This window comes from Lygodium microphyllum, chromosome 25 (assembly GCF_053477565.2).
Source record: "Lygodium microphyllum isolate KBCC chromosome 25, Lygodium_microphyllum_v1.1.10, whole genome shotgun sequence".
NCBI classification, from domain to species: Eukaryota; Viridiplantae; Streptophyta; class Polypodiopsida; order Schizaeales; family Lygodiaceae; genus Lygodium; species Lygodium microphyllum.
In genome coordinates, this window is record NC_141159.1 from 124,775,476 (window position 1) to 125,063,833 (window position 288,358).

The window sequence follows — 288,358 nt, forward strand, 5'->3', positions numbered from 1 at the left end:
AGTTAAATAAAAAAGGGAGATATCCCGTCGTCAGCTGACGAGGATCCCGTTCACGTCCTGTACCCGCCACAGAACCTCTTGGGATCTTTGAAGCCACAAATTGCAATGCGCATTTATATATATATATATATATGTTCGACCCAAAGTAAATAGCAACTATCGTGCAAAAAAAAGCTGAAGGGCAACCAAATCCAATGCCAATTTCACTCGACAATTCATTTTTTTAATTTTTCTCTACTCTTTTCCTTTTTTGGTTTTAATTTGTTTCTTCTTTTTCTCTCTCTCCTTACCTTTATAATTATTTTTTTCTCTTTCATGTTTTTCTCTCTAAGTTCTTTTTTAAAAATCTCTATTCTCTCTCCAAAAACCCTTCTGCTTTCTCTCTCTATCCAAAACCCTTTGTTCTCTCTCTCTCTCTCAATCCCGAATTTTTTCATTCTCTCTCTTTTCACACACGCACACGCACACACACACACACACATTCTCTCTCTCTCTTCTCCAAACCTCATTTTTTCAATTAAAACCCCATCTCCTCTCCTCTCTTTCACTTGTAATCTCTCATTTTCTCTTTTTTCTTCTCTTTTTAATTAAAAACCCATTTCCCCCTTTCCCCCCTCATTCTCTCTTCCCCTTCAACTCTCTCTCTCTAAATTTCTTTCTCTCTTTCTCTATCTATACACGAACACACAATCTCTCTCTCTCTCTCTCTCTCTCTCTTTGAGAAAACCCTAAATCTCTCATTGAAAATATATTTGAAATTTATTTATTTATTTCTTCTTCTCCTCTCCCTCTCTCTCCAACTTTTTTCTGCTCTCCCAAAACTCCCCCCTCTCTCTCTCCTCTCTCTTTCTCTCTCAACCCTAAATTTCTTCATTCTCTCTTTCACTCTCTCTTTTTACAGAGACACACACATATGGACAAACACACACACACACACACTCTCTCTCTCTCTATTTCATTCTCTCTTCACTCTTTGTCTCTCTTTCTATTTTCACACACTCTCTCTCCACACAACCACACACAGGCACACTTTCTCTCTCATTTTATTTTCACACACACACACACACACACACAATCTCTCTCTCTCTCTCTCTCTCTATTTCATTTGCCCTTCACACATGCACTCTCTCTTTCTAGTTTCACACTCATTCTCTCTCTCCAAACCCTAAGTTTCTTCATCCTCTCTCTCTCTCTTTCTCTCTCTCTCTCTCTCTCTCTCTCTCTCTCTGAGAAAACCCTAAATCTCTTACATAAAATTTCTCTTTAAATTTCTTTCTTCTTCTCTCCCTCTCTCCCAAAACTCCTCCTCCCTCTCTCTCTCTCTCTCTCTCTCTCTCTGTGCACAACCACACACAGTCTCTCTCCTTCATTGTCTCTTTCTCTCTCTAAGCAACCTGCATTTCTATATATATATATATATATATATATATATATATATATTCACACACACACACACACACACACACTCTCTCTCTCTCTCCACCCAATTTGTCTTCCCTCTCCCCTCTCTTCTTAATGTGGTTGTTGTCATGGCCATTTATCTTACCCGCCCACTAGAAGCACCACCCAACATCACCTATTGTGCCATGCTTGTTTTGCGCACTGACAAAGACCACCTGCTGCTGCTGCCCTATCTATTCTGCACCCACTTGGCCTATTTCATGATAGTGCTACCCGATCTCTTCCTTGCTTGTTGTTAGGGGTAAAGGTGCTTGTGCCTAGCTGCATGTGTATTATTACATTGACAATATTCGCATTTGCACACTGCAACCAATGGGCACCCATCATTGTCACTTCATTCTTTATTCTTTCAGTGACATTTTGAATAAAGGGAAGGCCGGTCACACATTGTGACTATTGGAGTTCCCACATCTTGAGTCTCTCTCTCTCTTGCACTCTTGCTCCATCTGCCATAACTCACATCTCTCTTTCTTTCGATTGCATGTGCTTCCACTTGGGCTTCTCCCTCCAACTAGTATCAAAGCCACATTCTTTGTGAGCTTGAGCTTAATCTAGCATTGCTGTAGCTCTCATTGGAGTTATCTATACTAGGCTTTCACCATTGGTAACCATAGGTCCACCTCTTGAGGTTCATATTGAGCTCTAATTCCTTTAGGACTTCTTAGGACCTATTGAGGCTATCTTAGGGAAATCTTGAGTCTACATTGAGCTTATTTCAAGGAGCATTCAATTCAATATTCAAGGCTAGAAATAGAAATACGTTTTTTTAAATGTGGCCACTTTTAAGCACTTGTGCTTGCTCAACTACTCCCCGGCATTGGACAAAGGATTTGGCACTATTTACCACTCCTCTCAACATTGACCATTAACATTGAGCATTGGTTTTGAGTAATTGAGCTTCAGCTATTAATTGTGCAAATAGGGCATCATGTTGTCATAAAACAGGGATAGCCATATCTTCAATGTTTGGAGCTTGTATATGCTTCTCGGGATGCCTATATACATATGTTTTATTATCGAATACTTGGGGGATCATATGTTATTGGTTTAGATTCTACTGGACCGATTTGAGCAATGGTTTTGGGGCTCTTTGTAGGTATTACAACAACCTGTTTGGTTTGTATTGTGTCTCTTTTTTCTTGGAGTATGACTGGTCATTCAAATGACAGTGCCATCTTCAACATTGAAAAGTTGGATGGCAGTAATTATGGCTATTTGAAGATCCAAATTTGGTAGGTTTTGGTGTAGAAATCTTAGATTAGGCTGATCAAATCTAAAAGCATTAAGCCTAAAGGACATGATCAGGATGTATGGGATGACTTAGATGAGCTTTATAGGCCCACAATTATCTTGACCCTCAACAAGCAAGTTTATTATAATGTTGTCACAGATGGGCAGTCTGCATGGGATCTTTGGGAGAAAATTTGGCACAATAGATATGTGCATATGTTATGGTGGCCAAGATATAGGAGTCATGGGTTACATTGACTTTGATTATGCAGGACATGCAAACAGTAGAAAATCCACCTCTAGCTATGTGTTTACCTTTGTTAGGGGTGCTATGGTTTCTTGGATGTCCAGGGTGTAAAAATGCATGGCACTCTCTACTACAGAGGCTGAGTATGTTGCAACCATTGAGGCTTGCAAAGAGGATCTTTGGTTAGGTCGTCTAGTGGCAGACCTTGCATGGCACTCTCTACTACAGAGGCTGAGTATGTTGCAACCATTGAGGCTTGCAAAGAGGATCTTTGGTTAGGTTGTCTAGTGGCAGACCTTGCTATGATTGACATGGTTCCTACACCACATTCGGATTCTATGAGTGCTATCTAACTAGCTAAGAATTTGGTCTTCCATGTGAAGACAAAGCACATTAAGGTGCAGTATCACTTTATCAGAGAGGTCACCAGGTCAAGTCTATTGACCTTGTCAAGATCTCAACTGATCAAAATCCTATAGATCTGCTTATGAAAAGTCTCTCACTAGAGTGTTTTGCCTTCCTTAGGAAGTTGATAGGTATTGGATGAGATGAACTCTATTCCTCATCCTATTGTACTCTATGTACACATTGTAATTTGTCATTTTTTTTTCTTATTCTCTCTTCACTCCAGGCACATTCGCCTTTAAGTGGGAGGTTGTTGGGGGTAAATGTGCATGTGCCTACCTGCCCGTATATTACTACACTGACAGTATCCACACTTGCACATTGCAGGTGATGGGCACCCATCATTGCCACTTCATTCCTTATTCTTTCAATGACATTTTGAATATGATGCCAGGAGGCATATTTCACGGTGGATTCCATGCCACGGTGGATTTCGTGAGGTTTTACGGTGGATTTCGTAAACTTTGTTGATCGGGGCTCATACACAAAGTGGATTCTTTGTGCGAGAAGTTGATGAAGACGCATATCCTTTTCGGGCATTTCATTAATTTAGTGTGTACATGGGTGATTCCGTAAAATACATATTAAATTAATAAACGTTTATGAGTTTAGAGTGCGCACTCGTGATAAATTAAGGTTAGGATTGATTTCTAACCAGTTGATTTATTTATGTAGCTGAAGACTGCTAAGTATTCACTTTTGTCGGTTTAATTGTATTATTTTACTAACAATTGTGAATGCTTCAGTTGATGTATAGAGATAGCAGCAGTGGCGGAGGAAAGCATTGGAGGATAGCGTGTATTCGAGTTATCACTTATATTTTGATGGGCGCATACCTTAGGCATGGCACCTATATTTTATCACACCTATTTATTAAGGCGTTGGATATTTATTTATTATTTTGTATGCGCATGGGCGCGCGATTATGATATTTGTATTTGGACATTGTATTGGGTATGCCTGACTCTTTGGGCGCCCGCCTATTATCTTTATTTCTATTTTGTGCTAAAGCAAACTCAAAAGCCAAAAGCATGCTATTTTGTAATTTGGGCTATTATTTGAGCTTGAAGATGATTAATACATAAAATACATGCTTTGTGGAGCGCTCACACAAGGCATGGGGGGAGATTGCACCCAATTGGTCTCTTGTTCATGTCGTGCATGCTTTCTACCTTGAGTTTTCTGCAAAAAGTAGAGTTCTTTTGTTCTTGGGGACCTTTCGGTGTTCACTACGCGAGCATACAACATATGATCTGTGCACCAGTGGTATCAGAGCGAAGCTGAGATCGAGAGATTCCAATCACTACCCATCTTGTGCAAAGGCGGAGCTCTTGGAACGATCGAACTCTACAGTCAGTCTCATCGCGAACGGTTGATACAGATGGATTCCTGGCGGTCAAGAACCTCTGTCTACAGCCTCTGATCGCGAAGGACCAGCCTGAGGAAGCAGAGGACCACTCCTATATCTCTCCTTCCAAGTCGTTTTTCAACAGAGAAGAGATAAGCTTCCATATCTCCAAGTCTAACTTCAAAGTTAATTAAGCTTTAGTAAAAAGCTTAGTAAGAAGCTTTAAAAAGCTTCAGGAATAAAATCCGTCAAAAAACGGCAAGAGTATGCACTAAACGGCATCAAAACGACAGCCAGACGTCCAAGTCCACGATAATCACGCAGATCTTATTAAGCTACTAAGATTCTTAATCTCCTAAGTTCTGCAAGTCTTCAAAGCCTGCAAGTTCTACAAGTTCAAATTTACTTTGCAAGTCAATCAAGTTCCTAGAAGTCAAAACTGACTTATTCCAAAAACTCCCATAAGGACTGTTCCTGCGCAGAAGCACCGAACTGCAAAGTTGTTCCCTGGAAGACTCTGTTCGCATACGCAGACTTGCTGAACTAGTTTCAGTACACGCAGAAGATCATACGCAGATTTTACGAAGACTTCAAATCCCGCAACCGCAAAAGTCGAAGACCGTGAAAGCCAAACAAAAATTTATAAGCCTTGTACACCCGACTTTGAGCTACGCTCATCCCGCTAATTGGATTTTGAGAGTGTGAGGTCTTTTGAATTTTTACAGGATGACGGAACAAAATATGGATGATTTAATGGCTGAAGGCGATCTTCCTGAACCTACCATGGAACAAAAGTTGGATTTAATTATGATGCAGTTGGATGAAGAACGAAGAGCCCGGCAAGCATTGCAAGTTCAATTGGCCAATTTACAAAGATCGACTACCGACAAAGATGGACCACAATCCGAAGATCTTATCCGACGAACCATTGATGCGACTCTTGAAGCTCAATCCATCCGCAAAGAAACAAATATAAGTAAAAGAAATTTCAAATTCTGTACTTTCAATGGAACTTGAGATGGAAAGACTGTTCTTGCATTCATCAGTCAGTTTGATGATTACTTTCATGAAGAGACATACGCTGAAAAAGATAAAATCAAGTGTGTCACTAATCATTTAGTGGATAGAGCATCTCTTTGGTAGACCGTGGTTCGTAAGAGAATAGATTGTCCCACTACCTGGGAGAGTTTCAAAAAGAAGTTTATGCAAAATTTCCTTCCTCCACAATTCCATGAAAAAGCCATAAAGCAATGGGACCTTCTTCAGCAAAGAGATCGTGAGCCTATTTCCTAGTACACCGAACGCTTTTGGAATGCCTTACTCCAACTACACATGCTTGAAGACGTACCTGAAGCGACTCACAAGCGCAAGTATATGTCTGGATTACTTGGGCATTACTATGCTGAAGTCAATATGTTCAAGCCTGCAACTCTTGAAGATGCAATTTCTTTAGCTCATGACATTGAAGATAAGATTCGAGGAAGAGACAAGCGTCCACAACAATTTCAAGCAAATGGTAACTATGGTTCTAAGCAATTCAATTCAAATTTTAGAAGATTCAATCAAAGTCGATTTCCTTCATCATCTTTCCGTAAGTCTTGGACAAAACCACCTCCTTTGCCATCCATCAAATACCAATCAAAACCCTAAGCCATCTTCACAACCAAATCCTAATATTCCTAGACTTCCCGCCATTGCAAACAATGTATTTAAAGCCAAACCTATAGTGTGTTACAAATGCCATCAACCTGGACATCTAGCAGCCAATTGCCAATTGAAGAAGCCACATGTCCATATCAACTATCTTGGAGCAATGGAAGATGAAGAACATGAGGAAATACCTGACTTTACGGAAGATGAGGACTACATTACTACTCCTTCGGATACTTTATCAAATATGCCAACTCCACATTCTTTGTTGACAATGAAATGTTTAGTGCATGGAAAAGAAAAGATTATTTTGCATGATGATGGTAGTACACATGATTTTATTTCTGCAAAGTTAGTGAAAGAATTGAAATTACAAACTGTTCCTATGCATTATCACATTAAAGCAGCATTCTTAGGCACAGGGTATAATGGAACACAAGAGGTGCATGATTTAGAAATTCAAATTGGTGAATATATTGAAAGAATGAATTTTCTAGTCGTACCATTACATTCCAGTGATATTATCCTAGGTATGCCTTGGCGTCATCAGCATAATCCTGACATAGATTATTCCACACATTCAATTAAAATTCATTTTCAAGGAAAACACATTACATTGTATGGTATGCACGCATCTAATAATTTTCCACTGCTTACTCATACTCAAGCTAAATGTGCATTACACAAAAGTAATAAAGCTTATCTAATTTGGGTGAATGAACTTCAAGCTAAAGAAAAACATATGCACCCTAGGCATAAAGAATTCCTTGCACAATTTAAAGATTGTTTTGCTGAAGATTTACCACCTGGACTACCTCCTTCACGTCCTGAAGACCACAAAATAGATTTAATTCCTGGTACACAACCACCTTGTAAAGCACCATATAGGCATAACCAGATAGGGCAGAAAGAAATTCAAAATCAAGTTGAGGAATTATTAAATAGAGGATTAATCAGACCTAGTAGTTCTCCATTTGGCGCACCTGTTTTGTTGGTAAAGAAGAATAATAATACCTATCGCATGTGCATTGATTATCGTGCCCTAAATAAGATTACTGTAAAGAATAGATATCCAATTCCTAGGGTAGATGATCTTATGGATAAACTACAAGATTCTACCATATTTAGTAAAATAGATCTTAAATCTGGTTATCATCAGGTGAGATAAGATAAATCTCACATATTCAAGACTGCATTTAGAACACAATTTGGTCATTATGAATTTCTAGTGATGCCTTTTGGATTGACTAACGCACGTGCTACATTTAGTAGAATGATGAATCGTATGTTTTTGAAATATTAGCATTGTGTTATAGTATTCTTTGATGATATCTTGGTATTCAGTAAAAATGAGAAAGAGCATTATGAACATCTGTCTTTGGTTTTCAAGTTGTTGAAAGATAATCAATTGTATGCTAATCCGGAAAAGAGTGAGTTCTTTCAAATAAGAAATTGAATATCTAGGTCATATTGTGTCATTAGAAGGTATTAAGGTTGACCCTAAGAAGATAGAAGCAATATTGAACTGGCCTATACCCAAAAATGTACATGAGTTACGTTCTTTTCTAGGTCTTGCAAGTTTTTATAGGAAATTTGTGCGAAATTTTTCATTACTTGCTTTGCCTTTGACTAAACTTTTGAAGAAAGGTATTGTTTATCATTGGTCTGATAATCAACAGAAATCTTTTGATTTATTGAAACATGCATTAACCATTCTTTTTAGTAGTTATTGATGCTAGCGGCTCTGGAATAGGAGCCGTACTTATGCAATATAATCATCCCATAGCCTACTCTAGCTGTAAATTGAAACCATTCGAACTTAAATATTCCACATATGATAAGGAATTGTTAGCTGTTGTACAAGCTTTAAGACAATGGAAACATTACTTAATGGGTTCTGAGTTTATGATTAAGACTGACCACCAACAAAGCATTAGACATCTACTTAGTCAACCCCAAATATCTGACCGACATATCAAATGGACAGCTTTTATTCAGAGTTTTCATCCCCTTATCCAATATCAACCAGGAAAAGAAAATGTAGTAGCTAATGCTTTAAGTAGAAAACCGACCATTCATAATATCTTTGTCATATAATTTGATTCTCTAACCCCTATGAAAGATACTTATCATCAGGACATTACTTTTCATGTTGATTGGAATAAATTAGTTGGAAATAACTGGATTCCTATTGATTCACTGCCTTATAATGATGGATTCATGTTTTATGAAAAGAGATTATGTGTACAGTTCCATTTAGATCTTTTGTTTTGAATGAGATTCATTGTCCTCCATATCAAGGTCATAGAGGTATCATATCTACTTTACGTACATTGACTGAAGATTTTTATTGGCCACATATGGACACTGATGTATCTAACTTTGTTTCTGAATGTTTGGTTTGTCAAAGAGTTAAGAGACATCATGGTAAATAGTATGGTTTACTTATGCCTTTATCTATTCCATCAAGACCATGGGAACAGGTTTCTATGGACTTTATTACTGGTTTACCTAATACTAAAGCTAACCATGATATGATTTGGACTATTGTAGACAGGTTTAGTAAACAAGCATATTTCATTCCATGCAAGAAAACTTTAACAGCATCTCAGGCATCACAATTATTTTTGAAAACTGTTTTCACTAATCATGGATTACCAAAAGTTGTCATTTCTGACCGTGATTCTAGATTTTGTAATAATTTTTGGATTACTTTGTTTGCTAACCTAGGAACAAAGATTGATTTCTCATCTGCATTTCATCCTGATACTAATGGACAAACAGAAGCCACTAACAATACTATTTTAGATCTTTTACGTGCTTACACTATTTCTAAACCACAGACATGGGATACACATTTGTATTTACTGCAGTTTGAATATAACAATATACCACACACAGCTACAAAGAAAGCATCATTTGAAGTGATTTATGGTTATAGATTGTCTACACCTGTTGCATCTTTATCAAATAGAATTCAGAGTGCTGATGATATTGCCAACATGCACGCTACTATTTTTTATGAGGTTAAAGACATGATTGCCAAAGCCCAGCAGTCATATACAAAACAAGCCAATAAGAAAAAATAGGCCATGAATTTCAAAGTTGATGACTATGTTTGGTTAAGAATAGAAAAACGTAGATTACAAAGTGTAGATAAATACCCAGTTGTGAAATTAGCACCTAGATTCTATGGACCATTCAAGATCATTCATAAAATCAATGACAATGCATTTAAGTTAGAACTACCACCACACTGGAAAATTCACAATACCTTTCACATTAGTTTATTACGACCCTTTAGAGGCCAATTACCTGTACACCCTGTTTATGAAAACCCACATTTGTTAGATGAAGAGATTGAAATACTTGAACCTGAAGCTATCATAGATACTGACTTTATGACCACTAGAACTGGCCGTACATATTCTAGATATTTGGTCAAGTTTAAAAACCATCCTGTTGAAGAGGCCCAATGGATGCACGCTAGAGACTTAAATGCTTTTCCCACTCTGTTAGCTCCACATTGAGCTAATAGCAATTGAGGACAATTGCTATCCCACCCCAGGGGTATGATGCCAGGAGGCATATTTCACGGTGGATTCCGTGCCATGGTGGATTCCGTAAACTTTGTTGACCGGGGTTCATACATAAAGTGGATTCTTTGTGCGAGAAGTTGATGGGGACGCCTATCCTTTTCGGGCATTTCATTAATTTAGTGTGTACATGGGTGATTCCATAGCGGGTGGTTAGCATTATCCCCCTCCTAGATGAGTGTTAGTCCAATGACACTTGATGGTATGGACCGAAAATATTGAGGATTGGTGTGGAATGGTTCTTGGAACCTTTTGGGAGGTTGGTCATGTTGAAGATGCTTTGCGAAGCAAGTTTTAAGATTGGTAATGTTGGAGATAGATCGGTGGTTGGAGAAGATCTTTGTAGTTGTTGGCTTACTGTGATGCCGCACAATGTACTGAAAAGAAGAATGAGTGCACTTCCTTGGGGAGTGTGTTTACCGTACCATGCAGTGCAATGTGCAAGTGATGGTAGAATTGGGAGATGGGTTGAACAAGTGTAAGGTGTTGTTCCACACTTGAGGACCCAGTTGGTGCAAAGGGAGGTGTTGTGTGTGACTAAGGGAGACTAGTCTATCAAAATGTCCTACCCTTGATGTGGCCTAAGATGTGGAGTAGGGGAGGGGCTAGGGTGGCCCCTAGGTGTAGTGGTTGTGATAATAATAAAGTAAAAATGGAGGGATTTCATTTTTATTTCATTTTCTTTTTCACTTATTTTTCATCTTTTTTTTTACTTTCCTACTCTTAAAATAAAATAAAATTACAAGTGGCATCCTATTCATGGGTAGGGGCCAAGTTGAGGGAAGGCTTGAGGGATTTGCTTAGAAAAGCTCCGTTTTACATATAACTCTTCAAGTTTATTCTTACATTGAGAGGCGAGGTGGAGAAAAATGGGTGGTTGCACCTAGTGAACCTACTATCGCTCATATCTTCTAGTGAGCTAATACAAAATGCTGGCAAGAGGGGGGACTCTTATCATGAGCCCGAACCATTGTGCAACTATCTATCCCTGCATTAATGTCAAAAAAGAAGAGTGGTAACCGGTCTTACTCTACAATCGGGTTTTTTAAAAGTTATATTCGCAAGAGGCAGATATAATTACAAGTGGTGATGAAGGCATGATCTAGGCAAGAAGAGAATTTTTTGAGGAAGCTTGCTATTGAAAGGTGAGAAGGATCGAAGCTTGCATAGTGAGAGCTATGGTGGGAGAGAAAGATAGAGAGAGAGAGAGAGAGAGAGAGAGAGAGAGAGAGAGAGAGAGAGAGAGAGAGAGAGAGAGAGAGAGAGAGAGAGAGAGAGAGAGAGAGAGAGAGAGAGAGAGAGAGAGAGAGAGAGTCACAATGTGGGAACTCCAACAATCACAATGTGCGATCGGCCTTCCCTTTATTCATCTTTCACTAAAAGAATAAAGAATAAAGTGACGGTGACAGGTGCCTGTCGTCTATAGTATGTAGGCGTGGGTACTGTTAGTGTAGTAATACATGGGCGGCTAGGCAGATGCACCTTTACCCCCAACAACCTCCCACTTAAAGGAAAATCTGCCCTAGTGAGGAGTGAAAAAGAAAAAGAAAAGACAGTACATGTATACATGTACAACAGGATGAGGGAAGACGTCATCTCATCCCACGCCCATCAAGGAAGGCAAAGCAGTCCATAGAGAGGCTTTTGGTGAGTAGATCTACAGGATTCTGGTCATTCAAGATCTTGACAAGGTCAAGAGACTTGTCCTCCTCAACAACCTCCCATATGAAGTGATACCCCACCTCAATGTGTTTCATCTTTGCATGGAAGATCGGATTCTTGACTAGTTGAATAGCACTCATAGAATTCGAATGCAGTGTAGGGATATCATAAACACCATGGTCATGAACCAAACGGCCTAACCATATGGCCTTCTTGCAAGCCTCAGTGGCTGCAACATACTTGGCCTCAGTGGTGGAAAGAGTCGTATACTTCTGCACTCTAGACATCCAAGAGACATCACCTCCAACATAGGTGAATACATAGCCAGAAGTGGACTTCCTACTATCTGCATGTCCTGCATAATCATAGTTAGTGCAGCCCATGACTCCTATATCTTGGCTACCATAGCATATGCATATATTTGTAGTGCCCTTTAGGTACCTCGTGATACCCTTCACGACATCCCAATGCTTCTTGCCATGTGTAGCTATATAGCGTGCCACAACACCAACTATAAAGGCAATATCTGGACGAGTGGCTATCATGGCATACATAAGACTGCGCACTGCGGATGCATAGGAAATCTTGGCCATCTTAGCCCTCTGCTCATCTGTCTGCGGACAATCAGCCTGTGATACCTCCACATAAGAAGGAAATGGACAATCAATAGGCTTCACGTCCTGCATGCAGAAGCACTCAAGGACCTTATGAATGTACTCCCTCTGTGACAAATAGAGGAATCCCTGATGCTTGTCGCATCTAATGCACATACCAAGTATGTGAGAGGCCTATCCAAGATCCTTCATCTCAAAGCTCTTCTTGAGTTGATCCTTAAGAGCATCTAGCTCATCATGAGATTTTCTTGCTAATAGCATATCATCCACACAGAGTACCAAAATAAGCAAAGAACCATCATGAGATTTCTTTGTGTACAAGCACCAATCCATAGCACTATGGCTGTAGCCCTGTGACTGCATAAAGGCATCAAACTTATGATACCATTCCCTAGGTGCCTGCTTCAAGCCATAAAGAATTTTCTTCAACTTGCACACTAGGTGCTCCCTGCTAGGCTTTGCAAAGCCCTTAGGCTGCTCCATATAAATCTCATTATGCAAGTCCCCATGTAAGAAAGTCGTCTTGACATCCATCTGGTACAAGTCCAAGTCAAGCTCAGTAACTAAAGCCAAGACTAAGTGCAAGGTGGTCATCTTAACCACATGAGAGAAGAGCTCATCAAAGTCAACACCATGCTCTTGCTTAAAACCCTCTGCTACCAATCTAGCCTTTTTAGCTTGTACACCCACTTGCATGGCAGAGCTTTCTTGCTAGCAAGCAAGGAAATTGAGTCATATTCTTATGCAAGGAGTCTATCTTAGACTATATAGCCCTCTCCTAGGAGTGTCTATCACCCCTGTAAAATATTACACGGCGCAGCGAACAGAATCTGAGAAAGAGATAGAGAGTACACAACAGATAAGAGGAGAATCGGTAAAATTCTTTAACTCCAAACAACTGATACAAAGATGGCTCTGTCCACCCGTGCGCTTCCACTGAGTGAAGCTTAGATGGCGATCTAGACAGAAGATAGGCGAAGAGCTTAAGGCTAGCTGGAACAACAACTCTGACTGGGTGAAAGATGAGTGTGAGATGGCTGCGAAGGGGTTTAGCTTTTATAGCCCGCGAAGGTCGTTAGGTCGGCTTGCTGACCGACCTACCATATGAGCCTCCACTAGTCGGCCAGGGAATATTCCAGGGAATATTCCCTTTACCATCGGGCCGGGGGCGCTGCCCCCGGACCCCCGCCAGGGGGGCCGCTGGCCCCCCTGGGACCCCCCAGCCAGGGGCCGCTTCCGCGGCCCCCGGACCCCACAATAGGGGCCCCTTTTAACTCCCTTACTACGCAACTCAATGCAATGTGCCTCGAGTTGCTACCAGCTTAACCACTCTGTCTAACCCAAAGATTAGACCCACAATGGTCACCTTTTTGCCATCCGGTCACATAGACCTCATCTGATATACAAGTCAGGACTCCACCAATGTCCGGGCTCACACTTGGCTTCTCCTCATAATGGGGGCCTTACAACTTTGAGCACCATGGATCATTGGTAGTACCTAATGAGGGTGGGGCATTGATCATATCTAACACCCCCCCTCAATGTCCACCCATAGGTGAACTATCTCCTCGGCCCAATGCCGAGTCTCTGAAGATGAACTTGAAGCAGATCCTTCGTAAGTGCTTTGGTGAAGATATCTGCTCCATTCTCCTCTGTTGGACAGTAGACCAATTCCACTATCCCATCCTCCATCAAATCACGCACATAGTGATACTGGATCTCTATATGTTTGGTGCGTGCATGAAACACTGGATTTTTGGCAATGGCGATGCAACTCTGATTGTCACATCTCAGCACAGTTGGTTCTTCATCCTGCACTCCCATATGCCATAGAATCCTTCTCAACCATACGGCCTCACATGCAGCAAAACAAGCTGCCTTGTACTCTGCTTCGGTAGAAGACAATGCCACTGTTGGTTGCTTCTTACTAATCCAAGAGAAAATTCCTGAACCCAAAGAGAAACAATAACCAGAAACTGACTTCCTGGAATCAATGTCTCCTGCCCAATCTGAGTCACAGTTCCCCACAAGAGAAGTTCCGAAACTGTATGTGATACCATAGTCAAGAGTTTTCTTCAAGTATCTGAGCACCCGCATCCCAGCCTTCCAATGACTCTCATGAGGTTTGTTTGAGAACCTGCTCAAAACACCAACAGCAAAACTGATATCTGGTCTGGTGTTACACAAGTAGATTAGACTGCCGACCAACCTCCTATACCTCCCAATGTCTGCTAGTGTTGATGTATCCTCAACGGATAACTTTACATTCACCTCCATAGGTGTAGCTATCTCCTTGCACTCGGTCATGCCAAATGCCTTCAAGATCTCCCATGCATACTTCTTCTGAGAGATGAAGATCTTTCCTGGCTCTTGCCAGACTTTAATCCCCAAACAATAGTGCAGCAAGCCCAAGTCTGTCATTTCAAACTCAAAACTCAAAGCCTTTCGAGTTTGGTTGATCATATCTTCATAGTCACCTGTAATAAGAAGGTCGTCCACATATAGGACAATCACTACAGACTTTTTACCATCCCTGTAAACATACAAGTTAGCATCTGAGGCACATCTTTTGAAGTTTAGGTTTAAAAAGAACCTATCTATCCGCTGGTACCATGCTCTGGGGGCTTGTTTCAGCCCATACAATGCCTTCTTCAGTTTACACACTTTGTTCTCAAAATGGGGGGCCTCAAACCCTGGTGGCTGAGCCACGTACACCTCCTCCTTGAGGTCACCATTTAAGAACGCTGACTTAACATCCATTTGGTACACTGGCCACTTCTTGTGGGCAGCCACTGCAAGTACCGTGCGAATAGTGGTCATTCTGGCAGTTGGGGCAAATGACTCTTGAAAATCAAACCCTTCAACTTGTGAAAATCCTTGGGCAACCAGTCTAGCTTTGTACTTTTCTAAGGTACCATCAGCCTTGTACTTTACCTTCCAGATCCACTTGGTGCCAATAATCTTCCGCTTTGCTGGCCGATCCACTAGCTCCCAAGTGTCATTCTTCATTATGCTGTCATACTCCGCCTGCATAGCAGCCTTCCATGATGGATCTGCAAGTGCTTCTTCTAAGTCAGTTGGCTCCTTTACTTCTCTCATAATCTCAACCATCAAGGCCATGTTGACTATGTGAGCAGAAGCCCTCCTTTGCTCCTCTATTCTCTGAGACCTCCTTGGTCCGTCTGCCTTCTCCTCAACAGATGCAGGCCTAGGATTATTGTGGTCATAGAGCTGCTTCACCCAGCGCGGCAATGGCTTTTCCGGTGGGGTGATGTCAGGTTGGTGAACTTTTTCCTCATCATCTGAAGATGATGCTTCCTCCTCCTTAAGGATAGGGATAGCTCTCGGGACAGGTTCATAGTGGACTACTTCTTCGCTTGATGATAAAGTGGAAGACCTTGCCTTCTCCTCCTCCACTGTATGCGGCTCCTCCTTGAACACCACATCACGGCTCGCGATGATCTTCTTTGCCTCTTGGTCATATAACTTGTAAGCCTTCTGCTCATCACTATAACCCAAGAAGATACATTTTCTGCTTTTTGGTTGTAACTTGTTTCTCTTCTCATCTGGAACATGTGCATAGCATTCACATCCAAAAATTCTGAAATGTGAAACAGATGGTTTCTTACCAGTGTAAGCCTCATGAGGTGTTTTTCCCTTGAGAGCCTTTGTGTAGCTCCGATTTAGAATGTAGACTGCAGTATTAACAGCTTCAGCCCAAAAATGGTTAGGCAATCCCTTGCCCTTTAGCATGCATCTTGCCATCTCCACAATGGTACGATTCCTGCGTTCCACAACACCATTCTGCTGAGGTGTGTGAGGCGTCGTCAATTGACGCTTGATCCCTTTGCTCTTGCAAAAGCCTTCAAACTCCTTTGAGTTGAACTCACCACCACCATCTGTTCTAAATTTCTTCACACTTTTCCCTGTTTCATTCTCAACAAGTATTAGCCATTCTTTAAACTTACCAAAAGCTTGAGCCTTATCACGAAGGAAGTACACCCACATCTTCCTACTGTAGTCGTCGACAATCAACATAAAATAAGAAGATCCCCCCAAGGCCTGTGTAGGCATCTTACCACACAAGTCAGCATGCACCAACTCTAGAGGAGCATGTGCTCTATTCTTGCTTTCTTGTGGAAATGCCTTTCTCTGTTGCTTGCCCATCATACAAGCTTCACATGGTTCCTTCAATTCAGTTATTGTAGGTAGGTGAGCAACCATACCTTGCTTTTGCATCTCCTTCAATACTACAAATCCGATGTGTCCAAACCTTTCATGCCAAAGCTTACTTGTGCCCACTCCAGCGGTGGCTGTAAGAGCACTTAGCTCATACAGGTTGTTCCTTCTTTCTCCTTTGCCAACAATTGTGCCAGCACTATCAATAATTTCTGCACCTGTCTTCTTGAACCTCACTTCATGACCAAGATCAGTTATGGCAGCAACTGATAAGAGATTTCTCCTGATTTCGGGAACATACAACACATTTGAAAGCTTTTTTACTTCACCATTTGCAGCAACAAAAGAAATAGTACCTGTGCCCGCAGCAGGGCATTTAGCATCATTTCCAACCGTCACAGTGATGGATTCTTGTAGAGGCTGCATAGAACTGTATAGACCTTTCTTGTTGGTCATGTGACGGGAGGCCCCACTATCCAACACCCAAGAGTCAGTGGTAGATTCTTCTTGCGCCGAGGAGCACACTTCCTCAATGGTCGCCATGAATAATTCCAACTCTGCTTCAGCCGTATTGGCTGTCTCTTTCCCTTTAGTTTTAAGGGTACCATTCTTTTCATCTGCCTTCTTGACACGACAATCTGCAATTGCATGTCCTTTCTTCTTACAGTAGAAGCACTCTCCTTGAAACCTCTTCTTGCCGCCCTTTTTCTTTTTGTCACCATCATTTTTGGTGGAGGAAACACCTTTGCCTTTTGCATTGGCAGAGAATGCAGCATCTCCATTGTTGCTTCCTTCTCGGGCTTTCAGCCTCAACTCCTCCTCCATTAATAATGCACAAAACTCCTCAAAAGTCAAAGCTTGAGGTCTCACCTGAGTATTAAGGGCAGTTACTAGTCCATCAAACTTTTGTGGACAAATCCGAAGACACCTCCGAGCTAGCTCTTCGCTAGTCTTTTGTATCCCAGCGCCAGCCATCTGGTCGCGCAGATTCTTAATCCGAGTGATGAATGCTTCAACCGTCTCTCCTTCAGCAAACTTCTCCGCTGCTAGTTGATTCTCCAAGTTTTGAATCCTTGTTTGGTTTCGTGTTTCATACTGACTCCTTAGTACATTCCAAGCCTCTGACGCTTTGGTTGTATGCTGAATCAGAGTCAAAACACTGTCAGAACAGCTTGTAACTAAGGCACACAATGCATCTGCATTCCTTCGTTTCCAAGCTCGTAGAAGATCTGCATTCGGAGGAATCATCACACTAGGATTTGATGGGTCGGGGATAGGCTGTGGTTCTGCGTCAGTCCCCAGCACAGTCTCCAGAAGCTCATAAGAATCAAGGATAGTTGTAATTTTGAACTTCCACAAGGTGTAGTTTGTACCCTCTAACTTGCCTTCGCTGAAGGTTGGTGGACGAATCCTCAGTGTTTGAATAGCCGGTACAGCAGCACCACCTCCTGCACCGCTTCCTGATGCGCCAGAACTACTTCCCGGAGTCGACATCGTTTCTCTTTGCTGTTGAAGCCTTTGCCTCTTGCACGCTCTCCGATCTCTAGAGCCCCCTGGGCTCTGATACCATGTAAAATATTACACGGCGCAGCGAACAGAATCTGAGAAAGAGATAGAGAGTACACAACAGATAAGAGGAGAATCGGTAAAATTCTTTAACTCCAAACAACTGATACAAAGATGGCTCTGTCCACCCGTGCGCTTCCACTGAGTGAAGCTTAGATGGCGATCTAGACAGAAGATAGGCGAAGAGCTTAAGGCTAGCTGGAACAACAACTCTGACTGGGTGAAAGATGAGTGTGAGATGGCTGCGAAGGGGTTTAGCTTTTATAGCCCGCGAAGGTCGTTAGGTCGGCTTGCTGACCGACCTACCATATGAGCCTCCACTAGTCGGCCAGGGAATATTCCAGGGAATATTCCCTTTACCATCGGGCCGGGGGCGCTGCCCCCGGACCCCCGCCAGGGGGGCCGCTGGCCCCCCTGGGACCCCCCAGCCAGGGGCCGCTTCCGCGGCCCCCGGACCCCACAATAGGGGCCCCTTTTAACTCCCTTACTACGCAACTCAATGCAATGTGCCTCGAGTTGCTACCAGCTTAACCACTCTGTCTAACCCAAAGATTAGACCCACAATGGTCACCTTTTTGCCATCCGGTCACATAGACCTCATCTGATATACAAGTCAGGACTCCACCAATGTCCGGGCTCACACTTGGCTTCTCCTCATAATGGGGGCCTTACAACTTTGAGCACCATGGATCATTGGTAGTACCTAATGAGGGTGGGGCATTGATCATATCTAACATCTATCACCCCTGTGTATAGCCTCATCACAGAGGTGAGAGGTCTCTTGCATCTGTAACCAAGACATAGTGCATGGAGGGCTCAAATCTGTTAGGTGGGTGCTTATCTTAGTAGAATGCTGCACTACAGGCTCTATTGCTTGCCCAACATTCTGCCCAACACCCTGGCCATGAGCATCTACTACTGCTACATGCTTGTCCAGTAGGCTGTATGGGACCATGTGGCTCCTCCTAAAATATAACATTGCATATCTCCATGACTCTCTCAGGCTGCCTATGCATCTTGTCTTCATGGAAGACTACATCATGGATGTGGATGACTTTCTATGCTTGCGGATCCCATAGATGGTAACCCATCTCTCATGCATCTCCATAACAAAGGAATATGCATTTAACACTCTTAGGATCTAGCTTGTTACACTTGTCCTTGGGCACATGGTAGAATGCCTCACATCCAAAGGCATGTAAATGTGCCTCTTATCCTCTCCATACCTCCTCTACAACCTGATAATCAATGCCACTACGATAGGGCGATCTATTAATGATATGCACGACAATCGTAACTACCTTAGTCCAAATGTGCTGGGGTAGGCCTGCATGGCTAAGCATACTGTGAACCCTTTCCTCGATGGCCCTATTCATCCGCTTAGCCATACCATTCTGGGGAGGGGTGTAAGGGGTGGTCAATTGATGCTCAATACCCCTCTCATCACATAAGTGCTCAAAAGCACATGATACATATTCACCCCCATTATCTGTCCTAAGCCATTTCAGCCTATGCCTAGACTGGTTTTCTGCAAAGCAAGCCATCTCTGAAAAATTTCCAAGACATCAGACTTTTTCTTTATGGGATAAGCCCATACCTTAAGTGAAGAATCATCTATGAAGGCAACAAAATACTTCATACCACCCACAGACTGATAGGGCATGGGCCCACAAGCATCAGAATGTGCCAAAGCCAAGGGCTCACTCATGTGTGACATACCAAACTTCTTATGCGTAGACTGATAGGGCATGGGCCCACAAGCATCAGAATGTGCCAAAGCCAAGGGCTCACTCATGTGTGACATACCAAACTTCTTATGCATAGACCTAGTCTGCCTGCCATAAAGACAATGATCACAAGAATCAAAATGAGAATAGTCAAGGGGTGGTAAGTACTGCAAACTAGAAAGCATTTTCATTTCTTTAATAGACGTATGTCCCAAATGAGCATGCCAAAGAGATACATGAGGTAAAGACCCCACATACAAAATATGATCAACTATAGACCCAGAAACAACTAAGGGGTAGAGACTGCCAGCCTTAGCACCTCTCGAAGCACAAGCTTGCCACAAGTAATCTTCCTTGCACAGTCTTGAAAAGATACATGATATCCTGCATCATCAAGCTGTCCAATGGACATGAGATTGCATGTCAATGCATGTACATGACATACATCATGCATAACAAAATTGCTACCAGAAGGAAACTACAGCCTAACATCACTAATACTGACAATCTCAAGAGGCATGTCATCACCCAAGCGCACAGAACCTGAAACAGAAAAGTATGAATGGAACCACTCTCGGAAAGATGTTACATGAAAGGATACAAGTGAGTCCAAGAGCCAACACTGTGAATACATAGAGTGTATCTTTGGCTATGCAAAGCACTAGATGAAGCTACAAGGATATAATCCTCATCACTATCCTCGGGCTGCATAACATTGATCCCTTCAATTTTAACACTTGACTTAGCATGTACTATGCTGTGATTAGAAGACTTTTCTTGCACTTTCTCTTTCCCCTTGTCTTTGCACCTTTCATTGCGCAATTCATAACACTGTGGCCTTTATTCCCACAATGATGACAAGTCAGATTTGCATTTCTCCCATGAGACCTACTGTGCGACTTGCCACATGAATTGGACTGAGATTTCTACGAATCTCGTCCACGGCCATTACCACGGTCATTCTTTGCATTTCCATCATATCGGCCTCTAACTGCCAAAGCATGAGACACATGAGAGGCATGCAAATTGTTACGGTTTATCTCTTCTTGCTGCAGAAGAGAGCTCTTAACATCAGATAGCTTCAGAGTAGTGGCAAAAGCACATAAGGCAGTGCGGAATACATCCCAAGACTCATTAAGAGTTCCAAGCAAGAACAACGGAGTTACATCCTCTTTGAAATTAATGCCCTGTGAAACCAAGTTCTTAAGAATAGCATGAAACTGGCTAAGATGAGCTGACATGGTCACATTCTCTTTCATGCGCAGATCCAGCTGTTTTAACCAATATATTTGGCTTGCAGGACTTTGCTTGTCATAGAGGTTCTTGATCTTATCCCAAAGCTACCAAACACTTTGTGCTTCCTCAACCACATTATAATGCACGTGTTCAGTGAGAGATAAGATGAGGGTGGACTTGCATAACTCATCAAGCTCCATCCATTCGTTATTAGTCATAGTTTAGGTTGCTCTCCACTCAACCTTAGTGGCTTTATCTATGATTTATACTCCAATATATGCCAAACTTGGCTCTTTCAATAGGCATAATTCATACCATCAAGCTTAATGATGTTGAAAATAGCACTGTCAATGGAAAAAGATGCCATATTGCAAGCTGAAACAGTGCAGACAGTTCAAAATTGCTTGTTATAAACTATAGAAAATGACAAAAAAACCACAAAAACCAAGGCAAAATGAGAAGAAATGAGTACTTAATGATGCTGCCCACCAAGTACCATCAAAAGTACATCAAGCCAGGATGATTTGGCATGAAAAATAAATGACAGATTGGAGATATAGCTTGCTGTAATTTATGACAGCAATGTACAATGAGGACTGATAGTAGACAAAACCCAATATTCATTGACTGTCAATGCAAAACCAAGATCAAGCGGGCATCAACAAGCATGTAACAGTCAAACGAACATGAGACAACATACAAGCATGTCAGACAAAGTCCATTAGTAAAGTCGGTACACCCCCCAATCAATAGGGCAAAATGTACATACCACTGCCAAGACCTGACACAAGTCGGTGTCTGCTCAATGAATACAAAGCCGAATCAACCCAAGTACATCTACATGGACCAAGATATATCAACTATACACCATCCATGAGGAGATCATGGTCTCAAAGATCCAAAATCTTAATATGCATAAGCCGCATTGCTCAATGTCTGATAAGTGTACAAAGATGCTCCCACTGGCATAAAAGCCGTAAGTGTCAAGAAAGGAAGCTCAAACAAAGCATGTAAGAGCACTAGGATAGAGTATCCAAGATCATACATTAGTAAGACATCTAGAGCATATGAGCCGTTAAGTATTCAATGATAGCATCCAATGTTATGAAGACAATCCCAATCAATCTCTGATGAGACAAAGCAAGACCAAAGTAAGCTCTAGAATATCCAAAGTCAAGCCCAAATGAAGCTCCATTAGCATTCAAGTCCAAACAATTTAACTAGCATGTGTAGGTAACATAAGCATCAAGAATGTACTAACAGGTCATACATAGACCATAGGTATAACCTCTATCACAAAACATGCCAGTGTAGACCAATGTCAAGTAAATGCCAACCAATACGAAGCTCAAACAAGGCTCAAAAAACATTCTGGAACCATCCAAAGCATTTTCCAACCTTCATTTGCATCCCAATAGTCATATGAAACACACGGGAAGAAGCATTTATGACCAATAGGCAAAGCATAAAGTGACTAAATAAGCTTCAGCCCTGGAGTGTACAACAATGATTTACTGTGTAAAATTGAGTATTTTAGGCCACTAAATCAGCTCCAAATGATGGCCAATCAATAGGCATACATTCTGCTAACATTCGGGGACCATTCGGGACCAACCAGGTATCAAATGTTAATGCCAACCAAGCATAAACATAAAGTGCTGGTGTAATACTGTTTGTGGCTGCCTATGGATTGTGGAAAATAGTATTGGATTGAGGTAAATCAGTCCACAAATCAATGCCAATGATAACCACCAATGCTGAGCATCAAGGGGGTGTTCCCAAGTGCCAAATGAAGTGTTTTCAAGCTGCCAATGAGTGCCAAGGGAGGACTAAAGCAAAAAATAAAATTTTTACAGGTCTTCAAGCTATATCCCAAATAGGGCTGATGTTGCTGGTCCACATGGCATTAGTGGGGTGGAAGGGGGGCTCAAGTAGGGCCTAAAGAAGGCCTACGCAAAGCCTTGTCAAGCCTAATCAGGTAGGGGCCAAAAGAATGCTTCAATACCTCTAAAGGAATGCCTTGAGGGTGCCCAAATGGACCGGGTAGGTGCTCGGCAAGCCAAGGAGTGATCAGAGCTCGAAGGAGTCAGATATGGCTACCAAGAGTGAGAACCAATGGTGTAGGGATTCGAATGAATGTTGAAGGAGTCGAATGCTCAAGCAACCTGGCTCTGATACCAGTTGAAAGGTGAGAAGGATAAAAACTTGCATAATGAGAGCTATGGCTAGAGAGAGAGAGAGAGAGAGAGAGAGAGAGAGAGAGAGAGAGAGAGAGAGAGAGAGAGAGAGAGAGAGAGAGAGAGAGAGAGAGAGAGAGAGAGAGAGAGAGAGAGAGAGAGAGAGAGAGAGAGAGAGAGAGAGAGAGAGAGAGAGAGAGAGAGAGAGAGAGAGAGAGAGAGAGAGAGAGAGAGAGAGAGAGACTCACAATGTGGAAACTCCCAACAGTCACAATGTGTGACCGGCCTTCCCTTTATTCATTTGTCTCTAAAAGAATAAAGAATAAAGTGACTGTGATGGGAGCTCACCTCCTGTAGTGTGCAGGCGTGGGTACTGTCAGTGTAGTAATACACGGGTAGCTAGGCGGAGGCGTCTTTACCCCCAACAGCTATGGATGGGTGGAGGTCCCTCTCAGTGAAGGCTGAGCATCCCTCCAGAGATACAACATTCACATTGTAGATCTTAGGGAAGTCATACCTACCATGAACCCCCTCGTTGAAATCAACTCAAATTCTTTGCGGATATGGAAGGTAGGTAGGATCATTTCTCTCATATGATAGTGTGCTATAGAATGCCATCCAAGCATTTAAGTTAGAGTCCTAGATGTTTCTATACCACTTAGGTTGTGCTTTATGCCCCTTTATTTTCATGGGTACCTCCATCACCTTGTCCTCCCAATAATTTGCAGGCTTCTATTGCCACCTTGTGGGGTGTCTAATTCTCTCCTTTGACCATCTCTTCCCCAACCTAGCCGAAACTTTTATCACTTCCTTCATCACCCTTGGAGATAATACTCTGTCTAGTGTTCCAGGGAAGGTGAAGGTGTGGGCAAATTCAAATGGTTGGCTGTGATTCTCCCACTACTCCCATAATGCTAGTTCCTAGGTCTAGTCCATAGGATTGCACTCCTATGCTTGAGTAATGGCCACATGAGGAACTTGTAGCGGCTTGGCTTGGAGTTTTCTCCATGCCAGCTTTACATGCTCTCTCTAGTTTTGCCTCATTTCCACCATTCTCTTTAGGGGTATAGTTTCCTCCCCTTGCTCTTCTGGTCATGCTTGTATTTGTAGAGGGGGGCTTGGTTTTTGCAATTGATCTTCCTCAACATGGTCATGCTCAAAGTCCAGATTCTCTTCATGTATTGGCTCTCTCGCTCTTCAGGGGAGGCTATATCAAGTGTCACCATGCCATTGTTCTTCTGGTTTCCACCATGATCTGCTTGATCCTGCAGACATGTAGGATGTTCTAGGGGTTGGTATGTAATGGTTGTTTCCCCACCTTCCAAATGCTCCTCTTGGCACCAAGGATGATTGTTGTTGTGAAGTGTCCTCAGGTTTGACTTTGAATCTTTGAGATGAGGTCCCTTGGGGGGTTGGATCTCAAGGTCTAAGAGTTGGAAGTGACGTTGGTGTTGAATCTATCTTGACTCCCTTAGGGTGTCCTCCTCGCTTCTAAGTCTACTAATCTTTCCGCCATCCACATGGCTTCTGCCAGACTAGTTGGTTCTTCTCTTTCTACGTCTCTACTGGCCCACTCTTACATGCCAAATAGGAATCCATGTAACTTTGTATCTTCTATGTCAATGTTTGGTAGTTGCATCATCAACTATCTATACTTCCTAACATACTCCTTCATCTTCCCTTGTGCTTGCTTGAGATTTCTCTACTCATCTCTAACTTTGAATGTTTCCATCTTTGAGATGAAGTAATTTTTGAGGTCTTCTTGTAGTTCCTCCCATGAGAAGACAATGACTCCTTACTCCTGCTCTAGTAGGTACCAACTAGTAGTGCCCTCTTGTAGATAGATGGCTACCACTTCTCCCTACCTATCTTTAGTGGTTTTAGAGTACTTCAAGTATCTATCTACTTGTGCAATCCATTTCTTCAAAATCATCCCGTCTCTCTCCCCCTTGTACTTAGTGGGTTGAAGCATCTTGAACTTGCCATAGTCATCTAAACTTTCACTCTCCTCTTCATCCTTGTTGCTTTGCCTCTTGTCTTTCTTCTTGTTTCCTACTTTAGATTCCTTCTTCTTGTCCTTCTTTGTATCTTGAGCTCTCCTAAACGTTTTCTTCCTAACTAACCTATGTGCTAATCTATCCAGCTCTTCTTGTAGTTTGCATCTCTTCTCTTCCTCTTATTGTTGTTTCAACCAATCCATGTACCCTTCTCCTCTTCAAACTTTCTTCACTTTTCCTCCTCTTCTTCCTTCATTTTCCTATTCTTAGAAATTGAGTCTAACAAGCATGACATGCCCTCCAATTGCCTCTCCAATTCAACTACTTTTTCTTCTTGAGATTCTCTCTATTCTTGACCTTAGGTCTTCTTCCTCTCTTCAATCATCGGGATGGGTGCATTCTCTTCACTGTCCTCCATGTTATTGTGGGGTCTCGTGCCTTCACCCTAGTGTTGTCATTGTGAAGAAGCCATCTTTTCACCTTTGGATGGTGGTTGTGTTGTGGGGAAGTTGCATTGCATCTTTAGATGGTGACTTGTGTCGGAGTTTTCATGTCAAGGGTCATTGTACCAAGGGTTGTCACATCGAGGGTTAATGTGGGGCAACATGAAGTGGGATGTTGCGACATGTTGGATCTTCTATGTTGCTTTCATGAGCACTCCTTAACTCCTAGCAAGATTTTCTTTGATACCAAGTGTAATGCACTTTCACTCAATCACTCACTCAACATGACACATTCAATGAAAGAAATGATACAAAATAGGCACATCCCAAGACTACACCCTCGTGATGCCACACATGTGATGATTCACCACTGGATATAGGGAATCACATGTAGATTGGAAACCAAGCATGGATTAGAGTCACTACGACTCCCTATATAGGTGTTTTTAGCAGAAACACCATGGTATAGCTACAAAGCCCTTACACCTCCTTCCCTCCTCAAGGCATCTTGAAGCCCTCATCACCCCTCTGAATGCTACCTTGACCACTCAAAACTTCACCTTACTAAACCACCTTCACCTTCCCTATAGGTAGAGTGCTCCGAGAGAGAGAGAGAGAGAGAGAGAGAGAGAGAGAGAGAGAGAGAGAGAGAGAGAGAGAGAGAGAGAGAGAGAGAGAGAGAGAGAGAGAGAGAGAGAGAGAGAGAGAGAGAGAGATATATATATATATATATATATATATATATATATATATATATATATATGAATAACCTTGTTATAGTGTTGAAAGGAAAAAAATAAATTAAAAGAAAAAAAATATCTATATATAATATGATTCAAGTGAAATATTTACGACCTCAAAAGAGATATATTAGAGCTTCCTAGAAGCCCTAGCAACAATCTTGCCTAAGGCATTGCACACAAAAGACATCCTTGGTACCAGATACAAAAGCCTCAAATGTTTGGAAGGATTATTGAAATTAAATTACATGCATTTACCACTTTTATACATTTTTTGTAAGATCTTTACAATTTAGTTTACACTAAACCTCAATTTTTTGTGCCATTGACTATTTCTCATACTTTTCCTATTATCCTTGACAAATGTAGTATCAAGGCCCAAGAGAATTGGCCCATTTCATTATTTCTTTTTCCTTGCTCATTGTAGTGCAAAATGGCTATTAGGAAGTGTGGATCTATATTGTGGGGAGAAGTGGGTTAATGCCATGTCACAATGGGGGAGAACTTTGCTATTCGTTTTTTGTTATCCCCACCATGCCTAAGATTTGAAGACTTGTTCAGCTTTTCATTTGGAAGGCCTTAGAGAAACTCCCCTATTCTTTTTAAAGACTTTGAAAGGGAATTAGCTTCCTAAATTTATCACCATTTATTTGAATGGTAATATATTTTTGAGTGAGATGTGGGTTTAAAGATAAAAAAATGAGGAAAAGATGTGGGGAAACTCAAAGTTTATGCGAAAGTTGAGTTCACTTGGAAGCGCAAGATGCGAAGTAGACCATTTTTTGAAGAAGTGGAAGACGGGATTTTAAAGTTCCTTAAAGATGAAGCAACGGTTTCGTATTTTTCATATTTTTTCTAGGCATCAAATTTGATTACGAGAAAATGAGAGTGCCTTAAGTGGGGAGGTCCAAGAGGCCCAAAGAAAAAACCAAGTGTAAATGTCCTTGGAGTAAGGGGTGGGGGGTGACCTTTGAGGCCTCTCAACCCAAAAATCAGTACGTGTGGGGGGGGGGGGGGTGTTTTTTCAACCCGCGCAAGCAAAAACAATGACGCCTTCTTGGAGAGAGGCTATGGAGCCTCTATGCACCATGTCAAACTGATAGTACATGCCTATTTCTCTTCTCCTACGATCTCCATCGCACTGATCCGATCTTGAAATGGCTACATGGATTGGAAGATCCTATTTTAGTCTTTCTCTCTCCACTCTCTCTCCCCCCTAAGAGGCAATTCATGTGGAAGAAGCCCGATTGGTGAATGCTTGTCCGACGGCGTATTAGATCGCTTCTGAATCAAGTGGGGCTGAAGACGGATGATTGGAGAAGGAATAAGCATCAATGTTGGACTATTTTGTTGTCCCGAATCAGATTTTAAAAACCTGCAACAAAAAAAAAAACGGTAACTCTCTTTTATGAAGGAAAATGGCTCTTTTTTGAGATTTTATTGGTCAAATGGTGTTCATATTGGATGAAAGTTGGTAGACATGTTGTTTGCTATTTGTTTGAGGCTTGTGTGAAAAAAAAAAGAATACATAATGCTGAAAATAATTTTCTAAAACTCGAAAACTGCATTTTACAAAGGAAAAATGGGATTTTGCGTGTTTTGCATCATGTTTGAGGGTTGCACATGGGAAAATGCAGAACCTGTAATAATTTATGGTCATAACTAATTACTTAAAACCCAAAAAACACGCATTTTACAAAGAAAATGGGGTGTTTTGTCATTTTAGGTTTTGATAAAGATGATGCAAGGGATGAAATGTGGAAAATGAGTGATTCTCAATTGTGATAATAAAAAAAACAGTAAATGCATTGATAAATAAATAGAAAATAATAGCAAAAATTGAAAAAAAAAGTTTTTGTGCTTTGAAAAATAAGGAAAAATATGGATAATGTGTGTACATGTTTGGCAAGGTTGAGGCATGAGGTATAGCCTTAGTTCACCCTTTTTTGTATGTTTTAGTGCATTTTTTATTGCTTTATACATTGAGAATGACAAAAAAATAAAACCCTACACCTATGCAACGATGCAACACATAAGCGATAGGGGAAAAGAAGGGTTGTGGAAGCCTTTAAGTGCTGAAAATGAGGTAAAGTCTAATCTTCTGGTTGTGCATGTCATATAGGACGATAAAAATTTAAGTCTAAAGAGGCTAGTAGCACAAGGTAACTTGGTGCTAGTCTCTAGCAACGTAGCAACAACGAGTAGATTGAAAAACATTGAAGGGTTGATTTTTTCACTCCACTTTGCTGATTTTTAATGATAAATGTTTAAGCACAATAAGCATTCACTTGTGCATCTTGCATGCCACATGGTATAAAATCCTAGATGCATAGCACCTGTATGCCACACATTGACCAACATTGAGAGTGTGAGGAAGTCCTTTGCTGTAGGTGAGACGAGCGGTTCCTTGGGATAAGTTGAGTGAGGAAATATGAACTCCTAGACTGTTCGATAAATCAAAGAGTAAACTATGTATCATGTGTCTTATATGTTGAGGCAGTGCATCAAGGGGCCAATCCTCGAGATGTAGGAGAGCTGCAGTGAAACCGCAGTGTTTCAAAATCGAGAGGTTACCTCTTGTGTATGTGATATGTGGTAAATTATACTGATGTGTTATGGGATCTCCCTCTAAGGAATAGGGAAAGGTAAATGTTGGATTGTGTCCTATTACAAACACAAAATCGATACTAGAGTTTAGTGTAGTGTGAGCCTTAGATACTCCTGGCTGCGAGGCCGTGTGGGGTGTCTTGTGTGTCTTAAAGGTCCAGCTAGTGAGAGCCAATGTCTGGCACATTTTAGGTCCCGATAGGTGGTGCATTTGTCGAGAGCCACCAATAAGTGGTGGTTTCGAAACTAGGGTCTCCAGGAACCAAATAGTCAGTTTATGTCCTCTGACAAGAGCTGTGAAGCCCAAATACAAAAAGAGGAACGTGCTGAGAGGGTTAGATGGCGGACTGAGATTCTAAGGCATTATTCTACTCAAAGGAGTAGCCTAATACACATAAGCAATAGTGGTTTTAATAAACCAAGTGTCACAAGTAGCCCTTTGAGTGAAAGAGGAAGTCCTAATACTTCCCCTCTTCCAGTCAATCAATCCACTTGAAGTGGGGATGTCATTTTAGCTACACAAACTCCTATTTTCAATCAAGTTGTAGCCATGGCACAACCCATTGCAATTCGAGTAGGGACACCGGATTTACCGGCATTAGGAGCACCTTTGCCCATCTTCCATGGGTTAGTAGAAGAAGATGGAGAACTCCATATTAATGAGTTTCAAAAACTCATGTTCAACTATCAAATCCAAGACAAAGGACACTTAATGATGTTCTTCAACATGACAATAAAAGAAAGGACAATAGTATGGTATCATGATCTAGACGATGAAACCATAACTAGCATTGGACCAATTCTTCACAGCCTTCCGTAGAGAGTTTTCCCCTGAGAGGGGTAGATATTATTGGTTGCGTGTCTTGAATGTAACATGATAGGAGTCAAATGAGAATGTCCAGGCCTATGCCAAGAAACTAAAGCAAGTTCTTCGTAAACTTGATACTTATATTCCCATTCCTCTGGCTATAGAGTTGGAATATTTCCTATATGGATTAGATTTCAACATCCAAGTGCAGCTGAGTAGTGTTGCTTTGGCCAACATTGACACTGCTATTACCCAAGCAGAAGAAGTAGAGTCACGCTTGCAAGTGGCTTATGCAGTAAGGATAAATTGGAATGGAAATAATTTGGAATTGACCAACGGGAGTCAAGGGGACCCCATGTCGAATGCGAATGGAAGAGGGAGTATCATGCAAAATTTGCCTATGTTCTAGCTCCTCCTAGTGTGACTCTGCCTATGGCTAGTTTGATGGTCCCACTGACTGGTGGAGGCCAAACAACAAACTTGAATGTTGTCCCAATAAGTCAGCGCGGCTGATTCCCAATCAAGTAATTAGACCGATGGGACGACAGATAGACGATCGTGGCTATGAGACAAGTGTCTCAAATGTCCTTGGTGAAGTTAAGGATATGATGAAGCACTACATTGACGTGATTACAGAATAGTATAGACAAATAGTTGTGGATATCAATTTACTTAAGAAGCAGCAGAATTTGATAGGGAGTCGATGCCTTGAAGAGGGTGCCCCCTCAAGATTCAATTGTAAGTGGTGTGGTAGCCAAAATTTCCCCAGGAATTGTCCAAATGTCAAATGCAATATTTGCGGAAAGTTTGACCACTTAGATGCTACCTGTTGGAGTAAGATGAGTTCTCTCCAACAAGGAAGTAAATAGCCAGATCCAATTAATCATCGCACAGAAGGGCATAATCTCCAACAAGCTGATGGACTAAGACAAATACTGTAAAGAGGAAAGGCTACTGTAGAGGAGTTGCCTCATGGCAGTGGAGTCAGCCTTATTGAGGTTGTACATGTCAATGATGTTGAAACTTCTAATCTAAGAGCCATAACAAGAGGTTAAAAGACTAGAGAGGGTGACAAAGGAAATATAAAACCTGTCGAGGGAAACCCTAAGAAAGATTCTAGGGGAAAGCAAGTCGTGAATCCTGATATGGAAGGTGGACCTCTAAGACATGTTGATAGTAAAGTTGATCTCGAGAAGGATAAAGAATTGTCAAGAAAGAAGGAAAAAGTTAAAAAGAGGCACCAAAGCCCAAAGACCAAAGGAGAGAATGGTTTGGCGAGAGAAGAGAGCTTTGTCTAACTACCACGACTTTGATCTAGCAAGTTCTCTTTGGGAAGTTAAACCAGATGTGAACCTCCTGCAATTGATTAAATTGTCTCCAGGAGTATGCAAGGAATTCATGTATATTGGGTATATTGTAGAACCTTGGGGCATAGCACGAGTAGGAGAAGATTGGTTCGATCATACTGAAAAGCATTGTCCTAGGGTTCCAACATATGTGGATGGAATATTAGTGGAGCATGCTATCGTGGATACTGGATCCTCTGTCAATATCATGAGTTTAGTCTTGATGGAGAGGTAGGTCTAGAAATCCAAAAAACACGGCTCCACACTTCTTAGGATGATTGATGATAAGTCTAAGGCAATCAAAAGGTTGCATCACTAAAGTCCACGTTACCGTTGCAAGTGTGGAATGCTATCTGGACTTTAGGGTGATAAGGTTTGCAGGACGTCCTAGCTATTGAGTTTTGCTAGGTAGGCCATGTATTTTACAAATAGACTACCAAGTCGATATACCCGCTGGTCGAGTGATTCTAGGTAGAGGTGCCAATTGTGTAATAGTGGATGCTTACCTTAAGTCTCCTCAGAGTGAGAGAGCTTCTTCATCCTCTATTGAACTAGAAATAGTAGATGGTCCATCTGGTAGTGAGATGTCATCGAGTGATGGATCTAAAAAAGGGTCCACTGTAGAGGATATTTATCAGATAACTTTGAATGAGCCGATAAAGCCGCAAGATAGAATAAGAGACGCGGATGTAATTGAGTTGGACCTTGGTATGCCAAATGATTCATGGCTAATCAAATTAGATTCCATGCTGAGCTCAAAAGAGAGAGAAGACTATGTATCCTTAATTCAAGAGTTCTATGACATCTTTGCTTGGAGTTATGACGATCGAACTTAGAGGCATTCCTCCTAGCTTGGCTGTGTATACCATTCCTCTAAAGGAAGGAAGTTGGCCCGTACATTAGAAATTAAGGTGTATGCCTTTTGAACTAAGGGACGGGTTGTTTGAGGAGCTACAAAAGTTGCGAAAAGTGGGTTTGATATTCCCTGTTCAGCATACTGAATGGTGTTCACCAGTTGTGATCAGGAAGAAGAAAAATAATCAAATCTGGCTTTGCGTAGACTTTAGAGAGATAAATAAGCAGACTGTTAAAGACTACTACATGTTGTCATTTATTGACTAAAATTTGGATCAACTAGCGGGTAGGGAAATATATTCGTTCATGGATTACTTTGTGGGGTATAACCAAATAGCGATTGTTGCTGAGCAAGACAAGCTGAAAATGACATTTATTACTGTCTTCAGTACCTTTGCGTACCATGTGATGGCATTTGGTTTATGTAATGCTTCTGGTTCGTGGCAAAGAATAGCTGATAAGACCTTTGGTGACATCTCCCTGGAGGAGTTGAAAGTATTCATTGATGACCTGGGGGCAACCACCATAAGAGAAAGACAGTTGATTATTTTGCGGAAGTGTTTTGAGTGTTGCAGACAATTTTGCATTGCTCTTAACCCATGAAAGTCGTCTTTGGGATGCCTTATGGGCTATTGTTAGGCTGTGTGGTTAGTTCAGTAGGGATCGCCGACTGACCCTGAAAAGATCAAGGTCATAGTTGCCATGAGTCCACCACGCACTCCAAAGGAAGTACATAGGTTTCTGTCATTAGTAGGGTATTATCGAAGGTTTATAAATGCCCTGGTAGAATGAGCATTGCCGCTGATGAACCTATTGTCCTTTAACTCTTTGTTTGCATGGAGTGATGGTTGCAAAGTATCTTTTGATGATGTGAAGCAGAAGCTTGCCAAAGTAGCTGTTTTAAAAGCACCTAAAAGGGGTGATATGTTTTATATATTTTCAACAGCAGTAATGCATAGTATTAGCTATCGTTTGGCCCAAATTCGGGAGGAAAAATGGTACTGTTAACCCCAACACGAAGAAAGCAAAAGGAAATAAAAAAGATGCAGGTCAAAGGCGGAAAAAAGGTAGCCCGATTAAAGAAAGAAGAGGAGAAAAGGCCAAAAGTGCAAGGGCAACCTTAAAAGTCCAAGGGAAATGCAAAAAGGAAAAGGCGCATTTTAAAATACAAAGGTGCACCCTGAAATCTTGTAAAAGAGTGCCGGGCGATGGAAAATCCGGAAAGCTAAAACAAAAGATAAAGACAAAGGCCAAGGCAAAGAGAAATGGAAGACAAAGGCGCACGAGGAAAAGCGCAAGCGCATCATGGTTTAATTCAAGGAGCGCCGGGCTCTCACCCGTGCAATTTGTAAAGGTAGACAGGCGGTGGAAAGAAAGCTAGGAAGATAGAAGGACAACGGGAAAAAGGGCCTAGGCTACGGCCGGCCATGTAAAAAAGGGGAAAAGGGGATGACCGGCCAAAAGGGATTTAGGGTTTTGTATATAAAGTTGAAAAGTGAATGAGAAGCTCATTCTTGTATGTGGCCAAAAGTAGCTCTCCTCTTCTTCTTCTTCTTCTTGTTCTTGCTTGCTTGAGCATATGCTTGAGAGAGGGAGTGTGAGAGTGTGAGGGAGTGAGTGTGTGAGGGTGAGGGACCGAGGAGGAGAAGCTCTCCATCTTCTCCTCTCTTCTTCTCTTCTCTTCTCTTCTCTTGTCTTGCTCGCGGCAATGGAGCTTGGAGCGTGGAGCTTGAGGATTGAGCTTGCTTGAAGCTTGCATTTGGATCGTGGAGCTACCGGAGTGCGCGGGAGAGGAGGTAACTCGAACGGCATGGAGGTAAGCTCACTACACCCATAGATATGGATGGCGTGTCAGCTATGTGAGAGGTAGCTATTAGTGCTCGGCTTGGAACGCTTGAAACAATAAGCGGTCAGTGGGTCTTGGCGGTTGAAAGTTGGGCATATCGAAAATTAACTACACCTATATGGAGAAGTTGTGCCTTGCGATGGTATTTGTGACCAAAAAGTTCAGGCACTACATTCTTTATGAGAAGGTGGTTTTTTATACGAAGGCGGAAGGGCTTCAATTGTTGCTGAACAAGTTACATCCGCTTGATTGTTTAGCAAAGTGGTTAATCACTTTGCAAGAGTTTGATTACGAGATTAAGAGCAAGCCATCGAAGCTACAAAGCATTGTAGAATGTCTTGTGGATTTCGGAGAGCCAAAAGAGGTCTTGGCTAAAGTGGCTAGAAGCACGGGTGACGAGGCAGGACAATGCAAAACAGACTGCTAGTTTCCTACTTGAGCAAATCATTTACCATTTCAATCCACCAAAGGAAATAGTATCCGACTGTGGAACCCACTTTTTAAATAAAGTGATTACAAGCCTAAGCTTGGAAAATCAAGCATAACAAGACGACCACCTATAATCCACAAGCAAACGGACAAGTTGAAAGCACCAATAAGAAGCTTGTGGGTATCCTGTCCAAGATAGTCTCTGAAAAGAAATGGGACTGGGATACAAAATTATATGTAGCAGTATGGGCATACAATACAATGTTTAAACGAGTTGCTGGCTACACCCCCATTCAAATTAGTTTATGGGGAGAAGTGTATATTGCCCTTAGAAATTGAGTTGTCAACCATAAGATTCGCAATCAATCATTCTGTGGGTGATAAATATGTCTTATTTGAGTGTTTTACGACTCTAACCCACTTGGATGAGCTTAAATTGCAGAGTTTGTTGCACCAAGAAATGGCTAAGCATCGGATGAAGCGGCTGTATGATCTAAAAGTGAAGAAATATACCTTTAAAAAAGGATAGTTAGTTCTATATTACGATGCGCATAGGGAGCTATTTCCAGGGAACTTAGATGGGATGTCCCTTACAAGATAGTCAGGATAGGTAAAAATAAGTCTACGACTTTAATAGCTGATCTACAGGGAGTGGAATTTAAAAATAAGGTTAATCTTAATAAGTAAATGCATTGCAGGTCTATGCTGGGGTTGATTTGAGACGTGCCAGAGAGCTTAAACTGGTAGATGGGGCGGTTAATTCCTTATTTGGAGCACCCATATCTAGAGCAAAGATATCATCAAGGGAAGCTTATCTGGTGGAGCAAAGGGTACAAAGTGATTAAGCAAGAAGATGGTACCTTTGTGTGGGAAATCAAAGTTTTCTGCTATCATTGTTTACAAATTCTAACAAGCATCCCTGTTGAGCTCAATGAAGAAGGTGGGATGGAGCCGTTAGTTCATCCTATAAGTATGTTGAATTTTGACTATCATAATTACGAATAGGGGAGTTCTTGATGGCTGTGTAAACCCATTGTGGATATACACATTATACTTTGATGGAGTGTCCAGGGGCCCTAATAAAAAAGGAAGTGTTGGAGTAGTTATCAGAGCTCCTTGATGTAGAGTTATAATGAAATTAGCTATTTATCTTAGGGTAGGATTCACCAACAACATGACGGAGTATAAAGCCTTGATTATGGGACTGAATATTGCAAAGAAAGGTGGTATTCAGTGGTTGTTAGTAAAAGGGGATTCCCAGCTGATCTTAAATAAACTAAATGGGACATACAAAGTCTGTGGAATCCTATCCTTTGCATGTATCATCAAATTGCTATGACCCTACTTGATTAATTTGAGAGAGTATCTCTTCAGCTGATTCCACGTTCTTGGAATCACTTTGTGGATTGCTTAGCAAATTTTGCTTATGAAGAGGACCTCTTCTTCAACTGTGGTCCTAGTCCGGATGTTATTATTGATAATGAGATCAGAGCTGGTCACTTGTGGGGAATTTTATCAGACCACGCGTTATATGGTAGGCAATGGTTGGTATAGGTAATGCGAAGAGTGGCCGAGACCCATGTACCACTATTATCTTGGACCCATAGGTTGGCTAGATGACATGCTATGCATACACCTCTTGCTATTTATGCAGGAGGTATGGGTCATAATTTGATGCATTTGGTTTAGGACAAGATCCCTATGTCCTTCTTGGGATGGGGCATTCCCATTGTGTATTAATAAGATTTTCCATGGGGGGATGTATATGAGCTGGTTTGCTTGATTTCTTTAGGCCAAGAGGGCCAGTTAGTTTGCAGTGAAATGTTCTATTTCTTTAGGCCAAGAGGGCCATATATCTGTTTGGTGCGGGTATGTTTAAAGATTTTCTATTTTAGTGATTGCATCATATTGGTCGATGAAGTCATTGGAGGGAGCCTTTTCTACGAAGAAGTTTCTTGTGGCCATTCTAGGTGGTTTCATCCCCTTGATGCCCACTGTATGTGTCTATCAGATATTTGTGGTTGTGACAATAAATGTTTAATACTCTGTTGATAAGTTTTAATCATAAACTCCGAACCCATTAAATAATACTTCCATATGCGCAATGCATGAACTACGTCTAATAATTACTTGTTATATGTACTATATTTAACTTCAGAAGGTTTCAGTTTACAACTAGAGTATGCTATAGGGTGATTGTCTTGCATCAATACTGCATCGATGCTAGAACCACTTGCATCAATAATAACCACAAGAAAGAATGGTCGGTTGGTAACTGCAAAAATGGTGCGTGTGTGAGTGCATGCTTAAGTATTTCAAATGATCGTTGTTGGCTGTCGCCCCAACAATAAATAAGATCTTTCTTTAACAAAAGAGTTAACGGTAAAGCAAGCAATGAAAAGTTTCTAACAAATTTTCAATAAAAGCTAGCTAGTCCTAGAAATGAACGAACTTCATGTACATTTTTAGGTGTTGGCCAAGACTTAATTTCTTCAATTTTACGTGGATCTACGTGTATGCCTTTGACATATATGATATGACCTAAATATTCTATTTCAGATTGAAAGAAAGAACTTTTGTCAGGGTTAGCATATAGATGGTTTTGTTTGAACAAACTAAACACTAAAGATAAATGTTCTTAGTGTTCTTTTTTAGTTTTGCTAAAAACAAGAATGTCATAAAAAAACTATTACACAATACTAAAAATGCAAAAATATTCTATTCATCATTCTACTAAATGTAGCTAGTGCATTGCTAAGCCCAAAGGGCATTACCAAGAATTCATAATGTCCAAATTGTGTACGAAAAGTTGTCTTAAAAATGTCAAGAGTAGACATACGAACTTGGTGATATCCTGATTTTAAATCAATTTTCCTAAACACTATTGCTCCTTGTAATTTATCTAGAAGGTCGTCTACTCTAGGTATTGGATACCTATTTTTAACCATTATTTTATTAAGTGCTCTATAATCTATACACATGCGGCAAGTTTGATTAAAAAAAAAAACTAATAATACAGGAGCTCCAAAAGGTGAACTACTTGGACGAATTAATTTTCTACTTAGAAGTGGTGGCCTTCGGGTCACGATGGAGGAAGTTGTAAAGGTCAATAATTAGAAAAGCAATCAGAAAATTTAGCAATAAAATGCTGTTGCTTTGCAGTTAGTTCAGTTTTTGTAACAGCAACTTCATTAATCCATACGAAGAAAGCTTTAGATTGTTTACGCAAAGCTCGCTTCACCTATGTATGACTAATAATAGGAAATAATTTGGTTTTTATTAACCATTCGAGTAAAATTTGTTTACCTTTGTGTTCAATGTGCATTGAGTGTGTGCTATAATCTATATTGGGGTTGAATTGGTGACGCCATGGCATTCCTAGAATTATGTTAGCAGATTGAAAATGTGCTACTAAAAAATTTCGCTTTTCCTTATAAGATCCAATACTAATTTCTAAATTATGAACTTTAGTACCATTATATCATTGTCCTAGAAATGCAGTCTTAATTTTATAGGCAGATGGAATAGTTTTAAGTTGTAATTTGCTAACTACTTTTTTTGAAACAAAATCATGAGTACTACCATCGTCATGCAAAACAATCATATCATTATTATTGATTTTACATCGCATTTTTAATAAGGCATGCATAGAAATTTCACCAGCAAGGTCTTCAGGTTCGTTAGAATTTTTGCCCATAAGTGTAGCCTCATCGAAGTTGGGCATTGCTTCAAGGTCTTCGTTGGATTCTTCAGCTCCAAGAAAATTCAGATGTGCTGTGGGTTTCTTCCAATCACGGGTGTTGCCCATGGAACAACGACTCGCAATATGACCAGGACGCTTACAATTATAACAAATTACATTTTTGAAAATGGCATTGGAGACACTTGGGTTAACATTTTTAGGTTCACTAGATTTAGGCAAATTTGAAGGTAGATTGGGAGGTTTAAAATTGGAAACTGATTGACCATGATTATTAAGAACATTTCGCATCCATGGCCCTCTGTTAAAACGATTCTTTCCATATTGAGAATTGAAGTTACGGAAAGAATTAAAACGAAATTTTTTACTCATGTTGTTACCGTTGTATGCCGAAAATTGCCTTCGGTTTTTAGATTGCTTCTTTTCAGCGTCGTGAGCTAGGGATATGGCTTCGTCCAAGTTATTGGGCTTGAACATGTTGACTTCGGCTTGGATGGATTAAGCCGGACAAATACTTTCTCTTGAAGGTAGACTCGACCACTAGCTCCACCATTTGGAGCTACAAGAGAGTGCTCCAAAATCTTTCTGTGTATTGAGGGATAGACTCACGTTCCCGTTGCATGAATAGGTCCCATTGTTGTTGTATGCGGAGCTCGAATTGTGCAGGGAGAAAATTTGCAAGAACCTTCCTGTGAAAGTCATTCCATGTGAGAGGACGATCAATGCTTTTACGCATGACATCCCACCATAATGCAGCTTTCTCAATAAAATAATGAGATGCACATTTAATTTTATCACTTTCTGAATATTTCTCATTGTCAAAATAAGCTTCAAACTGACTTAACCATGACAAAATTTTGCAACCATCTTTAAGACCATCAAAAGAATTAAATTTGAATGTACGCTTGCTTATCTTGGACTCCTTTCGACTAGCATGGACATCCAAAGTAGTGTTGATGGCACGAACTAGGTTGTCGTCGTTGGTAGAAATTTCAGTGGCAGGACGTTTGAGGGACTTCAGTTCTTGCTCCAGTTGTATGCGGTGTTGACGCTCTTCTTCAAGTTGCATGGATATTAAATCCATACACTATGCCAGGTTGGCTTAGGAAGCGGTGATGTAGAGTCGAAATTGGCCATGATTGCTTGATGGAGAAATCCGGAGATTTAGGACACCTTGCAAATGAAAAGACGCCTTGCTTGTCGTTGAAGAATTTTGGTGTGTAAGATCAAGTTTTTAAACGGTCTTTGGACAAGAAATTATGAATGAAAGTAGGCAAGAAAGGCGAAGTTTTTAAATGGAAAATTTGTGAAATTTATGAAGCTGGAAAGAACTGCGTGAGAACAGCCTCTATGGAAGAGATAGTCAGCTGTGACTTGTGAAGATTTGCAGAGTCTATGTATGACACGGAGTAAGAGAAGTTGAAGTTGATTATGTAAGTTAGTAATGTAACTTGCTTAATAAGGCTTTAAGCCTTAAAAAAAACTTGACGTTTTAGGACAAGAGGATGTCATGGATGCTGTCGTGGCATAAAAAAAATGCCCCCCCCCCCTGAAATCAAAATAGAGCTTAAGCTCTTGATTAAGATTAAGCAAAGCTTTTAATTAGGCTTTAATTATTCTTGCTAATCACCTTGAAGCTCCAGTTCTTCATGAAACATGGTGCCATGATGTGGGAGTGGGTCTTCTTCAATGTCTAGGAAAATAACAGAATTTCTTGACTGTGATAGAGGGGTTGGGGGTTTTGAAGGCCTAGGAATCCAGCCGTGTAGTCGGTTCTCAATGAAACTGATTGTAGAGCCCGTTTGCAGCAGAGGGCTCGCCTTCACGCCAGAGGGTAGGCGATTGGAAGCCCAAGAGGTAGGCTGGGCTCTGATACCACTGTTGCGAGCAACGGATGCGTGGTTTGTGCGTAGTGAATGGAAGAAGCTCCCTATTTCTCTCTTTTACTCATAAAGTTGCATACGACTCATGAGAAATTAAAAATAGACTAAAAGAGAGGGTAAAGTAAGATGAAATGACACAAGATTGGGTTCAATCTCCCCTCGACATGAAGTGGACAGCTCCCTCCATGCCGTATTCATAATAATATTATGAAATCTTCTTTGCCCAAGATTTAGGCCCTTTACAATCACTCTTTGCATAAAGAGTTTGAGTGTATTGGAAAAGAGATAGAGTAATCTGAATTAATGGATGCTAGTAGTTGTGCATCCCACAACTCTCTAGAACCATTAATATTTTATTGGACATATATTCTAAAAATCTATTTTGATAATAAATATTTACATAGAGGCTATGTGCATGCTTGATAAGAAATAGCGGTGTGTCTAATATAATAATCCAATAATTTCCAAATAAATTCTTGAGAAAATAATATTTAAAATGCTTGCACGTGGTGCACCTTTCCAATTCTCCTTACTCTACACATCATCTGCCAAAAATTTAGAAAATCATGTTAGAATAATAACCAACTGAATAATTGTAGCTAGCCACATAAATCAATTAATTTGGAATTCCATACAATAATTAATTCACGAAGATGCTAATACTCGTGTGAATAAAATGGTATCACCCACGTTCACACTTGCATCGACACCCGAAAAGGATAGGCGTACCCATCGACCTTTTGCCCAAGACAATTCTTAGGAACGGGCCCCGTATTGACGGAGAACCATTTAAGGTGCTCATCCCACCAATGTACACACAAAGGAGAACCATTTAAGGTGCGCATCCCTTTGCGTAGGTGCCACCTCGTAACATGAATAGTTTTTTAATTTTCTTATCTCTATTTTCTTTCATATTCAATTTGTGTTTATTTTGATTTTGACTAATAATTGATCATTATATTGTATGGTGAAGGACTTCAATATTATTGCCATGTAGTAATTGATTATTTACTTCATTTTTCTTGTTATGTAGATATCCTTGGGTAGCAAATATTGTTCGCTAGTCTATCTAACCCAAATGCTAGATCCTTAAAAGTCATCTTTTATCAAAAAAGCCTCATTTGATGTATAAGTTAGGACCTGAGTCTCACACGTGGCTTCTCCTTATCATGGGGGCATTACAGCTTTGAGAGCCATGGATCATTGATGACATCTTACAAGGATGAGGGGCATTGATCATATTGAACAACCCCCCTCAATGTCCATCCACAAGTGAACTATATCATTACCCCAATGTTGAGTCCTTAAAAATGAACTTGAAGTAGATCCTTCCTAAGAGCTTTGGTGAAGATATTTGCTCCATTCTTCTCTATTATATTATAGAACAACTTTAGCATTCCACCCTTGATTGCATCATGCACATATAATGATATTGCACACATATGTCTGGTTGGTGCATGGATCACTAGATTTTTGGAAATGGTAATATAACTTTGATTGCCATATCCTAACATAGTTGGATTTTCATCCTACACTCCCATATAGCATAGGATACACCTTAACTATTGATTTACATGCAACAAAATAAGCTACTTTAGACTCTACCTCAATATAAGACAATGCCATTGCTAGTTGCTTTTTACTGATCCAAGAGAAGATTCTTCAAACCAAAGAGAAATAATAACCAAAAACTGACATCTTGGAATCTCCTATCCAATCTACATTATAGTTCCTAAGCAAAGAGGTTTGGAACTATATGTGATACCATAGTAAGAATTGCCTTTAGTATTTGAGCATACCTTCACATCGTTTGTTTGAGAACCTATTTAAAACACCACAAAAAAAATTGATATCTGATCTTGTATTGAATTAGAGGAGATTGTCTCCCAATGTCTACCATCAGTACTAATATTCTCAAATAATATATTTGCATCAACCTCTATAAATGTTGCTATCCCCTTACAATTGATCATACCAAATGCTTTTAAGATTTTCCATGCATACTTCTTTTGAGACATGAAGGCCTTTCCTAGCACTTGCTAGACTTCAATCTCCAAAAAATAATATAATAAGAGCAACTCTATCATTTTAAACTTAGAACTTAAAGCCTTTTGAGCCTTATGGATCATATCTTCATAATCACATGTAATAAATGGTTGTCCATATATATGAAAATTATGACAATATTTTGCCATCTAGTTCTTTATCATACAACAATAAAATTTTAACTCAAAGCTCATAAAACCCAAATTGGAAGAAGAGAGAAAATAGATATGAAGAGTACATGATACAAGATTGCGTATAATCTTCCCCTATGCATAGGTGAGCACCTTCCCCATGCACGTATAAATAGATTTGTATTATCTTTTTGTGCTTAAATTACATTAAAAAAGTACATTTTTTAGACTTCTTGATTTCTTTGCTTGAATGCCATGCTTTTGGCCTAATAATATCTAATTTCTATAAACCTATTCTAAGGTTCACAAAAATAAATGTCTATCCTTTTTAGGCTTTGCACAAAATTATGATCAAATAAATAAAGCGTGTGTGTGCATACCATAATTCCATGCTAGAGAGAACAAAAAAATATAATAATTAAGTGCTAGTGAACCACCTAAAAATAATTAATTCTTACACATTAAAATCTACTCTACTTAAAAGAAAATCTAATTTAACTTCCTCTAATAACCTACTTACCACAACACAAAACACATAAGTTCATTGTCATTGATCTAACAAGCACAATATGACTAATATTACATGTGTGACCTCACAAGTCACAAATCAAGTACCAAATAGATTTTATTTATTTATTTATTTATATTTATTTTCATTATCTATTCGTTGCACGATTTGTGACTTATTACCTGAGGTATCACATGTAACACTTGTTGCATTATGCTTAATAGATTGATGGTAGGGAACTAATGTGTAGTGTGTTTTGGTGAGTAGTTTATTATATAGATTTGTGCGAAGTAATTATTTTGATTAGAGTGCATTTTAATGAACTAAGATTCATTATTTTTTGCCACTTCATTAGCAAAAAAATATTATATTCTTGGGTGCTCTCTAGCATGGAATTATTTTATACATACATGTGTAATTTATTTCTTTGATTGTAAGTTTATGTTCAGACTAAAAGGCTAGACAATTATTTTTATAAACCTTAGAATATGTTTATTAGATAGGAGTTAGATATTACTATGCCAGAAACATGACTTTCAAGAAAAAATAAAATCGCAAGAAGGTTACTTTGTCAATGTATTTTGAGCACAAAAGATATTTTCAATATAAAAAGATAATACAAATCTATTAATACATGTATGAAGGAGGTGCTTACCAATGGATTGGGGAAGATTGTACCCAATCTTGTGTAGTGTACTCTTTGTATTTGTTTTCACTCTTCTTGTATTTGGTGTTTCATGAATTTTGAGGTTAATAATATATTCTTATATGGTGAAGGGTTACAATATCATCCATCAAAGGTATCATCTTGTTGTCTAGTGAATCTTTGCATTACCTTGTGGAGCATCGTCCAATCTATCATTCGTTTCTTGGAATTGGAGTGCTGATAAACCTTTAAAAGGGGTAAACCATACTCTCTCTAAAAAAAAAGAGAGATCAACATGAGAATCACTCTACTAAGTAAGTTTTGTCTAGAAGGTGGTTTTCAACTGCTACAATAGGGGGGAGATGAATCTAAAAATCCAAAAAAGGATTTTTATAGTAATTTTCATAATACTATATATAGAAGTTAGCATTTGAGTCATATTATAATAATAATAAACATGTATATTAGCATTTGAGACACATCTTTTGAAGTTTGAGCTTTACAAAACTTATTAATTAATACCATACTCTAGGGCTTATTGCAGCCCATACAATGTCTTTTTGAACTTATAAATCTTCTTCTTAGATGGTGGGTATTAAACCTTGATAGCTGAGCCTCATATACCTCCTTTTGGAGGTCAAAATTTAAGAACTTGACTTAACATCCATTCGGTAAATTGGCCACCTCTTGTGAGCATCCATATTTAGTATTGCATGAATATGGTCATTTTTGCTAGTTGGAGCAAACGATTCTTGAAAATAAAACCCTTCAATATATGAAAATACCTATGCAACTAATCAAGTTGTATTTTTTAAAGGTTCCATTGGCCTTGTACATTACCTTCCACATTCACTTGGTACCCATAACCATACTTCTGGCTAGCTCATCCACTAGCTCCCAAATGTCATTCTTCATTATGTTGCCATACTCAACTTGTATAGTTGATCTCCCTGTTGGATTGACAAGTGCTTCTTCCAAATCAACCATCTCCTTTACTTCTTTCATAATCTTAGCCATCAAGGTTGTATTGTCTATGTGAGCAAAATCCTTTCTTTGCTTCTTTATTATCCTAGGCCTCCTTAGTCCATTTGTGCTTGTTTCATAGGATTGTTTTGATCATATAGCTACTTCACCTATTCTGACTTTTCTAGTGGCATGATGGCATGTTTGTGAACTTTCTCTTCATCAACATTAGAAGAAAATGCTTCCTCCTACTTAAGGATATGGATAGTTCTTAGTATATATTCATAGTGTACTACTTCTTGGCTTGAGGATTGTTAGCCATGGCTTGATGCACTATGTTTGCCCTTAGCATGGTCTAGGACCTTAATCTTTACTATTTCATGTATGAAGTAGATTTAAAATGCCTCAATTATATGCCCCATGAAGTGTAGTTATGTAGGTAGTTTTTAGGCGTGATATGAAGATATATTATGGGTATCTCATGTTTTTTGATAATTTTGATGATTATGACATGTTGTATGATGGATTTTCTTGAGATTACATGAGATTTAATAGTTGGCACCATGGTTTTTCTTTATTTCTAATCCATTTCTAGCATACACTTTGATTTCTATATATGATTTGTCATTATTAGTATTGTAGAGTATGGTTCTATGTTTCCAATAAGCTTTAATCAAATCAAGAGGAAAAAAAGTTTGAAGTTATGAACAATGAAGATGATCCAATTGGTGACCAAGAAGACCAGCTATGTATTCAAGAAAATAATGCTATTATGGGTGATAAGTTTGAGGATTATGATTTTTGCAATGAGAATGCCATTGTGGATGATTTTCTTGGTTCTCTTATCGATGCTAATTATCCGCTACTAAGTTGGATTTCAATGAAGGAACTTTGCAAGAACTTGAAGAAATGCACTAGGAGCAGGTCTTTACATTGCTTGATCTCAAGAACAAGTTAGTGTTTCACTTTATTTTATAATACATTTTGGTCGGAGTGCAACTGAAATTGTGGGATTGTAAGATTAGATCTGTAATTTATTTGCTAGAAGAGTAAGATTACAAGATTGGCACTACATTTCCTTTGTAGAAGTTGGTTGAATATGAAGAATTGCATAATGTAGTTAGTTTGTATGGGTTTTCTAAAGTTCTGGATGAGGTACACTCTATGATTCAATCTCCAATTGAGATGATTCATTGGCTTTTTGTTGAACTTGAAAAGGAGAGAAATGCCACCAATGTTGTAGCAATTGAAACTTTGTCTATTATCAATCAGCTTCAAGAAGAGAAAGCATTACTATTGTAGGAGGTTTCTCAACCAAAGAATGCAATGGATTTCTAGGTTTCTCATTTTTTTGAAGTTATTAATGCTCTTGAGAAAGTTGTTCTACAAAAGGATAATGAGATTTTTAATTTACATATACAGTTGGTATTTTCTCATGCTTCAAGTCAAGATGTTATTCTTGAGGATCTCTATGCATTGCATAATCATGTTGTTGATGTTTCAATTTAGAATAATATTTATGAAGTCTTTGAGGACTCTGATTAGTCTATCGTTGAAGTTAGAGTATTTGAAAGTACGCAAATACCTACAGTGGATATTTATGCAATTTATATTGCAGTAGAAATAGTTGATATTATTCATGTTGATTGGTTTTTGAGCATGAAAGTGCTAATTTTATATGAGGTCTATGCTTGTAGCAAGAGTATGTTATAATTTTTTGTGTCAAGAAAGCTTCACAATGATTAGCAAGAACCTAAATCTTAGCAATTTCTATAGTAGAACTTTGAATTCTTGCAGCAGTATCTTGACTTCCTATAGCAGCAACCAAACTTCTTGTAGCAATAGTTTATATTTTTCCTATACCCACAGTAGTAAGCTGAATTTTTCCTATGATTACAACAACAACCAACATTCCTACTATTCTTACAACAACAATCTATATTCTTGCAACTCTTATAGTAGCAAAAAGTGCTACAACAAGCTAAAAAATAAAAGTTATAGAAGAAATTTGGAAATCAATAGTCTCAAGAGTTTGACAATTAGCAAATATATGTTATGTTAGTTTGGATTGATGTCCAAGAAGATTATTTAAATAATCTAATATAGACCAAAGTCATGGGGGATTATGATGTAGATCATAAAGCAATTATTGTGTACCATTAGCGTGGTAATCTACACATTCTATTATAGTTTTGTATCTTCATTCCCTATGATATATTATGGATGTCATTGTATATAATGAGTTCTCAGCCTTGGGTTATTTCATTGAAATGATTGTAGCATAGAACTATGGCTTATTACCTATTAATATTTGCATATACTTTCATTCTAGCTATAATGCAAGGAGACATTATTAAACTTGCAATTAATGGATATAGGCTGCTAATAATAATTCAGGTTGGTTATGATAAGTAACAAAAGGATTCACACGTTCAACAAGTAGTGGGAATCAACTTTATGCAAGTCACTACTGAAGTGCATGAAGCAATAGTAGTGCAAAATTCTATGGACATCATTGAAATTGCAATCTTGATGAAGAAAATTACAACCTTGTTGTGGGAGATCACAACACCACTAAAAGAAATAAGGTTATTGCAATTAAAAAAAAGGTTTCCATTGGAAGTGGTAAGTTCACTACTATAGGTAGTGGGTTCACCATTGCAAGTGATAGTTAACCTGGCACATGAAAGTGGTGAGTTGATGCAGGGAAGTAGTTGTCTCGAGAAAGTAACCATTAACACCATGCAACAAAGTCAAGATATTGATGAAAGGGTTTAGATGCTACTAAATTTGAATGTACATCTTAATAGATCACTGTTTATGCATACTATTATTACCGTGACGAGGAATACATTGGTTAGCATTATGTATGATCAATGGGTTTTCATTGTAGGGAGAATGTGTCAAGTGATATCTTGGCCATATGCAATTGTGCAACAGTCATTTGTTTCTGAAATCTTGAAAGCATTGATTCATGAGAAGGATGTTCTCAACGAGAAGCTTGAAGGAATATAGGTTGAGTATGATAGACTTTTGGGTATGATTACAAAGTTGAAAAGTGTCAAGTAGCATGAAAATACTAAGATTCAATCCTTGGATTATGATGTTGTGAAGGTTGATATTATTGAAGTTTTGCATGATATCAGTAAACATGTTAAGATAAGGGAGCTTACATCAGATAAGATTCATGAAGTTGATGTTCTACCTTTTGTATCACATGAGCAACATGCATAGGAGCAGTCTATCACCGATTCTTGTGATGCTCATGAGCCTCATAGCTCATGACGGTCTCTTGTACTCCTCTTAGAATTTATTTTTAAAAAAGTCATACTTATGATGTGTATGCCTACATTTTGTGATAGTATTTTAAGGGGATTATGCAATCACAGTAGAGGGCTCTAAGTATCCTACTAGAGAGGCTCCACTTATTGTTTCTCTTTGTGGCTTAGTTCATGGTGCAAGGATGTAAATAAATCATAATTTTTCTCATTAGGTATGATAGTTTTGGATAAGGCATTTGACACCATGACACACCATGCAAGGGTTTGAGTCATGGTTGTACCAGCCATCCATCGAGTTGTGCCAATTATTAGCCATGGTTTGATGCATTGTGTTTGCCTTAGCATGGTCTAGAACCTTAATTTTTACTATTTTTGCATGAAGTAGACTTGAAATGCCTCATGAAGTGTAGTTATGTAGGCAGTTTTCAAGTGTGATCTGAAGAGATATTATGTAGGCAGTTTTCAAGTGTGATCTGAAGAGATATTATGGGTGTCTTATGTTTTTTGATCATTATTGATGAGTACAACCTATTGTATGATGGATTTTCTTGATATTGTATGAGATCTAATAGTTGATGCCATGTTTTATCTATATTTCTTATCTATTTCTAGCATATACTCTAATTTGTATCTCCAATTTGTCATTATAAGTATTGTAGAGTGTGGTTCTATGTCTCTATGTCATTGTATCTTAGTTTTTGGTTGATTGCATGATACAACGTTATGTACTTTCTATATTGCCTAAAGTAGTATAGTTCCTATGTGAGGCAATTCAACCCTATTATTTTTTTGCACTCTGCATAGATTTGGGGTTGAAACAAAGGATGAAGTGGAAGAAATTACATTTGTCTCCATTTTACTTGACTATTTCTCAAACATCATTATTGAGCTAGCTCCTCGTTAGTCTTTTGTATCCTAACATCAACAACCATCTAGTTACGTAGATTATTGGTTTAGATGATGAATGCTTCAACAGTCTTTCCTCCAACAAATTGCTACTAGTTAATTCTCCAAGTTTGAGATCCTAGTTTGACTCCTAGGGGAGGACATGATTTTAGGCATAGGGAAACAAAGAAAAACTTTGCTGCTTTAAACATAATAGCTCCTTCATAATCATAGTCCTTGTCCAACAAAATCAAACTCTTAACCTAGGGCCCACACACAAACAACATGAGTTTCATAATCCTTTGCAAGCTTCAAAGGTAGTGAACAGGTAGAAGCTCTTACAGAATCCTTGAGAGATAATTCAATTCCAAAGTTTCATCAACTTGCAAAGATAGCTCATAATCCATGATCCCGGGGGGTCCATTAGGGTTTACCATATGGTACCACGTGAGTGTAAGGGAGGGGGGTTATTTAAGGGAACGAAGGTGCATTTTATAAGGTAAGGTCCCATAAATAGGGGGTAGATAAGGGGTATTTTCATATATTTCTTACATGCAGGTGATGTCTCCTTATTACTATTAGTGAATCCCCTGTGTCCATGATCCACCTCCATACCTCCATGAACATACTCTTGAAGTTTTTGGGCCTTTGATATGCACACACATGCAACCTTATTTACTTTCATCATCATCTTGTCTAGCATGTCCTCTTGCATAACTAGTCCTTAGCTTCATCCTCAATTCTTCCATAGCTATACTTCTATTTTAGCACCTCTCGTTCTCCCAGTCCAATAGAACATTAATATGGATTAGGAAAATAGTCATAATAGATAGTCATACCTCCAATCCAATATAGGATCATTAGGGAAAAAAATCCTAATAGATAGTCAAGGGAAATTTCTTTTTCATGATGTCTCTTAGCACTATCATGATCCTAGATTCATACTTATCTATCTTGTATCCATTTACCCTTAGCTCTTTTGAAAGCTATGATCAAACTTATGGTTATACTTCATACCAAGCTGCCTTCTTCCATACAGATCCTAGATTCATCCTTTCACTTTGATTTTCTTGCATTGTCTTGTAATATTCCAAGGCTAAATTCATATCCAATTGCATTCCTTTTAGTTTCAATAGGTTATCTTGATATATATCTCGAGTCCCATAATACATTATCATTAATACCTTCAAATAAGAAACTTTAACTTCAATAGGGAGGAGAAACTACTTAACAAACACCAATTGGAAAATTGAAAGCTTACATCACTCTTTATTACTATTTTGTAAGCCCATAATGCACTTGGTAACTCTAGATTTCAAGGCTTCTTAATCTCCATGGTCATCTTTCTCATAAGCTTTCCATTGAATCTTTCATTCATACTATTGTATTGAGGATAGTAAGTGTAACATACTTGCCATTGATCTTCATTTTCTCACACAAGAAATCCACCAAGTCTCCTTGGAACCCACACCTTTAGACTAATAGGATCTATAAGGTACCCCAAACTTACAATACATCTCCTCAAAGATAAATCTTTCAACATCCTTCTTCCTAACTCTAGTAGTTGCTCTAGACTAGACCTATTTGGTATGATAATCCACTATAGTGAGTATAAGTACTTTTCTTGGTTGTCATAGGCAATGGGCCAATAACATCAATTCCTCATTTCTTAAAGATATTACCGTGACACAAAATAGAGCTTCTAATTTCATACTTCAATCCTTTTACTTGTCTTATGACACTTGCAAGCATGACTTACACCAATGGTTAACATCCCTTCATATCTAGGCCACTAAAGAGTGTATTTGAAGGAAAAGTGACCTCCACAAGCCCTTTCATGATTCTCTTAAAAGTCTTATAAATCTCCTCTCTCTATGGTACTTGTCTTAGAAATAAATTAGCTCCCTTCATGAACAAGTTGTCATTCACCATTATATACCTCCTTGCTCTTTTGATAAAGGAGTCTTATTTTTCTTCTCCATCTCCTTAGGAATGACTCTTGTTAAGAGAATTTCTTCTTTTAGGGCCAAATACTCTCTTGCTCAACAAAAATGAAAACGTTACTCTAATATCTTCTTGTGCCACTTCATGGGCAATAGCATTCACCTTTGTGCCAACATGAGTTTAGCTCCATGCTTCAAGTATATGGAAGAGTCTCCTTATCCTATTGCACCTCAATTTTCACTTAGAATTTTTCATGTGCCACACCCCTAGAACTTATTTTAACACTACCAAACCATCCTCCTTTGACCCTCAACCACTTAATTCTCAAATCATGGACTACTTGCAATGTCTTATCTAATATTGCCTACTTTCCCTCATTGTTACTTTGCTCTTCCAACTTAAATCCTTGTTTTCTGTCCATTTGGGCTGTCTAACGCAAGACCTCAAAAAGCTTCTTTGTGTGCTCTTCTATATACAAACCATCAAGAAATAGAGTGAAGTCATTCTCTATAACAAGTGATTCTATTGGGGGACTTTTGCACTTCTTTTTTTGCAATCATTTTAGGGTCCTCTCGATACATGAACAAGTCTAAAAGTTTACCTTGATACTTTCATCCACAAGAAAAGAGAATTGAAACTCTTCCAACTCCATTACCCACTTTATTAATCTCTTTATTAGCTTGGAATTGTTCATTAGTTGAGGTAAGAGGGAATAACTCATCAAAAGCACAAAAGGTTAAGGCAATAGATATGCTTGAAATCTATTGTGCATATAAGAAATTCTTTTCTACCTCTCATTATCTTTTGGCATGACAAGCTTGTATCATTCTCCTTTTTAAAGTAAAACTACTCCAACAAGATTTGTTTTTAGAGAAGAATTCAGGTAAAAGTCTTTCTTCTAGTTTGGAGGTTGTAAACTATCCAAACTTCCTAACACCTCTTTTGCCTTGAGAACCACCTATGCGCACTCCTTCATCCATAGCAAAGGTTCCAACCTTACTACTTGGTGAAGAGGGAGTAGAAGTTGGGGTGCTAATGCAGTAAATTGGATTAGGTACTTCACCTTTTGAATGAAAGTCATTACTTGTCTCATTTCCTTAGAAGTAATAAGTAACATCAAATACTTCACCTTAGCTTGCTCTTGCTTCACTTACAGGTTTTGTCATGTAATTTTATATTTATTATTATAAATTATTATAGTAAATACACTACCTAGGTCATTTTTGGGGCTTATGGGTTGATAATAATGCACTTGAAAATGATTTGAATATGAGTACACAAGCTTAACAATTGACCAAAAGCATGTAGCTACATATTTGATGTTCATCTTAGTAACTATATGCCTAGCCTATTTGAGTTATGTAGTTATATTTGCTTTTATTATGATTCCAAACTTTGTTCCTCATGTGTTGTTGTTGCTTCACAACTTTATTTTAGGAAACACTATGAAAGAAGCATGTGATTAAGAGACAAAATGTAGTATTATATGAACGACAATATAGTGTAAGAGTGTTGTATATGATTTGCCTCTCAACATGTGAAGAATTGTGTAAAGGCCATAGTGCCATATGTCATGCATAGTGGAGAGGTGGCTCATTGTTGTATGGGAGTTCATAAACATTGTGAACATACCTTGGATGTTTGGCAAGATGGATGACATGTCTTGGCTTCGAGTCTTCTAGTTGGTGCTTTTTAAAGTTATCCATGCCCTTGTTCTTTAGTTACACTAGATTTTATACAATGTTGTGCATAACTTTAGTAAGCCGTGACCTTATTCTTTATGAGAGTTGCTTTATTCTCCAATCCGTACTCTACCTAATCCCTATTTTGATTATATTAGTTATTTTCTTCCCAAATTATTTGAGAAGTGAGCATGCTCTTATATGTGCATTGCTAGATTTTTTGTGGCCTTTGTGTTGTAACTGTTGAGATATTAGTAATCACACCTAATGTAGCCTCTTTGTATGAAGCAATTTGGGATGAAGACATGCAGGCTGCAGGAATCCCATATGCACAAAAAGGAAAAACTGTACCCATCCAACAACTATAAAGCATTGTACTTGACTACCACTTTTGATAGATGAATGAACACATGATGATGCTTTTCTTTATCAGTTAGTGTTAGTCTTGTACTTGTCAATATAATACACAAGATTGTGTTTATGAGTCCAAGCGTCAATCTTGGAACCTAATTCACTTGTGTAACAGTTGTGATCTTTAGTCAATGTCATCATGAGTTTAGCCTATGCTTACAAGCCGCCATAGCCATGCTCTAGATCCCGCGTATTTTAACATGGTATCAGAGCTCAACTGAGCATGGCCCAACTCTCCTTTCACTCCTCTCAGGTCCTTTCCATCTTTGCTCAGCTCAGTTTGAGTAATGGACCCTATCTTCAACTTCATTTGCATTCCTACCTTCAATGAAGCTTCCATGGCAGCCATAGCCAGCAACACCCTGTCAGCTTGAAGCTTTCATATCTCTCTCCACAGGCCAAACCTCTCTGAACTTCCTTTTGAAGAAGTGTTTCTCTGGAATTTCATCTCTGCTCAGCTCAATTTGAGTAATGGACCCTATCTCCAACTTCATTTGCATTTCTACCTTCAATGAAGCTTCCATGGTAGCCATAGCCAGTAGCACCCTATTAGCTTGAAGCTTTCATATCTCTCTCCACAGGCCAAATCTCTTTGAACTTCCTTCTGGAGAAGTGTTTCTCTACTTCTAGAGATCTTCCTTGGCACTTCAATCATTGAGATTGGGCAACTATAGCTTCAGCATTGCCTCTTTTCAGAGTCACTGCCATAACTGTGTATGTGGACAGCACCTATCTACCTTTGTTGGAGTAGCCATATCTCATCAACCAGGCCATATCTCTTCAAGATTTCTTCTTGAGAGTTGTTATTTAGGTCAAGGCACAACTTCTTTGGCACAAAAATCAAGGAGATTGATGCACACCATTCTTGGCATTTGCATTTTCCCAAATCTAGGTGTAGTTTTGATAGCGACCACTTTGAAGGCTTAGATCTCTCAACTCGGGCAAAACGAGTACAAACCCTCTTAGGGGGAGTTAGGCCCATTAGTGAGGGTCCTCTATCTTAAAGGGTTTGAGCAGATTCGACCTGTGGAGCTTGTGGGAGCTCATTTACCAATCGCTATGGTCCCTGTTTTGACAGGACAACCATAGCCACTTACCTTCAAGCTCATTTTTCCTGCATTTTCTCTCTCCTGCCACTTAAACCAAGCCAAGGCCACTCTAATATGAAGTTTTCAGCAAGTATTCAACCATCAAATTAGCAAGGAGGGGAAGCCATGAAGAGTTTTTGAAGATCATCAAGTCAAACTCAAGCAACAAACATCAAATTTCAAACTAGTATCTTTTGATACTTCACTGCCATTGCTTGTGTCTTTTGACACATACAAAGATCAACTCATTGTTGGTTATTCTCAGTCATTTGAAGTTGATTTCCATCATGGGAATGACCAAAATCAAGTCTTTTAAGAAGATGCTTCTCGTGAAGAGTAACATTACTCTTGTTGCTCAATTCAACTACATAGAAGACTTGTTTATTCCGCTTGCAGGGATGGATGGATTTACTTGTTTTGAAGAGCAATCAATGAATGTATTTGACGATTTTGAAGAAATTTATGCTGCCTCAAAGATAATGATACCTTTGCTTTTGCGGGGGACATGGACATAAAGACTGATGCAACTATTGCAAGCAAAGTCAATCAAGAAGCAGATCAAGAGGACCAAAAGAACAAGAATAAGAAGAAGAAGAAGCATAAAAATCATGAAGACTTTGAAGTGGCAAACAAAGTGAAGTACAAGTACTTGAAGTTAGACAAGAAGAACTACAATGAATCGAAGATCTATGTCAAAAGAAATGCTAAAAACCACAAGGGCCTCACGGTCCTTGATCCTATTTTTTACTGAAATTTTTAGCCTTGTAATGTCTAGCCCAAATGTCTTTATCATAAGCTTGTAAAACTCCTCATGTAGCCTTGTACTACAACCTCTGTAAGGCCCCTGCTATAGCCTCTGGATGTCCATAATGTTTGTGGTACCCACACTTAGCCTTTTCTACGCGACAGCCTCTGGTATTTTGCCATGTTTATGGTGTGCCCACACATTGTAGGTGTTACTTTCACTAAAGCCTCTACACACTTTGTACTTTCTGGTTGTGATTGAGGAGGGGTACTGAGATATTAGCAATCACACCTAATGTAGCCTCTTTGTATGAGGCAATTTAGGATGAAGACATGCATGCTGCAGGAATCCCATATGCATAGAAAGGGAAACTGTACCCATCCAACAACTATAAAGCATTGTACTTGACTACCACTTTTGATAGATGAATGAATACATGATGATGATGCTTTCCTTTATTAGTTAGTGTCACTCTTGTACTTGTCAATCTAATACACAAGATTGTGTTTATGAGTTCAAGCTTCAATCTTGGAACCTAATTCACTTGTGTAACAGTTGTGTTCTTCAGTCAATGTCATCATGAGTTTATTCTATGCTTACAAGCTGCCATAGCCATGCTTTAGATCCCGCATATTTTAACAGTAACATTAGGAAGTGAATCTTTGGTCTATTGTATTTCCTCAAGTATATTATAACAAGTGAATTTTTTGAGCATTTCTAGCAATTTGTTTAGGTATGTTCCTTGGATTCTTTTGGGGTAAGTGGTTCTTGAGAGATCTCCCATATGCCATTCTTTTCATATTCCAATTTGTTTCACATATAGTTTGCAAAAGTAGATTAGTTCTCTTATTTAGTAGTGGCCTTTTGGACCAACTATAGTTTTAAAAGTGTATATAAAGTGGCATCTAGTTTCTAATATTAAATAATAGCTCTAAACAAAATATTTCCTATTTTTAGGAGAAAGTAAACTCTAGTATGATCCATCAAGGGATAGAACATTTTTGAACAAGGTTATGCATTAGTATTTTCATGTATATATCTCTTAATGAAACTTTAGTCATAATATATTTGCATACTATAGAGCACTTCCATATTTGTTTCCATTAAACATTCAACCCTCATTAACTTGAGTTACAACCATCATTGCTCATAAAAAATGAATTCATTAATAAATAAGAATTTCGCACCATGGATCCTCAAGAAGTGGTTACCCTATTGATTTATTCTTTTGTGAATTTCTAACCCTTAGTTTGTACCTTGTTCACTTATCATGTTAAGAAAGGTATATAGGATGTAAGCTAGGTAGTAAAGAAGCTAGTGGGTGAGTACTCAAGTGAGCTCTTGAGCGAGTTAGTTTGTGAACAACCCAACATGCCTATAAAACAACTCCCCTAAAAAAGCCACTCCAACAATGTAATTTAACATCACAATAGTAGGTTGACAAGACTAATCACAAAAGCCTTGAAAACGTGTAGAATTGATCAATTCAAGAAAGCTACATGGAAATTATTATTTGTTTTACAAAAATAAAAATCTAGTATAGGAAAAAGAATAATTATACCTATTTTTTTGAGTTTCTGTTAGCATGGAAAGTATCAACCTCAAAATTAGTTTCAACATGCACCGACCATGTGTGGCACACTATTTGTTAGGGGGATACCAAATGCTGTCATGAATAGAATACATTACTTTTATCCATTATACATCAAGTAGTAGAATTTAGCACTAATCCCCTAGTGGTCTATACTTGTACATGTTGCAATAGCCATGTGTTGAAATGTAAGTTGACTGATGTGGCATATATGTCACTAATGAAAGTATCAAAAAGATTAAGTTTATCACCTCCCATGTAGATTCACAAAATCAAATGATTTGTAAATGTTAACATATAGTATGTTCACCTTTCATAGAATTCAAAGTCCAAAATGTCACAATCAGTAAGGTAGAAATATAAGAACATCATGATAGATTTTTTCTTGTAAGTTTCACACCAAATAGTTTGCAACATATTAAATTTCAACAATCTACACTACTTCAAACTTGATGTAAACTACCTTTGGCTAGCACATCATGAATCACATCCTTTATTGTGCATTGTAACATGTTACTCTACTTTGTAAATGGATGAAAATGAAAAAATGGAAATGCAAATTACTAAATACAAACTTAATGGAATTTACTATTATTATGTATTAGAATGCATAGCCGAATTCCCATCATATTCAAGGTTGTCCCTAATGCATGTTACCATAAATATTTCATCCTTAGATGAACTTTCTATTATTTCACATAGAAGTTAATCTATGGACTTATATATAAGCTTAACACACAATGCTCATTAAACAATGGTAAATTCATCATTGATCGCCATGCAAGAGACTCTTCAAAAGGATTTTGTATTTATAATTTTAAATCTTCTTCTTCTTCACATTGTTAAAGAGATATAATGGTAATATTAATAATCCTATCAATGTTTCCTATCAATGTAAGAAGATAATAAAAAGTTGTAGAAAGGTAGGAACATGGAATGATGCCTACATTGTGTACACAAGAAATCTACACTAAGCTCAACCAAAGAAATTGAGTAACACAATCATAGCTACACTTTCCACCATAGGTAGTGATCAAATAAAGAAACAAAAGGTACTGGTGGCTCGAACTTTTCAAGTTTCAGTTCACATGCAAATGAGAGTGATCACGTGGACACTTTATTTGTGAGGCCAATGTAAAAGTGCATCTTTATATAAAGTTCAATGGAGGAAATTGGTATATGAGTTTCTTTGACATTCATAACCACACGTTCCATGATAATTATTGATTGAATAAAGAGAAAAAAGTATTGATGGCTCAAATTTCAATATTTTTAGGTTCCCCTTAGAAGGTATCAACATCGAAATTAACTCAAAGTATCAACCTTGATATTTAATGCAGGTCACAATGATGGACACCTTATTTGTATGGCTAATATTGAATCACTTCTTTCATAAAGTTATCAACATCAAAATTAATGCAAAGTATCAACCTCAATATTTAATGTGCTTCTATATCATAAATTAAATAGCAAAATTACACAACTAAGAACTAATCAATCCACTTGTGCTTGTTGCAATAATGTTAGGCCATTTTTTAAATTGTCATTTAAATTTTAATGATATTATTAGTAGGTGGTATGTTTAATGGAGTGATTTTATCAAGTATATGTTGCCTTAATTTCATTTAAATTTTAATGATATTATTAGTAGGTGGTATGTTTAATTGGGTGATTTTATCAAGTATATGTTACCTTGATTTCAAATATTTTAGAATTATGATTTGCTAGGGAATACAACATACACATTACATATAGACTTACAAAAAACCTCCACATGTTCCTCTAATAATGCAATGTAATATCCTAATAATTTATTGGTTGTAAGGTCCTGAATGACATGAACAGAATGTACCAAATCCTATCCATCCAAAAATCATGAAACCTAACCCAAATCATCTTTCATAAACAATTGCATTCATCCTCCAATGGTGCATGGCAAAAACTCACCAATGCTTTGTATAAGGAGCAACACATATAAGTCATTTTACGAGGTGAATTGTTCCAACTAGAAAGCTAAGGGCTTATGCAAAAGATAGGTATTTAGTATATTGAAGGTTGTGCCAAATGCATTTTAACATATATAGTTGATTCTTGACACACATGACATTTGCACTTAAATAAGAATTGAGGCAATGAACTTGCATAATAAGCATGGGCATGTGCATTGACTAGTAGGCATCAACATACGCATCACCAATATATAAACTTCTTCCCATATGTGAGTGGGGTTCTTAATGCTTATAGAGGTGCCCTCCTGTGTGGCCTTGCTTTATTCCTTCCTTTGAGGAAGGACAGGTTCATTCTACTAGTAGTCCATAATTTAAAGGGAAAAGTGTCATTCAATGCCTTAAGGTTCCCAAGGCCATCTACCAACCATCATGGGAGGCACACACACAGTTGGAGACTTGGCCCTTTCCATGAAGTTCTACAATGTTATGTTGATTTCAAGTTCAAGGTCCAATTGAGAGCCTTATTGTCGAAACCCATTCTAAGTTCTAGTTTGACTACCTAAAAGTAAACAAGAATAGAGAGATGATTTTTATAGTAGAAATCCACATCAAGATACATGTGACATGCATTCAGGAGCATAAAGCCCATTATCTTATTCAAGCTCTTAGTACAGCATCAAAAGTAGCAGCCACAATAGCATAAATCATAGCCAATGTTAATATAACCAAGCCCAAATCACAACTCAACAGCTCTCAATAAGGATAATCAAGCATGTAGCATCCATGTTAGACATCAATGCATCTAATAGAGTGCACCAAATAACATCCAAGAGAAAGAGGCATATAGATGCATTGATAAAATGATGTGTTGCCTTGTTATTATAGCACCCAAATAATAGTGAAATCTAAGATATTTCAAGGTCAAATCAATCCAAAAATCATTCAAACACATCAACATAATAACCCCCAATGATCCAACATCAATATGCAAGCATACAAGCATCAATAGAGCTCCAGAGAATGAAGTGTATGATGCCCTTGTGTGTATTAAAACATGCTACCCACAATATACATCAATAAAAACTCTGGTAAATCAAAGCTAATGAGAGCTCAAAGTGAAGCCAAGGGCACTCAAGACATCATCCAAGCATACTCCAATGATCCAACATTAGTATATAGGTTGTAGTAGCATTAGTAAGCACCAACAGGTAGAGATATGGCTATCCTTGGTTGATGATAGCATGAAGTATATCACTTCAATGTCATGCTTAAGTCCAAGTTTGCAATGTCGAGAGCCTTTACCCAATGCCCAAGAGTGTTGTCCAAGTACTAGAGGTTACACAAGAGAGTGTATAGCTCCTAGAAGTCCACAACGGGATGCTGAAAAAAAAACGCACACATGTTGCACCTAATGGATTGGAGTGTATGATAGTTAGGTTGGGCTCAAATGGAGCTTGACCAATGCTATGGACATGAATTAAGAAGGTCTTGAATCTTGGCTAATGCTAGAATGTGATCTATAAAAGGTCTTGAAGTAAGGTGAAACCACCCTAGAACAAGTTGAGATCACGACATACCTTGAGAAAGGGAGACCATGGTTGCCTTGAAATAATGAGCTATAGAAAATGATATGGGCTGAAGCAAAATGAAGGAGAAGCACCTTGAACTATGGCTCTAATTCTAGTTGAAGAGAAGGTAGAAGCACCCGAGGTGTGATCTATGGCAGATGGAGTGAGAGAGCAAGAGAGAGAGACACACAGGATGTGGAAACTCCAATAGTCACAATGTGTGACTAGCCTCCCTTATTCTATTATTCACTAAAAGAATAAAGAATGAAGTGATAGTGATGGGTGCCTACCACCACGTGCAGTGTACATGTGTGTAGGTACTATTAATGTAGTGAAAACACGGGCGATGGAGGCACATGTGCCTTTACTACCAATGATAGCAAGAGAAAATGGAAGTGAAGTCAAATTCTTTTTCAAAATAAATTCTTGATTTCAAATCTTAATGTGCTGATTCCTTTGATAGAGTTTCTAGAGGTGGCAATGCTAAAAGAAATAGAGATCATTGCACAAAAAGTAAGGCCAAATCACATTCATGTCCTCACAATCACAATAAAGTGCCATCTAATCCAATCATAGGCCTTGCCTTGTCAAAGCCCATGTTGACTAAGGAAAAATTTCCCCCACTAATAGCTACAAGATCAATGGATAGAATGAGGTCACAATTACATTATGAAATTTCCCTCCTTAGACAAAACCATACTACCTGTCATGCAAAAGTTGGTGTAATAGTGTTTCATTCTATATGCCATAGACTTATAGGCTACGTTGAGCATTGTGAGGGGTCTCCAATGGCTTGAGGACCTCCTCACTATACTCTTATATATCAATCTTAGTCCATCTTTGACATTTGTTTGCAAAACCACATAGGTCCTTACTGCCAACAGAGCCCCCTAGGGCCCAATCATCACAAAATCCATCTCTTCAATTTAGCATCAATAGTCATTCATTAGGCACCTTGAATTCAAATGGCTTGGTTGGATTCTTTTAAATAGATACATAGAGCTTTGGATATTTGGAGTTGAGCTTGAACTTACTTTTGTGAGATTGTGCACTCAGTTGAGTTATGTCTATGCTCTCCAAATGCTCTTTGACTGTAGTTGTTGCTTAATGGACTGATTTGACTCATGCTTTGAGCTAGCACCTATCTCTATGAATGTGGTGTTAGTGAGGTATTCATCTTGCTTGGCTATGAATTGAGATTCTTTACACTTGCTAAGTCAGTTGTGTATCTATAGTTCTCTTCCATCATATTTGAGACCTACTATATGCATGATAGTTATTCCAATTGGATGTATCCCACTTTGACACATTGGGTGTTAACCTTAGCACAAGAAGAAAGTGAAAAAAGTGGAAAAGCACAAGTTAGGACAACCTAAAAGAGGTGGCATAGAAGGAAATCAAACACAATGGAAGAAGTAGGAAGGGAAATGGCTGAAAGAGCAAGGGCGGACTCAAAAGCTAAGTCAAAGGCAAAAGTGCATTTTTGAATGCAAGGTGCCCCTAAAACTCTTTGCAAAAGAGCACCAGACTCCCTCCTGTGTAAACTATAAAGGTAAATGGATGGTAGAAAGAAAGCCAAGAAGATAGGAGGACAATAGGAAAAAGGGCCTATAGGCCATGGTCGGCCATGTAAAAAAGGGGATAAGGGGATGACCACCCAAAAGGGATTTTAGGGTTTTGTATATAAAGTTGAAAAGTGAATGAGGAGCTCATTCTTTGGTGTGTGGCTAAAGTGGTCTTTCTTCTCCTCTTGTCTTCTCTTCTTCTTGCTTGCTTGTGCTTGTGCTTGAGAGAGGGAGTGTGAGGGAATGAGTGAGTGGCAGTGAGGGACAGTGGTGGAGAAGCTCTCCATCTTCTCCTCTCTTCTTCTATTCTTCTCTTCTCTCCTCTCACACACTAGCTATGGAGGATGGAGCAAGGTGGAGAATTGAGGATTCTTGATCTTGCATCTCCAATCATGGAGCTATTGGAGGGCTTGAGGGAGGAGGCTACTCTATCGAGCATTAAGATAAGCTCACTACACTTGTAGGATCAAAAAGGCACATCGACTAGGTGAGAGATAGCCATTTGTGCTCGCTTGAAACAATAAGTGGTCCTCCATGGGTCTTGACGATTGAGCATGAGCTCCCACTACATTTTGGTTCCGTTTCTTGGACCAACGGATTCAAGTTTGAGCGCTTGCGCGCCCCAAATCAAGCAATGAAGTAAGGGATCCCCGAATCAGAGCTTGAGATAGGTAGGAATTTTTTGGGTTTTTAATCTTGGCAACAAGTAAGTATTTTGGTTTTTTGATGATTAAGCAAGTAGGAGGAATCATTTCAGTTTTTTGTTTTTGATTTTTGTTGCATTTGGAGTAGGTTAGGACTAAGAAATTGAAGGAAAAAGTTTTAGGGTTTTTGTTGTCATAATAGGGCAAGAGGTTTGATTTGTTTGTTGATTTGTATTTTGGAGTTTAGTTGCTATTCCAGGTATATAAAATCCTTCATTAGGGTCTACTTTACATTTTGGAAGTTTGTGCAACCCCTCATGACCGAAATAATTAGAATTGAGTTGATTTTTGTCACCTTGGGAAAATCGTCACACGGAATTAGCCTGTCTGATTGCCTTGGGGGAAAATTGGCCCATTCGATTCGAACGACTAAAAATCAGACAAAGAAATCAAACGAGAAAATTGGATCATCTGATTGGCGAAAATTGGACCACCAAAAATTCGATGTTGGCCTAAGAGAATCGGCCCCATCCAATTTGGCCAGTTTGATTATGAGAATAAGACGAACGAAGCCTAGAATGGAATGAACCTAGAATTGATCGAAGTTGATAAGTGGCCCGTCTGATTCTGAGAATTGAAAAATTGAGAATTGACCGAGGCTATATCCAAAAAAAAAGAAAACCACAACTGACTGACCGTGCCAATCAATGCATAGATTGTAGCCCAACTGAGTAGAACGACATAGCACAGACCCTAGAAACTAGAGAAAGTAGTCGGTAACTGAGCATAAAGCCCCATTAGGCTGAGAACTTTGACGAGAGTGTGAGAGCTCCAATCATTATCTTGTATTTGCACCCGCATTGTTTTCCAACACTTGAAGTGCACTTAAGAAAAGCTGAAAGCCTGATTTTGCATGCATCTTTGATGTCATGGATTCCCTTATGTATTAACATTTTCAATAATTCATTTTAATGCTTATCCATGTCAATATTTCCTCTCTTGAAGACAAGAATCTTTGAATTTTAAAAGCAGCTCAAAAGAAGGAGAGGTGATCTCTCTACTATACTATGCTTCCAATCAGCAACAATCAAACTTCTTCTTATTAAGGTCTTCAATTTGTATAACAAGTTTACGTCCATGTTGAGTTCTCTTCATCTTGCTTAGTGTCCCTGTGACGAGTGACATTTACAAGTCCCCCCACACGTATCCCATGCGACACTTGGTGAACCTGATGTGAAAGCATTGCTTCTGATTGTCGAGATGGGAGACTCTTCAAATACTCCACCCACTTCATCATCGAGTGCTTCTTCCTTTTCAATTGATGAGATGAAGAATTTATTGCAGACTCTTTCTTCAACTATTATGATGTAGAATCAGCAGATGCAGTTATCTATGCAGTAGCAACAACAATTACATCAGCAACAATTGGATCAATAATGAATGCTGCATCAAGAACAAGAGCATACGCATGGTGCAACCAAGGCGATTGAGGCTGTGGTAAGCAAATGTAAATTATTTGATGGACACAATGTCTTAGCTTATCTTAAAACTTTTGAAAGTCAGATGCGCTTCTTTGGAGTTCCTACTAATTGGAGTAATTATTTCCTACAACTTGTCACACCTGCTTTGCCGGTTGGAGTGAATGATTTATTTGTGCAAGATCTAAACTAGAATGTCTTCAAGAAGGCGCTCAAAGATGAGTATTGTTTTGGAGGATTATGGTATTGCTACACGGAAGACATTCAGAGAGTGGGTCTATCCGCCCAACGAAGGACTTGTTGCTTTCGAGTTATTGCGCGAGTTTGAAGAGCGATACAACAGTTGGATGCACTTGAGAAAAGAGCCCTAAACTCGGAGAAAGTGGAGTTATTCTTGCAGGTGACTGATCCTGCACTTCAAGATGAGTTGGGAGAGCTTCTTGAAGACTGTATGTAGCCTATGGGATTGAAGACAAATTGGCAAGATGCTGTTGATGCGGTTTCCACATTGATGAAAAGGGAGAGATGGAAAGCTCGCTTACAAAACGGTATGCAAACACCTCTAGTGATGTCTTCTCCTACCTCCACTTCTCCTACTTCTCCTATTGCTTCTTCCACCTCTTCTCCTACTTCTCATCCCATGTCTATGCCTAATTCTATGCCTATGCCTATGCCTATTCCTATTGCAGTTGTCAGACCATCTGCCAAACCGACAGTTGAAGACATGGTGGAAGAAATTTCAAAGAACTTGAAAGATCTTCAAATAAAGATGGTCAGAAGAGAACAACAACCACTCAACCCAGCTCCAATTTTTGTCCCATCCTCTTCTACGGCTATGAATTCTTCCAGAAGTGATCGAGTATGCCGTTGCATCTGGTGCGATAGTCCAGACCATGAGTGCAAGGACTATCAAGACTTTGAAGAGGCGAAAAGACTGAAGTTGGTGTTGTGGAAGGACATAATGATATGTTTTGGAGATAAGAGCAACCGCTTAAAATGAATTTCAGCAAAGGAGGTATGAACAAATTATTGAAGGAATCTCTCTTACGTTCTTCTTATGTGCAGCAAAAAGAAGCAAGAGAAGTTGTTGCCTATGGTCTTCAATTGGAGCAGTTGCCGAAAGATAAGTCTCCTTTATGGTCCTATGAACTGCACACAGAAAAGAAAGGTAAAGCTTCATCATCTGAAATTTCATTCATAGGAGATGCAATTAGAAAAGGGACTAGACGGAATGATCACATAGATGTCTTCTCTATCTATGTATACATTGCAAAATCTCAAGGATTTGAAGCACTTGTTGAAGAAAAGTGCAAAAGAGATAATTATCAACCTAAAGGATCAAAGAGGGAAACTAGGAGGGGTGAACTAGTTCTTTAGCCTTCTTCATTCTGGACGGGAGCAGAGTATGACCGACGTATAGAAGCCAAAAGTACAAGAAGAACAAAAGGCCCCAAAGACAAAGGATTCAAAGCTGAAAAAGCAACTTGGATTCAAGCTGCTACTTGACATCGAGACATCCACAGACTTGAAAAAGGTACTTGAGGATCGAATTCTTAATTTCAAAATTGAATTTACACTTGGAGAAGTCTTGGGGATTCCCGAAAGAGAGTTTCATGATGTTATTATTGACATCATAAAAAGAAAACATCAAATTATTGAAGAGCCAACATAGGATATGATCCATCAAGAGGTTTAGCTGTTGCCAAGGCTATTCTCTATGGATTGTAGATTGAGGACATTGATTCTAAAGAGGAGAATATTGAGGAGTTTATAGATAGAGTTCTATGTATGCAATCTAAGAAGTCTCTTCATCCTTTACTTCAACCCGTACAATATGATGAGAGCAAAGATGCATCTAGATTGGTGCCTCATAGCCATTTTTCTTGAAGTCACTAGGCTCATATGACTATAGAAATTGTTGTCAAGATTGGTGATACTGAGACTCCTTGTGTTGATCTTTTGGATTATGGTTCCGAGATTAATGTTATTGTGCAAGGTTTATATGATATTGGTAGATGGCCATTGATGTGGATCATGGATGGCGCATGTGTGCGGCCAACAACATTGTAGGAGATTTGTATGCTGCTTGTCTAAATTTGAAGATTTCTATTGGGGATGTGGGTGAGACATTTCTTTGTACAAAACTATTGTTCTTATCCTATTATTTTTGTGTAGCCATTTATTACCGAGTTCCGATGAAGACTAAGGTTCTGGATGACGGGTCTGCCTATGCATGGATCCAAAATAAGGATGGGAAGAGAGCTCCTGTCCAGTTCATGACTGTTTGCATCAATCATCAGAGAAATAAGGATTCTTTGAGGGATTCCCCTCTTCCAACAGGAGAGCCAAATTTTTGCTAGGTACCACTGTCTTGTGAGACGATGGTGGTACGATTCAGGAAAGCTCTTACCTCTTAGCAGCAGTAGTTTTTCCTCATGTGTTTATGGTGTATCCATTGGAAGTACTTTGTGTTTTCAATATATTTTTGATATGCCTAGAGCTGCCATGAAATACGTAAAAAGAAAAGAAAAAGAATTGATGGTTGCAGGAGTTTTGTAGGAAGAAGACTAGATAGATGGTCTCTATAATGGCCTTTCATGCTCAGATACCATGGAAGAACTTTCGGTATTGCTAAATGCTAACAATCAAGAGTTGTCATATGTCTTATAGGTCCATTGTCTGGCGATGTATTGTGAGGTTTCTGATTTCATGCTTCAAAATAAATTGGGTGTTGAGGATTCTCGAAAAAAAGTTTATACATAGCAAAATTTTTGTTTACTAGGGTATTTTCATCGAGAACATCATATTGGGGAATATGGGAAGTTCCCATAGGTTTGGGGCACGTGGTGAAATCTTTGGATTTGTCATAACTTGAACACTATAACTCCAAATTGAGCGCTCTATAGCTCAAAAGATTCCATTTTTCAAGTGCTTTCCAATGATTGGTCATATAATATGGTTTTGAGAAACTTATGGGCATGTTATCCAGGTGCCACCTTTTTAGTATTCAAGAAATGGGAATCGGGAGATTCCCAAACTCACTAATATTGTATTCGAGGGGTGAAGGAACTGCACATTCATGAGTTCCAAAAGTTAATGTTCAACTGTCGCATCTAGGACGAAGGACATCTAATGATGTTATTTAATATGACCCTCAAAGAAAGAGCTATGATATGGTATCATGGCCTAGAAGCCAGAACCATAACAACCACTGATTTATTCTTCGAAGCTTTCCGAAGGGAGTTTGCCCCTGAGAGGGGTGGACAATATTGGCTGCGTGTATTAAATATAACACGTCAAGAGCCACATGAGGACATCCGATCATACGCTAAGAAGTTAAAGGAAGTTTTTTACAAATTGCAAGCCTCTATTCCTATTCCAATAGCTGCCCAACTGCAATATTTATTGCATGGGTTAGATTTTAATATCCAGGTGCAATTGAGTAGTGTCACTTTGCCAGATGTGGACACTGCTATTAGACGAGCACAAGAAGTAGAATCCCATTTACAAGCAGCTTATATAGCAAGGATAAATTGGAATGGCAATAATTTGGCCTTAACCAACGGGAGTCAAGGGGACCCCATGTCAAATGCAAATGGAAGAGGGAGTATCATGCCAAATTTGCCTATGTTACCAGCTCCTCCTAGCATGACTATGCCTATGGATAGTTAGATGGCCCCACAAAATAGTGGAGGCCAAACAACAAACTTGAATGTTGTTCCAGTAGGTCAGCGGCCAATCCCTAATCAAGTAGTTAGGCCAATGGGACGACAGAATGATGATCGCAGCTATGAGTCGAGTGGCTCTAATGTCCTTGGTAAAGTTAAGGACATGATGAAGCACTATATTGATATGATCTCTGAACAGTATCAAAAAATAGCTATGGATGCCAACTTCCTTAAGAAGCAGTAAAATTTGGTAGGGAGTCGACGCCCTGAAGAGGGTGCCCCCTCAAGATTCAGCTGTAAGTAGTGTGGTGGCCAACTTTTCACTAGGAATTGCCCGAATGTCAAATGTGATATTTGCGAAAAGTCCGGCCACTTAGCAGCTACTTGTTGGAGCAAAATCAGTTCTCTCCAACAAGGAAGTAGACAACCAGGTCCAGTTAACCATTGCGCACAAGGGAATAATCCCAAGCAAGATGATGGACCAATACAAATACTACAAAGAGGAAAGGCTGTTGTAGAGGAGTTACCTCATGGCAGTGGAGTCAACCTTATTGAGCCTGTACATGTCAATGATGCTGAAAACTCTAACCTACGAGCCATAACAAGAGGCCAAAAGGCTAAAGAGGGTGAAAAAGATAATGCAAAACGTGTTGAGGGAAGCCCTAAGCAAGATGCTAGGGGGAAGCAAGTTCTGAATCTTGACATAGAAGGTGGACCTCTCAGGCCTATTGATAGTAAAGTAGATCTCGAGAAGGATAAAGGATTGCCAAGAAAGAAAGCAAAAGTTAAAAAAGAGGCACCAAATCCGGTCCCAAGACCAAAGCAGAGGATGGTTTGGCGAGAGAAGAGAACTTTGGCAAACTACCACGACTTTGACTTAGCAAGTTCTCTTTGTGAAGTCAAACCAGACGTAAATCTCTTGCAATTGATTAAATTATCCCCAGGAGTACGCAAGGAATTCAAGAAAAAATCCTACGTATTGGATATATTGTAGAGCCTTTGGGCATAGCTAGAGTGGGCGAAGATTGGTTTGATCATGCTAAAAAGATTGGTTTGGGCATAGCTAGAGTGGGCGAAGATTGGTTTGATCATGCTAAAAAGCACTGTACGAGGGTTCCATCATATGTGGATGGAATATTAGTGGAGCATGCTATCATGGACACTGGATCCTCTGTCAATATCATAAGTTCAGACTTGATGGAGCGGCTAGGTCTCAAAATTCAAAAAGACGGCTCCACGCTTCTTAGGATGGCAGATGATAGTCTAAGACAACTCGAAGGTTGCATCACTAAATTCCATGTCATTGTTGCAAGCGTGGAATGCTATCTAGACTTTAGGGTGATAAGGTTTGCAGGATGTCCTAGCTATAGAGTTTTTCTAGGTAGGTCATGGATCTTACGAACAGATTGACAGGTCAATATACCCATTGGTCGAATGATTCTAGGTAGAGGTACCAATCGTGTAATAGTGGATGCTTACCCTGAGTCTCCTCAGGGTGAGAGAGCTCCTTTATCCTCTACTAAACTAGAAATGGTAGATGATCCATCTAGTAGTGAGACATCATCAAATGATGAATCTAAATAAGGGCCCACTATAGAGGACATTTACCAGATAGCTTTGAATGAGCCAATAGATCCGTAGGATAGGATAAGAGACACGGACGTTATTGAGATGGATCTTGGTACGCTAAATGATTCGCAGCCAATTAAATTAGGGTCCATGCTCAGTTCGGAAGAAAGAGAGGATTGTGTGTCCTTAATTTGAGAGTTTCACAACATTTTTGCTTGGAGCTATGATGAGCTTAGAGGCATTCCTCCTAGCCTAGCAGTGCATACTATTCCTGTAAAGGAAGGTACCCGTCCTGTACGTCAGAAAGTAAGGTGCATGACTTTTGAACTGAGGGACGAGCTGTTTGAGGAGCTACAAAAGTTGCGTAAAGCAGGTTTGATATTCCCTGTTCAACATACAGAATGGTGTTTACCAGTAGTGATCAGGAAGAATAAGAATAATCAAATCCGGCTTTATGTAGACTTTAGAGAGCTGAATAAGAAAACTATTAAAGATTACTACCCGTTACTCTTTATTGACCAAATTTTGGATCAACTAGCGGGTAGAGAAATATATTTGTTCATGGACCACTTTGCAAGGTATAACCAAATGGTGATTGCTAGGCAAGATAAGCTAAAAACGACGTTTATTACTGTCTTCGGTACCTTCGCATACCACGTGATGGCATTTGGTTTGTGTAATGCACCAAGTTTGTGGCAGAGAACAGCCGAAAAAACCTTTGGTGACATTTCCCCTGAGGAATTGAAAGTATTTGATTGACGATCTGGGGGCAGCCACTGTAAGGGATAGATGATTAATTATCTTACGGAAGTGTTTTGAGCATTGCAGACAATTTTGCATAGCTCTTAACCCATGGAAGTGCATCTTCGGAGTCCCTTATGGGATCTTGTTAGGCCATGTGGTCAGTTCCATAGGGATTGTGACTGATCCTGAAAAGATCAAGGTCATAGTCGCCATGAGTCTGCCACGTACTCCAAAGGAAGTCCATAGCTTTTTATCATCAGTAGGGTATTATTCAAGGTTTATAAATTCCCTAACAGAAATAACGTTGCCACTGATGAACTTATTATCCTTTAATTGTTAGTTTGCATGGAGTGATGCTTGCAAAGTATCCTTTGATGATGTGAAGTAGGAGCTTGCCAAAGCACCTATTTTAAAAGCTCCAAAAAGGGGCGAAATGTTCTATATGTTTTCAGTAGCTACCATGTATAGTATCAGCTGCTGCTTATCCCAAATCTGGGAGGAAAAGTGGTACCACCCGATAGCCTTTCTTAGTTGAAAGTTGGGTGTATCGAAAATTAACTATACCTATATGGAGAAGTTGTGCCTTGCGATGGTATATGTGATCAAAAAGTTCAGGCACTACATTCTTTATGAGACGGTGGTTTTTTATACGAAGGCGGAAGGCCTTCGATTGTTGTTGAATAATTTACAGCTGCCGGATTGTTTAGCAAAGTAGTTAATCAGTTTGCAGGAGTTTAATTACGAGATTAAGAGCAAGCCGTCGAAGCTTCAGGGCATTGTAGAATGCCTTGTGGATTTTGGAGAGCTAAAAGAGGTCTTGGCTGAAGGGAGTGACATGGAAACTTTGTTCAAGATTGATATGACATCTATTGCCTCCTGGTATGCTGCTATAACACACCATCTTTCTAATAGGGAGAGACTAGAGCTACTTTATCAAAATCGGAGAAGAGGAAAATTAAACAACAGGCATTGAAATTATTCTTAATTGTAGGAACACTATATCGGCAAGGTGTTGATGATATCTATCGCCGATGTGTGATGCCTGACGAGGTTCCCTTTGTTTTGGAAGAGTGCCATGACTCCGCTTGTGGAGGGCACTTTGTTGGGCGGTTAACGGCATAGAAGGCTTTACGAGGTAGTTATGGGTGGCCGTTCATCTTCCATGATTCATTTGAATATGTTAAGAGATGCGATACATGTCAAAGACATGACAGTCAAGAGATCAGGAAGCGACCACTTATGCCTATTATGGCTACTCTTCCATTTGAGAAGTGGGGCATCAACTTTGTGGGTCCTATTACCCCATCATCTACTACTCAGAAGAGATATATTATAGTAGCCATTGACTACTTTACAAAGTGGTTAGAAGCACGGGTGATGAGGCAGGACAATGCAAAAGAGTCCGCCAAAAGAAATAGTATCGAACTGTGGAACTCTTTAAATAAAGTGATCAAAAGTCTGACTGAAGCTTGGAAAATCAAGCATAACAAGATGATTCCCTATAATCCGCAAGCAAATGGACAAGTTGAAAGTACCAATAAGCAGCTTGCAAGTATCTGAGGGATGAAATGATGAACAGGTTGCCTCTTACCCATCCAACCTCCAATCCTCACTAAGAGAACTAAAGAGCGGCAACACCTAGCCAAAGGGAGGATGGGATAGGATATCCTTTTTCTCAAAGAGAATCAAGACACAAATTTACAAGAGAGAATATATGTACTAGACACCATATTAGAATATGAGGGAGAGAGATGAGAGGAGAGGGAGACAATAGGAGAAGAGGTAGAGGAAGCTTGCCATTATGCTACATGGAATGAGAAGATGAGAAGAGAGGGAGATAATAGGAGAAGAGGTAGAGGAAGCTTGCCATCATGCTACATAATAAAAGAACTCACTCATAGCTCACCTCAAAGAGATGAGGGTATTCTAGAGTGCTCTCATGGGCTTGTCATTGCTCTCCTTCCTTTCTTCATTCTCCATGGGCTCTTTATATAGCCTCCATGAGGGATTAGATTAAGTTAATCTTCTTGATTAACATAATCCTAGATAATGTATGGCATCTTTGAAAATATGGAGAATAGTGGATGGGACAAGTCCCCACCTTGGTCATCATGCAAGAAGCCAAGGGTGGTGGTAGACAAAATAGAGAAATGGAGCTAGATTACAAGAGGTGGGTGCCCAAAGCACATTATTATAATATATTTACAAGAAGGATAGAGTGGAAAGTTGGTGTGGTGAAAGAGAGAAGAAAATTGCATATAGCCAGTAGTTTGCGCCTTCGTAACTTCAAATCCGTGAAGAATCTGAAAAAAGTTTCTTCTACAACTTTGTAGACCATGTCGAAAATAATCGGGCTGCGCATGAATTTTCTTGGGGGTTATTAAGATTATAAAAAACCGCTTTCAAAAGCTGCTTTGACTTTAGTTCCCCATATATATATAAATACATATAAGCATGTGACAGAAGGGGTCCATGCTTGTAAGCTTTTATGTAAGATCCAAATGACACCATGATGTGGATATTGACTTATGTGCTAGGGTGAGGTGTCCTCTAATGATGGTGATAGATTCCAAATCTTAGTGATGCAGACGGAGCCCATGCCTAGTTGGAGGCTAGTCCTTTGAAAAATCTATGCATTCACTCAACTCCTAGGTGTAATCCATTTTCATCTTCACTAAGATAACCATTCCTTTTACCCTTTACATTGACATGCCTCCTAAGAACTTGTTCCCCCCATTTGCTAGAGTTATCATAATCGAGAAGCAATGTAGCATACCTAGTGCTTGAAGAGTAAACCCAAAGTGATATGGTAAGCTCTTGATAGGGGCTTTGGCCAAATTTTGTGGTAATAATCCGGGTTGTAAATAACCCGGATCATTAGCCCTCCCCTTAGGCTAGAGGTATTCATGCCTCTAGCTTAATAATGATGGTCCAATAGAGCAAGGAGGACTGTACCCCCTCATTGGTGGCTCTTCATTGAATGACTGCTCCAAAGTGTTTATATTTCTTTGAAAATAAGGCTTCAGTCTTGCCATCCATTTACCTTGACTTGTGAACCTTCCCATCCATGTCACCTAGCTGCCATTTGGATATCTCCTTATGACCATGAATGGCCCTTCCCACTTGAACACAAGTTTAGCATCCTTTCTGTTATCAAAGCGGTTATCATAATGTAGCACAAGTGATCCTTCCCTTATGTGTTTGCTAGCCAGCTTCTTATTAAATGTCTTCCTTCTCTCTTCAACCTGCATGTAATAGTGTTGGACTGCTGCTTCTCTGTCTAACTCCAGCCTCTGTAGATCCAAGATCCTTTCCTCTAACTTCTTATCTTGATTCTTCTCTTGACTGGCTACTAAAACACTCAAACTGGCCAGTTCCACCTCTATAGGAAGCAAAGCCTCTTGGCCATAGACGAGGTGAAATGGAGTATAGCCAAGCAAGGTTCTAAATGAAGTCCTGTAGGCCCAAAGAGCTGCACTCAATTTTTTATCCCAGTGCTTGGGGTGCATGTGTACTTGCTTGGTAATTATCTTACAAATCAGCCCATTCACTTTTTCGACCAAACCATTACACTGTGGGTAGTAGGGAGTAGAATGCCTATGCTTGATTTTTAGCCTTTCCATTAGCTCCCCTACTAGGTTCACCCTAAAACCAGGACCCCGATCAGAGATAATTTCCAAAGGTGTGCCAAACCTGCAACAAATATTTTCAAACACAAATTTTCCCACTTCTTGGGCTGTGATCCTACTAGTTGCTGAAGCCTCTGCCCACCTCGTCATGTAGTCCACACCCATTATGATGTATTCCTTGCCAGACTGGGTTCGTGGGGGTGGTCCTATTGCATCAATCTCCCATTTCTCAAATGGGCCATATGTAGTTATGGGATTTTGTTCCTCATGCACTAGCTTTCTTGGTCCGGCCTTTTGGCAATCGTCACAAGTGCGGCACTAATGTTGCACATCTCGATGTAGACTAGGCCACACAAAACCGGCTTGGAGAATCTTCCTGCTGGTTATTTCTTGAGCAAAATGTCCGCCACAAACCCCCTCATGGCAGCTCTTAATCACATCCATAATCTCCTTTGCTGTTGGCACCCTTCTAAGCACTGCATCCTTTTCTTTGCAATACAACACATCATTTATCAAGCGGTATTTAGTGGCCTTAGTAGCTAGCCACCTTTTCTCACTCTTACTCATATGTGTAGGTGCCTCACCATGCTCAAGAAAGTAAAGCACATCTTGTAGTTGAAACTTACCTTGAAACAAGGGAAGCTTTACTGCAATGATGCCCACCATTACCTCTTTCAATTTTTCAGCTGCTAGAGCATCTGCGTCGCCATTTGTGCGCCTTGGCACAAAATAGATTTGGGCTTTCTGTAGCTTTCTCATGAGAGTTTTAGCTTCTCTCATTTTCACTGCTAAGTTATCATTTTTACAAGCCCAGATTCCTTTCATTTGCTTAACAATTAGCATAGAATCACCAAAAACATTAAGCCGAGTGATACAATGTGAGAGACACCACCTCAAACCTATAAGCAAGTCTTGATATTCTGCCTCATTGTTAGAATGGATATCCTCCAAGCTGATACCTTCTCCATAAAGTTTGTCACCTCGAGACTGAACACCACTATTCCTACTGCCACTTTGTCTTTAATACGCTTGTAGGCCCCATCAAAGTAGAGGGCATGGGTATTATCCACCTATGGTGGCTCCTCAAGAGGAGATGTCTCCTCTTTTACCTTTCCCTTCTCCTTTTCCTTCTTTTGATGGAATTTATAGGTCAACAAATCAGCTAGGCAAGCTCGAGTAGAATCCTCCACCTTGAAGGTGTAGTCAAACTCTTGGAGTTGTATCACCCACTTAGCGATTCTGGCTGAAACATCCATGTGCTGTAAGGCATAGGGAAAATGCTCTTCCATCGTGATCACTGTGAATGGCCTAGGGAGAAGATAAGGATGAAACTTTCTTACAGCAAACATTAGAGACAAAACCATCACCTCGACCATCTTGTACCCTCGTTCTGATGCTGTCATTACTCTACTAGAAAAGTAAACCGGCCTCATTAGGCCAGTTTTACCATCCTTTTGTATTAGTGCTGCCCCTAGAGCATCTTCCCCAAAACTCGGATTGACAAAAAACTCACGATCCCAACAAGGCTGTAAAATTATAGGAAGGGTGCTAAGAGCCTTCTTCACCTCGTGAAAGCACCTTTCGCTTTCGTCACTCCACAGGAGCTCCTCAGAGTGGGTTAACTGTTGCAGTGGAAATATTAATTGGGAGAGGAGATGAATGAACCGCCCCATATATCGCACCTTTTGAATGAAAGAGGTTAGTTTCTTCACAGAAGATGGTGATGGCACTGCCAATAGGGCCTTAACTTTGTTTGGATCTACTTCAATGCCCCTCTCACTTACGACATGCCCTAACAAAGTTACAATGCTTTCGCCAATGCGACACTTCTCATGGTTTAACTGCCCCCATTTGTGCGAGGCGGTTGAAAGCTTCATCCACCTTCCCTAGATGTAGAGCCTTAGAACTATAAATACAAAAATCATCAATAAAGACCCTGATGGATTTCCCAAAATATGGCTAGAAGACATAATTCATGAATCGTTGGAAGGTATCTGGGGCATTTGTTAATCCAAATGGTATTACTTTGTAAGCTAAACAACCCCAAGGTGTAATGAAGGTGGTCTTTTGTTGATCCTCCTCAGCTATTTAGATTTGGAAATAACCTGAATACCCATCACAAACAGTGTATCTCTCATGCCCCTTGTTGAGTATTTCATCCTGAAAGGGAAGAGGAAAGTGATCTCTCTTTGTTGCAGCATTTAGCGGCTTGTAGTCCACACGAATCCTCCATTTTCCATTCTTCTTGGGTATCACCACCATAGGTGAAACCCACTCTGAGTCCCCTATTGGATAGATGAATCCTGCCTTCAAAAGTCGTTGCACCTCAGTGAGTAGAGCATTTTGTTGAACTACTCCCAACCGTCGTAGTCGTTGCACCACCAGTCGTGCTCCCTCTTTTAGATTAATGTGATGTTGTATTGCTGTCACACTTGTGATGTGTTCATAATTAGAAATAAAAAGTGTAGAGTGTTTTATCACAACTTCCATGTAGGCTGCCTTCTCCTCAACTGATAGATCCTTGGCCAACATTTTTTCTAACCCCTCCTTCTCGACCTTTGGAAGCTGCTGTGGAATTTCACTACTAGAAGGCCCTTTTAATGTAATCCCCATCACTTCTAGAGAGCTTTCTTCCTCCTCATTAGAAGACTCTCCCTTTGTCATAGATGACCAACCCTCGCTGGAACTCCATTCATTAGCGGTGGTCTCTAACACAAGATCCTCCTGTCGGTCCTCCTTCATGTTGTAGATAGTGCTCTTCCATTTTTTCTGCAGCCCCTTTTGTGGCCTTAGCTCTAAAGCCCCTGTCTTCCAATCTTGTCTTGGTTTCATTCCCATTAACCATGGTCACCCAAGAATGAGCGGATAGCCGTCCCCCTTCACTGGCATCACATACATGTCAAGCTCCAATTGCACTCCACACACCTTTACCTTGAGTTTCTTTATAACTCCTGAACAATTTACTACTACATTGTTAGCCATTTTGGCCCCAAATTTAGTAGTTTCATTTACCTCTAATCCCAAATGATGCATCAACTTTTCCGTCATGACACAAATCTTGGCACCTCCATCCACATATGTCTTTGACACTCTCTGCCCATTGATTTCGGCTTCCACTAGAGGCACAATATCTTTCATCTTTCTAGCCTGGATTGCATTCACATGTCTATTCTTCATGGGTCTAATGCTTACCATCTTGGACCATTGTCGTCGCACTGTTGGAGATAGATGTAGTAATTGTGGCCATGAAATTTTTGGCCCTTGATTCCTCACATCAGCAAGTAAGTCATAAGCTCTAGTACCTTTACCTAGGGAAAAATCATCTGGCTCAATGTGTCGGCGTGAGCGAGCCCTCCTCTTTTTACTGTTGTGTGTCTTTGCAGCCATTGATGACTCTGCCTCCTCTTCCATATTTTCAACCTCCTTTGGTGGTGTAGGCTCCATTCTCTCAATTTTATGGGCTTTCTTCATCGGCATTGCTTCAACCTCTACTACTTTGGCCTTCCCTTTGACATCACTCTCATCTAAACTAATTATCTTGACATCATGATTCTCTGGCGGCTGGACAGGCAAGGGCGGCACCTCTGCAAGTGGTCGAGGATGCTGGAGAACTTGAACCGGTGGTGGAGGCCCTGGATTCGGTGGAACAAACCTTCCCTAGGTGGTGTCACTTGTTGTCCCCTCCTTGGTTGGAAACCATTTCCTGGAAAATGCCTAGGATGAGGGAAAAAGTACATACCATGGCCAGTCTCCCCACAATTATAGCAAACATATTCTCTTTCTTGTCTCCTTGGACCTCGATTGCCTTCATTTATGAGGGGAGGGGGTCGTACTCCTTGCACCAAATTTAACGAAAGGCTTTCAAGTTGATTAGTAATGCATTGTAGGAGCTCTTGCTGTGGCATCTCTGGTTCAGGTGGGGCCTCTACTATTCCTCTAGGCCTTGGCATGGTTGGTAAAACCTGCATGGGCTCAACTCCCCCCTTCAACTGGGCTTGATACTTCAATTTTCTATCTTTCTCCCTCGCATAAGTGATTGATTCTTCATAGGAAGTGGGAAACTTTCCTTTGACCTTCTCTCTTAGTAGAGGATGGAGTCTCGCTAGGAAACAATCTTTCTTAAGGAATCAGGTATTCTTTCTCCCTCGGCTAAGGAGGCTGTCCATTTATCCCAAAATTTTATAAATATGCCTTCATATTCTTGGTACTTCCCTGGTAAGGTTTGGCGAAGATCTAAGAGTTGTCTCCAAATATCTTCAGGTGGCTCTGTATCTTGGTACTTGTGCATGAATGCGGTCTTGAGATCCTCCCAATTACCCCTTGTAGCCTCCGAGAGAGCTTGATACCACACTTGAGCATCACCCTTTAGAACTAAAGGGAAGGCCCGTACTTTGGTTGCTTCATCATCCTAGCCTGTGACTAGGAAGGCCATTTCTAAGTCATCCAAAAAGTCTAGAGCTTTCTCCCCTTTGTGCCCAAAAAAACTTGGAAATGCCATGTTGCCTTAGTAGAGTACGAAGATGAACACGTCTAGACTTAAGTTGTATTTTATGAGGGGAAGGATGAATGGGTTCACAGATGCATTGATTTCAGCAAGACGTCTAGGCCCCAGTATGCTTCTAATAATGCCTTGGAATCTAAGCTTTGTGTTAGCTACAATATGTACAGTTTGCATAGCAAGTGGATGGATAGGTCCATATAACTCGTGGTGATTCATGATAAACTATTATAATAAGATAAAGACATGTACATGGAAGGATGCATTGTAGTCTAGCATTGGGAAGATTATAGGTTCTGGTGATATAAGAATCTCCCTTAATCTTTCAGCCCCAAAGTATATGACAAGACACTGCTGGAAGAAAATCTTCCTACTTATGCATACATTAACTCGGATGTTTTGTACAGAGTGGAAGGTGTAGAAATTCGGGCCATTATTATTATTCATGAGTGGAGACTACTTAAGGGAGTAGAGGGAATGCACTTTCTTGAATTATGAAGGATTTTCCCTAGAGTGTTTCTTTCTAGAACCCACCAACTTTGCTATACAGAGAATTTGCTCACCAGTGATTGTTCTTGCCTTAGTGTGTCCATCCTCGGTGACATATATTTCATAAGATGTGATGGCCACCTTTTCACCCACACCCAACCTTCGAGCTAACAACAGTTGAAGGTAGTCTTCATACTTTGCACTTCTACAAAACTCCACACCATTCATGCATAGTTGTCCTCCTTTGATGTGGATTAGGCCAGAGAGAGAGATGGATTTGATGATTTGGAGATGAGGACCTCCCGGAAGGGCCTTTACTTTGTTTGCAAAACACTCACCACAATTATGAGAACCTAGCAATTGATGGCAACATGATTTTTTCCATTGTGAGAGAATGGAATTTCTAAGGTGAACACCTTTTACCTGCATATGTGCCGTCATCCGATAGGCATACTTCCTTTCTTGGTCTTCCTTGGGAGACCATTGTGGGAGTCATAGACTTCAACCAGCTTCAAAAACAGTTGGTAAAGGCGTTGAGGAAGAGCCACTTGGGGAACTTGTTGTAGAGGATGTACCACCATGTGTTGTATCGTCCCACATAAGGAGGTAGAGAATTGTGGTTGAGAATGTCCTCAGTGGGGGCACAAAAAATGAGGGATGAAATGATGAACGGGTTGCCTCTTACCCATCCAACCTCCAATCATCACTAAGAGAACTAAAGAGGGGCACCACCTAGTCAAAGGGAGGATGGGCTAGGATATTCTTTTTCTCAAAGAGAATCAAGAGAACCAAGACACAAATTTACAAGAGAGAATATATGTACTAGACACCATATTAGAATAAGAGGGAGAGAGATGAGAGGAGAGGGAGATAATAGGAGGAGAGATAGAGGAAGCTTGCCATTATGCTACATGGAATGAGAAGATGAGAAGAGAGGGAGATAATAGGAGAAGAGGTAGAGGAAGCTTGCCATCATGCTACATAATAAAAGAACTCACTCATAGCTCACCTATAAGAGATGAGGGTATTCTAGAGTGATCTCATGGGCTTGTCATTGCCCTCCTTCCTTTCTTCATTCTCCATGGGCTCTTTATATAGCCTCCATGAGGAATTAGATTAAGTTAATCTTCTTGATTAACATAATCCTAGATGATGTATGGCATCTTCGAAAATATGGAGAATAGTGGATGGGACAAGTCCCCACCTTGGTCATCATGCAAGAAGCCAAGGGTGGTGGTAGACAAAATAGAGAAATGGAGCTAGATTACAAGAGGTGGGTGCCCAAAGCACATTATTATAATATATTTACAAGAAGGATAGAGTGGAAAGTTGGTATGGTGAAAGAGAGAAGCAAATTGCATATAGCCAGCAGTTTGCGCCTTCGTAACTTCAAATCCGTGAAGAATCTGAAAAAAGTTTCTTCTGCAACTTTGTAGACCAGGTCGAAAATAATCGGGCCACGCGTGAATTTTCTTGAAATTCTCTTTTTCTTGGGGGTTATTAAGATTATAAAAAACCGCTTCCAAAAGCTGCTTTGACTATAGTCCCCCATATATATATAAATACATATAAGCATGTGACAGAAGGGGTCCATGCTTGTAAGATTTTATGTAAGATCCAAATGGCACCATGATGTGGATATTGACTTATGTGCTAGGGTGAGGTGTCCTCTAATGATGGTGATAGATTCCAAATCTTAGTGATGCAGACGGAGCCCATGCCTAGTTGGAGGCTAGTCCTTTGAAAAATCTATGCATTCACTCAACTCCTAGGTGTAATCCATTTTCATCTTCACTAAGATAACCATTCCTTTTACCCTTTACATTGACATGCCTCCTAAGAACTTGTTCCCCCCATTTGCTAGAGTTATCATAATCGAGAAGCAATGTAGCATACCTAGTGCTTGAAGAGTAAACCCAAAGTGATATGGTAAGCTCTTGATAGGGGCTTTGGCCAAATTTTGTGGTAATAATCCGGGTTGTAAAAAACCCGAATCAGTATCCTATCCAAGATAGTCTTTGAAAAGAAGGGGGACTGGGATACAAAATTATATGTGGCGGTTTGGGCATATAATACGACGTTTAAACGAGCCACTGGCCACACCCCATTCAAATTAGTTTACGAGGAGGAGTGTGTCTTGCCCCTAGAAATTGAGTTGCCGACCATTAGATTCGCAATCAATCATTCTTTGGGTGATGAAGATGCCCTATTTGAGCGGTTTACGACTATAGTCCACTTGGATGAGCTCAAATTGCAGAGTTTGTTGCACCAGGAGGTAGCTAAACATTGGATGAAGGGGTTGCATGATTTGAAAGCAAAGAAATATACTTTTAAAAAGGGGTAGTTAGTTCTATATTACGATGCACGTAGGGAGCTATTTCCAGGGAAGTTGGGGATGGCCCTTACAAGATAGTTAGGATAGGTAAAAATAAGTCCACGACTTTATTGGATGATGGGCATGGAATTTAAAAATAAGGTTAATCTTAATAAGATTAAAACTTATTATTTTTGAGTATTCTAATGCACTAAATGCATTGTAGGACCATGCTGTGGTTAATTTGAGACCTGCAAGAGAGCTTTAAATTGGTTGATGGGGCGGTTAATCCCTTATTTGGAGCACCCATATCTAGAGCAAAGATATCATTAGGGGAAACTTATCTGGTGGACCAAAGGATACAAAATGATTGAGCAAGAAGACGGTACCTTTGTGTTGGAAAGTAAAGTTTTCTGCCATCACTGCTTACAAATCTTGACAAGCATCCTGTTGAGTTTGATGACGAGGGTGGGATGGAGCCGTCTATTCATCCTCTCAATATGTTGAATTTTGACTATCACACTTATGAATAGAGGAGTTCGTGATGGTTGGCTGTGTAAACCCATTGTGGATGTACACGTTACATTTTGATGGAGCATCCAGGGGCCCTAATAGAAAAGGGAGTGTTGGAGTAGTTATCCGAGATCCCCAACATAGAGTTACAATGAAATTAGCTGCTTATCTTGGGGTAGGATTCACTAACGACATGGTGAAGTATAAAGCCTTGATTATGGGACTAAATATTGCCAAGAAAGGTAGCATTAGGCAGTTAAAAGGGGATTCCCAGCAGCTGATCTTGAATCAACTAAATGGGACATATATAGTCCAGAATCCCATCATTCGTATGTATCATTGAATTGTTATAACCCTACTTGATGAATTTGCGATTGTCTCTCTTCAGTCGATTCCACATTATTGGAATTAGTTTGCAGATTCATTAGCAAATTTTTCTTATGAGGAGGACCTTTTCTTCAACTGTGGTCCTAGTCCGGATGTTCTTATTGATAATGAGACGGGACCTGGTCGCTTGTGGGGAATGTTATCAGACCACGCATTATATGGCAAGTGATGGCTGATATGGGTAATGCGAAGAGTGGCCGAGACCCATCTACCACTATTATCTTGGGCCCATAGTTTGATCAAACGACATGTTATATGTACGCCTCTTGCTATACATGCAGGAGGTATTGGTCATAACTTGATGCATTTAGTTTAGGGCTAAGAGCCCTATTTTTCCCATTGGAATTTGCATATTTTTGTATAGTCGGCTTATTCCAAGGAGGGATGTTTATGTGCTGGTTTGCTTGATTTCTTTAGGCCAAGAGGGCTAGTTGCTTTTAGGTTTTAATGTTTGATTTTCTTAGGCCAAGAGGGCCCGTTAGTTTGTAGTGTAAGTGCTACTTCTTAAGGCCAAGATGGCCCTATGTCCATTTGGTGTAGGTGCATTTAATGGTTTGCTGTTTCAATGATTGCACCATACAGGTTGACGAAGTCGCTAGAGGGAGCCTTTGCTATGAAGAAGCTTCTTGTGGCCATTCCAGGTGGTTTTGTCCCCTCTTCGAGTCTTTCCCTTTATGCAATTAATGATACATGTGTATGTAAGGGTCTCTCACTTTCTTTTTGGGGATCGGCAATCAAGGCATGAAGTCCAAGGTGTAGGTTAGGCATGTTTGAGGGAGGTTTGAGTAGTCATTGCCTCTTGCCAAGGCCTTGTCAGGCATTAAAAGACGTGTGTTAGAAGGGCATTCTAGTAGCCCTGTTCTGCTGACCTACTAGGCGGTTGTTCTAGGAGTTTCTTTTAGTTGTGAGGTAGTTCGAAAAGCCTACTAAAACAAATATGTGCGAAGAAGGAGAAACCCTGAATATCTGAAAGAAAGGAAACTATATGAATATACAGAGGTGTGTAAAAAGGGGTTCTAACCCCTATAACAATAGAAAACAAAGAAAAATCCTTGAGCAGTCGTTCATCACCTTGTGCAGGCCTGGTAGGTTCCTGGGGATGAGTAAGACTCGAGGCCGATGCCTTGTCTTCCTAGGGGTGGCAACAACTAGCTGAAAAGCAAAGAAAATAAAGGAAGGTTGGAGCAAAAATAAAGGTGAGCATTAGAAAAGGATTAAGTGTTGCCTTGCGAGGGCTTGGTAGGTTTTTGGGTACCGATACAGGGCCTGAGGCCGATGCCCTGTTCTCCTTGGGTCACTATGCTCAGCTCCCTCCTTTTTACATGCCCAAGTATGGACAATCAGACGCTAAAATGGAAAAACTGTGCTAAAAAAGATAATACCTTTTGATCAGGCTATAGGAGTCCTTGCCTAGGAGGAGCTCCTGGTTTCATTGTCCTTAGTTAGGTAGGTAGTTCAGACCACCACTTAGGATGACCTCTTTGCTTGTTCTTTTTAGCTTGGCTGTGTTGCAGCATTTGATTAGCGACTAGCTTGGGTTTTGTGCCAGACTATGCTAGACCTACTCCTCGTGGATTTCATGCCTTGGTTTTGACAGGGGGTAGGGTGAGAGTTGTGATGTGTTTTGTTGTGTATCTATTTTTTAACAGCTTGATGCTCTTTGTGGTGGTATTTATGTGCAGATCTCTTCGTGGGATTCGACGAGCTGAGTCACCTATTCCGTGGTTGCCAATGATAGATGAATTTTGATGCCGAGAAGTTCTTAAAAATATCCAAAAATTACGAATTTCACAAAAAAAATAGACTTCGTCGAAGGTGGCGGTGGCAACCAGTACGATTTTAAGCGGCAATGCCCGGAAAGTGCTCAAAAGAGCCACTGGATGGAGGTCAGGGAATTTTCATAATTTTTTGGCATGACAAACGAGACCTTGGGAGATGCCTAGTAATGGAGGACTTCAAGACAAACGCCCAGGATTTTTGAGACCACAATTCGAGTACCGGACATGGAAGAGGGAGTGCTCGGAAGGCCAAATGCCAAAATGCCAAGTGGGAAAGGACTTTAGGAGAGTCCAAAGGGTGTGACCCTTAGGGGCTCCCTTTGGGGAGCCCCAAAAATCAAAAAAATGTGGGGGGGGGGGGGGGGGGGCGTTATTTTTTTCACATAGAGAAGAAAGAAGGTGCCATGAATCCATATGGAGGAGAGATGGGTTATGGGGGCAAAGAACAACCCCCCCAATTGATCTTGGGCCTATTCTTCTTCCTATCCTCACTCTCCATCGCTCCAATCCGCTCTCCAATGGCTGCCCGGTTGTGGAGATGTAGATCTAGTCTTTCTCTCTCCTCCCTCTCTCTCCCCTTAAGAGGTAGCTCATGCCCATGAAGAAGATTGAAGATCTATTGAAGACCGCTTGTCCGGATTGGTGGAGGGATGGAGTTTTCTATTTAGAGGTGGGCTGAGCATTGAATGAGGGCTGATTTGCAGTCTCGCATCAAATTTTAAAACCCGCAAAGAGGGAAAAAACCGGTAATGCCATTTTACAAAGGAAAACTGCTTGTTTTTGACATTTGATTGAGTCAATGTTGTTCTTACGGAGTGAAAATTAGTAGACATGTTTATTAATATTTTTTAAATTCTTCCATGATGGAAAAATAAGAAAACATAAAGTCAAAATGCTGGAAATAATTTTTAGAAACTCGTAAAACACGGTTTTTATGAGAAAAATGAGGTTTTTTGGTGTTTTCGGGTGGGATAAACCAATACACAAGGGATAAAATGCCAATAAAATCTATATTTCTATTTTTCTAAGAATCAAGAGCCATAGCTCTGAAAATATATCAATTTTTAATTGGAAAAATAGAGAAAATTGAAATAAAATAAGAAAAAAATAGGAACATGCCTTGGAAAAATATATGAGTGGTTGTGGATGTATGGTAGTGGCAAAGCATGAGGTTTGGCCTCAGTTCACCCTATCTTTTTGTCATAGTGCGTGACTTATTACTTTTTATAAATTAAACCATGACAAAACAAGCTCTATACACCTATGCAACAAAGCAAAACTTAAACGGTGAGGGGGAGCAAGATTTTGTGCAACAGTTGGCAGGCTGAAATAATACAAATTCTGATTGTTTTTTCTATGCATAGCATTTAGGAAATAGCTTATTTGGAAATTAGGGATCTAGTAGCACAAGGTTTACCTTGATGCTAGATTCTTGCAACAAAGCATATACGTATTAGTTGGAATTCATGGAAAGACTGTTTCCATACTAGCACATAGCTGATTTTGAAACATAACTGTTTGTGCACGATGACACATCCACTATTGCATTGATCATACACATGGTATCTATTCCTCGCATGCATAGCAATTGTTTGAATTATAGTTGATCTACGCTTGAGAGGGTAAGATTTTCCTTGCCATAGGTTAGCCGTTTATTTCTTGGGAGAAATCATTGGTGAGAAAACATGGTATCTCCTGGATCACGCTGAAAAGAGTGGAGTTTTTGCGTTATGTTTAATATTTTGGAGCAACGCATTGAGGGGCCAATCCCCGAGGTGTAGGAGAGTTGCAGTGGAGCCATGGCAATCAGTCGAGAGGTGCTTCCCTATGTGTGTATTACGAGGCATTATGCCTATATGTTATGGGATCTCCATCTGAGGAGAAGGGAAGGTGAACGTTGGACTACATATTGGATACAAACACAAAATTTTCATAAGGATTTAGTGCAAAGTTAGTTTTAGACTCTCCTGGCCCACGAGGCCATGTGGTGGGGTTATTTGTTGTGTGCATGAGGTCTGGCTAGTGCCATAGCCAATGCCGGCCCATTTTAGATCCCATCAAATCTTCTTGAGCTTAACTTTGTATCTTTGATATCATGGATTCCCTTATGTATTAACATTTTCAATCATCCATTTTAATGCTTATCCATGTCAATATTTCCTCTCTTGAAGACAAGAATCTTTGAACTTTAAAAGCAACTCAAAAGAAGGACAGGTGATCTCTCTACTATATTATGCTTCTAATCAGCAACAATCAAACTTCTTCTTATTAAGGTCTTCAATTTGTATAACAAGTTTACGTCCATCTTGAGTTCTCTTTATCTTGCTTAGCATCCCTGTGAAACATTCACGAATCCCCTAGGCGTATCTCGTACAACACCATGAATATGATAGAGGCAAGCACTAACCATAGACATGGTGAAGAGCTTGACCTAGGTGGTTTCTTTATAGAAATCTAGTGGCTAGTCACCAATTACAACTTACAGAACCGGACAGACCACCATGGTAGGACGTCAGCATCAAGGAGGGATCAACCCCAACACCATATTCAATGTTAAGGGCCTATCCATCCAATACCATCCCCCGCAAGGGCTTGTATACCAACTCAAAAAAACCATTTGGCTACACCCATCCCACCTTTCAACTACTATCCATTCGTGCCATGGGACTGGCACTAGGCTAAGAGGGGGGCAATGTTAACATCAACACAAGAAAGAAAAAGGAAAAAGTGGAAAAGCGCAAGTCGGGACCTAAAACAAGTGACCTAGAAGGAAATTAGACACAATGGAAGAAGCAGGAAGGGAAATAGTTGAAAGTATAAGGGTGGCCTCAAAAGCTAAGTCAAAGGAAAAAGTGCATTTTTGAATGTAAGGTGCCCCTAAAACTCTTTGTAAAAGAGTGCCAGGCTCCTCCTGTGTAATTTGTAAAGGTAGATGGATAGTAGAAAGGAAGCTAAGAAGATAGGAGGACAATAGGAAAAACGACCGAACTTGTAAAAAAGGGGATAAGGGGATGACAGCCCAAAAGGGATTTAGGGTTTTGTATATAAAGTTGAAAATTTAATGAGGAGCTCATTCTTTGGTGTGTGGCTAAAATGGTCTCTTCTTCTCCTCTTGTCTTCTCTTCTTCTTGCTTGCTTGTGCTTGTGCTTGAGAGAGGGAGTGTGAGAGTGTGAGGGAGTGAGTGAGTGAGGGTGAGGGACCATGGTGGAGAAGCTCTCTATCTTCTTCTATCTTCTTTGCTTCTTCTCTTCTCTCATCTCACACGCATGGCTATGGAGGATGCAGCAAGGTGGAGGATTGGGGATGCTTGATCTTGCATCTTCAATCATGGAGCTATCGTAGAGCTTGAGGGAGGAGGCTACTCCATCGAGCATCAAGGTAAGCTCACTACACTCATAGGATTGAAGGCGCATTGGCTAGGTGAGAGATAGCCATTTTTTCTTGCTCGAAATGCTTGAAACAATAAGCAGTCCATGGGTCTTGGCGGTTGAGAGTGAGGTCCCACTACATTGGGTTTGATAGTTTCGTAGTACCAGTTGCATACTTAGTGACTACTAGTTATTCATACATACCCTCCTTCTTGCAGGATATACATGGAAATTGTAGATTGGATTCTATTAGATTGATTTCTCACACATGGCTTTGATTTTTACTACTTTAATAATTTTCAGCAGCTATAATTGCAATTTTATGCATCATCTATGAGGGCAAATGCTTTAACTTGATTGCCATTTACTGACAATTAGTGGATAACCCTAATCTTTGTTGATTTCATCTATTTAGACATTATTTTAGTCTCAATTTTAGCTTATTTGCTATCATTTATATCAATCTATACTGTTATCTTTAACATTGACAAACTAGATGGCACCTCTTACAACTATTTAAGAAGACTTTCCATAGTATGGCTATTATTATTAGAAACGGTGAGAATAAGAAATGATTTGTTTATCTATTATATCAACTTTTATAACTTTCTCTTATTAGGAGGACATATAAATGTTTTGTTATTATAATTTGAAGACACAAGTATGACAAGTCTTGGTGCAACAATTGCAAATTAAGCCATTGAGACATGAGGGTATAAAGCATGGATGCTCTTACTTATGTAAATCTACCAGCATTTTCTCACTCTCTAAATAGGTCTACTATAATGTTGTCTCTCTAAAGGGTAGATTGCCTATTATTGGGTTGCGTATCACACGGGACCTCTCTAAGGGGTCCTTTATTAAAGGAGTACATCTAGAAGTTTCTTGAGTATTTTTATATGCAAGATGTTAAGCCTATTAGTTATACTTTGCCTTCTGATGTGAAGGTTAGTCATCCCGATTGTTCAAGTTTGATGAGAAGAAGGCTGAGATGGCCAAGATCCCTTATGCATCTATAGTGGATAGTTTGATATATGCCATAATAGCCACTCATCTTGCAATAACATTTGTTGTAGGAGTTGTGGCATGCTATATGGCTACCCTTGGTAGGTGCCATTGAAGGGTACCATGAGGTACCTTAAAGGCACTGCAGATATGCCCATATGTTATGGTGGCTAAGATATACGAGTTGTGGGGTATATTGACTCTAATTATGTAAGACATGTAGACAATAGGAGGTCCACCTTTATCTATGTCTTGAACTTTTCTAGAGGTGGTGATTTTTGGATGTCCAAAGGTGTAAAAATACATAGTCCTATCCACTATAGAGGTAGAGTATGCCATTGAGGCTTGCAAAGAGGATCTCTGGTTGCAAACCTTGGTATTATTGATGTGATTCCTACACTACATTTGGATTCTATGAGTGTTATTTAGTTTGGTCTTCCATGTGACAAAAAAGCACATTGAGGTGTGTTACCACTTTATTAGAGAGGTTGTTGAGAACAAGTTAGTTGAGCTTGTCAAGTTCTCAACAATTGACCAAAATCCTGTAGATTTGCTCACTAAAAATATCTCAACAGAGCATTTTTCCTTCCTTAGGAAGCTAATGGGCATTGCATGAGATGATGTCTTTTCTCATTTTGTTGCACTTTATGTATATTTTCACTTTGTTACTTTTTTTTCTCTCTCCTCACTAGACACACATTTGCCTTTAAGTGGAAGGTTCTTGAAGAGTAAAGACACACGTGTCTATGTTGCCTGTGTTTTCACTACATTGACACTACCTGCATGTTGAGATATCGAGCTCCACTCGTGATACGCCAGGGTGACCGTTGTCTATTTATGTCACCGACTTTTCAGTTGCAGACGCGGTTGGTATACCGCCCATGAATAATAGCTACATGATAGCTATCCTTATCTACTCTAGTTTGTGGCTCAGTTAGTATGCCACCTTAGTTAGTTGAGTTTGGTTTGAGACCCATATATAGGGTTCTTGTATTTCTTTGTACTAGAGTTCTTTTGGCTTACACAACTAAGAAGAGGAAAACTGTTTTCAGCCTCCACCCTTGTGTGTCTTCCCCCATTGTGCAAGTAAGAAAGCTTCAAGCGAGACTCCTTCCTTCTCTCCCACAATCTTGACATGGTATCAGAGCCTTGTTCGTGGTAAGGAGCTCAAGAAAGCAAGCCAAGCTCGCGGTGTTCTGGTAAGAGGAGTAGTGTTGCTTTCATTTTCTGTTTTGGGAGCAGATCTCTGCAGGTAGCACAGCCAAAAATTGCAAGAGTGCATTGTCTCAGGTTGAGACGCCCTTCGCGGTGAAGCAGGAGTGCATTGTCTCAGGTTGAGACGCCCTTCCCTGTTTTTTTGATTTGAGGCCATTTTGGGGCCTGTTTTGGAGGCGGAAGGGTTCTGCACGCACTCAGAAAAAGGCTCAGTTTTATGCTGTTCAGCCACTGTTCTACAGGTCGGTGAAAAGTTACTGTAGAAATTGCATCGTATGCATGTGCACAGAGACATTGGGAGTTTCAGAATCATCCTTGGTTCCTGTTTATGCAAAATCGTCACTAGGAAGTGATTGTGTGGTCAAATACCACTTTCGCCAGTTTTGCAGATTTGCCCTTGTGAGGGTGAAGCTGAGTTTTTGCAGTGACAAAATTTTTCGTAGTGTTCTGTAATGGCGTCTGATTCTCTTTCACAGATTGTAACTGAAAAGCTTGACAAGAACAACTTCCAAGCATGGAAGTTTAGAATGACGAATTTCCTTTTGGGAAAAGGATATTGGGAATTTGTTGCAGGAAATGAAGAAGAACCAGTTCTTCCTGATGTTCCCAATCAACAGCAAATGCAAGCATTTAAAGCATGGCATGAGAGAGCCAGGAAAGTTATGTATTGGCTGTCTATCAGCATTTCAGACTCTATGATTGTACATATTCAAGATGCAAGTACGCCAAAGGAGGCATGGGATACTTTGTCAAAAATGTATAGCACAAATACGTAAGCCAGGAAAATGCAGCTCAAGCAAGAGTTGCACAATGTGCAAAGAGAAAATATGAGCATCAACGACTACCACATGAAAGTGAAGAAGATTGCAGATGCACTTGCTTCCATTGGGTCACCAGTGGAAGATGATGATTTAGTTTCTGTGACCTTGAATGGTCTAGGAAAGGATTATGCACAGTTTCGGACATCCATTTCAGTTCGTGAAAGATTTCCTGATTTTGAGGAGTTGATTGCTCTTCTAATTTCTGAGGAACAGAGAAATGGTGGTGCATCTTCTTCAGGAGGAACTTCAAAAGAAGCTGTCTTCTACTCAAATGCTGGAAGAGGTAGAGGCAGAGGTAGAGGAGGCCGATTTGGAGGCCGTGGCAGAAATCAGAATATGCAGCAAACTCAAGAAAACCAATCCTATGGAGGAGGATGTGGTAACTCTAGAGGCAGGGGGAGCCAAAGAGGTCGTGGTGGATGGCAAAGAGGCCAAAATGCAAACAGTAATGTTGAATGCTACTATTGTGGTAAAATGGGTCATATGGCTAAAGACTGCTATAAAAAGCAGAATGACATCATGAATGGAAAACTGCAATAAGGGAATTATGCATCTTCTAGTAGACAGGGTGATGACAGAAATGAGCACTTGTTTATGGTGTAGCACATGAACAATTCTGTGAAAATTGCAGAAGAAAGCAATGATGTATGGTATGTTGACTCAGGTGCATCAAACCACATGACAGGTCATGCAGAATGGATGGAGGATGCAAGAAAAATGGAAAAACCAGGATTTGTGGAGACTGGTGATGATACTGCACATCCTACTGTGCAGATTGGAAAAATTCCTTTGTCTATGCAGGATGGGAAAAAGAAATACTTGTCCGATGTATTTCATGTCCCGAATATCACCAAGAATCTGGTTTCTGTTGGTCAAATGGTTGAACAGGGCTTGTAGGTCAGATTTAATCCTCATGGATGCTTTGTTGAGGATATGAAAAATAAAGGTCGCTTGATAGCAAAAGGAAAGAAGAAGGGCAGAATGTTTACGTTGGATGCAGACATGTCTGAATTGAGTGTAGCAATGTTTGCACATGGGACCGGTGTAGTTGCAGATATTGATATATGGCATAAACGCATTGGTCATGTTAATGTACAGCGACTTAAATCAATGCAGGCCCAAAATATTGTTGCAGGATTGCCAAAATTCAAGGTTGCAGAAATGCATAAGGTATGTGAAGCCTGTCAGTTTGGAAAACAGGCAAGGAAACCATTTCCTAGACACGTTCAAGAGAGTGAAAAGCCATTGGAATTAATCCACTCTGATGTGTGGACTACTAAAGCTGCATCTCTTGGAGGCTGTCATTATTTTGTCACCTTTATTGATGACTATAGCAGAAAAGTTTGGGTGTACTTTATGAAAAAGAAAAGTGAAGTTTTTGGGCATTTCAAAACCCTTAAAGCTATTGCTGAAAAAGAAACAGGTCTGCAAATAAAATGCCTAAGGTCAGATGGAGGGGGAGAGTACCTCTCAAATGAGTTCGCAAAGTTCTTACAGGAGCATGGCATAAAGCAGCAATATTCATGCAGTTATACCCCACAACAAAATGGAATTGCAGAAAGGAAAAACAGGCATATTGGAGAGGTATCTCGTGCCATGCTCAATGAAAAAGACTTACCAGATTTTTATTGGGCTGAAGCAGTTGCTACAGCAGTCTATATAATTAACAGGACTCCCACTGCAGCAATACATGGGATGACTCCAGAGGAGAGGTATACTGGTAGGAAACCAGATATTTCTCATTTGAAAATTTTTGGTTGCATTGCGTATGTACATGTGCCAGATGAGTTGAGATCCAAGTTGGATCCAAAAGCTGAGAAGTGTATCTTTATTGGTTACTCTCTGCAGCAAAAAGGGTATAGATGCTATAACCCTTCTACTCGTAAGCTTACAGTGAGCAGAGATGTTGTTTTTGATGAGATGAGTAGCTGGTATAAACCAGTAAATGTGATTGATGATGTAGATGCACAAAATGGTAATGCTGCACAGAATTCACAGCAGCAGTCACAAAATATTAGTGGACCTGGAGCGTCCTCTAGCAGTGGTTCACATTCTTCGCCGTGGACAGGCAGATTGAGATCAGGAGAATCTTCTCAAAGCAATGCAGATAGTGGTATGCAGGTATCACGAAAAGGAAAAGAGAAGGTTGATCAGCCCATGTTTGATGTGAATGCAGGTCACTCTTATGTGGATGGTGAATCCAGTGGCTCAGAACAGAGCATTGATGATGAGTTGGGTATTCCTTCTATTGTTACACATGGAGTAAGGAAGACCAGGGATGTTTTGAGAGCACCTGGGAGTGAACCTACTTTGCGCAGGTCTACGAGAGCTAGGTATCCTGTGGATAGGCTGAAATATGATGGATTTACAGCCATTCACTATGCATATATGGTCGAAGTGATACAGGAACTAGAACCCACTTCTTTTGAGCAAGCCATGGGAAAAGAAAAATGGGTGAAAGCCATGGATGAAGAAATGGATGCCTTGGAAGCAAATGCTACATGGGAGTTAGTACCTTTGCCTAAAGGTAAGAATGCAATTGGCTGTAAGTGGGTTTATAAGGTGAAGCACAATGCAGATGGTTCTGTGAATAGATACAAGGCAAGATTAGTAGTCAAGGGGTATGCACAAACATATGGCATTGACTATGAAGAAACATTCAGTTCGGTTGCAAGGATGGCAACCGTAAGAGCAATCATTGCTATGGCTGCATCAAAGGGATGGTCTTTACATCAGATGGATGTAAAGAATGCCTTCTTGCATGGTGATTTGCAAGAAGAGGTCTATATGGAGCAGCCACCAGGTTATGTGCATGCTGTTCATCCTGAGTTTGTTTGCAGGTTGAAGAAAGCCTTGTATGGCTTGAAGCAAGCACCTAGAGCATGGTCTGACAAGATAGGACAGTATCTTGTCACTATTGGCTTTCAGATTTCCAAGGCAGATTTCTCACTTTATGTGAGAAAAACAGAGAAAGGTATTATGTTACTTGTCATTTATGTTGATGATTTGATTATGACAGGTGACAGTGATGAAGATATCCTTCATGTGAAAATGCTATTGAAGCAGGAGTTTGAGATGAAGGATTTGGGAGAGCTGCGTTATTTCTTGGGCATTGAGGTGATTAGATCACCAAGTGGGATACAGCTCTTGCAGAGGCAGTATGGATTGGACATGCTGTCCAAATATGGGATAACAGGCTGTAAGCCTATTTCAGTTCCTTTGGAGCAGAATGTGAAGCTGAGCACAGATGCAGGTGAGCTTCTAGAAGACCCTACTATGTACAGACGCATAGTAGGAAGTTTGATTTATATGACTATTACCAGGCCAGATTTGAGCTATGCTGTTGGATTGGTAAGTCAGTTTATGCAGGCTCCAAGGAAACCACATTTGGATGCGGCTAGACGCATACTCAGGTATGTGAAGTCCACATTGCAGTATGGACTATTTTATGAGACTGGGGTTCAGATACAGTTGCATGGATACACTGATGCTGATTGGGCTGGTAGTATTTCTGATAGACGATCTACCAGTGGATATGTGTTCTCTTTTGGGAGTGCTGTAGTCACTTGGAGCAGCAAGAAACAGCCTACAGTTGCCTTGTCGAGCACAGAGGCTGAGTACAGGGGTGCAGCAATGGCTGCATGTGAGGTAGCTTGGTTACATAAGCTACTTTATGATATGCATGAGTCTACAGATGGACCAGTTGTCATTTATTGTGACAACATGAGTAGTATACACTTGGCAAATAACCCAGTCTATCATGCTAGAACAAAGCACATTGAGGTGCATTATCACTATGTGCGAGAGAGGGTTTTACTAGGTTTTATTGATCTAGTTTATGTCAGCACAGAGGATCAGGTAGCTGATATATTCACGAAGGCATTGGGCGTAGAGAAGCTGCGCAAGTTCAGAGACCTGCTTGGTGTGCAGGAATTGGGATTGAGCTCGAGGGGGAGTGTTGAGATATCGAGCTCCACTCGTGATACGCCAGGGTGATCGTTGTCTATTTATGTCACCGACTTGTCAGTTGCAGATGCGGTTGGTACACCGCCCATGAATAATAGCTACATGATAGCTATCCTTATCCACTCTAGTTTGTGGCTCAGTTAGTATGCCACCTTAGTTAGTTGAGTTTGGTTTGAGACCCATATATAGGGTTCTTGTATTTCTTTGTACTAGAGTTCTTTTGGCTTACACAACTAAGAAGAGGAAAACTGTTTTCAGCCTCCACCCTTGTGTGTCTTCCCCCATTGTGCAAGCAAGAAAGCTTCAAGCGAGACTCCTTCCTTCTCTCCCACAATCTTGACACTGCACACCTATACATTGCAAGTGGTGGGCACCCATCGTAGTCACTTTATTATTTATTCTTTCAATAACTAATAAAATAAGGGATTCCGGTCACACATTATGACTATTTGAGTTCCCACATCCTATATCTCTCTCTCTTGCTCTCTTGCTCCATTCACCATGGCTCAAACCTCCGATGCTTTCACCTTCCCTTCAACCATTGATCCCTTATTAAGGGTAGTACATAACAAGGTCCTAGGTGGAAGTATAATAAGTCTTGGTCTTTGAGAGGTTTTTCTTACCTATATCATAGATAATAAGGTCTTAGGTGGAAGCATAAGAAGTCTTGGAAATCTTGGTCTTTGAGAGGGTTTTCTTACTTATATTGTTGAGCTTGCTTACCTATACGATTCTATCATTTATGTTGGAAAGATAGAGCTAGTACTAAATAATTACGAGTCCTTCCTTGAGCTACCATGGCTACAAGGTACCACTTTCAAGCTACTAGATGTTGGAATGATATCTAGTAATCTTGGTTGTCTAGTAGGAAGGAATTGATTGGGTCTTAGAGAAGATATCATGCAAGACATTAAAATTCAGTTTGCTTCCCTTGTCCTTCACAAGGAAGTTGACACATGTATTATTAGCCTTTCTATGGTGATTTAATGGTGGCCAAAGAGCAAAAATTTTCATTCCTTGGTCTTTCATGTGACTACCCCAAGATTGGAGGGGTGGACTATGGGTGGAGGAAATTACACTCCCTAGACATTAATCTATCTCAAATTAAGAGATTCTTTGAGGATTAGCCATAGGTAATTACACTCGTGTCTTGGTTGGCTGTGCATTTATAGGGAAAGAATGCATTGAATTAAGGGATTATAGTGTGCCAAAATCTTAATGAACACTTGTATATTTTGCTAAAGGATTTTGAGTGGAAGGATCATGAAGATGGAAAGGGAGGTTTCTCTCTGAATGTGTGCATATAAATAGAAAAATTGGCTCTCTCTAATGGCTAGCTACCTATCCAAGAGAAAGCCCACACATTTGAGTCACATAGGAAATATCTAATGAGGTGGGAAGCTTGCTAGGATTCCTTATATCTCAACTACACATGACCCAGATTCTACATTAAAGTTAACGATGTTGAGATGACAAGCTCAACACATGCGAACATTGATGATGGACCGCCTGGTTAGATGGGTCCACTAGGGCTATCCCGCAGTTATTTTGGGCATCTGAGGCCGTTTCAGGCCTCGTTTTAGAGCCGCAAGGTTGCGGACAATAGTTCGAGATACCCTACAATTTTAGCTGTGTCTGTCGTATACAGATGCATAGGTTACATATTTCAGATGTGTAAGTTCAAAGGTGTTTACTAGCGAATAAACACAAGGTTTATCTACAAACTAGTTGCAGATTGCATGTATTGTTGAGCAGACAATGAAAAAGGCTATCTAGTATATTGCTATGGACTACAGGTCGAGGGTTGCAGAAGATTTTCTTGCTATTTGGTATTAGTTTTTTGATAATGGCAGAGAACAGTGGAAACCTCATCATTGAGAAGCTCGACAAGAACAACTACCCTTCATGGAAGTTTCGTGTCACGAACTTCCTTATTGGAAAAGGCCTCTACGAGTTTGTTTCAGGTGAAGAAAAGGAGCCAGAGGTGAGTGATCCTCGAACTGCAGAAGAGACAAAGGCACGAAAGGAATGGAATGCAAAAGACAAAAATGTCATGTATTGGTTGTCTGTAGTAATTGACAATAATATATTGGGACATATTAGAAATGCAGAGAATTCATATGTAGCTTGGAACATACTTGAAAGTATGTTTTCCATAAATACAAAGGCACGAAAGATTCAACTCAAGAAAGAGTTGAATACATTAAAGAAAGGGAAGATGCCTATCAATGAGTATGCACTGAAGGTAAGGAGCATTGCAGATGCCTTGGCAGCGATTGATGCAATGCCTGATGATGATGATTTGGTGTCGTCTACCTTGGGTGGACTTAACAATGAAAAGGCTTGGAAGTCTTTTGTTACTTCCGTATCTGTCAGAAAGCCATTTCCATATTTTGATGAGTTGGTCTCCCTTATGATCACTGAAGAGATCAACATGCAGAGTGAGACATCTAAAAAAGTGGTGAACAGGTCCAAGCTTTCTACTCCAGTTTAGGAAGGGGACGTGGCAGGTTCTCTTCAAGAGGCCATGGTACAGGACGTGGTAGTGACAACCAGCAAAATAGATTGAATCAGCAATTTGGCGATATGCAGGTTTCAGGAGGTCATGGTAACTTTAGAGGCAGGGGGAGCTTTAGAGGAAGAGATGGATGGCAGAACATAGGTTCTAACAACTCTTGTATTGTGTGTCACTACTGTGGCAAAACGGGTCATATTGCAGCCCAAATTATGCTAAGAAAGATGATATTTGCAGTGGTAAGTTGTAGCAAGGAAACTATGCATCGTCTTTACGACAGAATGAAGACAAAAATGAATGTTTGTTTGTTATGCAGCATATGCTGAATGCTGTTACAGGAAAGGGAACACATGATGGTGTTTGGTATGTTGATTTAGGTGCATCCAATCATATGACCAGCCATGCAGAATGGCTTGGAGAGATGCAGGATTTGCAAAATGCAGGTTATGTGCAGACGAGTGATGATTCATGCCACCCAATTTCACACATTGGAAAAGTTCCCTTGTCCTTGCATGATGGTAAGACAAAGATTCTTTTAGATGTATTACATGTGCCATCTATTACAAAGAACTTGGTGTCAGTCGATCATATGGTAGAGCAAGGGCTGCAAGTCAGATTTAATGCAAAGGGCTGCTTTGTAGAAGACTTCAATGACAAGTGCAGGTTAGTTGCAAAGGGAAGTAGAGTTGGACGTATGTTTACTCTGGATGCTGGAATTCCTACTATGAATGCTGCTATGTATGCTAAAGGAAAAGGTGTTGTTGCAGATATTGAAATTTGGCACAAACACATTGGACATGCAAATGTACAAAGGCTGAAATTAATGCAATCCAAAGGGTTAGGTTTGCCTACATTTAGAGTTGCAGAATTTCATAAGGTATGCGAACCATGTCAGTTTGGTACGCAGGCAAGTCAACCCTTTTCACATGACAGAGATGTAAGTAGAAATATCCTTGATGTTGTGCATACAGACATTTGGGGGCCTATACAAAATTTATCTCTTGGAGGCAGTTCATACTTTGTCACATTCATTGATGATTGTTCTAGAAAGATGTGGGTATATTTTATGAAGGAAAAGAGTCAAGCATTTGAGCACTTTAGAACTTTCAAGGCTGCAGTTGAAAGAGAAACAGGCTTGAAAGTAAAGTGCTTAAGGTTAGATGGAGGGGGAGAGTACCTTTCGAATGAGTTCAGTGATTTTCTAAGGTCTCATGGGATAAAGAGACAGTTCACATGCAGGTATACCCCACAGCAAAATGGGGTTGCAGAAAGGAAAAACTGGCATATTGCAGAAGTTGCACATGGCTTGATGGCTGAAAAGAATATGCCTAAGTATTTTTGGTCTGAGGCTGTTCATATTGCTGTTTATATTATGAACAGAACTCCCATAGCTGCAGTTTATGGGATGAATCCTAAAGAATGCTTTACTGGCAAGAAGCTTGATGTATCGCACTTGAAGGTATTTGACTATGTTGCATATGTTCATGTGCCAGATGAGCTACGAAAGAAGCTTGATCCAAAGGCAGAAAAATGTGTCTTTATTGGATACTCTTTAGAGCAGAAAGGGTATCGTTGTTATAACCCTGTCACATGTAAGTTCAGAGTGAGCAGGGATGTCATCTTTGATGAAATGAGCAGTTGGTATGCATCTAGTGGTGATGCATTGGATGATGATGATGATCATGACACTTATGTGCAGGCTGAAAAGCAAGAATCATGGACTCTTAGTGGACTAGAGACATCATCTGGTAGTCCTTGGTTTGGGAGACTAAGGAGTAGCTCTACATCTTCAGGTGCATCTAGTAGCACTACAGGTAAAGACAAAGGAAAGAATAAAGTGTCAGATGGCATTGATGCAGTTCTTGATGGAGACTCTAGTGGCTCAGAGAGCTTGGATGATGAGCTTGGCATTCCTTCTGTCAGGACACCAGGTGTACAGAGAGCTCATAGTAATGTAAAGGTTCCATTGAGTGATCTGGTCGTACGCAGATCTAGCAGGGTTAGATACCCTGTTAAAAGATTTGGTTTTGAAGGTTATGCATCTCACCATTATGCTTATATGGTGAAACTAGTTGAGGATGTTGAGCCCACTTGTTTTGAGGATGCTGTTGGTCAAACTCATTGGGATGTAGTAATGGATGAGGAGATGGCTGCATTAGAAACCAATAATACTTGGGATCTAGTATCATTGCTGAAGGGCAAGAAAGATATTGGATGTAAGTGGGTTTATAAGATTAAGCACAATGTAGATGGTTCTATTAGTAGGTACAAAGCTAGGCTGGTTGCAAAAGGCTATGCCTAGACATATGGCATAGATTATCATGAAACCTTCAGTCCAGTTGCTAGGATGGAAACTATTAGATGTGTGATTGCTTTGGTAGCAACGAAAGGTTGGAGATTGCAGCAAATGGATGTGAAGAATGCCTTCTTGCATGGTGATTTTAAGGAAGAAGTGTATATGGATGAGCCAGCAGGTTATGAAGATTTAGAGCATCCCACGTATGTGTGTAGGTTAAAGAAGGCGCTCTATGGGCTCAAGCAAGCACCTAGAGCATGGTTTGACAAGATCAGAGTGTATATTGTCAATATTGGCATTTATGTTTCTGATGCTGATCACTCACTTTATGTGAGAAAGGGAGATGCAAGTTTGGTCATCATAGTCATCTATGTGGATGACATGATTATTACAGGTGATAGTGATAATGGGATTGCTGAAGTCAAGGAATTTTTGAAGAAGAAGTTTGAGATGAAGGATTTACGTGAGCTAAGGTACTTCCTTGGCATTGAGGTGATCAGATGTGATGATGGTATATGGCTGTCCCAAAGACAATATGGCTTGGATATGTTATCGAAGTATGGTATGACAGCATGCAAACCACTTTCAGTCCCATTGGAGCAGAATGTAAAGTTGAGTGCTGATGTTGGGGATGAGATATAAGACCCTACTATATGTTCAGGAGAATAGTGGGGAGTTTGATGTACATGACCATTACAAGGCTAGACTTGAGCTACGCTGTTGGTCTTGTGAGTCAGTTTATGCAAGTACCTAGAAAGCCACATTTGGATGCAGTCAGACGCATATTGAGATATGTGAAGTCCACATTACATTATGGACTTTTCTATGAGGCAGATACAGATTTATAGGTGTTTGGATACACAGATGCAGATTGGGCTAGTAGTATGTCTGATAGAAGATCTACCAGTGGATACATGTTCTCTCTTGGTAGTGCAACAGTTACTTGGAGCAACAAAAAGCAACCTACAATTGCTTTGTCGAGTACAGAGGCTGAGTATAGAGGTGCTGATGTAGCAACATGTGAGGTAGTATGGCTACAAAAGTTATTGGCTGATTTAGATGTATAGGTGGAAGGTCTAGTTGTTATTTATTGTGACAACATGAGTAGTATATAGTTGGCTAGGAACCCTGTGTTCCATGCCAGGACAAAACATATTGAGGTACACTACCACTTTGTGAGAGAGAAGGTACTACATGTGAGATTGACTTGGTGTATGCCAGCACACAGGATCAGATAGCTGACATCTTCACGAAGGCACTGGGTATAGAGAAGCTTCAAAAGTTTCGAAGCTTACTTGGAGTTGCAGAGATGCAGTTGAGCTTGAGGGGGAGTGTTGAGATGACAAGCTCAACACATGCGAACATTGATGATGAACCGCCTGGTTAGATGGGTTCACACGTCTACACTTAGCACATCGGTGGTCATTATGACTCTCACATGGCCACTGACTCATTACTTATTATATTCAGGTTGTTACACCTATTTACATCTGGTATAGTTATAGCGTCAGTCGACTAGTGTAGTCGGTTATGCATTGTTTGACTTAGTAGGCCACTTTCCTTTATGTTGTATCTGATCTATACTTTGTGTACATTGTAAAATGTGTGGAAGAAGAAGAAGAAACTAGCAAGAAAACGTTTTGGCCTCCATCTCTCTTCTTGTCTCTTGAGAGAGCTTCTCCTTGTGCATTCTGTGTGTGTTCGGCGCAGCATCTTGAGCAAGTCCCCCCACCATGTGATTCTTGACAAATGATAAGCCTATCAAGTCTTGAATCTCATATTTAAAAAAATATATCTTATTAAAAAACAAGTAATCTTGGATATATGCAAAATTGATGTTTTTCTACATACTAAAGAAAGCTAGAAGAGTTGCCTTCCTCATAGTATCTAGAGAACATGGAAGCATCACTTCAAATTGGTATAGGTTGTGGCTCGATGACTTAGTGGGCATGGTATTATTGTAGAAGAGGTGATGCATGAGAGGGATAGAGAACATATGGCCACCCATATTGTTGGATGATCTTCATGGTCTTTCGTGTACCAATAGTCAATGTGCACTCCTTGGGATTGTGACTACCTTATTGTGTAATGCAAAGTGCTTGTGTAAGTGCAATTTGGAGCCAGGTTAAATTTTAAGCAAGCAAGGAACATTATTCCACACTTGAGAATCTAGTTGTTGTAATATTTTATAATGCAAGGTAATTACCAAGGTCATAGGTTGTTTGAGAAAGCTTGGAATGCCCTACCCTTAATGTGCTTAGAGTATTGTTGTGGAGGAGGAAAGGGCCAGGTGATTAAGATGGAGTCAGCCAAATAAAAACACTAAATGCATCTAGCTTGAGGTCCCTTAGGTGTAGTGTATGTGTGAGTGTGTCTTGAGCTTGTGCTCCCTTTTATGTTATCCATTCCTTTTCTTTTCCATGTATTTTCTTTTCTTTATTTCCTTTTTCCCTTTTATTATTTTGATTTTTTCAGTCTCATTCTTCAAGGAATGGTTGTAGGGTGTGGGTTAGATACCCCTTACTGAGAGGTTATTCATTCAATAACTAGATGGGTGGTTGGTGGAGACACCTCTTATTGAGAGGATATTCTTTCACTAATTCCTACAATTAGATGGATGACTATGGGTAGAATGAATGTGTACAACAATAAGGAAAGTGGTTGTTCATGATGTCTTCTAGTATGCTATAAAATATAATGGAAGAAGCTTTGCATGTTGCCAAGAGACTTTGCATGTATGGCCAAGAAGACAGGAGGTCTCAACTTGTGAGAGTTCTATGTAGAAAGAGATAGATTTCACGATTTGAAGAAGAGAAGAGAAGAAGGGTTTAATTTTCTATAGTAGAAAAACAAATTGAAATCATATATATGATAGCCTTGCAATTCATAAAAGAGTATAACCCAACAAAAATAAGCATATGTTTTAGTTTTGAAGTCTTATGAATAGTACAATCCAAGTTATTAGCCCTATTTGAATATGAGTAATCTAGCGGGTTCATACACAATCCGATATGCATCTATAGGTCAATAACAACCCCTATTCTTGTCTAAGAAAAGCCTCACTCTTCTTTGCTCAATCCTATTTTATGTTAGTTCAACCCTTTGTATTCACAACATAAATAAGCCATGAAATCAAGATTTAAAGCATCCCTATTATAATGCATCAAATTAGACTTGTACTACCTTTGTTGATTTAGGACATCATTGTATATATCTATTAGAATAGTTTAGGTCTCCACTTAATCATAATAGTTTAACCCTCTTTAAAGACAACTCATGCCTACTCTTCCTCTAAAAGATGATCCCTATTAAGCCTCAAAACAACCCTCTTCTTCATTATTTCATTTACCCCTTATTTCTTCTTGATGTCCGTCCTTTTTTTCCTCTTTCTTCCCCATCACTTGCTTCTAACCTTAAATTCATGCTTTCTTTGATAAATATATTCTCCCTCTTTGTCTCTTAATACTTCTATTTAGTTCTAAAGGTTCAAACCATAGGCTTTGGGAATGGTAATTTCCCACTTTCACACAAACAAAGGGAATCAAATAGATGCAATCAAAATTAAAGTCATGCATAATAGCATCAATACCAAGAACTTGTATTATATAATCAAAATGCCAAGTGCAATGTATATCCAATTTCATAATCAAGAAACACATGTAGCAACATATCAAGCAAGACATCTACATTTTTATCATGTTGAACACTATCCAAAGGAACAATTAATGATTCCCCAAGTTCATCCATCTTGCTCTTCCTCAAGATAGATTTCTTCAGCTTTGAATATAAGGAAGGAGAGGACTTGGGGAAGTTCATTTCCCACATGAAGGGGATAATGGCCCAACTAGCTTTAGTTCAAGTTCAAGTTGTTGAACAAGCTACCATTGTAATCCTTTTAAAAGCTATAAGGAAAGTCTTCCTAACTCTTGTAAATAATCTAACATATGTACCAAATCCTACACTTGAAAGTGTCATTTAGTCTTATTTGGATGAGGAGAAAAGAACCAAGGGTTTCAGTGAAGCATCTACCCCAGCCTCATGTGACCAAATCCTTGTGCATATCACTTCACCTAAGTGTTCATTCTACAACAAAAAGGGCCATCTTGTTAGCAATAGTTGGAAGAAATTTCCCAACAAAATAAAGTGTAACAAATGTAAGAAATTTGAAAATATTACAAGCATGTGCCCTAACTCCACAGAATCGATCAAAGATTTGGAAGCTAACTTTGTCTTTAAAGCTCCAAACATTGATGATTGTATTTTCTAGTATTCTTTGTATCATCTTTCCATAAACATCCTTGTAGCCTACTTTATTAAAGGCATCCCATTGATTGATTGAGGGGGGAGGGACATCTAACATGCTATATAATCCAATGCCACCTTGGCATTAAGGGCAGGGTGTTAGAAGTATAGTATGGGAGTCTGGTGTAAGTAGGGGTGCATGAGGGAAGGTGAGGTGTGAATGGACTAGACGATAGGGGAAACCCTAACCCTTGCTCCAATAAGGCTATACAAACATGGCCAAGGGTTACTCTCAATAGATGAGAGAGAGTGTACCAGCTATACTTTCATGAGCAATTGAATAAGCAAGACCTTCTTCTTGTACTTTGTGAGTTCTCATTCTCCATCTTATGCACATCTTTTTGTACTACAACTATGATATTCCAATAGGGACTTCCAAACCTATGGAATTGACGATTGTGAGATCATTGCCATCATTACTAGTGCTTTGCTTCTATGTTATAAGACTTTGTGTGATTGCACAAGGGAATCACAAATGCATTACAACCGTAGTTCTTATTTCACAATGTTACATGCAAGTATATTTTCCATCAATGTTTTTGGAAACCTTGTTTCAATAGTATGGCCTATTAAATATGAATAGGTAGTAGTGCAAGAATTGAGCTGAGAATCTTGACTCTCTACCATGGATTTAGAGAGGATTCAATCTTGGATTACATCTAGTACATCCTAATATCTTTTAGTCACTTGAGTGGTTAATTGTAGCTTTTCACATTTCCTTAAATCTACTTGGCTCCCTAGGGACTCTTCTATCAACTCCAAAGCGAGCTCTTAATTTCCCTTTCTCTCCTCATATTGTTGTGCATTCCTCAACTTGTAAAGTAGTACACTAGACCTAGTGTTGGGATCATAGTTTCCATAATGAAGTTTATGCATGTCATGAGGTGTGCTACTGCCCCTACAACGTTAGCATAATCTCCTAGTCCACAGCTTGCTACTAACTCTATGGTCGATTGATATGTACTAATGATATTTTAAAGGTTTATTAATAGCTAGAGTGCTAGGTGTCCCACTCCACACATTTTTTCTTCAAGGTTGAACTCCTCTGTCATTACTCAATGAAAACCACAATCTTGTCTTCATGATCAGTTTCTTGATTTGACATAAGACTTATTAACTATGAGGACTGAGGAGATACCATTGCATACAAAACAATAAGACTACTGTGGGATCCTAGGTCAAGTAGGTAGGCCAAGCTGCCACTTAGGATGACTTCTTTGATAGTTATTTTTAGCGGGTCTATGTTGGAATAGTTGATTAGCAACTAGCTCTAGATCTCTATTAGATTATACTTGACCTATCCTTTGTGGATCCTCATGCCTTGATGTTGTTAGGGGTTAGGGTGAGTGTTGTGTTTGTGTTTTGTTGTGTATTCTTCTTTGAAGCAGCTTGATGCTCTTTATGGTTTCTTAATGTGCAAGCTAGCTTGTGGATTCAATGGGATGAGTTGCCCTATCTTGTGGTTGCCAAATGAGAGTAGGTTTTTGAAGTCGATTTAAAGTGCAAAAAGACCTCGAGAGGCATAAAATAGCAAATTTTCATGGAAAATGAAACAATTGTGGATCAAGGAGTTCAAGTTTTCCTAGATGCATTTCAATGCCATAGGACCCCAAAGAAAGTATTTGTTTGTCAATTGGAGGTTGTTTGAACCCCCATTCAATAGTCGCAAGGTTTGGCATTATGAAGTAGCTATCAGATCCGAGAGCCAAAAAGAGCATGAAGAAAGCCAAATTGATAGATTTCAATACCATAAAGTCAATTGTCTAGTTGGATCGCGATTCTGAGCTTGTTTACCCCTCCAACGAGGCCCAAACCACTTAAAGACAAGTGTGAATGTGAGGAAAAGTAAATTGCTTAATTTGATTTAATGTTTAAAGCCTTAACATCTCTTAAAAGAGAAAAAAAACCAGGAGGGGGGGGGGGAGGGGGGGGAGGGACCATCTCAAATCCATCGATTCAGTAATTTGCAGTAGTGTGAGAGATGGGAAATACTCTCGGGCCTGAGATGCACGATTTCTTTGCTCCGCATTGCCACAAACGACGCAAGAAATGATGGAATAAATAGAAAATTCAGAAATCACTCTTTATATCTCCTCTTTCTCTATCCTCTTTGCACCTTCTTCTTATGGCTCAATCTATGTGAGAGGGGGATGGGTTGAAGCGGTAGATCTTGAACATGTGATGATGCTTAAGTGTTATGGAGTATAAATTGAAGGTTGAGGATGCATCAACGGGGCCATGGAAGAGCATTAGTAACTTCTTGACTTTGAAATGCATGTGGATTCGTATTAAATTAAATGTGTAACTGCTTGATTTGGTTGTTTTATGATGAATCTTTTGCACATATTATGAGAAATGGTTTCAAATGATTGAATATGATAGCTTACACTTGAAAAATTAGAATTATCAGTTGGTTCTTTGTTGTTCATATAATTAAAAGTGAAAATTAGGAAAACTCATAACGTGAGAATTGCGAGATTTTGGAAAAATGGAGGGTTTTATGATTTTTCATGGTCCTTTTGGTATTCGTATGGGGTTAAATGTAGAACAATGCTACATCTTGGTTCATGCAAGCTCTATATGTTTAAAAATTGGATAAATCATTAGTAAATAAAAAGATAAATTAGAAAAAAATCAAGAAATTTGAGGAAAAATATATTTTAGACATGGAAAAAGTACAAAAAATTATGAATATGTCCTTGAATGTATGGTGGGGCTAGGTTATGAGGTTTAGCCTCAATTTATCCCCATTCTTTATATTAAAGTGTGTACTTATCACTTTCTATATATAAAAAACACATTTAAAAAATACTATTTATACTTACCAACGAATGTAAAACCATGAACCATAGGGGGAAGGGCTATGAAAAGATGAATATCATGAATATTCTAAATGTGAGACATCAAGAGCCCATGAAAATGCCCAAGCATATGCCAAGAAGATGAAAGAGGTCTTTTGCAAGTTGCAAGCCTCTATCCTTATCCCATCGGTGGCCCAATTGCAATACTTCTTGCACGGATTGGACTTTAATATCTAGTAGTTGACTAGTCTCCCTTTAGCAAATATAAATACTTCTATAACTCGAGTAGAGGAAGTAGAGTCTTTCTTACAAGTGGCCTATATGTCGAGGGCAAATCTAAATTTGAGACTTAGTCCCAAAAAATATTTTGGAATTAGTTGTTGGTGGAGATCAAGGTGCAATTAGTACCCTTGTGATCAATCCAAATGGTAGAGGAAGCATGATGCAAAATGTGCCTTTGTTGTTAGCTCCTCCAAATGTTGTTAAGCCATCAATGAGCCAAAGAGCTCTTTTTGTAAACCAAGTGTCAATCTCGATAGCAACCCCTCTACAAGCTGTGCAACTTAGTGAGAGGGTAGCTCCTAACACCATTGGTTATGAATCCTTTGGGTCAAATATTGTAGAGGAAATAAAGGATATGATGAAACATTACAAGATATAATCACCAAGAAATATTTTTAGATCACCATAGATGTTAATTTCTTAAAGCATTAGCAAAACCTGATGGGTACTAGGAACCCTGATGATGGGGGCCCATCTTGATTTAGCTGTAAGTGGTGTGGTGGGTAGCATTTCCCTCATAAATTTCCTAATGTCAAATGTGATATATATAAGAAGTTTGGTCACTTAGCCATTACCTATTGGAGTAGGGTTAGCTCTCTCCAGCAAGGTAGTCAACAACTTGGTCTTGTGAACCATCGTGTGAATAATGATAATACTAAAGGAGAGGGCCCTGAGAAAATTTTGCAAAGGGGTAAAGCCACACTCAAGGAAATGCCCAGCGGGGTAAGCCTAGTTGAAACATTGCCAATCAATGAGAGTTAATCTCCTAACAATGTTAGGGTGGTAACTAGGGGTCAGAAAGTAAAAGACACTTAGAAAGATGACACTAGTATGAGCAAAGTTAATCTTAAACTTAGTAGCCATAAAAATGAGGTGTTGGATGCCTAGGTAGGGCCTCTTCAAATGAGGGCAACTTAGAGGATCATGTGGTCAAAAGGAAATGAAAATTGAAAGAGAAGGAGCGTACTAAGATTATCAAGAATCCAAAATAATGATTGGTATGGAAAGAAAAGAGAGTAGTGAAAAACTTTTGTGAATTTGACCTAGCAAACATGCTTTGTGAAATTAAACTAGATCTGAGTTTGTGAGACAATTAATCCTATTACCACCGAATGTTTGTAAGGAGTTCAAGAAAATCCTATGAATGGGTTACATCATAGCACCTTTTGATATCCATCGAGCGGGTAGTGAATGGTGGGATCATGTGGAGGAGCACTACCCTAGGGTGCTGATATTTTTCAATGGAATCTTGATAGACAATGTAATGGTGGACCCCCACTCATCCGTAAACATTATGAGTATGGTTTTGTTGGAGATCCTGGGTCTACCAATCCAAAATGATATTATGGCCCTTTTAAACATGGAGGATGATAGCCTAAGACAACCAGAAGGAATGATAATGCAAGTACATGTGATGGTTGCTAATATTGAGTGTGTCCTTGACTTATGTATTATCTGATTTCTTGGAAGGTCAAGTTATTAGTTGTTTCTTGGACATCCTTAGATATTATATTTTGATTATTTGGTGGATATCCCAATTGGTCGACTGATTTTTGGGCATAGGTTAAGTAGAGTAATTTTGGATGCATAAAGGGCATTACCTCTCATGATGGAAGGGGAGGCACTTGAGGGAACTTTAGCTGTTGAAACCTCGAGCTCTAGTGATTCTAAAGAGGGTTCTACCGTTGAGGAGGTTCACCAAGTATGTATAAATAAGCCAATAGAGGCAAAGGATAGGATTCACGATACTGATGTGATAGAGTTGGATATCTTGGGACTCCCAATGATCCCCAACCCATTAAACTCTACACTATGTTATCTGCTGATGAGCGTGCAAATTATACGGAACTCCTACAAGACTTTAGGGATATATCATGGAGTTATGACAAGATGAAAGGGATTCCCCCTTCTATTTCCATCCATATGATCCCATTGAAAGAAGGTAGTAAGGCCATAAGGAAGAAGGTTAGACGTATGCCTTTTGAGTTGAAAAAGCTTGTTTTTGAGAAATTGTTGCATTTAAGGAAGGTTGTTCTAATATTTCATGTTGAACATATAAAATGGTGCTCACTAGTAGTAATAAGGAAAAAAAAAGAAAAATCAAATCCACATGTCTGTTGATTTTAAGAAATTGAACAAGCAAATAGTGAAGAATTATTATCCTATGTCCTTTATCGATTAGATTTTAGATCAATTTCTAGTGCAAGAGATATATTATTTCATGGAGTTTTTCGTGGGTTATAATTAGATGGCCATAGTTAAAGAGGATAAGTTAAAGATGAAATTCATGATTTTTTTGGCACTTTTGCATACCATTTGATGGTTTTTGGCCTATGCAATGCTTTTGGATCTTAATAAAGAATGATGAACAAGACCTTTGATGATATATCCCTTGAAGATCTAAAGGTTTTCATAGATGAATTGGGGGTAGCTATCATGAATCATCAAAGACAATTGATTATTCTATGTGCATGCTTTGAGCGATGTTGTGAGTATTGCATAGTGTCGAAAGCTTGAAAGTGTGTTTGTTATTGTGGCTTTAATCCCACCCACTTGCCTTAGGCAAGGGCAAGTTGTCAAGATTGTGGGAGAGAAGGAAGGAGTCTCACTTGTAGCTTTCTTGCTTACACAATGGGGGAATACACACAAAAGTGGAGGTTGAAAAACAGTTTTCCTCTTCTTAGTTGTGTAAGCCAAAAAGAACTCTCATACAAAGAAATAGAAGAACCCTATATATGGGTCTCAAACCAAACTCAACTAACTAAGGTGGCATACTAATTGAGCCAGAAGTATAGTAGATAAGGATAGCTGTCATGTAGCTATTATTCATGGGCGGTGTACCAACCGCATCTGCAACTGACACGTCGGTGACATAAATGCACAATGGTCACCCTGGCATATCACGAGTGGAGCTCGATATCTCAACACTCCCCCTCGAGCTCAATCCCAATTCCTGCACACCAAGCAGGTCTCTGAACTTGTGCAGCTTCTCTGTGCCCAATGCCTTCGTGAATATGTCAGCTACCTGATCCTCTGTGCTGACATAAACTAGATCAATAAGACCTAGTAAAACCCTTTCCCGCACATAGTGATAATGCACCTCAATGTGCTTTGTTCTAGCATGATAGACTGGGTTATTTTCCAAGTGTATACTACTCATGTTGTCACAATAAATGACAACTGGCCCATCTGTAGGCTGATGCATATCATAAAGTAGCTTATGCAACCAAGTTACCTCACGTGCAGCCATTGCTGCGCCGCCTTTGTGCTCGACAAGGCAACTATAGGCTGTTTCTTGCTGCTCCAAGTGACTGCAGCACTCCCAAAAGAGAACACATATCCACTGGTAGATCGTCTATCAGAAATACTACCAGCCCAATCAGCATCAGTGTATCCATGCAACTGTATCTGAACCCCAGTCTCATAAAATAGTCCATACTGCAATGTGGACTTCACATATCTGAGTATGCGTCTAGCCGCATCCAAATGCGGTTCCTTGGAGCCTGCATAAACTAACTTACCAATCCAACAACATATCTCAAATCTGGCCTGGTAATAGTCATATAAATCAAGCTTCCTACTATGCGTCTGTACATAGTAGGGTCTTCTAGAAGCTCACCTGCATCTGCGCTCAGCTTCACATTCTGCTCCAAAGGAACTGAAATAGGCTTACAGCCTGTCATCCCATATTTGGATAGCATGTCCAATCCATACTACCTCTGCAAGAGCTGTATCCCACTTGGTGATCTAATCACCTCAATGCCCGAGAAATAATGCAGCTCTCCCAAATCCTTCATCTCAAACTTCTGCTTCAATAGCATTTTCACATGAAGGATATCTTCATCACTGTCACCTGTCATAATCAAATCATCAACATAAATGACAAGTAGCATAATACCTTTCTTTGTTTTTCTCACATAAAGTGAGAAATCTGCCTTGGAAATTTGAAAGCCAATAGTAACAAGATACTGTCCTATCTTGTCAGACCATGCTCTAGGTGCTTGCTTCAAGCCATACAAGGCTTTCTTCAACCTGCAAACAAACTCAGGATGAACAACATGCACATAACCTGGTGGCTGCTCCATATAGACCTCTTCTTGAAAATCACCATGCAAGAAGGCATTCTTTACATCCATCTGATGTAAAGACCATCCCTTTGATGCAGCCATAGCAATGACTGCTCTTACGGTTGCCATCCTTGCAACCGGACTGAATGTTTCTTCATAGTCAATGCCATATGTTTGTGCATACCCCTTGACTACTAATCTTGCCTTGTATCTGTTCACAGAACCATCTGCATTGTGCTTCACCTTATAAACCCACTTACAGCCAATTGTATTCTTACCTTTAGGCAAAGGTACCAACTCCCATGTAGCATTTGCTTCTAAGGCATCCATTTCATCATCCATGGCTTTCTCCCATTTTTCTTTTTCCATGGCTTGCTCAAAAGAAGTGGGTTCTAGTTCCTGTATCACTTTGACCATATATGCATAGTGGATGGCTGTAAATCCATCATATTTCAGCCTATCCACAGGATACCTAGCTCTGGTAGACCTACGCAAAGTAGGCTCACTTCCAGGTTCTCTCAAAACATCCCTGGTCTTCCTTACTCCAGGTGTAACAATAGAGGGGATACCCAACTCATCATCAATGCTCTGTTCTGAGCCACTGGATTCACCATCCACATAAGAGTGACCTGCATTCACATCAAACATTGGCTGATCTACCTTCTCTTTTCCTTTTCGTGATACCTGCATACCACTATCTGCATTGCTTTGATAAGATTCTCGTGATCTCAATCTGCCTGTCCATGGCAAAGAATGTGAACCACTGCTAGAGGATGCTCCAGGTCCACTAATATTTTGTGACTGGTGCTGTGAATTCTGTGCAGCATTACCATTTTGTGCATCTACATCATCAATCACATTTACTGGTTTATACCAGTTACTCATCTCATAAAAAACAACATCTCTGCTCATTGTAAACTTACGAGTAGAAGGGTTATAGCATCTATACCCTTTCTGCTACAAAGAGTAACCAATAAAGATGCATTTCTCAGCTTTTGGATCCAGCTTGGATCTCAACTCATCTGGCACATGAACATACGCAATGCAACCAAAAATCTTCAAATGAGAAATATCTGGTTTCCTACCAGTATACCTCTCCTCTGGAGTCATTCCATGTATTGCTGCAGTGGGAGTCCTGTTCATTATGTAGACTGCTGTAGCAACTGCTTCAGCCCAATAAAAATCTGGCAGGTCTTTTTCATTGAGCATGGCACGAGACACCTCTCCAATATGTCTGTTTTTTCTTTCTGCAATTCCATTTTGCTGTGGGGTATGACTGTATGAATATTGCTGCTTTATGCCATGCTCCTGCAAGAACCTTGCAAACTCATTTGAGAGGTACTCTCCCCCTCCATCTGACCTTAGGCATTTTATTTGCAGGCCTGTTTCTTTTTCAACCATAGCTTTAAGAGTTTTGAAATGCCCAAAAACTTCACTTTTCTTTTTCATAAAATACACCCAAACTTTTCTGCTATAGTCATCAATAAAAGTAACAAAATAATGACAGCCTCCTAGAGATGCAGCTTTAGTAGTCCACACATCAGATTGGATCAATTCCAATGGCTTCTTACTCTCTTGAACATGTCTAGGAAATGGTTTCCTTGCCTGTTTTCCAAACTGACAGGCTTCACATACCTTATGCATTTCTGCAACCTTGAATCTAGGCAATCCTGCAACAATATTTTGGGCCTGCATTGATTTAAGTCGCTGTACATTAACATGACCAATGCGTTTATGCCAGATATCAATATCTGCAACTACACCGGTCCCATGTGCAAACATTGCTGCACTCAATTCAGACATGTCTGCATCCAATGTAAACATTCTGCCCTTCTTCTTTCCTTTTGCTATCAAGCGACCTTTATCTTTCATATCCTCAACAAAGCATCCATGAGGATTAAATCTGACCTGCAAGCCCTGCTCAATCATTTGACCAACAGAAACCAGATTCTTGGTGATATTCGGGACATGAAATACATCGGACAGGTATTTCTTTTTCCCATCCTGCATAGACAAGGGAATTTTTCCAATCTGCACAATCGGATGTGCAGTATCATCACCAGTCTCCACAAATCCTGGTTTTTCCATTTTCCTTGCATCCTCCATCCATTCTGCATGACCTGTCATGTGGTTTGATGCACCTGAGTCAACATACCACACATCGTTGCTTTCTTCTACACTTGTCACAGAATTGTTCATGTGCTGCACCATAAACAAATGCTCATTTCTGTCATCACCTTGTCTACTAGAAGATGCATAATTCCCTTGTTGCAATTTCCCATTCATGATGTCATTCTGCTTTTTATAGCAGTCTTTAGCCATATGACCCATTTTACCACAGTAGTAGCATTCAACATTGCTGTTTGCATTTTGGCCTCTTTGCCATCCACCACGACCTCTTTGGCTCCCCTTGCCTCTAGAGTTACCACGTCCTCCTCCATAGGACTGGTTTTCTTGAGTTTGCTGCATATTCTGATTTCTACCACGGCCTCCAAATCGGCCTCCTCTACCTCTGCCTCTACCTCTTCCAGCATTTGAGTAGAAGACAACTTCTTTTGAAGTTTCTCCTGAAGAAGATGCACCACCATTTCTCTGCTCCTCAGAAATTAGAAGAGCAATCAACTCCTCAAAATCAGGAAATCTTTCACGGACGGAAATGGATGTTCGGAATTGTGCATAATCCTTTCCTAGACCATTCAAGGTCACGGAAACTAAATCATCATCTTCCACTGGCGACCCAATGGAAGCAAGTGCATCTGCAATCTTCTTCACCTTCATGTGGTAGTCATTGATGCTCATACTTTCTCTTTGCACATTGTGCAACTCTTGCTTGAGCTGCATTTTCCTGGCTTGCGTATTTGTGCTATACATTTTTGACAAAGTATCCCATGCCTCCTTTGGCGTACTTGCATCCTGAATATGCACAATCATAGAGTCTGAAATGTTGATAGACAGCCAATACATAACTTTCCTGGCTCTCTCATGCCATGCTTTAAATGCCTGCTGTTGATTGGGAACATCAAGAAGAACTGGTTCTTCTTCATTTCCTGTAACAAATTCCCAATATCCTTTTCCCATAAGGAAATTTGTCATTCTAAACTTCCATGCTTGGAAGTTGTTCTTGTCAAGCTTTTCAGTGACAATCTATGAAAGAGAATCAGACGCCATTACAGAACATTGCAAAAAATTCTGTCATTGCAAAAAACACAGCTTCACCCTCACAAGGGCAAATCTGCAAAACTGACGAAAATGGTATTTGACCACACAGTCACTTTCTAGTGACGATTTTGCATCAACAAGCAACAAGGATGATTCTGTAACTTCCAATGTCTCTGTGCACAGGCATACAATGCAATTTCTACAGTAACTTTTCACCGACTTGTAGAACAGTGGTCGCACAGCATAAAACTGGGTCTTTTCCTGAGTGCGTGCAGAAAACTTCCGCCTCCAAAACAGGCCCCGAAATGGCCTCAAATCAAAAAAACAGGGTTGCCAAGGGCTAAAGCCCTTGCCCATAGCATATACTGCCCTCTTGCTTCACCGCGAAGGGCGTCTCAACCTGAGACAATGCACTCTTGCAATTTTCGGCTGTGCTACCTGCAAAGATTTGCTCCCAAAACAGAAAATGAAAGCAACACTACTCCTCTTACCAGAACACGGCAAGCTTGGCTTGCTTTCTTGAGCTCTTTACCACGAACAAGGCTCTCATACCATGTCAAGATTGTGGGAGAGAAGGAAGGAGTCTCACTTGTAGCTTTCTTGCTTGCACAATGGGAGAATATACACAAAAGTGGAGGCTGAAAAAGAGTTTTCCTCTTCTTAGTTGTGTAAGCCAAAAAGAACTCTCATACAAAGAAATAGAAGAACCCTATATATGGGTCTCAAACCAAACTCAACTAACTAAGGTGGCATACTAACTAAGCCACGAAGTAGAGTAGATAAGGATAGCTGTCATGTAGCTATTATTCATGGGCGGTGTACCAACTGCATATGCAATTGACACGTCGGTGACATAAATGCACAACGGTCACCCTGGCATATCACGAGTGGAGCTCGATATCTCAACACAAGTTCATAATTTTGTTTTATTTATGGGATTTTATCATTAATTCATTAATGCATTGTGTGAACGTTCATTACCCTTAACAAATTCTTTATCTCACAACCATGTTTTTGAGTGGATAGAAGCATGCAAAGTGGCATTTGAATATGTTAAAATGAAATTATCCAAAGTATCAATTTTAAAAGCTCCCAAAAGGGGTAAGGTTTTCTATATATTTATGGCTATGACAAGGTGTAGTATTAGTTGTTGTCTATCCCAAATATGGGAGGCACAACTTTATCATCCCAATGCATTCACAAGCCGAAAGTTAGAAATTTCAAAGCTTCGTTACAACTATTTGGAGAAGGTTTGCTTGGCTATGGTATTCACCACCAATAAGTGTAGACATTATATTCTTTATGAGAAGGTGATGTTTTATGAAAATTATGCAAAGGGGTAAAGCCACACTCAAGGAAATGCCCAGTGGGGTAAGCCTAGTTGAAACTTTGCCAATCAATGAGAGTTAATCTCCTAACAATGTTAGGGTGGTAACTAGGGGTCAAAAAGGAAAAGACACTTAGAAAGATGACCCTAGTATGAGCAAAGTTAATCTTAAACTTAGTAGCCATAAAAATGAGGTGCTGGATGCCTAGGTAGGGCCTCTTCAAATGCGGGCATTTTAGAGGAGCATGTGGTCAAAAGGAAATGAAAATTGAAAGAAAACGAAGGGTACTAAGATTATCAAGAATCCAAAATAATGATTGGCATGGAAAGAGAAGTTGGTAGTGGAAAACTTTTGTGAATTTGACCTAGCAAACATGCTTTGTGAAGTTAAACTAGTTTTGAGTTTGTGAGACAATTAATCCAATTGTCACCAAATGTTTGGAAGGAGTTCAAGAAAATCCTACAAATGGGTTACACCATAGCACCTTTTGATATCCATTGAGTGGGTAGTGAATGGTGGGATCATGTGGAGGAGCACTACCCTAGGGTGCGGATATTTTTCAATGGAATCTTGATAGACAATGTAATGGTGGACCTCTACTCATCCGTAAACATTATGAGTATGGTTTTGTTGGAGAGCCTAGGTCTACCAATCCAAAAGGATATTATGACCATTTTAAAAATGGAGGATGATAGCCTAAGACAACCAGAAGGAATGGTAATGCAAGTACATGTGATGGTTGCTAATATTGAGTGTGTCCTTGACTTATGTATTATTTGATTTCTTGGAAGGCCAAGTTATTAGTTGTTTCTTGGATGTCCTTAGATATTATATTTCGATTATTTGGTGGATATCCCAATTGGTCGACTAATTTTTGGGCATAGGTTAAGTAGAGTAATTTTGGATGCATAAAGGACATTACCTCTCATGATGGAAGGGGAGGCACTCGAGGGAACTTTAGCTGTTGAAACCTCGAGCTCTAGTGATTCTGAAGAGGGTTCTACCGTTGAGGAGGTTCACCAAGTATGTATAAATAAGCCAATAGAGGCAAAGGATAGGATTCGCGATACTGATGTGATAGAGTTGGATATCTTGGGACTCCCAATGATCCCCGACCCATTAAACTCTACACTATGTTATCTGCTGATGAGTGTGCAAATTATACGGAACTCCTACAAGACTTTAGGGATATATCATGGAGTTATGACAAGATGAAAGGGATTCCCCCTTTTGTTGCCATGCATATGATCCCATTGAAAAAAGGTAGTAAGGCCAAAAGGCAGAAGGTTAAACGCATTCCTTTTGAGTTGACAAAGCTTGTTTTTGAGAAATTGTTGCATTTAAGGAAGGTTGTTCTAATATTTCATGTTGAACATATAGAATGGTGCTCACTAGTAGTAATGGGAAAAAAAAAGAAAAATCAAATCCACATGTCTGTTGATTTTAAGAAATTGAGCAAGCAAATAGTGAAGAATTATTATTCTATGTCCTTTATGATTAGATTTTAGATCAATTGGTAGGGCACTTCACTTTTCAATAATAGTTGGTGCTTTATACAATAAAGGTGTGGATGAGATTTATCATCATTGTGTGGTACTTGATGAAGTACCCTTTATTTTAGAGGAGTGTCATCATTCAACATGTGGAGGCCATTTTGTTGGATGGCTTACCACTTAGAAAGGTTTCCGTGTTGGTTATTGATGGCTGATGGTTTTGCAAGATGCTTTTGTATATTTTAAGTTCTGTGATATCTGTTAGAGACACATCGCTAGGGAAAATCATAAGCGACTACTTATTTCTATTCTTGTGAGTTTATTCTTTGAGAAGGGGGGAATTGATTGTGTTGGACTTGTGCATCCTTTATGTACTACATGTGGAAGTATTATATAATTGTGGCAATGGGCTACTTTACAAAATGGTCTCAAACTCAAGCTATGATAAAAAACAATGCCAAGGAGATAGCTAGTTTCATTATGGAACAAATAGTTTGCCATTTCAATCCACCTAAGGAATTGGTGTCCAATTGTGGGACAAATTTTTTGAATAAGGTTATAGAAGCCTTGATTGAAGCTCTAATACTTAGACATTAAAAAAAAACCCCATCTAATTCCTAAGAAAATGGATAAGTAGAGAGCACCAACAATCATATTGTGGGGATTTTATCCAAAACTATACCGAAGGGTAAGTGCGGCTAGGACAAGATGTAAAAGATGCAGGATCTAGAGCATGGCAGATGCTATGGTGGATGAAAGATGAAGATTAAGATCATGATGACATAGACAAAGACAAGGACTTGACCTTTTACACAAGTGAATTAGCTTCCAAGATTGAGACTTGGACTCATAAACACATTATTGTGTATAAGACTAACAATGACATTGTATTCATCTCATATGAAAATGACAAGCAAGTAAAATGATTCATAGGAAAGTCTATGTAACGTGCCTACTCCTCAATTCGCTAGACACATCTTAGCAGTCCATCGAGAGATATATCTAGAAGACGCCGCCGGGCACTCCCAAGGAATGACATGGGGTTTGCCAGCTAGGGACTCTCAAGTCTGCCCCACAACAAAACTTATCCGGCCGTTCCCACTAGGATCGACCTGAAATCCGACTTTTCCTAACATTTCTCATTAACATTTCCTTTGAGGAAAGCTCTTGACTAATCGAGACCACCCTTCCGTAGGACAAACCCATTGGTCACATCCACCACGCTTCCCTCGAGGGTTGTTTTAGTTATCTAATTACCTACCACATTATGTTTGACACATAAAAGCAGCTTTCTTAATTATCCTGTTAATCACGGATTCCTTTACATAATTTAGGGCATTGAGACGAAAACAAGATCAAACACTTCCTTAACTTATCTTCAGATTAATGTTTGTCCCCCGCCCATATAAGAGAATTAAGTGTTCCTTTTTGCCTCCGTAGAGAAATCCTTCCGTCTTCTGGCAATAAAAACCCGAAGGTTTATCCTCCCAAGATTCTGCCTTGTAACTAGTATTAAGGCCTTGAGATCCCATCTTGAGTCATGTAGAACACTTGTGTAGGGCCCGGAGGCATTGGGATTTACAGCCAGAGCCCCCACTGGCACCCAAGCATCCTCCTACGCCAAGTAATTTCCATGGAGAGACCTCTCACGACGGGTTCGATCCACATTCCCAGCACGGATTCATAACCCCCTTGGTTAGGGTTTGGCAGTTCGTGGGGGGTAGCTAGCACCATCCTTCCTTAATTATCCCTTTAGGAAATCATCCAGAGCTAAAGCAACCAGCTTAAAAACAATTACTAGGGAAAACATCCCTTTTGTTTCCATGGCAATCAATCATCTCAAACCCGGCCATGCAATCATCAATCACACCCCACTTGGGTTAACATCCAAAACTACATTAACAAATAGTTGAATGCACAACCTCTTGCTTCAAGGCATCGCAATCCCATTGCATGCACAATCAGAATTTAGCTTGGATGTATCAAAACACTTGCTCAAGGGATTTGCAACCTTTTCAAACAACCAAGCATAACTTGGGTCAACAATCCATCTTTAACAAGATTGACCTTCCTTAGAATCCATTTCAACAATTCCAAGCAACATGCTTAGCATAAATCGATTACCCTAAAGATCACTCTCCCCCTTGGGTTAGAGCTTCGCAAGGTAAATTTAACGAATTCCTCCTAGATCTTTTAAATGATCTAAGTAATTTCACCTTGACCTTTATTAATCATGGCCACCTATTTAGGGGTAGAAGATCAACCCAATTCCTAGAGTAGCTATCTAATATCACAAGTCACCAAGTGCTAACCCATATTGCTAGTATGTCACTAAGAGTACATTAACGAGATTCCAACCTGATTAGCCATAGGTTATCCAATCTTCATCTATCGGCTAGAGTTCGGACAAGGATCTCTCAAGTTAACATTATATTGACATGTGCATGATCTAACTGTTACTTTAATGTACTCTATCATCCTTGTGCATGAAGAACTGGTTTGCAATCTTAGGATGCTATTGCATTTTTTTGATAAGGGCATATTTTTATCTCTTTCGATGCGAGGCTCCAATCCTTTTCATGAAAATCATGCAAGATTTTGTATGACAATATTTCATGTACTAGGCTAGTCAGTATTTTATGCAACTCACGAACTTGAGTTTTCATAATCATGCACTTTAAGTATAGAAGAGAAACCATGAACAAAAAACAATAAGTATAGCAGGAGGGTTTGAGGACACCATTTTTGAGGGGGGTGGTTAATGTCGTCTTCTGATGTCCCTTCAAGTTCTCTTATTTCTCACCTTCTTCTTCTTATCCTCTCTCTCCCTTCCTCTTCTTCTTCTCTATTCTCCTTCTCTCTCTTCTTCTTTTTCTCTTCTTCTTCTCCTTCTCCCTTCTCTCTCTCCTTCCCTTCTTCTCTCTCTTCCCTCTTCTTCTCCTTCTCCTTCTCCTTCTCTCTTCTCTCTCTCCTTCCCTTCTTCTCTCTCTTCTCTCTTCTTCTCCTCTTCTTCTTCTCCTTCTCTCTTCTCTCTCTTCTCTCCCTCTTCTCTCTCTTCTTCTTCTTTCCCTTTTCTCCTTATCTCCTTCCTCTTCTCTCCTTCTCCTTCTCTCCCTCTTCTTCTCTTCTTCTTCTCCTTCTCTATTCTCTCTCTTCTCTCTCTTCCCTCTTCTTCTCCTTCTCTCTTCTCTCTCTTCTTACCCCTTCTTCTTCTCCTTCTCTCTTCTCTCTTCTTCTTTCCCTCTTCTCTCTCTTGCCACCTCTTCTCCTTGCCAATGGCGATGGGCCGGTTCTGAAGTCCCTAGATTAGGGCTTGCGTGCCTGTGATGACAGGGGGGGAGAGCTACTGCATACCGTCGAGGGAGGAGGGGAAACCTCTAGCGGATGTCCAGGGGGGGAAGCTCTCAACACGAGGGGGAGGATGACACATCAGTGAGAGGGGGAGGGGCGCTCTGACATTCTGCAGGGAGGGGGGGAGCTTCTCCCCCCTTGACGATGAGCCCCCATGGAGGGGCTTTATAAAGGAGGTGGTATGGGGGGGAGAGACGGCGTCCTCCCGCCACTTGGGGGGGCTGCATGCCCCCCTCTCTTTATTACTTTCACTCTCTCTCTCTCTCCCCGCCATGTAGTCGGTAGGGGGAGAGAGAGGTGGTAAAAAAAATTTTAAATTTGAATTTTTTTTCTTGGGGGGGTTCCTATGGGGAGCACATGAATATTACATCCTCTCCCCCTTAGAGGAATCGAGATATCCTCATCTCGATTGCGCTTAGGGTTCATTGATAAGAACTTATCATTGGGTTCTAAAACCTATGGGTTAGGACCCATCCCGCTGTCATCATGTTAAGGGTTGAAGGTCTACCACCGGGGCTTTAGTGCAGAAGAGGAGTTTAGGATTCAAGGTTCAGGAAGTGGAGATAGATTGGGGTTTAATAAGATCCGGGATTTAGAAATGATTTAGGTATGGAAGAAGAATTCAAGCTTTTTCACTATGTACTTAGCAAACATGATCGGAAGAAATAAGTCTATCTTGATTACATCAAATGCCTCTGGATACATACATCATATCATAAAGGATATTTTTAGATTCTCAATTCAATTATAAATATCAAATGCAAGATCTAATGGCATTTATTTCAAGTACGTAGATGGATTTCAACCCTTTGGAACAAGTATTTTGTTGATAGATTCAAATGCATTCAAGATTTGGGCCAAAGATACATGAAATGAATTGAAGAAGCATAATTTTAGCTTCAGCCCTATTTTAAAACAGAAAATTCCAGCCCATAAACAAGCTCAAAATGAGTGCATAAACTCATGAAGAAGCACTTCCAATCATTAATCATCAAAGTCCTAATGAAAAGAGGTCATTTCCTTCCATTACAACCACATAAATCTCTTGTTTACTCATAAAAATGGAGCATAACAGTGGGCTGCCCTATTTATGACTGGTTATTTCAGCCCATAACAGCCCATATACCTTCAAAATCCTCACCCTTTGCTTGCCCCAAAGTCACTCAAGTACTTGGGTACAAGTCGGGCTTCATTGGACCAAGAATAAGGTAGACAAAATGAGAGAAGTCGTGCATAAGAGCAGGCTGAACCCTTTTCTCTCAGATTTTTCTCTTTTATAGACTGTTTTAGCATGTATTTTTGTCAGACCAAATGGGCAGAGAAGTGGAGATCTCACCATGTTTATTCCTTCAGTTTATGGGCCTGTTGTTCTTCAGTTTGCATGCTCCAAATCATGCACCATAGCTCCAGCTCTCTCTAGTTGTGCATCAGACTGTGCAGCCCACATTTTGCGCCAAAAAATGTGGGCTGCTCCTTGCTCAGCCCCTGGTCACTTTTTGCCCTACCTAGGTCACTTGTGTAAAATATTACACGGCGCAGCGAACAGAATCTGAGAAAGAGATAGAGAGTACACAACAGATAAGAGGAGAATCAGTAAATTCTTTAACTCCAAACAACTGATACAAAGATGGCTCTGTCCACCCGTGCGCTTCCACTGTGTGAAGCTTAGATGGCGATCTAGATAGAAAATAGGTGAAGAGTTTAAGGCTAGCTGGAACAACAACTCTGACTGGGTGAAAGATGAGTGTATGATGGCTGTGAAGGGGTTTAGCTTTTATAGCCCGCGAAGGTCGTTAGGTCGGCCTGCTGACCGACCTACCATATGAGCCTCCACTAGTCAGCCAGGGCCCCTTTTAACTCCCTTACCACGCAACTCAATGCAATGTGCCTCGAGTTGCTACCAGCTTAACCACTCCGTCTAACCCAAAGATTAGACCCACAACAGTCACCTTTTTGCCATCCGGTCACATAGACCTCATCTGATATACAAGTCAGGACTCAACCAATGTCCGGGCTCACATTTGGCTTCTCCTCATAATGGGGGCCTTACAACTTTGAGCACCATGGATCATTGGTAGCACCTAATGAGGGTGGGGCATTGATCATATCTAACACCCCCCCTCAATGTCCACCCATAGGTGAACTATCTCCTCGGCCCAATGCCGAGTCTCTGAAGATGAACTTGAAGCAGATCCTTCGTAAGTGCTTTGGTGAAGATATCTGCTCCATTCTCCTCTGTTGGACAGTAGACCAATTCCACTATCCCATTCTCCATCAAATCATGCACATAGTGATACTGGATCTCTATATGTTTGGTGCGTGCATGAAACACTGGATTTTTGGCAATGGCGATGCAACTCTGATTGTCACATCTTAGCACAGTTGGTTCTTCATCCTGCACTCCCATATGCCATAGAATCCTTCTCAACCATACGGCCTCACATGCAGTAAAACAAGCTGCCTTGTACTCTGCTTCAGTAGAAGACAATGCCACTGTTGGTTGCTTCTTACTAATCCAAGAGAAAATTCTTGAACCCAAAGAGAAACAATAACCAGAAACTGACTTCCTGGAATCAATGTCTCCTGCCCAATCTGAGTCACAGTTCCCCACAAGAGAAGTTCCGAAACTGTATGTGATACCATAGTCAAGAGTTTTCTTCAAGTATCTGAGCACCCGCATCCCAGCCTTCCAATGACTCTCATGACGTTTGTTTGAGAACCTGCTCAAAACACCAACAGCAAAACTGATATCTGGTCTAGTGTTACACAAGTAGATCAGACTGCCGACCAACCTCCTATACCTCCCAATGTCTGCTAGTGCTGATGTATCCTCGACTGATAACTTTGCATTCACCTCCATAGGTGTAGCTATCTCCTTGCACTCGGTCATGCCAAATGCCTTCAAGATCTCCCATGCATACTTCTTCTGAGAGATGAAGATCTTTCCTGGCTCTTGCTAGACTTCAATCCCCAAACAATAGTATAGCAAGCCCAAGTCTGTCATTTCAAACTCAGAACTCAAAGCCTTTCGAGTTTGGTTGATCATATCTTCATAGTCACCTGTAATAAGAAGGTCGTCCACATATAGGACAATCACTACAGACTTTTTACCATCCCTGTAAACATACAAGTTAGCATCTGAGGCACATCTTTTGAAGTTTAGGTTTAAAAAGAACCTATCTATCCGCTGGTACCATGCTCTGGGGGCTTGTTTCAGCCCATACAATGCCTTCTTCAGTTTACACACTTTGTTCTCAGAATGGGGGGCCTCAAACCCTGGTGGCTGAGCCACGTACACCTCCTCCTTGAGGTCACCATTTAAGAACGCTGACTTAACATCCATTTGGTACACTGGCCACTTCTCATGGGCAGCTACTGCAAGTACCGTGCGAATAGTGGTCATTCTGGTAGTTGGGGCAAATGACTCTTGAAAATCAAACCCTTCAACTTGTGAAAATCCTTGGGCAACCAGTCTAGCTTTGTACTTTTCTAAGGTACCATCAGCCTTGTACTTTACCTTCCAGATCCACTTGGTGCCAATAACCTTCCGCTTTGCTGGTCGATCCACTAGCTCCCAAGTGTCATTCTTCAGTATGCTGTCATACTCTGCCTGCATAGCAGCCTTCCATGATGGATCTGCAAGTGCTTCTTCTAAGTCAGTTGGCTCCTTTACTTCTCTCATAATCTCAACCATCAAGGCCATATTGACTATGTGAGCAGAAGCCCTCCTTTGCTCCTCTATTCTCTGAGACCTCATTGGTCTGTCTGCCTTCTCCTCAACAGATGCAGGCATAGGATTATTGTGGTCATAGAGCTGCTTCACCCAGCGCGGCAATGGCTTTTCCGGTGGGGTGATGTTAGGTTGGTGAACTTTTTCCTCATCATCTGAAGATGATTCTTCCTCCTCCTTAAGGATAGGGATAGCTCTCGAGACAGGTTCATAATGGACTACTTCTTCGCTTGATGATAAAGTGGAAGAACTTGCCTTCTCCTCCTCCATTGTATGCGGCTCCTCCTTGAACACCACATCACGACTCGCGATGATCTTCTTTGCCTCTTGGTCATATAACTTGTAAGCCTTCTGCTCATCACTATAACCCAAGAAGATACATTTTCTGCTTTTTGGTTGTAACTTGTTTCTCTTCTCATCTGGAACATGTGCATAACATTCACATCCAAAAATTCTGAAATGTGAAACAGATGGTTTCTTACCAGTGTAAGCCTCATGAGGTGTTTTTCCCTTGAGAGCCTTTGTATAGCTCCGATTTAGAATGTAGACTGTAGTATTAACAGCTTCAGCCCAAAAATGGTTAGGCAATCCCTTGCCCTTTAGCATGCATCTTGCCATCTCCACAATGGTGCGATTCCTGCGTTCCACAACACCGTTCTGCTGAGGTGTGTGAGGCGTCGTCAATTGACGCTTGATCCCTTTGCTCTTGCAAAAGCCTTCAAACTCCTTTGAGTTGAACTCACCACCACCATCTGTTCTAAATTTCTTCACACTTTTCCCTGTTTCATTCTCAACAAGTATTAGCCATTCTTTAAACTTACCAAAAGCTTGAGCCTTATCACGAAGGAAGTACACCCACATCTTCCTACTGTAGTCGTCGACAATCAACATAAAATAAGAAGATCCCCCCAAGGCCTGTGTAGGCATCTTACCACACAAGTCAGCATGCACCAACTCTAGAGGAGCCTGTGCTCTATTCTTGCTTTCTTGTGGAAATGCCTTTCTTTGTTTCTTGCCCATCATACAAGCTTCACATGGTTCCTTCAATTCAGTTATTGTAGGTAGGTGAGCAACCATACCTTGCTTTTGCATCTCCTTCAATACTGCAAATCCGATGTGTCCAAACCTTTCATGCCAAAGCTTACTTGTGCCCACTCCAGCGGTGGCTGTAAGAGCACTTAGCTCATACAGGTTGTTCCTTCTTTCTCCTTTGCCAACAATTGTGCCAGCACTATCAATAATTTCTGCACCTGTCTTCTTGAACCTCACTTCATGACCAAGATCAGTTATGGCAGCAACTGATAAGAGATTTCTCCTGATTTCGGGAACATACAACACATTTGAAAGCTTTTTGACTTCACCATTTGCAGCAACAAAAGAAATAGTACCTGTGCCCGCAGCAGGGCATTTAGCATCATTTCCAACCGTCACAGTGATGGATTCTTGTAGAGGCTGCATAGAACTGTATAGACCTTTCTTGTTGGTCATGTGACGGGAGGCCCCACTATCCAACACCCAAGAGTCAGTGGTCGATTCTTCTTGCGCCGAGGAGCACACTTCCTCAATGGTCGCCATGAATAATTCCAACTCTGCTTCAGCCGTATTGGCTGTCTCTTTCCCTTTACTTTTAAGGGTACCATTCTTTTCATCTGTCTTCTTGACACGACAATCTGCAATTGCATGTCCTTTCTTCTTACAATAGAAGCACTCTCCTTGAAACTTCTTCTTGCCGCCCTTCTTCTTTTTGTCACCATCATTTTTGGTGGAGGAAACACCTTTGCCTTTTGCATTGGCAGAGAATGCAGCATCTCCATTGTTGCTTCCTTCTCGGGCTTTTAGCCTCAACTCCTCCTCCATTAATAATGCACAAAACTCCTCAAAAGTCAAAGCTTGAGGTCTCACCTGAGTATTAAGGGCAGTTACTAGTCCATCAAACTTTTGTGGACAAATTCGAAGACACCTCCGAGCTAGCTCTTCGCTAGTCTTTTGTATCCCAGCGCCAGCCATCTGGTCGCGCAGATTCTTAATCCGAGTGATGAATGCTTCAACCGTCTCTCCTTCAGCAAACTTCTCCGCTGCTAGTTGATTCTCCAAGTTTTGAATCCTTGTTTGGTTTCGCGTTTCGTACTGACTCCTTAGTACATTCCAAGCCTCTGACGCTTTGGTTGTATGCTGAATCAGAGTCAAAACACTGTTAGAATAGCTTGTAACTAAGGCACACAATGCATCTACATTCCTTCGTTTCCAAGCTCGTAGAAGATCTGCATTCGGAGGAATCATCATACTAGGATTTGATGGGTCGGGGGTAGGCTGTGGTTCTGCGTCAGTCCCCAGCACAATCTCCAGAAGCTCATAAGAATCAAGGATAGTTGTAATTTTGAACTTCCACAAGGTGTAGTTTGTACTATCTAACTTGCCTTCGCTGAAGGTTGGTGGACCCCACAATAGGGGCCCCTTTTAACTCCCTTACCACGCAACTCAATGCAATGTGCCTCGAGTTACTACCAACTTAACCATTCCGTCTAACCCAAAGATTAGACCCACAACAGTCACCTTTTTGCCATCCGGTCACATAGACCTCATCTGATATACAAGTCAGGACTCAACCAATGTCCAAGCTCACATTTGGCTTCTCCTCATAATGGGGGCCTTACAACTTTGAGCACCATGGATCATTGGTAGCACCTAATGAGGGTGGGGCATTGATCATATCTAACAACTTGCTAGTCACTTAAGTCTATTACTTCAGGTCCCATGTGAACCTAGTGGACTTTTGGCAAGTTTTGGCAACTTTTGGCAATTTTCTTGAGTTTTGACCATATTTTTGCACCTGAATCAATGTGATTTATCATGCAGATTGTCAATTACTTCCAGTTGACCAAGTTGTAGGTTCCCATAGACTTATTTTTCATAAATATACATGGTATAACTGAAAATTATATGCTAAATACAAAAGATCTTGTGTAACTAAGGTGGTTATTGGATAACAAGGTCTGAATTTTGTATGCAAATTCCTCATATAACTTCCAGTGAAGCTCTTCTGTGTTCATAAGAATCCCATAATTTATATTATGAATGGTAAACTCTTTGACATTCACCCCCTCCTAACCTGCACATCCTCCGGCATGTGCCATTTCATAAGATTACAGGTCAAGGAGGGTCTTCTTCTTCATCTTCATTCTTTAAGTCTTTTTCTTCCTGCATGTCTTCAAGTAGAGGGCTCATATCTAAGTCATCAAGTTCATAAGTTGAAGATTCTCTTCGTTTGAAGAGTTTGATTCGTTTCCCAGCTATTGGAATCTTAATCATGGTCCCATCCATTTCAGCCAAAGAGTAAGTAGCATTATTATGTACTACTTTTACAACATATGGTCCAAACCATCACTTGGCTAACTTCCTATGAGCACTATATTGATTGTCCAGGCTGCTATCATAGACAAGAACCCAATCATTCTCTTGAATAGCTCTAGGATGGAGTCGATGATGCTTGTCAAACCTCTTCTTATTCTTTAATCTTGCTGTTTTCAGCCTTTCAATGGCTGTTTTGACATCTTCTGGCCTTCTTTCAAGTTGCCTTATGCACAAAGACAACAATTCTTCTTTATTCATGCCTTCATCCCAAGGCAGGATACTCCATGTGACAATGGATTCCTCAATAGGCATAACAGGTGGTTGTCCATATATAAGTTCAGCTGGCATATATCCTGTCACTACACTATGGGTAGTTCTATCAGCCCATAATGTGAATGGTAGCATTTTAGGCCATTCCCTCAACTTTTCTTTGCATGATTTTTCTAAAGCTTTAAGAATTGGTTGATGACCTCTTTCACTCTTACCATTGCCTTCAGGGTTGTAGGCTGAAGTAAGAGATAGCTTAATTCCCAATTGAGCAAAGAAATGGCGAGCCTCATCGGCATCCAATTCCCCTCTATCAGTAGTTACTTTAGCAACACATCCATACCTGCAAAATACTTCTTCAAGTAAAAATCTACAAACAGCATGAGTAGACTTTGTTGTCAAGGCCTTTCCTTCCACTTGATTTGTGAGATCTTCTCTAGCAAGTACTAGATATTTCATGGTCCAAATTCCTGTAGGCATGGTTACTAAATCAATAACCCATCTATAGTGAATGGATAAAGGATAGGTAGGCTGAAGCCCATCTCTATGCTTTACCATAGAATACATTTGACAAACATGACAAGACTCAACAAAATGCTCAATGTCTTTATACACGTTTTGCCACCAAAATTTCTCTTTTATTTTGGCAAAAGTGCCCCATAAGCCTCTATGACCAGCCAAGAGGCTTTCATGAAATTCTTGCATGACCTGTCTTTGTATCTTTTTGTCTCCTAAGACACGAACATGCGCCCTTCCTTTCTTTTTCACATGCCTCCAAAGATAACCATCTTTAATAAAAAAAACCATAAGCTTTTCTCTTAATTCTCTTGAACTCTTCATTAGTCCAATCTTCCTTCTTTGTCATAGTGCTAAAAAATTGGCCAATTTTTAGCCAATCATCTGCATAATATTCTTCTTTAAAGTGTGAACAAACCATAACATAACATTGAACATGCTGTTTACTAGCTGTCCATTGTCCTTGTTTGGTTGTTTCATCCTTCCTTGCTGATGTAAAATTTGTTTTAGCAACTGAACCTGTTGTTCTTGCTGTAATTTTTGTTATACCTGCATTAACAGCATCATTTATAAACTCTGATTCTTCTTCATCTATCATTTCTTCTTTATCCATATATCTGGCACGTGAAAGCATGTTAGCAATTGGATTATCTCTACCTGCAATATGTTTCAAATCAGGATTTAATGATTTTTTATAGGCTATCTATCTTAGCATGGCTATGTCGGGAGTGGAACAACTGGCGATCATGCTAAAGAGTGGAAGGCAATCTGTTTCAACTGTAACATGTGCACCCATAAAGTACTCCTTGTCACATTTTAATGCAATTACTACTCCCCAAAGTTCTCTTTTAATTTGAGCATACCTTCTTTGTCGCTCATTAAGAACCTTCGCTCCAAAGCGGATTACATATCTATTGCCTTCAAGGTCGTCTTGACCAACCGCCCATCCTATTCCAATAGGACTTGTGTCCACTGTGAGTATAATGGGCTGTCCATTAGAGTAATTAGCCCTCTTTAAAGTGGGGGCTGAAATCAGCATTTTCTTGAGTTTTCGAATAGCCTGAGTGTGTTCTTTTTCCCATATAAACCTTTGGCCCTTTCTTAGAAGCTGATAAAGACTTTCAGCAACATGGGCAAAATGTGGTATCCAAATAAGGTAGAAGACACATGCACCAAGAAATCTTCTCACTTCTAAAACATTTGTACATTCTTCCTGCATTTTGCTGATAGCATCTATTTTGGATGGGGAAGGCTTTCGGCCATATGGACCACACATATGACCGACCACAAGGACTTCTTCGACTCCAAAAACAGATTTAGCTCCTGAAAGAGTAAGATGGACTTCTTCTAATTTAGACAAGATTTGAGCACAATCATTAATATGATCAGAAACAAGCTTTCAACATCCAAGTTCATTAAGTTCTTCATTTTTCTTATGAACTTCACATCCTTTGATTGGAACATCATCAAGAAAAGGAAGAGTCAATTGAGGAATATAATCCCTCAATACTTTATTCATAGCATTCATCATGTGAGCTACTAAATTCGTAGCCCCTTGAGGTAGAGTACACATGCGCACTAGGCCAAGAGGTGTCTTCATTGTGGTAATGTCACGGCTTTCCAAAGTAAGCTGAAATTGGTCGTAGCCTGAATATAAATCTCCCATGGAATAGATTGCCCTTCTTGCAAAAGCTTCAGCAAACTCATCAACAATTGGCCCTGATCCAACATTTCTAATAGTGACTTTATTGATGGGTTGTAAATCTTGAATGAATCGCAAAGATCCATTCTTCTTAGGTATGGTAAACCATCGATTGGAATATGGAGCTGAAGATGGCTCCAATATTCGCATTTTTATCTTTTCATTTAGAAGTTCTAATAACTTTGACAAATGAGCCCTTGGAACCGGAATTGGTTTAAGATTCCAAGGAACATGTGGGACCGTAAAAATCACCATTGGTGCCACAATGCTTGGATCCACACAGCCAATTTCATGTGGCTGAAATGAAAATGCTTTTCCATGATTCTTTAACATCTGCATGAAGATTTTCTTTTCAGCCGGCAAAAGGAAAGAGTCTTCACCAATTTTCAACTTTTGTAGACTTTCTGCTGTAAATTGGTGACCAATATCTTTAGGATCACGAAGGCTTGGCTGCTTGGATACCCTTTCTGCCAGTCCTTCACTTTCAGGCAGTAGAGGAGTAGCTACTAGCTTGACCTTCTTATCAACTGTTTTATACTTTGTTTCTACTCTTACTTCATCCTTGTTTGGTTGTCCAAAAGCTTCATAATCTGCAAATTCTTGAATTATGTCATACATATCCAATGTACATACCTGTATGGACTGATTTTCAGCTTGATTTTCTGCATGAACAACTGTATAAATTTCAGCCATTGTATCATTATAATTCAGTCCATAAAATAGTCCTGATATTTCTTCATCTTTAGGTAAAACATCAATTTGCTTCAGCTCTTGCTCCATATGACTCAAATACTTTCTTTCAGCCCTGTTCATGGCTAAAAACTATTTATAATAGCCCACACTATTGGCTGTTAAAACCTGCAAATCAGCTTTTGGCCTTGCCTCCTTTATAAGTGGAGGCAATTTTTTGTGACATGATGCACTGCCATAGCCTCCACTTATAGCAGCACTACCCGAAAACCCTTAAATTATCAGGCATTAGGAGGAATAGGATGATCTCTCAATCAATCCCTATTTCGGTGGTGATTAACATAGACAGTTAGGAATTGAACAGCTTTATCATTATCCTTGCTTCTTATCCGAGCATATGATGAACCATCATCAAGAGCCTTTGTCTCTAAATGAGACTCGAAAATAAATGGTTGTCCAAGAATGATAGGATAACTACAAGAATCTTGAACAAAGAAATGAAATTCATCTTTTACATTACCAATAGTAACTTGTGCATAAGGACATGCTGCATAAAGATCACCAGAAGAGTTATTGGCTGCCTTCATGCGCCATCGTGGGTCCACATCAATGGGCCATCCACCATTCTCATAGAGACTTCTTGACATAACATTAATTTCCGAACCATGGTCTATAAGGGCAATGCATGGAGTTTCCTTTTCACCGATTTTAACAATAGTTTCGGTAGTCGCCCTTGCCCAATGGGTACGGGAGTAGTGACTAATAGGAATAAAGTGAGCTTCACTTTCTTCTTGCATGTTGTGAAGAAGAGTCTCATTCTTATACATGGGCTGCACTTTACATTGAGAAGTTCCTACCATAATGGCTTCTTCAGTTTCTGCTTCATAAATGTTTTCATCTTTGGCTTCTATGGCTACAATCAATTCTTTGATTGCCTCCAATCGAATCCCTTGAGTTTTCAGCTTCTCTTCATCCTGCAAATACACTTGAAGTACTCGCAAAAAAGCATGTACAGATTCTTCAGTTTCCTCACCAACATATTGTCTTTTTCATTTAATTACATCAATTATTACATCATGAAATCCGTTTAAGATCCGTTGCGGTCTCTATGTCAGACTACAACTTGTAACTGGGATGTTTTCTTTTCCTTTTTCCTTCTGTCTTCTTTGCTTGAGGGGCATCTTCCATGTCAAATTCTGGTGGCGGCCGATTTTCAGCAGCCTTCTGTTGGTCTGGTTTACTTCTTGTTATGCGTTTAGTCGGTCCTAAAGAAGAAGGACCGGCAACATCTTCTTCTCTTCTTCTCTTTTCTTCTATCATGGCTTCTTGATTATTAATTTCAGCTAACCGAGCAAAAGCTAAAAATGAATCCACAGGCTCGGACCAATCGGTTCTCCCTCGAATACATTGACTGGCAGTGGTTAAATAATCTTTAGCTACCTTGCCTTGCTCCATGCATTCCAAGGCCTGCGACCACACTTTAGATTTTGCATTAGTTTTACATGCTTTAACAATTTCATTAGTTGGCTCAATTTGCAGTCCATAAGTTGCAGCAGCAACAGTTGCATAGGCCGTTCTTGTTGCCAAATCCTCCAATCTTTCTTCATGCCGCCATTGGCGAAGTTTGGCTCAAGAGGAAGCCCGGTTTTGGTTGCATGAATTTTACCATCCTTCCAAAAGACTAATTTTTGTGCTTCAGCTTCACGAAATGCACCGCACTCCCTCTTGTCATGCTAAAGGCTATCACACCAAATGCAGCGTCTTTTGAAGCCTTCTCGTGCAGGCCTTTGGGCAATTGACCGACCCCTTTCTTCTACTTTTACATCAAGCCTTTCTACTTTAGAATTAATTTCCGTTAGATTAAGATGGAGATCCCGCATGCTTTTAATTAGCTTGTCCATGACATCCTTCTTTGGAGAAGGAATAGTAGAATTTCTTGGTTGCTCGGCCATAGAGGCAGGAGGTCGAGAAACCGGAACAAGCTCCTTCATAGATTCAGTTGTTGCAGGGGTTGATCCCCATCTTAGGCGCAATCGCTCTCTTCGAGCAATCATATTAACTGCTTCAGTGACATCACTCCAAGAAGTCTTCAATCCCGACTTAGAGTCAGGGTCTTCAAGTCGATCAGTTAATTTCTCCTGAAGAGAAGAATATGCAATCTTTAGAAATAATTCAATCTTTTGACTTTCCATACCTTGTTGGTCATCAGGATCTAGTTGGGCAAATTTGCTTTCAAATTCTCGATGAAGAGCAGTAGCGGTTAGACCCTTATTGGGCCTTTCGACCCATTCGGTGAAGACTTTCTTTGTCATAAGGCCAGAATCTTCAAGGAAAATTTCTTCTCGAAGAGCCTTCTTGAACACAGTCCATCCTGCATCTTTTTGGAAAAGACCATGAATCCGGTCCTAGAGACCATGCACAGCCAGGCGGGTAAAATAACGGCTCCAAGCATGTTGAGGGACTCCAAAGAAGACCATCTTGTCAGTATAAAGGCGGATAAAAGAGGATACATTTTGCCCATTAAATTGCTTGAGCTCTTGTCCAACCGCTTCTAAGGCTTTAATGGCAGCAGCATCAATCCGCTCTTCTTCTTGTCTCCGTTGTTGTTGTAATTGCAACTGCTGCTGAAATTGCAACTGTTGTTGTTGGCTTTCTTGCATTAGATGAACCAAATAATGCAAGGCATCTCCTCCCGAACTCGATGATTCTCCCATTGGACTTCTTCTTCCGCAGCAGACCTTCACGTCGGGTTCACCACTGTCGTCGTGTTAAGGGTTGAAGGTCTACCACTGGGGCTTTAGTGCAGAAGAGGAGTTTAGGATTCAAGGTTCAGGAAGTGGAGATAGATTGGGGTTTAATAAGATCTAGGATTTAGAAATGATTTAGGTACGAAAGAAGAATTCAAGCTTTTTCACTATGTACTTAGCAAACATGATCGGAAGAAATAAGTCTATCTTGATTACATCAAATGCCTCTGGATACATACATCATATCATAAAGGATATTTTCAGATTCTCAATTCAATTATGAATATCAAATGCAAGATCTAATGGCATTTATTTCAAGTACATAGATGGATTTCAACCCTTTGGAACAAGTATTTTGTTGATAGATTCAAATGCATTCAAGATTTGGGCCAAAGATACATGAAATGAATTGAAGAAGCATAATTTTAGCTTTAGCCGTGTTTTAAAACAGAAAATTCCAGCCCATAATCAAGCTCAAAATGAGTGCATAAACTCATGAAGAAGCACTTCCAATCATTAATCATCAAAGTCCTAATGAAAAGAGGTCATTTCCTTCCATTACAACCACATAAATCTCTTGTTTACTCATAAAAATGGACCATAACAGTGGGCTGCCCTATTTATGACTGGTTATTTCAGCCCATAACAGCCCATATACCTTCAAAATCCTCACCCTTTGCTTGCCCCAAAGTCACTCAAGTACTTGGGTACAAGTTGGGGCTTCATTGGACCAAGAATAAGGTAGACAAAATGAGAGAAGTCGTACATAAGAGCAAGCTGATTCCTTTTCTCTCAGATTTTCCTCTTTTATAGACTGTTTCAGCATGTATTTTTGTTAGACCAAATGGGCAGAGAAGTGGAGATCTCACCATGTTTACTCCTACAGTTTATGGGCCTGTTGTTCTTCAGTTTGCATTCTCCAAATCATGCACCATAGCTCCAGATCTCTCCAGTTGTGCATCAGACTATGCAGCCCGCATTTTGCATCGAAAAATGCGGGCTGCTCCCTGGTCAGCCCCTGATCACTTTTTGACCTACCCAGGTCACTTGCTAGTCACTTAAGTCTATTACTTCAGGTCCCATGTGAACCTAGTGGACTTTTGGCAACTTTTGGCAATTTTCTTGAGTTTTGACCATATTTTTGCACCTGAATCAATGTGATTTATCCTACAGATTGTCAATTACTTCCAGTTGACCAAGTTGTAGGTTCCCATAGACTTATTTTTCATAAATATACATGGTATAACTGAAAATTATATGCTAAATACAAAAGATCTTGTGTAACTAAGGTGGTTATTGGATAACAATGTCTGAATTTTGTATGTAAATTCCTCATATAACTTCCAGTGAAGCTCTTCTGTGTTCATAAGAATCCCATAATTTATATTATAAATGGTAAACTCTTTGACACCGCTTCCGCTGCACAACTCTGATGATGTAGCATAGCCCTTAGCTTGAGCAGTTTTGCTCTGATACCAACTGTAACGTGCCCGCTCCTCAATTCACGGGACACATCTTAGCGGTCCATCAAGAGATCTATCTAGAAAACGCCGCCCAGCATTCCCAAGGAATGACATAGGGTTTGCCAACTAGGGACTCTTGAGTCTGCCCCGCAACGGAACTTATCTGGCCATTCCCACTAGGATCGACCTGAAGTTCAAATTTTCATAACATTTCTCGTTAACATTTCCCTTGAGGAAAGCTCTTAGCTAACCGAGGCCACCCTTTTGTAGGACAGACCCATTGGTCACATCCACCACACTTCTCTCAGGGGTTGTTTTAGTTATCTAATTACCTACCACATTATGTTTGACATATAAAAGCACCTTCCTTAATTAGCCCGTTAATCACGGGCTCCTTTACATAATTTAGGGCATTGACATGAAAACAAGATAAAACAAGATCAAACACTTCCTTAACTTATCTTCAGATTAATGTTTGTCCCCCACCCATACAGGAGAATTAAGTGTTCCTTTCTGCCTTCGTATAAAAATCCTTCTGTCTTCTGGCAATAAAAACCCGAAGGTTTATCCTCCCAAGATTCCGCCTTATAACTAGTATCAAGGCCATAGAACACTTGTGTAGGGCTTGGAGGCATTGGGTGTTAGATATGATCAATGTCCCACCCTCATTAGGTGCTACCAATGATCCATGGTGCTCAAAGTTGTAAGGCCCCCATTATGAGAAGAAGCCAAATGTGAACCCGGGTCCTGACTTTGTATATCAGATGAGGTCTATGTGACCGGATGGCAAAAAGGTGACCGTTGTGGGTCTAGTCTTTAGGTTAGATAGAGTGGTTAAGCTGGCAGCAACTCGAGGCACATTGCATCAAGTTGCGGGGTAAGGGAGTTAAAAGGGGCCCCTATTTTGGGGTCCGGGGACCGTGGAAGCAGCCCCTAGCTAGAGGGTCCTAGGGGGCCAGCGGCCCCCCTGGCGGGGGTCCTGGGGCAACACGCCCGACCGACGGTAAAGGGAATATTCCCTGGCCGACTAGTGGAGGCTTATATGGTAGGTTAGTCAGGCCAACCTCACAGCCTTCGCAGGCTATAAAAGCTAAACCCCTTCACAGCCATCTATCATTCATCTTTCACCCAGTTAGAGGAGTTGTTCCAGCTAGCCTTAAGTTCTTCACCTATCTTCTGTCTAGATCGCCATCTAAGCTTCACACAGTGGAAGCGCACGGGTGGACAGAGCCATCTTTGTATCAGTTGTTTGGAGCTAAAGAATTTACTGATTCTCCTCTTATCTGTTGTGTACTCACTATCTATTTCTCAGATATTGTTCGCTGCGCCGTGTTATATTTTACATTAGGATTTACGGCCAGAGCCCCCCACTAGCACCCAAGCGTCCTCCTATGCCAAGTAATTTTGAGGGAGAGACCTCTCGAGGCTGGTTCAATTCACATTCCTAGTGCGGATTCATAACCCCCTTGGTTAGGGTTTGGCGGTTCGTGGGGGTAGCTAGCGCCATCCTTTCTTAATTATCCCTTTAGGAAATCATCCACAGCTAAAGCAACCAGCTTAAAAACAATTACTAGGGAAAACATCCCTTTTGTTTCCATGGCAATCAGTCATCTCAGACCCGGCCATGCAATCATCAATCACACCCCACTTGGGTTAACATCCAAAACTACATTAACAAATAGTTGAATGCACAACCTCTTGCTTCAAGGCATCGCAATCCCATTGCATGCACAATCAGAATTTAACTTGGATGTATCAAAACACTTGCTCAAGGGATTTACAACCTTTTCAAACAACCAAGCATAACTTGGGTCAACAATCCATCTTTAACAAGATCGACCTTCTTTAGAATCCATTTCAGCAGTTCCAAGCAACATGCTTAGCATAAATCGATTACCCTAAAGATCACTCTCCCCCTTGGGTTAGGGCTTTGCAAGGTCAATTTAACAAATTCCTCCTAGATCTTTTAAATGATCTAAGTGATTTCACCTTGAACTTTATTAATCATGGCCACCTATTTAGGGGTAGAAGATCAACCAAATTCCTAGAGTAGTTATCTAATATCACATGTCACCAAGTGCAACCCATATTGCTAGTACATCACCAAGAGTACATTAACGAGATTCCAACCTGATTAGCCATAGTTATCCAATCTTCATCTATCGGACAAGGATCTCTCAAGTTAACATATATCGACATGTGCATGATCTAACTGTTATTTAATGTACTATATCATCCTTGCGCATGAAGAATTGGTTTGCAATCTTAGGATGCTATTGCATTTTTTTGATAGGGGTGTATTTTTATCTCTTTCGATGCGAGGCTCCAATCATTTTCATGAAAATAATGCAAGATTCCGTATGACAATATTTCATGTACTAGGCTAGTCAATATTTCATGCAACTCACGCACTTGAGTTTTCATAATCATGCACTTTAAGTATAGAAGAGAAACCATGAACAAAAAGCAATAAGTATAGCAGGAGGGTTAGAGGACACCATTTTTTAGGGGGGGTGGTCAATGTCGTCTTCTGATGTCCCTTCAAGTTCTCTTATTTCTCACCTTCTTCTTCTTATCCTCTCTCTCCCTTCCTCTTCTTCTTCTTCCTCTTCTTCTTCTCTCTTCTCCTTCTCTCTTTTCTTCTTTTTCTCTTCTTCTTCTCCTTCTCCCTTCTCTCTCTCCTTCCCTTCTTCTCTCTCTTCCCTCTTCTTCTCCTTTTTCTTCTCCTTCTCTCTTCTCTCTCTCATTCCCTTCTTCTCTCTCTTCTCTCTTCTTCTCCTTCTCTCTTCTCTCTCTTCTTACCCCTTCTTCTCCTTCTCTTCTTCTTGTCCTTCTCTCTTCTCTCTCTTCTCTCCCTCTTTTCTCTCTTCCCTCTTCTCTCTCTTCTTCTTCTTCTTTCCCTTTTCTCCTTCTCTCCTTCTTCTTCTCTCCTTCTCCTTCTCTCCCTCTTCTTCTCTTCTTCTTCTCCTTCTCTCTTCTCTCTCTTCTATCTCTTCCCTCTTCTTCTCATTCTCTCTTCTCTCTCTTCTTACCCCTTCTTCTTCTTCTTCTCTCTTCTCTCTTCTTCTTTCCCTCTTCTCTCTCTCTCTTCCCTCTTCTCTCTCTTCCCACTTATTCTCCTTCTTCTCCTTGATGATGGAGATGGGCCGGCGCTGAAGTCCCTGGATCAAGGCCTGCATGTGTGATCACGGGGGGGGAGGGGGGGGGGGGGAAGAGCCACTACATACCGTCGAGGGAGGAGGGGGGGGGGGAGAGCCGCTGCATACCGTCGAGGGAGAAGGGGGAGCCTTTGGTGGATGTCCAGGGGGGTAGCATCTCGACACGAGGGGGAGGATGATGCAAGAGGGAGAGGGGGGCACTCGGATAGTCCGTAGGGAGGGGGGGGGAGCTTCTCCCCCCTTGACGACGAGCCCCCATGGGGGGGCTTTATAGAGGAGGTGATATGGGGGAGATGATGTCCTCCCGCCACCTGGGGGGGTTGCATGCCCCCCTCTCTTTATTACTTTCACACACACTCTCTCTCCCCACCATGCAGACAGGGGGAGAGAGAGGGGGTAAAAAAAAATAAAATTTAAAAATTTTCTCTTAGGGGGTTCCTATGGGGAGCATGGGAATATTACAGTTTAGGTAGCACATACTCCTTCTGTGCTTATGGGATTCTTGTCTTGAGCCCTCAGTGCTCCATCTAAAGAGACTGAAGTAGGTGTGATTGCAAATATCTCAACACCCCTCCTCAATCACAACTAGAAGTACAAAGCATGTAGAGGCTCTAATGAAAGCAACACCTGCAAAGTGTGGGCACACCATAGACATGGAAAAACACCAGAGGCTATTGTGGAAAAGGTTAATTGTGGGTACCTCAAACATGGGGACATCTAGAGGCTATAATAGGGGCCTCACAAAGTGTATAGAGGTTGTAGTACAAGGCTGTCAAGATTTTGGGAGAGAAGGAAGGAGTCTCACTTGTAGCTTTCTTGCTTGCACAATGGGGGAATACACACAGAGGTGGAGGCTGAAAACAGTTTTCCTCTTCTTAGTTGTGTAAGCCAAAAATAACTCTAGTACAAAGAAATAGAAGAACCATAAATATGGGTCTCAAACCAAACTCAACTAACTAAGGTGGCATACTAACTGAGCCATGAACTAGAGTAGATAAGGATAGCTGTCATGTAGCTATTATTCATGGGCGGTGTACCAACCGCGTCTGCAACTGACAAGTCGGTGACATAAATACACAACGGTCACCCTGGCGTATCACGAGTGGAGCTCGATATCTCAACACTCCCCCTCGAGCTCAATCCCAATTCTTGCACACCAAGCAAGTCTCTGAACTTGCGCAGCTTCTCTGCGCCCAATGCCTTCGTAAATATGTCAGCTACCTGATCCTCTGTGCTGACATAAACTAGATCAATAAGACCTAGTAAAACCCTCTCCCGCACATAGTGATAATGCACCTCAATGTGCTTTGTTCTAGCATGATAGACTGGGTTATTTGCCAAGTGTATACTACTCATGTTGTCACAATAAATGACAATTGGCCCATCTCTAGACTGATGCATATCATAAAGTAGCTTATGCAACCAAGCTACCTCACATGCAGCCATTGCTGCACCCCTGTACTCAGCCTCTGTGCTCGACAAGGCAACTGTAGGCTGTTTCTTGCTGCTCCAAGTGACTGCAGCACTCCCAAAAGAGAACACATATCCACTGGTAGATCGTCTATCAGAAATACTACCAGCCCAATCAGCATCAGTGTATCCATACAGCTGTATCTGAACCCCAGTCTCATAAAATAGTCCATACTGCAATGTGGACTTCACATACCTGAGTATGTGTCTAGCCGCATCCAAATGCGATTTCCTTGGAGCTTGCATAAACTAACTTACCAATCCAACAGCATAGCTCAAATCTGGCCTGGTAATAGTCATATAAATCAAGCTTCCTACTATGCGTCTGTACATAGTAGGGTCTTCCAAAAGCTCAGCTGCATCTGCGCTCAGCTTTACATTCTGCTCCAAAGGAACTGAAATAGGCTTATAGCTTGTCATCCCATATTTGGACAGCATGTCCAATCCATACTGTCTCTGCAAGGGCTGTATCCCACTTGGTGATCTAATCACCTCAATGCCCAAGAAATAACGCAGCTCTCCCAAATCCTTCATCTCAAACTTCTGCTTCAATAGCATTTTCACATGAAGGATATCTTCATCACTGTCACCTGTCATAATCAAATCATCAACATAAATGACAAGTAGCATAATACCTTTCTCTGTTTTTCTCACATAAAGTGAGAAATCTACCTTGGAAATCTGAAAGCCAATAGTGACAAGATACTGTCCTATCTTGTCAGACCATGCTCTAGGTGCTTGCTTCAAGCCATACAAAGCTTTCTTCAACCTGCAAACAAACTTAGGATGAACAACATGCACATAACCTGGTGGCTGCTCCATATAGACCTCTTCTTGAAAATCACCATGCAAGAAGGCATTCTTTACATCCATCTGATGTAAAGACCATCCCTTTGATGCAGCCATAGCAATGACTGCTCTTATGGTTGCCATCCTTGCAACCAGACTGAATGTTTCTTCATAGTCAATGCCATATGTTTGTGCATACCCCTTGACTACTAATCTTGCCTTGTATCTGTTCACAGAACCATCTGCATTGTGCTTCACCTTATAAACCCACTTACAGCCAATTGCATTCTTACCTTTAGGCAAAGGTACCAATTCCCATGTAGCATTTGCTTCCAAGGCATCCATTTCTTCATCCATGGCTTTCTCCCATTTTTCTTTTCCCATGGCTTGCTCAAAAGAAGTGGGTTCTGGTTCCTGTATCACCTTGACCATATATGCATAGTGAATGGCTGTAAATCCATCATATTTCAGCCTATCCACAGGATACCTAACTCTGGTAGACCTGCGCAAAGTGGGTTCACTCCCAGGTGCTCTCAAAACATCCCTGGTCTTCCTTACTCCAGGTGTAACAATAGAAGGAAGGCCCAACTCATCATCAATGCTCTGTTCTGAGCCACTAGATTCACCATCCACATAAGAGTGACCTGCATTCACATCAAACATGGGCTGATCAACCTTCTCTTTTCCTTTTCGTGATACTTGCATACCACTATCTGCATTGCTTTGAGAAGATTCTCCTGATCTCAATCTGCCTGTCCATGGAGAAGAATGTGAACCACTGCTAGAGGACGCTCCAGGTCCACTAATATCTTGTGACTGCTGCTGTGAATTCTGTGCAGCATTACCATTTTGTGCATCTACATCATCAATCACATTTACTGGTTTATACCAGCTACTCATCTCATCAAAAACAACATCTCTGCTCACTGTAAACTTACGAGTAGAAGGGTTATAGCATCTATACCCTTTTTGCTGCAGAGAGTAACCAATAAAGATACACTTCTCAGCTTTTGGATCCAACTTGGATCTCAACTCATCTGGCACATGTACATAGGCAATGCAACCAAAAATTTTCAAATGAGAAATATCTGGTTTCCTACCAGTATACCTCTCCTCTGGAGTCATTCCATGTATTGCTGCAGTGGGAGTCCTGTTCATTATGTAGACTGCTGTAGCAACTGGTTCAGCCCAATAAAAATCTGGCAGGTCTTTTTCATTGAGCATGGCACGAGACACCTCTCCAGTATGTCTGTTTTTTCTTTCTGCAATTCCATTTTGCTGTGGGGTATGACTGTATGAATATTGCTGCTTTATGCCATGCTCCTGCAAGAACCTTGCAAACTCATTTGAGAGGTACTCTCCCCCTCCATCTGACCTTAGGCATTTTATTTGCAGGCCTGTTTCTTTTTCAACCATAGCTTTAAGAGTTTTGAAATGCCCAAAAACTTCACTTTTCTTTTTCATAAAATACACCCAAACTTTTCTGCTATAGTCATCAATAAAAGTAACAAAATAATGACAGCCTCCTAGAGATGCAGCTTTAGTAGTCCACACATCAGATTGGATCAATTCCAATGGCTTCTTACTCTCTTGAACATGTCTAGGAAATGGTTTCCTTGCCTGTTTTCCAAACTGACAGGCTTCACATACCTTATGCATTTCTGCAACCTTGAATCTAGGCAATCCTGCAGCAATATTTTGGGCCTGCATTGATTTAAGTCGCTGTACATTAACATGACCAATGCGTTTATGCCAGATATCAATATCTGCAACTACACCGGTCCCATGTGCAAACATTGCTGCACTCAATTCAGACATGTCTGCATCCAATGTAAACATTCTGCCCTTCTTCTTTCCTTTTGCTATCAAGCGACCTTTATCTTTCATATCCTCAACAAAGCATCCATGAGGATTAAATCTGACCTGCAAGCCCTGCTCAATCATTTGACCAACAGAAACCAGATTCTTGGTGATATTCGGGACATGAAATACATCGGACAGGTATTTCTTTTTCCCATCCTGCATAGACAAGGGAATTTTTCCAATCTGCACAATCGGATGTGCAGTATCATTACTAGTACCAATTTGGATATCTACACAATGGTTTGATGGCTTGAGGGGACCATGGGCTTGGTTGGGCTCATTCTTGGGCTTCCATTGAAGTTGAGTAGATGATGGTGCCTTCTAATCAATTACAAGTTCTTGACTTGAGAATCCAATAGTTGTTTTAGTATATTTCTATTTGACTTACTAGCTGAATACTAAGATGGTAGAATAGGAGTGGTCACCAATATGTATCCTAGAGTTAATTTTCTTGAGCTAAAGGGAAGAGATTGTTGAGAAATAGACAAATGATGTATGCTCCAAGAGGAGCTGTCCTGAATCCCATATGCACAGTGAGGAGAGTGGAACAACTCAAAGTCTATAAAGCATTGTACTTGACTATGAAATGAATACAATATCATGATGCTTTGTACTTTTAGTTAAGTGTCTTGTCATTATCAATTCTACACAAGATTGTGTTTATGAGTCCAAGCTAATCTATCTTGGAACTTAATTCACTTGTGTAATAGTTGGTCTCTACTTGTCCATATCATTATGAACTTGGTCTTCATCTTTGATCCACCATAGCTTGTGTCATGTCCTAGATCTGCATCATTTAACATGGTATCAGAGCCTAGTTGGGCATGGCACAGCTCATACTCTGAATCTCTAGTCTCCCTTCACCTCTGATGATCTCTAACCAGCCCACATTCAGCTCATATCTCCAGTTTCAACTTCAAATCTCAGTTGGACCTTGTGGCAGCCATAGCCAGATTGCACCTACCCACCTTGGAGCTCTTGGATCTCTCTCTACGGGCCATATCTTCAAGTGATTCCTTCTGGAGGTATCTTCCCTTGCTCAAGAGCTTCATCCTAGCACCTCAATTGATGACATTACTGCTTCCCAGCTCCAACATTACACAAATCGAAACATGCTGTCCTATCTATGCGTATCCCCACCATTGTACTGTTGACGCCAATCGTATGGTTCGCAATCGACCCTATGAGCATAGGGATTTTGAAGCTCACTATCCCATGCAATATCTTGGGCAATGGTCAACTCGTTGAGGTGCATGAACTGAAAGAACAGTCGGCTATCTGAAACCCTAGAGGAAGCCATATCCAGAAATTTGAAAAGCTTGGCAACCTTGTTCCTTTTCTCATTACCATCATCAATAGTGATTTTAATCACTGAGGAATACTCTCTGAAGTTCATTACTAGTCTGGAAGTGTCCAAGGAAGCTCAGAAGCCATCCACAAAGTTCCTGAGAGAAAGCAGATCAAGTACCGACTAGTATCCATTAACAATCAACTAGTGTCAATTTGACACTGATTCTCTTGTGTCTCTTGACACATTAAAATACAATATTTTGCTAGTTAACTGAAGTTTGGCAACATGGCAGAGATTGAGCAAATACCTAAATTCAATGGTGAAGGATTTCATGCATGGAAGGAAAATACCATGTATCACCTGATGCGAAAGGACTTATGGGACCTGTTTGAAGATGATGCCGATAACAAGAAGGAAGATGATGAAGACGGGTTCGTTGAAGAAGACCACTTCAAATCCAAAGAATGGAAGAAGATGAATAATAAGGCACTAGGCATCATTTCCTGGGGACTAAGTGATGATGTGCTACATCATATATATGGCATTAGAAATGCTAGAACCGCCTGGGAGGAACTTGATAGAATGTTTGGTACCCAAGCAAAGAATTCAATGGTAAAACTTCTCATGCAGTTTTATAAACTAGATATCAAAGACAGTGCTTCTATGACCATACACATTAATAAGTTTAAGAGTTTAAAAACTCAGCTTGCAACTCTTAAAAAGAATATTGATGAAGATGAAGCAATAGCTATACTGCTTGCAAGTGTAAACAAGGATCCATATGAAAACCTTGAGTCTACTCTAAGTAACGTTCCAAGTCTCTCACTCAAAGATATTGAGCACTCACTGCTTGATGGAGAAAGAAAATTTAAAAGCAAAGATATAAAAGAGACCAGCTCAAGAGAAAACCTCTTATACACTAGAGGAGCTATTGGACCCAAGGGAAGAGGTCGAGGATTCAACACCGACAACAGGAATCGGATGACATGTCATTATTGTGGTAAAATTGCCCATATTGCTAGTGAATGTTTCCACAAGAAAAGAGCCCAACAAGTGAAAAGTGATCATCACCAGAACCAGTTCATGAATGAAGAAAAAGAAGAAGAATATGCTTCCACTACCATCAACAACTCTGATAGATTGTTTTGAAAAAAATTTATTGTATGTTTTTCCCATAGTGGATCTTTCTGGATTTGACTTTGTAAAAACCCTACCAAAAATGTAAATTTTCAAGACTTAACTTGACTAGGGTGCCATAGAGCTAGTCTCCTAGTCCATCTTTGTATGCAGGGGGGACAAAAGCCAGCAAGGGTAGAGATTCATCATTTGAGGGGGGGTGTTGAGAAATAGACAAATGATGTATGCTCCAAGAGGAGCTATCCTGAATCCCATATGCACAGTGAGGAGAGTGGAACAACTCAAAGTCTATAAAGCATTGTACTTGACTATGAAATGAATACAATATCATGATGCTTTGTACTTTCAGTTAAGTGTCTTGTCATTGTCAATTCTACACAAGATTGTGTTTATGAGTCCAAGCTAATCTATATTGGAACCTAATTCACTTGTGTAATAGTTGGTCTCTACTTGTCCATGTCATTATGAACTTGGTCTTCATCTTTGATCCACCATAGCTTGTGTCATGTCCTAGATTCACATCATTTAACAGAGATGACTTGTGATTTTGAGAAAGAACTGGATTCGTTTGTCAATCTAGTTGGCATTATGTAGTTACAAGGTCATCCTAGGAGCAACTCAATCCCTATGGCTTTCTTATTTGGTAAAACATAGAAGGAGAAAGGAATCCCTTTAGTTTCCACCATAAGCATTAGTTTGCACTTCCCTAACAAGGAGTAGGGTTCTCCCTTGTAAAGGTTTAGTTTTTCATTGATGGGAGCTAATTGTGGTTGGCCTAATTATTTTGAATAAAAGTATGGGGGAATATTGAAATCAGATCCCTTATTAATTAGGCCATCAATAGCAATAATATTTAATGTGGTAAGTTAGACGTAGAAGTAGGCTTGTGATATGATGGGCTCATCCTCATAGATTGTCCACCAATAGTTGTTTTAATAGCATTCTATTTGACTTACCAACTAAATGCTAAGATGATGGGATAAGATTGGTAGTTGACATGTATCCTAGAGTTTATTTTCCTAAGATGAAGGCAAAGTTGACTCATAATTATGAGAGATATAAGTGGATTTGTTTGTCAACATAGTTTATATTATAGCTTCTTTGGTATTCAAAGGATCATCCTTATCTCAAACCTATCACGTTTGTGTTTGGTAAGGCATAGAAAAGGAGACGATTTCTTTTAGTTTCTAGCATAAGAATCAGTTTGTACTTTGTTAACCAGGAGTAGGGTTTTCTACAATAGGGGTTTAGTTTGCATTGATGGGAGTTAATTTCAATTGACCCAATTCTTTCTACTAAAACTATGGGGGGATATTGAATTCAGATCCCTTGTCAATCAAGCCATTAGTAACAACATCATTTACTATAGTCAACCAAAATCAAAGGAAGGTTGGTGGTATGATGGGTTCATCCTTGGAGTCTATGATGTTAGTAATGGAAACTACATTGATATTGTTATATGTGGTTTTGGGAGAAGGGTTTGATGAAGATAACTAGTTATGTTTGTTGCTTAGTTGCTCATACTATGTTTGCTCTATCACCATGATGGATTTAATAATAGTGTTATGTTCTTACATGGGAGGCTTATGTAGATAATCCCTTGGTGGGTAGTACTTTTTTATGCAACTTCCATTCTCCTTACATTAAAGATTCCAATTCTTTCTCCATCTAGGATTTCCAATTCCACATTTCTTGTCCAATAATAGCTTGGCTATGATAAGATTTGATCCCATTGAGTTTGAGTTTCTACTTGTGGCCATTGATGGAATATAAAAGCACTAGATCCCATTTATGAAAGGCTATGCCTATTTTACATGCTTATCAAACTAAGCCTTTTGCCTATGCTTCTCAACAAGCAATGCATGCATGGCCAAGAGGCCGATTTCTATTAGGTATTCTAATTCAATCAGGTGGTTAGCCCAAGATTTTCTATCTTCCCATCATTCTTGAACTACAATTCAAAGATTGGGAACCATGAATTCTATTGACATAATGACATTTGTTCCATATGTGAGCTTGAAGGGAGTCTATTTTGTGGCTCTCTTGCAGCAGTCCAATAGGCCCATAAAACTACCATGAGCTTATGATCCAAATATAGTATTGAGTTAGAAACAATCTTAGTTACCACATTGATAAGGAACTTATTTGTTGATTTTAGTTAATAATTTTCTTGAGGATAGTAAAAATGAAATTTCTAATGTAGGACCAAGAATGTGGATAGTAGATTTTCAATTACTATATTCCCTTAGTTATTCAAAATCTTGATGGGGTAGCCAAATTAGGAAATGACTTGTTCCCATTAGGATTTTGACCACCATTTGAGCATCATTCTTTTGAGTGATGCTACTCTCCACCCAACATTGCCACAATTATGTAGTGTACTTGTGAAAACTAAGCAATGAGGACACCCTAACTTTTTGAAGGGTGGATAGGCAAATACAAGAGAGAGATCCATATTTTCCTTTTAGATTGGAAGTTTTGTCATTGAGACCTATCACAATGTTTGACAAAGTGTGCCACATCTTTAAACATAATCAAATTTGAGAATGTAATACCTTCCTTGCCGTAGCATTTGTATCAAAGTGGCCATCTAAAATTCTCAATGCACTTCTCATAGCAGCATGCCAATTTCATCTTTGCATACATATATTTGAAAAAGACCATCCTACACTATTCTATATAAGTGCCTAGAAATGATTTGAGAGTGTTTAGTCTTAATCACAAGGTGGGTGAGTCAATGTTGTCAAGAATCATGTGGTGGGGGGACTTTCTTGAGTTGCTATCCCAAACACACACTGTATACACAAAAGGAAGCTCACTCAAGAACACAAGAAGACAGATGGAGGCCAAAACGTTTTCTTGCTAATTTTTTCTTCTTCTTCCACACACTATACAATGTACACAAAGTACAGATAAGATACAACATGAAGGAAAGTGGCTTACTAAGTCAAACACTGCATAACAGAATACACCAATCGACTGGTGCTATATCTTGCCAGCTCTAAGTAGGTGTAACAAACTAAATGTAATAAGTGATAAGTCAATGGCCATATGAGTATCATAATGACCACCAAAATGCTAAATGTAGACGTGCGGACCCATCTAGCTAGGCGGTCCATCATCAACGTCCGCACGTGTGGAGCTTGCCATCTCAACACTCCCCCTCAAGCTCAACTCTATCTCTGCAACTCCAAGTAAGCTTCGGAACTTTGAAGCTTCTTTGCACCCAATGCCTTTGTGAAAATGTCAGCTATCTAATCCTGTGTGCTGACGTATACCAAGTCAATCCCTCGTGCAAGTACCTTCTCTCTCACAAAGTGGTAGCGCACCTCAATGTGTTTTGTCCTAGCATGGAACACTTGATTCCTAGCTAATTGTATGCTGCTCATGTTATCACAATGAATGAAAATTGGACCATCTCCCTACACATCCAAATCATCTAATAACTTTTGCAGTCATACCACCTCACATACTATCATAGCATCACCTCTATACTCAGTCTCTATACTCGATAAAGAAACTGTAGGTTTCTTTTTGCTGCTCCATGTAACTGCTGCACTACCAAGGGAAAACATGAATCCACTAGTAGATATTTTATTTGACATGCTACCATCCCAATCAACATCTGTATATCCAAAGACTTGTACATCATTACCTGCCTTATAAAAAATTCCATAATGTAAAGTGGACTTCACATATCTCAATATATGTCTGCATCCAAATGAGGCTTTCTAGGCATCTACATAAATTGACTGACAAGGCCAACAACATAGCTCAAGTTTGGCCTTGTGATAGTCATGAAAATCATACTCCCTACTATCCTCCTGAACATAGTAGGGTCTTCTATCTCATCCCCAACGTCAGCACTCAACTTCACATTTTTCTCTAATGGTATTGAAAGAGGCTTACATGCTGTCATACCATACTTGGATAACATATCCAAGCCATAATGCCTTTGGGATAGCCATATATCATCATCACATCTGATCACCTCAATACCAAGAAAGTATCTCAGCTCACCCAAATCCTTCATCTCAAACTTCTTCTTCAAGAAGTCCTTAACTTCAGCAATCCCATTGTCATTGTCACCTGTAATAATTAAGTCATCCACATAAATGACTATGATGAACAAACCTACATCTCCCCTTCTCACATAAAGTGAGTGATCAACATCGGAAATACAAAATCCAATATTAACAAGATACTCTCCAATCTTGTCAAACCATGCTCTAGGTGCTTGCTTGAGCCCATAGAGCACCTTCTTTAACCTGCACACATATGTGGGATGCTCTAAATCCTCATAACCTATTGACTGATCCATATACACTTCTTCTTGCAATTCACCATGCAAGAAGGCATTCTTAACATCCATTTGCTGCAAAATCCAACATTTGGCTGCTGCCAAGGCAATCACACATCTAACATTTGCCATCCTAGCAATTGGACTGAATGTCTCTTCATAATCTATGATATATATTGGAGCATGTTAGAATATCAAGCTTGTACATGTGTGTTTGACCGACATGAGTTGGACACAGCTAGTCTGGCTAGATCAGTTAGGTGTATTAAATAAGTCGGTGTTACTTCTAGTGTGGATGGTCTTTATGACCTTAGGTTGTATATGCACTATGTGTGTGCTAAATGAATAATAAGAAGAATAGAGAGAGGAAGCATGTTGCTTCACTCTGTGTTGCTCTCCTTCCTGCTTCCATGAAATCTAGCATGGTATCAGAGCCATGAATGGGCTCACTGGTGGAATGCACTGAAGAAGAAGACTTGAAGAGTGACCTGAAGAGCTGGAAAAGGAAGAGGACTGACTGTCATTTCCATCAATGGTCACACAGAGGTATGTACTGTGAAGCATTGGATTCCTATTGCTTGAAGGAGGAGTTGTAGCTTGTTGAGGAGTCTTTCAAGGCTTGATTGAGCATTAGTGTGGGCCCTATCATGGTCATTATCAACAAATGGTGCTGTTGTACACTCCTGGCAGACCTGCGTGTTTGCGCTTGTTTTCAGGTTGAACTCCATGGCTGAGGCTCAGTACATGGACTGCTCACCAAGACTCTACTGAGTATTACCAAGAGTGTGGCTTGTCTGGAGACTCACCAAAGCTCCATTGAGCATCAACAAGTTGGAAAATCTAATCTGAATATACTTTGAATAGTCTGTGTGGACTGTGCCTATGAACAGGCTGCTCTCATTGGCTGAGATTCAAGAAGTCTAGCACTTGTCACGTGGCATAGAGCTTGGATGCATACCAAGGAAGGTTCTTGAAGGGTATACCTTGCTATTGCTCTTGTGGGAGCTCATGTGGGAGCTGTAATAGACATGTACAGATCTGAATACACAGGGCTAAATTATCATTGAAGTTACAGTGACATTATACACTTTGGATGTCTGCATTTGTGGATGCTCTTTGGCATGTACATTGAACTTGAATGTAGCACTTGATGCTTGGTAGAAGACATGTCATATTTCTTGGGTATTTTGACATAAACTTGGATCATGGAATGGCTTGATCTGAGAGCTTGTGACAGGCTGAAAATTTGAGAAAATTCCTTGACTTCTTCAGCAAATTAGTGGACCTGGAGTGTCCTCTAGCATTGGTTCACATTCTTCGCCATGGACAGGCATATTGAGATTAGGAGAATCTCTTCAAAGCAATGCAGATAGTGGTATGCAGGTATCACGAAAAGGAAAAGAGAAGGTAGATCAGCCCATGTTTGATGTCAATGTAGGTCACTCTTATGTGGATGGTGAATCTAGTGGCTCTAAACAGAGCATTGATGATGAGTTGGGTATTCCTTCTGTTGTTACACCTAGAGTAAGGAAGACCAGGGATCTTTTGAGAGCACCTGGAAGTGAGCCTACTTTCCGCAGGTCTACCAGAGCTAGGTATCTTGTGGATAGGCTGAAATATGATGGATTTACAGCCATTCACTATGCCTATATAGTGAAAGTGATACAGGAACCAGAACCCACTTCTTTTGAGCAAGCCATGGGAAAAGAAAAATGGGAGAAAGCCATGGATGAAGAAATGGATGCCTTGGAAGCAAATGCTACATGGGAATCGGTACCTTTGCCTAAAGATAAGAATGCAATTGGTTGTAAGTGGGTTTATAAGGTGAAGCACAATGCAGATGGTTTTGTGAACAAATACAAGGCAGGATTAGTAGTCAAGGGATATGCACAAACATATGGCATTGATTATGAAGAAACATTCAGCCTGGTTGCAAGGATGGCAACCGTAAGAGCAATCATTGCTATGGCTACATCAAAGGGATGGTCTTTACATCAGATGGATGTAAAGAATGCCTTCTTGCATGGTGATTTGCAAGAAGAGGTCTATATGGAGCAGCCACCAGGTTATGTGCATGTTGATCATCCTGAGTTTGTTTGCAGGTTGAAGAAAGCCTTGTATGGCTTGAAGCAAGCACCTAGAGCATGGTCTGATAAGATAGGACAGTATCTTGTCACTATTGGCTTTCAAATTTCCAAGGCAGATTTCTCACTTTATGTGAGAAAAACAGAGAAAGGTATTATGCTACTTGTCATTTATGTTGATGATTTGATTATGACAGGTGATAGTGATGAAGATATCCTTTCATGTGAAAATGCTATTGAAGTAGAAGTTTGAGATGAAGGATTTGGGAGAGCTGCGTTATTTCTTGGGCATTGAGATGATTAGATCACCAAGTGGGATACCCCTCTTGCAGAGGTAGTATGGATTGGACATGCTGTCCAAATATGGGATGACAGGCTGTAAGCCTATTTCAGTTCCTTTGGAGCAGAATGTGAAGCTGAGCGCAGATGCAGGTGAGCTTTTGGAAGACCCTACTATGTACAGACGCATAGTAGGAAGTTTGATTTATATGACTATTACCAGGCCAGATTTGAGCTATGCTGTTGGATTGGTAAGTCAGTTTATGTAGGCTCCAAGGAAACCGCATTTGGATGCGGCTAGACGCATACTCAGGTATGTGAAGTCCACATTGCAGTATGGACTATTTTATGAGAATGGGGTTCAGATACAGTTGCATGGATACACTGATGCTGATTGGACTGGTAGTATTTCTGATAGACAATCTACCAGTGGATATGTGTTCTCTTTTGGGAGTGCTGCAGTCACTGGGAGTAGCAAGAAACAACCTACAGTTGCCTTGTCAAGCACAGAGGCTGAGTACAGGGGTGCAGCAATGGCTGCATGTGAGGTAGCTTGGTTGCATAAGCTACTTTATGATATGCATGAGCCTACAGATGGGCCAGTTGTCATTTATTGTGACAACATGAGCAGTATACACTTGGCAAATAACCCAGTCTATCATGCTAGAACAAAGCACATTGAGGTGCATTATCACTATGTGCGGGAGAGGGTTTTACTAGGTCTTATTGATCTAGTTTATGTCAGCACAAAGGATCAGGTAGCTGACATATTCATGAAGGCATTGGGCACAGAGAAGCTGCATAAGTTCAGAGACCTACTTCGTGTGTAGGAATTGGGATTGAGCTCGAGGGGGAGTGTTGAGATATCGAGCTCCACTCGTGATATGCCAGGGTGACCGTTGTGCATTTGTGTCATCGACTTGTTAGTTGCAGATGCGGTTGGTACACCGCCCATGAATAATAGCTAGATGACAACTATCCTTATCTACTCTAGTTCGTGGCTCAGTTAGTATGCCACCTTAGTTAGTTGAGTTTGGTTTGAGACCCATATATAGGGTTCTTCTATTTCTCTGTACTTGAGTTCTTTTTGCTTACACACAACTAAGAAGAGGAAAACTGTTTTTAGCCTCCACGTGTGTGTGTATTCCCCCATTGTGCAAGCAAGAAAGCTACAAGTGAGACTCCTTCCTTCTCTCCCACAATCTTGACAGAAAAAAGGGTAAACAAGCAACCCATCTTGCTAAACCTTTGGGATCTTGCCAAGTCGCGAATGATCCAGGATCGAATGCTGGGAGTATTCGGGGAAAAGAATCACACCTTAGCAGTTGGCCATACGAACGACCACTGGAATGCTCGTGATTGTACACTTAGGTGCACTGTTTGTACTTCTTTGCTCAAGGAACTAATTTAAGAAAAACAACTAATGCTTCAGGTTCAAAGCCTAGAGGGAGAGGCAGGTTCAGTTACCTCCGATTGTCTGCCTGACCCTATTCAAGGGGGTTGTTAGCTGTGCCGGGTATGTGGACCGAACCTGTCGCAAGAGGTCTCTCCGTGGGTACTGCTTGGAGCAGGAGGACGCTTGGGTGCCAGGGGAGGCTCTGGCCGTAAATTCCTTGCCTCCGGATCCTTCACAAGAGGCCAATGTGACTCGAGATGGGATCTCAAGGCCCGTATACTAGTCAACGCGGGTAAAAATTGCAGTAGCGATCCTGAGGATTGCTGGGATAGCCCTTGGTCAAGATATTTGATGTATTCCAAAGAATATGGTAAATAAAGATATTTGATGTATTCCAAAGACTATGGTAAATAAAGATCAAATGTTGAAAAAGGAACTTGCTTGACATTGTTTTTCTATGTCAGTGCTTAAGTTACGTGAAGGAACCTTGGTTAATTAAGGAAGTTGTTTTTGCATGTCAAACATAATGTGGTAGGTAATTAGATAACTAAGCAACCTAAGGAAAGTGCGGTGGATGTGACTCTGCCCCCTCTGCCATAAGTCCCTTCACATTCATTCTACACTTTGGCCTTTGCCTCGGGCACCACCATCTCTGCGTTTGGCGTCCGTTTAATACTCCGAAAATTTTTGCCTGGCCAACTCAAAGTCCCCCACTGCCAGCCACTTCCTGAAGTTTGATCGGACACTCAAAAAAATTTTGAAAATTCCCCAATTGTCGCTTGATGGATCTTTAAAGCACTTTTGAAACCAATCTTTTGCTTGCCGCTTAAAATCGACGCAATTACCTCTGCCGCCTTCGATGAGGTTCAATTTTCCTTTGAGTTTCAAATTTTTTGACAAAATTTGAGCACTTTTCTGGGGCAAAAATCCACCGCTCATTGGCGACCACGGGTAGGGCAACTCAACCCGTCGAATCCCACAAACATATTTGCACAAACGTAACCACAAAGAGCATCAAGTTGATATAGAAAATACACAACAAAACACATCACAGCTTTCACCTTATCTCCTGACAAAACCAAGGCATGAAATCCACGAGGAGTAGGCCTAGCATAATCTGACACAAAGTCCAAAGCTAGTCAATAACCAACTGCTCCGACACGGCCAAGCTAAAAAGAACTATCAAGGAGGTCATCCTAAGTGGTTGTTTGAACTACTTACCTAACTAAGGACAACTCAACCATGAGCTCCTCCTAGGTGGGGACTCCTAAAGCTTGATCAAGCAATATTGGCATTTAGCACATTTGTCCTTTTAGGCTTTTATTTTCCATACTCGGGCATGTAAAAAGAAGGGAGCTGAGAGTAGTGACCTAAGGAGAACAAGGCATTGGCCTCAGGTCCTATCTCGGTACCCAAGAACATACCAAGCCCTCGCAAGGTGATACTTAATCATTTTCTAACACTCACTTTTATTTTTGCTCCAACCTTCTCTTATTCTTATTTTTTCAGCTAGATGCCACCCCAAGGAAGACAAGGCATGACTCATCCCCAAGAACCTACCAGGCCTTTGCAAGGCGACGAACAAATGCTCGAGGATTTTTCTTTCTTTCCTTGTCTATTCTTATAAGGGTTAGAACCCCTTTTTACACACCTCTGTATATTTATATTCTTCAGCTATTTAGGGCTTTACTTCTTTGCATATATTTATTCTAGCAGGATTTTTGAACTGCCTCACAACTAAGAATGGCCGCCTAGTAGGTCAGCAGAACAGCGTCACTAGGATTGTCATCGAAAATAGGTCTTTTAGAGCCTGACAATGCCTTTGCAGGGGGCAACAATTGCTCAGACCTCCCATAGACATACATAACCTAAACCTAGGACTTCATGCCTTGATTTCTGGTCCCCAACAAACAAAAAAAGAGTAACCCTAACATACACATATATCATTATCTACGTAAGAGAAAACTCAGAAAGGGGAAAAAACCACATGGAATGGTCACGAGAAGCTTCTCCATAGCAAAGGCTCCCTCCAATGACTTCATCAACCTGTATGATGCAATCACTAAAATAGTAAACCATTAAACATACCTGCACCAAATGGACATATGACCCTCTTGGCCTAAAGAAATAGCACATTTCACTACAAATGAATTGGCCCTTCTTATCCTAAAGAAAGAAAACATTAAAACGTGACTAAACCGGTTCTTTTGGCCTAAGGAAATCAAGCAAACTAGCTCATATATATCCCCCCTTGGAAAATCGTATTATAGACAACCAAATGCTCTATCCCAAGGAGAAAATAGGACTCCCGTCCTAAACTAAATGCATCAAATTGTGAATCATACCTCCTGCATAAATAGCAAGAGGTGTACGCATAACATGTCATATAACCAACCTATGGGTCCAAGTTAACAAAGGTAAGTGGTTCTCGGTCACCCTTTGCATTACTCATACTAACCATCACTTGCCATATAGAGCATGTTCTAATAAAAGCCCCCATAATCAACCACGTCCTATCTCATCATCCATAGAGATATCAAAACTAGGAGCACAGTTAAAGAAAAGGTCTTCTTCATAAGCAAAGTTTGCTAAGGAGTCCGCAAACTGATTCCAATAACGTGGAACCAACTGAAGAGACACTCTCTCAAACTCGTCCAGCAGGGTCATAGCAGTGCGATAATACATAGAGAAAATAGGATTTCGAAGTGTGTATGTCCCATTTAGTTGGTTCAATACCAACTGGAAATCCCCCTCTACTAACAACTAATTGATACCACCTTTCTTAGCAGTATTTAATCCCATGATTAAAGCTTTGTATTCCACCATGTTATTGGTAAATCCAACCCCAAGATAAACCGCTAACTTCATTACGACTCTACGTCGAGGGTCTTTAATAACTACCCTTATACTCCCTTTCTTGTTGGGACCCCTGGACGCTCCATCAAAGTACATTGTGTACGTCCACAATGGGTTCACACAGCCAGCCATGGTCAGCTCTACTCATAATTATGATAATCAAAATTGAGCATGTTCAAAGGATGTACTGAAGGCTTCATCCCACCCTCTTCATTGAATGCAACAGGGATGCTTGTCAAGATTCGTAAGCAGTGATGAGAGAAGACTTTGATTTCCCAAACGAATGATCCATCCTCTTGCTCAATCACCTTATATCCTTTACTCCACCTAAGCTTCCCCTGATGATATCTCCGCTCCAAGTATGGGTGTTCCAAATAAGGAAATTCCCCCCCCATCAACCTCTTTCATCTCTTGCAGGTTCTTGATCAGCCCAGTATTGATTTGCAAGGCATTTATTTCGTTAGTTCATTTAGAAATAATAAGATTTAATCTTATTAAGATTAACCTTATTTTTTAATTCCACTCCCTCAAGATCAGCCAGTAATGCCGTGGATTTATTCTTCCCTATTCTTACAATCTTGTAGGGACCATCCCAAACAGTTCTCTCCGTACATCATAATAAAGAACTAATCACCCCTTCTTAAAGGTATATTTCTTTGCTTTTAAATTGTGCAACCACTTCATCCGATGCTTAGCAACGCAACAGACTCTGCAATTTGAGCTCATCCAAGTGGGCCAGAGTCATAAAACGCTCAAATAGGGCATCCTCATCACCAAAGAATGATTGATTGCAAATCTTATGGTCGATAACTCAATCTCTAAGGTCAAGACACACTCCTACCCATAAACTAATTTGAATGGGGTGTGACCAATGACTCGTTTAAACGCTGTGTTATATGCAGACACTGCCACATGCAATTTTTAATCCCAGTCACACTTCTTTTCACACACTATTTTTTATAGAATATCCACAAGCTGCTTGTTAGTGCTTTCAAATTGCCCATTTACTTACGGGTTATAAGAAGTCGTCTTGTTATGCTTAATTTTCCATGCTTAAGTCAAGCTTTTAATCACCTTGTTTAGGAAATGGGTTCCACGGTCCGATACTAATTCTCTTGGTAGACCAAATTGGCATATAATTTGCTTCAATAGAAAACTGGCAGTCTCTTTTGCATCGTCCTTCCTTGTTGCTCATGCTTTTGACCACTTTGTAAAGTAGTCAATCACAACGATAATATATCACTTTTGCATGGTGGACGATGGAGTAATAGGACCCACAAAGTCGATGCCCCACTTTTCAAATGGAAGTATAGCCATAATCGGGGTAAGTGGTCACTTCCTATTCTCCCTACTATCATGTCGTTAACAAGTATCGCATCTCTTAATATACTCAAATGAATCTTGGAAGATGGACGGCCATCAATATCCAGCTCTTAAGGCCTTCTATGCCACCAACCACCCAGCAAAGTGCCCTTCACAACCGGAGTCATGGCACTACTCCAAGATGAATGGAACCTCATCAGGCATCACACATCAGTGATAGATATTATCAACACCCTGCCGATATAGTGTTCCTACGATTAACACAAATATTAAAGCTTGCTGCTTAATTTTTCTCTTCTCGGATTTTGATAGAGTAGCTCTAGTCTCTCTTGTAGATAGATAGTACATTATAGCAACATATCAGGAGGAAATAGAAGCTGTATCAATCTTAAACAATGTTTCCATGTCGCTTCCTTCAGCTAAGACCTCTTTTGGCTCTCCGAAATCCACAAGACATTCTACAATTCCTTGTAGCTTCAGTGGCTTGCTCTTAATCTCATAATCAAATTCTTGCAAAGTGATTAATCACTTTGCTAAACGATCAGGCGGCTGTAACTTATTTAGTAACATTCTAAGTCCTTCCAACTTCGTATAAAAAACCACATTCTCATAAAGAATGTAGTGCCTAAATTTTTTAGTCACAAATACCATCGCAAGGCACAACTTCTCCATAAGGTGTAGTTAATTTATGATATGCCTAACTTTTGACTTAGCAAACACTATCAAATATGGTATCATTTTTCCTCCCAAAATTGGGCCAAATAGTAGCTAATACTATGCACTGTTGCTGCTGAAATTATATTAAACATTTTGCCCCTTTTAGGTGCTATTAAAATAGATGCTTTGGCAAGCTCTTGCTTCACATTATCAAAAGATACTTTGTAAGCATCACTCCATGCAAACAGACAATCAAAGGACAATAGGTTTATTAGTGGCAATGTTCTTTCTACCAATAATACCCTAATGATGAGACAGAAAGCTATGTACCTCCTTTGGAGTATGTGGTGGACTCATAGCAACTATGACCTTTATCTTTTCAGGGTCAGTTGTGTGATTCCTATTGAACTAACCACATGGCCTAGAAACAGCCCATAGGGTACTCCAAAGACGCCCTTCCATGGGTTAAGAGCTATAAAACATTGTTTGCAATGCTCAAAACACTTCCTTAGAATGATCAACTATCTATCCCTTACGGTGGCTGCCCCCAAATCATCAATAAATACTTTCAACTCCTCTGGGAAAATATCACCAAAGGTCTTATCAGCTCTTCTTTTCCATGAACCAGGTGCATTGCATAAACCAAAGGCCATCACATGGTATGCAAAGGTATCGAAAGCAATAATAAATGTCATTTTTAACTTGTCTTGCTCAGCAATCACCATTCGGTTATACCCCGCAAAGTAATCCATGAAAGAATATATTTCCCTACCCACTAATTGATCCGAAAGTTGGTCAATAAATGGCAATAGGTAGTAATCCTTTTAACTGTCTACTTATTCAGCTCTCTAAAGTCTACGAAAAGCCAAATTTGATTATTTTTCTTCTTCTGAATCACAACTAGTGATTACCATTCAATATGCTGAACATGGAAGATCAAACCCGCTTTCTTCAACTTTTGTAGCTCCTCAAAGAGTCCACCCCTTAGTTCAAAAGGCATGCGCCTTACCTTCTAACATACATGTCAACTTCCTTCCTTTAGAGGAATGGTATGCATAGCCAGCAGGCTGGGAGGAATGCCTCTAAGTTTTGTCATAACTCCAAGTGAAGATGTTGCAACACTCTTGAATTAAGGACACATAGTCCTCTCTTTCTTTCGAACTGAGCATGGAACCTAATTTAATTGCCCACAAATCACTTGGTGTACCAAGGTCCAACTCAATTACATCCGCGTCTCTTATCTTATCCTGCGGCTTTATCGGCTCATTCAAAGTTATCTATTAAATTTCCTCTATAGTGGATCCTTCTTTAGATCCATGGCTCGATGATGTCTCACGACCAGATGGATTATCTACTATTTCGAGTTCAGTAGAGGATAAAGGAGCTATCTCACTCTATGGAGATTCATGGTAAGCATCCACTATTACACGATTGGCACCTCTACCTAGAATCACTCGACCAGCAAGTATATCAACTTGACAGTCTATTTGTAAGATCCATAGCCTACCTAGCAAAACTCGATAGCTAGGATGTCCTGCAAACCTTATCACCCTAAATTCTAGATAGCATTCCACGCTTACAACGGTAACGTGGACTTTAGTGATGCAACCTTCTGGTTGCTTTAGACTGTCCTCATCCATCGTAAGAAGTGTGGAGCCATCTTTTTGAATTTCTAGACCTAGCCTCTCCAACAAGTTTGAACTCATGATATGGCAGAGGATCTAGTGTCCATGATAGCATGCTCCACTAATATTCCATCCACATATGCTGGAACCCTGGGACAATGCTTTTCAGCATGCTCAAACCAATCTTCTCCTACTCATGCTACACCCAAAGGTTCTAAAATATACCCAATATGTAGGATTTTCTTGAACTCCTTGCATACTCCAAGAGACAGCTTAATCAGTTGTTGCAGGAGATTCACATCTCGTTTAACTTTGCAAAGAGAACTTGCTAAATCAAAGTCATTGTAGTTGGTCAAAGCTCTCTTCTCTCACCAAACCATTCTCTCCTTTGGTCTTTGGACTGGCTTTGGTGCCTCTTTGTTAACTTTTACCTTCTTTCTTAGCAATTCTTTATCTTTATCAAGATCAAATTTACTATCAACAAGCCCTAGAGGTCCACTTCCATATCAGGATTCAGGGCTTGCTTTCCCCTCACATCTTGCTTAGGGTTTCCCTCGACAGGTTTTACATTTCCTTTGTGACCCTCTCTAGTCTTTTGACCTCTTGTTATGACTCGTAGATTAGAAGTTTCAGTGCCATTGACACATACATCCTCAATAAGGCTCACTCCACTACCATGGGGCAAATCCACAGTAACCTTTTCTCTTTGTAGTATTTGTCTTGGTCCATCATCTTGCTAGAGATTATTCCCTTGTGCACGGTGATTGACTAGACCTGGTTGTTTACTTCCTTGTTGGAGAGAACTGATCTTACTCCAACAAGTAGCAGCTAAGTGGCCAAACTTTCCACAAATATCACATTTGACATTTGGAAAATTCCTAGGAAAATTTTGGCCACCACACCACTTACAGCTGAATCTTGAGGAGGCACCCTCTTCAAGGCGTCGACTCCCTATTAAATTGTGCTACTTCTTAAGGAAATTGACATCAACAGCTATTTTTCTATACTGTTCGGTAATCATGTCAGTGTACTGCTTCATCATATCCTTAACTTCACTAAGGATATTTGAGGCACTTAACTCATAGCCATGATCGTCTATCTACCATCCCATCGGCCTAACCACTTGATTGGGAATCAACCATTGTGAATGTTTGGCCTCCAACATTCAGTGGAGCCATCAAAATAGTCACACTAGGAGGAGCTGGTAACATAGGCAAACTTGGCATGATGCTCCCTCTTTCATTCGCATTTGACATGGGGTCCCCTTGACTCCCGGTGGTCAGTGCCAAATTATTGCCATTCCAATTTACCCTTGCTACATAAGCCACTTACAAGCATGACTCTACTCCTTCTACTTGGGTAATAACATTGTCAATGTCGGCCAAAGTGACACTACTGAGATGCACCTAGATGTTGAAATCTAATCCATGTAGGAAATATTGCAACTATGCAACTGGTGGAATGGGAATATAAGTATCAAGTTTACGAAGAACTTGCTTTAGTTTCTTGGCATAGGCATGGATATTCTCATTTGGCTCCTGGAGTGCTAGATTCAAGACATGCAACCAATACTGTCCACCCCTCTCAGGTGCAAACTCTCTACGGAAGGCAACAACCAATATCGCAGCCTCATTGCAGCTCTCCTACATCTCAGGGATTGCCCCCAAGATGCACTGCTCCAACATAAAGAACAAGCATACAAGCTTCACTCTGTGATTTATCGAACGATCCAGGAGTTGATATTTCCTCACTGAACTTATCTTAAAGAATCGCTCATCTATCCTACACAAGGACTTCCTCACACTCTCAGCGTTAGTCAATGTTTGGCATACAGGTGCTATGCATCCAGGATTTTGTACCATGTGGCATGAAAAATGTAAATGTGGATGCATGTTGTGCACAAAAATTTTATTCTAAAACAAATCAACAAATCGGAGTAGTGTAAAACTAGTCCTTCAATGATTTTCAATCTATATGTTGTTGTTGCATTGCTAAAGACTAGCTCTAAACTTAATCGTGCTACTAGTCTCTTTAAACTTAAATGATTATCTCCCTATACGATGTGCACAACCAAAAAATCTAGCTTTACTTCATTTTCAACACTTCAACTCTTCCATAACCCTTCTTTTCCCCCTACTGCTTATGTATTGCATCATTGCATAAGTGTAGGGTTTTGTTTTTTTTGTCATTTTTAGTGTATAAAGCAATAAAGACACACTAAAACACAAAAAAAAGGATGATTTGAGGCTATACCTCATGCCTCAACCTTGCTAAACATGCACAAACATTAATCATATTTTTTCTTAATTTTTAAAGCACAAAAATCCATTTTATCTATTTTTTCCTATTTTTCCCTATTTATTTATTCAAAAAAAAGGTTATTTTTTTATCTATGATTATTGATTGATTTTCATAGTTGAAAGATATTTTTTATAAAAAATTAATCCCACATGAATCTCTTTTTTCCACTCGAAGCCAACAAAATCTTCATTTTTTTCTCAAAAAATGCGCTTTTCGAGTTGAGAAGTTTGACGAAGGAGAGACAACTAAAGCGTTCATCACTCGGATCAAGAATCTATGTGACCAAATGATTGGCACTAGGATACAAAAGACTAGTGAGGATCTAGCTCGAAGGTGTCTTCAAATTTTTCTACCAAAGTTTGATGGATTGGTAACTGCTCTAAACACTCAAGTGAGACCTCAAGCTTTGACTTTTGAGGAGTTTTGTGCACTATTAATGGAGGACGAGTTGAGGCTTAAAGCCTGAGAAGGTAGCAACAGTGGAGATGCTACATTCTCTACCAATGCAAAAGGCAAAGGTGGTTCTTCTACCAATGGTGACAAAAAGAAGAATGGTGGTAAGAAAAACTTTCAAAGAGAGTGCTTCTACTACAATAAAGGACATGCAATTGTAGATTGTCGTGTCAAGAAGGCAAATGAAAAGAATAGCACTGTGAAGACTAAAGGAAAGGAGACAATCGAAGGAGACAGTTAATACAATTGAAGCAAAGTTGGAGTTATTCATGGAGACCATTGAGGAAGTGTGTTCTTTGGTGCAAGAAATATCTAACATTGACTCATGGGTATTGGATAGTGGTACCTCTCATCACATGACCAACAAGAATGGTATGTATAGTTCTATGAAGTGTTTATTAAAATCCATCACTGTGATGGTTGGGAATGTTGCAAAATGCCTTGTTGAGAGCACATGTATTATTTCCTTTGTTACTGCAAATGATGAACTCAATAATCTTTCAACTCAAGAATCTTTCAAATGTATTTATATTCTAGAGATTAAGAGAAATTTGATATCAGTTAATTTATAAATTGATCTAGACCATGAGGTGAGGTTCACAAAGACAAGTGCAAAAATTATCGACAGTGCTCGTAAAATTGTCGACAAAGGTTAAAAAGGAGGAATAACCTATATGAGCTAAGTGCTCTTACAGCCACCACAGGTGTGGACACTATTGGGGTAAAGGTGCCTCTGCCTAGCTGCCCGTGTATTACTACACTAACAATATCCACACTTGCACATTGCAAGCAGAAATCGTCCATCACTGTCACTTCATTATTTATTCTTTTAGTGACATTTGAATAAACGGAAGGCCGGTCATACATTATGACTGTTGGAGTTTCCACATTATGTGTGTGTCTCTCTCTTGCTCTTGGTTCTTCCACCATAGCTCTTGCTCCCACTCACGCTTCCACTTCAAGGCTCACCTCCCTTCAACTAGTATTAGAGCCTTCTTCTTCGCAATCTTGAGCTTGGTCTGGCACACTCTCAGCTTCCATTCGAATACTTATAGCAGTCATCTATTTGTTGGCAGCCATATCCACTCCATTCGAGTTTCCTATCAGTTGCATTCTTCTTGGGAACTCTTGAGCCTTCTCAAGCAAGTTGGAGAAACCCCCCATAGCCCTCACCTTGCTAGTGCAACATCATGTTGTGTAAAACATGCCCTTTTTTCACCAACAGCTCATGCTTTTCATCTCCTATAACATATCTATTAGAAATCAAGCTCCACCCGTATCTCTTTATGTGTGTAACTAACCGACATTAGCTAGATATAGCTGTACATGTGTGTGACATTGAATAAGTCAGTGTAGACTTGATCTAACCATAGTTACATGATGGTTAGTGTACAACCTATTATACTCTCTCTTTCAGTGAGTAGTCAGATAATGGAATAGTGAAGAAGAAGAAGAAGATGAGCTAAAGCTCATGGTTTTGCTCCACTCTCTGTCTCTCCCTCTCTTCCAATATGGTATCATAGCCATCATGGATGGGCTCTTTGGAGCATGGCAATAGTTGAGCTAACCCTAGATCTTGGAGATAATATGTGTCATTTGAAAGAACAAGTTGACATTGAGCTTTTGTGAAGGTATGCACCAAACTTGTGTGGCTTCCATTCATGTAATAGTTGATCAAAGATTTTTTGGGGGATTTCCAAGGCCTTTTTCAGCACTGTAGTGCTACTCATGACCATCATCATCATCAAGAACAAGAAGAAGAAGTTGTTGGCCTGAACTACGTGATTACGCCTACTGAGGCAGCCTCCTTTCCTACCTGCAAATCATACATTGGGAGCTTATTGGAATTGTCTATTGCTTGTGCACACACCTTTGGAAGGTGTTGAAAGCATCTAATCATCAAATGCTTGATGTTGAGCTCATCATTGGGATGTGTGAACAATTTTACAAATCTAGAATGAGGGCTAAACTATTGTACATTAGCCATGTTTGACACACTAAAGCTCTCTGACATGTACTCTGGCATCATTGAAGCATAGGTATATATGCAATAAAGACATATGCACTTGTTCTTGTGCCTTGGAGTTGAAATTTGGAGGTCAAAATATTTAGATCTAGGAGCCCTTTACAAGCTGAAAATTAACATAGATCTGTGAATAGCAAGCATTGTCTATACTTGAAGTATTACTTGACATTGGTTGGTTCCTATGAACTATATGACTTGGGATATGTCTACTGAATGTCTAGAGGACTAAGGAAAGCATTGAATGCTACTAAAAACTGAATTCTAGAGCTGAAAACAAATGCATTTAAAGTGTCTTGGCTCGTTACAAGCAAGGAATGGAGTCCATGACTTTGCTTCTTGAAGATAGAGTGTTTATGGTTGTATGTATGGATTGACCCTGACACATTAAAAGCAAATGTAAGAAGTGATTTGAAGACATTTTGGAGCTGGATAAACTTTGTTTTGCTGAGTATTTGCTGATTGCAACCTGCAGGCAAGATACTTCACACTTGTACTTGATGAATATGCATTGATGTGTGTTGTCTGTGAGCCTTTGGGACATGTATGACATGCATACACCTCAGTTTTGGCTGTAAATTAGTTGCTAGTCATTTATAGCCTACAAAATGCAGACTGCATGTTTGCTTAACTGCAGTGAGGTTGCATGATATAGACTTAAAGCAACTACATGGTCTATGTATTGACCGATGTACCTACGGGTTATGCCACATGTTTGTGGATAGTTTTGAGATGTTGATGGAACAAAATACTCTAGTTTTAACAGTGAATTTGTTGTAGAAAACTATCCTAAACAGTCAAAGATTGTAGATTGTCAATGATACTTGTTGGCTTGCAGGGAGTATTGGTAGACATTGTCTATTGCAACATGGCAAATGCACAGGGCACTAACAACACTACCCAAATTGTTGGTGAGAAGTTGGATAGCAAGAATTTTTCATTGTGGAAATTCAAAATGAAGAACTTTTTGGTTGGCAGAGGATATTGGGATCTATGCACTAGTGATGAAGCTAAACCTGAATTGCCTGAATGACCAACACATGACTAAAGAAGAGCTCATAAACAGTAGACAAAGAGAGCATGTAAAGTGCTACATTGGTTTTCCTTATGTATATCTAATGCTATGGCAATACAGATCATTGGATGTGATTTCTCAAAGTATGCTTGTGACATACTCATGAAGAACTATGGAAATGTAACACTTGCATGAAAGGTTTACTGAAACAGCAATTTAACAACATGTGTAGGAATGGCAGAAGCATCCAGGCCTACATGATGGAAATTAAGACCATAGCACACCGGCTTGCCACTATTGGATCACATGTATCTGAGGATGATATGATTGTTGTCACTCTGAATGGACTTGGCAAGGAATATTAAGCATTTGATACATCTATTTTTGTTAGACCTAAGCCCCCTAATTGGGCTGAGTTGCTTGCTTTGTTGTTGCATGAGGAAGTAAAGCTTGGATTGAATATAGATTCTAATACATCTCAAAGTAGAGACACTATCCTTTATTCTAGCCAACGTGGCATAGCGGTGGAGGTCATGGCTCTTTTCGAGGTCATGGAGACACTCAAAACACCTATGGATAGCAGCAGCAGCAGAGTAATTGGCATGGCACAAATACACAGGGCTAGCATGGATCTAGCAGCTTTAGAGGTAGGGGGAGATCACCTCAAGGTAGAGGTGGTGGATCCTGGCAGTCGAATGATCGGTCCAATAGGGACAAGGACTGTCATTATTGTGGCAGATATGGGCACATTGCAAAGGATTTTCATAAGAAGCAAGGAGATATGAAGGCTAAGGGCGAACAACATGGGAACTATGCATCTTCTAGTGGTGCTCATGATGAGCAAGGTAACAGGTTGTTTGCCATGCAGCATGTGTCCAAGAATGCACCTAGGCAGAACAAAGATGAGAGATGGTACATTGAACCTCGGACTTCTAACCATATGACACCCCATGGAGAGTGGTTTGATGAGTTGGCTGCAGGTTCACTGGGTTATGTTTGTACTAGGAATGACACCCAGCATGATATTCAGCACACATGAGTTGTTCCATTGATGATGCGTCATAGCAAGAAAAAGAACCTACATGATGTATTGCATGTACCATCAATCGTAAAGAATCTTTTATTGGACAGATGCTGGAATAAAATTTGCAAGTTAGATTCAATAGAGATGGTTTCTTTATTGATGAATATGGTAATGGCTGCAAATTAATTGCTCGAGGGGATGTTTACATTGGATATGACCATTCCAAAACTTAAGGTAGTCATGTTTGCACATGATGGGGGTACTATTTGAGATGTTGGGATTTGGCATAATAGGATTGGCCATGTTAATGTTCGAAAGCAGAAATCTATGCAGCAGAAAGAGGTGGATTGCCCAAATTCAAGTATAATGACTTTGGCCATGTATGTCTTGCATGTCACTTTGGAAAGCAAACACGATTTTCATTTATGAGACATGTGAAGAATAGCTCAAGACCCTTGTAGTTGATACACTCTGATGTTTGGGGTCTGTGACATAATGCTTCATTTGGAGGTACTCCTTACTATGTATCTTTCATTGATGTTTTCAACAAGTACACTTGGCTGTACATATTGAAACATAAAGAAAAAGTGCTTGATGCATTTAGAGATTTCAAGAAGCATGTTGAAAATGAGTTGGGCTACTATATTGATTGTCTTAGGTCATATGGAGGTAGAGAATATGTCTCTAAAGAGTTTGACAGATATCCTAAAAAGTATGGGATCAAAAGATAGCTTACTTTCAACTACACGCCACAACAAAAAGGTGTAGCAGAGAGGAAAATTAGGGTACTGATGAAGTCAGCTCGAACCATGCTGAATGAAAAATGTTTTCCTAATGCTTACTAGGCTAAAGTAGTGGTGACTATTGTATATGTGCTGAATAGAACCCCTACTGTAGGGATTCATGATGTAACACCTTATGAGAGGTTATATGGTCATAAACCTAACATTAGGCGCTTAAAGGTATTTGGATGCATTGCATACGTGCATATTCTGGATGAAAAGAGAAAGAAATTGGATCGTAAGGCTGTCAAGAGTGTCTTTGGGTTATGCACAAGATAGGAAGGCCTATAAATCCTATGTGTCGTCTACTCATGAGACATTGATAAGCAAAGATGTTGCCTTTGATGAGATGGCTTCTTGGTATGGGAATCCAGTTGCAATGCCTGCTAATGGATCAACTAGCACAAGTAATGCTGAAAATACCCCTGTAGTTGGTACATCTATGAATGACAGGTGATGTGTTATCTATAGTCAGTTGGTCATGACAGTTGTGGAATCGCACTACTACGTCCACTAAAATGGACATTTAGTGAGGGGGAGATTGGATAAGGGAAAATAAAAGATGTTTGAGGATGTAACATGTCCACTTACTATAGGTTATGAGTCATCAAACAATGATAGCTTAGATAGTGAGTTGGGGATTCCTTATGTTATGATGCCTGATGCAAGGTAGAATTGGTATGTATCACCTCATGAGAGGGCAATCTCAGAGTGAGCCACAGTTGAGGAGATCTGAGAGGTGAGAAGACCAGTTGATAGATTTTCATACAGTGGATATTTAGCTCGTCATCATGCCTATATGACTAAGGTGATAGGTTTCAAAGAACCCACTAAATTTGATAAGGCAGTTGCAGATGAGAACTAGTGTGCTGCCATGGATGAAGAGTATTCAACTTTGGCTGAAATGGAACATGGGATTTGGTTTAGTTGCCTGAAGGAAAAGTCCCCATTGTTTGCAAATAGGTGTACAATGTTAAATGCAAGTTGGATGGGTCATTGGAACGCTATAAGGCCACGCTGGTCGCAAAAGGGTATGCATAGCAGTATGGCCTTGACTATGAGGAGACTTGCAGCCCTATAGCTAAAATGGCAACAGTTAGAACAGCCATTGCATTGGTAGTAGCTAAAGGCTAGAAGTCATGGCAAATGGATGTAAAAAATGCATTTCTAAATGGTGCCTTATAGGAAGAAGTTTATATGGAGCAGCCTGAAGGCTATGTGCATCCGGATTTGCCAACACATGATAGGCTAAAACAAACACCCAAAGCTTGGAATGCTCGAATTAGCAATTACTTATAGTAGCATGGATTTAGATTGGGTGATGGAGATCACAACTTATTTTTTAAGAAGACAAATCATGGCTATGTGTTTCTGGTTGTCTATGTCAATGATTTAATCATTACTAGAGATTATGAGAGTAAGGTGGCTGAAATAATGTCATTGTTGTAGGCTGAATTCAAAGTCAATGATCTTGGTGAGCTAAAATATTTTTTGGGAATTGAGGTAGTGTCTACACCTCAAGGCATATGGTTATTTTAGAAGCAATATGATTATGACATGTTATAGAAGTATGGTATGGCTGAATGTAAGGTTATGGATACACCCCTAGACCAAAATATCAAACTATAGATTGATGTTAGGACTAAGATAGAGAATGTTACCATGTATAGATAGATGGTGCGCAGCTTGATCTACCTGACTATTACTTGACCTGACTTGAGCTATGTTGTGGAGCTGATCAATCAATTCATGCAGAAGCCTCGCAAACCACATTTGGATGCAGTCAGGAGAATCATGAGATATGTAACGAATACTACAAATTATGGGTTGTTTTATGCATATGGAAAACCCCTTGACTTGATAGGGTACAATAACACTGACTGGGCTAGTTGTGCCTATGAAAAGAGGTCAATTAGTGGATATGCATTTGGATTGGGCAGCACCATGATCAACTGGCAAAGTAAAAAACAACCTACAATTGCATTGTCTAGTACAAAAGCTGAGTACAAGGTGCGGCCCTCGCGGCTTGTGAAGCTATTTGGCTGCTAAAGTTACTGAATGACTTGGGGATACAATAGGATAGCAAAGTGAAGTTGCATTGTGATAATCTTAGCAGTGTGATGCTTGCAAGCAATCCCATCTACCATGCAAGATCTAAACACATTGAAGTTCATTACCATTTCATCAGATGTTAACCATCAAACGAATAAGGTGGAAAATATGGAAAAGATAAAGCAGAAGAAAAAGGCCAAGGAAAAGTGAATCGGAAGATAGAGGCGCACAAGGAAAATCTAAAAACACAAGAAGCGCAGAAAAGTCCCAAATAAGGGAGAAAGAGGCACAAGGAAAAGCGCAAGTCAATACTTTTGTAAAAGAGCGCAAGCGCATCGTGATTTAATTTAAGGAGCACCGCGCTCTCACCTATGCAATTTGTAAATGTAGATGGACAGTGGAAAGGAAGATAGGAATATAAAAGGACAATGGGAAAAAGGGCCTAGGCCACGGTTGGCCATGTAAAAAAGGGGATAAGGGGATGACCGCTCAAAAAGGGATTTAGGGTTTTGTATATAAAGTTGAAAAGTGAATGAGAAGCTCAACTTTGTTGTGAAATATTTACTTCTATAGTTAGTAAATTGTGATAGGCCTTTGTAGACTATTGAAGGCATTGCTATTCCCTAAGCAGACAACCACTTTACTACTCTAAATAGTTGACTGCAACATCATGGCAAGTGCAACATGTATAGATAATATTACCCAGATTGTGGGGGAGAAATTTGACAATAAGAAATTTTCATTGTGGAAGTTAAGAATGTAAAACTTCTTGATTGGAAGAGGTTATTGGGACTTATATTGGAGATAAGCTAAACCAAAACTTCTAGATATAAGTTAGAATCTTGAGTGGCAGAGAGCTCATAAACAATGGATAGTAAGAGCAAGTAAAGTCCTACATTGGTTCTCATTATGCATATCAGATGCTATGGCCATGAAAATCACTTATTATCGATCTCTGAAGAATGCATGGGAGATTCTTATGAAAATTTATGGGAATATAATACATGCAAGGAAAATTCAGATTAAGCAATAGTTTAATAACATGACTAGAAATGATAGAAGCATATAGGTTTGCACCACTTAAACTAAAACCATTATTGATAATCTTGATTATATTGGATCGATAGTCAAGGATGATGATACGGTTGTAGTTATCTTGAATGATTTGAATAAAGAGTACAAAGTCCTTGACAAATCTATTTTTGTAACATGAGAATCCCCTAATTGGGATGAGTTTCTTGCATTGTTGCTTCCTAAAGAAGTCAAACTTGGGTTGAATATAGGTTTGAGAACCTCTCAAAGTAGAGATACCATCTTTTACTCTAGCCATAGAGCTATAGGTGGCACGGCTCGAGGAGCCTATCAAGGTGGTGGTGACACTCAAAATAATTGTGGGCAACAACAACAAAATTTTTGGAACAATCAAAATGCACAAGGTCGAAGACAATTAAGGTCTTTTCGAGATAGGGGGAGATCAACTAGAGATAGAGATGGTACTTGATGGTCTATTGATTAGTTGAACAAAGATGAAGATTATAATTATTGTGATAGGTGTGGACATATAGCAAAATACTATCATAAAAATTAGGATGGCATAAAAAATAAGGGTAGACGACATGGTATCTATGCGTCCTCTACTAATGCTACTAATGATCAGTTAGATAGGTTGTTTGTCATGACATATTTATCAAAGGATATGCCTACAAGCTGATGAAAGATGGTACATTGACTTAGGTGCCCTAAATCGTATGATCCCACATGGAGAGTGGTTTGATGAGATAAGTGTAGGCTCTCATGGCTATGTATGTACAAGTAATGATACACAACATAACATCAAGCATACAAGTGTTATACCATTAGTCATGGATGATAGGAAAGAAAAAGAGTCTCTATGATGTTTTACATGTATTTTCTATAAAAAATTATTCTCTATTGGACAAATGGCTATTTAGTAGAATCTGTAGGTCAAATTAAATAGATATGACTATTTTATTGAAGAGAATGGAAATGGTTGCAAGAGAGGTAATTGCGAAAGGAAAAAGGGATGGATGATGTTTACCTTGGATGCTACTATTCCTGAACTAAAGGAAACCATGTTTTCTCATGAAAGTGAAGTAATTAGAGACACAAAAATATGGCATAAGCACGTTGGACATGTTAACATACAATGGTTGAAAACCATGTAGTAAAAGGAGATTTTTCTTAGTTTGCCAAAATTCAAGTATATGCAATTTGAACATGTATGTTTTGCTTGCTAGTTTGGGAAGCAAGCAATGTCTCCATTTGTTAGGCATATTAGGAATAGTAATAGACCATTGCAATCGGTGCATTCAGATGTTTGGGGTCCAACACACAATGCATCACTTAGTGATGCAAGATATTATGTCTCCTTTATTGATGATTTTAGCAAATACACTTGGCTGTATATTTTGAAGCACAAGGATCAAGTGCTAGATGTTTTGAAAGATTTCAAAAACCATAATGAAAGTGAGTTTGGGTGTGTTATATCTCATGCAGCTTGAGATCTGAAGGAGGAGGTGACTATGTCTCTTGCGAATTTCACAGGTATCTAGCCGAGGTATCTAGCCGAGTATGGCATGAAAAGGTAGCTAAAATGCATTTATACACTGCAACAAAATGGTGTGGCTATTAGAATGCATGGATCTGGAGCATGGCTATGGTGGATGGAAGAGAAAGATAAGACTCATGATAACATTAACTTTGAGATAATGAGTTTCACACAGTGAATTAGGTTCCAAGATGGAAGCTTGGACTCATAAACACAATCTTGTGTGTGTAGACAATGACATTGACTAAAAGGAAAAAAAGTACAATGACATTCCATTCAAATGGTAGGCAAGTACAATACTTTATAGTCTTTTGGTAGGAAGAACTTTTCACCACTATGCTTATGGGATTCAATCCCTTCTCTTGGATTGCTTGCATTTCCCTTGGCCCACCAACTGCTCCATACAAAGAGGCTACGCTGAGTGTGCTTGCCTAATTTCTCAACAGTGGAAAATAGAAAAAATAGAGTGCTTATGGAAGTTGCAAGAGCTATGCTAAATAAGAAGAATTTTTTGAACTATTATTGGGCTGAAGTATTTGTGACTACAATGTGTATCTTGAATAGGACTCCTACATCTGGTATTCATAATATTATGCCTTATGAGAAATTGTGTGGGCACACACCTGATATTATCCATTTAAAAGTATTTGGATATATTTCCTATATGCATATACTAGATGAGAAAAAGAAGAAGCTAAATTTGAAGGCAGTCAAGTATGTATTTGTTGGATATGCATTATGATAGGAAAGTATACAAAGGCTACAATCCTTCTACACGTGAGACATTGGTTAGCAGAGATGTTGAGTTTGATGAATTAACTTTGTGGTATGGCAATCAAAATGTGGTTAGTTCTAATGGACTACTAGATGGTACTCATGGTAAGATTTATACTATGTATCATACCACTATTAGCAGGCCTATAGAACATACATCATCTATTATTAGTCCATGGACACTTCACTTGTGCAATCATGGTTCTATGTCCACTAACACGAATATATCAGTGAGGGGAGATCGTATAAAGGAAAAGGAAAAATGTTTGAAGATATTACTTGGCCACTTACTTCTAGTTATCAATCACCTCGGGGTGACAACTTAGATAGTGAACTTCTTGTACCATCAGTTACCACACTTGGAGTTAGGCAAAATAGGTATACCATAGTTGAGAATGTAAGAGAGAGTTAGAAAGCCTATTGATAGGCTGACTTATAGTGGATGTTAGCCATTGAACTAACACACTATGTTTGCCCTTAGAATGGTTTAGAACCTTAATCATAGTAGTTCTATGTGGTGTAAAGCAGTCTCAAAATGCCTCATGAAGTGCAATTTGTAGGCAATTGAAAAAAGTGACTTGAAGAGATATTGTGTATCTTTCTCACATATGGATCATCATTCTTGATGACGACCAATTTTTTGATGGATTTTCTTGATTATCAAGGCAATATGACAATGGACACCATGATTTATATCTGGGATTCTGTCTTATTTCTAGCTTATATTTTGATTTCTATATCTGATTTTCCATTATGAGTGTTGTAGAGTGTAGCTCTATGTCTCTATGTCATTATTTCTAAGTTTCTTACTAGTTGCTTGATGAGGCATTAGGTATTTTTTGCACTACTTGATGTAGTTTACTCTATTCTTGTATAAGACAATCCGGTCCTATTATGCATTTGACATAGATTTGGGGCTAAAACAATGGATATTTAGCAAGATTTGGGGCTGAAACAATGGATATTTAGCTAGACACTTTGCTTACATGACAAAAGTAATGGGTCATAAAGAACCGACAAAGTTCAATGAAGCGGTTGTTGATGAAAATTGTTGCACAACTATGGATGAAGAGTACACTACATTGACTGAAAATTACACTTGGGATTTGGTCAAATTGCCTCAAGGCAAAACACCCATTGGCTACAAATGGATTTACAAGGTGAAATGCAAAGCACATGGGCCGTGGAGATACGCAAAGTGAGGTTGGTTGCCAAAGGTCATGCACAACTGTATGGACTTGATTATGAGAAAACTTTTAGCCCAGTTGCTAAAATGGCAGTTGTAAGAATTCTCAATGGCAAAACACCCATTGGCTACAAATGGATATACAAGGTGAAATGCAAAGCACATTGGCCTTTGGAGATATGCAAATTAAGGTTGTTTGCCAAGGTTATGCATAGCAGTATGGACTTGATTATGAGAAAACTTTTAGCCTAGTTGCTAAAATGGCAGCATGATATATCCTACTATTATGCATCCTAACCTCAGTTACTCAATGGGGTTGATTAGTCAATTTATGTAGAAACCATAGAGGCCTCACTTGGATACATTTAGGAGGACTATGTGATATGTTAAGGGTACATCTGAGCATGGATTGTTTAATGAGTATGGAAAGCCACTTGAGTTGATAGGATACACAAATGTTGATTGGGTTGGTTGTGCATATGATGGACGATCAACTAGTGATTATGCTTTTAGTCTTGGTATCAATATAATCTATTGGAGTAGTAGAAAGTAGTCTACAGTTTCTCTCTCTAGCATAGAGGCATAGTATAGAGGTGCATCCTTAGCTGCATGTGAAGTTGTTTGGCTCTTGACATTGCAAATGACTTGAGCATACAGATGGATAGGAAAGTCCCATTGCATTGTGACAACATGAGTAGTGTGCTTTGGTAGCTAGCAATCCAGTTTACCATACTAGATCCAAGCACATTGAAGTTCATTATCACTTTATCAAGGAGATGGTGCTTGCAGGAAAGAGAGACTAGATTCATGTGAAGACTGAAGACCAAGTAGCTAATATCTTTACCAAATCTCTTGGTAGAGATATATTAATCTACTTTAGAGAGCTATTTGGAGTGTAGCAGTTGACTTGAGCTTGAGGGGGAGTGTTGAAAATGAAGCTCAACCTCAATTATGACTAACCCTAGTTAGACAACTATACCCTTGCTTGTCACCTATCATGTGTGGCATAATAAATGAGTCAGTTTGACGCAACCATAGTTAGTTTGTGTGGTTAGTTAGTGACATGTCTCTTTAGTGTAGTATGTGACTTAGTTGTTGTGCATGTTATTTTGTATCTATGGAATAATGAGAGAATGAGGATAGACTACCCTCTATTTTGATGGATTCATCACGTGTCTATATTTCTCCCTCTCTTTGAATAGGTGGTGGATTTGTTGTGGGGTAGCTTGTAGACTTCTAAGGATACCAAGCAAGATTAAGAGCTCAGGTATCATTGTAGATGCCTATGCATGGAGGTTGGCTATGTGATGTGACATAGACCCTATGTTCCTAGCTAAGGTTAGTGAAAGTGGATTTTAGAGACAACTTTTGAAGTGGAAAAGAGCCTAAGAGGCCGTAAAAGACCAAATTTTCATGTAAAATGAAACGGTTGTGGATCAATGAGCTTGAATTTTCTGAGATGGAGTTCCATGCCAGGAAGCCAATGCAAGTCTCAATTTGTCAATCGAAGTCCCTTTGACCCCCCATTTATTCCCCACAAGGTTTCACATTATGAAGCAACTACATGCTCCGAAAGCTTGAAAGTGTGTGGTGGATGCTAGGTTTATAGATATTGACATCACAAAGCTAGCCTTCCACGTGGATCTCAATTATGAGCATGTTGCCCCCTCGAAAGCAAAAAATTCACTTGGCAAGAAGTGTGAATATGCAAAAGTGATCTAGATTTTTTTTAAACTTGAGTTTAAGCTTGTGGAATGAAGAAAAAAACATTTCTTGGGGGGGGGGGGGGGGGGCATGTTTTCAACGCTCTCTCCAATCATTTAAAAATCCATTTTTCTGATCATCAATCTCATGAGGAGTGCTCTTGGCTATGAGATCCACCATTTTTTTTCTCTTCATTGCTATTGAAATCACAAAAAATGATGCATTAAACAAAGAGATCTATTTTAGTCTTTCTCTCTCCTCCCTCCTCTCTCCTCTCGTGGAATGTTCTTATGGATCAATGTAAAAGAGAGCGGGATGGGCTAAGATGGATGGTTTTGGGCAAATGATGAAGTAAGAGTGGAGAGACACATGAATCAAAGTTGGAAAGATCATCAACAACTGTGGAAGAGCTTCAGTAGGCCTGCAACATCGAAATATGCACGTCATAATGAGCGATTTTATGAGAAAAATAATTTTATTATTTTATTATGGATTCTTGTTTGAAATGGTTAGTAATTCTTGGATTTGATTTCCAATTCTCTATTTGATTAGTCACATTAGAAAAATCATAAAAAATCAGTCATATAATAATTGTATGCAAAACACGCAAAACCCAGACTAGGTGGTTTAAGGAAAAATATACAGTTTTTGGGTTTTTGGTGTGCATTTGTCATTTCCATGGAATAAAATATGCTTTAAAAATCACTTTCTATAAGAGTAATCAATCTACATCTAAAAATCCATAATTTTCTATAAATAAATAGAGATTTAAGTTTTTTGTATCATAAAAATAAAGAAAAATAAGATTAATGTGTGTGATCATATGATGGAGCTGGAGCATGAGGTTTAGAATTATTTCAACCCCATTTTTTTGTTAGAGCGAGTTTTTATGGCTTCTAATAAAGAAAAATACATTAAAAGCCATGCCTACACCTATTAATGCAAGCAAAAGCTTAAACGGTAGGAAGTAAGGGGGTTGTTGAGTAGTTGAAGTACATTAATGATGATGTTTTAAGTTGCATTTCATATAGATTGTGCAATTTTTTGAAATTAAGGATAGTAATAGCACAAGGAAACTTGGTGCTAGCCCTTAGCAACGAAGCATTCGCATTGAAAAGGAAATCATGAAAAGAATTGTTTTCACACTTTCATGTCGTTGATTTTTATTGAATATTTGTTTGAGCACCATAGTCATATTCACCCTTGCACGGATGCACCTCATGGTATCGTACCCTGGATGCATAGCACGTGTTTGTATGAGTGATGACCCGATGCTGAGAGTGTGAGGTATCCCAAGCCATAGGGCTAGATATTTGATTCCTTGGGAATTATTTGGTGAGGTTTATATATGTCATCTCCTGGATTGATTTATCAAAAGATTGGACTTTTTTTTGAAAGTGTTTTATGTTCATGGCACATCTTGGGGCTAATCCCCAAGGTATAGGAGAGTCATAGTGGAGCCGCAGTGATCAACCAAGGGGTGCTCCCTATATGTGTGCTATGTGGTGTGTAACACCAAGATGTTTAGAGACTCCCTTTGAGAAGTGGGGAGAGAGATATTAATTGAACTAGGAAAACTACTCCACATGCAAAATTTTTAGATGTTCCTGGCCGCGAGGCCATGCGGGGTGGTTTTAGGTGAGTAATAGAGGCCCGACTAGTGCTTAGAGCTAGTGTTGGGCCCATTTTAGGTCTCGACAAGTGGTGGATTTACTGGGAGCTACTAATGAGTGGTGATTTTTGAATCTCAATCAATATAGGGACCAATTCATTAGTGCATACCAAAAGGCAGTGAGATAGAGTCCAAAGATTGTCAAGCTGAGCTTCAAAAGCAAGAAAGAGCTAAACAGGCTAGATGGCAGGCTAAAATTTTTAGAAGATATTCTCCACAAAGGAGTGGTCCAATATCCTTAGAGGGGCAAGGTATTAGTAACCCTATCTCCACTCATAGTCTGTTAGGGGGGGAGGAAGATCTAGTATTTCCCCCTTTCCAATTAATCCATCCACTTCAAGTGGAGTGATATTTCCAATTGTTCAAACTCCTTTAACGAATCCGGTTGTTACCATGGCACAACCCATTGCAATCCTAATAGGGATGTTGGAGTTACCAGTCTTAGGGTTTCCTCTATCCATTTTTAATGGATTAGCAAAGGAAGATGCAAAACTTCACATTAATGAATTCCAAAAGTTAATGTTTAATTGTTGAATTCAAGATAAAGGACACTTGATGATGTTCTTCAATATGACTCTGAAAGGATGAGCTACAGTGTGGTATCACAACATAGAGTCTGAAACCATAACTATGATTGATCTATTATTTACAGCCTTTCAAAGAGGGTTTGCCCTTGAAAGGGGAGATCAGTATTGGCTATATATCCTCAATGTTACACGTCAAGAACCTCACGAGAATGTCCATGGGTATGCCAAGAAAAAAAAGGAAGTATTCCATAGGCCGCAAACCTATACTCCTATTCCAACTACTGCTCAGTTGCAATACTTTTTGAATGGGCTAGACTTTAACATTTAAGTGTAGTTGAGTAGTGTTTCTCTTGTCAGCATTGATACGGCCATTGCAATAGTAGAGGAGGTAAAATCGCAAATACAAGCGGCTTATACCTCTAGGGAAAAATAGAATCTGAGTTTAGGGCTTGGAAACACTTTAGCACTAACAAATGGAGGTTAAGGGATGCCCATAAGTCCTCCTAATGGGAGAGGAAGTATAATTTCAAATGTGCCCATGTTGACAGCTCCTCCCAGTGTGACCATACCTATGGCTAGTCAAATGGCTCCACAAAATGTTGAAGCATAATTTCAAATGTACCCATGTTGCTAGCTCCTCCTCGTGTGGCCATGCCTATGGCTAGTCAGATGGCTCCACCAAATTTTGAAAGCCAAACAATAAATCCTACCATTGTCCTAGGGAATCAACAGCCAATTCCCAATCAAGTGGTTAGGCCAATGGAACGACAGGTAGATGATTGCAGCTATGAGTCAAGTGCATCGAATGTCCTTGGCAAAGTTAAGGATATGATGCAGCACTATACTAACATGATTAGTGAACAATATAGGAAAATAGTCATTGATGTTAATTTCCTTAAGAAGTAATAGAATTTGATAGGGAGTGGAGTGGGGGCCAACATTTCCCTAGGAATTATCCAAATGTTAAATGTGACATATGTGGGAAGTCCGACCACTTAGCTAGTACATGTTGGGGAAAGATTAGCTCTCTCTACTAGGGAAGTAAATAGCCAAGTTCTGTGAGGTGCCCGCCCAGCGGCTTTCCAGGCACTCTTTTAGCGGCCTATTGAGAAACGAATCTAAGTGTCGCTACTTGGCACTCCCAGGGAATGTTCCGAGTTTTTTCGCCTAGGGTTTCTCGAATCCGCCTCGCAATGGAACGTTCACGACCGAACCCACTAGGATCAACCTGAAATTCGGGTTCCTAGTGGGTTCGGTCATGAACATTCTGTTGCGAGGTAGATTCAAGAAACCCTAGGCGACAAAACTCGGAACATTCCCTAGGAGTGTCGGGCAGCGATGCTTAGATTCGTTTCTCGATAGACTGCTAAAAGAGTGCCTGGAAAGCCTATGGGCGGGCACCTCACAGTTGGTATTAGAGAAAAATTTTGTAATGATACGTGATTGATTAATGTATGGTTTGTAGACATATCCTAAAAAAAATAACCTAAGCAGTATGGCTTGATTGTTAGGCACCTTCTGCACCCACGAATGTTGACATGCAAGAGAAGAAATTCCTTCTCAAGCAAATTAAGGCACCCGAGTTTGATGGAGAAGGGATAGACATCGCAGCAGAGGCAGAGATATGGATTGAGTCGATGGATGACTATTTCTTTGCTTCGGGAATTGCCTCTACCAATCAAGCAATGATAGCCAAACTTAAGTTAGTTGGCCAAGCTCGGTTATGCTGGAAGCAATGGTGCAAAGATCAAGGTATTTCTGAAGCCACTGTTACTTGGGTTCAGTTGAAAGATGTTGTACGTGGATGATACCTTCCGCAACCTACCAAACTTTGAAGATGAGTGAATTCTTCAAGATAAAGCAACTAGAATTAACTTTGGAAGCTTACTACTCAAAGTTTGTAACCCTACTAAAATATGCACCACCTATGGATATTACGCAGCAAGTATCCAAGTTTTGCCATGGCCTAAACACTCCTCTGAACCACCGTCTTGAAGCAATGCGTCCCACAGACTTGGAAGACGCATTACTCTGAGCGAATCCAATCGTCCAAGAATTTAAATAAAAAAATTGTAGTAAAGATGACTCTCGAGATCTAGGTAAGAGATGCCATACATGTGGAGAGATAGGGCACATCCGTAGGAGATGTCCCTACCGTCAATGTTTCCATTGCAATGAACTAGGACATGTCCAAGCAGATTGCCCTAACTTAAGTCCAAAAGATACGGAGCCTCCAAGAAAACGAAGCTATACAAGTGCAGTCTTCAGATATATAGAGGAATAAGACGAAGACAAAGACTTAGAACCTACTACACCACTTCAAGATTATTAGAAATCCTAGAAATTTTGTCGACATGAAATACAGCTTGTATCGGAATAAAACTTTACTCTTGTAACTACAGTTAACTTGAGTAACATGAGTTGCATCTATTTTGAGCCTAGAACTTGCAAATGATTAGGAATACTCTAGCAAGGAATGATAGTTATAATGTGCAATGAATTTCTCTTAAGTCATTTCTTCTCAATTAATATAGATTGGGTCTTACCAGAATGTCGATGCTTGGAAGTATTCTTTAGTATTACAAGCAAAGCCAATTTTCCATGGAGCTCAGTCCCAAACTAAGGACAGGACAATCTAGAAATGTAGTTTCCAAGATAAAGGACCACTCCAATCTGCTAAAAGAATCCTAGGACACTTTGGTCTAAAGAAGAAAATCCTGCAAAGGACAACCAAGAATCTTGTGACCACAAGTGATAAAGCTCCGCGTTGTTTCTATTGCAGGGAGTTAGGTCATTTCAAAAGGGAATGTCCAAAGCACCCTAAACACCGATGCCCTGAGTGCCACAACATTGGACATAACTATATCAATTGTCCCAACAGAACTTGAAGAGAACTTGAGCTTACAAGAAATAAGCCGTACAAGCTCCAGTGATCTAGAATATACCAAGTGCTTAGGAAAAACCTAGAACATATCCATGAGATGTAACTACAATAAATTTTCTCTTGTCATCAAGACTCAGATATGTCAAGAATCGCGTGGTGGGGGGAGTTGCTCAAGATGATGCACCGAACACACACAGAATACACAAGGAGAAGCTCACTCAAGAGACAAGAAGAGAGATGGAGGCCAAAACGTTTTCTTACTGATTTCTTCTTCATCTTCCACACTCTTTACAATGTACACAAAGTATAGATAAGATACAACATAAAGGAAAGTGGCCTACTAAGTCAAACAATGCATAATCGCCTAAACTAGTCTACTGGCGCTATAACTATGCCAGCTGTAAATAGGTGTAACAACCTGAATATAATAAGTAATGAGTCAGTGGCCATGTGAGAGTCATAACGACCACCGACGTGCTAGTGTAGACGTGTGGACCCATCTAACCAGGCGGTCCACCATCAATGTCCACATGTATTGAGCTTGCCATCTCAACACTCCCCCTCAAGCTCAATTGCATCTCTGCAACTCCAAGTAAGCTTCGAAACTTTTGAAGCTTCTATGTACCCAATGCCTTTGTGAAGATGTCAGCTATCTGATCCTGTGTGCTGACATACACCAAGCCAATCTCACCTGCTATTACCTTCTCTCTTACAAAGTGGTAGTGTACCTCAATATGTTTTGTCCTGGCATGGAACACAGGGTTCCTAGCCAACTGTATATTGCTCATGTTGTCACAGTAAATGACAACTGGACCTTCCACTTGCACATCCAAATCAACCAATAACTTTTGCAGCCATACTACCTCACATGCTGCAACAACAGCACCTCTATACTGAGCCTCTGTACTCGACAAAGCAACTATAGATTGCTTTTTGTTGCTCCAAGCAACTGCTGCACTACCAAGAGAGAACATGTATCTACTGGTAGATCTTCCATCAGACATACTACCAGCCCTATCTGCATCTGTGTATCCAAACACCTATACCTCTGTACTTGCCTTATAGAAAAGTCCATAATGTAATGTGGACTTCACATATCTCAATATGCATCTGACTGCATCCAAATGTGGCTTTCTAGGTACTAGCATAAACTGACTCACAAGACCAATAGCGTAGCTCAAGTCTGGCCTTGTAATGGTAATGTAGATCAAACTCCCCACTATCCTCCTGAACATAGTAGGGTCTTCTATCTCATCCCCAACATCAGCACTCAACTTTACATTCTGCTCCAATGGGACTGAAAGTGATTTGCATGCTGTCATACCATACTTGGACAACATATCCAAGCCATACTGCCTTTGGGACAGCCATATACCATCATCACATCTGATCACCTCAATGCCAAGGAAGTACCTTAGCTCACCTAAATCCTTCATCTCAAACTTCATCTTCAAACAGCCCTTGACTTCAGCAATCCCACTATCACTATCACCTGTAATAATCAAGTCATCCATATAGATGACTATGATGATCAAACTTGTATCTCCCTTTCTCACATAAAGTGAGTGATCAGCATCAGAAACATAAAAGCTAATATTGACAAGATACTCTTTGATCTTGTCAGACCATACTCTAGGTGCTTGCTTGAGCCCATAGAGTGCCTTCTTCAACCTGCACACATACGTGGGATGCTCTAAATCTTCATAACCTGTTGGTTGATCCATATACACTTCTTCCTGCAAATCACCATGCAAGAAGGCATTCTTTACATCCATTTACTGCAACCTCCAACCTTTGGCTGCCAAAGCAATCACACATCTGACAGATGTCATCCTAGCAACTAGACTGAAGGTTTCATTATAATCTATGCCATATGTCTGAGCATAGCCTTTTGCAACCAGCCTAGCTTTGTACCTGCTAATAGAACCATCTGCATTGTGCTTAATCTTATAAACCCTTTTACATCCAATAGCTTTCTTTCCCTTTGGCAATGATACTAGATCCCAAGTCTTATTGGCCTATAATGCAGCCATCTCCTCATCCATTGTTGCATCCCAATGAGCATGACCAACAGCCTCCTCAAAACATGTAGGCTCAACATCCTCAACTAGTTTCACCATATAAGCATAATGGTGAGCTGCATAACCTTCAAAACCAAATCTTTTAACAGGGTATCTCACCCTGCTAGACCTGCGTACCACTAGATCACTCAATGGAGTCTTTGCATTAACGTGTGCTCTCTGCACACCTGGAGTCCTCACTAAAGGAATGCCAAGCTCATCATCCAAGCTCTCTGAGCCACTGGAGTCTCTATCAAGAACTGCATCAATGCCTTCTGACACTTTACTCTTTCCTTTGTCTTTACCTGTAGTGCTACTAGATGCACTTGAAGATGTAGAGCTACTCATTAGTCTCCCAGACCAAGGACTACCAGATGATGTCTCTAGTCCACTAAGAGTTCGTGATTCTTGCTTTTCAACCTGCACATGAGTGTCATGATCATCATCATCATCCAATGCATCACCACTAGATGCATACCAATTGCTCATTTCATCAAAGATGACATCCCTGCTCACTCTGAACTTACATGTGATAGGGTTGTAACAGCGATACCCTTTCTGCTCTAAAGAGTATCCAATAAAGATACACTTTTCAGCCTTTGGATCCAGTTTCTTCCGCAACTCGTCTGGCACATGAACATACGCAATGCAGCCAAACACTTTCAAGTGTGAAACATCAGGCTTCTTACCTGTAAAATATTCTTCGGGGGTCATACCATGAACTGCAGCTGTGGGAGTTTTGTTCATAATATAAACAGCAGTATGAACAGCCTCAGACCAAAAATGCTTAGGCATATTCTTTTCAACCATCAAGGCGCGTGCAACTTCTGCAATATGCCTGTTTTTCCTTTTTGCAACCCTATTTTGCTGTGGGGTATATCTACATGTGAACTGTCTCTTTATCCCATGAGACCTCAGAAAATCACTGAACTCATTTGAGAGGTACTCTCCCCCTCCATCTGACCTCAAGCACTTTACTTTCAAGCCTGTTTCTCTTTCAACTGCAGCCTTGAAATTTCTAAAGTGCTCAAACGCTTCACTCTTTTCCTTCATAAAATATACCCACAGCTTTCTAGAACAATCATCAATGAATGTGACAAAGTATGAACTGCCTCCAAGAGATACATTTTGTGTAGGCCCCCAAATGTCTGTATGCACAACATCAAGGATATTTCTGCTTACATCTATGTCATGTGAAAAGGGTTGTCTTGCCTGCTTACCAAACTGACATGCTTCGCATACCTTATGAAATTCTACAACTTTAAATATAGGGAAACCTGTAACCAACCCTTTGGACTGCATTAATTTCAGCCTTTGTACATTTGCATGTCCAATGCGTTTGTGCCAAATTTCAATGTCTGCAACAACACCTTTTCCTTTGGCATACATAGCAGCATTCATAGTAGGAATTCCAGCATCCAGAGTAAACATACATCCAACTCTACTTCCCTTTGCTACTAACCTGCACTTATCATTGGAGTCTTCTACAAAGCAGCCCTTTGCATTAAATCTGACTTGCAGCCCTTGCTCTACCATTTGACCGAGATTGACACCAAGTTCTTTGTAATAGATGGCACATGTAATACATCTGAAAAACTCTTTGTATTACCATCATGCAAGGACAAGGGAACTTTTTCAATGTGTGAAATTGGGTGGCATGAATCATCACCCATTTGCACATAACCTGCATTTTGCAAATCCTGCATCTCTCCAAACCATTCTGCATGGCTGGTCATATGATTGGATACACCTGAATCAACATACCAAACATCTTCATGTGTTCCCTTTCCTGTAACAGCATTCAGCATATGCTGAATAACAAACAAACTTTCATTTTTGTCTTCATTCTGCCATGAAGATGATACATAGTTTCCTTGCTGCAACTTACCACTCCGAATATCATCTTTCTTAGCATAACATTGGGCTACAATATGACCTGTTTTGCCACAGTAGTGGCACACAATACCAGAGTTGTTAGAACCTCTGTTCTGCCATCCACCTCTACCTCTAAAGCTCCCCCTGCCTCTAAAGTTACCATGACCTCCTGAAACCTGCATATCACCAAATTGCTGATTCAATCTGTTTTCCTGGTTGTGTCACTACCACGTCCTGTACCACGGCCTCTTGAAAAGAACCTGCCACGTCCCCTTCCTGAACTGGAGTAGAAAGCCTGGACCTGTTCACCACTTCTTTCAGATATCTCACTCTGCATGTTGATCTCTTCAGTGATCATAAGGGAGACCAACTCATCAAAATCTGGAAATGGCTTTCTGACATATATGGAAGTTACAAAAGACTTCCAAGGCTTTTCATTGTTAAGTCCACCCAAGGTAGACGACACCAAATCATCATCATCGAGCATTGCATCAATCGCTGCCAATGCATCTGCAATGCTCCTTACCTTCAATGCATACTCATTGATAGACATCTTCCCTTTCTTCAATGTATTCAACTCTTGCTTGAGTTGAATCTTTCGTGCCTTTGTATTTACAAAAAACATACTTTCAAGTATGGTCCAAGCTGCATATGCATTCTCTGCATTTCTAATGTGTCCCAGCATATTAGTGTCAATTACTGCAGACAACCAATACATGACCTTCTTGTCTTTTGCATTCCATTCCTTCCGTGCCTTTGTCTCTTCTGCAGTTGGAGGATCACTCACCTCCGGCTCCCTTTCTTCACCTGAAACGAACTCGTAGAGGCCTTTTCCAATAAGGAAGTTCGTGACATGAAACTTCCATGATGGGTAGTTGTTCTTGTCGAGCTTCTCAATGATGGGGCTTCCATTGTTCTCTATCATTATCACAAAACTAATACCAAATAGCAAGCAAATCTTCTGCAACCCTCGACCTGTAGTGCACAGCAATACACTAGACAGCCTTTTTCACTGTCTGCTCAACAATACATGCAATCTGCAACTAGTTTGCAGATAAACCTTGTGTTTACTCACTGGTAAACAGCTTTGAACTTACAGATCTGAAATCTGTAACCTACGCATCCACGTTCGGTCAATACAGTCGAAGTCACAGTGTACCCTGAAACTGTTGTCCACAACCTTGCGGCTCTAAAACGGGCCCCGAAATGGCCTCAAATGCCCAAAAAAACTGCGGGAAAGCCCGAACTGGCAAATCTGCAGAATATATAGCGCTCTTCGCGCACACCAAATCTCACTGCAATCTGAGATTTTTGCTATGCCTTGCTTCCAGTGCCTCCACAGGCACTATCCAAGAGAAGGAGTGGAAGAATGGGAGAGCTTTTTACCCGTGGCTTGCTTGCTCGAACCTTGCTTCTTCTCCTTCACTTCAGCCTTTGAAATCAGCCTCTCTCAGTGGCGCGGCTCTGATAACATGTCAAAATTCGTGTGGTGGGGGGAGTTGCTCAAGATGATGCGCCGAACACACACAGAATGCACAAGGAGAAGCTCACTCAAGAGACAAGAAGAGAGATGGAGGCCAAAACGTTTTCTTGCTGATTTCTTCTTCTTCTTCCACACTCTTTACAATGTACACAAAGTATAGATAAGATACAACATAAAGGAAAGTGGCCTACTAAGTCAAACAATGCATAACCGACTAAACTAGTCTACTGGCGCTATAACTATGCCAGTTGTAAATAGGTGTAACAACCTGAATATAATAAGTAATGAGTCAGTGGCCATGTGAGAGTCATAACGACCACCGACGTGCTAGTGTAGATGTGTGGACCCATCTGACCAGGCGGTCCACCATCAATGTCCACATGTGTTGAGCTTACCAACTCAACAGGATATATCAAATATAATAGGTTATTTTTTTTCAAAAGACCGTATGTCTGTGAGAGATCAGAGTAGCGCAGCGAAAGCATGGTGGTCCATACTCCACAGGTTCCAAGGTGATACCCCATTTCTCTCGAGATGAGGACATCTCGATTTCTCTAAGGGGAGGAGGATGTAATATCTCCGCACAATAAAAGTTAGTTGGTTAGTTTGAAAGTTAGTTAGTCAATTAATAAGTTAGTAAGATTACTAACTAAAGACTAGCTAAGGCAAAAACTAATTAACATTAATTATTAATATTTTTTATTTAATTTAAAATATTTTATTTAGAAAAATCAAGAGTCGTAAATTCAATATTTTTCTCGGATTGGCAAGGACCGTAGCTACCCTTCACGTAAATTACAACATGAGCGAAACTTATGAATTATATTAATCACTAGGATAATGTGTATAGTTTAGATGGTCCAAAAATATCAGATTTTGGGCAAAACTAGTATATTTTAGATATTTTAGATATTATCCTAAAAATATATATGGAGATTTTTAGAACTAGATGTCATTTAAAAGAAAAGACAAGTGATATTTTAGTTAGTTTGGAGATTTTATAAAAAGAAAAAAATAAAGAGAGGATTTGCAAAATCGCGTGCGCCGCGATCGCAGTTCACAGGCAGTGGACAACACTTTGAACAGAGAAAAGAATAAGGAGTGAACTAAGAGCTTTCTAAACAAGTGTCTTGGAGTTTTACCCCCCTTTCGGAGCCAATGGAACCATCAGATTTATGATTTGAGCATCAGATCACTGATCTTTCCAAGATCCCCCTCCACAAAGAGCTCCACTTCTCAACCACAAGCCCTCTTCTCCAATTCACTATAAATATGAGGCATGGGAGAGGCATAAAGAAAAGAACAAGGAGACCCCGAGAGGCTGTGAGAGAGGGGTAGAGAGAGAGTATACCCCTCCAAGAGATTGTGAGTGAGAGCTTGAAAGAGATCTTGAGAGAGAGAGAGAAGAGTTACCCCGAGAGGCTGCAAGGAAGAGAATTAGCTCAATTCCCTCTATCTCGATCCTTGACTTAACCATCTTCTCTTACGCTCTCCCATCTTTAATCTATTCTACCTTCTTAATCTCTTGAGTCTACTTGCGGACGATGGCCTCCAAGCGAAGAATGTCGTGTGCGGATGACAATCCTGCAACCAGCAACAAGGCTTTGGGCAAAGGCATCACTGTCAATCCAACTGCGGTTCCGGTCGTAAGTAATGTATTTTCAAAATTGATAGATGCTTGCTTTGATTCTCGTATGAGATACATTAGGCCCCATACTACGATGCACGAGTATAGTCATGGGAAAGGATAAATTTCATCTCACCTACTCGGAAGATGGAGTTTGTGAAGTGCATATATCAAGGGAAGAGAATTGCACCTAGTTACATATGACTTATTTGCTAGTAGAGCAATTACAAGGAAGAATTAGTCAAGCGTTATGAATGGCATAGTCGTCAAAAGAACGACATTAAAAGATTAGGCATACAAGTGCTAGATTAAAGTATAGTCAAGGGTTATAAATAGCATAATTGCTAAAAGAATATGACATTAAGAATCATGAATAGAGAAGTACTAGTTTAAAGTTTAGATACTTCAAAAGTACTTAGCCTAAGAGCCCAAATATTAAGAAAAACTAGATTCTAGCTCAGTGCAAGGCCTGTTGGAGTCAAATTACTTGAGATCATCTCGCACTTATCTTATTAAGTATTCACACATTATGCCTATAACATGTTTGATATATGAGGATAATTTTCTAGTTGTCTCATGACTTGACTAAGAGCTAGTACAAGAAATTGATCATAGGGGTTAAAACTAGGATGTCTTGAGATCCATTGGATAACGATGCCTTTTGCCAATCCAAATTCAGGGTTGGGTTATCAATCAAGATAAGTGACCTATAGAACTTATATCATGAATAGTGTTTGAACCCTTAACATATGCCCTAGCCGAAGGAAGGAAGTGTTAATAAACATTTTTGCATAGTATTGCTCTTAGATCCCAAGGGGGAGAGCAAATATACGATGAAAATGTTATATCGTCTATTTTTGCATTGGTTGGAAAGAATGCAATTGGTTTTGTTGATTGATCAAACAACATCCTAAATGTTTTTACATTCAACTGGTTGTTAGTTGTTGTTTGGATGATTATTCCAAGTTCTTGTGATTTATGGTAAATGCATGGCAAGGGTCTATGATGGCAAGTCGCCATGGGAATAAAGGAATGTTTTCTTGGAAAATGATATTAGGTTGAATGCCTTGTTTGTGCTTGATTCTTAAAGGATTTAATTAAGGAAGGATATATGGTACGGGTGGATCACCTCCATGGTCGCACTGCGTATTAACCCGAGAGGGCACTGCTCGATTCATGGGCCGAAGGTCGAGTGGTGAAAAGGCCAACCACGGAAATGATGTTTCGCTCCTAGACAGCTTGCAGGTCAGTTGGAGCTCTGGACACCTCTTGCTAGGTCTAGAATGGAGTTGAAGACCTCTGTGGCCCCCAACATCTGGGCATGTTGGGAGATCCTATTCTAGATAAAGGATTGAGTTTGTGGTTCCATCTAAATTGGACCAGCTACTTCTGCAGGGCAGAAGGGATACTTCTGTTGGACAGAAGCGAAACATAAATTCTCCTGTAGGGGCGGGAGACAAACATTAACTTGAAGATAAGTTAAGGAACTTGTTTGAACTTGTTTGTCAATAGATTGCTTTGCTCTATTTTCGTGTCTGTGCTATAAGTTATGCGAACGAACCTTATTCCCTAAAAGGCTTAATTAATGAAGCTGATTTTTAAGTGTCACACATAAATGTGGTAGGACTTAATTAGAAAACTAAAGCTATTTAGGGAAGCGGATGGGCGGAACCCCCGACGGGTCCGTCCTATGGTAGGGTAGTCCTAGAGAACTGGGAGGCTTCTCATAAGTTTTTATTGTCATTCCACCTTTAGGTATTGATAGGTTAGAACCCGATTCATGCCGTTTTAGGGGACCGGAATGGGACTATGTCCTATGGGCAGAGAGGTTGAGCAACGCATCCCTCTCGTTTCCCATTCTCTTTGAACCAAGTGCGGCATGGGTTTGCTTCGGATTGGGTATCTCTACGTAAAGTAGGATGTCCAAAACCCGACGCTAGAATGCTAATAGGAGACCTTGACAACTAGGAACCCGAATTTTAGGTTGATCCTAGTGGGTTCGGTCGTGAATGTTCTGTTGCAAGGCGGATTCGAGAAACCCTAGGCGACAAAACTCGGAACATTCCCTGGGAGTGCCGGGCAGCGATGCTTAGATTCGTTTCTCGATAGACCGCTAAAAGAGTGCCTAGAAAGCCGATGGGCGGGCACCTCACAAGTTCGGTCAATCATCGAGCACAAGGAAATAATCTCCAGCAAGATGAAGGACCGAAGTAAATATTACAAAGAGAAAAAGCTATGGTAGAGGAGCTGCCTAGTGGCACTGGACTCAGCCTTATAGAGTCTATTTGTGTCAATGGCACTGAAGCTTCTAACCTATGAGTTATTACGAGAGGTCAAAATGGTAAAGAAGCTAACAAAGACAAGGCAAAACCTGTCGAGGGAAACCCTAAGCAAGATGATAAGGGGATGCAAGTCCTAAACCCTAATATGGAAGGTGGGCCTCTCAAAGCCGTAGATGATGGTCAAGCCAATCTTACGAAGACAGATAAGGAGTTGCCAAAGAAGGAAAAATCTAAGAAAGAGGCACCAAAGTTGGTCCAAAGACCAAAGGAGAGAATGGTCTAGTGAGAAAAGGGAGCTCTTGCTAGCTATCATGAATTCAATTTAGTGAGTTCTCTTTGCAAATTTAAGTCGGATGTAAACCTCCTATAGTTGATTAAATTGTCTCTAGGAGTGCCTAAGAAATTCAAAAAGATTCTTCACATGAGATATATCATTGAGCCCTTGGGAATAGAGCAAGTAGGTGATAATTGGTTTGAACATGGTAAAAAGCATTGTCCAAGGGTAGCAGCATATGTTGATGGAATATTAGTGGACCATGCCATTGTAGGCACGGGATCCTCTGTCAACATTATGAGTTTGGAATTGATAGAGAGGCTAGGATTAGAAATCAAAAAACATACCCCCATGGTTCGTTGAATAGTTGATGACAATTTAAGACAACCCGAAGGTTGCATTACTAAAGTCCATGTGACCATTGCCAATGTAGAATGCATTCTTGACTTTAGGGTCATTAGGTTTGCAAGGTGACCTAGCTATCAAGTATTATTAGGAAGGCCATGGATCTTACAAGTAGACTGTCATGTTGATATACCCATTAGTCAATTGATCTTTGGTCAAGGTGCAAGACGTGTAGTAGTAGATGCCTATCTTGAATCTCCTCCAAGTGAGAGAGTTCATTTATCTTCTTTAGAGTTAGATACATTAGATGCTCCATCTAGTAGTGATACATCATCAAGTGATGACTTTAACAAGGGGTCCACTACAGAGAATATCTACCAAGTAGCTTTGAATGAGCCAATAGAGGCTCACGAGAGGATAAGAGATGCAAAATAGTTGAGCTAGACCTTGATGTTGAATGATTCACATCCAATTGTCCATGCTTAGTTCAGAAGAAAGAAATAACTATGTATCCTTGATTCAAGATTTCCATGATATCTTTGCTTGGAGTTATGATGAGCTGAGAGGTATTCCTCCTAGCCTGGTTGTTCATACGATCCCTTTAAAGGAATGTAGCTACCCTGTGCGTCAGAAAGTGAGGCGTTTGACTTTTGAATTAAGGGACGGACTATTCAAAGAATTAACAAAGTTGCGGAAAGCTGACCTAATATTTCTGGTTCAACACACAGAGTGGTGTTCATTAGTGGTTATCAGGAAGAAGAACAATAATCATATTTATTTTTGCATAGATTTTAGAGATCTCAATAAGTAGACGGTTAAGGATTACTATCCATTGCCATTCATTGATCAAATTTTAGATCAATTAGCAAGTAGGGAAATCTATTCGGTCATGGATTGCTTTGTTGGATACAATCGAATGGCTATTGTGGAGGAAGACAAATTGAAAAAAACATTTATCATAGTCTTTGATACCTTTGCATATCATGTGATGGCCTTTGGGTTATGCAATGCGCTTAGGTCTTGGTAATGAACATCTGATAAAATCTTTGGTGATATCTCCCTAGAGGAGTTAAAAGTCTTTATTGATGTGGGGGTGGCCACCACAAGGAAACAACAATTGATCATTCCAAGAAAATGTTTTGAGCATTTTAGACAGTTTTGCATTGCTCTTAATCCTAGAAAATGCATCTTTGGGGTGCCCTATGGGTTATTATTGGACCATATGGTTAGTTTAGTTGGCATTGTGGCTGATCTTGAAAAGATAAAGGTTATAGTCGCTATGAGCCCACCAAGTACTCCAAAAGAGGTACACAGTTTTCTCTCATCAGTGGGATATTATCAAAGATTTATCAATGCATTAGTAGAAAAAGCATTGCTTTTGATGAACCTCCTATCTTTTAAGTGTATGTTTGAGTGGAATAAAGCCTGTCAAGTATCCTTCGAGGATGTGAAGCAGGAACTAGCAAAAGTTCCAATCCTAAAAGTTCCTAGAAGAGGTGAAGTTTTTAATATATTTTCAGTAGTCACAATGCATAGTATCAGTTGTTGTTTAGCCCAAATTTGGGAGGAGAAATGGTATCATCCAATTTCCTTTGCTAGCAGGAAGTTGGGGATATCTGAAGTCAACTATACTTACACGAAGAAATTGTGCCTCGGAATGGTCTTTGAGATAAAGAAATTTAGGCACTATATTCTCTATGAGAAAGTGATATTTTTAACAAAGGCGGAAGGACTTAGATTGCTTATGAACACGTTGCAACTGCCTAATTGTTTAGCAAAGTGGTTAATCACTTTGCAAGAGTTCGATTATGAGATTAGGAGCAAGCCATCAAAGCTATAGGGTATTATGGAATGTCTTGTGGATTTCAAGGAGCCAAAGGACATTCTGGCTACTAAAGGAAGTGGCATTGAGGTTTTTTCAAGATTGATAAAGCTTCCATTCCTTCCTAGTATGCAACTATAATGCATTATTTATTTACAAGAGAATTTGGGGCTGCTTCATCGAAATCTAAGAAGAGAAAGTTCAAGCAATAAGCATTATGCTTTTCCATTATAGCAGGTGTCTTATATTGGAGAGGTGTAGATGATATTTACCATTGTTGTGTAGTACCTGATGAGGTACCATTCATTCTTGAGGATTGCCATGACTCAGCTTGTGGGGGACATTTTGTTAGACACCTTACCACCCAAAAGGCTCTTCGTTCTTGATATTGGTGGCTATCGATTTTCCAATATGCTTTCAATTATGTTAAGTATTCTAATGTCTACCAAAGACATTGTTAGCCATTGGTTTTACACTACATTTACCCTTAGAATGGTGTATTACCTTAGTCATTGTTATTTTATGTGTGAGGCAGCCTCTAATTGTCTCATGAAGTTCTTTGCCTCATGAAGTGCAGTTTTTGGGTAGTTGTAAAAACGTGACCTGATGAGGTATTTTGTGTATTCTTATTGTCTATCTGATGATCTCAGATGTCTACTTCTGATGTATGATGGATTTACTTTGAAATATGAAGGATTTGGCAGTTGGCGCCATCATTTCTAATGTATTTGTTCTATTTATAGCATTCTTTATGCATTATGGTTCTTAGTCTCTGATTTGTAGTGCTGAGTAGAGTAGATCTATATTGTCATATGATCATTTCTGAGTTTCTATGATGTCTGGGCATGATATGGAGTATTTGCTTCATGAAATATTATTTTTCCTTTTATGCATTCTGCATAGAAAGGGTAGCAACACTTTGGCGATCTTGCCATGCTTTTTTGAATCTCTCATGTGGAAGTTTAGTAGCAAAACAACTTCATTTGATGCTCAAAATTTGAAGATTTGTCAAAAACGACCTTGTTTCATGGAATAAAACCAAATTTCCTATATACAGTTCAAAGGGTTTTCAGCATATAGATTGTGGCATTCTTTTCTTGATCATTTGGTGAAAGACCCAATACAAAATGACTCTGTTTGGGTCAAAATTTTGAATTTTTTGCATGAGTAGAGGTTGCTGCATGAAGCACTCTTTGTTGGAAGGTTTTCTAGGTGCAAAATTTGTAAAGAGATTTGAAGAAGTATTTGAGATTTGTGAAAAATGACTTTGTTTTATGGATGAAAAACGAATTTGTTGTATGGAGTTTGAAGGGTTTTCTATTGGTATATGTTGCCATTGATTCTCTGTGTCTCTATGTTCAAACACCATTAAAAACGGCAAAGATTGAGGCCAAAAAATTTGTTGTATGATGGTTACATGGAGTGCAATTTGTTGTATGGAGCAAGATCCCTATATGGAGCAAAATGTCCTAAATCTGAAATTTTTGTTAAGAGATGAAGCAGGGGCAGACTATTTGAAGCAGCGATAACTACTTGAAGCAGTGACAACTAAACTGAAGCAATGGGTAAATCAAAGGAGAAGAACAAGTAGTGCAAAGTTTGTTTTGAGTCTCGACATACTTCAAAGCATTGTTCTTATATTCATGGGTCTTGTGAAGATGAAAAATCCCGCAAGTATTTTTGCATGTTTGATTTATGCAATGAGTTTGATGGTATCCGCAAGAGGTTTTCATCAGCAGTAAAGAAGGCTTCAAGTTCAAAGATTGATAAAGCATGAGAGAATTTGGATTCTTTTGAGGATATTATTCATGATGCTTATGAGCGGCATGATGATCATGAAGGCAAGAAAGTCAGGTCTTGTTCAAGTGTTATGCATATTGGGAGATTGCTTACAGCAGTTGAAAAGCTCAAGGAAAGATATGAAGATGTTTTGGATTCCGATTCTGATTTTGATTCAAGTTCAAGTGATGATGATGATGATTGGTGCTCTTTACCCATGGTCTTGCCAAAAATTGAGGTACAGGGAGTGAGAGAGGACAAGAGCCAAAGAAGCCAAGAATCCTCCAGTGCACCAAACCCCACAAAGCAACTTGCCAATGGGAGAGTAGATCATCATACACTTTGAATCAATAATCTCAAGGTATTTTCCATATTTTGGTATTTTGCAAACTATTGTACTCAATCTCCAATCAGCTTTAATCAAGAAGAAAGCAAGCCAGCAATTATGTACATGAAGATGATCAGATTGGTGATCAAGAAGATCAATTCTGTATTCAAGAAGATGATGCCATTATGGTTTATAATTTTGAGGATTATGGTTGTTGCAATGAAGATGTCCTCGTGCAGGATTTTCTTAGTTCTCTTATTGATGCTATGGAAGATAATGCAGCTACTAAGTTGGATTTCAATGAAGAAACTTTTCCAAAACTTGAAGAAGTGTCATTACTTGTAGTGCAAAATGCACCATCTTTGGATGTATTTGTTCAGGATACCAATGTTTCCAACATGCAAGATTTCAGGTCATTGCATTGCTCGATCTGAAGAACAAGTCAGTGTTCCACTCCCAGAATTGAGGAATTGCAAGATTAGCACAATAATCCCTTTGCAAGATGAGCAAGATTGCAAGACTTGCACTACACTTCCTTTGTAAGAGTTGGTTGAATATGAAGCATTGCAGAATGCAGTCTGTTTGCATGGTTTTTTTGAAGTTCCCCGTGAGGTATAATCTATGCTTCAATCTCCAACTGAGATGATTCATTGGTTTTCTATTGAGCTTGAAAAGGAGAGAAATGCAGCTAATGTTGCAGCAATTGAAGCTTTGTCTGTTATTAATCCACTCCAAGAGGAGAAAGCATTACTACAGAAAGAGGTTTCTCAACTGAGGAATGTAATGGATTTCCAAGTTTCTCATTGTTTTGAAGTCATTAATGCTCTTGAGGAAGTTGTTCTGCAGAAGGATAATGAAATTTCTTGTTTGCATACACAGTTGGTATTTTCTCCTGATTCAAGTCAAGATTCTTGAGGATCTCTATGCATTGAATGATCATGTTGTTGATGTTTCAATTCAAACTGTTATTTTTGAAGTCTTTGAGGACTCTAATCACTCTATCACTAAAGTTGCAGTATCTGCAAGTATGCAAGTACCTACAATGGATATCTATGTAGTTCATATTGCAGCGGGAATGGTTGATGTTATTCATGTTGATTGGTTTTTTAGCATGAAAGTACTGATGATCTATGAGGTGGGTGCTTGTAGCATGTGTATGTTACAGTTTTCTATATCAAGAAAACTTTAGAATGATCTGTAAGAATCTAAATTTCAGCAGTTCTTACTGTTGAATTCTGAATTCCTACAACAGTATCTTGACTTCATGCAGCAACAACCAAACACGCAGTAACGAACTGAATTCTTATAGTTCCTACAGTAGCAAAATGTACTACAGCAAGCTGAAATGCAGTTGGAAGTGCTACAACAACCTCAAAAACAGTAAATACAACAACCACAATGCTGATTACTGGTCCAAGTACTTGAATATCAACATTTGCAAGTTGTTTTGGATTAACTTAACATGTTTATTTCAAGATGCAATGTCTTATTCAAGATCCAAATTGGGTGGTACATTGCCATACATTTATTATGATGAAAATGCTAGATCATCATTGATATCTTTTCAAGTCAATGTAATTATGCTTTGCATTTGGAGCAGTAATATTCTTATTCTGTTATGGTTTTATATATTCATTCTCTATGATATACTATGAATATCATTGTATATGATGAGTTCTCAGCCTTGGCATATTTCATTGAAATGGTTTTACTATAGAACTATGGTTCATTACCTATTAGTTGTAGATACTTTCATTTTGGCTAGGGGACATCGTTCAAGTTGATTATGATGAGCCACAGAAGGATTCACAGGTTCACTCAATAGTTGGAATCAATTTTATGCAAGTCACAACTGTAATGCCTCACGCAGCAGTAGTTCTTGTTGAGTTACCTACAAAAGTCATGGAGAGCTAGGCAGTAGCCATCAGCTGAATCAACAAGTTCAAGAGGATTTACAGAACGAAGTGCCAAGTAAGGGTGTTTTAAATGTCATTAAGCCTGGTTTAGATCTGGAGGTGGGCTCTATGGTTGCTCAAATTGCATAGTTGTGGAAGATTGTCCAGATGAGACAATAGCTTTGGCTGTTACCAGGGCAAAAGCTAAGAAAAACATTAATTGGAAAGATCAAGAAATGGCTAGGGAAGTGGCTTCCAATGAAGTCACAAAGTTGCAGAACAAGGAGCACTTCTAACAACTTAAAGCTGCAGAATTGCCTCATGAAGTTCAAGACAATCAATTGCTTCATGAGGAAAATCAACAAGATATGTTCATGCCAGGAATGAAGTCCAGTACGCAGACTCAAAGTTTGGATTCATATGAGGCATTGTATGGTTCTCATGAGTTGGTTGCTGCACTAACTAAGTTGGCATTATAGTTAACTTTGGAGCAAATCCTTGATTTAATTCTAGGATTTAAGGAAAAGCTTTTAGCTAAGATTATGTCCAATCAGGATAAAGTGTTGAACCATTATGCCATGAACAAGGAACATGCCTCAAAATTTCAAGCAGTGATTCCTACATAGATGGAGGTGGTAGATTACAAGGTTCCAACTATTCAAGTTGACTACTTGGTGGGTAGCAAATTTGATGATGTTCTTTTGGATGGAGATTCAAGAGTTAACATTTTGCCTGAAGAGATGTACTTGGCACATAAATTGTAAGGACTTTTTGGAGCATCATTTCAAGTTAAAATGGCAGATCAAATAAGATTATAGCCATTGGAAATATTAAAGAATTAGCTTATTCGAGTAGCCAGGGGCTGAAGTTCAAGGTCAATTTTGTTGTTCTCCATATGGAAGGTTTAGGAGATTCATATAATAAGCTATTGGGAAGACCTTGATTTAGATTAGCTAAGTTGAAACAGGATTGGGGTTCAGATACAAAAATTATTCCTCATGGAAGTAAGGAGGTCAAGTTTTCTACATTCAATCAAGTGGTTTTGAAGCCTAAGTGCCATCCATTAGTAGCTCAGACAATTAATATTGCAAAGGGGATTGAAGATGATGATGAGATTTTTCTACAAGCTAATCCTACAATTGTACCAGTCTTTAAAGTGGATATTGAAAAGATTTTTCTTAGTATAAGCTATTTCCAGCAATATTATCATCAGAAGTGGCTATACCTCTAGAACAACATAGTTACTCCATGCAGCAAAGAGTAATTCTGTGAAGCAAAATTGTTGCTTTATGAAGCAAAACACTAGCTTCATGGAGCAAAATAGTAATTTCCTATAGCAAGATAGTAATTTGGTTGTGGAAAGCAGTGGTACCTCTGAGGGAAGTCAATACATTGGTTTGGAAACTCTTAAAGAGAGAAAGAAGCCATCTTTAGAGGTGGAGGATGATCTGGACAAAGAAAGTCAACAAGCTATTACAGATGTAGAGCTGAAATATGAGCATACCATGCACAAGTCAGTTAGAGTCTTTGAGGAAAATGTCCAAGAAGTGTATTTGGAAGCTGATACAGGTTCTAAAAACCCATAAAGTCAAGAAGACTGACATCGGTAAACTGACACATTAAGCAGAGAGATCTTGTTATGGTCTATAATTCACATCTTGGAAAGAATCTGGGAGAGTTGAAGTTGAGGTATATTGATCCTTATGAAGTTGTAAAAGATGTTGGGCAAGGTACTTTTGTGTTGGCTACTTTTTAGGGTGAAGTAGTTAAGCCCGCAATGAATGGATTTAGGTTAAGAAGGTTAGTGCAACCGGACTATGATGAGTCACCTCATGACATTCAGGAGAAACCCACAATTGCAGTGAATTTGATTCAAATTTCAGTAGTGTTACCTCATGGAGCAAGTCATGGGATTTTAGCCGATACAATAGTTTTTTATTCTTTGAATCTCATGATTGTTTTTAGGGTTTCTTGGCTTGATTCTTTCCACAGAGAACCATTATTTTTTTGTCAGATATTGGCATATGATGTTATCTTATATATTACTTATGATGTTCATAAATAAGCTATGCAAAATTCAATAGTGCTCTATGAAGTGCATGACATTTTGGAGTTGTTTTATGTCATGTTAGAAAAGCAAAGGAGCTTCATGAAGTGGAGGCACTATATGACATTAAAAGTTGGTCATTGGAACTTGCCTTGTGGGGACTATATTTCTAAGGCTTTCTCTCATGATATTATGCCTTGGAAAAGTGGTAGAGATTTTGCATTAAAAAGACTTTTACTTTTTAACCTTGGATTTGGGTGTCATGGACTAGAAGATCAATTGACTTTAACTTCAGTTCCTTTGGTACGTAAACTGTATGAAGCTACAAAGTTCCAGTTGCATGAGGTGTATTTGAAGGGCCAAGATTCATATGTCAAACTCACTGTGAGTACAAGTGGTCATTGGTATGTTTTCTTATCTCCCTTTTCAAGGAGTTCAACTCATTGTCAAGTAAGGCAAGTGTGAAAAGAGCAAAGTATGGGAAGGAAGGTTCGTATGTTGTTGCCTACACCCATACAACAGCGCCTTTCCCCAATCTCACATCATCATTCTTCGTCAATTTCTTCTTCTCTCTTCATCTCGAATCAGTAGCAGGTCACTGATGTTACCATGGTGAAGACAAGGCAAAAAAATATTTCAAAGCTTCTTGTGAAAAGAGGGCAACAATAGTCGAGGGTTGTTCATGAGCATGATGAGGGTTGGAGTGATAGTTCACGTGATAAAACTCCATCAAAGGTCAAGGATTCCACAGCAAAAGCATCTTTTACTATGTCAAGCAAGGATGAAGGTGAAATGCTTATGCCTATGTTGGATTTTGCTATTATTATGGGTACCAATGACCCCAATACTAGGGGTTGGTTAAAGCAGATTGGTTTGCTTAGTTTTGCATGACCTCTTGGATTGCATGAGCAGCATAACCAAGAGCAGTCTATTACAGACTGCCATGATGATCATGAGCCTCATAGTTCATGAGTTGCTTTGATGTACCACTGTCAAATCTATTTCTGTCTTTGTCCATCATACTTATTTCCTATTTGATATGTATGCCTCTATGATTATGCCTTTATGTTTTGTTTTGATTGTCCTTTGAGGGGATTATGCAACTGCAGTAGGGGGCTATAAGTATCCTACTGGAGAGGCTCTACTTATGGTTACTCTCTATGGCTTACTTCATGGTGCAAGACTGTGAGTAAGGCATAATTTTTATCACTAGATATATCCAATTTTGGATAAGGCATTTTAACTTCATACATCATGTAAGGGTTCGAGTCATGGTTGTGCCAACCAGGGCTATGCTAGGTGTTAGCCATTGGTTTTACACTACATTTACCCTTAGAATGGTGTATTACCTTAGTCATTATTATTTTATGTGTGAGGTAGCCTCTAATTGTCTCATGAAGTTCTTTGCCTCATGAAGTGCAGTTTTTGGGTAGTTGTAAAAACGTAACCTAATGAGGTATTTTGTGTATTCTTCTTGTCTATCTCATGGTCTCAGATGTCTACTTCTGATGTATGATGGATTTACTTCTAAATATGAAGGATTTGGCAGTTGGCGCCATCATTTCTAGTGTATCTATTCTATTTACAACATGCTTTATGCATTATGGTTCTTATTCTCTAATTTGTAGTGCTGAATAGAGTAGATCTATGTTGTCATATGATTATTTCTGAGTTTCTAAGATTTCTAGGCATGATATGGAGTATTTTCTTCATGAAGTATTCTATGTTATTTTATGCATTCTACATAGAAAGGGCATCAACAGACATGATGCGAGGGAAAATCGTAAGTGACCTCTAAACCCTATTTTGGTTACATTACCATTTGAAAAATAGGGTATTGATTTTATGGGACCAATCTACCCTTCATCAACTAAAGTGGTATATTATTGTAGCAATGGACTAGTTTACAAAGTGGTTTGAAGCTCGAGCCACAATGAAGGATAATGCTAAGGAAACAACTAGTTTCATTATGGACCAAATTGTTTCCTATTTCAATCCATCGAAGGAGATTGTGTCTGATCGAGGGACACACTTCTTGAACAAAGTTATCATAGGCTTAACTGAAGCTTTGAAGATTAAGCACAACATGACTACCTTATATAATCCTCAAGTGAATGATCAAGTCAAAAGCACAAATAAATAGTTGGTGGGAATCTTATCCAATATAGTATCAAAAAGTAAGTGCGATTCGAATAAGAAGTTATATGTGGCAGTGTGGGCTTACAACACAACATTCAAGAGAGCCATAGGCCACACCCCGCTCAAGCTAGTGTATGGGGAGGAGTGTGTTTTGCCATTGGAAATAGAGCTCTCCACTGTGCATTTTTCCCTCAACCATTCGTTGGGAGAGGTAGAAGCATTACAGGAAAGGTATACTTCTCCCTGGCACATCTTGATGAGATTCAATTGCATGCTTTACTACATCAAGAAGTAGGGAAGCTGGGAATGAAATCCTTATATAATCTTTGGGCTTAAAAGGACAAATTTGCAAAATGATAATTAGTTCCATATTATGATTCTCGTCAGGAGCTCTTTCTAGGAAAATTAGAACCTAGATGGGATGGACCATACAAGATTGTACATTTAGGAAAGAATGGCTCTACAGCCCTTCTAGTAGATTTGTAGGGGGCATAGTTTGGGACTAAAGTTAAATTTAATAAGCTAATGCCTTACTATGTGTAAGGGTTGACGTTGGGCTTGGTACCTGTGCAGGTCCTCTAGGATTTAGCTTTAACATACAGTAGGTACCAAGATGATCATATGGGAAGAATCATTCTATATTTGGGACATTTGTATCTTGAACAACATTACCACCAGGGTTGAGTGATCTGGTTGAGAAAAGGGTATCAAGTTATTGAGTGGCAAGACTGATCTTTTATGTGGGAGATTAATAAGGTCTATTTCCATCATTATCAACCAATTATGCCTAGCATTTCTATCAAGTTCAGTGAGGAAAGGGGGATTGTGCCTATTATGCATCCTCTCTCTCAGCTTGCTTTTGATTATCATAAGTACAAGTGAGCTAATTAGTATGGCATGGCCTATCAATGAAGCTTGGGTTTATACTCTGTATTTTGACGGAGCTTCTAGAGGGCCCGCTAAACATGCGAGCATTGGTGTGGTCATTAAAGATCCCCGACAATCAGGTTGTCATGAAGATGGGAGTCTATTTAGGAGTCTCTTTTACTAATAATATGGCAGAATACAAGGCCTTGATCATGGAATTGAATATAGCCCGATTTGGTGGTATCTGTCGATTATTGGTTAAGATGACTCATAGTTAGTAATCAATCAACTAAATGGGACCTATAGTGTGTGGGATCACATCTTACAGATGTATCGTCGTAGAGCCTTGGATATGTTGCATATATTTGAGATGGTGACTTGTCAGTTAGTTTCTCAACAGTGGAATCGCTTTGCGGATTCCCTAGCTAATTGTGCTTTTATTGAGGATAGCTTTTTCAATTGTGGTCCAAGGGAGCCTTTGCAATTACCTCCTAACATTAGCCCTAGACTACTTTGGGGTCTTCTTTTGCTGACATGTCCCATTTTGGCAAGTGATGGTTAGTTTGGGTTATGAGTCAGGCAACCATTGAGCACCTTCCTACTTTGTCATGGACACATAGGATGTTGTATCGACATGTTCGTCAGATACCCCTTGCTATTTATGCAAGGGGGTGCTAATAACTTGATGCACTTAGTGTAGGGTCTATAGAGCCCTTATCCTTGGTCAGTTTTGTGCTTTAGTAGAATTATGATTAGGACTAAGGATTTGTATTAACGGTACGTTGCTGAGTGCTAGTGAAGTGTATTATTTCTTTAGGCCAAGAGGACCATCTTTGTTCTGTTCTAGTGTTTTATTTCTTAAGGCCAAGAGAGCCAGTTTGTTGGTTGTGAACTATTATATTCCTTTAGGCGAAGAGAGCCATATGCATGTTTTGTGCGGGTGCGTTTAATGGTTTCTTGTTTTAGTGATTGTATCAAATAGGTTGGACAAAGTGCTTGGAGAAAGCCTTTGCTATGCAGGAGCTTCTTGTGGCCATTCCAAGTGGTGTTGTCACCTTTTTGAGTTTTTTCCTTAAGCCGATAATAATATGTGTATGTGGGAGTTATTTTCTTTTCATTTTTTGGGGACCGATAATCAAGGCATGAAGTCCTAGGATTTGGTTAGGTATATCTAGGGGAGATTTGAGTAGTTTTCCACCTCCTATTAAGACATTGTCAGGCATTAAATATCTATTTTAGAATATAGTCCTAGTGACTTTGTCCTTCCTACTTGCTAGTAGCTATTCTAGGAGTCCTTGCTAGTGTGAGGTAGTTAGAGAAGCCTGCTAAGATTGAAAAGAAGAGATAGTTCTAACTATATATAAATATGAAATTATAGAGGTGTGTAAAAAGGGGTTCTAACCCCTTAAAAAGAAAAGAAAAGAAAGACAAATCTCAAGAGCAGTTGATTATCGCCTTGTGGAAGCCTAGTAGGTTCCTAGGGATGAGTTCGACCTAGGGATGTCTTATGGAGGTGTGGTAGGTTCCTAGGGATGAGTTGACTTGGTAGATTCCTAGGGATGCCTTGTCTTCCTAGGGGGTTGCAGCTACCTGAAATAAAGAAACAAGGAAGGTTGGAGCAAAAACAAAAGTGAGTGTCAAAAAAGGATTAAGTGCCGCCTCGGGAGAGCTTGGTAGGTTCTTAGATACCGAGTCAGGACCTGAGACCAATGCCTTGTTCTCCTTGGGTCATTCTACGCTCAACTCTCTCCTTTTTTACACACTTGAGTATGGAAACCTTGAAAGAAAAGTGTGTTAAAGGACAATATGTGATGATCGGGCTATAGGAGTCCTGGTCTAATAGAAGTTCTTGGTCTAGTTGTCCTTAGTTAGGTAGGTAATTCAAACCACCACTAGGATGACCTCTTTGATAGTTCTTTTAGCCAGCCCCTATTGGAGCAGTTGCTTAGATACTTTCTCTAGATTTCTATCCAATTATGCTGGGCCTATCCCTTGTGCATCTTCATGCCTTGGTTTTGTTAGGGGTAGGGTGAGAGATGTTCTTGTGCTTTGTTGAGTATATTTTTTGTGGCAGCTTAATGCTTGCTATGGTTGTTGTTTGTGTAGATTAGTTCATGGGATTCAACAAATTGAGTCACCCTATCCCCTGGTAGCCATTGAGAGCAGATTTTAGAGGTAAATTTTGAAGTAAAAAAGAGTCCAAGAGATCGTAAAAGACCAAATTTTCATAAACGGTTCCAAATCAGTGAGATGGAGTTCGATGCTAGGAAGCCAATGCAAGTCTTGATTCGTCAATCGGAGTCTGTTTGACCTCTCATTTAATCCTCACAAGGTTTCACATTATGAATTAGCTACATGATTCAGAAGTCAAAAAGTGTGTGGCGGATGCCAGATTTATAGATTTTGACGTCACGAAGTCAGTCGTCTAGACAAGGATCTCATTTCTAAGCACGTTTGCCCCTCTAAAAGCAAAGAATCCACTTGGTAGGAAGTGTGAATATATAAAAGTGATCTAGTCTTTTTTTAAAACTTGAGTTTAAGCTTGTGGAATGAAGGGGCATGAAGAAAAAAACGTTTTTTAGAGGGGGGCACCATTTTTTAGACACCCTCCCCAACCATTAAAAATCCAATTTTTTAATCAACAATCTCATGAGGAGTGCTCTTGGCTGTGAGATCCACCATTTTTTCACTCTTCATCGCCACTGAAATCACTGAAAATGATGCATTAAACAAAGATATCTGTTTTTAGTCTTTCTCTCTCCTCCCTCCTCTCTCCTCTTGTGGACTATTCTTATGGATCAATGTAAAAGAGAGGGGGATGGGCTGAGATCAACCTTTTTGGGCAAACAATGAAGTAGGAGTGGAGACACAATTGAATCAGAGTTGAACAGATTGTCAGCGGCAATGGAGTAGAAATAGGTGCATCGTAATGAGCAATTTTATGAGAAAAATATAGATTTTATCATTTTATGATAGATTCTTGTTTGGAATGGTTAGCAATGTTTGGATTTGATTTTCTTTGTCTGATCAGTCATGTTAAAAAATCATTAAAAACCAATCATATAATAATTGTATGCAAAACAGGCAAAACCCGAGACTAGGCAGTTTAAGAGAAAATATGTGATTTTTGGGTTTTTGGTATGCATTTTCCATTCCCATGGAATGAAATATGCTAAGAAAATCATTTTTTATAAGAGTGATCAGTCTACATTTGAAAATCCATAATTATTTGTAATTTTCTATCAATAAATATAGAAAAATACAAAAAATAGAGAAATTTAAGTTTTTGCATCATAAAAATAAGGATAAATAAGATTAATGTGTGTGATTGTATGATAGAGCTAGAGCATGAGGTTAGCCCCATTTATTTGCTAGAGTGAGTTTTTATGGCTTCTAATAAAGAAAATTACATTAAAAACCATGCCTACACTTATCAACACAAGCAAAATCTTAAACGATAGGGAGTAAGGGGGTTGTTGAGTGGCTGAAGTACATTAAATGCTTATGTTTGATGTTGCATTTCATTTATATTTTGTGATTTTCTGAAATTAAAGGGACTAGTAGTACAAGGAAACTCGGTTTGCTAGCCCTTAGCAACGAAGCATTCGCATAGAAAAGGAAATCATGAAAAGAATTGTCTTCACATTTTCATATTGGTGATTTTCACTGAATATTCATTTGAGCATGATGGTCATATTCACCCTTGCATGGATGCACCTCATGGTATCGTACCCTAGATGCATAGCACCAGTTTGTATTAGTAATGATCTGATGCTGGGAGTGTGAGGTATCCCAAGCCATAGGGCTAGATATTCAATTCCTTGGGAGTTATTTGGTGAGGTTTATAGATATCAACTCCTTGATCGATTTATCAAAAGAGTGTACTTTTTTTTGAAAAATTTTTATGTTCATGGCGCATCTTGGGGCTAATCTCTGAGGTGTAGGAGAGCCATAGTGGAGCCGTGGTGATCGACCCAAGCGTGCTCCCTATATGTGTGCTATGTAGTGTATAAACCAAGATGTTTAGGGACTCCCTCTAAGCAGTGGGAAGAGAGATACTCATTGGACTACAAAAAACATTCCAAATGCAAGGTTTTTAGACGTTCCTAGCCACAAGGCTATATGGGGTGGATTTAGATGAGTAGTAGAGGCTTGGCTAATGCTTAGAGCTAGCGTCAGCCCGGTTTTAGGTCACGACAATTAGTGTGCATCCTAAAGGCTTTAAGGTCTACTGGTCCTAATGATTCATACGGTATGACCCAAGTCTAGCTAGTATGGCTTGGTGGATTAAAGGAAGAGTGTGTTGCATGGGTGTATGGTTGCACACTTGTTTGAAGGGTTGGGCCTAGGTGGGATGCTAGAGGGCTAGCTTAGGATTGACATGGGTTACCTAAGATTTTGTTCCTAAGGGGATGCTATTAAAATTTTCATATTTTATTGCAGGTATGTTACATGACCAAATGCTAAGTGTGTGGTAGGATAATGTGAGATCTATCTTTTAGTGTTTAAATACATTTGTAAGATTCTAGTTATGCCTAGGTTAGTCTATTAACTAATGTACACACATGGTTCTATGGGAACTTCTACTAATGTTATGCGTGGCCTATTCTTTTATATGCAAGAGTGAGCATAGCATCCAGCTACCTATGTGTGAATAGATGCTATGCCTTATGGCACAAGGGGCCCTAGTTCTTATGTATAAATGTGTGTCAAGGTGCCTAGGAGTGTGTGCAAAAGTACCTAAGCTGTGCATGCACGAGTACACCCTTATGTAGTGTGGAAAAGTTTTAACAAGTGTTCCTATATGCACATGTGCACATGCAAGAGTGCAACACTTTTATACCTAAGATATGTGTGACTTTGACTTCTTGAAGATCTGTGCATAAGCACTATCATAATGCTGATGGACTAGACCTAAGGTGCACTAGTATAGACCTAAGGTGCACTATGGAGGATTGAGGATGCTTGAGCTTGCATCTTAAATCGTGGAGCTATCAGAGGGCTTGAGGGATACTCTATCGAGCATCAAGGTAAGCTCACTACACTCATAGGATCGAAGGCATGTCGGCTAAGTGAGAGATAGCCATTTGTGCTTGCTTAAAAAACTTGAAGCAATAAGTGGTCCATGGGTCTTGTCAATTGAGCTCACATTACGGGATCAACGGATTCAAGCCTTAAGTGCTTGCCTGCTTTGAATCAAGCATTGAAGTAGTTTTCCGAAATTGGTGCTTGAAGTAGATAGGTAGGAAGCAAGGGAGTTTGAAGAGGTATTTGATCTCCTTAGCAAGTAAGTTTTTGGTTTTTTGGATTTGGAAAAGTAGGTTGGAGTAATGTAAGTGTTTGATTTGTGATTCAAATGCATTAGGGTAGGAAAAAACAAAGAAAAAAAGGAAAACAACCATTAGAAAATCTATTGTCATAATAGGGCAAGAGGGTTTGATTTGTTTGCCGATTTGTATTTGGAGTTTATTTGCTATTCCAGGTACATAGAATCCTTCATTAGGGTCTATTCTTACATTCTAGTGTGACCCCACATTAGAAAATCCATTAGAATTGAGTTGATGTTCGTCATCTCTGGAAACTTGTCTATAGGTTTTAGACACAGTTACCAGAGTCTAATTCCCATAATTAAACTTGGACTACCCGATTCCTAGAATGGGACTCCTAGAATTGGATTCCTAGAATCAAACTCAAACAGAGTCCGATTCCCAGAATCGGATGGTCCAATTTTTGGACTCAGATACCCTAAAAACTCGTCTTATTAGACGCATGGGACTCGTCCAATTTGGATGCTTGGACAATCTGACAATCAAACAATCGGATGCACAAAAATTGGATGAACCAAAATTGGACGAAGCTCAAAATCAGACGCGAACCCAAAATCGGTTGAAGCTGATATCCATCCCATTCTGAGAATTGGACAATTGAGAATCGGGACCGAGGCTGTATCCCAAAAAAAATGAAAAACCAAAATTGACTTACCCTTACAATCAACGCATAGACCGTAGCCCCCGTAGCCCAACCAAGTAGGACGACACAACAAAAATCCTATCAAGTCCAAGAGTGTCCAATAATCGTGCATAGAGCCGAACTAGGCCAATGAAGAGAGCGGAGTGAATGCGATAACTGTTTCTTTGCATTTGCACACTACTCTGATATGAACACTTGAAGCACACTGAAGAAAGCTGAAAGTCTAAGTTCGCATGGTACACAGAAGTGAGCATGCACACACACATCAAGTGAGTTTAATTGAGGATTGTTTGTAAATAATAAGGAATTCACTCTGACCTAACAATCAGAACAAAGCCACTAGTAGGAGAAGATCCTAAAGCATAGTTGGATGATCGAGAACCCCAAGTATAGGACCAAGCACAAACACGACCTAGGAGTCAAACATTGCAAGGACCAACACCATAGGAGGAGTGGATCTACCTGACTTGATCAATCTCATCAACAATCTAGTGGAGCACAAGACTGCGAATATGGCAAAGTTACGCACTAACCATAGACGTGGCAAAGAGCTTGACCTAGGCAGTTTCTTGATAGAAATCCAGTGGCTAGTCACCAATTATAACCTACACACCCAGATAGACCACCAGGATAGGATGTCGAGGATATCATAGCAAACCTCGAAGAGGAGAGAAGACTACTGCAAGAAGCTTTGTAGGGCATAGTGACCTACAATCAAGAAAAACAAGTCAGAAGCTTGCAACATAGCATAGAAATACACGAGATTCACTGAGTGCTAGCCAAGCAAAAATAGGATAGGCCCTAATGCAGAGAGGGAAAGATATTTAGAAGGAGATCTCACATTGAGCGATCTTCTTACGAAATTATTGCTAAACAACTCATCAACAGAGCAAAGCATTGTTGTAATGAAAACATCATTGCTTGCAGGATAGGAGTGAACAAGGCTCTAAGAACCAATCAAGAATCCTTGTCATGGCTAAGCAGTTAGACAAGTACCATCCAAATGATGACCCATATAGTTTTGTAGATAAGTTCGAGGCCAACAGCCTCACCGATATTACTCTACACTCACAAGCTTTCGTTTTATACTTAGGAGATAAGGGTAGGACCTAGTACACAAGTCTAGATGCTGCTGAGCAGCGGCTGACTTCAACAACCTCAAGAGTCTCTTCATTAAGAGATTCTTCAAGCCTCGGTGCTCCAAAAACCTTCTAGTGTGGCTGATGAACATCAAGAAAAAGGACAAGGACATAAGAGACTATGTCACCCATGTGTGGAGTCTCTTCAAGAGAATCTCAACTGGTGAGTGACCCACTGAAAGAGCAGTCTCCAAAGTCTTCAGCAATGGGATACAAAGTGAGAAATTCTACAAGGCCTTGGAAAACAATTCAAAATTCCAACGAGGCATGCTAGCTAGGGTCTCTAATGAGGTAATTAGAGTGGACAACCAGCTCAAAGAGAGAACCTCCAAAAGCTCGACTTGAGAGGAGACTAATGCTCAAAAATCTGAGAGAGTTTCAATGTCAAATGAAAGATCAGGCCCAAGTTCTCAAGATAAATGAAAGGGCATAGATGCAAGTCAAGAGCTAGTGGAGATGAAGATGGAGCTAGCCAAATTACAAGAAATGATGAGACAACCAACATGCCCTCATGTCCAATGCATGTACGATACCCTGTATTGCAAGCTAGCAAGGAGACTCCCATAAATCACAACCATATGGACAGTCTTACATAGCGAATAGGCCGCAAAGTTTCTTTGAAAGGGAAGTCCCATTGGCTCTCTCGGCACCTAGTGATGTCAAAGTAGCCATTCCTAGGATGGAGATAAACTCCTCTGTGGGAGCTTTCTCTCAACCACCAAGACCCACAGACCACTTATGGCTTCAAGTGTTCCAAGCAAGCTCTCATGGCTATCTCTCACCTAGCTGACGCGTCATCGATCCTCTCGGGGTGTAGTGAGCTTACCTTGATGCCAAAACAAGTTGTCTCCTCCCTCACACAAGTCAATAGCCCCACAATCCTAGATGCTAGCTCAAGCATCCTCAAGCCTCCTCCATCTCCAAGTTCCATTCTCCATAGCCACGTGCAAGGTAAGAGAAGGGAAGGAAAGGGAAGAGAGAGGAAAAGAGAAGAGGTGATGGTGAAGAGCTTCACCCTCTTAATCCCTCACTTCCACACACACACTCACTCCCTCACACTCTCACACTCCCTCAAGAGCACACACACTAGCAAGAAGAAGAGAAGAGAAGAAGAGATGACTTTTGTTAGCCACACACCAAAGAATGAGCTCTCAATCACTTTTTGAACTTCATATATACAAAACCTAAAACCTCCATGGGCACCCATCCCTTGTTACATGATGGGCCATTGTGGCAAGGTCCCTTTTCCTAATCCCCTCTTCTTGATTCATGCCTATACCCGTCTATTCCTTTACAAGTGGCACAAGAGGGAACCTTGTGCTCTTTTACAAGAGCTTTTAGAGTTTTTGAGGCACCTTTCCTTTACAATTTCTCTTTTTTCCTTAGTTTAGTTTTCGAGGCCGCCTCTATGCCTTTACTCTCTTTCTGTTCTTTTTGCACTTTTTCCGTTATTTTTTTGCCATTCTAATTTGAGGTTAACATTTACCCCCCCTCCGAGACGCGTGCTAGTCCCATGGCACGTCGAGCTATTTGTTGGGGAAGGGCTAATGGTAGGGCCATGGGATGCCATGGGAGCGTGGGCAATACTGTCAAGTGTATGATGGGGCCTCAAAAGTTGATGTTTTGGTACATCTTGCAGTGGCGGTGAGGAGAAAGTGCAGTGCTCTTACCTAAGGGGAGTCTCTTTTTTATTGTGGGTGCCCTGTGCGCATGCTGGTGGAACGGGGAGTTGGGTCTAACCATAGGTAGACCTAGGTGATGTCCCACACTTGAGGACCCCGTTCGTGCGGTAGGGAGGTGCGGCGAGTGTAACATAGGGTGACAAGTCTAACCATAGGCGAGTGTTAACTCCCTAGGTGTGTCCTGCCCTTGGTGTACCCTAGGCATTAAGTGGGGGCAAAAAAGGGCTAGGGGGTTAGGAGCGAGGCCGACCGACTGCAGTCCCCTAGGTGGAGGGATTGTGAGCACTGTGCCGAGACCAGTGTGCGGATGTATTTTTTTAAATAATTAATTAATTAATATTGGGTTTAGTTATAGGGACTTGTTAGTCCTCGTCCTCATAGGGGGGTGGTGAAGGAGATTTAATGGAGTGGCTCAAAAATCTCCAACCCTGCGGGAAATTCTTAAGGTTCAAATGAACCTAGAGAGGAGTGGTGGAGAGAAAAGGATGACTGCAGTGAGTGAATCGGTTGTCGCTCATGTCTTCAAGAACAGTAATGCAGAAAGAAGAGAGGAGGCTGACCTTCATCATGAGGCGGCAGCTATCGATTGCATTAGGATCAAAAAAGAGCTAGGTAAGGCCACATTCGGCCGGGGTGGTGATGAAGGCGGGATCTGGGCAAGAGGAGAAATCGGCAATAAAGTGTGTCATGGTGGCATCTAAGTTGTCAGAGGTGAAGGCGAGGGCGTGGGCGTGGGCTAAAGTGGTGGTACATGGGTTGTATATTACAGGCAAGTTGTAACGGTCGTGGACGTTTGTATAGAAGTCTACACCTATTCATCGAGGGTATGCCATGTAGGTAGGATCATTCCTCTCTAAAGGGATAGTGTTACAGAAGGCCATCCATGCAAAGACATTGTCATTGCAGATGCGCCTTCGCCACAGTGGTTGGCACTCGAATCCGGGCACAAATCAAGGCACTTCAAAAACTTTATTTTGCCAGTATTCCACATCCTCGATGCCCTAGAGGGTGGGATTCTTTTCTATTTCCTATAGCCACTATTGGCTTAGGTGGCTTTCAACGTTGATCACCTCATCCACTATTTTGGTGGGAAGAACTCTGCTCAGGGCATTGGGGGTGAGGAAGCTGAAGGTGAAGGGTTGCTTCACATGTTCCTATCTCTACCAAAGTGTGAACTCCACATGAAAACTAGGGGGCATGTCATTTGTGCATGGCGGGAGGGGTACAGAGGGTTGGGCCATAGGGTTAGCTCTTAATCTTTGTCTGGCTTCTTCCACCAATTTCCTCCTCTCCTCCCTCAGGGTGGTTTTCATGTCTGTAGATGCGTTTATTGGCTGCCCTTGCCCTTCAGGATGAGGTGAAGGGGGTTGTGGAACCACCTCTTCTTCGAATCCTCCTAGGTCAACATGTAGTTCTGTCTCACTCCCTGGGCGCTCTTGTTGTTGCATCCCTTCTACAAACCCTAAGGCATCAATTTCATGGGGGTTTAGGCCAGCTGATAGAAAATACCTACGATGTTCTCCTGGGCTTAACCCCTCTTCCATGGGTTGGGAAGGCATGTGTAGCCCTGCGCGTAGGGCTCTGCACACTATGCTTAGTTTCTTTTTCACTGCCTCCATGGCTTCCCCTTCTTCCTCATGCGTGGCATCTATCAAGGTGTTTAGGAAGATTTGTTGCTGAGTGTGGAAGGCCACTTGGGCTGCCTCTGCTCTGCCTTGTGCTAGGATTTTCTCTTTCTCCGCTAGAGAGCTAGGCTATGCGCCAAGGTCTTCATCCTTTGATCAATTTGGCCATACTTCAGCCATTTTCCTCATCTCTTCCATGCCTTCTCCATGTCTTTGCACCAAGGCTATGAGCCTCCACTGTTGATCTTCCAACTCTCTACCCATTCGCTCCTATTCTTCTCTTTTGAGGCTCAACCTTTTAGTCATTGTTTCCATTTCTCAGTGGTGGTGCTCCTCTTCTTGTTTCCTCCCTTCCTCCCCTGTCGTAAACTCCTTCATGCCCTGCTCGATCCACCCTATTTTTGCTGCTAGATCCTCGTATTGTATGATCAGTAGGTCATATTCTTTTTGCATCTTCTCGAGCTCTTGATTTTCATCCATGAGCTGTCGCCGCCAGCTTTGCTCCTTTTCTTCCTTGGTCTTCAGTTCCCTCTTCAGGTCGAGAATTTTCTTTTTTTGTGCAGTCATTTGCTTTGTTTTTTTGAGCTGGAAGGCCGCTACCGCTTCCCTTTCTACCTCCACCACCGCGATTCTCCTTTCCTCCCTTTCCCTTTCTAACTGTGAGAGCAGTTCATTGACGTATTCGTCATGATTTGCATGCGGCATCATGGTGGTGGGGATTGAGGTGATCGAGGCTTCCATTTTTTTGCATTTTTAGCTCTTGCCTGGATTCGACATCCGTAGTTGGCCTTTTGTGCCCGGTAGCTATGGCCTCCCTACTCCTTCCTTGTGCTAGTTCCTTATTGATAAAGTATTGCATCCATGCCACAAAGCTGTCCATGTTGGTGCTGGTCGGGATGCTGGGGATATGGCAGAGGTGGCTTCACTGACGGGTACCAAGGGGGTCAGGATGGGATGGAGGGGGGTCTTACCCTTGCCCTTGATGACCGTGGATGGCATGGCTTCAGGTACTTGTGCACTTGAGCCGGGTCTATCTTCCCTAGGTGGGCTTAAGGTCCCTAGGCCATCGAGTCAGCTTTGTTGTTCTATCGATCAAAAAATTGCTTCGGTCATGTCTTCTTTCTCTTATCTTCTCCTGCCTCCTCTTTCCTAGCTCTTTTTTCTCTCTTCTTCTATTTTCCTTGCCTCCTTGGCCAATCTTTCAGTTTCTTCCTTCTCCTTCTTTTTCCACTCAATCGCGTCTCTCAGGGATTCCTTTTTTACTCTTTCCAGATCTTCTTCTTCATTTTTCCTGCCCAGCTTCTGTTTCTTCCTTAGAGTTGCCTTCCCAGTGAACTCCTTTGTTTTTCTTTGTTTGGATATTGAGCCTCCCGCTCCTCCTTCTCTATTTTGGTTTTTGTCCGGTTGCTTGATTGCTCCTTCTTTTGATGGGTCAACAACCTATTTGGGGTCTCATCTGCTCCTTTGCTTCCCTGTTGGGCCTCTTTCATAGCCTCCTAGATGATGACCATTAGTATGCTTCCATACTTGATGAAGGAGGCTTTCGAGGAGCGTTTCTTCCTCTCCATATTCTTAGATGAAGGGGATTCTCCACCCGCCTGTTTGTTGCCCAAGGCTAGTGCTTTGGCTGCTTGGTCTATTGTTTTGCGCACATAGATGTTCCAATCCACCTCGTCCAGGGTGCGAGCTGCCACATTCTCGAGCACAGCTACACTGATCCGATGCATAAGGGAATTGTAGCATTGGCTGGAGAAAAGGGCATGCACCAACTTTGCCTGTACGTAAATCTCAACATCGGGGATGTCTTGCAAGCTCATGCCATTGTTTGTCAAGACTTCTTCCCTATTCATCTTCAGCAGAGGGCATACACATCCCTTTTACGTTTTTTCTCCACCCTAGGTTCCAGTCCCAATGCTTTCTACACCAAGGCAGTCTGGGTTAGCGGTACCTACACTTGCCGGGCATTGTCCCCCCTTCCCACTGTCACCATTTCGCACTCTCTGTCGAGGTTGTACATTCTCAAGAACTCCACACACTTTTTGTGGTTAGGTTCCTGTGCAAATTTCTCTAGGTACTTGTGGAGGTGGCACTATTGCACTATCCTCCTTGCGGCTTGCTCCTTGGCCACCATCTTCTCAAGGTTGTGAATGTTGTGGAATTTTAGCTGACTGTAAGCTTGATTTTCCAGGCTGTTGCTGTTGCATGCTAATTTACTGCCTGCGATTTACTCCCTGAAAAACTACTCTACCTGACATTTCTGAATCCAACTGACTTACTTTCTGACTGCACTGACTTCATATAACTTTCATACACACATTCCATCATTACAGTACACCTTTACAGAACCATCTGACTTCATTTCAGCAATAAATAACATGAATACTGAAAACAGTTTACCACTTCAAGACAGGGAAACAATATCTGACTCTGAACTGTTCTTCATATCTTCAGTTTCTGCTTACAGATAGGCGCGCAGACATGATCTACACCCGCATATGCACTCTGACTTGAACAGTTACATTCGGGGATTGATAACTCCTCACATCCCTTACTTATGACTATTCATTCCAAAAACTTACACCCCTTCATATCTGACTTACCCTAAGGCTTAACTTGACTTCTAAACTCCTAATACATAACTCTAAGGTGTGATGTCAACTTAGTCTTAACACTGGCACACCCGGTGGATACTATTTTCCCAAAATAGTGGACCTGAGCCCACAACATCCCTTGATCAGTTATCAACTAGAAAATACTGATTCAAGTAGTTAGGAATATTTCCTTGTAAAGTGTAGTGGCTGAAAATGAATCCCACATACACAAATACTTAGAAAAAACCATTTTTCCCGAAATCAGATTCTCTGTCAAATCTGAAATTTCTTCAATACTGACTTGTCAGTTTGGAGTAGGATCATCATCATGTCCTCCCCCTTCTTGCTTTGATCTAACATCCTCTGTTTCTAAAGCTGGTTGCTCTTCCTCATCAGTCCTAGCAGAGACTGTTGCTGCTATGCATCCCACTTGAACTCCTTCTTCTTCAATGGCAACATCCCTGACTGTGCCTAAAGGCACAATTGCCCAACATTGATTTATCACTCCCTCTGGCAAAGGTACTGAAGAGTCAAATGGATCAGGCAAATCAATTTCCTGACCATAGTCCATTATCATCTGATTAACACACTGCCATTCTCCATCATCTGCCTCATCCGCAATGTGATTGAAAATGGTTATGTTCTTTGCCACAAACTTTAACAATAGCTTGAAATCTGACTCATGTGCAAACTGTTTTGACACCATTTCAGGCTGTGGTGTTATAAAGCCACTTTTCCTGTCAGCTTTTGCTTTCAAATCAGCTACTTGTGAACTCAGTAGCTCGTTTTCCAACTCCTTAACCATCAGCTTGTTCTTCAGTATTGCAATATTACTCCTCATCTCTCTGTTTTCTGCAGCTAAGCTGGACTCTTCTTCTGTTTCATCCTTCAGTTGAATCATAGCATATGGCTTTTGTAAAATCGCCTGCATCCTCCTTTGAATCGACTACCAAATCATTTCCCCTGTTTCTACAACTTCATTTGTTAACTCAGTAAGATCAGCCTTGGACAAAAAGACAGTATCCAGGTCCACTTCCTCCTGATCAACTGAATTTCTGAGTTTTTCCTCCACCTCCTGGAAAGCTTTAATCCTCTCAGTCAGAACTCCACATTGTACAGTCAAATCTGTATTTGTCTGAGCCAAAACTGAAATTTCAGCTGTAAAGCTGGCCTTCACCTCCTGCAAATATTCTCTGACTGTAGATGCTGTTACTTTAGCTTCAGCCAGTTCCTTATTCAAGTTAACAATTTGATCTTCACGAGATTTGACTTCAGCTCTAAAAAGCTGCCTCAGATTTTCAACATCTCCCACCAACTTGTCATAATTTATGCATTTACTCCTTTCATCTTGATACATGGACACCAAAGCTGTATTTGAATCGCGCAATGCCCCAATATTCCTTTGCAAACGTTTAGCAGTCCTCTGCTGTCTTTCAACAAATAGAGCAGTCTCCTGTAAATTCTTAATTACTTTAGCTACCCTGTTTTCATTCAAGTTGACTTCCTCACAATCAACATCACTTAAAACCAAATCAGTATATCCTGGCTCTTCAGTTTGCTTTGCCTGTTCTATTTTTGGAATTTCAATAGGCTTTTCTATCATCTTCTGCTTCCCTAACTTTATTGAGATCCTCTTTGTAGGCACTCCCTGTGTTTTACCCTGTCTACTTGAAGGTCTCTAAATGAGATTTCCTGTCAAGTCTTCATCTGCGATTTCAGTTTGGACAGTTTGCTTTAGCTTCATACTTTCCTCCTGTTCTTTTGAAGAGCTTGTTTGCCCACCTGTTTGTTCCTCAGGTGTTGTTTCTGTCTTTGCCTTCTTTTCAGGCGGTTCTCCATCATCTTTGACAGATACAGAAGTCAGTCTCCTTCCTCCTTTTCCTAAAGATGTTTTCCCCCTGCTTCCAGCTGTACTCTGTGGTAAAGCCAATTTCTTGCCACTGAGTCTGGAATAATCAAAAATCATCCCCAGAAAAGCAGGAATCTTTGAAGCGCCCGACTGCTTTCTTTTATCAAGGCCATGCACTTCAATAACAAATCTGTTGAACATGATTTGTGACCAGTTGATAAGTATTCCCTCCTCTGTTGTAGTGAGTAGGCCAAAAGTGTCTTTACTCATATATTCTATTTTGACTAACATCAAAACTCTTTCTATGAACCACATCAACTGATTTCTCCTGTGTTGAGTTTTAGCCTTCTTGATAACAAAATATCCCCTAGAACCTTCTGCTGGGCCAAAATCACCTATCATTCTGTCATCAGTTGCCTTTTCCCATTCAGAAATCCCATCTGTTGGCAATTTGAACAAACTTGCAAACAAGTCAGGTGATATTTCCTGATCGCAGTCTGAACACTCTGAATTCTGAAGAAATAACAGCTGAGTTGGTGCATAAATGTTTTGCATGAATTTCCCCCAGGGTAGTTGAGCAAACTCCAGTAACCTCAATTGAGTCAGCCATGCCACATTGTCAGTATCTTCCAGAGACAGAATCACCTGAAAATCTTGTAGTGGGTGCATGAAATTTGATGCCAAGTCCTTCGCCGCCCTAGGCTTCAATTCATAGCCTGGCATGTCCTCCTCCTCATTCAGGTCAACATCTTCAGGTAAAGGCTGCTGTGTTATTGCTTTTCCCCTTGAAGAACGCCGAGTTGGCTCGTCAACAGGCTTGTCAGGTGATGTAATTTTCTTCCTCATTATGAGAGAACTCAGGGCTGAGATAAATGAAGCAAGGAAACAATAGTTGCAGAAGAGAGAAGGGCTGTGAAAAAACGCAGGCAACCTCCAAGCTTCTAACGCGCTCAGGGCAGAAAGCGCAGAAGTACAAGGTGCAAGGTAGCGTACAAAACGCAATACGAAAGCCTCGCGTTGAGTTATAATGAGAATTCGAATAAATCCCTCCACACATGCGGTGATATGACCCTTGTCACATTCAAAGTGTTGATTTATAATGGCACTTTCCTCTGGACGGAGAGCCACGACACCCTCTTCAAGAAAAGAATTAAAATAATTTTGCACTTCTAGCCAATGAGAATCCACCACTGGCAACTCCTGATTTTCCTTGTGCAAAAATAGTTTTAACCTGAAACCATTCACAGGTTTCTTTAACAGTGTGCCTTGCAAATCCATCAACTGAAATGTCCCTTGTCCCAAATCCTTGTAAATTCTATATGGTCCAACATATCTGAGTTTCAGTTTCCCTGGATGCTTTCCCAACTTTGAGTTGTACATCAGGACCAAATTTCCTTCCTTAAATCGTTTCTTCTTCAAATACTGATTCACCCATGCAGCTCTCCTGTTTTGAATCACAGTTGCGACATAAGCACTCTGAAATCTGTCTTCTTCCAGAGACAGTAAGTGTTCCAATCTGTGTTTCAGAGAATCCTCCTGTGTTAGCCTGTGTTGTATTGCTATCCTCAAAGATGGTACAACAAACTCCATAGGCACTACAGCCTCAAGGCCATACACTAGTCTAAAGGGTGTGAGACCTGTACTGACTTTGTAAGCTGTTCTGAATGCCCATAGTGCTGAATTCAACTTCAAGTCCCAATCCTTTCTGTTTTCTGAAACTGTTTTCTTCAAAATTTTAACCAACACCTTATTACTACTCTCAGCTAATCCATTTGCTTGTGGATGATATACAGAAGACATTTTGTGACTAATCATGTGTGTTTCTGCAAGCACTTTGATAACTTTATTCAGGAAATGAACACCTTGATCAGATACAAGCTCAATAGGACAACCAAATCTGGTCATAATATTGTTGTAGACAAAAAAGGCTACACTCCTGGCTTTATTATCCTTCAAAGCAACTGCTTCTACCCACTTGGTACAATAATCAGTAGCCACTAGAATATATCTGTTTCCTGAATGTTCTGCTGCAGGTTTGAATGGACCCATAAAATCCATACCCCACTTCTCAAATGGCCCTAAAGGCAGCACTGGATTTTGAATCATCCTGTCCTGATTCCTGGGATATCCATCTCTCTGACACTGTTCACAGGTTTTTGCAAACAGGTATGAGTCCTTAATAACAGTTGGCCACCAAAGTCCACTCTGAAATATTTTCCTGCTTGTAATGTCCCCTGAATAGTGACCACCTGAAATTCCTGTATGAGCTTCAAACAAAACTGTCTTTTTCTGACTTTCAGGAACACACCTTCTAAGTATCTGATCAACTCCTTTCTTGTATAAATATCCTCCAATAACTGAAAATGTTGCACTTCTGAGTGCCAACTTTCTTCTGTGATCACTGTTCATATTTTCAGGAAAAACTCCTTCAGTAAGATAGTTCAGCATTTGTCCATACCAGTCTATTGACTGAGTTGGTTGAATCTGAAAAAGATCCGCATCAGGAAGATCATCTGCTATTCCTTCAACTGGGTCTCCTGATTCCAGTCTGCTCAAGTAGTCAGCAATTATATGATCTTTACCAGGTCTGTGTATGATGCTGTAGTCAAATTCCTGCATCTGCAATACCCATCTGGCAATCCTTCCTGTTGGATTTGGTTTATTCACAAGATATACCAAAGCTTGATGATCAACATGTATGACAATAGGGTTTCCCAACAAATAGTGTCTGAATTTTTTCAGAGAAAAAATCACTCCCAAACACTCTCTTTCTGTAACTGAATAATTCCTTTCAGCTCCTGTCATTACTTTACTTGCATAATAAACAGGCCTGAACCATCCTTTCTGCTTCTCTTGCATCAAAACTGCTCCCACAGCTACATCTGATGCATCTCCAAAAACATGGAAAGGTAAATTCCAGTCAGGTGGTTGCATTATAGGTGCCACCTGTAACATCTTCTTCAGTAGCCTGAATGCTTTTTCCTGTTTTTCTGTCCATTCATACTTCACATCCTTCTTTGTGAGCTTAGTTAATGGAACACAAACATGTGATAGGTATTTCAAAAATCTGTTGTGCCATTTTATCTGACCAACAAATCTACTGAGTTCCTTCAGATTGACTGGTGCTTTAGCCTTCTGAATGGCTTGAACTTTTCTTGGATCCACCTGCATTCCATCTTCTGAAATAATATGGCCTAGTAAAATCCCTCTTCTTATTGCAAATGCACACTTGGCTGGATTCAGACTTAACCTAGCCATTCTGCATCTTTCAAAACAGAGTTTCAACTGAGTTAAATGATCATCTGTCTTCCCAAACACACTGAAATCATCCAAGAATACTCTCATAAATGTGGTAAGATATGGAGCAAAGACTTCCTGGACCCACTTTTGAAAAGTAGGTGGAGCATTCTTTAATCCAAACACCATGACAGTGCTTGCATATACTCCCCATTCTGTAATAAAGGCAGTTTTATCTCTGTCCTCCTCTGCCATCAGAATCTGATTATAACCACTGAACCCATCAAGGAAGCTGTACATTTGATGACCTGCAACTGCATCCAGCAATGTGTCTTGAAAAGGTAGGGGAAAAGGATCAGTGATAGTGGCTGCATTTAACTTTCTGTAATCTACACATATTCTTAATTTCCCATTCTTCTTTGGAACCACCACAATAGGTGATAGCCAAGTCACCTTCTCTACAGGATAGATGAAACCAACCTTAAGTAGTTTATCCAACTCCTCCTTAACAGCCCTAGCATAATTAGGATTCATCCTGTATCTTTGGGAAATGACAGGTACTGCATCCTTTTTGAGATTAATCCTGTGCATACAGAATTGTGGATCCACTCCCTTCATGTCAGTATAACTCCATGCAAATATGTCCTTAAATTCCTGTAACAGCTCCTCCAAATCTGACTTAAACTGTCCTGTCACATGAATACTGACTTTTACCATTTTGGGATTCTGTTCAGTCCCTAAATTCAGATCCTGAAGATCATCCTCTTGCACCCTAGCTGTTCTGGCCATTTGTTCTTCAAAGGCTTTTTCACCTTGGATTATTTGCTGAATGTGCATTTTCTCCTCCTGTTCAGTCAGAATTTTGTTTACATCCTCTCCTTCTGGTACATCCTGTAATGCTTCCTCCTGTTGTAATAGATTACCAGAAAGTTTATTCTCCTTAAACTACTGCACAATTTTAACCACATCAATATCAAAGACAAGAATCACTGACTCATTGGCTTTAAGAAAAGCATCTTCCTCATCATCATCTACTTCTTCTAACATATTCAGTCCCTGTGCATACAGTGCTCTAGCCTCTCTGGGTAGAGTTGCAGTAGGAACCATACTCAGGTGTACTTTCTTCTTTCCTCTTCTGAGTGTTATTTGAGCTGCCCCCCAATCCTGTCTAACCTTGGCCTGTTTTAACCATGGTCTTCCCAACAGAATAGGATATGGACTGTCTCCCTCATCCATTTTCAGGACTACAAAATTCACTGAAAAAGTGAGCCCTGCAACTGTAATCTATTGATTCCTGAGAATTCCCATAGGTTGGATTCTTCTCTGATCATCCATTTTTAACTGAAATGGAGCTTCATCAAGATCCGGCAATTTCAGCTTAGTATACAGGAATTCAGGTAAAATATTTACCCCTGATCCTCCATCCAGAAGTGCTCCCTGTATATCCTGTTGCTGAAAAGTCACAGTAATCTTGGGAACTTTGTAATCCACATCTTTAGGTTCAATCTGACAAGCTTCAGGTTCAACTTGCTGAACTTCTTCACAGTAAAAGGTTCTCAATACCTGTCTTTTAAACTCAGGTACCAGACTGAGAATTTGATCCATTGTGACAGTGGTTGCCTTTAGCACTTCTTCTGTCATATCAGCTTCCTTCAATTCTTGCTGATGAATCTCCTCTTCTATACTGGGTAGTACAACAGGTAATGTTTGATGCATCTGTGTCCCCATCTTATCTGTCTTCTGACTTTTCTGAATTTCTTTCACACAACCCAATCTGACCTGTCTCTGTGTATCCCAAAACTTAGGATTCTTCATCTCCTTATGGGAAATAACTGGGTCAGCAACATATTGTGCACCTGATCTTGTAATCACCAAAACAGGAGCAACTTTGTCAGTAGTCACCTGTTCCTGTAAACAGTTAGAACAGTCACATTGTACATGCATAGCATCCAGATCCTCATAATGAACATTATGGCTCACAACTCCATGAATCTCTTTAGCCTGTTCTACAATTACTACATTTGCCTGTGGAGGTCTATTTTGTTGCTGTTGCACTGGTGGCCTTTGATTGTTGTATCTGACAATGGGTATGCCTCTTTCCTCTCTGTGTTTACACCATAAAGGACAGTTTGGACCCTGTCTATGACCCACCTCTGCACAGTAAGTACAAGGATCAGCAGGTCCTTGTTGATTGGGTGGTACCCAATTATTTCTTCCTCCAAATCTATTTTGTTGGCCATCCCCTGCTCTGCTCCTGTCAGGTTGTACTGCATTAGCAGCAGGTACATTGGCTCTCTGTGTTTGCTAGTTGGAATTTGCCCTGTTATTAGGGTTGTACCAACAATTAGCATCACTATGACCATGTTTCTGGCAAGTATTACAGTAGGGCTTTTCCTTCTTTGCTGAAGTGGAGATCCCCATACTTTTAAGAGTGGCAGAAATCTGTTTAGTCAGGTCTTGAACCTTCCTTTTGGATTTTCTGTGTTCTTTCCTGTCTCTAGAGTCCTTACTCCTGCTTTTCAGTTTGTGTTTCCTTTTCTTCTTCTTTGTTTTAGTTTTTCTTCCATCTTCATCTGAATCAGTATCCTCTGAATCTGAATCATATGCTTCTGACTCTGAATCTGTGTCAGAATCTGTATCTGTACCTGAATCTGAATCCTCCTCTGAGTCAGAGTCAGTATCATGTTTTTTCTTCCTGGATCTGGTAGAACCTAGTCTCTTCTCTGCTCTCCTTGCAGCTGCCACTAGTTCATTAAAGCCTCCAACACCTCTAGGTATTTCAGTACTTGCTACTGCTGTCCTTAAAGTTCCCCTGAGTCCATTGCAGAAATATTCCCCCAATATCTCATTGGTAGGTCTTTCTGCAGGTGCTAATCTCCCATTCAGATCTAGAAACTGTTGTGCATAATCTTCAACAAGAAGTCGCTTCTGTTTCATTGTTTTAAGCTGTTTCAAAATATCAGTTGGTGTCTTCCATTTTCTGAATCTAGACAGGAATGCTGTCTGTAATGCCACTGTGTCAGGAAAATGAGCTGCCCCATACTGAGTAAACCAATTCATGGCTTTTCCCTCCAATGTGGCAGCAAATTGCTGCTTTTTCACATCATCCCCATACACTCCTGCTAAGCCACTTGCCTCCCATTTAGTGCTGAACTGTGCTACATGGGCATCAGGATCCTCTTTTTTTGAGTGACCCTTGAAGTGAGCAAATCTGACTCTCAGGTCTGCTGGGTTAGGGGGTTGTGCCATTATGACTGGTGGTACTTTTGATGCAGTCTTCTTCCTCCCTGACAATTTAGGTAATGGTTGGAATTTCAAACTCCTTTTAGACTGTCTTTGAAGTTGGGACCATGCCAAACTTCCTAGAAACCTGTTCATGTTTCTCTGTTCTTCATCTGGTGTAAGTGGTGTAAATGAAATAGGTGCAACATCAGGGATACTCTGGCTTGGACCAACTTCTTCAGTTTGTATCTCCTGATCACTCAGATAGCCCAGATCCAAACTGTCTACCTGACTTCCACTGCTGGACCTGTAATGTCCCTTTCCTTTCTGTTCTAGTTTCTACTTTTCCTCTTGCTCTAGCCTTGCCTGTAATCTTGTATAATACTTGCCAAAGCCTTCCCCTCTATACTTCTCTGCTGACATAAAACAGGGATTTCTCTGTCATTAGCCTGTCTTAGTGCTGTTCTCCTGTAATGCAGCAGTGACAATGCTGACAAGTCAAACACAAGTTAGAAGTTCTCCCCCGTCTGTATCTGGATGATATGGAATTAAAGCCATATGCATGGTGGAACTGCCATTTCTCATGATTAACCCATATCCTCCTGATCTCTGCAGTTGTCCGACTTCTAGCTATTGGGCAAACCTTGCTCAACTGAAATTTCCAGACCCTATCCCTGACTAATCTGACCACGTCCACAGGTAAGTCAGGAAAATAATCAGTCAGGAAATTTTGGCCATACACCTCAAATTCCTCTTCTTGTGTAGTCCAATTGTAAAATTCCCTGCAAAGAGATTGCGCGAAGGCTTCTTGCTCCTCTGCTTCTATTGTCCAATGTTTAAAATCCTCCAACCAAGACAGTAGGACCTCTTCCATTCTGAAAGCGAGAATTAGACAATTCTGCCATTCGCATGCATAAGACCTGTGCCGTCTGAACAATTTGCAGGATCGCCAAGTGTTGCAGGCTAATTTACTGCCTGCGATTTACTCCCTGAAAAACTACTCTACCTGACATTTCTGAATCCAACTGACTTACTTTCTGACTACATTGACTTCATATAACTTTCATACACACATTCCATCATTACAGTACACCTTTACAGAACCATCTGACTTCATTTCAGCAATAAATAACATGAATACTGAAAACAGTTTACCACTTCAAGACAGGGAAACAATATCTGACTCTGAACTGTTCTTCATATCTTCAGTTTCTGCTTACAGACAGGCGCGCAGACATGATCTACACCCGCATATGCACTCTGACTTGAACAGTTACATTCGGGGATTGATAACTCCTCACATCCCTTACTTATGACTATTCATTCCAAAAACTTACACCCCTTCATATCTGACTTACCCTAAGGCTTAACTTGACTTCTAAACTCCTAATACATAACTCTAAGGTGTGATGTCAACTCAGTCTTAACAGTTGCCATACTACGCTCTCTCTTCTTCTGTGAAGGGGAGTCGATGGGGCCGGTCTTTTTGCGACATCTCACATTCTTGTCATGAACCATACTTCCCATTAGTGCTATAATTATTATACATACAAGAATTTGCTGAAAAGAAAGATTTTATGTTTGTTGAAGGACAACATTAAACTCCAATACAAATTCTCCTCTTCAGACTTGGTTTGTGACATCCCTCCTACGTCACCCATTTCTTAGGTGTTTATTACGTTTACTTGATCTTGATTGGTTTTAATTTGATTCACCTTCACCCTATTCACCTTCATGCTACCCTCGTACCCTCTCCCCTTCTAGATTGAGAAGAATCCTTCCTAGGATCGAAGGTTAGGAGATCCAAGGTATTCAACATTCGCGTATAAGGCTGACTTGCGCATGAACCAAGTATAGAATTCTGGGTTGTATTAAAACTGAGCCTTGGGGTCCAGAGCAAAGGGTCAGGTACTTATGTGCGTGATGTAAGTGAGGACATCGGTAAGGAAATCACCAGAATCGACGCGATTAGCGATGTGGAGCTCCTCCTCGGTCAAGAGGCGATCAAGATATGGGTACCCCTTGACGTGGTCTTCCATGGGTTGACCACAAAGAGTGGTTAACACTCTATATGAGGTGGGTTTGATGTAGGTTGGGTCATACTCTGATGTCTTGATTGCACAGCACTACTCAGCATTGGTCATGATTTGGCATCCTTCGAGTTCCCACTGCAATCACAGAGTGTACCAGTTTCGTAAAGATGGGGAGTTGATATCAACTAACCCTTTCAACTCCTCGACTTCTTTGTTAGTGATGGAGGAAGTCACATGCTTATTGTAAGACGTAATGAGGTGATGTTTGATGGCTTGGTCTCTTGATATCTCAACGCATAGCAAATCAATAGCTAAGTGGGGTATTTTAACAAAGGCGAATTCAAATGTTTACTAGGAATAAGTCATCGTGCGAACTTCTGTCGCTAAGGGCTCTTGCAGTAGGCCCAAGTCCAAGCAGTCATAACTTAGAGCTACTGACATGAACGTGGCATCCAAGTGTCTAAGACAAGCAATAATGTCATCCTATGTGTCTTCGACTAGGTCTGCAGGTCAGATTTAAGAATGATTTCTGCTCATAAGATGGTTTAAGGCCTGCAGGTGGCTGGGGTTTGACGGGGCTAATAAGCGTGGCAACAGATAGTGGTAGTTGCCCATGATGCGGTGGTTGAGTCCTGTGGGTAAGCGCCGGAGTAGTGGCTGCTACAGATAGGCTGCTACATTAGGCTTGGCAAGTCTTATCGTCATTAGTAGGGGTTGAAAGGGGTAACGTTGTTTGGGGTTTGGTCCAATAGACTTGCTCAACTCCTGGAGCTCATGCATGGGTGAGCTGGTAGCAAGCAAGCTTGGGAAACGCTGTGGCTTCTGGTTCCAAGGTTCCACGGGTCTCGGGTTGATTAAACAAGAGGGTGGCATTTGAGTGATGCTATGGGTCGCTCTAGCCTTAGGGATCCACAGCCAGGCATTCCCCTCATAAGTATCCTTGTGTGTGCAAGAGGGCTTTAGAAACCCATCTTGGCTTAATCATGCTTTGATCTCTGTAACTGTGTCTCGGCCTCCTAGGCTTAGAGTCTTTTGAGCTACGAAGACGTGGGTGACTATTCCTAGGTGGCAATTGCGATTGTTTAGGCCTCCACTGAAACTTGGGTTGTTGGGCCTTAGCTTTTGCCACTGTGAGTGGCGGCCCATGAGGCTTGGTACATGGTGGCTGAGCCCTATCCCCCTACGTAGACTTGGCTGTGAGTATTTCTACCGGTGGTCTTGCACACTTTAATGAATTTCATAGCCCTTGCCGAAGGTTGTATCAATATGGGCGTTGCCTATGGTGAGGTGGATGTAATGCGGCTCATAATCGACATTGCAACAAGTTTTTTTTTTGAAGGTTTGCCCTAGCAGCAACTTTGTGCCCAAGTTTTTAGTGTCCGGTAGCACGTAAAAGATCATTGGTACAGTCTCAGACTCGATAGCAACAACGGTCTAACATTTGCTGAGGAGTGCGTATGAGCTGCCCCCATATGGATTTAATTGGGCAGTAGTGGGCTGTAGTGGTGGTTTACCAAGTTGGATCCAATGATCGTGAGTTAAGACATTGAAGTCTGCTCCCTCGTCAATCAAGGCATTGAAAGCGCATGTTTGCTAGGTAGTGACCATGATGTGGAGGTATGCGGGTTCTACGGCTTCCTCGTCCGCATCACCAACTTTCGTAATTGTGGCGACTCATATCATGATAGGGGGTTCCAACATTGGTGGCTCATGCAGCGGATGTATGGGAGGGTAGTACTTCTTAATGTGACTACCATTAAAGAAGCCGATGGCTTCGTCGTCTAGAGTCTCGAGCTCAATGTTGCCGGTTCGGCTGATTGCACAAACCTTGAAAGGCCCAAGACCTCTAAACTTCATTTTTTGCTTGTGTCCTTTGATTGAGTACAAGAGCACTAAGTCGCCCTGTTCAAAGTCGCGTTGTTTGACATGCTTGTTAAACCAGCTCTTGCATCATCCCTTCTCACATATGAGCACATGAGTGGCCAAAAGGCGTGTTTCCGAGAGGCATTCAAGCTCTATCAGGCATTGCATCCATGTCTCCTTCCCTTTCCACAATTCTTGAAGTGCTATTCTCAAGCTAGGGACAAAGAACTCTAGTGGTAGAATTGCATCAGTCCCATAGGTTAACCTAAAGGGGGTTTGGCTGACAGCCATTTTATAAGCTATACGATAAGCCCACAAGGCTGCCATCAGCTTGTTATCCCACTCGCTACGTGAAGTAGAGACCACTCTGGTCAGGACATTTACAAGGATCTTATTTGTGGATTCTGCCTGTTCATTTTTCTAAGGGTAGTATGGAGAGGATTTTCAATGGATGATAAGAAAGCTGGATAGAAGATGCGCTATCGCTTCATTGATGAAATGCGTGCCTTGGTCGACTAGTTCGATGGGGCAACCGAACCGTGAGATCACCTATTCCCATAAGAACTTGGCAGTCATTCTAGAGTCATTTTTGCGTATCGCTCTTGCTTCCACCCATTTCGTTAGGTAGTCCGTGGCCACAATGATATATTTGGCCTCCGAATACTGTGCCGCAAGACTAATGGGTCCTACAAAGTCGATTCCCCACTTTTCAAAGGATTGTCGTGCAATGATTGGGGTTAACTCCATTTGATCCTTGTGAATCAATACCTTTGTTCGTTGACACTTGTCACAATGCTTAGCGAATTGCGCTACATCGCGAAAAATCATGGGCCACCACAGTTGAGACTACAGCACCTTGCAAGCTATTGTGTCTTCGCTAAAGTGTCCTCCAGCAATTCCGCTATGTGCCTCTGTGAGCACATCATGCATCTCATGCTCGCATATGCATCTATGTAGTAACCCGTCTTGCCCTAACCTATATAGTTGGCCTGCTATCAACTAGGCTGGATTTTGAGGATGAGTCACCTAAGTCGAGCCTTTTCTATTGGCTGCTCAGGTAGTCCATGCTCCAGTATGTGGACAATGTCATCTGCCTAGTATGGTGTTAGATCACCCTTGAATAGATCTCTTTCGTTGGAAAGGCTGAACAGATGAGCGTCTAGAAATTCATCGGCAATGCCTTTGTCTAGCGGCCTCTCCTGTGGGAATGCATGACATGTGGTTAGCCATGTAGTGTTGCTTTCCCTTCTGTACCACCACGAAGAAGTCAAATTCTAAAAGCAGAAGGACCATCGAGCTATGCATCCTATAGCGTAGGGTTTGTTCACTAGATACAACAAGGCTTGATGGTCTACGAAGAAAGTAAAAGGTGTAGCCAAAAGATAATGCCAAAACTTTTTTACCGCAAATACCATGGCTAAGCCTTCTCTCTCAATCGCTCGTCGAGTAGTTTATTTCAGTCTCAGTGAGTTGTCTACTAGCAAAGCTCACTAGATAGTCAAGATTGTGCTCGCCAAGTTGGCACAGTATTGCCCCCACGGCGAATTTCAAAGCATCAATATGTACGTGGAAGGTGACGGGTCCAATCTCGGACTCGTAAGATTGGTGCAGTAGTCAAAGCCTTTTTCAATTCCTTGTGCACTCGTTGATATGCTTCAGTCCATTCGAAAACAATCAATAGCTTGTACAAAGGTCTGGCAATCAATGTACAGTTCAGCACAAACCATCGATAGTATCCCATATGGCCTAGGAAGCATTGAACTCCCTTATAGTTAATTAGGGATGGAAGATCAACAATAACCCTAACTTTCAAGAAGTCGGTGGAAATGTCGTTCTTCGACATCATGTGCCTAAGGATGCACCCATGTTTCACCCAGAATTGGCACTTTAAGGGATCCATGGAGAGACGATATAGATGACACCACTCAAAGACTGGTCAAAGTTTTCCTAAGTGTTCTCGCCAGGTTGAGTGAACACACAAGTTGTCCATGAAGACCTCCAATTCCTTGCAAAGCATGTCCTTAAATATGGTGCACATGAGGCGTTGAAAGGTGGCTGGGGCATTAGTCAACCTGAAGGGCATGACTATGTAAGCAAAGACGCCCCATTCAGTGGCGAAGGCAATCTTATGCTTGTTGGAAGGATGCACTTGCACCTAATTGTATCCAGAGAAGCCATCCGGGAAGTTGTAGGCCTCCTTTCCCGCCACTCTTTCGAGCATGTGCTCGATGTACGGAAATGGGTAATTGTCTCTCTTAGTGGCAGCATTCACCTTCTTGTAATTAACGCATGCTCTAATCTTTCTGTTCTTCTTCATTACTATGACTATGGGTGACACCCAGTCCGTGTGCTCAATTTTGTAGATGAATCCTTCTTTCGTCAGCTTGTCAATCTCTTCTTTGACTGCATGAGCATGTTTTGGATTCATCGAGTATGGTTGCTGCTTGATCGGTGTTGTGACTAGTTCCATGGGTATGTTATGGGACCAAGAAAACACGTCTACATACTCTTGTAAGAGAACAACAAGACTTGTCTCCTCTTCCTCAGTCAAGTCATCGGCAATTAAGACTGGTTAGGGTGCCTCCCCTTCCTATGCTAGGTTCACTCTCGTAAGAGAACAACAAGACTTGTCCCCTCTTCCTCATTCAAGTCATCAATGATTAAGACCCGTTAGGGTGCCTCCCCTTCTTGTGCTAGGTTCACCTTTGTTGAGTGTTGAAATAACCTATTTTTTGGCTGATTTTTGTTGTTTTTGAGAGCTGAATGGTTGATTTTATGAGATGATTGATTGGTTTGGAAGTGGTTTGAGAGTGTTTTGGATAGGTTGGAATGGTTTTATTAAGCTCATGATGTTTATTAGTAGAGATGTTAAGTTCTGTTGATGTTCTGATATGTTCTGTTTGGTCCTAATAGCTTCTGTTTTGTTCTGTTTTCTCTCTGTATGGAAGGATGGAGTATTGATTGATAGGGTTTGAGATTGTTTGAAAGCTTATTGAGTGATTTTTGATGGTTTGGAATGGTTTTGGTATGAGTTATGTGGTTCTGATGCTTTCTGTTGACCTTCTGTAACTTTCTGTTGAGCTTTTGTGAGCCTCTGTAGACCTTCTGTATGCTTCCGTATGTGTTATGTTGGATGAGAGTGTAGCTTGGGAAAGTTTTCTAGCCTTGGAAAGAGGTGAATACAAGTGCAAAAGAGCTAAAAGAAGTTAAAGAAGTAGCTGTTGAAGACTGAAGAGAAGACTAAGTGACAGTGACAGTAGGGAGCTGTGAAAAGACACTGTAGTGGCTCTAGTGACTCTTCATATCAAACATGCCTCTTGGGAGGTGCATCCACAACCTAAGAAGGATTATTGAGGGTTATTATGAGTGATTATTGAGTGATTGTAGTGAGGATATGATGTACTGTTGATGGAGAGAGAGAGAGAGAGAGTCAAAGATAGTCAATTCTATAAAAACAGTGTAATGATATATGAGAGATTGAGAAAGAGAACTATGAAGACATTGAAGATGGATAATATGTGATTGATTTCCATTCAAAGATGGTGTATTCCTTTTTGTTCTTTGTTCTATTGAAGAATTTTATGAAGATGTTGGAGAATATTGTTGATTCTATCAAATCCGTGGGAGATTGTTTATATGATGCTGCATGAAGATTTATTGTCTTTGGTGTTGTTTTCTTTGTGATGGTCATATAAAGAATGATATAAAGCTTGTTGTGATTACAAGATAGATTTTCTTGTAGTAGAAACCCTTTTTCCTTGGTGTTCCTCTTGGGGCTCCATGTTTTTGGTGCGCAGCCGAGGAATACTGCCATCAACAGGCATCAGAAGAGGCTGAAAATGAAGGAAATGGCATTGCTGAAAAGAGAAGATTTCCATGGATTCTTGCAAAGTTCCTTCTACCATTGAAGAATTGGATATTTTCATTGCCAAAGCCACATTCTAAAAGAAATTCATCCCACAATGGCGGAAACACATCACCATCTTGATGCAGGCTCTCTATGGTGGACTATTTCCTCTTCCTACTAAAGCAACAGAGACGTGCATCTTGGTGGCAAACTGTTTGGAAAGATTCTGAAGAGCAGAAACAGAGAGAATGAATAGCTATGGCGGATTTGGCATTCATTGAGGACTTTCCAGACACCATAAAGTGGGAAATTGTGAAGAAATTGCAAGAGTCTTGGGCTGTAGAAGTGCACAAGAACAAGGAAGAAAAGAGCTGGAATCTGTTCGTGGACGCACAACAGCAAGATACGTGGGACGCTTGGTGTTCAGACAACCTTCTGTTTGTTCAGTTGGCAACCCACTGGAAGCTGGTAGACAGAATCTTCTTCACCACATATACTATTGAAACCATCAAAAGCTGGCATTACTATGATAATGGCACCACCACAATGCTTAGACATATGCATTTTGACACCTTCAGAACCGAATACCTTCCTCTGTGCAGTGGCATGAAAGCAGAATTCAGAGATGTTGAAAAGGAAGAAGTAGAAGAAATGTTGGCAAGAGAGTCCTCCAGAGACTGAAGCCTTCTGTTATCCCTCTGTGGAGTACTAACAACATAGTGGAGCCAACCCCCTGATGAATGACGCAATAAAGAGGCAAGCATTAGAACGAGTCCAGAGGTACGTGAGAAGAGAGAAAGAAAAAATCAAAGCCGAGAACGTGCTAGCAGGAGAAGCCGCCTTTGACACCCTTGCAGAACTCTTTACAGAAGTCCCAATGGCACATCAAGCCCTTCCTCCTCCTGCTGGAGGTCCACTTCCAAGCCAGATCCATCCTGGAAATATTGATGACAGGCCAGCGAATGTAGTCCTGTTGCCAATTTTTAAGGGAGAGTACAATGAAGACCCCGATCTTCATGTAGCAGAGTTTATGGTAGCATGTGTGGCTAACAATGCCAGAACCCAAGGGTGCGGCATTTCAGTGGTATGAGAGAAAAGCAGCAGGAACTTTTGGCACATGGGACGACCTGAAGTTGGCCCTCCTCACTAAATTCAGGCGTGAAGGTTTTGAAGAGCGGATGCGAGAGGAATTTATGAATTTAAGTCAGTCCTCTGGAGAAAGAGTAGAAGCTTATGTCTCACGAATGGAATCCATCCTGAAGAGATGGACCAACCATAATCTAGATGATGGCATTCAGAAGGGAGTGTTTCTCAAAGAATTACAACCAGAAGTCCGTAAGTTTGTGGAGCTACAAAGACCAGCCACACTGCAAGCTACAACAGAATGTGCAAGACTGTAAGATGAAGTGGAAGCTAGATTGGCGATGAATCCAGGAAGAGGAGTCCTACCTCCTCTTATGCCAGGAATGATGTACCCACCAAATGCAATCCCAGGGACTGTCCCCTACCCCTACCAACAGATGCCCCCAGTACCACAGTACAGTACACCAAATCCACAGTGGCCACAAACAATGCCTCAAATGATGGTTCAACCACAACAAAAATGGTCCCAAACAATTTCCCCAATGCCAAATCAACAGCAACAGTGGAACCCTACCAACTGGAGCCAATAGCCACAACAGTTCAAACAAGAGCTTTGAATTAGAATCAGAATAGAGACCCCTCTTCATCAGCCCAACCTGTTTATGCAGTGATTACAAAGACTCCTCAAAACCCTACTGCTAGTGCCTCAGGAGGAGAAAGCTTGAAGGATTATTTATCCAACTCAGTTGCAAATATAAAAAAGGAGTTGATGGATGTGATTACAAAGCAGCTACAGACACTGAAAGTGAATACCACTAGCATATCCAACGTTGAAGGAGCAGGAAGAGATGTGATGCGGTCAAATACTTGGTGTGGTAAGTTTCATCAAGCAGGCCATTTAGCCACTGAATGTACACGAAAGCCAACAGCCCCTGGAGCTTTCTGTTCCTACTGTTTGCAAAAGAACCATACAGAGGATATTTGCTCTCTGAAGGAGATGCATGATAGGAGAAGGAAGGAGGAAGACGCAAGATTCAACTTGCTGGAATCCAAAATGACAACACAAGATATTGGACCCAAGCCTAAAGAGTTTGGTCCTAATTTCAGTCCAAGGAGGTTTCCCTCTCAAAGTTACAGAAGAAGACACTCTGACGGTGGTCAAAGATCAGAAGTGGAGTGTTACAGATGCGGAGAAAAGGGACACATTTCACCAAATTATCCAAATCCCAAAAGGTCAGTGGATTACAAGCCCTTATGCAGTCGATGCAAAGGAGAAGGCCACACTGCAAAAGACTGTCCAAGCCCAGCCCCAATGAAAAACAGTGCTACTGATAATCCAGCCAAGGCCCAAGATCCTACCTCCAATTTAGTGGAATTGGAAGTTGCTGCCATCACGCGTGCAAAGAAGAAGGAACCACCTATCTAGAAAGAAAATCATCCTCCTGCCATAACAGTGAAGTTCAATCTTCCAATAGAAGAACAGAACAGAATAGAGCCTTACAGTGCCGTACAGAGCACTACAGTGCCACAAGGAGTCACAGAGACAATTCCAGAGATAGGACCAGAGGTCCAGGAGATAGAAGAGGAGGAGGTGCCACAAGTGGCAGAAAAAGTCCCCATGATGCCCCTGTTGGAAGAAAAAAGGAAAATAAAAATGGGTGTTGCCCCATTCCCTAACCGGTTAGAGAAGCCAGTGGATCCTATTAAGGAATACGATCTGGTCAGAGATCTAGATACCTTTAAACCAAACCTCACATTCCGATAGTTGCTGATGCTGTCTCCCAGTTGTCTAAAGAGATTCAAAAGCATCTTAACTCGACGACGTGGATTAAGGATTGCTCCTTCAGTAGCAACCAAGACAAATAAGGCCCCAGAGCCTGTCAAAGAAGTGGATGTGGCCAACGCCTTCTTAGATCCTGGTACCCCAGAGACTGGCGTGTGGATTGAAGGTTGCTTCATTGCAAATGCACTGATTGATGGAGGCTCATCAGTAAACATAATGACGGATGTGACAATGAAGGATCTAAGTCTACAAGGTATGCAACCTACACAATGGCTTATCGGACAGGCAGATCAGAGCAGAATCAAGCCTTTGGGCCTTCTTCCTTATGTAAAGACAACAATAGCCGGAAAAGACTACTGGCTGACCTATCTGGTGGTGAAACCAAATTCTTATGGGACCTCATATCCTCTACTACTAGGGAGAGCATGGCTTCTTGAAGCTAGAGCAAGGACGGATTGGTTCAAAGGAACCTTGACCTTGGGTAGAGGAACCAATAAAGTGGTGTTGAAGCTATATGGTGCTCAAAAAGGACATGGATCCACCTCCTTGGAATTATCTTCTGACTCCCCCAGTGAGGCTACAGATGGAACATCAGCAGACGAAGATGCTGTCAAACAGATCCTTCCCAAGAAAACAGTGGCACGTTCCTTAACAGTGGATACTGTAAGCCAACTCCCAAAAGATGCAAACTCCCTGTCAATGGGTGAATACTTCTTGCCTGAACCAGGAACGATTTCCGAAATCACTTCTAACAGTGAGATAGAAGCATGGATGTACTGCTCTCCCTGTTACATGGCCATAGAAGAGCCAGAGACAGAGGCAGAAGATGAAACAGAGAACCTGTTCTTCTCTTACAGAGCTCCTACAGAGACAGAGACAGAGTCCGAAGAGGATGGAGATGATATGGAAGAAGAAGGTTATGAAAGCAAGATGGAAGAATGTATCCCACCCGAAGAGGATATATACGAAGAAGAAGTTATAGAAGCATCGAAAGCAGACGAGCTCATGCTATGGGACAGAATGGCGATGGTACCATTTGGTCTGGTAAATGGATTTTCTCATATACAAAATCTTTATAAGAAATGGTTGAAGAAGAACAACCCGTCTTTCAACAGTGGCTCATACCGCCCTCACCCACCTTTGCCAAGAAAAGATGATGATGATGCATCGTGCCAACAAACACCAGTCTCACGATTCCAGCAGGCATCAGAGGGTCCCTGTTATGTGACATTCCTGGAAGCGTCATCAGAAGATGAGTCTTCAAGCCAAGAGGTAACTAATCTTGAAACCAAACCGGAAATGGCTCTAATCCCATTTCAACATCCCAAGGAGCAACCTAAGTCTCCACCAAAAGAAGAAGTTGGTTCTAGTGGGACATCAGAAGAGGACACCACCCCCTTGAAGGAGTCGGATCTGTACCCAGAAGCAGTCCGTGGGACTTTCATCCATGAAGTAGAAGGCGAAAGGCAGTTAACTTTTGTGGATGCAGATGGCACTGAACGCCATTTGAAGGTGGAAAACAGCCTACCAGAAGAGGAGTTGTCAACTTTGTACAACTTGTTGAAAGAGAATTTGGACGTGTTTGCATGGTCCTACAAAGACCTAAAGGGGATTGATCCCACAATTTTTCAGCATCATATTGACTTGGAGCCTGATGCCAAGCCAGTACGACAACGATAGAGGCCAATGAACCCGAATTATTCCACATTGGTGGAAGCCGAGTTCATCTATCCAGTGGCAAATAGTGAATGGGTCTTACCCATCGTGGTTGTATCCAAGAAGAATGGCAAGCTTCGTATATGTGTGGATTTCTGCAAGTTGAATTCCAAGATGAAAAAGGATCACTTTCCTATCCCTTTCACAGACCAACTATTGGACACAGTGGCAGGACATGAGCTTTATTCCCTTCTGGATGGATTCAGCGGATATAACCAAGTGCAGATAGTAGAAGAAGACCAATCCAAAGCAACCTTCACCACAGAATGGGGACCTACGCTTACTGAGTGATGCCGTTTGGACTTTGCAATGCCCTGCTACTTTTCAGCGAGTCATGATGGCGGCATTCCAAAATCATCTGCACAACTTTATTGAGGTATATTTGGATGGCTTCTGTGTCTATAGTTTGATCCGTGAACACTAGGGACATTTGGAACAATGCTTTGACCAGTACCGGGAGTATGGGATCTCCCTCAACCCCGACAAATGCATCTTTGGGGTCTCTTCTGGAGTTCTGTTGGGCCACATTGTCTCTGCACAAGGGATATCTTTGGGGTCTCTTCTGGAGTTCTGTTGGGCCACATTGCCTCTGCACAAGGGATATCAACAGACCCTGCAAAGATTGAGAAGATTGCAGCTTTGACAGCACCCACCAACCTCAAATAGTTGAGGGGATTCCTAGGCCATGTGGGTTACTACAGAAGGTTCATAGCTCATTTTGCAGCAAAGGCAACCTCCTTGCACAAGCTTCTAAGGAAAGATGCAGAGTTTATTTGGACAGAAGAATGTGACACAGCCTTCAACACTCTGAAGCAGTGTCTGATTGAGGCACCCATTTTGCAGCCTCCTGATTGGACGAAGGAGTTTCATGTACACACTGATGCATTAGTTGAAGGGCTAGGTGTTGTCCTATGTCAAAAGGGCCCCTCAAAATTAGATCAATCGATCTATTACGCAAGCCAAAAAGTCACTGATAGGGAGTGGAACTACACAGTGACAGAGCTGAAGTACTTGGCAATGGTGTTTGCCCTAGAGAAGTTTCGCCACTATCTGTTGTCTACCCACTTTAAATTTTATGTGGATCATGAGGCCCTGTCCTTCCTGATGAACAAAGCAGACATGAAAGGACGAATGATGAGATGGCTCCTATTATTCCAGGAGTTTGACTTTGAGGTAATTACCAAACCTGGTCATTCCCATGTTCTGGCTGATCATCTGTCGCGTATCCCACAGACTGCAAACGAGGAGCAGGATGATCTAGACCTCCCTGATGCTTCCCTATTCCTGGTAGAAACTGTAACCCCCTGGTATGCAGACATTGTCAATTTGTTGGCAACCCAACAATACCCTCCTGGCATTTCTAGTCGGGAAAGGAAGAAGCTTATGTTAGAATCAGCCCCCTACACCCTGTTAGGTGGAGCATTGTACAAGAAAGGCAAAGATGAAGTGCTCAGAAGATGTGTTGCAGGAGATGAGATTGGGATTGTTCTGAAGGCTTGCCATGACGAGCCATGTGGAGGCCACTTTGCAGGAGAAGCCACAGCCAGGAAGGCTCTGCTAGTAGGATATTGGTGGCCGACCATCCACAAGGATGCCTATGATTACTGCAAGCCATGTGATGCTTGTCAGCGAATGGGGAAACCCACCAAAACAAGTGCCATGCCACTGCAACCTATCCTTCCTTTGAAGCCCTTTGAGAAGTGGGAGATTGATTTCATGGGTCCCATTGATCCACCCACCAAAAGGAAACAGAACAGATACATCTTGGTATGTACGGATTATGTCACAAAGTGGTGTGAAGCTAAAGCCCTAAAGCGGGACGATGGTAACAGCGTGGCCCTGTTCCTGTATGAGAATATCATCACCCATTTTGGTAGTCTCCTAGAGCTGGTAAGTGATAGAGGCACTCATTTCATTAATAAAGTCATGGAAGAGTTGACAGATCTATATAAGATCCGCCATCGCAAGTCCACTTCTTATTACCCCAGAGTCAACGGCCAAGTCGAAGTCACAAATCGCATCCTCTGCTCAATCCTGACACGAACAATTGCCGCACATCGTCGTGATTGGGATGATCAACTTACAGAGGCCCTCTGGGCATACAGAACCTCCCATAAAGCAGCAATAGGACAGACACCCTTCCAGCTGGTGTATGGTACAGAAGTTGTTTTTCCTGTTGAACTGGAATTGCCCTCTTTGCGAGTGGCTATCAAAGAGCGTTTGGGAGATGATGATTCACTGCAACGCCGTCTCCTGCACCTGGAATGTTTGGATGAAACTCGCAGGATGTCTCTACAGTGCATGGAAGCCACGCAAGCTCGACGTAAGGCTTACCATGACAGCTTCATCAAGCATAAGGAGTTCAAAGAAGGTGATTTGGTCCTAGCCTATAATTCACGATTTGGCAAGTTTCCTGGCAAGCTTCAACAGCGGTGGATGGGCCCATATAAGGTACTTGTTGTTAACCCTAATGGCTCTGTCCAAGTGCAGACCGTTGATGCCTCTGATGATCCCTTCCTGATCAATGGATATCGCATGAAGAAGTACTTCCCTCCTTGGGGATCTTGACAATCACGGTCACCTGATCCTTTCCCCCGTTGGCGTGGCACTGTAAGTCTTATGATGCTACTTCTAATAGCCGTCCTTCAACCACTCCTGATAGGGTGGACACAACCCTCTGTCCCCTCAGCCCCACCTCCCGCCCATGATCTCTTATCCTCTATTTTCCACCAGCGACAATGGCAAGGTGGGTTCTGACAAATGGTATTTCCACCATTCCCTTGCTTAATTCGGAAAAAAAAAAGAGAAAGGAAAAAATATACATATCGGTCATGGGAGAAAAGGACTTAGGTCCCTGTCATGCCGACCTATTCTTCGAGAAAAGGTGGAAACACCCTTGGGAATAGGGGAAAACAAGAAAAAAAAGAGAAAAAAAACTGTTATGGGAGAAAAGGAAGAAATTCCCTGTCATAGCAGGCCTCGTTCCAAGAAAAGGTGGTTAACACCTTTGGGCGGGAAGCTGGCTGTGGGAAAGGTGGCAACACCCAACAATCCAGAAAGTGGATTCATCAATTGACATCCCCAGGATCGAGTTCCGAAGCTACCTCCCTTGGTATGCTGTGTCCTATGCCTTTCTGCAGAGCGTTTGACAGTCCTCTAGCAGACGCCATGTTCCTATCTAACCCCACGTTCGATTTGATGGCTACCTCCCTGGGTACGCCTCTTCAACAACTCACAACGCGATCTTCATCGACAAACAATCGAGTGACACGAGCTTTCATCCTAATCGGATGGGGAAGTGAGTATGGGTTGCCCTTTGTCACTATCAAACGAGCGTGAGACAAAGGGTGGGGCGAGTGACCAGTCTTTCCCTTCAAATCAAAGGAGAGATATGAAGTGTGAATGGAGTGTTGCACGCACGGGATGGGCCTCTCAATGCACAAAGCACGATCTGTTTCTGTGCACTACACCATAAGGCTCCCTGGCCTTCCTTCTCACACCGTATGTCGGCACAGGGTGGGATGCACAGTTGCACCATCAAATGCGCATAAGGCATACAACCTATGCACAAGTGACCGTGAGGATTACATCAATTGGTTTCAGGACATGCTGGCCCTCTGTATCTTTCAACAGAGCGTGAGATAGAGAGTAGGCTGAGTGTGACTGGAGTTTCTTCAATCAATTACCGAGAGGTGAGGATTGAGGAACATTACGACCTTTGGAGTCAGGTACGGTCCCATTTCCCTATGCACCCATGGGGTGGGTCTCTACCATCATCACAGGACACGTCACCCTGTTCTGTACACTACACTGTAAGGCTCCCTTGCCTTTCTCCTTGCACCTAAGCCAGATGGGTTGGACGCACTGATGCACCATCAATTGTGCACCCTGGCATACTCCCTCTGCACCATTCCTTTATCCTTCCTCAACCGGGTTTGAGCTATGGGTTTTCATTCTAATTTTCTCGAGTGATATTAGTAATAGGGCGAGTGACTGTTCTCTCATCCCATCTGAGTGCTGTAAGCTGAGTGACTCCCCTTGGTCAGCGACACTGACTCGACGTGATTCATCCATCAGCTATCTCCTTGGGTGCTGCCGTGTGGTCCCTGCCACGAAGGACATGTGCTGGAGCGAACCTTGGTACCTCCTGCAGAGCCGACAACAACACCGGACGTGCCATCGACAGTTAACCTTGATTCTCTACAATATGGACCAAGTTTTTCTAACCCTACACCTTCTGTTTCTCGGTGACGGTCATGTTTTAAGTGTGGGGACGTTAGCTGTTGGTCTGTTGAGTGGTCCTAGGTCCATGTTGCTCGGTTAACCCTGTCCGTTAAGGTCTTAAGTGTGGGGACACGTCCCTGCGCGTCTACATTGCATACCCCTCTGCATATGCCTCAACCTGCTAATGCCTCTATGCCATGACTTGCTTTTACCCTCATGGGGTCCCTTCCCCACCCACCCGTTCATTTTTCACCCACCCTCGGGGCTATTCCCTTGCAGTTTTCCTTCATTCCCTGATTTTGTTGTCTTGCCATGTGCACGCACCCTACATTCCCCCAAATTGCAATCCAAACTTATAGTCCTGTTCATCCCTTTCAACTATCCAATTTTCCTCTTTACCTACCCCTGTTTTGATGCCCGGTTTTTGAGTTATTAATTTTTTACAGATTTTGCGTAAATTGGTCAGTTTTCCATGTGAACATGCTTTTCTTGCTTCGGAATGGTGATCTGACGTCATAGTCCTGCCAACCACTTCCTCCCTGACATTTTTCCTTTTTACTCCGTGTCATTTTGATGCCGGTTTGTCCAATATTAATTTTTGTGGTTTTTTGGGACCTTTTCGTGCGTCTTTTTGATATTTTTCCATGTGAACCTGCACTGTTTGCATCGGAATTCCAATTTGATTTGACAATCCTGTCCCGCGCGCCTTACCCCACCTTTTTCCTTTTTCCTCCACCCTCTTTCGACTTCTGGATTTTTAATTATGAATTTTTAAAAGTGTTTTCGGGTGTATTTTTGGTGTTTTTTGCATGTGAACCCCTCCTACTTCCGCCGGAACTGCGTTCTAAACATGACAACCCTATGCCACCCCTTCCTGCAAACATTTTTCCTTTTTACTGCATGTCATTCCGGCAAGCGGTTCGTCCAATATTAATTTTCGATTCCATTCTCGGGTCTGTTTTTTGAGTTTTTTGCATGTGAACGCATCTTATATCAGTCGAAACCATGTTTTGACATGATAGGATTATCGGGCACATTCTTCTACACATTTTTCCTTCTTCCTGCACCTCATTCCGATGCACGGATCTTCCGATATTAATTTTCGTTTGCATTTTGGGGCTGTTTTTTGTGTTTTTTGCATGTGAACGCCCTGTCTTCCCCCCGGAATCCCCATTGTGTTTTTTCCCTGTCTTCCCCCTCCTGTCCTGCCCAATTTTTGTTTTTACTACATTTCGTTTCGATGCCCGGATTGTGAGATATTAATTTTTACTTGTTTTTACGTGTTTCATGGGGCTCGTCCCGCGCATGAACGCGCCCGTTTTCGATTTCACGCGTCTCCACACGCCCCAGTCGCGTACGGTGCCCCGTACCGACGTCGTGGCACCATTCCGATCCCGCCACGACAAATTTTTTTACCCTGCCCCACGCACATGCGCGGGACGGGGGCACGCCTTTCTTTTCATTAATTTATTTATTAATTCTTTTTTTTAATTTACTTAATTAATTTTTTCCCTTCCCCCCACGGGCACCCTCCCCTCTCCCCACCCCCTCTCTCTCTTTCTCTCTATCTCTTTCTTGTTTTTGTTGTTCCTTTTCTCTCTCCTCCCCCCTCTCTCTCCCCATAACTTCTCCCTCCACCCTCCTCTGCTCCCTCCCTTCCACCATATCTCCTCCCCCACCATCTCCCCCATCCTCTCTCCTTTCTCTCTCCACCCTCCCTTCTCCCTCCTACCGCCGGCCGCGTGCTGCTTCCTCTGTCGCCCACCTGTGGCATTGTCGCCGCTTGGTGCGCCCACAGTGCGTTGTGCCTCCGCCCTGGTGTGCCGCCGTCCAGGAGCCTCGCCCCCCCGCCTAGTGCCTGGAACCGTTGCCCTCCCTTGGCACCGTACACCCCGCCTCCCCCTGGTGCGCCCACCTGCAGCAATGCCGCCCGCTCTGAGTGCCCTGGGCGCTCTCTCCACTTGCCGCCCTGGGCGCTCTCTCCCTCCGCCCGTGCCGCACGCTCCGCCCTCTCCTCTCCGTCTGCAACCTCCTCTTCTCCCCCACCATCTCCTCCACCCCTTCCTTCTCCACGCCATCTGCATCCCCCCTTCGTCTTCGGGCTCCCTCCTCCCCTGCCGCCTGCAGCCCCTGTCCCCTCCCTCCTCCTCCTTCGCCCTCCTCCTTCCCTACTACCTCCCCCACCTCCCACCTCTTCCCTCCCTCCACACCCCCATTCCCGCCACCCCACTCCAGCCCCCATCCATGCCCCCATTTCCCCCACCACTCCCAACCCCCAACCATCCACACCCCCCCCTTTTTGGCCCCCCATTCACACCTTCCCCCATTCCCACCCCAGCACACACATTTCCCCCCCTCTAAGCCCCCATTCCCCCTCCCCACTCCCAACCCCCCCTCAATTACACAAACCCCCCCACTTACACACACCTCCCCATAAGTCCCCCCTTCACACCCACCTACCAACCCCCCTCCTACGCCCATTTCCCCCCCCCCCCCCCCCCCCCCAACGCGCCGAGAACTAGCCCCTTCATTTCACCAACAAAAACCCCCGTACACCCTTCTCAGCCCCCTGTCACACGCAGGGTGTGTGTGTGCGCGGAGTTGTATGAGCGTGTTCGTGATCGCGGGTACGTGCGCGCTTAGCAGCCGTTCACGCGTGGGGACGCGCGTTCGCTTGTCCGTGCGGTGGTGTGCACCAGCCAGTTGTTCACACGCAGCTGACACGCAATCCATTCCCGGGTATATATTCCCGAATTTTTAATTTTCAAATCCGAAAAAACCCTAGAAACACATTTAACAATTCACCAATTAATTAAATATCAATTAAAATCCAAAAAAATCAATTTTTAAAAAAAAATTCCAATATTTTTGCAGTCAATTGAAATATTTTTCCAAACTGAAAAGCTCAGGAAAAAAATTTCAGAAAATTCTAAAAGTAAAAATTCTTTCGAAAATACATACAAAATGAGCAAAAACTCATTAAAATTGGTAAAAATACCAATTTAATTGCAAAAAATTCCTAAAAATTCCATCAACTTCTTTGCTTATTTTTGGAATATTTTATACGTTGAAAATGCTGTGCCAATTTATTCCATTATTATTTTATGGCAAAAATGCTTCATTAAATGCCTAAATTCATGAAAAATCCTCTTTAATTCTAAACACAAGCTAAAAAATCTGGAAAAATCCAGATACCTTGGTCACACGTGGTGGATTGATGCTGAAAATCTTCAACATTTTTATATGTGTTTCATTGTCAAAATTTTGCCACCAAGATCAACAAAAACACGAAAAAAAAACATTACAACAAACAAAAACACATAAAAACCAAAATACACAATCAACAATACACAACATTTAAAAAACAACAACAACAACAACATATAAGCCATCAGTCATCTAAACAAATTCATATATACTAATCTTGCTATGTCGTGTGTCCAATTATTTTCAGTTCGTGGTTTTTCTTTTTGGATTGCTGACCTACATTTTGGGGATTGAGACGTGCGCATTCATTGCATACACATACACCCACTTGCAGGTATTTTTCCTTTTATATTTTTTATTTTTTTCTCTACCCCAAAATTCACGCTTAATTTTTAACATGAATCCTAAACACCACCATGGCACGCGCGCTTGCGCCAAACACACATTTTTCTAATTAAAATCAATCCGCCGTTCACTTAGCACGCGCTACGTGTGCTTCAGAGGCACCTTAATATTTTTAATAACAATGAACCAGCTGTCACAAAACCACGCGCTGGCAAAAAAGCGCTCCACATCACCTTAATTTTTAATAAATGAATTTGCATTTACAGACCTCAGTCTAGTATCGAAGTCTGGGATTCAGATTAATGCACTGTTTCAATCTAATAATTTGTAATTAAAATTTTAAGAAGGAACCGTCGTTTTCTTATTAAGGTTTATCACTTAATAAAATGTTACCCATTGTTAATAATTTATTCCAATGAACCGTTCATTAAACTACTTCCCCTCACTACACTTATTTCCCCTTTTTAATGAACTCGCTTCATGGGATGGGCGCGTACAAATCTATTAGTTGACACTGATGGTCACGTTATGGTCCAATCTTGATGTCCGTTTTTTATGGTAGTCTGATTTGTCCATGTGTTACGGTTAAGGGTACGGTGTGTAGTTTTTTTTCTTTATTGCCTGATACGGGGATTTGGGTGCTTGCGTGTTTGCATAGCATGAAGCTTTCGGTCGCATATGTGTAGAGGTCACGTCGAAAAAAAATTTAGGCTATGGTTTGTTTGGGGATAGTTGATCGAGTCACGTTTTACCACCTTGGTTGATATCTTATCCTTGGTTTTCGTATGTTGTTTTGCAAGCATTCTCTTTGTTTGTCTGTGTTTGTGGTGTGTGTGTGTAACCATCTGAATGGCGCCCTCTCGTACTCTTCCCCCGATCCAGTATGTTCCTTTGGCTTTATATGATTATTCTTTGTTACTGGATTCGGATGTTGTCGCTAAAGCAGGCTTGTCCAAGTTCGTGAGCCTTTCTTTCCCACTGGTTCCAGATGATCCTACAATTTGTGACGAGTTTTTAACCTCTTACAGTAAGAGGTATGGTCCAGTCCGTGGCACTGCTGTTCTTCTGACACCGAAGAGTCTAGGCAAGGCTCTTGGTCTGCCGTATCGTGGGGAGTACGTCCCTGCTGCCAGTGTTCGCCAATGGCGATATTTTGAAGCTGTTGCAGAAGCAAACTCAAGATGTTCTTGATCCGAAGAAGGTCATTACCACGTCAGGAGTCGGTGTCTCCATGATTTCCAATCCCCTATGGAAACATCTATGCCAATTCCTTCAGAATAGGTTCATGCCTGCAAAATCCCCATCTCATTATCTTTCCAAGGAGTTGTTTACAGCTTCACGAATGATTTTGAAAGGCATAACTATTGATTGGAGTACCTACCTCCTCTCCAAGATGGATCACCACTTTATCCGAGCTACTCGAGGAAATGTGACTAATGTTACATTTGGGTCCTTCCTCTATGTCTTCTTGCTACATGCTGCCCCTGCAAAGGAAGTTCCTTTACCTCCAATTGATCCTCCAGAAGTTCCTCCTCCGCCTCATAATGAAGGTGATGATGTGATAATTGAGGATGATGATTCTCCTCCTCCCCTTGTCATTTAGAGAAAACGTATCAAGAGGGTGGCTGAGTCAGTGCCTATTCCTTCTCCAGTTCCAGTGACAGTTCCTGTTGAGATATCGAGCTCCACTCGTGATACGCCAGGGTGACCGTTGTGTATTTATGTCACCGACTTGTCAGTTGCAGATGCGGTTGGTACACCGCCCCTGAATAATAGCTACATGATAGCTATCCTTATCTACTCTAGTTCGTGGCTCAGTTAGTATGCCACCTTAGTTAGTTGAGTTTGGTTTGAGACCCATAACTAGGGTTCTTCTATTTCTTTGTACTTGAGTTCTTTTGGCTTACACAACTAAGAAGAGAAAAACTGTTTTCAGCCTCCACCCTTGTGTGTATTCCCCCATCGTGCAAGCAAAAAAGCTACAAGTGAGACTTCTTCCTTCTCTCCCACAATCTTGACATGGTATCAGAGCCTTGTTCGTGGTAAGGAGGTCAAGAAAGCAAGCCAAGCTCGTGGTGTTCTGGTAAGAGGAGCAGTGTTGCTTTCATTTTCTGTTTTGGGAGCAGATCTCTGCAGGTAGCACAGCCGGAAAGTGCAGGAGTGCATTGTCTCAGGTTGAGACGCCCTTCGCGGTGAAGCAAGAGGGTAGTATATGTTGCGGGAGAGTCTTCTGTAATGGCATCTGATTCTCTTTCACAGATTATCATTGAAAAGCTTGACAAGAACAACTTCCAAGCATGGAAGTTTAGAATGACGAATTTTCTTATGGGAAAAGGATATTGGGAATTTGTTGCAGGAAATGAAGAAGAACCAGTTCTTCCTGATGTTCCCAATCAACAGCAAATGCTGGCATTTAAAGCATGGCATGAGAGGGCCAGGAAAGTTATGTATTGGCTGTCTATCAGCATTTCAAACTCTATGATTGTGCATATTTAGGATGCAAGTACGCCAAAGGAGGCATGGGATAGTTTGTCAAAAATGTATAGCACAAATACGCAAGCCAGGAAAATGCAGCTCAAGCAAGAGTTGCACAATGTGTAAAGAGAAAATATGAGCGTCAATGACTACCACATGAAGGTGAAGAAGATTACAGATGCACTTGCTTCCATTGGGTCACCAGTGGAAGATGATGATTTAGTTTCTGTGACCTTGAATGGTCTAGGAAAGGATTATGCACAGTTTCGAACATCCATTTCAGTTCGTGAAAGATTTCCTGATTTTGAGGAGCTGATTGCTCTTCTAATTTTTGAGGAGCAAAGAAATGGTGGTGCATCTTCTTCAGGAGGAACTTCAAAAGAAGCTGTCTTCTACTCAAATGCTGGAAGAGGTAGAGGCAGAGGTAGAGGAGGCCGATTTGGAGGCCGTGGTAGAAATCAGAATATGCAGCAAACTCAAGAAAACCAGTCCTATGGAGGAGGACGTGGTAACTCTAGAGGCAGGGGGAGCCAAAGAGGTCGTGGTGGATGGCAAAGAGGTCAAAATGCAAACAGTAATGTTGAATGCTACTACTGTGGTAAAATGGGTCATATGGCTAAAGATTGCTATAAAAAGCAGAATGACATCATGAATGGAAAACTGCAACAAGGGAATTATGCATCTTCTAGCAGACAGGGTGATGACAGAAATGAGCATTTGTTCATGGTGCAGCACATGAACAATTCTGTGACAAGTGCAGAAGAAAGCAATGATGTATGGTATGTTGACTTAGGTGCATCAAACCACATGACAGGTCATGCAGAATGGATGGAGGATGCAAGGAAAATGGAAAAACCAGGATTTGTGGAGACTGGTGATGATACTGCACATCCTATTGTGCAGATTGGAAAAATTCCATTGTCTATGCAGGATGGGAAAAAGAAATACCTGTCCGATATATTTCATGTCCCGAATATCACCAAGAATCTGGTTTCTCTCGGTCAAATGGTTGAGCAGGGCTTGCAGGTCAGATTTAATCCTCATGGATGCTTTGTTGAGGATATGAAAAATAAAGGTCGCTTGATAGCAAAAGGAAAGAAGAAGGGCAGAATGTTTACGTTGGATGCAGACATGTCTGAATTGAGTGCAGCAATGTTTGCACATGGGACCGGTGTAGTTGCAGATATTGATATCTGGCATAAACGCATTGGCCATGTTAATGTACAGCGACTTAAATCAATGCAGGCCCAAAATATTGTTGCAGGATTGCCAAAATTCAAGGTTGCAGAAATGCATAAGGTATGTGAAGCCTGTCAGTTTGGAAAACAGGCAAGGAAACCATTTCCTAGACATGTTCAAGAGAGTGAGAAGCCATTGGAATTAATCCACTCTGATGTGTGGACTACTAAAGCTGCATCTCTTGGAGGCTGTCATTATTTTGTCACTTTTATTGATGACTATAGCAGAAAAGTTTGGGTGTATTTTATGAAAAAGAAAAGTGAAGTTTTTGGGCATTTCAAAACCCTTAAAGCTATGGCTGAAAAAGAAACAGGTCTGCAAATAAAATGCCTAAGGTCAGATGGAGGGGGAGAGTACCTCTCAAATGAGTTTGCAAAGTTCTTGCAGGAGCATGGCATAAAGCAGCAATATTCATGCAGTTATACCCCACAACAAAATGGAATTGCAGAAAGGAAAAACATGCATATTGGAGAGGTATCTCGTGCCATGCTCAATGAAAAAGACTTGCCAGATTTTTATTGGGCTGAAGCAGTTGCTACAGCAGTCTACATAATGAACAGGACTCCCACTGCAGCAATACATGGAATGACTCCAGAGGAGAGGTATACTGGTAGGAAACCAGATATTTCTCATTTGAAAATTTTTGGTTGCATTGCCTATGTACATGTGCCAGATGAGCTGAGATCCAAGTTGGATCCAAAAGCTGAGAAGTGCATTTTTATTGGTTACTCTCTGCAGCAAAAAGGGTATAGATGCTATAACCCTTCTACTCGTAAGTTTACAGTGAGCAGAGATGTTGTTTTTGATGAGATGAGTAGCTGGTATAAACCAGTAAATGTGATTGATGATGTAGATGCACAAAATGGTAATGCTGCACAAAATTCACAGCAGCAGTCACAAAATATTAGTGGACCTGGAGCGTCCTCTAGCAGTGGTTCACATTCTTCGCCATGGACAGGCAGATTGAGATCAGGAGAATCTTCTCAAAGCAATACAAATAGTGGTATGCAGGTATCACAAAAAGGAAAAGAGAAGGTTGATCAGCCCATGTTTGATGTGAATGCAGGTCACTCTTATTGGACGGTGAATCCAGTGGCTCAGAACAGAGCATTGATGATGAGTTGGGTATTCCTTCTATTGTTACACCTGGAGTAAGGAAGACTAGGGATGTTTTGAGAGCACCTAGGAGTGAACCTACTTTGCGCAGGTCTACGAGAGCTAGGTATCCTGTGGATAGGCTAAAATATGATGGATTTACAGCCATTCACTATGCATATATGGTCAAAGTGATACAGGAACCAGAACCCACATCTTTTGAGCAAGCCATGGGAAAAGAAAAATGGGAGAAAGCCATGGATGAAGAAATGGATGCCTTGGAAGAAAATGCTACATGGGAGTTAGTACCTTTGCCTAAAGGTAAGAATGCAATTGGCTGTAAGTGGGTTTATAAGGTGAAGCACAATGCAGATGGTTCTGTGAACAGATACAAGGCAAGATTAGTAGTCAAGGGGTATGCGCAAACATATGGCATTGACTATGAAGAAACATTCAGTCCAGTTGCAAGGATGGCAACTGTAAGAGCAGTCATTGCTATGGCTGCATCAAAGGGATGGTCTTTACATCAGATGGATGTAAAGAATGCCTTCTTGCATGGTGATTTGCAAGAAGAGGTCTATATGGAGCAGCCACCAGGTTATGTGCATGCTGTTCATCCTGAGTTTGTTTGCAGGTTGAAGAAAGCCTTGTATGGCTTGAAGCAAGCACCTAGAGCATGGTCTGACAAGATAGGACAGTATCTTGTCACTATTGGCTTTCAGATTTCCAAGGCAGATTTCTCACTTTATGTGAGAAAAACAAAGAAAGGTATTATGCTACTTGTCATTTATGTTGATGATTTGATTATGACAGGTGACAGTGATGAAGATATCCTTCATGTGAAAATGCTATTGAAGTAGAAGTTTGAGATGAAGGATTTGGGAGAGCTGCGTTATTTCTTGGGCATTGAGGTGATTAGATCACCAACTGGGATACAGTTCTTACAGAGGCAATATGGATTGGACATGCTGTCCAAATATGGGATGACAGGCATTAAGCCTATTTCAGTTCCTTTGGAGCAGAATGTGAAGCTGAGCACAGATGCAGGTGAGCTTCTAGAAGACCCTACTATGTACAGATGCATAGTAGGAAGTTTGATTTATATGACTATTACCAGGCCAGATTTGAGCTATGCTGTTGGATTGGTAAGTCAGTTTATGCAGGCTCCAAGGAAACCACATTTGGATGCGGCTAGACGCATACTCAGGTATGTGAAGTCCACATTGCAGTATGGACTATTTTATGAGACTGGAGTTCAGATACAATTGCATGGATACACTGATGCTGATTGGGCTGGTAGTATTTCTGATAGAAGATCTACCAGTGGATATGTGTTCTCTTTTGGGAGTGCTGCAGTCACTTGGAGCAGCAAAAAACAGCCTACAGTTGCCTTGTCGAGCACAGAGGCTGAGTACAGGGGTGCAGCAATGGCTGCATGTGAGGTAGCTTGGTTGCATAAGCTACTTTATGATATGCATCAGTCTACAGATGGGCCAGTTGTCATTTATTGTGACAACATGAGTAGTATACACTTGGCAAATAACCCAGTCTATCATGCTAGAACAAAGCACATTGAGGTGCATTATCACTATGTGCGAGAGAGGGTTTTACTAGGTCTTATTGATCTAGTTTATGTCAGCACAGAGGATCAGGTAGCTGACATATTCACGAAGGCATTGGGCACAGAGAAGCTGCGCAAGTTCAGAGACCTGCTTGGTGTGCAGGAATTGGGATTGAGCTCGAGGGGGAGTGTTGAGATATCGAGCTCCACTCGTGATACGCCAAGGTGACTGTTGTGTATTTATGTCACCGACTTGTCAGTTGCAGATGCGGTTGGTACACCGCCCCTGAATAATAGCTACATGATAGCTATCCTTATCTACTCTAGTTCGTGGCTCAGTTAGTATGCCACCTTAGTTAGTTAAGTTTGGTTTGAGACCCATATCTAGGGTTCTTCTATTTCTTTGTACTTGAGTTCTTTTGGCTTACACAACTAAGAAGAGAAAAATTGTTTTCAGCCTCCACCCTTGTGTGTATTCCCCCATTGTGCAAGCAAGAAAGCTACAAGTGAGACTCCTTCCTTCTCTCCCACAATCTTGACAGTTCCTGCCCAGTCTTGCAGCACCTTGCCTACATTTCTTCAGATGCCAAATCTTTTCAGAGCCCATAGAGACGGGATGCTAGAACTTACTATTCCTTCTGTTCACCGCCTGGTAACAGGAGATGCTATTCTGTTCCTGTGCAAGGATATCCAGATTTCTATTGAATTTTCGATGGCTGCCTGTATCCAGTAATTATATTCTTCATTTTATGATGAAGTTCAGCAGTCTAAGGAGGAACTAAATAAGACCAATACTGAGTTAGCCTCTGCTCAGGAGAAATTCTCTGACCTTTGTACACAAATGGAGCAACAAAGTAAGCTCATGGATACTCAAAAAGCCAAAATCTATAAGTTGAAAGCTGAGTTGGCAGAAGCTAGGTCTCAAGTGGTTGCTGTAACAAAGGAGAGGGATAAGTTACAGAAGGAGAGTCAAGAGATGAAGGAGGTGATAGCTGCCCAAGCAGAGAAATTTAAATCCACCACAACTATCTTAGACCAGAGCAATGCTCAAATCCAGCAACTCAAAGATCAATTGGCTCAGTCTCAGTCTAATACACAGAGTCCTGTGCAACTAGTTTCTCTTTTATCCCCTGCAGACTTGGCAGCTCTTCAGAGACAGGCTACATTATGTCCCTTATTTCAGGCCAAGGTGGAAAGATTGCAATCTCGCATGGATTTATTATGGTCTTCTTTTGAGGAGTATCAAGAATATGTTCCACCAAATCATTCCTTTTTTGTCCATTATCAACAACATAAGTTGGCCTTCTATATAAAACTTTCCATGATGGATTTACCTATTCCAGAGGATGGATGGAGTGGGGCCTGGTCATCTAATTTGCTAATAGAAGTAGTGAGGATGGTTTTTGAAGACTCTGTCACTTTAGATATGATGCTTTTGTCCTATATGTATTTGAGGGGTGATTTACTGATTCCAGATGATGAAGATCTGGCTAGGTATGTCAGAGATGTGGTATTGCAAGCTTCTTTGTATGTCCGACATTTGGAGTTGAGGATTGATGAGATGTTCCACGGATATTCTTCAAAGGTGGCTGAGTGTCCTGAGTTTTCATGGCACACTATGGTTGATGCTATCATTTTGAATCACCGTCAGGTTAAAGCTTCAGCTCATGCCCAGAACATTAACCAACTGAGGGTGGATCTTTTAGCCTATCTCTCCAACCAACCCCCATTTGATACTTCTTTCTTTGAATCCTATCATCGTAGATCAGCTTTAGGTCCCATGCCTAACTCATTATCAACAAATGGCCCATAGGTATGATGCTTATATTTCCCTTTTTCAATCTAACCCAAAGGTCATTTTACCCCTTCTTTTCCAACCTCAAGGATCTCCTCAAATTCCTATATTTACCCGTTGTTCTTTTATTGAAGATCGAGTTTTTCTACCTCCTGATCCTTGTCCTTCCCCATCCCCTGACATTCTATCAACTTTTCCTGCTTAACTTTTAACGCCTTTCTTAACTGAATCTCCTCAATTTTCAGCAAATCCATCTTTAATCCATTCTTCATTTTATGATTTTGCCTATCCATCGCTTCATCCTCTTTCATTAGTCCCTCTTCCATCTCCTAACACTTCTATTCCTAATCCTCCTCAATTGGTTAGTGGGTATCAAGGTTTTGATCAGAAGATTCTTCGAAGAAGAGGCTGGAGTTCAAATGATTCCCTTACTAGACCTCAAATCAATTGGCCATTGATCCCAGGAGAATGGATAAGTGCTAGTCAGGCTTATCAGAATTATCTGCATTTTGCTCAACAATATTCTCAATCTGCAGATCCTTCTGTGTGCTTAACTGCTCATTTTACTTGGTACATGGCGTATATGCATAGGCATTCCCATAATGATTCAAAATCTATTCCAAAGTTGTGCATGAATGTCAATGTGAGCATTGATTCCCAGCAACTGGATGTCTTGTACTTTCATGCCCTTTGTTTGCCTAGCAGATACCTCATCTTGTTGGAAAGGATGTGCTGCCTTCAATTCTTTCAGAATCCTCCCAAGACATTTGTAGATGAATCCTTGTCCATGGATCGTTTTCGAAATCACCAAGCCTTCAAAAGGGATCATCTTCATTGATACATTTGCAATGTATTGTGGATGATTTTTAATGATAAATCTCTCTTTTTGGAGGAGTCATTTAGATGGTTGTGTTGTGTGTAGTGTTTGTGTTGTGGGTTAATTTAAGTGATAAGATCGTGGTGGTTGCCTATTCGATTTGCTTTCGTGCGAGCTACATTTTTGGAGAATTGCGGTGATGGTGTTGTTGGTTGGATAGTTGAAGATGCTGATGCAGAAGAAGAAACCTCTTATATCCTTTACAAGTTTGTTGTGCTTTCCAGTTTGATAAGAATTGTTAATGTATAAAGGGTTTTCCTTTCGTTGTATTCTTTATATCAGATACAGGTTATAAGTTGGGGTCGTGGTTGGATGGACTGTTTTTGAATATTTATTGAAAATCAAAGTTGAGCTCTTGAATGAACTTGTATTCCCTTTTTCCTGGGTCGCGAGGACGCTTCCTTATTAAGTGTGGGGATATGTTGAGTGTTGAAATGACCTATTTTTTGGCTGATTTTTGTTGTTTTTGAGAGCTGAATGGTTGATTTTATGAGATGATTGATTGGTTTGGAAGTGGTTTGAGAGTGTTTTGGATAGGTTGGAATGGTTTTATTAAGCTCATGATGTTTATTAGTAGAGATGTGAAGTTTTGTTGATGTTTTGATATGTTCTGTTTGGTCCTGATAGCTTCTGTTGAGCTTCTGTTTTGTTCTGTTTTCTCTCTGTATGGAAGGATGGAGTATTGATTGATAGGGTTTGATATTGTTTGAAAGCTTATTGAGTGATTTTTGATGGTTTGGAATGGTTTTGGTATGAGTTATGTGGTTCTGATGCTTTCTGTTGACCTTCTGTAACTTTCTGTTGAGCTTCTGTGAGCCTCTGTAGACCTTCTGTATGCTTCTATATGTGTTCTGTTGGATGAGAGTGTAGCTTGGAAAATTTTTCTAGCCTTGGAAAGAGGTGAATACAAGTGCAAAAGAGCTAAAAGAAGTCAAAGAAGTAGCTGTTGAAGACTGAAGAGAAGACTAAGTGACAGTGACAGTAGGGAGCTGTGAAAAGACACTGTAGTGGCTCTAGTGACTCTTCATATGAGACATGCCTCTTGGGAGGTGCATCCACGACCTAAGAAGGATTATTGAGGATTATTGTGAGTGATTATTGAGTGATTTAGTGAGGATATGATGTATTGTTGATGGAGAGAGAGAGAGAGAGAGTCAGAGATAGTCAATTCTATCAAAATAGTGTAATGGTATATGAGAGATTGAGAAAGAGAACTATGACGACATTGAAGATGGATAATATGTGATTGATTTCCATTCAAAGATGGTGTATTCCTTTGTGTTCTTTATTCTATTGAAGAATTTTATGAATATGTTGGAGAATATGGTTGATTCTATCAAATGCGTGGGAGATTGTTTCTATGATGTTGCGTGAAGATTTATTGTCTTTGGTGTTGTTTTCTTTGTGATGGTCATATAAAGAATGATATAAAGCTTGTTGGTGATTACAAGATAGATTTTCTTGTAGTAGAAACCCTTTTTCCTTGGTGTTCCTCTTGGGGCTCCATGTTTTTTACCCATTCTGTAGCCTCCTGATTGAACGAAGGAGTTTCATGTACACACTGATGCATCAGTTCAAGCGCTAGGTGTTGTCCTATGTCAAAAGGCCCCCTCAAAATTAGATCAATTGATCTATTATGCAAGCCAAAAAGTCACTGATAGGGAGCGGAACTACACATTGACAGAGCTGGATTGCTTGGCAATGGTGTTTCCACTAGAGAAGTTTCACCACTATCTGCTGTCTACCCACTTTAAATTTTATGTGGATCATGAGGCCCTGTCCTTCCTGATGAACAAAGCAGACGTTGATGGAACCTAGAACGGGCCGGCACTGGCTCGTGCACTAGCCGGACCTCTATCTCACGCGCTCAACAACCCCACAGCCTCGCGGCCAGGAGCGCTGATGACACATACATTGCCTTCCTAGATTTCTTGCATTTGTATTACGTCATTTGTAATCTACTCTTCTCTCACCCACTACTCCTCAGAGGGAGTCCCTTACACATTGCCTAATGGCACGAAGCACAGACATAGGGGGTCCTCCAACGGCTGAATGACGCCACCCCTCTACCACTCTCCTACACCTTGGGGATTGGCCCCTCGATGCGTCGCTCAACATATAAACATTTCGCACAATATCCACTCAATGTACCATTTAATCGTATACAGAAATGTACCATCATCCTTACCTCTCTTTCCCCTAGACCCCACGAATAGCCTATGGCTTAGGGTGTCCTGTCTCTCACTCAACGTGGGTCAAGGTCCTAATGAAAGCAATTGCTGTGCATCCATGATTTCTGATACCTTTAAATATTTCCATGATTTATGCATATTGTGGATGCCAAGTGCTCAAACAATTATAAAATCAATATTGTGAACATGTGGAAAACATCCTTTCAATGATTTTCAACTACCGTTCTTATGCGGCGTTGCACGAACCTAGCACCGAGGAAACCCTCGTGCTACTAGGCTCTCATTCTATAATTATTCACTGGCCTATATGGCATGCAAACAAAAACCAGTAATCTTTTTATCATTTTACTTCACATTTAGACACATTTTAACCACTCTACCCTCCCATCGATCAAATGTTGCATTGTTGTATATAGTTATAAGGCATTTTGCCATCATTTTATGTGTAAAAAGCTGGAAAAACACACTAGAACAAGAAGGTGGGGCTGAACTGAGGCAAATCCTCATGCTTCAGTCCCCACAAACATTCACAAACATTGTTCTTAATTTTCATTAATTTTCCGCACTCAAAATGCTTTTTTTCCCTATTTTTTAGTGGTTTTCCTCTATTTTCCTTGTATTTTCCCTTATTTTTTGCATTATCTAATTACTAAAAATTAAAAATAGGTTATGGGTTGTGGCCCTTAGTTCCTTCTTGCAACAAAAATGAAAATTTAGTTGGTGTTCCTATTTATTCTTCCATTTTTATGCTCAAAAAACATCATTTTTCCTTGATTTTCCATATTTTACGTGTTTTAGTGTATTATTTTGGGCCACAAGATGCATGTTTTTCTGATTTTCTGATTATGATCAACAAGTACTCATGGAAAACAGCAACATAAACAATTTTTAGCCCACATGAACAACATTTTATCAATCAAAAGCCATGAAATCTCAAATTTCCTTTGAAAAAAATTGAATTACCACTTATTTGCGTGTTTCGGGTTTCATGTCCATGGCTGCAAATCTGAAAATCAGCAGCACTTCATGCTCATGACGATCACAAGTCACCATTTCCAGCCCGTGGAGCAATCCGATCGATGCCGGACAAGCCTCCACCATTCTTTATTCTTCCTTTCTCTTCCCACATGAACTCCCCCTTAGAGGAGAGAGAGGGAGGAGAGAGAAATACTGATTTGACTGATTTTCTCTCTCCCTCTACAGGCTACCATTTCTCGCATGGACTGGAGCAATACGGAGCGCGGAGTGAGTGTGATTGCCTGCTGTGATTTGTTGCAGGGCTTGCTTTCAAGCCACCATGTCCATTTTGAGGGGGGGAGGGGGGGCGCCATTTTTTTCGACACCTGCAGCAGCACGCCGGCCCCCTCCTAAATCTTGTTTTTTCATGAAGGGGGGGTGCCTCTTCACAAAGGCACCCCTTCACTTCTCTTCTTTGGGCACCTCCCAAATTTTTTACCGGCCTTTTGGCCCTTTTCCCGTCTCTCGCGCATACGGTGTCCGAATCGCGATCTGAAAATTTCTGTGAGCTCGTCTCGGCATCTCGCACTGACTGATACTCCATTGACCACCACATGCGCATGGGAAAATTACTAAAAATCCGCAAGTGTTGCCCGGGCACCTTAGAGCACTTTGACGCTTAAAATCGTCCTAGGTCGCGAGCCGCCGCCTTTGACATTGGATATTTTTCCCTTGATATTCATAATTTTTAGCTATTTTTAAGCAATTCCTGGCACCAAAAGTCCGCTCTCATTGGCGACCACGGGATAGGGCGACTCAGCCCGTCGAATCCACGAACATATCTGCACATAAACAACCAAAGAAGCATCAAACTGATACAAAACAAACATATAATAAAACTCAGCACAATGCTCCCCCTACCCCTGGACGAACCAAGGCATGACATCCACAAGGAGTAAGCCTAGCACCATCTAATAGAAGATCCAAAGCGAGTGACTGACCACCTGCTCCAACACAGCCAAACTAAAAAACCTATCAAAGAGGTTGCCCTAAGTGGTAGTCTGAACTACTTACCAACTAAAGACAACACAACTAGGAGCTCCTACAAGGAGAGGACTCCTATAGCCTGATCAAGGAGTATTTTCTGTCAGTACATTTCTTCTTTTAGGGTTTTTATTTTATTAACATACTTGGGCATGTAAAAAGGAGGGAGCTAAGCGTAGTGACCCAAGGAGAATAGGGCATCGGCCTCAGGACCTGTCTCGGCACCCAAGAACCTACCAAGCCCTCGCAAGGCGACACTTAATCCTTTTCTAATGCTCACTTTTATTTGCGTTCCAACCTTCCTTGTTTTGTCTTTATTATTTGTTTTTCCAGCAAGAAGCCACCCCTAGGAAGACAAGGTATCGGCCCCGGGTCTGACTCGTCCTCAGGAACCTACCAAGCCTTCACAAGGCAATGATCAATTGCCTATACATTTTCATTCCTTTTCTTTTCTTTGATAGGGGTTAGAACCCATTTTTACACACCTTCGTATTTATATTCATCTTTTAGGATGTTCAGGGTTTCTTGGCATCATCATTATTATCTTCTGGCAGGCTTCTCTAACTACCTCACTACTAACAAGAACTCCTAGAATGGTTGCCTAGCAGGCTTAGCAGAACAGGGCCACTAAGACTTCCTTCTAAAACAGGTCTTTCAATCCCTGGCAATGTCTTTACAGGAGGCAATGACTACTCCGACCTCCCTCAAATATACTTAGCCTAAACCTGGGACTTCATGCCTTAGTTGCCGGTCCCCAACAAAAATATATCCCCTCGACAAGTATAAATACACATACAACAGGAAAGAAAGGCACTCGTAAAGGAGAGGTATCACCTGGATTGGCCACAAGAAGCTTCCATCGCAGCAAAGGCTCCTCCAGGCTCCACTAAATTCCACGAACCATGAAATCTGTCTAGCACAACACTTAAAACAAAAACCCAATTAAACACACCCGCACTAGACAGGAAAATGGCCCTCTTGGCCTAATGAAATCAAACAATACTACGCATAACATCCTCCTGGAAACAACTATGATGGACATCAAAGCATGACATTCCCAAGGGAACAGAGGCTCGTAGCCCTAAACTAGGTGCATTAAATTATGACCCATCCCTCCTGCGTATATCGCAAGAGGTGTTCGCATCACATGTCGTCTAATCAGTCTGTGGGTCCAAGATAATAAAGGCAGATGAGTCTCGCCTACCCTCTGCATCACCCAGATCAACCATCGTCTGCCAAAGAGGGCATGTTTAGAAAGCATACCCCACAAACAACCAGGTCATGTCTCACCATCAATAGATATATAAGGACAAGGGCCACAATTAAAGAAGAGGTCTTCTTCATACGCAAAATTAGCCAATGAATCGGCAAACTGATTCCAATTCTGTGGAATCAGCTGAAAAGACACTCTATCAAATTCGTCTAGCAGGGCTATGGCAGTATGATGGTACATGCAAAGGATGGGGTTTAGTACCATGTACGTCCCATTGAGTTGATTTAAAACCAACTGAGAGTCCCCTTTCACCAATAACTGGCGGATACCACCCTTCTTTGCAATGTTCAACCCCATAATCAGGGCTTTGTATTCTACCATATTATTGGTAAAATTCACCCCGAGATAAGCAGCTAACTTCATGACAATGCATCGTCAGGGGGTCTCGGATGATAACTCCTACACTTCCTTTTTTGCATGCACCCCTGGATGCCCCATCAAAGTACAAGGTGTACATCCATAAAGGGTTTACATACCCCACCATCCTGAACTCTACTCGTAATTATGGTAATTGAAATTCAGCATATTCAACGGGTGGACTGTAGGCTCCATCCCTCCATCCTCATTGAATTCAACAGGGATGCTCGTCAAAATTTGTAGGCAGTGATGGCAGAAGAACTTGATCTCCCAAATAAATGTCTTGCATTCTTGCTCAGTCACCTTATATCCTTTGCTCCACCAAATGAGCTTTCCTTGATGATACCTCTGTTCTAAATATGGGTGTTCTAAATAAGGGATCAGACGACCCATCAACCTCTATCACGATTTCCTTGCAGATATTTGATCAATCTCTCATAGACCTGCAAGGCAGTCATAGTATTAGTGCAATCAGAAATAATAAGGTTTAATCTTATTAAGATTAATCTTATTTTTAAATTCTATCCCCTCAAGGTCAGCTAACAAGACTGTGGACTTATTCTTTCCTATTCTAACGATCCTATAGGGCCCGTCCCATTTGGGCTCTAGCTTTCCTGGAAATAATTCACGTCGTGCATCATAATACAGAACAAGCTGTCCTTTCTTGAAGGTGTATTTCTTGGCTTTGAGGTCGTGTAGCTGCTTCATTCGGCGCTTCGCCACTTCTTGGTGCAATAAGCTATGTAGCTTAAGCTCATCTAAATGTGTCAATGTCGTCAAGCGCTCAAAAAGTGCGTCTTCATCACTCAAAGAATGATTGATGGCAAACCGAATAGTCAGCAACTCAATCTCTAAAGGCAAGACACACTCCTCCCCATATACTAACTTGAACGGGGTATGGCCAGTGGCTCGTTTGAAGGTTGTATTGTAGGCCCACACTGCCACGTATAACTTTTTATCCCAATCCTGTTTCTTTTCCAACACAATTTTGGAGAGGATGCCCACAAGCTGCTTGTTGGTGCTCTCAACTTGCCCATTGGCTTGCGGGTTATATGGGGTTGTCTTGTTATGCTTGATTTGCCACATCTCTGTCAAGCTTTTGATCACCTTATTCAGGAAATGGGTTCCGCGGTCCGACACTGATTACATATTATCTGCTCTAAAAGGAAACTAGCAGTTTCTTTAGCATCGTCTTTCCTTGTTGCACGTGCTTCTGACCACTTTGTGAAGTAGTCAGTTGCTACAATGATATATCTCTTTTGCGCAGTCGACGACGGAGTAATAGGACCCACAAAGTCTATTCCCCACTTCTCAAATGGAAGTATCACCATAATAGGGGTGAGTGGTCATTTCCTATTCTCTCGACTATCATGTCATTGACAAATATCGCATCTCTTAACATACGCAAACGCATCCTGGAAGATGGCAGGCCACCAATAACCTGCTCTTAAAGCCTTTTGTGCTGTAAGCCGTCCAGCAAAATGGCCGCCGCAAGCAGAATCATGGCACTCTTCCAAAATGAATGGCACCTCGTCAGGCATCACACATCGGTGATAGATGTCGTCAACCCCTTGCCGATATAATGTATCTGCGATCAAGGCAAACTTTAACGCTTGCTGCCTAATTTTCCGTTTCTCATCTTTAGATAATTTGGATCCCGCCTCTCCCGTCGATAAATAATGCGTTATTGCAGCATACCAGGAGGGAATAGATGCTGTATCTATTTTAAATAACAACTCCATGTCACTACCTTCAGCCACACATTCTTTCGGCTCCCCAAAGTCCACAAGACATTTCATGATGCCTTGCAACCTTGGTGGCTTACTCCTGATTTCATAATCAAATTCCTGCAAAGTGATCAACCACTTTGCTAGATGATCAGGCGGTTGTAGCTTATTCATCAATAATCGAAGCCCCTCCGCCTTCGTATAAAGCACGACTTTCTCATAGAGAATATAATGCCTGAATTTCCTGGTCCCAAAGACCATCGCTAGACACAACTTCTCCATGTAGGTATAATTGATTTCGGATACCCCCAGCTTCTGGCTAGCAAAAGTAATCGGGTGGTACCACTTCTCTTCCCAAATTTGGGCTAAACAGCACAGCTGATACTATACATGGTGGCTGCTGAGAATATATAGAACACCTCACCTCTTTTAGATGCTTTTAAAATGGGAGCTCTTGCTAGCTCTTGTTTCACATCCTCGAATGCTACCTTACAAGGGTCACCCCATACAAACAAACAGCTAAAGGACAATAAATTTGTAAGCGGCAACGTTCTTTCTGCCAAGGCGTTTATGAATCTACGGTAATAACCAACCGAAGACAGAAAGCTATGAACTTCCTTTGGAGTGCGTGGTGGACCCATGGCAACTATAACTTTGACCTTCTCGGGGTCTGTCGCAATTCCAACCGAACTGACCACATGACCCAGCAATAGCCCATAAGGTACTCCAAAAACACACTTCCGTGGGTTTAGGGCGATGCAAAATTGTCTACAGCGCTCAAAACATTTTCTTAAAATGATCAACTGTCTTCCTCTCATGGTGGCAGCCCCTAAGTCATCAATAAACACCTTCAACTCTTCAGGGGATATGTCACCAAATGTCTTATCTGTTGTTCGTTGCCACGAACCAGGCGCATTGCATAAACCAAAGGCCATCACATGGTACGCAAAAGTACCAAAAATAGTAATAAAAGTTGTTTTCAACTTGTCCTCTTTTGCAATTGCCATCTGGTTATATCCTGCAAAGCAATCCATAAACGAATATATCTCCCTACCCGCTAATTGATCCAAAATCTGGTCAATAAATGGCAACGGGTAGTAGTCCTTAATTGTCTGCTTATTCAGCTCTCTAAAGTCTACACATAATCGAATTTGATTATTTTTCTTTTTTCTGATCACGACTGGCAAACACCATTCCGTGTGTTGCACAGGAAAAATCAAACCTGCTTTCCGAAGCTTCTGTAACTCTTCAAACAGCCCATCCCTCAATTCGAAAGGCATACGCCTTACTTTCTGTCGTACAAGACGACTGCCCTCTTTCAATGGAATTGTATGAACAGCAAGACTAGGAGGAATGCCTCTCAACTCATCATAACTCCAGGCAAAGATATCACGAAATTCCTGAATCAAGGCCACATAGTCCTCCCTTTCTGCTGTGCTGAGCATAGAACCTAATTTGATTGATCGCAAATCATCAGGCGTACCAAGGTCTAGCTCAATAACATCTGCATCTCTTATATGATCTTGGCCCTCCATCGGCTCATTCAAAGTGATCTGATAGATGTCTTCTGTGGTGGATCCCTCTTTGGACTCATCACTCAAAGATGTCTCACTGGCTGATAAATCTTCTAATGTCTCCAATTCTGTAGAAGATAGAGGAGCTCTCTCACTCTGCGGGGACTCAGGATAAGCATCAACCACCACACGCTGGGCACCTCTACCGAATATTAGTCGACCGGCGGGTATATCTACTTGGCAGTCCGCTTGCAAGATCCAAGGTCGTCCGAGTAATACATGGTAACTTGGACGCCCTGCAAAACGAATCACCCTAAAGTCCAACAAGCATTCTACATTTGCAACAGTGACATGGACCTTAGTAATGCAGCCTTCCGGTTGTCTCAAACTATCATCTGCCATTCTGAGAATTGTGGAGGCATCTTTCTGGATCGCAAGACCCAACCTTTCCATCAGTTCAGAACTCATAATGTTAACAGATGATCCCGTGTCGACAATGGCATAATCTACTAATATCCCATCGACATAGGCTGCAACCCTTGGGCAATGCTTCTCAGTATGCTCAAACCAGTCATCACCAACTCGCGCAATACCCAAAGGTTCTACTATATACCCGGTACGTAGGATATTTCTAAATTCCTTGCCTACTCTTGGGGAAAGCTTAATAAGCTGTAAAAGATTCACATCTGGCTTGACTTTGCAAAGAGAGCTCGCCAAATCGAATTCATGATAGTTCGATAGAGCTCGCTTTTCACGCCAAACCATCTGCTCTTTAGGTCATTGAACTGGCTTTATTGCCTCTTTCTTAACTTTCACCTTCTTCTTTGGTGGTTCCTTATCGGCTTTACTTTCTACGGGCTTCAAAGGTCCCCCTTCCATGGCAGGATCCAAAACTTGTGTTCCTTTGTCGCCTTGTTTAGGGTTTCCGTCGACAGGCTTATCCTTGTCAGCTTCTCTACCCTTTTGACATCTTGTAAGAAGAGCTCACAGATTAGAGGTTTCAACATCATTAACGTGTACAGCCTCAATCAAACTAACCCCACTACCACTAGGTAGCTCCTCCACTGCAATCTTTGGTCGTTGAAGTATTTGTTTAGGCCCATCTTCTCGCTGGGAATCATTTCCTTGCACACGATGATTAACAGGCCCTGGTTGCCGACTACCTCGCTGGAGGGAACTGATCTTACTCCAACAAGTAGCTGCTAAATGGCCAGATTTTCCACAGATGTCGCACTTAACATTTGGGCAATTTCTTGGATAGTGCTGCCCACCACACCATTTGCAACTAAACCTCGAAGGTGCACCCTCATCTGGGTATCTACTTCCTATCAAATTTTGTTGTTTTTTAAGGAAGTTTACATCAACGGCTATTTGCCGATACTGCTCCGTAATCATATTGGTATAATGCTTCATCATGTCCTTAACCTTGCCAAGAACATTGGAAGCGCTCTTCTCATAGCCTTGGTCATTACCATGTCGTTCCATCGGCCTAACAATTCGATTAGGCACTGGTTGTTGAGCCACAGGCATGGTATTAGAATTGACTGCCTGGCCTCCACCATTTGGAGCCATTTGACTACTCATAGGCATCGAAATGCTAGGGGGAGCTGGTAATAAAGGGACATTCTGTATCATGTTCCCTCTCCCATTAGGGTTAGCCATCGCTATCCCTTGGCCACTACTGCCATTGGCCATCGCCATATTGTTTCCCAATACTAAACCCATATTCAAATTACCTCGAGAAGCATAGGCTGCTTGTAGTCGGGATTCCACCTCTTGTGCTCATGTAATGGCAGTATCTATATCCCCCAAGGGGACACTACTCAACTACAATTGGATGTTAAAGTACAAACCATGTAGGAAATATTGCAATTGGGCAGCTGCGGGGATAGGAATAGAGGTGTCCAACTTACAGAAAACCTCTTTTATTTTCTTCGCATAAGCACGAATATCCTCGTGTGGTTCTTGGCGGGTCACGTTGAGTACACGCAACTAATATTGCCCACCCCTTTCAGGGGCAAACTCCCTTCGAAAAGCTCCATAAAATGAATCAATATTCAATATGGTTTCGGCTTCTAAACCATGATACCATATAGCGGCTCTTCCTTTGAGAGTCATATTGAAGAACATCATTAAATGTCCTTCTTCTTGAATGCGACACTTAAACATCATCTTTTGAAACTCCCTAATGTGGAGTTCCGCATCTTCCTCAACTAGCCCATTAAAAATGGGTAGCGGGTAACCTAGAGCCGGTGAATCCGTCGTTCCTGCTGGAATTGCAATAGGCTGCGCCATGACGAGGATTGGATTTGCACTAGGAATAGGGGACGGTGGGGTTACACTTCCCGCACTTGATGTAGACTGGCTTATGGAAGAAAGGGGAGCACTAGAGCTTCCACCTTCTCCTAACTTACTGCTTGTGGCCCCAAGACCACTAGATCCACTCCCTCCTAAGGGTTCAGCACCACTATGCTTAGGGGAATATCTCCTAAAAACTTCAGCACGTCGCCTAGCTCTTTCGTCTCTTTCTTGCTTTTGGATTTCTGCTAGACGATGCTTATCAACAAATAACAGATCAATACCAGTATCCTTTGGCATAAACTGCTAGTTGGTCCCTAGACAACCAGGATTCGAGGACCGCCAATTTTAAGCGGCTCCCAGCAGACGCACCACTGATGGAACATGGAATGGGCCGGCACTGGCTCGTGCACTAGCCGGACCTCTATCTCACGCGCTCAAGAACCCCACGGCCTCGCGGCCACGAGCGCTGATGACACATACATTGCCTTCCTAGACATCTTGCGTTTGTATTCGTCGTTTGTAATCCACTCTTCTCTCACCCACTACTCCTCAGAGGGAGTCCCTTACACATTGCCTAATGGCACGAAGCACAGACATAGGGGGTCCTCCAACGGCTGAATGACGCCACCCCTCTACCACTCTCCTACACCTTGGGGATTGGCCCCTCGATGCGTCGCTCAACATATAAACATTTCGCACAATATCCACTCAAGGTACCATTTAATCGTATACAGGAATGTACCATCGTCCTTACCTCTCTTTCCCCAGACCCCACGACTAGCCTATGGCTTAGGGTGTCCTGTCTCTCACTCAACGTGGGTCAAGGTCCTAATGAAAGCAATTGCTGTGCATCCATGATTTCTGATACCTTTAAATATTTCCATGATTTATGCATATTGTGGATGCCAAGTGCTCAAACAATTATAAAATCAATATTGTGCACATGTGGAAAACATCCTTTCAATGATTTTCAACTACCGTTCTTATGCGGCGTTGCACGAACCTAGCACCGAGGAAACCCTCGTGCTACTAGGCTCTCATTCTATAATTATTCACCGACCTATATGGCATGCAAACAAAAACCAGAAATCTTTTCATCATTTTACTTCACATTTAGACACATTTTAACCACTCTACCCTCCCATCGATCAAATGTTGCATTGTTGTATATAGTTATAAGGCATTTTGCCATCATTTTATGTGTAAAAAGCGGGAAAAAACACACTAGAACAAGAAGGTGGGGCTGAACTGAGGTAAATCCTCATGCTTCAGTCCCCACAAACATTCACGAACATTGTTCTTAATTTTCATTAATTTTTCGCACCCAAAATGCATTTTCTCCCTAATTTTTAGTGGTTTTCCTCTATTTTCCTTGTATTTTCCCTTATTTTTTGCATTATTTAATTACTAAAAATTCAAAATAGGTTATGGGCTGTGGCCCTTAGTTCCTTCTTGCAACAAAAATGAAAATTTAGTTGGTGTTTCTATTTATTCTTCCATTTTTATGCTAAAAAAACATCATTTTCCCTTGATTTTCCATATTTTACGTGTTTTAGTGTATTATTTTGGGCCACAAGATGCATGTTTTTCTGATTTTCTGATTATGATCAACAAGTACTCATGGAAAACAACAACATAAACAATTTTTAGCCCACATGAACAACATTTTATCAATCAAAAGCCATGAAATCTCAAATTTCCTTTGAAAAAAATTGAATTGCCACTTATTTGCGTGTTTCGAGTTTCATGTCCATGGCTGCAAATCTAAAAATCAGCAGCACTTCATGCTCATGACGATCACAAGTCACCATTTCCAGCCCATGGAGCAATCCGATCGATGCCGGACAAGCCTCCACCATTCTTTATTCTTCCTTTCTCTTCCCACATGAACTCCCCCTTAGAGGAGAGAGAGGGAGGAGAGAGAAATATTGATTTTCTCTCTCCCTCTACAAGCTGCCATTTCTCACGTGGACCGGAGCGATACGGAGCGTGAAGTGAGTGCGATTGCCTGCTGTGATTTGTTGCAGGGCTTGCTTTCAAGCCACCATGTCCATTTTGAGAGGGGGGGTGCCGTTTTTTTCGGCGCCTGCAGCAGCACGCCGCCCCCGTCCTAAATCTCGTTTTTTCATGAAGGGGGGGGTGCCCCTTCACAAAGGCACCCCTTCACTTCTCTTCTTTGGGCACCTCCCAAATTTTTGACCGGCCTTTTGGCCCTTTTCCCGTCTCTCACGCATACGATGTCCGAATCGCGATCTGAAAATTTCTGTGAGCTTGTCTCGGCATCCCGCACTGACTAATAGCTCCACTGACTGCCACAGGCGCATGGAAAAATTACTAAAAATCTGCAAGTGTTGCCCGGGCACTTTAGAGCACTTTGACGCTTAAAATCGTCCTAGGTCGAGCCGCTGCCTTTGACATTGGATATTTTTCCCTTGATATTCATAATTTTTAGCTATTTTTAAGCAATTATCGGCACCAAAAGTCCGCTCTCAGACGTGAAAGGACGAATGATGAGATGGCTCCTATTATTCCAGAAGTTTGACTTTGAGGTAATTACCAAACCTGGTCGTTCCCATGTTCTGGCTGATCATTTGTCGCATATCCCACAGACTGCAGACGAGGAGCAGGATGATCCAGACCTCCCTGATGCTTCCCTATTCCTGGTAGAAACTGTAACCCCCTGGTATGCAGACATTGCCAATTTGCTGGCAACCCAACAGTACCCTCCTGGCATTTCTAGTCGGGAAAGGAAGAAGCTTATGTTAGAATCAGCCCCCTACACCCTGTTAGGTGGAGCACTGTACAAGAAAGGCAAAGATGAAGTGCTTAGAAGATGTGTTGCAGGAGATGAGATTGGGATTGTTCTGAAGGCTTGCCATGACGAGGCATGTGGAGGCCACTTTGCAAGAGAAGCCACAGTCAGGAAGGCTCTGCTAGTAGGATACTAGTGGCCGACCATCCACAAGGATGCCTATGATTACTGCAAGCGATGTGATGCTTGTCAGCGAATGGGAAAACCCACCAAATTAAGTGCCATGCCACTGCAACCTATCCTTCCTTTGAAGCCGTTTGAGAAGTGGGGGATTGATTTCATGGGTCCCATTGATCCACCCACCAGAAGGAAACAGAACAGATACATCTTGGTATGTACGGATTATGTCACAAAGTGGTGTGAAGCTAAAACCCTAAAGCGGGATGATGGTAACAATGTGGCCCTGTTCCTGTACAAGAATATCATCACCCATTTTGGCAGTCTCCTAGAGCTGGTAAGTGACAGAGGCACTCATTTCATTAATAAAGTCATGGAAGAGTTGACAGAGCTGTATAAGATCCGCCATCACAAGTCCACTCCTTATTACCCTAGAGCCAACGGCCAAGTTGAAGCCATGAATCACATCCTCTGCTCAATCCTGACACGAACAATTGCCGCACATCGTCATGATTGGGATGATCGACTTATAGAGGCCCTGTGGGTGTACAGAACCTTCCATAAAGCAGCAATAGGACAGACACCCTTCCAGCTGGTGTATGGTACAGAAGTTGTTTTCCCTATTGAACTGGAATTGCCCTCTTTGCGAGTGGCTATCAAAGAGAGTTTGGGGGATGATGATTCACTGCAACGTCGTCTCTTGCACCTGGAATGTTTGGACGAAACTCACAGGATGGCTCTATAGTGCATGGAAGCCACGCAAGCTCGACGTAAGGCTTACCATGACAGCTTCATCAAGCATAAGGAGTTCAAAGAAGGTGATTTGGTCCTAGCCTATGATTCACGATTTGGCAAGTTTCCTGGCAAGCTTCAAGATAGCGGTGGATGGGCCCATATAAGGTACTTGTTGTTAACCCTAATGGCTATGTCCAAGTGCAAACCTTGACCTTGGCTGGTCCCTCGATGGGTTCACTCGTTTGCCCTTGGCGTTTAGCACCCAACAAGATCACTACCCTGTCACCCTTCTTGAACTTCGTAAATCTCCTCGGGAGATCCTACAGCTTCCTTTGCTCCTCCGTTTGTGTGTCCCTAGGCCATTTTTCCATATCTTCGTTCAACCTTATGCGCCTTAGGTGGATGGGTAGGTCCCCCTTGGTGCGTTTGGTCTTGGATGGTCGAGGTATCTCCGGGTTGCTATCTTATCTCACTTCCGACTCGGAATCAAACTCATCATTTTCACTAGAAGAGGTGGTTTCTCCTAGTAGTTGCAATTCAAAGGGTAACTTTTCTCTAAGCACTGGTGTCGTACCTGGTCAAGTTAGGCCTGCTCGTTCGAAATCTTTTTCTCCTATGTGTTCCAACCATGCATGATCACATTTCATGCGTATGACCCCTTGTTCCATCCTAAAGGCACCCTTCTTTTGTGGCTTGGAGTCCGCTCGTATTTGTTCTATTTCTCATCCCTCAGTGTCGTATTCCACAGTGTCTATTTTGCCCTTACTTTCATCACTGAAGGAATGACAATCTTCGTACTCGTTCGTGGAATCATCTTCGTCCGACTGCTCATTGTCTGCTAGGTTTTGGCACAACTCTTGTCTTTGGTCAAAGACAAGAGCCCAATTGTACATGAGGTTTAAGTCATGCACCTTGGTCCATTGCCACCTAGGTCCATCTAGCAGATCCTGGAGTGGCTTGAAGGATCTTGTTGGATTGCCAGCTAGGTGTGCCAGTCAAATACTCTAGAATCTCTTGGAGTTCCTTCTTGTTAATTGGCACTTGGAACGTGACAGGCTTAGGCCACACACAAAGGGTTCCTGCCATCATACAGATTGGTGTGGAGGGTGTGTATGTTGTCCTGCCAACTATCTGGATGGCTTGTTTGTATGCCTCATGATCTGAGAATGGCACGTGAATCGTAGCAAGGACATGCATCCAGTCTCGCTCATCCTCCGAGCATGGGATATACTTGGTCAAGAGCCCATAGGGATTCTTGACCAGAGTGTTACCCTTAAGCATCGCGAAGATAGCATTCAAGTCAACAGGTGAGGTTTTCCACGTGTCCATCTCTACCCTCACAGCTTCTGTCCTATTGCCCAGGGAAGATTAAGCCGTTACCCCAATCCTCGATGACTCTAGCATTGCGCATCCAGGGTCAGCCTAATAGGATGTCGTAGTCTACTCCCTTCATGACTATAAAGTCAACTGAGAACTGGACACCTACGATCTTCACTAGCCAGTTTTTAAGTACCCCAAATGGTTTCACTTTCATACCATTTGCTAGTGTGACATTGAACCTAGCAGTCTCCACAGGCGGGTTTCCCCATGTCTGAATCACTGTGTGGCTCAGTACACTAGCCCCCACTCCCGTGTCTACAATCCCCTTTCGAGTTGTGTCACCCAGGGCTAAGACAGGTAGGACCGCATGCGTCTTGGTGCCTTCCCAGAAAGCATTAACATGTAAGGACTTAGGCATAGAGTGCAGCTTCAGGCTTGGTATTTGTGTCTCTACGTCACGATCATGCAGGTCTATGGTAGCTTACTCTCATGATCCTTCAACCCACTTCTTTAGGTCTTTCCATAGGGTGGAATGTGACCTAAGCAGGTCTCCCAAGCTCCACGTCATAGGGGTGGTCACCAGTGTGGTAAGGAGGCCGTTGACTTCTCGCCTTTCTCATATTCCGAATTGTCCTGGCCAATGGCCGTGTGTGACTGATTTGCTGGCCTGTAGTGTCGAGGCTTTGCCTAAGCTGTATCGCTTGCGGCGCAGTTGCATCTCTTGCTTTCAGTCAAGGGGGTGAGACAGGCATACTTATGCTAGAGAGATCTTTGATCTCATCCTCTAGGATGAGCTCCACATCTTTTAGGTGCTCTTGGGTCTCTCTTACCCATTCCTTCACTTTCTCAATAGCCTTTAGTTGGTGCTTAGGATGTAGGTACTCCCCTACCCTAGCACTTCCCTTTTTGGTCGTCTTAGGGGCTGAGGTTTCTGCCCCCGCGTCAGTAAACTTCTTTCCCACAGGCAAAGTGGTGGCAGTCTTGGTTTTCAGTGTGATCCTAGCTTTGGGTTTGTTATTTCTCTGTCTACGGCTCTTCTTCCTGATCGAGGCTGCATCAAGGTTGCTCACACCTGAGAACGATATGTCGGCTTGCTTTGTTTGTGCTCCTGTTTTTGGAGGGGGTGGAATTTTCAAATTTTGGGTCACCTTTTTAGATGCCCAATGGGACCCAACTAGCATAGGAAGGTAAAAGTAGGGGGGATAAAATGGGACATAGAGAGACAAGCTTATAAGTGGAGTGACAAGGGAAAAAAGGGAGTGGATTAAATGTGCACACTACTCCCTCTCCCTTTGGTCCACCTCAAATATCTTATCATTAGGAGAGTCATTAACTCATAAGCTAAAGAGCCTTTTTTGAGTCCATATTCCCCCTAATGTTTGTGCATGTTAAAGAAGGTGCTCTATGGGTTGAATCCAGCACCTAGAGCATAGTCTAACGATATTTGAGTGTATCTTGTCAAGATTGACTTTTTTGTCTCTAATATTGATCACTTGCTTTATGTGAGAAAGGGAAATGCATGTTTGGTCATCATAGTCATCTATATAGATGACTTGATTATTACAAGTGACACTGACAGTGGGATTGCTGAGTCAATGACCTTTTAAAGAAGTTTAAGATAAAAGATTTAGGTGAGCTAAGGTATTTTATTGGTATTAAGATGATGAAATGTGATGATGGTACATGGATATTCTAAAGCCAATATGGTTTCGATATGTTATCCATGTATGGTATGACAATGTCCAAGCCTCTTTCAATTCCATTGGAGCAAAATGTGAAGTTGAGTGCTAATGTTGGGATGAGATAGAATATCCTACTATGTTTAGGAGGATAGTAGGAAGTTTGATTTACATGACTATCATGCGGGTGTACTTGAGCTATGTTATTAGCCTTGTCAGTCAATTTATGTAGATGCCTAGAAAGCCTCATTTGGATGTAACTAGATGCATATTGAGATATGTGAAGTCCACTTTGCATTATGGACTTTTTTATGAGGTAGGTGAGGATATACATGTGTTTAGATACACTGATGTAGATTGGGATGGTACCATGTCTAACAAAATATATATTAGTGGATTCATGTTTTCCTTGGTATTATAATAGTTACATGGACCAATAAAAAGTAACCTACAATTGCTTTATTGAGTACAAAGGAGGTTAAGTATAGAGGTGCTAATATGGTAGCATGTGAGGTGGTATAGCTACAAAAGTAACTGGGTGATTTAGATGGTCCAGTTGCACTCACAATGACAACATAAGCATCAAATAGTTAGCTAGAAACCCATTATTTCATGCTAGGATAAAACACATTGAGATACATTACCACTTTATGGGAGAGAAGGTACTTACATGAGAGATTGACTAAGTATATACATAGGATCAAATAGCTGAAATTTTCACAAAGGCATTGGGTGCAAAGAAGATTTGAAATGTGGAAGCTTACTTGGAGTTGCAAAGATACAATTGAGATTGAGGGGTAGTGTTGAGACAACAAGGTCAACATGTGTGGAAATTGATGATAGATTTCCTAGTTAGATGGGTCTGGACATCTAAACTTAGCACATAAATGGTTATTATGATCCTTAGATGACCACTAACTTATCACTTATTATATTTGGTTTTATGCACCTACCTACATCTAGTATGGTTATTGTACAAGTCAATTAGTATAGTCAGTTATGCACAGTTTGACTTAGTAGGCCACTTTTTATATGTTGTATCTTATATGTACTTTGTGTACATTGTATTGTGAGAAAAAAAAAGAATAAGAAACCAACAAGTGAGGACACACATCTTTATTGTCCATCATTCCAACAAGCTATCATTTCTCTTGGTTGGATCATCCCTATTTCTCATCTTAACATTATGGTAAGCATGGACCTATAATCCATCAGGATAGGGTGACCCCCTTCATTGTAGCAAATAAAGGGGTTAGTGTACTCCTTATCCTTTATTGGTTTCTTGACAAAATGGATAGGGGTATCACGTGGGAGGTAAGTAACAATTAGGCCAAGTCTTTTGGGAATCCTTGAAGATTTCCTTGGCACTATTTATCTTTGTTCTTAGGGAGTTGGTAAGGCCAAAGATGGTGCTACTTGCAGTTGGTATGTGTAATTGAGTCGTTAGCTATATTGTGGATAGCCAAAATTGGGATTGAATCCTAGAAGGCATTGTGGAGCTTTGCGATAGGAAGCTTCAAGCTCATGCCCATAATGCCCATAATTTTTGCAAGTGTATACTAGCCTCGAGCACTCTGAAGGGAGGTGGTCTCTACCATAATGAATAAACTACATAACTTGTTAGTATTGTTAGGATAGCTTAAGGTTTTCTATCATTTTCAAGAGCTATTGTTGTTGCTTCTTGAATCACTCATTAGATCTTGGGTGTTACTCTTCTCAACATTGCCATAGCTTGGTGGATGAGGATCCACTCTAGTGCCTATAGATTACTGCCTATAGATTACTTGTCTCAATTTCTCTCTCAATGAAGGTCATGAGTGCAAAATTTCTTTGTTAAGAATATCATTTCTATTGGAGCAATTGATACTTGAGTTACTTGCCATTGTCTCATAAATCTTTCAACCTAGATACCCTAGATGAAGGCCTTGGTTATACCCTTGGCAATGGGTCTCTTAGTAGTTGGGATAGACTTGAACAAGCTTGTTACTTTTGAGACATAGTCCTACATGCTCGCTTCCTGTTTTTACTACTCAATGTTCATCAAAAAAATGATGAGGTTATCCCTATAGGACTTACCTCTGCGAAATGTTTTATAAAAATATCATTACAAGTAATATGAATGAGGCTTTCTCAATGGCATCAAATCTACTGAACTAGGCTTGCTCCTTCTCTCCAAGTTGCAATCCAAATGCATGTGCTTTCTTGGCATCACCCATTAGATTGTTCACCTCACAAACTTGTTTGAACTATTGCACAAAGCTATAAGGGCCATCTTCAACATGGTACTTGTCTAGTTATTTTGTAGCCAAATAGATTTTTTATTGATCCTTATTTCTCAAGGTATTCTCCACTCATATCAAAAGGGTCTAAGATATGTGTATGCCTACTTGTATCACGTGATTGTAGTCAAATAGGCATAGCCACACAAGCTCCAATAACATATCATATGAGGATCTTGTAGCTCTAGCATTCAATAGCATCCTTTGAATGATATCCATCTCCACTTGCATGATTGCAAGCTATTATTTTGTATTATTGTTGATGTTTAGCAATCGATTAAGAGTGTCCATCCCTTGCTCTACAATTCCATAAGACTTTTCCCATAGCTATAGCGGCCATGATTGAAACATTAGCAACCTTCTCGAAGCTTATGGTGACCTAAAAGTTGTCAAAGGATCCTTCAAAGTTTCAGCTCTCTCCATTTTACTTGGTACAGTCTCTATAGTCTTTTGGTTGACTAAATGTATTTTGTGGTTGTTCACGTCAAGGATATACATTTTTTCTATATTGGGGTTGTGGTTATAATAACAAGCTTCCTACTGTTGGCTCAAGTTTTTGTGTTTATGTTGTTTTGCTATCCTATCTTTTTTTGTAGTTTATTTTAATAATATTGCAAATATCTAGAAAGAAACGACTTCTTGTTTTAGAGTTTATGAGTTTTTAGCACACTATGTGTAAACATGCTTCCCAATCAACTTGTAGTGGGTGCTTTAAACTCATAATTTCTCACCCTTTTTTGAGTTTTAAGGTAAATTGGGTTCCCAATAAAATTTTTCTTCAATTTGAGTTTTAGGGTTTCAATTGATTTTCTAGATGATTTGCCTTATTTGTGTTGTCTTACCCTTCTAAGTTGTCCAATGTTTCCCTTAGTTTCTATTTTTTATTTGTATGGTTAAATTGTTTGATTTTGTAGCTAAATATATGCATATACATGGTGGGGTAATGTGCAATCATTCATGACTAATGTGCCTATTGTAAGGTGCATTGGTGTATTGTAAATGAGCTCCCTACACTAATCTAGTTACAATGGCGGATGTGCAATGAGCAAGAAAGTGTTCTAAGTCAAGCATATGCACTAATTTACAAATGGCCTAGTGCTCACACACTTAAAATGCAGCATGTAATCATTAAGAACACTTGTGTACTATAAGCATGGTTTAGGGTTGCATGCAAAGTGGTGTGAAAAGAAGGTATGGAAGATGCACATGTGTGTGTGCATGTGTACTCCACACATGGGGAGTGTGCATTGGTAAACCAAGGTGATTATGTGCAATGTTCTACACATGATTGTGATATAAAGATTCCCCAAGATGGCCTATACTAGGCATGGCATATTATATGTGTAAGTGATCCTCTTACATCCAGTATGAACTATTGACCCATGATAAGTGCGAGGTTCCCTAAGCTGTAGGTCTAGTATTATTGTTTCCTTTGGGGCCTGATTTGGTGAGGATTATATTATCTCACATGACATTTTATTAAAAGAGAGGACTATGTTGCATATGTGCTTTATGTTGAGATTATGCATCTTGGGGCTAATCTCTAGGTATAGGAGAGTTGTAGTGGGACCATAGCGATGATAAGTTGGGGGGTGCTTCCTTTTTTTGTGTTACGAGGTGCTAATCAATATATTTGGGTACTCCCTATGCTTGGAATTGGGAACAATGTTATGTTGGACTACAATCTAGAGGTTGATTCTACAAACGTGTTCTTTTAATAAATCAATTCATTGTGTCTATACACTCCTAGCGGTGGTCTAGGGTTGTTTGGGTGAGTATAGGAGGCCCAACTAGAGCCCTAAAGCCAGTGTCGGGAGCATTTTTGGTCTCAACATGTGGTGCATTTGCCAAGAGCCACTAATAAGTGGAAATTTTCAAATCTTGGATAGTCTCAAGGACTAGTCAATCAATTTATGCCAAAGAGCATTGAGGTAGACCTATTATTTCCTAATAAACACCGTCAAACTTAGATCCAAAAACAAGGAGTCAAAGGAGCTAGACAATGGGCTGAAATCCTTAGGAGGTATTTCCTTCAATGTAGCAACTTGATACCCCTACAAGGGAGAGGTCTTAGTGACCCTATTGCACAAATAGTTTATTAGGAGGAGGAGGAAGCTCTAGTGCATCCCTTCTCCCAATAAGTCAACCCACTTCAAGTGGAGTTGTAATCACACCGTTACAAATTTCTATAGCAAATCCAATTATCATTATGACACAACCTATTGCAATCCTTGCAAGAATGCCGGATTTGCCAGCTTTAGGTCTCCCTGTACCCATCTTTAATGGATTAATAGAGTAGGATGCGGAGGACATTTAATGATTTCCTTTAACATGACCCTAAAAGGGAGGGATGTAATGTGGTATCATGGCTTAGAAGCTAGTACCATAACCACAATCAATTTATTCTTTGTATCCTTTCAAAGGGGATTTGCCCCTGAGAGAGGTGGATAATATTAGCTACATGTGCTAAATCTGATATGTCAAGAACCCCATGAAAATACCTGAGTATATGCTAAGAAGATAAAAGAAGTCTCTCTATTCCTATCCTACCTGCTATCCAACTACAATATTTCTGTAGTGTCCCTCTAGCTAATATAGATACTACTATGACTTGAGTAGAGGAAGTAGAGTCTTGCTTACAAGTGGCCTATGTATCGAGAGTAAATCTAAATTTGAGCCTTAGTCTTGGAAATAATTTGAGATTGTTTAGTGGAGATCAAGGTGCGATCCGTATCCATGTGATGACCAACTTGAATGGTAGAGGAAGCATGATACAAAATGTGCCTTTATTGCTAGCTCCTCTAAATGTCATTCAGTCAACAACTTTCCAAAGGACTCATTTTGTAAACCAAGGGTCTGTACAGTTAGCATCCCCTTTATAATTTGTGCAACCTAGTGGGGGGATAGCTCCTGAAGCCAATGGTTATGAGTCTTCTGCATCAAACATTTAGACAAAGTAAAGGATATGATGAAACCTTATATGGATATGATCACTAAGAAATACCATCAGATTTTTGTAGATGATAATTTCTTAAAGCATCAGCAAAATCTAATGGGTAATAGAAATATTGATGATGGGAGCCCATCACGATTTAGTTGTAAGTGCTGGGGTGGTGGGCAACATTCCCCTCATAATTATCCTAATGTCAAATGTGATATATGAAAAAAGTCTGGTCACTTAGCCACTACATGTTGGAGAAGGGTTAGTTCTCTCCAACACGGTACTCAACAACTTGCGCCCATAAACCATCGTGCCAATAATGAGAATACTAAAGAAGAGGGCCCTAAGCAAATTTTGCAAAGGGGTAAAGCCACACTCAAGAAAATTACCTGTGGGATGAGTCTAGTTGAAACTTTGCCAATCAATGAGAGTTTATCTCTTAACATATTAGGGTAGTTACTAGGGGTCATAAATTGAAAGATTCTCAAAAAGATAACCCTAGTATAAGCAAACTTTACCCTAAATCTTGTAAGGAAGATAATAAGGTATTGGATGCCCATGCGGGTCCCCTTAAAAATAATGATGTTTTAGAGGAGCTTGTGGTCAAAAGAAAATGAAAATCAAAAGAAAACAAGGGTACTAAGGTTATCAAGAAACCAAAAGAGCGGTTGGTGTGGAAAGAGAAAAGAGTAGTGGCAAACTTCTGTGAGTTTGGCCTAGCAAACACACTACGTGAAGTCAAATCAAATGTGAATCTACTATAACTAATACAACTGTCACTGAATGTTCGTAAGGAGTTCAAGAAAATCCTACAAATGGGTTATGTTGTAGAACCTTTTGGTGTCCATTGAGTGGATAGTGAATGGTGGGATCATGTAGAGAAGCATTGCCCTTGGTTACATGCATATGTCGATGGAATCCTAATAGAAAATGCAATGGTGGACTGTGGGGCATTTTTTCAGGAGAAAAAAAGAAGCCACCCTACACGTCGACATGATTTGATGAGGGGGGCCGTGTTTTTTTGAAAAAAAGAAGAAGATGGCACCTCCCTGATGACAACAATTTGATGAGAGAGAGGGAGGATATGGAGGTCAAGAACAACCACATAATCTGATCATAGTAGCCTGATCCTATAAATTTTTACTCTATTTTTCCAGTTGTAGATCTAAATTGGTGGCCTGAGCATGAAGCTACAATTTTAGTTTGTCTCTCCCCTCCAATGGGTTGTCCATGTGGGAATTATCTACTAAAGATCAATTGCGGCAGGCTTGAACTAGCTTAATACGAGATCATGTCGACACTGAGTAGTGATGACGAGTGCTATTTGAATATCAATATTGGGTCTGATCGATGTCCAAAAAATCAATTCTTAGGATCCCAAATCTGAAAATGGTAGTAACCCCCTTTTTAATAGAAATTTGGATTCTTTTTGACAATTCACGGTGCAAATCTTGTTCACGTGCAATGAAATTTTGTTTGAAGCTTAGTTATGATGTGTTTGAGGGCTTTCAACCATAAAATGTGGAATCTCTATTTGTGCATGTGAATTATTAATTTGTAACAACTCAAAATATGTATTTTAAGAGGAAAAATTATGGTTTTTTTGTTTCGGATGATCAAATCATGTTCATATGGGATAAAATCAAATGTGATGATAGATCAGAGTGTGAATTACTTTTTTGAATTAGAAAAAAAAAATATTTTATATAAAAATATCAAAAAATATAGTTTGAGCCAAAGAAAATAGAAAAAAATAAGTTTTGTGTCCCAAATTTTATAGAAAATTAGGAATAGAGGTCAAGCACAAGGTTTAACCCTGTTTCTATGTTTTAATGCGTATTTATTACTTTCTACATGAAGAAAAATTACATAAAATACCCTTCTAACCTATCATCAAATACAAAATCTTAAATGGTAAGGGAAAGGGAAATTGTGGGAATTAAATGTCATTTGAATTTTGATTTTATATCAATTCTAGCATATAGGATTTGTTTGATTTAAGTCTAAAAAGGGCAGTTGCATAGGCTATTCTAGTGTTGCCTTAGCAATGAAGCAATGCATTAGAGTGAAATCATGAATGAGCTATTTGTTCACATCCGCACTAATTGATTTATAAGTTTACTTGTTTGAACACATGTTTCATTCACCTTGCATTTGCATTTTCATATACAGTATCAAAAGAATTATCTCTTAAATACATAGCACTTGATTTCAAACTGTTGACCCATGATGACTGTGAGGTTCCATAAGCTATAGATCTAGTATAATCATTTCTTTTGGGGCTTGATTTGGTGGTGAGGATTATATTATCTCGTGGAACATTTTATTAAAAGAGAGAACTATTTTGCGTATGTGCTTTATGTTGAGACGGTGCATCCTTGGGCTAATCCCCTAGGTACAAGAGAGCCATAGTGGGGCCACAATGATAAGCAGGGGGAGAGGGGGGTGCTCCCTTTGTTTATGTTACAAGATACTAGCCACCAATATGTTTTGGTACTCCATATGCTTGGAGCCAAGAAGGGCATCATGTTGAACGACAGTAGCCCTAGAGCCAATGTTAGGCCGACTTTTAGTCCCAACAAAAGTAGTGGGAGCATTGGATAACCCAAAAGACATCATTAAGAAATCATAGAGACCTCTCTTCGTGTGAAAGGATGTTTTGTATTCATCCCCTTTCTTCATTCAAATTTGATGATAGCTTGGAATGAAGATCAATCTTTGTAAACACCTTGGCATCTTTAAGCTCATCCAAGAGGTCATCTATGCAGGGAATGGGGTATTATTTATTGATTATGCTCTTATTGAGATCTCTATAACCAATACATATGTAGAAGGATCTATACTTCTTAACTAGAAACGCAAGTGAAGCGAAAGGGGATTGACTTGGTTGAATAAACCCCATTTCCAATAGCTCTTTCGTTTATTTTTTCACCTCTTTTATTTCACACTTTCACAATTTGTATGGTGTCTTGTTGATGGGTTTAGTGTTGGGAGCCAAATCTGTTATAGAATCCGAGGTACACACTCTACTTTCTTATATTCTTAAAATATATATGGCGAATATTATGTTGGCACAGAGGGAGAATAGATGAGAGAAAAGAAAGATGCAGAGAGAGAGAGGTAGAGAAATTGGCAACACACTAGGGACTGGAAGATGGGCCAGTCCCCCCCCCCCCCTTGTGGAGTTATATTATTGACAAGGAGCAAGCTCCTTCGTTACACATAAGCCAGTTCTTACTTGAAGATCTTGGAAACAAGATCACACTTCCTTGCACGGTATACAACCGGCTAACACTTGCACAACTTGGAAGTTGGCACCTTTTGATCCTTCTTGAGTCTCCTTCTCTCCTATATTGTGTAGGGCTCTCCTCTTGGCTCTTGATTTCAGCAGAGCTTCCACAGCACTTGATTTTAACAGGGCTTCTGTAGCACTTGCACCTTCTCTTCTCCTCTTGGATATATGCAAAGTGATGCTTCCTTCACCCCTCCTTTACACCCAAGGAGATCCTCCTCTTTTATAGGCTTTCAAGAGCTTCTCTTCTTGAGAGAGAGTTGAGTTGATCTTCATGCAAGATGTGGTTATTCCACTCTACAGCACTAATTTCGAGATATCTCTTTGTGCGTTGTTTGGATGAAAAAACGTCCAACATGAAAGTTGTAGATCTCGTTGTTTTCAATGATCCACTCCGCCTATTTTTAGAAATCATTTTTCTATTGTGAGATATTTTAAAAATGGATTTTCCAAAAAATAACTTTTTAAACTATATTTTTAACTTGTAGTCCATGCAACCACCTCGAGTCATAGATGAGGAGAGTTCATTAGATTGCCTTGGGTCTCAACCTTAAGATTGAATTTCACACAAAAGCTTGTATCATTTTAGACCTTAGAAAGAGAAAATCACTTCTCTCCTCACTTCCACAGGATCACATCTCTCGTCTTTCTTAGTGAGAGAATTCCCTCTCTCGTCTTTCTTAATGAAAGAAAATACCTTAAACGTTGACTTGTAGGGGAGAGGATGACCCCAAATGAATGCAATGATCATTACACACAAGTAAACATTCCTAGGCGTCCTTGGATGCACACATAAATACATATACACAATGCTAATATACTTCCTCTTCTTAGAACTCAATCCATCTTCATTTATGTGTAACTCCTTGGTTCTTGTGTACACTCTTACACTTAGCAGACACTTCTTTTCCCCTTCATAACTTGAACTGCATGTACCAGATATCCCCATCATAGTGCTCTGATCACCCCATTAAGTGATGTACTAGGAATACTAGTCTCTAAATGGTCTCATGGCAATGCTAGATCATCATCAACACTTAAAATAAAGTAAGTCATTAATTTATTGACATGAATTTATTAAATAGAGAATGTGTAATAAGCAATCAATTTAGTGACATCCCTCTGGCTTTTAAACAGTTGACCTCAACTGTAGAGGGGATACATACTCCTTAAGAAGATCTGGAAAGTTTTGTAGTTCTCTCTCAGTCATAAACCGAGCGTCCAATGGGGGATAATTCTTAAACTTAACCAAATAGTTCCGTAATACCTTACCTGACCTTAGAGTATTGTCCTGATGGTGTAAAATTCTTTCAAGCACAAGGAACTCTTATATTTCTTCTATGTTAGGTAAATCTTCCTTGATTGGTTCCATTGGAGGTTATCCAATATAGGGACGTAGCAAACTTATATGGAAAGCATTATGGATGTTCCAATGACTTGGTAGATCCAAACAAAAAATCACATTGTTTATCTTATCTGTGATCCTGAAAGGGACATAATAGTGATTAGAAAGCTTAAACACTTTATCCTTTTGACATTTTTGCTTATTCAAGTGAGCCTTCTCAAACTTAAGAAGAACATACTGTCCCAACTTGATACCTAACTTACGACTTTGCTTATCTACTTTGCGTTTATGCTTCTCTTGTGTCCTTTGGATAGCAGCTTTTACTTGAGTGGAAATTGTATCAATGTCTCTAACAAAATCATCTGCTGTAAAGATATTATCCTTCGTAAAAAGAATGGGTGGTAAATGAGGCTTGCCATAGATGATCTCAAAGGGTGCCTTACCAGTACTAGAGTGCACCATATTATTGTATGCAAACTCTACTAAAGGCAAATACTTTTCCTATTCTCTTTGATTATCAAAGACATAGAATTTCAAAAGGTCCAAAACAGTATAATTAGCACTTTCACTCTGCCCATCCGTTTGAGGATGATAAGAGGATGAAAACATTAACTTTGTCCCGAGGTTCTCAAAGAGACCTTGCCAAAAGAGGCTGGTCATGCGGGGATCTCGATCACTTATAATGGACTTAGGCATGCCATGATGCTTGAAAATATGAGCAATGAATAGCTTAGCCATATGATTGGCTTTGATTGTCTTTCACACAGGTATAAAGTGAGCTTGCTAACTGAATCTATCAATGATAGTCCAAATTGCATCATTGCCTGCTTGTGTGCAAGGAAGCTCCATGATAAAGTCCATGGCTATACTTTCCCAAGGCTCATTAGGAATAGGTAATGGCTTTAGTAGACCAGGTGGTTTATGCTTGTCATACTTTACTTTTTGGCATATCTTGCACTCGTGGATATATCTTTCAATGTTAGCTCTAAGAGTGGGCCAAAAAAATATTTTTCTAATGCTTTAGTGGGTAGAATACCCCTATGTCCAGCACATGGAGATGCATGTGCTTCATCCATTACCTTGTGTCGCAATGGTAATGCTACATAAATTGCTTGATGATGATACAAATAACCATCTCGAATCGAGTAAGGTGTAATCGACTGACCTGAGTTAAGCTTATCCCATATGGTTGAGAAGTCAGAATCAGTTGCATACATTTTGGGTAAATCCATGAACTCGTTATGGTAAATAATTGTGACTGCATTCACTCGAGGTCGCCATGATAGAGCATCTGCTACCACATTCTTAGTTCCAAATGTGTGAAGGATTTGAAAATGAAACATAGATAAGAAATTTGCCCAATGCATCTATCTCTCTGAGAGCTTCTTCTGAGTGAGAAAGTATCTTAGACTTTGGTGATCTATTTTAATAACAAAATCTACACCAAGTAAATAGTATTTCCATACTTGAAGAGCATGTACCACCGCCATAAGCTCTACCTCATATACTGGAGCATGTAGCTGATGGTCCTTGAGAGGCGTCCGCTCTCAAATGCCATTACATGATGCTCTTGGTTGAGCACAGCTCCAATGCAATCCTCAGAAGCATCACAGTGAACTTCAAAAGGTTTTGGAAGATCGGGAACTATGAGAACCAGTTCTTGAGTCACAAAAAACTTAATTCTTTCAAAGGCTTACAGTTGCCTTGATCCCCAACAAAAAGGCATTCGCTTCTTAGTAAGGTCATATAGAGGAGATGCAACATACACAAAACCTCATATGAACCTCCTATAGTATGAACATAGGCCCAAGAAACTTCTAACTTCATGTACAAAAGTAAGTGTAGGCCATTCCAATGGCTTGAATCTTCTCACGATCCATTCTCACTAAATTGTGAGGAACAATATGGCCTAAGTAATGAATTTCCGAAAGGAAAAATTCACTCTTCTTAGCATACTTGTAGTCTATGCTTGCGAAGCTCTTGAAAAAAAAATAGATATATGTTTTCTATGCTCTCCTTTAGACCATAAAAATATTAGAATGTCATCAAAGAAGACACCTATGAACTTTGACTAAGGTCTAAAAATTCTCTCCATCATTTGATTGAATGTGGCGGGTGCATTAGTCAAACCAAATGGCATGACTAAGAACTCATATAGTCCAAATGTCATACGAAAAGTTGTCTTATGAACATCTTTAGGTGCTATCCGTATCTAGTGATAGCCGCTCTTGATATCAATGCGACTAAAGATACTAGCCCCTTGCAACTTATCCAATATATCATCTATCCTTGGGATAGGAAAACAATTCTTAATTGTGATCTTGTTCAAAGTTCTATAGTATATGCACATACGAAAAGAACCATCTTTCTTTTGAACAAGTAAGAGTAGAGAGCAGTATAGAGAAGAGCTAGGTTGAACTAACCATTTTTCCAACAATTCATTTACTTGTGTTAGGATCTCCTCTTGCTGACTTGCACTTACTCAGTAAGGCAGTTGGTTAGGTGGTGAACTGCTTGGGATAAGATCAATTGTGTGATCTTCCAGGCACTTAGGAGGTAACTCTCCTGGGAGTGAATCACTAAAACAATCTTCATATTGTTTAACAAAATCATGTCTACCTTGATCAATTAAAGAGAGGGGTTCTTTTAAAGTCTGAAACTTAGAAGGATTAGTTGGTATTGTGTGTTCATCAGAGGCACCAAGTGCCCTTGAATCATTAGTTTCTTTTGACTCTCTCACAAAAATCATGTATGCAAGAATAGCTTTCTTCATTTCTTTAGAAATGCTAACATGACTAACCATTGGCACATGAAAATCTCTAGCATCAGCAATGCATACTTTGTTCCAACCCTTGAATTGAAATGCAAGGGTCTTCTTAACGAAATTGGGAAGAGTTCTAATCTTGTAATGCCAAGGCATGCCTAAGATAACATCACAGTTACCTATAGGTGCAAGTAGGAAAGATTTTTTGTGGTAGTAATCCCCAATTCTAAGATTCAACTTCCCTTGAATAGGAGTAGAATTGGTTGTAAATCCTTCAAATGTCGAACCTGATCTAATTGGTGTTCCCAATCGATCCAGTGGAATTTGTAGCCTTTCAATAGTATCTGCTAACACAAAATTATCTGTGGACCTTGCATCAAAGAGTATCAAAACTCGTTGATTTTTTAATGTCCCCCCAACCCTTTAAGAGTTGTCTTTTCTTCTCATTTGAATGAGTGTTAGCTTGCACATCCGGAATAGAATTTGAGGATGGAGGAGGAGGATCTTTAACCACATTTGCTTCCTTCCTTTTGTGAGGACAATCAGGCTTCATATGCCTTAACTCACCACAAAGAAAGCACCTTCCTTCCTCTTTGTACTTTTGTATCTTAGAGGGTGAGAGATACTTGCGCTTCTTCTTGTTACCCTCTGGCTTTGAATATTGGTCATGGGTAAAGGTAGGTCTTCTTCGATTAGTCCTGTCTCTTGGTTGATCATAGACCTGCTCTTGTCTAGCCCTGTAAGAACTCATCTCCAACTTTTGAGATGTACCAGGTGTATGCAAACTTTCAGCTATGATCGCAGACTCCATCATGAAAGATAAGGTTTCATGTGGATACACCTTCATGGTTCTATGTAAATGAGGGAGTAGGCCATCTTCAAACTTCCTTTTCTTCTCTTTATCATTGATCTCCATGAAAGGAGTAACCTTGAGAAGAGTAGACCAAAACTTGTCCACATAACTAGTGACCTTTTCATGCTCTTTCTAGCCTAGCCAATCCCACTCCTTCTTGACATCATTCTCAAAATTAGGAGGCAAGAACTAAGCATAAAACTTCTTCTTAAACTTTTTCCAAGTCATAGGTTTCCTTCCCTCCAAAATGAGAGTCAACCACCAATTGCTAGCAGTGTCTTTCAAGTGCATGCCTACATGCCTTAGCTTGGACTTTTCTAAGAAATTACTATTAGAAAAAGTAACTTCAAATTGTCTGACAAAGGCTAGCACCTTAGTAGGATCTCTCTTACCGGAGTAAGAGTCAAACTTTGTGTCCTTATCCCCAGACTTGAAAGTCTTAGTCTTCTTAAGCTTTTGTCTCTTATGGTCCCTCTTTGTCCGTTTGCGAATTGCATGAGACTTAGAACCAAGAGAGTAGAAACTAGAAGATGATGAGGAGGAGGAGGAACTTGAGTTATCAGGGAAGTAGCTGGTTGCTGAGGGAGATAACTCCCTCCTTATCCGCTTCACTGAGGTTAGGTCTTTTTACTCTTCTTGACCCGAGAATCCTTCTGCCTTCTAGGAAGCTTCTCAGCAATTGGATGCTTTGTATCTTCACCATCAATTGGTGCAATGGTGTTTCCTCCAGTATCACCATCTTTCAGAGGATTCACTCCTTCATAAGTAGCTTCTTCCCTTGCCTTTAACCTGTCAATCAATTGACGTACTTCATGAATCTCCAACAAGCTATGATACTCTGTCAATTGAGCCTGTAATTGCTCACTTGTAGATGCTTCATCAGTTGCAATCTTTACCTTCTTCTTGCAAGGATCACCTTTACTTTGAGACAAGCAAAGAGACCTGCTCTGATACCACTGTTATAGAATCCGAGATACACACTCTACTTTCTTATATACTTAAAACATATATGGTGAATATTGTGTTGGCACAGAGGGAGAATAGATGAGAGAAAAGAAAGATGCAGAGAGAGAGGTAGAGAAATTGGCAACACACTAGGGACTGGAAGATGGGTCAGTCCCCCCTCTTGTGGAGTTATATTATTGACAAGGAGCAAGCTCCTCCATTACACATAAGCCAGTTCTTACTTGTAGATCTTGGAAACACAATCACTGTTCCTTGCATGGTATACAACCGGCTAACACTTGCACAACTTGGAAGTTGGCACCTTTTGATCCTTCTTGAGTCTCCTTCTCTCCTACACAATATGTGTAGGGCTCTCCTCTTAGTGCTTGATTTTAGCAGAGCTTTTGCAACGCTTGCACCTTCTCTTCTCCTCTTGGAACTTGATTTCAATAGAGCTTCCGCATCACTTGATTTCAGCAAGGCTTCCGCAACACTTGCACCTTCTCTTCTCCTCTTAGATACATGCAAAGTGATGCTTCCTTCACCCCTCCCTTACACCCAAGGAGAACCTCCTCTTTTATAGGCTTTCAAGAGATTCTCTTCTTGGAGAGAGAGTTGTGTTGATCTTCATGCAAGATGTGGTTGTTCCACTCTGCAGCACTAATTTTTGAGATATCTCTTTGTGCGTTGTTTGGATGAAAAAACGTCCAACACAAAAGTTGTAGATCTCATTGTTTTTTATAACCTACGCGGCCCATTTTTAGAGATATTTTTTTCTTGCGATATATTTTAAAAATGGATTTTCCAAAAAATAGCCTTTTAAACTGTACTCTTAACTTGTGGTCCATGCAACCACCTCGAGTCATAGATGAGGAGAGTTCATTACATTGCCTTGGGTCTCAACGTTAAGATTGAATTCCACACAAAAGCTTGTGTCATTTTAGACCTCAGAAACAGAAAATCACTTCTCTCCTCACTTCCAAAGGATCATGTCTCTCGCCTTTCTTAGTTAGAGAATTCCCTCTCTCATCTTTCTTAATGAAAGAAAAGACCTTAAACCTTGACTTGTAGGAGAGGGGATGACCCCAAATGAATGCAATGCTCATTACACACAAGTAAACATTCCCAGGCATCCCTAGATGTACACATAAATACGTATACACAATACTAATGCACTTCCTCTTCTTGGAACTAAATCCATCTTTTGTTCCTTGGGAGTGAAAGAAGTCAATTTAGAGATGCAATGTATGGAAGATGGCATGAGATATGGAGGCTCAATCAATCTTGTTCTTTTTCATCTCTTCCTTTATCTTCATGCTTCTCTCAAGTCCATTCAATAGTCTAAACACAAAGTATCTCGTGAAAATGATAGATACCTTTTGACTCTAAAGTCTCTTTACACATAGCCTCTAATTTATTTAGTGCATAGATAGGATATGGACTTACCCTACATCTTATTTCTCAGTACTCTTGCTCAATCTCAAAGTGAGATTGCAGGTACAATATCCCAAGTGCACTTCTAAGTACTCAAACTTGTCTATACCTAATGCTTTGATAAAGATATCTGTGATTTGGTCATTGGTTTTGGTGTGTACAAAGTCTATCTCTCATGCCAGGATGTATATTCCACGGTGGATTCCGTGAGGTTTTGCGGTGGATTCCGTAAAATTATATTTGTTGTCGGGGCTCATACACAAGGTGGATTCCTTGTGCGAAAAGTCGATGGGGACGCCTGTCCTTTTCAGGCATCTTGTTAATTTAATGTGCAAGTGGGTGATTCCATAGCGTGTGATTCCTAAAATACATCTTCAAATTAATAGACATTTATGATTTTAGAGTGCGCACTTGTAATAATTTAAGGTTAGGATTGAGTTCTAACCAATTTATTTATTTTGTAGGTGAAGACTGCTAGGTATTCACTTTTGTCGGTTTAATTTTATTATTTTCTAACAATTGTGAATGCTTCAATTGATGTGTAGAGCAGGTAGGTGGCCTTGGGAAGCATTGGGCCATAGCATGTACTAAAGTTTTTTAGAAAAAATTATCATTTTTTAATGGGCGTGCATCTTAGTTGTGGCGCCAATATTTATTTTGATGCTCTTATTTATTGAAGCGCCTAATATTTATTTATTATTTTTTATGTGCATGGGTGCACGATATAAATATTTGTTATTGAACATTGTATTTGGGCACATTCCGACTCTTTGGGTGCCCAATAGCTTTAAATCTTTAGTGGGACAAAAGCAAACACAAAAGCTAAAGCATGCTAATTGTAAATTGGGCTATTTTTTGAGCTTGGAGATAAATAGTATATCAAATACATGCTTTGTGGAGCGCTCAGACAAGGCATGGGGGGAGATTGTACCCAATTGGTCTTTTGCTTCATGTCGTGCAAGTCTTCTCTCTTGTTTTTTGTGCAAAAGTAGAGTTCTTTTGCTCTTGAGGACCTTTCGGTGCTCACTACACGCGCATACAACATCCGATCTATGCACCAGTGGTATCAAAGCGAAGCTCAGATCGAGGGCTTCCAATCGCTTACCATCTCGTGCGAAGGCGGAGCTCCTGGATGATCGAGCTCTATAGTCAATCTCGTGGCAATCCGCGTCAATACCAGCGTATTCCTGGTAGTGCAAAACCCCCTGCTACACTGTTGGATCGCGAAGGACCGGCCTCTATAGGTGGAGGACCACTTGGAAAGCTCCTTTGCAAAAACGTTTTTCTCAGAGAGAAACAGATAAGTAACTTTTACCAAGTTAATTAGAAAGCTTAATAAGCTTTCTAAAAAGCTTAAAATCATGGGATTTCAATCGTTGCGACGGAAGTGTGTACTCCCTGGCAACGTCGACGTCAACATACTCTCGTCCCGGCATAGATCAGATTATTTGATTAAGCTTCTTTTTAAAAAAAAGTTAAAGATTTAAGCTTTAAGCTTTAAGCTTACTAAAGCTTCGAGTCTACTAAGTTACAAAGGTTAAATTCTCAAGATTCAACCTCTCCCATAGCGACTGTTCGTATACAATTAGTCATGTATGGATTTTCAGCTTCCTGGCAAGCCCCTGTTCACACCTGTGGACTGACAGAGCCAAATTCTAGCAAACTAATTGTTATACACAGTTTGCATGCACAAATATCCTCTTGGAAGAAGACCATGATATCAAATTCTGCATCTACAAAGAAAAAATACTACAAAAAGCCATATTTTTTAAAAAATAATAAGACTTTAAACCCGACTTTGAGCTAAGCTCATCCCACTAACAAGATTTCGAGTGTGTGAGGTCTTTTGAATTTTGCAGGATGTCCAATCAAACCATGGAAGATTTTATGGCTGAAGGTGACCTACCCGAACCAATGATGGAGCGAAAACTGGATTTGATTATGATGCAGCTTCAAGAGGAACAAAGAGCACGTCAAACTTTGCAAGCTCAATTGGCCAATCTGCAACGATCTACCGCCGACCAAGATGGACCGCAATCTGAAGATCTTATACGACGTACGATCAATGCAACACTTGAAGCACAATCTATTCAGAAAGAAACAAAGATAAGTAAAAGAAATTTCAAATTTCCTACTTTCAATGGGTCACACGATGGAAAGACTGTACTTGCTTTTATCAGTCAATTTGATGATTATTTCCATGAAGAACAATATGCTGAGAAAGACAAAATTAAGTGTGTCACTAATCATCTAGTGGATAGAGCATCTCTATGGTGGATTGTTGTCCGTAAGAGCATTGATTGTCCTACTACTTGGGAGACTTTCCAAAAGAAATTTTTGTAGAATTTCCTTCCACCCCAATTCCACGAGAAAGCAATCAAACAATGGGATCTTCTGCAATAGAGGGATCGTGAGCCTATTTCACAATATATCGAGCGTTTTTGGAATGCTTTATTGCAACTACGAATGCTTGAAGATGTACCTGAGGCAACCCATAAACGCAAGTTTATGTCTGGCTTACTTAGACATTTTTATGCGGAGGTGAATATGTTCAAGCCAACGACTCTCGAAGATGTAATTTCCTTGGCCCATGACACTGAAGACAAAATTCGAGGACGAGAGAAGTGACCACAACAATTTCAAACTAATGATAACTTTGGTTCAAAACAATTCAATTCAAATTATCGAAGATTCAATCAAAATCATTTCCTTCCATCTTCATTCCATAAATCTTGGACACGACCACCTGCTTTACCATCAAACACAAATCCAAACCCTAAGCCATCTTTCCAACCAAATCCCAACATTCCTAAACTTTCCGCTATTACCAATAATGTATCTAAAGCCAAACCCATACTCTATTACAAATGTCATCAACCTGGACATCTAGCGGCAAATTGTCAATCCAAAAAGCCATCTGTACACATCAATTATTTGGGAGCGACAAAAGATGAAGAACATGAAGAAATGCCAGATTTCACAGAAGACGATGATGATATCGGTACTACTTCAAATACTTTATTAGGTATGCCAAATCCCCATTCTTTACTAACTATGAAATGTCTTGTGCATGGTAAAGAAAAGACTATTTTACATGATGATGGGAGCACACACTACTTTATTTCTGCAAAATTGGTCAAAGAATTGAATTTACATATTATTTCTACATATTATCGCATCAAGACTGCATTCTTAGGCACTAAATACAATGGAACACAAGAAGTGCATGACTTAGAAATTAAAATTGGTGATTATATTGAACGTAGAAATTTCTTAGTTGTGCCTTTGCAATCTAGTGACATTATCCTAGGAATGCCTTGGCGTCATCAGTACAATCTCGATATAGATTATTCTACACATTCAATGAAGATTCATTCTAATGAGAAACAAATCGCATTGCTTGGTATGCACACTTTCGATAATTTTCCATTGCTTAGTCATACACAAGCTAAACCTGCATTATGAAAAGGTAGCAAATCCTATTTAATATGGGTGAATGAAATTGAAGCTAAAGAAAATCATATGCATCCTAGATATGCACAATTTCTTTCACAATTTCAATATTGTTTTGATGTTGACTTACCACGTGGCTTACCACCTATACATCTCGAAGATCACAAAATAGACCTAATTCCTGGATCACAACCACCATGTAAAGCACCATATAGACATAACCAAATTAAACAGAAAGAAATTAAAGCCCAAGTTGAAGAATTGTTAACTCAAGGACTCATTAGATCTAGTAGTTCTCCATTTGGTGCACCTGTTCTATTAGTGAAGAAGAAAAATATCACCTATCACATGTGCATTGATTATCGTGCCCTAAATAAGATCACTATTAAGAATAGATATCTGATTCCTAGGGTAGATGATCTTATGGACAAGCTACAAGGATCTGCAATATTTAGCAAGATAGATCTTAAATCTGGATACCATCAAGTAAGATTGGACACATTTGATATATTCAAAACTGCATTTAGAATACAATTTGGACACTATGAATTCCTTGTTATGCCTTTTGGTTTAACTAATGCACCAGCCACATTCAGTCGTATGATGAATCGCATATTTTTGAAGCATCAGCATTGTGTCATTGTTTTCTTTGATGACATACTGGTTTTCAGTAAGAATGAGAACGAGCATTATGAACATTTATCCTTAGTTTTCAAATTATTGAAAGAGAATCAATTATATGCTAGTCCTGAAAAGAGTGAATTTTTCCAAACACTAATTGAATACCTAGGACATATTGTTTCATCTGAAGGTATTAAAGTTGACCCTAAAAAGATAAAAGTAATTTTGAAGTGATCGATACCTAAAAATGTGCATGAATTACATTATTTCTTAGGTCTTGCTAGCTTTTACATAAAATTTGTGAGAAATTTTTCATTGCTTGCATTACCTTTGATAAAATTATTAAAGAAAGGCATTGTGTATCATTGGTCCGACAATCAATAAAAGTCCTTTGATTTACTGAAACATGCTTTAACTCATACTCCTGTATTGCAATTACCTTACTTCAATAGACCATTTTTCCTAGTAGTCAGTGATGCTAGTAGATCTAGAATAGGAGCAATCCTTATGCAAGACTCTCATCCCATAGCCTACTCTAGCTGCAAACTTAAACCCTCTGAACTTAAGTATTCTAGTTATGATAAGGAATTGCTAGCTGTAGTATAAGCTTTACGTCACTGGAAACACTATTTGATGGGATCTGAATTCATGATCAAACCTGACCAACAAAGCATTAAGCATTTCCTTAGTCAACCACAAATATCTGACCGACACACTAAATGGACTGCTTTTATTCAAAGTTTTCATCCACTCATACAATATCAACCCAAAAAAGAAAATGTTGTTGCTGATGCTTTAAGTAGAAGACCGACTATTCATAATATCTTTGTGATATCTTTTGACTCTCTTCTCCCTATGAAAGATACTTATGACCAAGACCCTAGTTTTCAAGATGATTGGAATAAATTAATTGCAAATAACTAGATTCCCATTGATTCATTGTCTTACACTGATGGATTTATGTTTTATGAAAAAAAGATTATGTGTAACTATTTCATTTCGATCATTTATTTTGCATGAAATTCA